This window comes from Lissotriton vulgaris, chromosome 4_1 (assembly GCF_964263255.1).
Source record: "Lissotriton vulgaris chromosome 4_1, aLisVul1.2, whole genome shotgun sequence".
Lineage (NCBI taxonomy): Eukaryota > Metazoa > Chordata > Amphibia > Caudata > Salamandridae > Lissotriton > Lissotriton vulgaris.
Window position 1 is genome coordinate 2,019,205,635 of NC_141691.1, and position 288,358 is coordinate 2,019,493,992.

At 47.0% G+C, this 288,358-nt stretch overlaps 3 protein-coding genes and 1 pseudogene across 4 annotated transcripts in view; 3 read left to right on the forward strand and 1 right to left on the reverse strand.

The window, feature by feature from the left end:
• Positions 1-1,818: 1,818 nt before the first annotated feature.
• On the reverse strand, positions 1,819-74,155 carry LOC147724898 (general transcription factor II-I repeat domain-containing protein 2-like). Of its 2 annotated transcripts, none has more exons than XM_086966423.1 (3): positions 74,088-74,155; positions 23,673-26,129; positions 1,819-2,425 (listed from the first exon to the last, which is right to left on the reverse strand). In XM_086966423.1, exon 2 carries the CDS (start codon positions 26,084-26,086, stop codon positions 24,260-24,262), a length of 1,827 nt encoding a protein of 608 aa, XP_086822549.1. In that variant the 5' UTR covers positions 26,087-26,129; positions 74,088-74,155; the 3' UTR covers positions 1,819-2,425; positions 23,673-24,259. The 2 variants fall into 2 exon arrangements, with proteins under 2 accessions (XP_086822549.1, XP_086822550.1); XM_086966424.1 differs by lacking the exon at positions 74,088-74,155 and adding an exon at positions 55,173-55,239.
• A 475-nt stretch (positions 74,156-74,630) lies between these two features.
• EXOSC4 (exosome component 4) lies at positions 74,631-105,930 on the forward strand. Its single transcript, XM_086966425.1, has 3 exons — positions 74,631-74,958; positions 89,466-89,672; positions 105,457-105,930. Exons 1-3 carry the CDS (start codon positions 74,788-74,790, stop codon positions 105,814-105,816), a joined length of 738 nt encoding a protein of 245 aa, XP_086822551.1. The 5' UTR covers positions 74,631-74,787; the 3' UTR covers positions 105,817-105,930.
• Positions 105,931-184,537: 78,607 nt separating this feature from the next.
• The window catches only part of GPAA1 (glycosylphosphatidylinositol anchor attachment 1), a 106,831-nt gene continuing 3,010 nt past the window's right edge, over positions 184,538-288,358 (forward strand). The window contains exons 1-11 of the mRNA XM_086966426.1: positions 184,538-184,675; positions 193,795-193,903; positions 198,827-199,006; positions 221,394-221,505; positions 222,399-222,546; positions 223,853-223,954; positions 251,891-252,087; positions 253,034-253,230; positions 255,892-256,045; positions 272,470-272,580; positions 280,248-280,444. Of these exons, the coding sequence (XP_086822552.1) occupies positions 193,830-193,903; positions 198,827-199,006; positions 221,394-221,505; positions 222,399-222,546; positions 223,853-223,954; positions 251,891-252,087; positions 253,034-253,230; positions 255,892-256,045; positions 272,470-272,580; positions 280,248-280,444 (1,472 nt within the window). The 5' untranslated portion in view covers positions 184,538-184,675; positions 193,795-193,829. The remainder of the gene's footprint in view (positions 184,676-193,794; positions 193,904-198,826; positions 199,007-221,393; positions 221,506-222,398; positions 222,547-223,852; positions 223,955-251,890; positions 252,088-253,033; positions 253,231-255,891; positions 256,046-272,469; positions 272,581-280,247; positions 280,445-288,358) is intronic.
• Positions 258,421-272,131, forward strand: LOC147724901 (uncharacterized; annotated as a pseudogene).

Here is a 288,358-nt window from a genome sequence, read left to right on the forward strand (position 1 = left end):
ACAAGTTGCCGCTGAAGGTCAGCGGTTTAAGTAGTGATCAGGGGGCGTGTCCTCAGAAAGGGGCGGAGTCTGCGCGCACGCCGGTGGCTATGGCGGCTGCAGGTAAAGAGCAATGAAGGGCGCGATGCAGCCAATGGGATCAGCTGTGCGCGAGCGCTACGTTGTGCTTTTGATTTAAAAGCAATTAAACAGTGACACCACACGAAAACAATTTTTAAAAACAGCAGAGTACCTCCAGCTCCCGGCTTCCGCCTCAGGACTGGGACAAGGTTTTACTGTAGTTTGCACTGTAGTTTAGGGTCATCCACAAACAGCAAACATGGATTTGTCTGGCTTCGGGGGATTAATTTACACCCAGTACATAAGCCACTATCGATGCTGCTTACTGGGTTAAGTAACAGAATGAAAAGAAGTAGAGGCTAAACTTCTCTGAAATATTTCTATTGTTTCTCACTAGTATGGTTGGACAGATGTTGAATCAGCTGTGACTGTGATGAAAGTCTTCTCCCATTCAGTACATTTATAAGATTGCTAAACAATATGGATTATCTGGTGCTGCTTTAGTCCTGGTTTTGTAATGAAAGCTGTGCCACATTCAGTACACATGTAAGATTTTCCACCTGTGAGGATTTTCTGGTGCTGCCTTAATACCTCCTTTACACTGAAAACATTTGTCACAGTTATTACATTTATATAATTTCTCAACTATGTGGAATATCTGGTGTTGCTTTAACCTTGAGTTTATACTGAAAGCTTTCGCACACTTGGTGCAGCGATACAATTTCTAGCCAGTATGGCTTAGGTGGTGCGTGTTAAGGTTCCCCTCTCTAATAAAAGCCTTATTACATTCAGTACTTTGATAAGGTTTCTCACTAGAATTGATTCTTTGGTGTTGTTTTATTGGTGCACACTTTGTACTGAGAGCTTTCTCATGTTCCTCACAAGAATGGGCTCTGTGATGTACGTTTAGCCCTCTATGCGTTAACAGCCTTGTTGCATTCAGTATATCTGTAGCACTCCTCACCAATATGGATTCTCTGGTGTTGCTCTTCTCATACCATTCAATTAAACCTTTGTCTCATTCAGTACATATAAACGATTTCTCACCAGTATGGATTTTGTGGTGTCTAATTAAATGTGGTGTTGTAATAAATGCCTTGCCACATTCAAGACATTTTTACCTAGTCCAATGTGTCCCAATATGTGTTTCCTCAGAGATTAACAAAAACTAAAAGACTGTACACATTCACTACATTTATATTGTTTCTCAACAGTACAAATTACTTGGTGTTGCTCCAATTCACTCTTGAAAAGGAAAGCTTTGCAACAATCAGTACATTTAAATAGTGTCTAGAGCCACTATGGATTTTCTGGTGTTCCTTTAATTCAGACTGTGCATAAAATGGTTGGTCAGTACATTCATAGGATTCCTCACCAGTATGGATCTTTTGGTGTCTGTTCAGTTTCGGCTCTGCCCTAAAAGCTTAGGTACATTTGCTACATTTATACGGTTTCCTGCAGGTATGGGTGGTCTGGAGAAGATTTAGTCCAACTTTCGTACTGAAGGCTTTCACACATTTACTATATCTATATGGCTTATTTCCAGTATGTGTTCCCTGGTGGACATTAAACAGCACATTTCTAATGAGGGTCTGGTAACATTGAATACATTTATGGGTTCTGTTCACCAGCATTGATTTTCTGGAATAGATTCAGGAAGTGCTTGGAACTAATCATTTTGGTACATTTATAGGGTTTAACAACAGTAATGCATATTCTGCGGCTTTGACAATGTACGTACAGCTTTATCACGTCTGGTATGTTTTTATAGTTTGACAGTAAGAATTGTCTAGCATGTTCTTACAATACATTTAAAAAGCTACTCAATTACATGAATTTTCTGGTGTCTAATTAAACATGCCTTTGCCATGAAAGCCTTATCACGTTGAGTACATTCCTATGATTTACGAGCAAAATGGTTTCTCTGGTATCTCATTAGGTTTTAGTTTGTAAACCTCTCTTCAGTGTGACTTTTTTGTACAGCCACCAATGATCCTTCTACAAAGAATGTATGAAACATTTAGTACATCTGTATGGATTTTCGAGTCTCTTACTAAGAAACATTTGTCTTGTCAACCTCAGATTTGTTTAATGGAGTTCCTTTAGAGGTAAAGAGCAACTAAAAAGAGCAGAAACTTAGACAGTCTGTTGTGATGTGTGGACTATAAAAAGGTAGTGATTATTTGGGAAGCTGTTCTCATGTCTAAAACACGAACACTGTTTTTGGTGGGATGGCACCAGCTTCCTTTAAATACTTTTCCTTGAGGTTCCTCTCTCCATGATGGCTTACGACTATCTGATTGTGCAGCTCTTAAACATTGGATCTGATGGTAAGAAGGTGTGTGTATTTCATAATTTCTGTAACCTGTTGAAATAAGAGAATAAATGACACATTAATATTTTATGAACACAAGATACTTTAACACCACAGACTAGATACAGATTAATAGCCACAAACATAGCTAGGACTAATTGACCAAGCCTGTAACACTGACCTGAAAGGGAAACCAAAATACTTGTAATTCAAAGAATGCATGGTCCTGCAGCATAGTGCCACACATAGGCCAAAATGAATGAATGAATGTATGTATGAAAGGATTTTATAAAGCACGTTACTACCCTGAGGCCTCGTAGCGCTAGGGTCGGACAGGGCAGGGGCAAGGCATGACCGGTTAGTGGGGGTTCGTGAAGAGATGAGTTTTGAGAAGTCGGCGTAAGATCTGTAGATTGGATTCCCTGGGAAGAGTGGAGGGCAGTGAGTTCCACATAATGGCAGCGTTCCAAGAGAAGGAGCGGCCACCCCATCTGGATCTACGGACCTTCCTCGTAGTTGCGAGGAAGGCAGTGCTGGAACGAAGACTCCTAGATGGTTGGTAAGAAGTAACCAGAGAATGGGTGATAGCAGGTCCAGTTTTCCAGATAGATCCGTGGGCCAGGCACATGGCCTTGAAACGCACTCTGGACTGGATTGGCAGCCAGTGAAGCTTCCTCAGAGCAGGTCTCGCTGATTGTCTCCCTGGAATCTCGAGGAGTAGGCGTGCCGCATAGTTCTGGATTATCTGCAATTTCTGGGTGGTGGTCTGCGGGGAGCCCAGATACAATGCGTTCCTGTAATCCAGACGGGACAAGATGAAAGTTTGCACCATAATCCTTCGGGCCAAGAAGGGAAGTAGGGGGAGGATTTTCCTTAACATCCTCATCAGGCTAAAGCAGGTAGCAGAGAGCTTGGTGGCTTGATAGTTAAAGTAAAGGGAACTGTCAAGCCATATACCAAGGCTCTTAATTTGGTGCTTTGGAGCAGGCATTGTGCCGAGGCAGGGCGGCCAAGAGAGGGCTGATGAAGGTGAAGGAGACTTGCCCAGAAACATCAATTCTGTCTTGTCTCCATTCAGCTTAAGGTGGGATAGCGCCATCCACTCGGCAACCGCCTCTAAGCAGATGCCTAGGTCGCATGATGACCCTTCGGGGTGGTTTAACGCAACCACCAACTGGGTGTCATCCGCGTAGGTAATAATTTCTATGCCGAATGGAAGCACTATCCCCGCCAGCGGCATCATATAGACAGGGGTGGGGAATTCCTATCTCCCGAGGCCCGAGACATCTAGATTTCTTACAAGGGCAAGAGGTATTAATTTCTAACTTGTCCAAAGGACAAACAGACAGTCTTTTGCTTTCTCCCCAGGTTCTTGTGTGGCTTCCAGGCCCTCTCTGGTTCTTTAATATTCTTCGAGCACATGACGCAGCTCCAGAACACAGACATCACTGGAATGTAAGAGGCTGCTTTAAGGGCCTCATGGCTCCTGCTCTGACTTTAACCTTGTGACCCCCCCTGCCTTTTATTCTGTGCTTCACCCTTGAGCCCCAAATCGACCACAAGATCCCTCCTCACCCTCGCCTCCGGGGGCCAACAATAAATATGCTTTCCCTTCTCTTGCAGCCCCTGCACTACCATCCTTTACACTTTGCTTTGCCTGTACACCTTATGTTTCACTCAGTGACTGTACTTTCTAACCGACCCAACCCCCCTCTGCTACCCCCTCTGACTACCCTGACCCGCTCCCCTTGGCCCTCATATTTTAACACATCCAGAGCTTACATTAAAGTTAATCGGTTTGCCCATGGGGAATTGATGCAATCCTCAGGCGCACCATCATTTCTCTCCTTGCACTGGGCCTCTCATCTCACTTTGTGCGTGCACCAGGGGCATCTTAACACGCCGCTGTAGCATCTACAGTAGCTGTGGAGTTTTTAAGGGCCTCTTTCTGCAGGTCCAGACAAAGGTTCATAATTAACATGAAATGGTGGATGGACATATACATGGATGAATGAAAGGATGTATGTAAGAATGGATGAGTGAAAGAATGGATGGATGGATGAGTGCAAGGGTGAATGAATTGATGGATGGGGTGAAAGTGGATGGATGAGTGAAAGGATGGATGCAAAGATGGATGAGTGAAAGAATTGATGGATGAGTGAAATGGTGAGTGAATAGATGGGTGAAAGTGGATGGATGAGTGACAAGATGGATGGTTGAATAAAAGGGTGGATTGATGGATGAGAGAAAGAGTGGATGAATGTCTGATGGAGTGGGTGGATGGCTGATGGAGTGGGTGGATGGCTGATGGAGTGGGTGGACGGATGGCTGGGTGGACAGATGGATAGATGGGTGGAAGGATGGATAGATTGATGGGTGGATAGTTGAGTGAAACGGTGGATGGAGGGATGAGTGAAAGGGAGGATGGATATGATTGAAAGGGAGGATGGATATGATTGAAAAGGAGGATGTATGGGGTGAAAGACGGAAGAGCAAAAGGATGGATGGAGGGATGAGTCAAAGGGTTGATGGATAGGAGTGGAAAGGAGGATGGAGGGGTCAAAGATGGAAGAGCCAAAGGATGGCTGGATGGAGGGATGAGTGAAAGAGTGGATGGATAGAAGTGAAAGAGTGGATGGATAGGAGTGAAAGGGTGGATGGATGTATGAATGGAAGGAGGGATGGAGGAATTTGAAGGATAGATTTGGGGCTGGAAGGATAAATTGGGCCCAAAGGGCATCGTGAACCACTCGCTTTAGCAGCTACAGTGGGGGTGGAGCTCTTGATGAGCCTCTTCTGTCTGCAGCTCGGCAGACAAAGGACCATAATTAACGTGTAAGGGTGAGTGAGTGAAAGGATGGATGTGTGGGTGAAAGGGTAGATAGATGAGTGAGTATTAGTGTAAGGGTGGCTTCCTAGATGGATGAATGAGTGAAAGGATGGATGATATGGATGGTGGATGGACGATGGATGTGTTGATGAAGGAAAGGGTGAAAAGATAGATAGGTTGCAGGATGGATGGATCAGTAAGTAAAAGGATGGATGAGTGAAAGGGTAAATTGATGGATGAGCGGAAGGATGGAAGAGTGAAAGGGTAAATTGATGGATGAGCAGAAGAATGGGTGTGGGAAAGGATGGACAGATGGCTGAGATGGATGGATATGTTTGGGGATGGATGGGTAGATTTGGATATGGATGGGCGGATGGATGAATTGACAAACAGAATGGTGAAAGGATGATGAAAGAATGCATGGAAGCCAATGTAAAGGTGAAATGCTAGATATCAGTGGGTGAATGAAAGGATGAATGGGTAGATCTGCAGAAAAGAGGCAAAATAAGGAAATCACTAGTATTCAAATCCTTCTATACTATGAGCCTGACATAACCAGAGAGGCTATTATCCGAGCTCTTATATAATGAGTGCTGCCAATTTCTGATGGTGCACTGCATGATGGCACCAAAGGGACAAGTGGATTTTGTACAGGACAAGTCGATTTATGGAGCTACCTTTCCTATGGACAAGTAGATATTTTATAAAATTCCACACCACTGTATAGATATTAAAGAGCGTGGGGCTCAGGGAGGAGCAAAATACTTGTGGCACCAGTGAGCCAAACACCCTTCTTTCATGTAAACAGTTTTTCTGTAACTATAGATGAACATACTCTAAAATCATTTATGCAATCAACAAATTAACTAGTTTCATTTCTTAGAGTGGCACACTGAGTGGTTAATCACTTGAGTGGAGAAAGAACATACTTATTTAGAGACACAAGTAAACTAACTTTGAAAAGTAACATGAAATCTACTAACTGTACAGAAAAAGTGATTTGAAAGTTTGTTATGGTAGTTTTAAGAAAATGGTGTAACTTTGTAACAAACTGTGAGAACTATAATTTCCCACCCCTTCCAATAGAGGCGGGTGCAAGCTCATCTTGGTAAAGGGTCTCAGTGTGGATGACTTCTCGCAAGAATAGAGGACAGGACCGTAAGGGACATAAGTGCTGGACAGATCAGTACTAGGCTAATCTACTGGCAGAAGGTTTCCACAGGGTCACACTGGTCTCACTTAATTAGCAACAGAGATGATGAGAAAGTACTTGAAACTGTGATCCACCACATTCTATAATTCAGTAAGTGTGTGAGAAGGGTCCCCTGGATCCCATCCCTTATCCAGGTGGTTGGGCGTAACATTCAATATCACATGTAGCAACATTTCATGCTATTATATATCAGCCGTAACGTTAGTCTTGGCTGATCATTTCATATGCCCCCTTGAATAAAGAATTATTAATTCCATCTCAAACTATCCCGTTGCTTGCCTCGTTGTTTACGGTTCTCATTTTGGGATGAATATGCCAGGATCCTACTAGAGAAGTCTTTTTGGGAGGCTGGAGGTGCTGTAGTAACAAGAAGCACATCAGGAATTAATAGGGGGTGTATGAATTCTATACGATGTATGAGTGATGCCTACAAGTGCCAGATGTACCCACGAAAATAAATACATTGCACAATCTATTTGACCTGTATATGTAACAAGGCTATCGGGATGGCCGCAATCATTCCCTAAACAGGTTTGAGTGGATTTTCTCCCTGTAGCTAGTGGGGTGGTTCATGCAGACCTATCCCCGGGCTAAAAACCTCCTCTCTGTTGTACGCATTACAAATGTAACTATTCATTTAGATATTAGCTAATAAAAGCCAGACTATAGCACCAAGGTCGACGTGTGTGCAAGACTTTATTCCCTAGGAAATGGGTAGACCCTGCAACGCATAACAGACATTCATAATACTCCTGCATCGTGACTCTGCCCTGCGTGGTGTTGGATTGTTTTGCTGAGCTGTTCCTTTTGCTGTTCCTTCTCGCACAAGCCCACAACTCGCGGGTCCCGCAGCGAGGAAAAAGTCTCTGGGGAAGTTGCTGCAGACTAGTGGTGGACGCTGTAACTGGGGAAATCTAGGGGCAGTGCAGCAGGGCTGAGAGCGAGTGCGGGGACTCCATCTCCCAGGAGTCCCTGCTTGGCCAATTGGCAACACCTGGCCCGCTCTCCCTGCTAGCCCCGCCCCCTGGGCGGACCATAATCTATAAGAACAGAAGCTACTGCCGCTGCGCGGGAGCGTCCCAGGAGAAGCCCGGGCAAAGGGCGGGCCCTCTGAGGCCCTCAGAGACCGAGTGAGGAAGGGCAGGGCTTACTCTCTTTCATCGCTTTTACGGATAATACCTCCTGGTGCACACCCCCCCCCCCCCCCCCCGCAATGGCGCAAAGTTCTGACAAATCATTTTTAGAAAAGACTGGGGCTAACATTATTGGAACACTCAATAATTATTTTACACGGGCTCCCACTGACCCAGACAGGGAAAAGTTACTGGCAGAGCGCCGAGCAGAACGTCGTCGCTCTGTTGAAAGCTTGAAGAACAGGACTTCTACAGATCCCCCCGCTCCTTGCTCTTCCCCCCATTGCAGGCCTAACCGGTACCGGTAGTAATGAAGATCCCCTATCTCTGGAGAGTTTCCCTTTTTTGTTACGTGAAAGTACTCCAACACCCTTAGTTCCCACAGTTCAGCCTATTACTGATACTTCTCTCTCCAGTCCGATTTTAATAGATGCAGACTCGACACCTCGGACTTTGGTCCGAGTTAAACCTGCTCTAAATAAATCGAAAAAATCAGTGCCCGTTAAGGTACATGGCCCACCACCTGCCAAAAGAAGACGGAAGGGGGGCGTCCCACAAAAGCCTAAGATCAGTCATACTGACCTCGGCAAACCTTTAAGGGCTACTACCAGATCTTCCTCGGCCCCAATGGCCGCATTAGTCAATTTGCCAAACCCGACACCCCCTTCACCACTGGTACCAGTTTTACAGGCAGTGAATAATACGGTCCAATCCGATACTCCTGTTTATCCCGCTCCAAAGGATACACCTCTTGCCGTCTCTCTGGATAATATGGAACACCTAATAAGGTGTTTCATCTTACCTATCATAGAGAGGCTGAAGAGGGTAGAGAATAGGCTTGAGGACATCGAATCTGCACTCACCAAGCACGTAGGATTTTCCAAGGTACTGGTGAGCGGGGTTGTCCCACCCCCAGCCTTGGTTACACCAGGCATTCCCATTCTCCCCAACGCTTCGGTTCAATCCATTGATTTAACACACCCTAAGCAACAGAGGGCTCCATCCGACAAGCAGGGTAATAACTTAAACCCCTAATCCAGTTAGTGCAGCCAAGAGGGGACCTGGAAAAGTATCCGCAGGAAACACACGGGAGAACACACGGGTGATCACACGGGGTACCACTAGAAATACCAGGTCACCTTCTCGCAAATTACCTCAGGAAAAATAACCCCTGAAGCTCTCCCCTATTTGGTTGTACTGACAGGGGTCCCTAGACTACCAGATAGTAAGAGGGAAGGGTTTTACCAGTTGAAAAATAAAATTATGCACTGGCTCAGCCAATTTAGACCACTTACACAAAACATTAATGGAGAAATTGTACACGTCAGGCGCCTCCCCTGGCTGGGCAGTAGGGCCAAGGACAACGAGGGAGACCTGGTTGTTGTAAACTTTAGAGACCCATGAGCGGTCAATTATATATTAAACTGGCCCCTAGGTAGCGGCACCAATTCCATCGTCCCTCGCCCTTTGACTTATTTTTATCCCAGATCCCTAGTGTTTCCTCCCACCTATTCTGGTGGCCAGGCACCCAATCAGACTATCCCCTTATTACCTTATAATATCAGATATCCGTTACAAGCTCCTCACCCCCTACCCGTTGCTGACCCCTTCGGTGGAATATGTTACCCCCTAGGCCTAAAAGAAATATGAACAGTAGAATGGATCACCTGAGACCCTTTACACCCCTGGAGTCAGTAAATAGGTTTGACGTGTTCTCAGGTATGGATGACTGCGACTGAAGTTTACAGTCTCAACAGGGTAGGGGTGTCCAATTAAATGCCACTGGCGAGGGAGTGATCGGTGCGGAATTCCAATCTACCAAACCCCCAGCCGAGCTGGCGGACACTACTGTGGCTACTGTATTTGATTCCCCTGCTACTTCCCCCGGAGAGCACACATCTCGTCTGTCCATCCTTTCATGGAACTTGGCGGGGCTTCAGGGCAAGTTAGACTTCCCTGAGTGGGGATCATTCATTGATGAACAGGACATATGCCTGTTTCAGGAGACATGGGCACGGAAGGACACATGGCGTTCAGGGTATGCAACCTTCACAATCCCAGCTAAATGGGAGGGGAAAGGACGGCCCTCGGGGGGTCTTTGTATATGGGTGGCTTCTCACCTGGTATGTAAGGCTAGGGCCCTCCAAACTAATTCACTGGATGTTCAGTGCGTGCTGTTGGAATGGCCGAACCATACCCAACTCGCGTTGATAAACGTATTCTCCAGACCGACGGGCATAACAAAGCCCTTACCCACTTGGGACGAGCTTTCTTTATTTCTCCCCAGAATACCCCTGGGTGCTCGTGTTGGGGGGAGATTTTAACTGTCAGTATGGGCCGCTAACCCTGTCTATGGAGGAAGCACTTATGGAGGAGGATGACCAGTGGGGAATTCCGCAATTGGTTGGCCCCCCACCTAAGCCATGGTCTCCTTTAGCAACACAAATTATGGCACTTACTCTCAGCAATTCACGGAGGGCTTGTAATGGCCAACTTAAGAGTGACATCCCTTCAAAACCTACTTTTAACAAATCAGGGCAAGAGTCTCATTTGGACTATATCCTGGTTCAGACACCAGGGTGGAACAAGGTCTCCGACTTTGTGGTAGTCCAAAGAACTGACAGCGACCACAACGCGCTGATTCTCTCGCTGGTCGCGCCCAGTGGTCACTTGGGCGACCCGCGGGTAGAGGCATCTTTAAACTATTAACTAATTTTAACAAATGATTGACGCAGAGTAAGGTGGGCTAAGCTTTTGGATAATCCTGCCCATATCTCCGAGCTGTATGCTCGGATTCTCCCCCTATTTGAACGGGTCGGGCCCTTATTAGTCAATTCTCGCCAGAATTTTTTTTCCCTAAGCTGGGCACCCTCCATATGAATTGGTGGACACCCTTGTGGAACTTTTAAATCCAATCGCGCGGAAAGGGTCCCGCAGGGGGCAAAGACCCTCTTGGTTCAATCCAGCTTGCAGGAAGGCAAAGGCCAACCTTCTCGCTGTATTGAAGTATCCAAGGGATACAGAAATAATTAAGATTAGGAGGGCGGAACTAAAGCAAGCAATCCACCATGCAAAGGTGGAATGGGACTATTCTAATTGGGATAATATGCTGGCCTCTCTTCAGACTAGAGATGCTCGCAAATTCTGCAGATAGTAAGAACAGGGTCTGCCGAGCCGACTCAGGCTGTGGAGGCCAATATAGCGGCTTCGGTTTGGGAGGACCACTTCCGCAGCCTCTATGAAGAGGTTAGCCTTGGCCCGCCCAAGCTCCAAGACGAGCTGACGTTTGAATACCTTCCACCTTCTGGCGGGTCAACCGCGCAATTTGAAATTGTGGAGGGCGCCGAGACACTGCAATTTTCCCTGGGGGAGGTCTTTAATATAATATCTAAACTGCCCTCGGGTAAGGCCCCCGGGTTAGATAAAATCCCGGGAGACTTATTTAAGCACCAACCCAGGGTCTGGGCCCCGTATCTGTTGTAAGTTTTTAACGCAATTCTTGGGGGAATGGCGGTCCCTAATACTTGGCTGGGAGCAGAGATTGTACCTATCTTCAAGAAGGGCTCTCCTCTGCTCCCAGCCAACTATAGGCCAATCAGCCTCATTGATGTTTCACAAAAAACTTTCGCGAGGCTGATACTTGACCGCCTGCAGGAATGGATGATGGACCATACAGTTTTAAGCACGTTCCAGGAAGGGTTTAGGAGCAAGGTGTCAACGATGGACCAAATTTTTCGTTTGGTCCTTCTGTTTTGGAAGACGGTGCGGGTGGAGGGGGGTACGTTGTACACCGTCTTCGTTGATCTCCGCGCAGCCTTTGATTTGGTTCCGCGGAGTAAATTATGGTCAGTACTCGCCAACCTTGGTATCGCCCCTGCTCTTTTAGACATCATTGTTCGCTTGCATACACATAATTACGCACAGGTTAGGTGCGGGAGGTTGGGTACTCTCTCACAAAGATTTCCCGTTGGCAGAGGGGTAAGGCAGGGATGTGTTCTTGCACCGACCCTGTTTTGCCTCTTTGTCAACGGGGTAATCGATCACCTAAACAATGTCCCCAACACAGATGCACCAAGACTCGGCGGCAGGAGGGTGCCCGCAATCATGTTTGCGGACGACACCCTCCTGCTGTCGAAATCCCCAATGGGGATTCAGCGTATTCTCGAGGGCTTTGAGGCATTCTGCCAAAAGCACGGTCTCGAAATAAATGCCCTGAAGACCAAGTACATGATTTTTAATCCCCCCTAAAAAACAAGCCCCAATCCCACCATAGCCTGAATAGGTTAGAAAGAGTCCTTACGTTTGATTATCTGGGTGTGACCTTGAATGACAAATTGGAATGGGGCGATCATCAAGTTAAGTCCCAGCTCAGATTGGCCCAAATAGCAGGGGGAATAATTAGGCTAGTCAATTCTAATAAATCATCTCTTAGACCGTTAGCCCCCCCGTTGGAGATTTATAGACTCCAGGCCAGAGGCGCGATTCTCTATGGCAGTGAACTTTGGGGACACGCTTGCAAAAAAGAGCTGGTCATAGTTGAAAACAAGTTTCTTAGACAACTCCTAAAGTTACCGGCTAGCACCCCCTTCTGCCTCTTAGGTTGGATCTGGGTCTAAAACCTTTAGACGAAGTTGTGGGTGTAAAGCCTCTAACCTTTTGGAGAAGATTATGGTCTACCCCGGAGTTAGCCAACTATAGGCAGGAATTGCAAGAAATTCTTGCTCTTCCTACTATAGAGAACATCCTGTGGTTTAAATATCTAAAAACTGAGTTTGCCCGGCTGGGTCTTCCTACCCTGTGGAGTGACCCTGAAGAGGCTTGTCAGGGTTTGTCCCGTAAACACCTGGTGGCAACCTTTCACGCATGTAATCTTGCATCCCACACACAGGGTACACGCCCAGATTCCTTGGTTAACACCTTTCTTGGGGTGAAAGATTCTTACAAGTTTGAGCCAGTCTTTGATGATATTTTTCAGAACTTGGCCAGGAAATTATATTTCCAATGGCGGTATGGTACTCTTCCGCTTAGAGCATTCACAAGTAAATGGAAGCTCCACTCCCTGGAAAATTGTCCAGGCTGCAATTGTGGGCTTGAAGACGAATTGCATTTAGTCTTCTTTTGTCCTGCCCACAGTGCGGCTAGAAGGTTCTGGATAATCCCACTATGTAAAAATCTAGGGTTTTTTAAATGCTCTGAGGCCTTTAGAATTCTCAAGACTGACCTCTCAAAAGCAACTGTTTTTGCAATGGCCAAAGTTCTTGAAGCAGCATGGCATAAGAGACGGCTTTTAATTTCTAGGATACCCCATCCCTGATCAGATCATGTACTACTGAGTGTGCAATCCTTTTGTATTGGTCATTTGAACTAGAATTTAATTATTATGTAAAATTGCTCTCGTTTTTTACCTAATAGATTGTCCAAATAACTAACTAGCACTGATTTACTGGATTGTTTTTATACTATAGGCTGCTATGTATTGGGGCATTTTCTCGTTTTATCCGTATGTTATCCTGCTATTGATGTAACATTGATGTCTGACCTTTGTTTGTTGTAATTTTATGTTCATCTTTTATGGAAATTGCCGAAATAAAGATTAATGAAATGAATAATACTCCTAGAATGTATGGGTGGTTTGGAAATGGTTGTTGGTACCCTCTGTCATACACTCTTAAATCCTGCAAATTTAGGCACCAGTTACTGTCCAGTGTACAAGTGAACGACACTCAACTGACCATTCTGGTGCCAGGAATGGACAGGTGAGGGGGATTGTGCGTTCAGTGATAAGGAACCAAGTGATACACTATTTTCATTTTATCCTGATAAAATGAGTTGTGCACTATGAAAAAAGATGAACAAATATTTAAATTTGAAGGCACTTAAATGATAGGTGGATATTAAGCGTGCAAGTTAAAGAATGCAATCTTTCTGGGTGCGATATTTTTTGATAATCAAATTTGATTGTTTTCAAACACGTAAAACAAATCAGCAGATGCACGGAATTCATTTGTTTGAATCCATTCTGAAAAGCAATGTGTCCCACAATCACGAACCCCATAAAACATACACAGACGGGATATGGGACCAGGTTAATCAGAACCCTCCACATTCCCCAACCACTTCCCCCACACTCTACGGTATTTTTTAACGCACCCCATGGCCATGTAAAGGGCTTTCTCCTGGGTCGCGCACCAGTCCACCCCTCTACACCACCTCACTAGGTCAGGTGGATCAGGGCTGCCGCTATGTCCTGCTTGGCCCCAATCATAGCTGTATTAAAGAATAACTTTTCGTTTCTGGACCCATCCAGCCCGTCCATGATCCCCAACAATGAGTGACATGGATTATGAGGAACCTCCCAGCCCAGTACCTCTGTTAGCTCCACCTCTATAGATCCCCAGAATTGCTCCAAGCGGGGGCTCAACCAAACCATGTGGAGGAAGTCAGCCGGGGCATGAGTACATCTCACACATGACGCATAAGGGCGCAAGAACGCATGTTAAAGGCGCAGGGGAGTGAGAAACGCTGCATGCATGTAGTAGAGCCGAATCAGCTTAAGTTTGGCGGATACGGTGACTGTTCTGGGGGCCATGAGGGCATCGCGCCAGTCCACATCGTCGAGGGGGCCCACCCATTCCACCCATTGATCCCTCAACTTATCCAACGAGGTGGGGGTGTTGTTAACTAAGGTGCGATAAATGCGGGAGATCCCTCCCTTACCCAAGTCTCCCATCATCGTCTGGGCCTCAGTAGGGCTATATTCGTGGAGCCTTGTGTCGTCCGCATTGTGCATATGGAGGGCAAGTCTCATCTGCAAATATTTTTAAATTTTGGGACGAATGTAAGGAGTAGTGGGTTTGGAGCTCCTGGAAGGACAGCATATGGCCCCTAGCCCATACATCCCCTAGCTGTGAGATGCCAATGAGGTCCCAAGTTTTAAATCCCTCTAGTCTGCTAACCTCCCGGAGCCAGGCCCCATGCCAGAGGGGAGTACATTGGGTCAGCTTGCATGTCCATCCGGTGTGAGGCAGCGAGGCCCGCCAGGCCAATGACACAGAGAGTGTCACATCAGGCAATCGGGATGAAATTGGCCTCCGTACATCATGGCCTGGATTTTAGTTAGACCTAGTTCGCTAGCTCAAGCCTGTAGGCCGGGTCAGACCAGCCCCCCTTGAACCAGTCGTGGACTACCAAGAGACGTACCGCCAAGAAATACAGATAAAAGTGTGTCATTCCATACCCCCATCAAAGCAGGGAATCCGGCAGGCAGACAGAGCCATGCGGGCCCTTCCTCTGCTCCAGAGAAACTTGGCAGTTAGACTGTCCAGTTCCCTCAACCAAGTCCTGGGAAAACAGAAAGGGGTATTTTGTAGGACATAAAGAAATCTGGGGAGGATCATCATTTTAAACAGGGCCACCCTCCCCAGGGGGTTCGAAGTTAGCGCTTTCCATTTATGGAGGTCTTCCTTGGCCTTCTTGACCAACGGGGCTATGTTGAGGGACCAGCCCAGCTCAAGAAGGAGGGTAATCTATATCCCCAAGTATTTAAAGGATTGTCGCCGAAGTGGTATGGTGGACTGCCATTTAAAGCACTCCCTAGAAAGATACAGGGGGACCAGAACCGATTTCCTGGGGTTTAGCCGCAGTCCTGAGGCCTGCTCGAATGAAAGCAAGATCTGGAGGCAATATGGTCCGTAGGAGGCTGGGTCAGTCAGGAAGACCAGGACGTCATCCGCGTATAATGTATGTATGTATAGGCATTTATATAGCGCACTACTTACCCGGAGGGTCCCAAGGCGCTTCGACCGCTGCAAAACCCTTTCTGGCTTCCCTGAGAGATGGTCCCTTAATGGGTATCTCCAGGGTGAGGCCAGGCATCCCCGGCGGTCTGGTGGGGCCGTTAGTGAAGATGAGGCAAGCTAATGCCCAGAGTTGCCGAGTGTGATCGCTGATCGGAGTGGGCACCGAGGCGAGAGAATTTTCGAGTCCGCTGACCCTGGTCCGGAAACCTGCCGCGCCGGGAATCGAACCCTGGTCCCGGGCCGTCCTCTGCTGCGATCTTACCTATTTCAGTATTGGGCCACTCCCATCCACGGAGGCGATCCTCAGCCCGCACTAGGGAAGCCAAGGGCTCCATCGCCAGAGCGAATAGCAAAGGAGAAAGGGGGCAACACTGCCTAGTACCCCTGGCAATGGGGAAGGCCTCTGACAGTACCCAGTTGACCAGAACTCGTGCCCTCGGGTGAGCGTAAAGGACACGAACCAGAGAACGGCAGTGGGGCCCGAACACCATCTCGGCCAGCACACTCTGTAGGTCCAGTCTACTGAATCAAATGCTTTTTCGAAATCTATGAACAAGAGTGCTAAGTATGGGGTAAGCAAGTGCCGGTGGGCTAGAGCCAGCTGCAGCCTCCGGAGGCAGTGGCGGGTCCCACGTTGAGGCATGAACTTACATTGGTCTGGGTGTACCAGCAAGGGTAAGTAGGGTTTCAATAGTTGAGCCAGAATGGTGGCGTAGAGCTTAATTTCAGTGTTGAGGAGATGGGACGGTAGTCTGCACATCTACGGGAGGGAGGCTGGGATTTCGGGAGAACCACAATGGTGGCGATATCCATTTCTGGCGGAAAGGAACCTTTCTCCAAGGCTTGATGAAATAAGCTGGCCAGGTGGGGCGTTAGGGTGTCTCGGTATGCCGCATAGTACTCCTGAGGAAGGCCATCAGGGCCCGGGGTCTTACCCGGTGAGGCCAGGGTGATCGCCTCTTCAATTTCTTTCAGTGAGATGGGGCGCTCTAGGTCTTTCCGAGTGGCCATTTCCAGCCTAGGGAGAGCACCCTACCCCTGTCAAGGAGAGCTGAGATTGACAGCTCGGGGGTGTGCGCTGTGTACAGCCTCCGGTAGTAGGCAGCGAAGGTGTTGGCCATCGCCACGGGGGCACGCTGCACCGCTTCAGCCTTGTCAACCACCTCTGGGATAATACGATTCACCCTGGATATGTGGCCAGCCTGTGCAGGATCGTGCCATTCTTGTCCCCCCAATCATAGACTTGCCACCAAAGACCTCCAGAGGAGCTTAGCAGCGTCCAGGGATAGTTGTCTAATGTCGTCCCGAATGAGGGCAAGCTGTCGGACCTGGGCGGCATCCTCTGATGTGGATAAAAGCTATTCCAAGCAAAGCACCTGCGATTCCTTGGAAGAGACCTTGCGCAACTGCGATTGCCTCTGGATCTTAAGCTGCCCTTTAGCGACGCCCCGAATGGTTGCCTTCCCCGCCTCTCATAGGGTGCCCAGGGAGGCTACAGAACCCCCGTTAGTGGTAAAGTATTGTTTAAGTTCTTTCCTCACCACTTTTTTAAAGTCTTTATCTTGGAGAAACCAATTGTTCATCCTCCATGTTTGGCGGGCCGAAGGAGGAGGAGCCCCTGTGCTAAGGAGTATTGGAGAGTGGTCAGAAATGCCTCTGGGCAAAATACGGACATCTAGAATCTCAGTACAGTTGGGTGCAGGGACAAAGATCGCATCTATGCGCGCTTGAGTGCGGTGAGATGCGGAGGTATGTGTGAAATGAGTGCTGCAAGGGTGCCATGTGTGCCATGCATCGCAGAGTCCCAAGGATTCAGCCAGTTCTTCAGCTGTTTCGCATGCGCCGTTCGGCAGCAGAGGAGGATCCGTTGTGTCAAGGGCCGGGACTAAAACTGCATTAAAGTCCTTCGCCGATCTGTCTGTTCTGCCCATGATCAGCCCCGGGGAGGCGTGGGCTCCCAAAGACCCCCCAACGGGACCCCACAGTGGGAAGCAGACAAAGCAACGGAGGTGAACTAGGGGGCAGTCAGGTGCAAGCAGCCAGTGCCAGTGCTACGAGGAAGGCAACCTTCCAGGAAGGGAACTGTAAAGGGCAAGAGTTTTGTGGCTCGAAAGGAAGGCCCAGTTGAGGTGCCAGACTGGGGTAGGAGGCATCCTGGGGGGGATGATATGTTAAAGTCTTCTGTGAAGGCTTAAATGACATGGATTTTGAACAGCCCCGGGGAGGCGTGGGCTCCCAAAGACCCCCCAACCGGACCCTACAGTGGGAAGCAGACAAAGCAACGGAGGTGAACTAGGGGGCAGTCAGGTGCAAGCAGCCAGTGCTTAGACTTGGGACGGACCAATCTGCTTCTCAAAAGGTGCGGCCAGTGGAGAGGGATAAAGGAGAAGGGTCGTGGTCAAGGGCCATATGCTGGTCCCCCTCCGCCAGAGCCACAGAGCGGTCCGCCGGGGCAACAACCCACAGCAGACAAAGAGGTCCAAGAAGGGCAGCGGGTCCCGGGCTGGAGGGTCGATGTGGGCAGATGTCCCCAGGGGTATGGTGGCGGCCCAAAGAGAAGAGTAGAGGGCCTCGCAAGTCCTGCTTCATGTGGCGACAGCCATAACCCCCAGGGAGCCACCAGATCTCCGTTTATATCCCTCAGAGGGACGCCGCCACCCAAAATGGTGGCCGGTGTGCTCACGCCCACGCCCCGGGCCAGCGAGGAGAAGCCTAGCGGGTTACGCCATCACCACCACTGCGCAGGAGGGGTTGGCTCTCCCTACCAGCAAGTCCCAGGTGACACGCCAGGAGCGGGGGAAGAGGTGGGGGGGGGAGAGAGGAGCCGCGCCAACAAGGGGGCCCCCCTCCCCCCGCATGCTGCTCTATTGGCAGCCGAACCCACACTCCAGGACCAGACGCCACTGCACCGCCCACTCCTTAGCTGCAGGTCGGTTCACAGGAGAGTACCATCCATCAGATGACGACTGGCAGTGCCTGCAGCAGCGGCCCAGGTTGCAGGGCACAGCAGGGGCGTAGTGAGGCCTTTCTTTCGTGGATTCAGATGGAGGCCTGTGGTGTTAGCGATGTCTGTCTGGGCCTCAAGGGTGACCATATAACGCCGCACCTAGAAGGCCGCCCCACCGGCAGCAGTCCACGGCGCCGGCGATGTCCATTTGGGCCTCGTGGCAACAAAATGCCTCTTCCTCAGCGAGTCGCCCAGCAGATGCAGGCCCACCACGCCAATGACCCCCGTCTGTGTCTCATGGAGCTACAGGAGGGCGCCTCCGCCAGCGGTCCACCCAGCAGGCGCTGGCCAGGCCCTGGGAACAACAGGGGATCGCCCACCCAGCAGGCCGTGCCCTCAATGGGGCTCGCGGCAATGGCGAAGTCAGACTGGGTCCGAGGGCAACAAGGGACCACCACGGCCTCCGCACACACCGCCGATGAGGGCCCGCGGCACAGACAACGCCAGTCCGGGCCTCAGGTCCAACAGGGGGTCACCGGTACCAGTACGCTGCACCGTGGAGGAAGACTCACAGCACCGGACACATCAGGCCATGCCTCGGGGGAAACAAAGAGGATCAAGCAGGAACGTTACAAGTGGCCCGCGGGCACAGAAGCACCTTGCGGAGCCGCGGCGCAGCAAACACTTTGGTCCCACCTCAGGAGAGCCAGCAAGCCCAGGGCGACTCTGGGCCGGTGGGTCACACAGGGGGAGCGGCGATCCAATCGGGACCGGAGAGGGGGGGGTGGGGACGGCACGACAGTCAAGCAGGGCCGATCATGGACAGCAGACCGGCAATGGACCAGAACTCAGCGCGGCTGCGGCCACCATCTTGAGAATTCCACACGGCGGGTCCGAGAGGCCGGGGCGGCCCGCCCAGCTCCAAAAGCAGCACTCAAAGACCCAAAGGAAGTTTCAGAGGCCCCCAGGCATGTGATGCAAGATGCCAGGCGGTCCCGATGGCAGTGGATGGCCGAGCGGATGACGGAGGGGTCCGGAGTACACCTAACGTGCAACCGCCATCTTGACGCTCGTACCGTTACTCTCTGGGTGCGATATTTAAGATAATACGGGTATATACATACATATTTAAAGTAAGGTCTTCTTTTATTGCAGATTACAAAGATCAATTGAATACATCACTCAAATTTGCAGAGATACATTACCAAACAGACATGAAATGTATTTCTACGTGTCAAGAGTAAATATTAAATTGATAATCTGAAACATTTTTTAACAATTTACAAAAACGTACTTTCTGGCTGGGAAAAATAAAAAATATAAAATGTAATAACTACATTATCCTACACTGAATAGTTACAGGCAACAGCTTAGGCATTTGTTAAACAATAAAAGCAAATATGCCTTTTCTACGGTGCAAACTGGAAAACCTCACATTTTCCAACACAACAAAATATATTTCATGCAAAAAATTAACTAATTAGACTCTTGATGCAATGCTCTAAGCATATTCAATGATGGCTCTCATTTCCATTTGTTTTCAGCCTTTGATAGTCATGTCAGGGCGGCCATTCTCTTTTGATGCTCCTGTTATTTTAACTCGGGTGGGTGGTAGGCTAGGGGATTCAAGGTGCATAGTTTTGATAATTTAGATGTTTATGCAAGTCTTTTTGTTGCATGTAATGCTGTAGATTCACGTGCTCTGCGTAATCCTGCCATATAGTGTTGGGATTGGACTGTTGCAACTTAGTTTTATTTTAAGAGGTATTTTGTGTCACAAAATCTCTTGTAGCAAATGTGCATTGTTTTTCAAACAGAAGGTGGGAGAAAGTATGGAGTAGTGAGCAGGTTAATATAGTGTCCATGCGTGCTATGTAAATGAATATTGGTGAAAATATCTTTAGCACACACTGGCTTCAGTGCAGACGGGTGGGTAAATGTGATTCTACAGCACTACTCGCAAGGAATATACTCTTACAGGGTAAGTAACATGTGTTTGTATCAGTTTGCATCAGTTTGTATCATGTGTGGCTGTAGACACACATGTTCTTTATCAACTGTATAGAAGTACTCTGCTAAGAGGTGACTAGCTACTGGTTGGTGCAGATCTAAAATAGAGCCATCAGCAAAGTTGACCATATCTAGCCTGCTGCCTTGCAAGCATTTCCACATAAGACTGGCCACTGTGGCGCCCTGTTTATGGGTGGAGTGAGGTCTGCAGTTGGTGCGGTCAGGTAGGGTTCTTTTGGTTTTAAGGTAGCAGGTTTAGATGCATTTGACGATCCACCTAGCTATACCTGCCTTGGATATGGAGTGACCTTTATTAAGCTGTGTAAAGACAACGCAAAAACTGCTCGTTTTATGGAAGGTTGTTGTTTTATCTATATAACATTATGTAATACATATGAACACACTTGAAGTCAAGTGTGTGCGAGTGTGTTTGCGCGTAGTGTTCTCTCTGCTACCGAGTCAGCCTGAGCAAAGAATACCGGGAGAGCAATTGTTTGGCATGACGAAAAAGGGACACAACATTAGGTGGAAATTTGGGGTTGGTTCTAAGGACAACTCTGTCATTGAAGACCTGGAAATAAAGGCTCCTGCAGTGTAAGAGCAGGTAGCTCACCACCAAAGTTTAAGGGATGTAATGGCACCGAGGAAGGCAACCTTCCAGGAAGGGAACTGTAAAGGGCGAGAGTTTTGTGGCTCGAAAGGAAGGCCCAGTTGAGGTGCCAGACTGGGGTAGGAGGCATCCTGGGGGGTATAATATGTTAAAATCTTCCGTGAAGGCTTAAATGACAGGGATTTTGAACAACAAGGAGTGTTCCCGGTCCCGCATTATGCAACTAGGTATAGCCAAGTCCATACTTTTGCAAATGCAAGAGGTAACAAATGAGGTCCTGTACTATTGGTGTCAGAGGGTTTAGGTTGGTTGACATACAATAGTGAACAACCCTATTCCAACTAGCAGCATACCAAGTGAGCGAGGTGGGCTTACAGGCTTCCTCTATTATGGTCATACACTCTCGAGGCAAGTTAAGGCAATCACACTCTAGGACATCAGAAGTCAGATCACTATATTGAGCTGCCTGGGGTCTAGGTATGATTCTGCCTTGGTTCTGTGTGTGACTGTCCAGCCTGTTGGGGAGCTTCTTGTGTGGACTAATGGATATTTCTAGAAGGGTTGAGAACAATGGTTGTCTGGCCCACATGGGAGCCACCAGGTTAAGTGAGGGACATTTGCGCAGTTTAGTGGGAGAGGAGGAAAAGCACATGCAAATGTCCCTGACCAGTTCATCCACAGAGTATTGGCCATGGACTGGGATTTGGAAACTGAAGGTGAAGTTTAGGCATTCTGCATTTTCGCAGGTCTATGTCTGGGATTTTCCACCAATGGACTTGTGGGTGGAGTTCCCCTTCAATGACGTGTTGCTGCATCCTGCTGAGCAGGTCTGCAAAGTAACTGTCCACATGGGTGAGGGTCTCTGATTCTGGAGATAAAACACTGTGGTCGTGTGGTCTGTTCATACAGGACTACCAGCCCTGAATATCTTAGAAAACAGGTTTGAGAGCTAGGTGTATGGCTAAACGTTCCAGACGGTTGATGTGGAGCCCCTGTTGTTGGGGTGGCCACCGATCCTGGACTGTAATATCGCCTAGCTACACCACCACAGCCAGCAAGTAATGCATCTGTGATTATGGTCACCCGCGGAAATGGGTCTGCGAAGGGCCTGCCCCTCAACAGTTTGTTGCTGCTCCACCGTTGCAGAAAGCAATAGGTGCTCACCTTAAGAATGTTAGATCTTCCCAGTGACCCTCTGCTTGGGACCACTGTGCCGTACGTCACTCTTACAGTAAACGCAGATGAAGCCTTGCACGAGGGACTATGGCTATACAGGAGTCAATCATACCTAGGAGGAGCATAACTTCTCGCCCTGTGAGAGGTTGGACTGGCTGAAAAAGAGGCAGTAGCTTCTGAGATGTCACTACCCTTTGATCACTTGGGTAGATCTTGGCCGTGACTGCTTTTAGGACTCACCTCAGAAAGGGCTGAATCTAAAGGGGCTGGAGGTGGGACTTGGCATCATTGATTGTACACTGCAATCAATTTTGTGGAGCATGGAGATGGCAGCTTGAGTGTAGGCTAGGTACTCCTATTTGTTTTCACTCTTGATCAGCCAGTCATCTAGGTAGGGAAAGACGTCAGTTTTCCCCTCCCCTTCTCTAACCCCACCTCGGAGGTGGATGGCTGTCAACCCAAGGCATTTAGTTGAAACTCTTAAGGCTGTGGTGACTCCGGAGGGCAACATTTTGAACTGCTAGTGCTAGCCACTTAAAGCGAAGGTAGTGCACATGAGCCAGATGGACACGGATGGTAAAGTAGGCATCCTTCAGGTCTAGTGTAGCCATGAAGTTGATGGAGTTGTCGATGAGGATATGCAGAAGGTAGAAAGCTTTGCCTCAGTGATTGGGGTGTCGGCCACTGGCTCTATGGCCCCTTTGAGGAGAAACACCTCCGCCAGTGGTAGGGTGAGGTGTTATGATCTGAGGACGTGTGAACAGAGTAGTATGTTTAGTGGGGTTTAGGCAAGCTGAGGGCAGTAGCCATGCTCTTAAGTAGATTGAACAAACCGTCTGGGGTAATTTTCTCCTAGTGGGTAAGAAATTGATGGAGCCTCCCCCCGAAGGATGCAAAGAGATCAGGGTAATGCAGGGCAACTCAATGTTTGGAGGTAGTGACTCCTATGGATGGAGTGCTTCTGCCTCAACCCTTCGAATTATTACCTTGGAGGGTGGCCCTGGTGTACTCTCTATTGATGAAACCGGTTTATTAGTTGAGGGGGCAAAACCCCACATCAAGTAATAATCACAATCCTCGTCAGGGTGAACCATAAAAGTCACTAAATAAACCTCAGCTCCACACCCCGGTAGCTGTGGCACATAGCAGACACGCCTAACTTAGAGGCAATGTGTAAAATATTTACACTGTACTAAAACGGTACTAAAGTTAAAGTTTTAAGTAGAGATGGCGCCAAGAAGCACAAAGGGCCAATGATAGTGAACTGTCACCGTAGATCCAGGTGTCTCAAATATTTTTTGTAGTGAGAGTTACTTTTGATCAGTGAAAATCAATGTCAGCTACCAAAAGGCCAAGCAACTCGCACATTGGTCCCAGAGACCCCCAAGTTTGACTTTAAGCCTAATTTCCATGGAGACAGACACTATATTTAATCCAAAGACTTTCTCTAGTCGGAAACAAAGATGAGAATGATGCCAGAATTATTGCCACCGTGCTTCAAGACATTAAAATTACCAGCTGTCACCAAAATTATTATAAATGCAGCTCAAATAAAATTCAAAAAGGAAGATCAATCTTACCTTCAATATGGTTCTGCATGATGTCCTTTAACGCTGTGTAATCTGGTGGTTTCAGAGGGCAATTCTGATGAAGCCATTAGTAGTCAGTTTGACAGTTAGAATGGTGCAAACCTTTGCAGAATTTCAAGTGTGTTTCAAACGGGTGTTACTCTTCTATTGCAGCTCTGACAAGACCTCCATGGTTGTCAATGTCCAAATGAGCTCAACTTCAGCTTTGTTTTATGCAGCTATTTAGTGCACAAAGGAAAGAGAACCATCTGCCCTCTACTCGGCATTCCTTGAGACGGTTATGTTACAATTTCACTTTAAAGTTTTTATGGCATCAGTTATGTTGTTGATTATATTCTCACTGCTCCCTTTACTTTTGGTGTCAGCAAGAATTGTTTTGTTCTTGTTCAACTTATACAGAAATTGAAAGATGGATTTATTCTTGTTCTTCAAATAAAACAAAACTTTTAAAGATGCTGAAGATTCTTCTCTCCAAGTAAATTTTTCGAAGTGTCAGTAAAACACCAGATTTGTTTGTGTCAGTTCAACCAAAAAAAAAAAACCTTGAAAGATGCTTAAAACAAAACATCTCTACTATATCAGTGAGAAACTTGACACTGCCTGGCATCGGCCAATCCCCTGTACTCTGGGGTATAGCCTGAGAGGGCAACTCTGATGCAGTCATTCAAATGATCGCCAGTCAGACGTGTTCGCAACTTGGATTTTATAAAGTTCATATCAGAGAAGGTTGATTCACAAAGATAAGTGGAGCCAAACAGAGAAAAAAGTTTCATTGCAGCTGTGCGGATGTTCTTGTACTTTTCAGCATCCACAAGACTCCAAAAATTCAAGTCCAATTGTCTTGCTTTCAATTCAATGTCATTCTGAAGAGTGAGAATCTCCATCTCCATGGTGGCAGAGTCCAGGTTGAGCAGCACACTAATTTGTTCAGAAATGTCACTAACATCCACTTCCATGAAGGGGTTTGAAGTAAACATCACACAGGGCTCTAGTAGCTCAAAATCACTAAATCGTTCCACAAACTCTTGATAGAGCCTCATCAGGAGGCTAATATATTTCTCAATGTCCAGGAGCTCAGGTGCAGCATTATTTTCTGAAAAGATTTGGAGCACAGAGGGAAAGTGCTGCATCTTCCTTTTCTGCACATGCTGCATGAAAAGGTTAAGTTTTGATTTGAATGTTTTTACAGAACTAATCATGTTGGCGATTGTCTTCTTTTTGCCTTGTAATTCACAGTTCAAGCCATTTAATTTTTGTGTCACATCTGTCAAAAATGCCAAATCAAGCAACCACTCAGTGCTTGATAACTGGGGGGCATCTTCATTTCTAGACTCCAGGAAAGCTTTCACTTCTGGCAATAATGAAAGGAATCTATGCAGTATATTTCCCCTACTAAGCCATCGGATCCGAGTGTGCAGCAACAGGTCACCATATTCAGCTGATATTTCTTCTACTAATACCTTAAAGCTTTGGTGCTGCCTGGCCTTTGTCCAAATTAAATTAATAATTTTAACAACAGGAGTCATCACATGATCAAACCCCATTACCTTGCCACATATCGCCTGCTGATGTATAATGCAATGGTAGCTCAGTAATGGAGGGAAATCAGGATCGGCTTTACAATTGGCAATGAAACCAGAGTGATGTTCTATCATTGTGGGTGCCCCGTCAGTGGTTATTGACACTAACTTTTCCAATGGTATATTTTGTTTAGCAAAATAATTCTTCACTTCATTATGGATGTCAGCTCCCCTAGTTGTGGTTTTCAGAGGCAGTAAAGTTAAAAATTCCTCTTTGTCTGTGAAATCTTCAAAAACCATTCTAACAAACATTGCCAACTGGTCAATATCAACGGATTCATCACACTGAATAGAAAAATATTTACTTGTCTTTAAATCCCGATCTAGCTGCTCTATCATGTTGCCTGATAATGCGGATACCCTTCTTGCAATAGTGTTGGCTCCTAACTGCACACCTGAAATGGCGGACATAATGTCACGGCTATTGTCGAAATCTTTGAATAAGGACTCTGCTATTACAATCATTGCTTCCTTCACAATAGCTCCATCTGAAAATGTTGCTTTGTTCTTGATTAAGTGATGAGTAACTACGAAAGAGGCTTCAGTTGCTGCATTAGCTTTCTTAGTTGGCTTTGTATTAAAAGAATGCTTTGTCTGCAATGCAGCTTTTAGGTCACTCACTTTTTGTGACCTCACATTGCTTCCTTTAGGAAACATCCTCTCAAAATGCATGTGCATTGTTAAAAAATGCCTCTCAACATTGCCTTTTTTCGACACTGCAACTTTTGCGCCACAAATTAAACACGTACATTTGTCTTCAATTTGGGTAAAAAAAAAATTGTTTTCCCACTCGGGATGGAAGTAGTAGGTCTTACTCTTTCGCATTTTGGATGGGCCTGCTCTTCATCCACAATTACAAATCTCAGCGCTGTAAGGAAGAGTAGAAATGTATGAGGTCACCAGCCATGCTTCTCATGTAAGAATGACATGAACACAACTTCAGAAACATAGTGTTTAAGGCAATCTGTGAATAGCAACCAGCCTGGCAAGCAAACAGCACAGTTGGAAAGTTAATTAATAATTCACACCTACCATCTTTAATTAAAATATATAAACACTCCTGGGTGGCTGATTTTCACAAAATCAGGGCTTTGAACTATGATGTGAGCAAGGAAAATTAGCTTCTCTTCCTCATGGTTAAAAGCAATGTGCATAATTGTGCATTCAGCAACTTCCTCCAACCCCTGGGCTCTGGTGTCTCTGTACCTGCTGCACTATTGATAAATATGTACTCGGGCAGTTAAGATCTTATACCTAACATTTAATGGACCATCCTAATTCCCCTACACCCTCCCTGATATAATGTGTCCACAGAGCACACTGCTAAAGTAAAAATGATTTTTAAAGTGGTTTCTGACAAGAAAGCCTTGGTCCGAAGCCTTATGGTGCAATATCTGTGATCCGATTTCTTCTTATTTATCAACCACCAAAGGTCGCTTGAGATAGTCAGGGACACGGGAAATACAGCAATGAGCGGCAAATAGGGGATCAATTAACATTTGGAAAGGTGCCTTCCGCTGTGTGGCAACACGTACTGCTGCCTTTTTAGTAAAGTTTGATTCAATTGAGCTAGAAAATCTAAGATTATCCAGCACATGGATTATGTGGCAAATACATATTTATGAGGGATAACGTCACACCCCTAAAAATCACAGAATTCCAGTGGCTCTATTTATATGACAAATTCGCATTTCACCTGCAGTGGTGTTTAAACCCACTGATCTATCCTAAACTGTATTATGGGGGTCACTATGACAATGCTGTACACATATGTGTGTATGAATAGGAAATATGTTTTTGTGTCTATCATCTTGTGGCTCAGGACATACACCAAAACTCTCACCACATGTGACAACATTACATGTATAACAGAAAAACAGCCATTTCTTTAAATGGGAGAAATTTGGAGTGAAAAAACGTGTTCTCCCATTTAAAAAAATTGCTGTATTTTTCCGTTATGAACATGGCCCGATGCCTACCGGCCGCTGGCCATGTCTGAACTGGGGTGGATTGGTGAGCAAAATACCAATGGATTAAACCCAGATCTGTGACTGGGGTGAATGTTAAGCCATTGTGCAACATTCCGTCCATCATCTTGTTTGTTTTGCTGTTCATCCTATGTGGGAAGGGTATGCCCAGACGTGGGTCCTTTGCTCACTACGCCACTGGACTCAAGCTATCCTGGCTGAAGACGGCTGATAGCCAGAAACCGGTCCTAGGATGCTTGATTCCTGTCCAGGGAAGACATGGCTTGGCAGTTCGGGCTGGACTGCTCCCATGAGGCACAGGGTCAGGACTGATTTGCATATGGCCATATCTGAACTGGGGTGGCTTGGTGAGCAAAATAACGATGGATTAAACCCACATCTGTGACTGGGGGTAAATGTTTTGCCATTGTGCAACATTCCTTCCATAATCTTGTTTGTTCTACCAGCCATTAAAAGCAAGAAGTCTGCTGTTTGTAAATGCAGCACTTTTAAATGAGAGAAGATTAAAAGGAAGAGTTAATTTTGTTGGATTCCAGCAAAATCGACTAGGTCGGTGAGTGAGGGTTCTTTTACAAACACAGTTTTTTTGTCTTCTGCTGTTTAGTCTAACCATTTCTTTTGGTTGCACTAATAGTCACTCTTTTGTTGTTACATACTGATTTACAGGGGTCTAAGAGTGCCTCTCTCTTGTTGTTATACATACATTCCAGCAAACTCTTCATTATAATTTTTTACCAGTTCAAAGGATCGCATTTACAAACACCAGGCATCTTCCTCCCAGTGTCCGGTAGGCCCTGTGCCATATTTAGAACCAAAAAATACAGGACATTTTTATTAAATGGGAGAAATTAAAAGTGAAAAAAAAAGTTTAAGACATAATGAATGTGTAGAAAACTTCATGTTTTATTAAACATTTTTCTTCATTTCATTTTCAATTTCTTCCTTTTAAAAGAACATCTGTATTTTTCTCTTAAAACGGCCCTGTATCTACCAGCCACTGGGAGCAAGATGCTTGCGATTGTACATGTGCCACTTTTAAATAAAGAGTTAACAGTTAACTTTTCATTTTAACGTGTAGCACCTTGCTCTCACACTACCATAATAAACAATATCGCTGCTTTTTGTTGAAGTCATTACGCTTCATGTGGATGTCTTCTATTTACTAAGCCCTTTATTTGCATTTAGCACCAAAGAACGATTTGCAAGCGAGTTTCCTACCAAGAAGCATTATTCCTCTTCAGCATACAGAGGAGTGATGCCCACCTTTTAGCAGTTTACTGAGATGTTTCATATTCCATCTGCACCTACGACCCCAGCCTTCCCATCTGATGTGACACATTACATTCTGTAATGCGAATAAAGGGCCTAACAGAGGTTACATTCTGGAATAGACAGTCTATAATTCTTTTTCCCACCTTAAAGCACTTTTAATATAGTATTAAATCCTGAAAATGTCTTCGTATGTCAGGCTCATTCATCTTGAAGTCACTCCCACATTTAACCTTATTCAAAGTATTTCCATATAGGAAAAAAAATGAATGCCCTCCAGGCCTGACCATTACACCAATTCACACTGCAAATTGTTTTTATTCAAACGATGCAGTAATATAATGTTAGTAACTGCACCTGCATCTGACCTTTATGCCTAAAATAGAAATGTGCAATGTCGTTCCGAGTTATTACAGTAAAAACACTTACTAAGTAAAGAAAATACGGGTTATTTTTATTGGGTGCAATTCAGATGCACAGAAGAACATTACTCTTTTCTATTTTAGGATTTCAGCTACTATTATGTCAAACACGCCAAAATAAATCATGCACGGAACAACATTACACTTTTCTATTTTCAAGAAGAGCTCATCCTGTTTGTAATTAAAGCATGAAAATTCAGGCCTCGAAAAATCATGAAATTGTTACTAGACCAGCTGGTCTACTAAACTGAATAATCTAAAATCAACCTAATTGTAATGTACTTGACCCACAAACCGCTCTCATAATTTCATGCTAGGCAAATATTTTATTTTGCAGCGCCATCTTTTTCTTCATTATCACATATGTGAGCACAGCATTCCTGATGTACAAAAAAATCTATTTGGTTTGATTTATTAGACTAAACATTTGCTACATGCATAATAAGAATCTAGCCCACATATAGGTTACACAGGACCCCTGATTTTCCTCTTAGTTCATTAATAGCATTGCCATCAGGTCAGGGGCGGAATGTATCTTAATTCATCTTTAAAACCCCACTTTTAATAAATAGATTACCTTACATGAGGTCATTTACAGACAGCACATTTTCCATTGAAATGGTAGAAATCGTTCACATTCACATGGAGTTACTTATAAAACCATATAGTGTATAAAGAATAATCTGTAGAAATTGGGTTTCAGCAAACATATTTATCATGTGCACATTACAGAGAAAAGTGATCATAACACAGAATTACAAATAAAGGGCTTTCGTAACTACTGAAATGTATTTCGAAATCTTTGTACAGTTCACTTTTTGCTATTTAAATGTGTTAGAATAAAACGTGACATCCTGCAGCCTTTCATTTCACACTTATTGTAAGCATGTTTGTCAGACAGTTCACTTTACAAAATCCTTGAACTTTGAAGTCGAGAAAGAAAAGTAATTGTAGCTGTAAACTGACACTTGACCTCTGTCTCTAAACACAGAATAAATGTGACGAAATTAAGTTTCAAAGGCATCTTTAACCCATTGACCTCGGCGCAAATTCCGACACGGTGCTGGTTAAATAATGGGTGGGCGTGGTTCGGACGGCCCCTGGCAGTCCTCTGCACACACCCACTGTGACGTCGGAAACCCGGGGGATGTCCGACGCACCGAAAGGGTTAATGATCCTTTATTTTGTGAGTAAACCGAACCGGTTCTTTGTCAACTTGCCAGAAGGGGGGAGTAGATCTTTGTCGCAGGGATTCTGCTCCTACACAGAACTGTGCATAGAGACTTGGAACCTCAGTGAATTAGGGTGTGCCAAAACTCAACTTAGTAGCCAACATCCCCTACCAGACTAGCAATCAGTGTCTCATTGGTTCTTCCATACCCCCAATGATTAGACAACCCAGAACATGAACTTAGAACACCTCAGGTAACGTGGAACACACGAACACTCTTTCGTTATACTAAAATACCAGTCCAAAACTAGGAGTAAATGAAGACACGTGCAAGTTTAAAATATTTATTTCTAATGCTGTGTTCTCAGGCGCATTATCTTGCCTGTGATGTGACTGCAGCGCATTGGAATTCCACTCATTGTAATACAGCTCCGCCTCCGTATAGCGCTGGACATATACCCATTCCATACACCCCTGCGGTCTTAAAAGCACGGGAATGGCCCGTGATGCCGTTAAGGACTCCTGACATATACTCAGCACTGAGCCCAGAACGGCCGATCCAGACTGACCGCGAGTGTCGTTCAAGTATCACCGAAGCCCCGCCCATCCCTCGGAGGGGTTCTGCAGTGCACTCCGTAATAAGAGCTCTATTGAGTGCCAGGAGGGGGGTGGGAAAAAGACACGTTTCTCCCTTTTTTTAATCTAAAGCCCCATATGCTGTCAACCTACACCAATCAAAAAACATACCTACTTTCCATTTTCACGTTTTTAGAAATCAAGAACGAATATAACAGCCTAAGGCCACGGAAGAGAGCTCACACAGACAGTGTTATATAGTCTCCTGAAGTGAGCCTGGGCCAACCTCTGCCTGTGATGTGACTGCAGCGCACTGGAATTCCACTCATTGTAATACAGCTCCGCCTCCGTATAGGGCTGGACATATACCCATTCCATACACCCCTGCGGTCTTAAAAGCACTGGAATGGCCTGTGACGCCGGTAAGGACTCCTGACATATACTCAGCACTGAGCCCAGAACGGCCGATCCCGACTGACCGCGAGTGTCATTCAAGTATTACCGAGGCCCCGCCCATCCCTCGGGGAGGTTCTGCAGTGCACTCCGTAACAAGAGCTCTATTGAGTGCCGGGAGGGGGGCAGGAAAAAGACACGGCGGGGAGGACAGCGAGACGATCTCATCAGCGGGAGGGGAACAAAACCACGGACAGCGGGAAGGGGCGGGAAAAAAGACGGCGGGACGAAGAAAGCAAGAGCAGCCTACCTCAACCTTACCAGCAGCAAAATGGCAGCCTCAAACTTCTGAACTTTTTCGGATTCGGGGGCGTGTTTTGCTGTCCTGAGTGACGGACGACGTCACGAGCTAAAGAACAGCAAAACTTACGCCCCCGAATCCGAAAGCGACGGGGCTTGTTTGGAGTGACTCCCTTCTCTTCCAATGGCTGGCCTCCGTTTAGGAAGCCAGCCAATGGAAGCGAACGGAGCAGAGAGGCGGGTTTAAACTGCTCTACTCCAAAACATAAGATCTCCGGACCGGAAGCTGCGCCCTAAAAAGGTCCAACGCTGTGCTCTCGCGGGGCACAAAGTTTATAGACATGGGCCCCAATCGCTGCTGATTCAGAGTAGGATCCTACTCGGATCTCTACACACATGTGTTTAACAACAACCCCCAGAGATTGACAAGGAGCAAGGGAGGCATGAATGGGGTGATACTAATACAAATTAGAACAACAAAGCATGTCAGTGTAGCAACGAATTAACATTCTGTTGGCAGGGGAATGTCCCTGTAGGGTAAAAGGATATGTAGCCCTGCCATGAGTGATCAACTGCATGTGAAACTGGTACTCTGACTTTTATTTTGGCTCAGGCATTAAGTAGAGCCTAGGCCTGTTCCCGATAACGTGAGGCGTACAACCTGTTATGTGGTCTGGAGGGGCGCTCATTGTATACCCTCATAGTAGGTATTGGATTACTGCCCGTGTCCTGAGTGCAACACATAAAAGAGATGGTAGCAACATACTGTGTTGTGTGACTCTGTCCTATAACTAGAACTTTATGTCAATGAGAGAGAGGGTAGTCTACGGACCACTTGTGTCAGGTTCCACTGCTATGTAAAACCCAGGATCTTCTGCTGACATCTTGTGTGCATATGGAGTGCATGTATATGCAGTGAAATATTAGCACGCCTAGGGTATATGTGCAGAGCCTTATATTCTTACTAAAACATCCAGAGTTTTAGCCTCTCATTAAAAGCTGATATTGGAATGCTGCAAGAGATACACTTGAAAACGTTTGACTCTGAGACTTAAGCATTGGAAATGCCAATCGCTTACTTTTACATACAGGTGAGGCCAATTGGCATTGCCAAAGCTTGTTTATAGTAGTGTTCAATGTCTGTCAAGATCAACGTTGCATCTTTCACATTTCTGCTACTTTTTTTCTGAGTACATTCAAGGGGCACTGAAATGCAGCAAATTGGTGTTGTTTAAACTTGGTTCTGTTTTCTTAGACGCAATGCTGCATTTGGAGCAGATGAATAACAAATCTACCAACAGCAAATTAAAACAAGCATTGGAAATGCAATAGGTCTTGGATTTATTTGAGTTAGAGCAAATGGCATTGTAAATGGCAATGTCTTTTCGCCATGTGTTATGGAGTGTATGCATGTGGTGTGTAGTGGAATTATGTGGGTTGGACTGGAATTGTAGCAATGGTGGCATGCTGGGCTTTGGATGACTATGTTTAAATGTAAAGTGCGCATTACTGTGATTGCTACAATACTTAATTGTGGATGCGTTAACAATTGATGTGTGTACTGATGGCTGGTGGTGTGTGTGCCTGTAGAAACTGTGCACTGATGGCTGGTGGTGTGTGTGCCTGGTGGAAGTGTGCACTGCCAGCTGGTGGTGTGTGTCTGCCTGGTGGTGTGTGCCTGGTGAAAGCATGCACTGACGGCTGGTGGTGTGTATATGACTGGTGAAAGCGTGCATTGATGGTTGCTGGTGTGTGTGTGTGCCTAGTGAAAGCGTGCAGTGACGGCTGGTGTGTGTGTGCCTGGTGAAAGCATTCTCGCCCTGCACACACACACTTCTGGATCTGGACACCCACATACTGATCACCCTGGACACCCACATACTGATCACCCTGCATACTCCCATACTGATTACCTTGCATACTCATACTGCTCACCCTGCATACTCAAACACGGCTTACCCTGCATACTCAAACACTGCTCACCCTCCATACTCACACTCTGCTCGCCCTGCACACTCACACACTGCTTGCCCAGGACACCCACATACTGATCACCCTGCATGCTCACATACTGATCACCCTGCATACTCAAAAACTGCTCACCCTGCATACTCGCACTCTGCTCGCCCTGCATACTCGCACTCTGCTCGCCCTGCATACTTGCACTCTGCTCGCCCTGCATACTCGCACTCTGCTCGCCCTGCATACTCGCACTCTGCTCGCCCTGCATACTCGCACTCTGCTCGCCCTGCATACTCGCACTCTGCTCGCCCTGCATACTCGCACACTGCTGGCCCTGGACACCCACATACTGATCACCCTGCATACTCACATACTCACACTCTGCTCACCCTGCATACTCCCACTCTGCTCGCCCTGGATACCCACATACTGATCACCCTGCACACTCACATACTGATCACCCTGCACACTCACATACTCACACTCTGCTCGCCCTGCATACTCGCACACTGCTGGCCCTGGACACCCACATACTGATCACCCTGCATACTCACATACTCACACTCTGCTCACCCTGCATACACCCACTCTGCTCGCCCTGGACACCCACATACTGATCACCCTGCACACTCACATACTGATCACCCTGCATACTCCCACTCTGCTCGCCCTGGACACCCACATACTGATCACCCTGCACACTCACATTCTGATCACCCTGCACACTCACACTCTGATCACCCTGCACACTCACACTCTGATCACCCTGCACACTCACACACTGCTGGCCCTGGACACCCACATACTGATCACCCTGCATACTCAAACATACTGCTCGCCCTGCACACTCACACACTGCTGGCCCTGGACACCAACATACTGATCACCCAACATACTCACATCCTGATCGCCCTGCATACTCACACTCTGCTCGCCCTGCATACTCACACTCTGCTCGCCCTGCATACTCACACTCTGCTCGCCCTGCATACTCACACTCTGCTCGCCCTGCATACTCACACTCTGCTCGCCCTGCATACTCACACTCTGCTCGCCCTGCATACTCACACTCTGCTCACCCTGCATACTCACACTCTGCTCACCCTGCATACTCACACTCTGCTCACCCTGCATACTCACACTCTGCTCACCCCGCATACTCACACTCTGCTCACCCCGCATACTCACACTCTGCTCACCCCGCATACTCACACTCTGCTCACCCTGCATACTCACACTCTGCTCACCCTGCATACTCACACTCTGCTCACCCTGCATACTCACACTCTGCTCACCCTGCATACTCACACTCTGCTCACCCTGCATACTCACACTCTGCTCACCCTGCATACTCACACTCTGCTCACCCTGCATACTCACACTCTGGTCTTGAAACTCATCCATGCAGGAAGCTTTCTTTCTGTGCGAGGAGGCCACTGAGCAATTTTTCCTTTCTAGAACTGCATGCTTGAAATCAGTACTATTTTAGAGTGAATTACATTTTTGTGATAAACAGGTTAAGCTCGCCATAGACTGTTACAGATTTTTACCTGCCTAGCAATACTGAAAGAATTACAGGATGCTTCCAACTCTTCTGGTTCACAGTATAATTGGAATTGTGACTGCTACGATATTTGAAGGCAGTCTGAATGTTTTCTGGCTTCGTTTTGCTCTCTCGTTATTAACTGTAGCCTGCCTTTCTCATCATTAAGTGATCGTCAAAATCATTACTAAGAAACCCGATATGTGAACGTTTTTTTAAAGAAACAATAAATACCAATTTGCCTTTACCTTAATTCTCTCCTTAGAAAGAATAAGAGAAATGCATGCATTGCAAACTTCCCTTCTAACAAGGAAATCTTTATACGGAGAAGAGGCGCTGACAGGGAGAGCTTCCCCGTGGAATGGATCCCAAAAAATAAAAGAAGCTCGAGAGTGGTGCGCCCGTGCGCCACTGCGAGCATATGGCTTAAATTATCGCAGCCATGACGGCCGTGATAATTGAAGACATATGGCCTCTGGTGCGCGTAACAGACACCAATAGGCCATGGGCGGAGCTAGGCGACCGCCCATGACCTATTGTGTGTTCTGTTTTCAAAGTACACGCACGCAAAGGCCAATGAAAATGGACCTAGGAAACAACACGCACGAGCTGCGTGGAATTCCTAGGTCCAATTTCAAAACCCTGGGAAAAGGACTCTCGCTACGCGACACTGCTACATAGTGTATGCTAGGCCCGAGACCTAAAAACTCATATGGATGGACCAAACACAGAAAGGAAGGAAATCCACAAATCAGAGCATGGTAATCAGGAGTGAAACGAAAGCCAACCAATCTTGTATAGAATACTGTTTGTAGCTGTCTGTATATAGACAGCAAAAATAGCCAATGCAAGTAAGGACCACAGCACCTACTAATATGCAAGGTAGTGATTGTATTTAGACAGGTGTTAGACCTGGCTTTTCCAGCTGGTTTCTCTCCATACCTTTTGCTTTTTGGCCTCCTGTTTCTGACCAGTTTTTGTTGGTTTTAGGACTCTGGGCACTTTAACACTGCCGATCAGTGCTAAAGTGCACATGGTCTCTCTGTAAATTGTGTTTCTGGATTGGTGTTTCCATGACTGTCTTATTTGATTTACTACTAAGTCCTTAGTAAAGTGCATGTTGTGCGCCCAGGGCCTGCAAGTCAAATGCTCCTAGTGTGCCTGAGGCACTGATCGTGCAACCCACACAAGCAGCCAAAAGGGTCCCAGACCTGCCACTGCAGTGTCTGCGCATAGTTCTACTGCCATGTCGACTTGGCAAGCGCACCCACTTGCCAGGCCATAACCTTCCCTATTATTACATGCAAGTCACTCCTAAGGTAGGCCCAAGGTACCCCTGTGGGCAGGGTGCAGTGAAGGTGAAAGATGGGACATGTACTGGTATGCGGGACATGGCCGTTTGGTGAAAAACAGTGTATTTAGTTTTTTTCACTATTGAAAGGCTATCTGTCTCATAGGATAGAATGGGAGTTAACCCAAAATAATTTTTCATTGGTACAAGATAGAAAGTTGGAGTTTAGTATGCCTGCACACAGAATATAAAAATGCATCTTTTAGTAAAGGTGATTTTTATATTGTGTGTTTGAAAATACCACTTTTAGAAAGTGGGTATTTTCTTGCTTAGTTGTCCTGTGGGCCTCTGCTGGTTTGTGGATTGACGGTCTGCCTTGGAGTGACAGGGGCTGGGGATAAGCATTCACTGTAAACAGCCACTTTGGAGGGGGGGGTTGAGGTGTGTCCTGCCTTTCCTGGATGAATCAGGGCTCAGCTGAATAGACCTGGGCTGCATTTATATTAGGGGGGGGGGGGGAGATTTCCTTGCACCTGAATGGGCAAGGTCTGCCCAACACAATGCTGTCGCCACCTCCTGCCAGGAAACTTTAGAATACTGATGGACTCAGGAGGAATCTCTGCCAAGGGGAAGAGCTGCAAAAGCTGAAGGAGAATTACTTACTGACCCTCTGCTGTGTGTTGTCTGGGGTTGGCCTGCAGTGGTTGTTTCTGCCAAGGAAAGGACAAAGACTTTACTGCGTGCTTTGTATCCTGCTTGAAGATCTCCAAGGGTTTGAAGCAGACCTTGCCTCCTGTTCTGAAGTCTCAGGGACACAAAGACTTCACCACCAGCTCCCCTGAACATCTTTGCTGGGGGTTCTGACCTGCCAAGAGGGACCTGTTTCTGTGTTGGGCCTGTAGAGGCAGTTCCTGCTGTTGGGAGCTGGGAAAAGAAAAGCAACTACAGAAGTGTGACGCATCTGCACCAGTTTCTGACACAACATCGCCATGTGGGAAGAATTCCTAGGCATCGTCAACGTGCCGCTGAAGAAACTGACACAGCACCTTCCCGCGGCTGGAGAAACGCTACACACCGAGTCTCTTGCACAGATCTCTGGAGTCAGAAATCACCGCACTGATTCCGACGCAGGCACTGCTGTGCAACAAAGAACCAACGTATCGGAAGACCATGGCTGGAGAGATCAAAGCAGCACCGTCGCCACCCCCGCATCGAGAGCAGCCGCATCCCCACGCATCACACCATGGTGCCAAGACTACGGCAACGCTGAGGCTGCAGTAAGAATCTGACTAATCACCTCCCCGCACAGTAAGAAACCAACGTATCACCTACCCTGCGTGGTAGTAAGGAACCTAAGCATCACCTCCCCTGCGTGGCAGTAAGGAACAGACGCATCACATCCTGTGCGTGACGCATTACCTCCCCTGGAGTAAGGAAGCTACGCATCACCTTCCATGTGTGCGACGCATCACCTTCCCTGCAGCTGTTTTTTGCTTACGAGTTTGACGAATCCAAGGTACTTTGTGTTAACACCATGGCTGCTAATGGTTTTCCCCTCCTGTGCTGGGAGCTTTAAAAGCCCATTGTTCATGAAGAGCTGAGCTCGTCATGAGCGTCGAAGGAGTTAAAGGTGTCGCATCTTTAGTTTGCTATGGACAGAACAATATTTACCTTTTAAAAGTCTTATTTGGATAACTGTATGTTAGATTTGTGTTGTTTTGGTCTTGTTTGGTTTAGATAAAGATTACTTATTTTTTAGGTCTCGCCTAGACGAAAGCAAAAGCGAAGCTTTTGCTGTCTATGCGAGACAACTTATGTTGCCACTTTTCTGGGAATATTGTGGACATCAGACTGTTACGAGCTTTTTCTGCTGTAGTCAGGCTGTCACGAGCTTCTCCTAGATTTGACCTCGTGAGCGCGCCTTGACTGCATCTAATGGGCCGTGTGCTTCCTTTAGTCAGTTTCACTTTGACACCTGCACTTTCAAAGTGAAATGAAACAATGTGTCTGGTAGTTGTTCATGTGGAGTGCCTTCTGACCTCGTGAGCGCGCCTTGACTGCATCTAATGTGTGTGGCTTTTTTTTTCAACGTGGCCCGGGCGCTTGCTTCAGTCAGTTTCACTTTTAAGGTGCAGGCGTCAATGGGTCTGGTACTTGTTTTATTTCCATTTAATGCTCTTTGGAACAACAATTTTATATTACTTGTGTGTATTACCACTGGCCAGAATTTCAAAGACTTATATTCACGCAGGTGAAATAATACTATTGTGATTAGGGCCGATTTTTGGAGTCTGACCGTTCAGAGTGCAGAGTGGAGCTTCAGAGTGGAGCTTCAGAGTGGAGCTTCAGAGTGCAGAGTGTAGCTTCAGAGTGGAGCTTCAGAGTGCAGAGTGGAGCTTCAGAGTGGAGCTTCAGAGTGGAGCTTCAGAATGGAGCTTCAGAATGGAGCTTCAGAATGGAGCTTCAGAATGGAGCTTCAGAATGGAGCTTCAGAATGGAGCTTCAGAGTGGAGCTTCAGAGTGGAGCTTCAGAGTGCAGAGTGGAGCTTCAGAGTGGAGCTTCAGAGTGCAGAGTGGAGCTTCAGAGTGCAGAGTGGAGCTTCAGAGTGGAGCTTCAGAGTGCAGAGTGGAGCTTCAGAGTGGAGCTTCAGAGTGGAGCTTCAGAGTGGAGCTTCAGAGTGGAGCTTCAGAGTGGAGCTTCAGAGTGGAGCTTCAGAGTGCAGAGTGGAGCTTCAGAGTGGAGCTTCAGAGTGCAGAGTGGAGCTTCAGAGTGGAGCTTCAGAGTGGAGCTTCAGAGTGGAGCTTCAGAGTGGAGCTTCAGAGTGGAGCTTCAGAGTGGAGCTTCCGAGTGCAGAGTGGAGCTTCCGAGTGGAGCTTCCGAGTGGAGCTTCCGAGTGGAGCTTCCGAGTGGAGCTTCCGAGTGGAGCTTCAGAGTGCAGAGTGGAGCTTCCGAGTGGAGCTTCCGAGTGGAGCTTCAGAGTGCAGAGTGGAGCTTCCGAGTGGAGCTTCCGAGTGGAGCTTCCGAGTGGAGCTTCAGAGTGGAGCTTCAGAGTGGAGCTTCAGAGTGGAGCTTCAGAGTGCAGAGTGGAGCTTCAGAGTGCAGAGTGGAGCTTCAGAGTGGAGCTTCAGAGTGGAGCTTCAGAGTGGAGCTTCAGAGTGCAGAGTGGAGCTTCAGAGTGGAGCTTCAGAGTGCAGAGTGGAGCTTCAGAGGAGACCTCAGAGTGGAGCTTCAGAGTGCAGAGTGGAGCTTCAGAGTAGAGCTTCAGAGTGGAGCTTCAGAGTGCAGAGTGGAGCTTCAGAGTTGAGCTTCAGAGTGCAGAGTGGAGCTTCAGAGTAGAGCTTCAGAGTGGAGCTTCAGAGTGCAGAGTGGAGCTTCAGAGTGGAGCTTCAGAGTGGAGCTTCAGAGTGGAGCTTCAGAGTGGAGCTTCAGAGTGGAGCTTCAGAGTGCAGCTTCAGAGTGCAGCTTCAGAGTGCAGCTTCAGAGTGCAGCTTCAGAGTGGAGCTTCAGAGTGGAGCTTCAGAGTGGAGCTTCAGAGTGGAGCTTCAGAGTGGAGCTTCAGAGTGGAGCTTCAGAGTGGAGCTTCAGAGTGGAGCTTCAGAGTGGAGCTTCAGAGTGCAGAGTAGAGCTTCAGAGTGGAGCTTCAGAGTGCAGAGTGGAGCTTCAGAGTGGAGCTTCAGAGTGCAGAGTGGAGCTTCAGAGTAGAGCTTCAGAGTGGAGCTTCAGAGTGCAGCTTCAGAGTGCAGCTTCAGAGTGCAGCTTCAGAGTGGAGCTTCAGAGTGGAGCTTCAGAGTGGAGCTTCAGAGTGGAGCTTCAGAGTGGAGCTTCAGAGTGGAGCTTCAGAGTGGAGCTTCAGAGTGGAGCTTCAGAGTGGAGCTTCAGAGTGGAGCTTCAGAGTGGAGCTTCAGAGTGCAGAGTGGAGCTTCAGAGTGGAGCTTCAGAGTGCAGAGTGGAGCTTCAGAGTGGAGCTTCAGAGTGCAGAGTGGAGCTTCAGAGTGCAGAGTGGAGCTTCAGAGTGGAGCTTCAGAGTGCAGAGTGGAGCTTCCGAGTGGAGCTTCCGAGTGGAGCTTCAGAGTGCAGAGTGGAGCTTCCGAGTGGAGCTTCCGAGTGCAGAGTGGAGCTTCAGAGTGGAGCTTCCGAGTGGAGCTTCAGAGTGCAGAGTGGAGCTTCAGAGTGGAGCTTCAGAGTGCAGAGTGGAGCTTCAGAGTAGAGCTTCAGAGTGGAGCTTCAGAGTGCAGAGTGGAGCTTCAGAGTGGAGCTTCAGAGTGCAGAGTGGAGCTTCAGAGTGGAGCTTCAGAGTGCAGAGTGGAGCTTCAGAGTAGAGCTTCAGAGTGCAGAGTGGAGCTTCAGAGTAGAGCTTCAGAGTGCAGAGTGGAGCTTCAGAGTGGAGCTTCAGAGTGGAGCTTCCGAGTGGAGCTTCCGAGTGGAGCTTCAGAGTGCAGAGTGGAGCTTCAGAGTGGAGCTTCCGAGTGCAGAGTGGAGCTTCAGAGTGGAGCTTCAGAGTGCAGAGTGGAGCTTCAGAGTGGAGCTTCAGAGTGCAGAGTGGAGCTTCAGAGTAGAGCTTCAGAGTGGAGCTTCAGAGTGCAGAGTGGAGCTTCAGAGTAGAGCTTCAGAGTGGAGCTTCAGAGTGCAGAGTGGAGCTTCAGAGTGCAGAGTGGAGCTTCAGAGTAGAGCTTCAGAGTGCAGAGTGGAGCTTCAGAGTGCAGAGTGGAGCTTCAGAGTGGAGCTTCAGAGTGGAGCTTCAGAGTGGAGCTTCAGAGTGGAGCTTCAGAGTGCAGAGTGGAGCTTCAGAGTGGAGCTTCAGAGTGGAGCTTCAGAGTGCAGAGTGGAGCTTCAGAGTGGAGCTTCAGAGTGCAGAGTGGAGCTTCCGAGTGGAGCTTCCGAGTGGAGCTTCCGAGTGGAGCTTCCGAGTGGAGCTTCCGAGTGGAGCTTCAGAGTGGAGCTTCAGAGTGGAGCTTCAGAGTGGAGCTTCAGAGTGGAGCTTCAGAGTGGAGCTTCAGAGTGGAGAGTGGAGCTTCAGAGTAGAGCTTCAGAGTGGAGCTTCAGAGTGGAGCTTCAGAGTGCAGCTTCAGAGTGCAGCTTCAGAGTGGAGCTTCAGAGTGGAGCTTCAGAGTGGAGCTTCAGAGTGGAGCTTCAGAGTGGAGCTTCAGAGTGGAGCTTCAGAGTGCAGAGTGGAGCTTCAGAGTGGAGCTTCAGAGTGGAGCTTCAGAGTGGAGCTTCAGAGTGGAGCTTCAGAGTGGAGCTTCAGAGTGGAACTTCAGAGTGGAGCTTCAGAGTGGAGCTTCAGAGTGGAGCTTCAGAGTGCAGAGTGGAGCTTCAGAGTGGAGCTTCAGAGTGCAGAGTGGAGCTTCAGAGTGGAGCTTCAGAGTGGAGCTTCAGAGTGGAGCTTCAGAGTGGAGCTTCAGAGTGCAGAGTAGAGCTTCAGAGTAGAGCTTCAGAGTGCAGAGTGGAGCTTCAGAGTGGAGCTTCAGAGTGGAGCTTCAGAGTGCAGAGTGGAGCTTCAGAGTGCAGAGTGGAGCTTCAGAGTGCAGAGTGGAGCTTCAGAGTGCAGAGTGGAGCTTCAGAGTGCAGAGTGGAGATTCAGAGTGCAGAGTGCAGATTCAGAGTGGAGCTTCAGAGTTCAGATTCAGAGTGGAGCTTCAGAGTGCAGAGTGGATCTTCAGAGTGCAGCTTCAGAGTGGAGCTTCAGAGTGCAGAGTGGATCTTCAGAGTGCAGCTTCAGAGTGGATCTTCAGAGTGCAGCTTCAGAGTGCAGAGTGGAGCTTCAGAGTGCAGAGTGGAGCTTCAGAGTGGAGCTTCAGAGTGGAGCTTCAGAGTGGAGCTTCAGAGTGGAGCTTCAGAGTGGAGCTTCAGAGTGGAGCTTCAGAGTGGAGCTTCAGAGTGGAGCTTCAGAGTGGAGCTTCAGAGTGGAGATTCAGAGTGGAGCTTCAGAGTGGAGCTTCAGAGTGGAGCTTCAGAGTGCAGCTTCAGAGTGCAGCTTCAGAGTGCAGCTTCAGAGTGCAGCTTCAGAGTGCAGATTCAGAGTGGAGCTTCAGAGTGGAGCTTCAGAGTGGAGCTTCAGAGTGGAGCTTCAGAGTGGAGCTTCAGAGTGGAGCTTCAGAGTGGAGCTTCAGAGTGGAGCTTCAGAGTGGAGCTTCAGAGTGCAGAGTGGAGCTTCAGAGTGCAGAGTGGAGCTTCAGAATGCAGAGTGGAGCTTCAGAGTGTCAAGAGCAATGCCAACAGCTCTAACTTTAACAAAGGCAAAACCATTGCATTGTAAATGCTTGTTATTTTACCGAATCACATGCTCATGCTGCTGCCTGGTTTGTCTACATGCACACAGGCAGAATCACTCGGTACAAAATGGCTCCTGTTCACTCGTCAGTACGGTCTTGCGCCGCCCCACCTTCCCCCTGCCAAATACATTCATTCCAAATACTGCTTATTTTCATATCAGACTGACTTCTCACATCTGGGATAGCAGGGGCACCTTCCACAGTGATTAGTGCTTCACAAAAAATAATTCTCGGCTAGCGCTCAGAAGCCTTGAAGCTTTGATTGAATGACACTGCAGTTTGATGCCCCGCTCGTTTTTTGATGCTATGCGTTCCAGACACTGATTTTATTAAGACTCACTTGGAGCTCTAAACTGTCACTTGATCTTTCTTTGGGTCATTTCGTTTGCCCGGAAGGACTAACATATCTGTGAAACCCTCTTCTTTTATAGTTTGAGCATCGTCTTCGTTTAGCAGGATAACATTATACATTTGAAAATACAAATATCCGGGAAGAGCAGAGAGCAAATCTCCGCGATGTTGGGCATTCTCCTATCATAAAGGAAGCGTGTTGGTGGGACCTGTGGCATCTAACGCATCATTTAACCCTATATGCGTGGGCACCTACCACAATAATGTATAGGATGAGTTTGTTCCGTTCCCGTTTTTAATTTGATGTAAAACTCAAATCACTGCACACTCTCTACTACACACTCTCTACTACAGTCACTACTCTCTACTACACACTCCCTACTACAGTCACTACTCTCTACTACACATTCTGCTACACACTCTCTACTACAGTCACTACTCTCTGCTATGCACTCTACTCTCTAATACACTCTACTACACACTCTCTACTACACACTCTACTACACACTCTACTACACACTCTCTACTACAGTCACTACTCTCTGCTACGCACTCTACTCTCTACTACACTCTCTACTACACACTCTCTACTACACACTCTCTACTACACACTCTCTACTACAGTCGCTACTCTCTACTACACACTGTACTACACACTCTACTACAGTCACTACTCTCTACTACACACTACTACACACTCTCTACTACAGTCACTACTCTCTACTACACACTCACTACACACTCACTACTACAGCCACTACTCTCTTCGACACACTCTATACTAGACACTCTCTACTACACACTATCTACTACAGTCACTACTCTCTACTACACACTGTACTACACACTCTACTACAGTCACTACTCTCTACTACACACTACTACACACTCTCTACTACAGTCACTACTCTCTACTACACACTCTACTACACACTCACTACACACTCACTACTACAGCCACTACTCTCTTCGACACACTCTATACTAGACACTCTCTACTACACACTATCTACTACAGTCACTACTTACTACACACTCCACTACACACTCCACTACACACTCCACTACACACTCCACTCTCCACTACACACTCCACTACACACTCCACTACACACTCCACTACACACTCCACTCTACATTACACACTCTACATTACACACTCTACATTACACACTCTACATTACACGCTCTACATTACACGCTCTACATTACACGCTCTACATTACACGCTCTACATTACACGCTCTACACTACACGCTCTACACTACACGCTCTACACTACACGCTCTACACTACACGCTCTACACTACACGCTCTACACTACACACTCTACTACACTCTACTACACACTCTGCTACACACACGCTCTACTACACACTCTACTACACACCCTCTACTACTCTACTACACATTCTCTACTACTCTACTACACACTCACTACTTTCTACTACACTCTACTACAGACTCTCGACTCTCTACTCCACACTCTCTACTTCAATCTCTCTAATTCAATCTCTCTACCTCAATCTCTCTACTTCAATCTCTCTACTTCAATCTCTCTACTTCACATTCTGTATTACACACTCTCTACTACACACTCACTACTCTCTAGTACACACTCTCTACTACACACTCTACTACACTCCCTACTACACATTCTCCTACACACTCTACTACACACTCTACTACACACTCACCACTCTACTACACACTCACTAGTCTCTACTGCTCACTCTCTACTACACACTCTCTACTACACACTCTCTACTACACACTCTCTACTACACACTCACTACTCTCTACTACACACTCACTACTCTCTACTACACACTCACTACTCTCTACTACACACTCACTACTCTCTACTACACACTCTACTACTCACTTACTACTCTCTACTCACTCTCTACTACTCACTACTACTCTCTCTACTACTCACTACTACTCTCTCTACTACTCACTCTCTACTACTCACTCTCTACTACTCACTCTCTACTACTCACTCTCTACTGCTCATGACAATGCCATTTATTTATCTGTTTCCAAAACCAACACATAAATAAAACATTTGTCATTTACAATGCCAAAAGCGCTAACTTTTGCAAAGGCGAGACCGTTGCATTGTAAATGCTTGTTCTACACTGGTGTGGTGTCCATTTGTAGTGTTTTCACTGCATTACTGTCTGTGTGCGCAAATGCTTTACACAGTGCCTCTGAAATAAGCCTGCCTGCTCGTGCAAAGCTACCAAGGGCGTGAGCAGGGGTTGACTAAGGGCATAACTCCCTTAACCTGACTAAAAGCAAGGGTCCCTACTTGGACAAAGGTGCAAACCATTGCAGAGAGCTCCCCATTTCTAACAACAGGGTACTGAAATAACTTCACCAAACAATGCCTAATGGGAAAGTTACAGTGAACAAGATCCAAATCAGAAATATAATCAATGAATATTTAGAAATAAATGACCCCACGGATACATCCAAAGCTATTCTTTGTGATGTCTTTAAGAAAGTGGGGAGAAGAAAGGCACCTGCTCTGATTGCACTGGTCAAGGAAACGAAGTGGTACAGTCGCACTTAGAAACTGACCTAAGGGGGCCCAAGAAGAACACAAATGTGCAGGCTCTAGAAAGACATTGCACCAAATGATCACAGCTAGGTGTCAGTTTCACACCATGCTAAAAGAAGATTGGAAAGAATCTAAACTGAAAAAGTTTGACACAGGGAATAAAACAAATACTAGGTTAGCCATGACTGTTGTCATGAGAGCCAAAGAAAACACATTTTCTATAGGTGGGCTAAGAGACCACCTTGGTGCAATACAATATTTGGAAGGAGATAATGCTGCCACATTCAGAGCAGATTATTAAGTGATATACATTAGAGCTCCAGACTCCACTTTAGAACAAATGGAATTACTGTAAGACCTCTGCTTTCAGAGGATTAAAGAAGCACAGAGAGAAATGTTATCAATGCCATTCTCTGAAGCAGAAACATTAACTGCTATTAATTAAATTGAATTGTTAAAGCACTTGGAATGGATGGCTTTATAGCGGAATTTTATAAGGCTAGGGCCAATGCCAATGGAAGCATTCCAATCTATAGCAGACTCTTGAAGCTTCACATCAAAAATGATGGGGCAAATATTCTAGTGGTACCCATACCCGAGAAGGTCCACTTTATTTGTGAAGGCTTTAGGCCAACTGTTATATTACATATGGGGAATAACTTTGACATGAAAGTACTTGTCCACATGTTGAAGGAGTGAATACCAAAGTTGATATCTAAAGGTCAATTGGAATTCATCAAAGAAAGGCAAACTTTTAACATTAGGATAGCAGCTCACCTTGTTAGGAAAAAGAAAAAAAGATAAGACATTAAATATGGCCTTAATTGTCCTAGATGCAGAAAAGGATTTCGACAAGGTAAGACAGTCCCTTTGGAGAGATAATGGGACGGTTTGGACTGGAGGGGGTAAATTTATTAGTTATTGTGGATTCATACCAAACACCTAAACAAGGATATTGGTCAACTAGGTATATTCAGGAGAGTTTGAGTTGGGCAGGGTTATGCAGCAGGGGTGCACATTGCCCTCCTTAATATTTACCTTAGTTTTACAACCATTACCAAAAAAGAAAGGGGCCTCATCGCAAATCATGTGTGTCCTTCACATGTTGGTAGAACACCAAACTTCACTATTCACAGATAATGTTATACTGTCACAGAGTTCTGGACTTGGAGACAAACTCTTGAAGACGTACTTCAGAACTTCAAGAAAGCATTTGGTTATAAAACACACAAGGAATTTTTTCTGATATTACCAGTAAACAAAGAAGGGGGTGCGTGAAGAAAGAGGAGCAACTCAAATCATAACCTTTCAAACAGGCCAAAGACTCAGAACATTAAGGGGTACAAAACACATCCAAATTAAGTGGGTTATATGCCGACAGCATACTGAAATTGTTAGGTGAAACAAAGGAGGTTCTCAAGAGATGGAGAAATAGACACTCAACAGAAGAGTGGCCTTAACAATGAATGCCATTCCCCACTTCCTTTACATACTCCTGGCTTTTGGTGATATCTATGGACAGTCCATGTTTGAGACCCTCCAGCGGCAAAGGCTGGTATTCATCTAACAAGGTGGTAGCTGTGTCTGTTGATGAAAATGCAGACAGCGACTGTGAAAAGAGAGGGTTAGGTTTTTGAGATAAACAGTAACAATACATAGCAGCCCAACTGTGAATCTTTGAAGAGGGGTTGCAGACACTCAAACAAACTCAGAGGGACAAGGCAGTAGCAGGAAAATTCCTCAGGACATGATCTGGGGAGAGACCAACAAAATGTATACTACAGCCAAATAACTACTACTTTGCTAGACATTTTGGGTGCAACAGTCATCCAAGTGAGTCAGACATGGCCCTTGTCTTTAAATTCTCAGATTGACATAGTTCACCACGAACCGGAGTCACGGCATTAAAATTTCTTAGACACGGAAAGTGTTTTGGAGGATTTCACACTATCAGCATGAATGGAGAGAGGCAGTATTTAACATCTTACACTCAGAAAGCTGACGCATTTTTGGGGACAAAAGGAGTAATAACCAGCTGGGTACCATTGAGACACCTGATGTGGCATTTTTCGAATGAGATTACTGGATAACATCATCACTGTCAATTTTGCATGAGATTTCATTGTTTAAATAGCACGGAGTAGAAGTCCTGGTATAGAAGGATGATGTAAGGTTCACCCTACACATTGTTTTAATATTTTACAGACTGGCCCCTGACGAAGGGACACATCCCGAAATGCATTGTGCACGGAAGAAAGTATACTTTGATGTTAAAAACTGAAATATACAGCAGCGGCAATCCTTTACAGCGGCCAAAGCTCGCCTGAGAGACCTCAAAATCCAATATGCCTTGCTTTATCCGGCCTGCCTGCGAGTTGTCTACCAGTCACGTACACTGTCCTTTAACTCTCCTGAAGACGTGTTCACCTGGACCGATGAGACGGTGCGGGTTGGGCGCATACTCCGCCGGCCCGCGACTCTGATTCGTCCTCCTCGGCGATGCCGCCGCAGAGGACCTACTGCGTGAGCGTCTGGGGCCTCCTCGGCGATGCCGCCGCGGAGGCCCCAGACGCTCACGCAGTAGGAGTAATTGGAGATCCCGCTCGTCGAAACGATCTCCCTCCAAGGGGGGGGAGGGGGGGGGGGGGGAGGGGGCGGGGTACAGGGGAGACCGGAACCCCAGACACCCAGAAGGTGGATCCGTGAGGGATGATGTAACATGGGTTACCTTGTTGAGACATACCACGGCGCGGGAAACGCGAGCAGTCGCAAGAGGCCTTGCTGGAGATAACGAACGACCTTGAAAAGCGCCTCAATGTTGTGTAGAAGACTATGGATTTGCTGACAAGGGGTGCGGGTATGGGTGGGGGGTAGCGGACTGAAGGGCGGGACACATGCCCCAGATTAAAGAAGTTCGAACCTTTGGGAGATAGGTTGGGGATTGGGGGGGGGGGGTTGTTGGTGGGGCTCCGTTGGGATAGGCGGTCTCCGGTCTCCCGTTGGGGGCTAGAGATGTCCTATGCCGCAACAGATACTTCACCGTTGCTGAGGTATGGGAGGGGGAGCTTGGGGGGTTGAAGAGGTGTTGGGGAAGTGGCTGCCTAGTTAGGTGTTTGGGGGGGGGAACGGGGGTTGGGGAGGGGAAGGGAGGCTGAGGGATGGAGGGGGGGGAGATGAGTTGTACTGCACATGGCTGTCTCGAGTGCTGCGCTTGGTGTGTTCATGCCCACCTATGCCCATTACTGTACCTGATGCTATGCTTACGCCTAGATGGCGGTTGAGGATTCCGAGCGGAGGCCATCTAGAGCCTCAATGAAAGTGATGAGTTGGAATGTGCGGGCATGCTTGATAAGATTAAGAGAGGCGCTGTACTAAGGATGGGGAAAAGGGAGAAAGCAGACATTTTATTAATGCAGGAGACACATCTGTTGGGCAATAAAGCACAAGGCCTGCAGAGATACGGTTACGACCAGGTCTATCATGCAGGGTTTGTGAGGGGGTCTCGTGGAGTGGCGATTTTGGTGCATCGCAGATTGTCCTACGCCCACATGAAGCAATGGATTGATCCACAGGGTAGATATGTTTTCATACAGGGGATGATAGGCACAGAACCAATAGTAATTGGGAGTGTGCATGCCCCGCCTCCACTACCGTGGGCATTGATTGAGAAACTGTTTACAATATGGGCGGAAATTCCTGAGGGACTGGCAGTGATCAGAGGGGATTGGAACGATGTTATGCAATGCCGGCTGGACCGCTTCAGACCCGGGGGTGACCAAATTGCAGATAATCCCACCAAACTGGGCAACATGGTGCAGGGCATGGGATGGGATGGGTGGACACTTGGCGCTATCTCCACACTCATGAACGAGAATACACATACGTCTCAGCTGTGCATAAATCTTTTTCGAGACTGGACTATATCTTTGTCCCTAATGTCGTTGTAGAGAGGGTTACCTCGGCGTCCATCCTACCGCGTGGTCTGTCAGACCACTCTCCAGTCACGATAGATGTCACCTTAGACAAAGAGAGGCAGCCATTTCGATGGCGCCTCTCAGCTTGGAATTTACAACAGGAAGCCTACCAGTATCATATAGGGGAGGCCATAGCTCACTACTGGGAGGAGAATTCAGGCACAGTATCAGACGAGAGGACGTTTGGGAGGCCCTAAAGCCCACGCTTCGTGGGGTGGATATCGCCTGGTGTGCAGCAGCGCGCCGGAAACGAAAAGAGGATCTGGCGAAGGCTGCAGCGGAAGTAGAATTGCTGGAGACTCAGTGCAGAGTGGCAAGCCGCCGGGAGGAAGTGGACAGCTACTGCTGGCGCAGCAATCGTATGCGTCCCTACTACTAGACGAGGCTCGACAAGTATGGCTGGCAACAAGGAGCAGAATCTATCAGTGGGGGGACAAGTCAAGTACAATGCTTCATAGACTCTGCCAAAATACGTTTCGGGCGCAGGTATTGCCAGGTCTCAGGGATGAAACTGGGGCCTCGATTTCGGTCCCAAAGAAACTGGCGGATAGCTTCGCTCACTACTTCACAGCCCAATATGCTAAGCAGGAATATCTCCCTGCGCCGGACACTGACAAATTCATAGCTGACCTTCCGCCCCGCGCGCTCCCGGAGGATGTACAAGAATGCCTTGAAACTCCGCTATCCGTTGAGGAATTGGGCACAGCCCTGGGGGAGCTTAATACCGGTAAAGCCACAGGGCCTAATGGGTTTCCGAGCGAGATTTTCAAAAGATACCACCTTCAATTAGGATCACACTACAAGGCTGCCCTAGAGAGGATGGACTTCTGCCGGCAGATTGGAGACACGCAGAAATCGTGGTGTTCTGCAAACCTGGACGGCCCCCGGACCGGCACGAGTCTTATCGACCGATTTCCCTATCAAACATTGAGGCCAAAATATTGGCCAAGGCACTTGGAAATCGACTCCTTCCTTATATCACGGAGCTGATCCACCCGGATCAGGCCGGTTTTATGCCTCATAGGGCGATGAGGCATAACATCAGACGCGTACATGTGGCGGTGGAGGCGATTAGAAAGACCGGAGATCAGGCGGCGCTGCTACTTGCCGACATTGATAAGGCCTTTGACTCCCTGAGCTGGACCTACCTATTCGCGCTCCTTCCACGTCTCAATCTTGGGCCACATTTTATGTCATATATAAAACTGCTATACACTGATTTGACGGCCTCGGTGAGGGTGGCGGGAGTGACCTCAGCGGCCTTCCCAATAGGGCGAGGCACCCGACAGGGATGCCCCCTCTCGCCGTACCTATTTGCTCTGACCATGGAGCCATTGGCTGCATGGGTTCGACTGGATGCGCAGCTGCGGGGCTTCGAGTGGGAGGCAGGACCTTCGGACAGAATAGCCTTATATGCGGACGACGTTCTGTTTTTCCTTACGAATGTGAGTCGGTCCGGGCCTAGGGTTCTGGAGATAATGAGAATATTTGGAGAGGTTTCAGGATTATACATTAACCCACGGAAATCCACGCTTTGGATGCTGGGTGACCGCATGGAGATTGGGACGTGGGCGTCGCCATTACAAATCGCAGCTGGAGGCCTCAAATATCTGGGGGTGTTCTTGACGGTTTCGCCGAAAATTGCCTGTGAACGTAATATTGTCCCGGTGTGGGATAAGGTGCAACAAGAGATGAAGTCTTGCTCCCGCATGCCCCTCAACATCTACGGCAGGTCAGCCATTTTTAAGATGGTCGCCCTCCCACGCCTGCTGTACCAACTACAAAACCATCCATACATAATTCCGGCGCAATGGTTCCGACAGGTCAACTCAGCTCTAGGTCAATTTCTATGGGCAGGGGGAGCGGCGCGAGTGGCCCTACGTACCTGCTTTTTGTCCACGTATTGTGGAGGACTGGCAACGTCAGATATCTTATCCTTTTACCAAGCGTCCCATCTCGTGGTCCTGAATGAATGGTGGTACGGTGACAGGGGAGACCCAGCATACACCCTTGAGAGGTACCTGATGGACCCGGATACATTGCACACAATTTTATACTCAGCAAAGCTGAGAAAGGGGCTGCCTCGGGCAACCCAGGTGGTCTTCCAGATCTGGCGACAGTCACTGTATGGGATGGTGGGGGAGGCTGACGGAGGAGACCTCACTCTGGCACAATGGACAGCTCCCGGCACTGGCATAGCTGCAGGGCTTCCGGGGTTGGGACTCGATAGGAATTTCCACGCTAGGGCATGTCCTGAAGGGCACAACGCTTAAATCCTTTCAAGAACTTAGTGAGGAATTTTGTATGCCCCAAACGCAGTTCTTTAGATATCTACAGTTTCGTCATGCCCTTGCACCTGTACTGGAGGGACTAGACTCATTGCCCGAATTCAGCCCGATAGAAGCGAAGGTGTTCATGGGGGACTTGGGGGGGAAAAGAAAATATCCCGTATATATCAGACACTAGTCACGCACTGCTCTTCCAATGTGCAGACACTACGGGATCACTGGGTGAGGGATGTGGGGGAGCTGGAGGAAGAGGATTGGCGAGAAGCCCTTGAGTCCCCCAGAGGAGCGGCTATTGCCATACGCCTGCGCTTAATACAGTTTAAGTACTTACATAGGGCCTACTATACAAGGGAGAGATTGTGGAGGGCAGGCCTGATTGAGTCTCCAACGTGTCTGAGATGCGACCACGAAGTGGGTGATTTCCTACATACTGTGTGGGGCTGTGATGGCCTGGCAAGATTTTGGACCGGGGTGTGGAACTGTCTATCGGAGGTGCTGGGATGGGACCTCCCTCGTACCCCAAAATTAGGACTACTTCATGTTCTCGAGGGGGTGGGTGGCAGCATCTATAAGAGACACCTACTCCTACTGGGCCTCACAGTGGCAAAGAGGGATGTGGCTCAGGCATGGAAGGACCCCAGAGCTCCCAAAGTGGTTATATGGAAAAAAGGCCTTGATTTCTGCATGGGGTTGGAGCGGCCAATATTTCAAGCCAGAGGCTGCCCCAGGAAACACTATAAAATATGGAAAAGGTGGGCGGACTACAGGGGTCTATGGCTGGAACCTCCGGCACCGCTACGAGAAACAGAGGGGCAGATGTGATGGGAACATGGGGGCGATGTTATACACACGGTTTTCTATATAAACAATTATCTACAGAAACAGAGAGACGCTGTGCAGGGGAGGGTGGGGAGGGGGTGGGTCAAGGAGGGGGGGAAGGGGGCAGGGGGTTGGAGGGCAAGTATTATTGTTGTATCTTGGTATTACTTTAATCTAGAATCCAGTGAACATGACAGTCATTATAGAACAATAAAGTAATACCAAGATACAACAATTATAATGTTAAATGAATCGCTGACTATGCTGTACTGTACTTGCTGCAGCTCCTCCGGGGTACGGAGTGCTGTGTCTTCTATGCGATTTGTCAATAAAAAGAGTTGTTAAAAAAAAAATGAAATATAGAATCTGTGATGTGAACAGATCAAACAGATGTATTAACATATGTAGAAAACATTATGTTATGGAATGTGTATAGGTTTCATGAAAATATGAAGTAATAACCACTGATTCAAACATAAATTATTTGGAAAAGAAAGTAAAAGATTGTAAGCATTTGTTTTTGCAAATTGTGCACATTGGAACGAGTACAAGTTCTTGAATGTATGGTTCAGACACAGCCCTTACCATACACGACTCCACAGCAACTTACAAGGGAAAGTAAGTATTACACAAAATGGAGGGACGGGAAATGCAGAATGCTAGGAGAACTATTTGAGAATGGGAAAATCAGCTGTTTTGAAAATGGTTTAAAAACACAACCTTCTTGAAGAAAAAGACTAATCAGTTGAAATATAGGGCTATGCACCCAAGCAATACAGAGGCACCTATTAGACCAAAGACAAAGTGATGTGATGATTTACAAGCATGAAAGGGTTAATAATGGTTCAACACTAAATACTTGCAACTAACAGGAACCCATACAAAAAATATATATTTCAAGGTGGAATAATATAGTTAAAGAGATCTCATGAAGCATTAAGTGGACTATAAAGAGATGTGGTCATTTGTGATAAGTAGATAAAAACAAAGAAAGCAGAGATCAAAATAAAGATAGGAATGCATTTAACTCCAAGTAAAATAAATTGTATGTTACCAAAAGCATCAGATAGATGTCGGAGGTGCTGTGGACACAGAGAAACCGGGTAAAATTCCAGAATTATGGCACCATAATTCCAAGTTATTGGAAAGATGTGCTAGCAGCCATAAGGAGAGTGGTATGGTATGCTATACTACACATAGGAGAAGTAGTGGTGCTGGGTCTACTCTGGGATAAATGGGATGCAGTGTATCTCAGTAACTGGAGACTAAACTTTCAGTTATCTGGGTAGCAAAAATTGTGCTAGCGATAAAGATGATGTGGAAAACATCACCAGTGCTTAAAACGTGGTATGGGAATGCGCCGGAAAACATGATACTGGAAAACATATCACAGCACCTGGTGAAAGATAGAAATGGCTTAAAGAGTGTATGGTCACCAACTCTTCTCTCTTTGAGTGAAGAAAATAGAAACTTAAAATACCGTCAATGAACTCAGACTTTATACTTCTTGGACTAAAAAGAGATCAGGGTCAATTGCCCTGCACAAGAAGGGGGAAATAAAAGGTAGGCATTCTGAACGGAATCGAGGAACATGAAAGAGTGGAGGCATCTTTAACCAGCACAAGGCGGTGAGTTATAGGGAGGGACATTGTTTGAGGTTGGTTGTATTGTTTACTGGTAAACAGGGAATCAATTGGTTACGTACACTTACTGCAGAAGATGAACAGCACAGAAACACACAGTTAAGGGATAAGATTATGTTTGATTTATATGCAAAGACCAATAAAAAAATTGTTGCTTAGTTTTACAAAGAAATGTGTAGCCTTTATAACTGCACTCATTATTTGCAAGCACTCCATTTATTTATTTTAACATTATGAACTGAACATATACTATTCCTACTTACTATTTTAAAAAAAAACATCAGCAAACTGAATATTAGGCAGAGATATTAAAGTCAAATGCTGTAAAGCAGAGACCTCAAGTTCTCTCATGCCATGTGGGACTTTTTTTTTATTTCATTTGAATTCTGGTGCTTGTAATCCTGCATCTACAATGAGGAAAGCAAAAATACAAGTCCAAAAACATAATACATAAATGAACTGAATATAAAACTCAAACAGAAGATTCCAACTTTAACCCTTTCCATGCGCATGACGAGCTCAGCTCATCATGATGCACGGTTGAGCTGTGCTGATGACGAGCTGAGCTCGTCATGATTAGTAGGAATGACGAAAAGTCAGCATAGGAGGGGAAAACACCTATATCTAGCGCATACTCTGTCCATTGAGTACATACCAGCAGAGCTTAATATGCAAAAAAATGAGTGCGGGTGTTCGAAGTTCTGCTCAGAAGGCCGAGGCAGGAGCTATTGCACGGGAGCACACCGCATAACAAGGCTGGAATCCAACTCAAGCCTCTGCAACTGACTATTAGACCCTTTTACAGGTTCCTTCTTTTTCCCCATCTGTGAAGTTGTTCCATCTTTCTCCGGGTTCCGCACATTTTAACTCTCATGCTCTCAGGAACCGTCTGATGAGGATAAATCAGCGTTGGTCCCCAGAAATGAAGGCCAGAGGGCTCCACTGACAACCACCCCCTCAAATTAAGCACTGCATACAGGCCAACTATCCTCTTGTAGGCAGGATGCTCCCAAATGTTGAGACAAAAAAATGTGTTAGTTTACTTTTCCCCTTCTTAAAATAACCCACTCTAGCCCCCTTACCTGACCGAATCATCATTATACATCACTACGTTTTAGGTCTCACTGAGTCAGGGCGCATGCGCTGCTCTGGCGAGACTCTAGTAGGGCTTCCGAAAATGCTTCCATTGTGGCGATGAGCTTGCTGTTGCGCGCGCTGACAAGCATTTGCTTTCACTTTTGGCGCCGCGTGCGCGACGCTACATTTGCTTTTTACTTTTGGCACCGCGTGCGCGACGCTGCATATGCTTTCACTTTAAAAAATTTTTTTATTTATTTCAATGCATGGCCCGACCGCGCTGCCAATGCTTGTTTGAAGTGCGCTGACCGTATGATGTCCGAAGGAAGACTGGACGCAATGCCATAGAAACCCCCCTTTGTGCGTCGCCAGCGTGCGCAGCCGTCGGCCTCTGCCAAGCTTCAGCTGATGCCTTGACAGCGTCGCTCACCGTCTGTTGTGATCTCAATTTGTTCCAGCTACGAGTAGCTTATTTTTTTCTGGCAAACAAACACTGTGCTTTTATTTCCTTTTTGAAAAAGCGCGCCGGCGCGCACACAACTCCCGCTTATCCCCCCCCCACTCCCCCACCACCGGAATGGGAGAGTTGCCTGTGCTTCAACCAACAGTGGCATGTTCTTGGGGTGAGCACCGGCGTGTTCTTGCGGTGAGCACCGCTTTTTACTTGCTCGTCACTCCCGTGGGCCATGCTGTGACTACTCTGCAGCTTTAACTTGTCGTAGAGGTACTTGCGTTGCTGTGTTTCTATCAGTTTTGCTTTGGTCTGCTTCTACAAGCTTTTGGTTGTCCTCTCGTTTCACCAGCGCTCACATTCTTTACATTATTCTTGTTTGTTTTGTGGCTGCGTTGTCTTGCTTTATTGCATGTTTAAGTTGTTACCCCAACCTGCTCCCTCATTGAGCTCTGTGCTCTCTCTGACCGAGCAGCACTAAACTGTCCCATTTACAGTCTGTCTTCTATCTCTGATTTGATCGTGTCTGCCTGTCCAAGCTCCTGTTCCTCCTAGTGGGCTTTCTCCATGCGTTGACACTATCTATCACTTTAGTTCGATCTTCCCGATTACATTGCAGCAATATTTAGACCTAATAGGATTCCATCCATAATACTACCTTATGTGTTGATGTTCGTGTTTCAGCATGAGTGATTCGAGTGCTTATTGCATGGGCTCATTGAGTGTTTTCATTATTTGGATCACGATGTATAATTAGAATATTTGATGGAGTTTATTACATTGCATGTTTTTGATCATCTACAAAGGACTAAAGTGCAAAATGCATTAGGCACTGTCCCACAATAATTAATTATTCTGGAAGCAATAAAATATATTGAAGTGAATTATGCATTGGAAAAGACTATCATCGTGACCTCGAAGTTGGCCTATCGTTTTGTAAATAAGGTTGACTCTGAACAGCACTCCAGGTCAGTAAGAGAATATTCTATTTAATAAACTCCATATAATGTCTGTCTGTAGTCATTGGGCTTCATAAATGGCACAAAAATAAAGAGCACATTATTAAAAATAGGCAAGGGTCCCAAAATCTCTGCCCCACTGCTACCACTCCCTTATTAAAAAAAAAAAAAAAAAAAAAAAAAAAATCACGTGCAAACTAAAGATACCATAAAAAATAATCTGCCTAGAAAAAACCTGTTAACTGTATAGGCAATAGGTCTCGCTTTTGGGACCTTATAAGTATTTAGTTTTGCAGCACAATATCGGTGCAACAACATCAGCTGTTGCATGGCTAAACCTTGTTCTCCTTCCCTTTCGCCCCGTCTTTCGCTCTCGTTCTACCTGCTTGCATATCGCCAATGCCGGTCCATTATATGTCCTTCACATGACCCTCATTTCCCCCGTCCCTCTCCATCACTCCATTCTCTCGTCCCTTTCTTCCAGAGATTGCGCCTTCCTCCCCTTCGAGTTTACACCACCATTCCAACTTCCGCCCTCTCACCCTCCCCTACCTCCCTGCTGGCCTCTGATTACATCAGGATTTGCCCAACTTGCAAAACAGGGACCCTGCCTTTTAAAAAATGTAAGCAGCATTTGTCTTTCCCTTTGTTCTGTGTGAAAACTCCAGCGGAATGTTAACCATCCGAAGGGGGGGGCCTGGGCCCTGACACAGGCCCACCACCGCCTGCCCACCAGTTAGACTCTTCAGCTTAAAAAACAGTACTAGGTTATTAGTAATTAGCAAAATTACATTCTACTCAAGCTAGGCGTACCAAATGAAAAGAAGTAAAATAGACAGCAATTGGTGCCTGAATGTCTTTTCAGACGCCTCCCCATAGGAGCGCACTCCAGTATGTGTGATGGAGTCTGAAACGTGAGTGTGTGTGTGATGTAAAGCAAGCTAATTGCCCTCGTGGGTGGGTTTCATGTCTTCTTAACTAGCATTTGTATAATAGCTTGCACCTGCCACTAGCTTCACATAATAGAATTTAAGCTGTTCTGATGGGTTACAGGTGCCCCTCTATGATTGGTTGTAAGAGCTGTGTGGTTGTAGTATGCCTCATGTGCGAAGAGTTGGGGGCAGTGCTTAAGTTGTTGCAAAAAAAGAAATGAAATAAAAAAGTGGGGATGCCCCATATTTTTTTTCGTCATCAATCTTCTGCCAGCGCTGTGTTTCTCTATTGCCAATTAGTCGCCTCAAAGGCACAAATTTAGATTAAATTGTAATTTTTTTTTAAACAGATTTTATTAGTCTGCACAGATAGAAATGCAAAGCCCCGAGCTCCGGAGTCTATTGCACACATCATTAGAGCAAGTATAGCATCGTCAGACAATTTCATAAAATGCAACCCCCCCCCCCCCTAGGTTGTGCTGCTGCCGTACTCTACACCACCAAAAAGCCGTAATATACACATCGAATACACGCTAGTTCCATTGGAGCACTACCGACGTACTCCAACCACCCCCTACAGTTAAAGTGTCAGAAGGGAATCACTCTCCGGTGGGGGGGTCCAAGTCCAGCCCCCTATAATCAGCCCACTTTTTCCAAATCCGAAAGTGCTTACGGGGGCACCCCCTGGCCAGGAAAATGGGCTGCTCCAGTCCCATGAAAAAGTCCATGCCGTTCTTCCAAGCGGCCAGAGGCGGAGCCAAGGGTGCCTTCCAGGCTCAAGCGATATCGCGCTTAGCAAGGGTGAGACCAAGCAGCAACAAGTGACGTTTGTAGCGATTCCCACCAATCCCCTTCATAACATGTAATAATGCCAATTTCGGATCCCTAGGCAGCTCCCATGCCAACACCTCTGATAGGCAGCGGAAGACCCCAGACCAGAACCTATGCAACCCTGAACATCCCCATGTGGTGTGTAAAAGTGTGCCAACCTCTGACCCGCAGCGCAGGCAGTCAGGAGAACCTATCATACCAGCCCTCCATAGACGCTCCCTAGTGAAGTATGTACGGTGAAGGTATTTGAATAGTATGATCCTCGGGCGTGTGGAGATCGCCGCCCACCCTAGGACTCGCCAGTGCCTCCAACCAGTCCTCCTCCCCCAGCTCCCCCACATCCCCCGCCCACGCCGCCCGCAGCTTCTGTAGGTCAGAGGAACAATGTCGCACCAGGGACTGGTACATAAGGGACAGTTTTTTTTGCCTGGAAACTCCCCCATAAACAGTTGGGCCTCGAGTGGGCTAAAGTCTGGGAGAGTATCAATTCCCGTCAGATACGGTGTCAGAGCATGTCGAAATTGGAGGAACCGAAAGAATTGAGAACAGGGAATCCCAAATTCGTTCTGCAGATCTAAGAAAGACTTCAAGGTATCACCCAACATGACATCCCCCAAAGAGGAGATACCTATTGCGTCCCACCCACCGAAACCCCTTAGGGTCTCCAAGTGGGGGAAGCGGCCGTTGCTCCAAAGAGGGGCCTCCCGAGTAAGGACATTCCACCATTTCATCCTGCGCAGCGCCTGCAGCCAGATAGAGAAAACCCCTTGCGTGGAGGATGGAAGAACCCGCTTAAGCAGCGCCGAATAGAGTAAGGTGTGAATGGACGACGAGCCCATCAGGTGGCACTCCACCGCATAAGCTGGATCACCCCTGTCGCCGTACCACCCGTCGTTGAGGACCAAGAGATGCGCTGCCTGATAGTATTGGAGGATATCTGATGTGGCAAGGCCCCCCGCGTATGTGGATAGGAAGCATGTCCGGAGGGCCACCCTTACGGTCCCCCTCCCACAGAAATCCGCCCAGCGCCAAGTTGACCTGCTGAACTCAGCGGGGTGGGATAGGGTAGGGATGTTTCTGCAGTTGGTACACAAGCCGTAGGAGCGCCACCATTTTGAATATTGCCGATCTACCATAAAGAGACAATGGCATACGAGACCACACCTTCAGATCTGCCCGTGTGAGATCCCAAACCGGAGCAAGGTTACGAGCTCGGGAGACGCCCGCACTCTCGGACAAATAGACTCCCAGGTACTTCATCCCCCGCAGCAGCCAACTGTATGTTCACCGCCCATTCACAGACCATCCGTCCGTCGTCCAGGACCCACAAGGTGGATTTACCCGGGTTCACATACAGACCGGAGGATTCCCCGAAAATCTGCAGGATGTGCAGCAGACACGGCCCCGACCGATCAAGGTCCGTGAGAAAGAAAAGCACATCATCTGCGTACAACGCTATTTTATCAGTAAGGCCGGGGGACCATCGGAAGCCCTTGAGCTGGGCGTCAATCCGCACCCACGCAGCTAAAGGCTCCATAGCCAGCGCGAACAGGTACAGGGAGAGGGGACACCCCTGTCGTGTACCCCTCCGAACTGGAAAAGGCAGAGAAACCGCTCCCCCAACACGCACGGAAGCAGTGAGACCAGTATACAACAGCTGTACGTAGGCCAGAAAGCGAGGACCCAAGTTGAGGCGTCGTAACAGGGCAAATGAATACGTCCAGCGCAAAGGAATACGTCCAGCACAAAGAATCAAAGGCACGATCCATATCCGCTAAGAACAATGCAGCCGGCTCACCTAAACTCCTCCAGGCAGAGATCGCCATCTGGGTCCGCCTGATATTCTGCCGGGTCGCCCTCCGCGGCATGAAGCCCGCCTGGTCCGGGTGGACCAGGTCGACGATATAAGGCTTGAGCCTGTCAGCTAGGGTCTTGGCCAAAACCTTGGCCTCCGTGTGAAGTAGCAGTATTGGGCGGTAGGACACGTGGCTCTCCGGGGTTCGGCCCGGCTTCAAAAAGACCACCACCTCGGCGTGCCTCCAGTCCGGCGGGAGCACTCCACTCTCCCGCGCCTCCTCAATTAACGGACGCAGACGGGGGCCCAGCTGCACATGAAATCTCTTAAAAAATTCACAGGGGAACCCGTTGGGGCCGGGCGCCTTACTGGGGTTGAGTTCGCCCAAGGCCGTGCCCAGCTCCTCATCAGTGAACAGCTTGTCTAGTATGTCTCGCGCCTCGTCAGGGACCGACCACGGGGGGAGGTCATCTATGAACCGCTGAAGGACCTCAGCCGACAGGCACTCCTGAGGTGTGTAGAGCCCCTCATAATATGCGGCAAAGCTCTCCGTAATAGCAGACGGCTCCGAAACCGGCGATCCCGCTGAGTCCAACAACTGGGTCAGCGGCTGGGCGTGGAAAGCGCCCTGACATAGGCGGTGGAGCATCCTACAGGATTTGTCCCCTCACTGATACACCCGACTACGGGTAGCCAACCAGGCCTGTAGTGCCTCATCAAGTAGGACCGCTGCATACTGCTGCTGAGCCAGAACTAATTTCCGTCCTATAGATCTACCACCCTCCTCCCTACTCCTACGTTCCAATACTACCAACTCCGCCTCCCGCCGCACCAGATCCCGCCGCCTCTCCGCCTGGGCCGCCGCGCACCAGGATATATCCACCCCACGCAGGGTAGGTTTCAAGGCTTCCCAAAGGGTCGTCGGGGAGTCAACTGAGTCATGGTTGGTCGTCAAGTAATGGTCAATTTCCCGAGACATATGTTCTCTATAGTCAGTCTGTAGCAGATGCCATCCAGACATGCGCCATCGAAATGGGTGCCTGGCAGGCCCTACACGAAAGGTAAGGGCCACCGGTGAGTGATCGGATAGAGCCCTCGGTAGGATGTCCGAGGACACGATCCTCTGGGCCTGACCCCTGGGGACAAATAAGTAGTCCAGCCTGGAAAACGAGCCATGCACAGAGGAGAAATAGGTGTACTCTCGGCGTGCGCCATGCCCATACCTCCAGAAGTTCACCCAGTCCAGGCTCGTGGCGAGGACACGAAGCCTGTTGGAGGGGTCCCTCTGCATCCACGCCCGCGTCAGTCGCCCCCCTCTGCCACCGACCCATGCGTATGTCCATTACATCATTCCAATCCCCCCCCCCAACTATAGCAAGGGTGTCCGGCATTTCATTCCAGAGGGACATGACCTTCTCTGCCAGGGACCACTGCAGCGGGGGCGGGGCATAAATGCTACCAAGTGTCACCCTGTCGCCCCCAACTCTCCCCTGGACAAAGATGTACCTGCCCTGAGGGTCGGAGCAACTCCGTTCGTGTACAAAGGAAACTCTGCGATGTAAAAGGACAGCAATCCCCCGGGAGCCCCTCGTGAACCCTGCATGGTATGCATGTGTGTATCCGAAGCGTTGTAAGCAAAGCGCCCTTGTACCGAGTAGGTGGGTCTCCTGAAGCAGCAAAGCATCTACCCCGGCCCTCTTGGCATATCGGAGAATCGCCCCCGATTCACTTTATCCAACACCCTCGCATATTCCAACTCAAAATACGTAGTGTGCCTGGAGCTACTCGCCCCATCCTGAACAGTCGACATTGGAAAAGGGCATTGCATGGGCAGCGGAGGCCCCGACGGTCCAGCATGTAAACATCACAGTGTACAGACAGCAGCAAAATAAGCGCAACCAAAGCCACTCCCCACCAGAACACTACCCCCAACACCCCCCTCCGCCCCCCAACATGGAAGTACTTGTTGCGGTCGGATCGTGGCATGGCCCCCAACAGGGCACCGAAAGCCACCCCCTCCAATGGATCCCCCGAACATATCCCATTACTAGGGAGTCACCACCCCTACCCACCCACTCTTACAGGGCAGGTGTCCAGCCCAATACAGGGCACCTGAGCATTCCAAGAGCAACCATAGAGTTCAATGTGAAAGTCGCAGTCTTCATTTCACTCCACCCTGCAGCCCCTGTTCCGGACCAGGCTGCAGGGACGCGGATCCCGCACGAGATGCGGGGCCAGACCCGGATCTTCTACGACGCCTCCGTTGACTTCTCAGTCCCTCACGGACCACTCCACTCGAGGAAGAGTCGGAGTCGCCTCCGAAGGGCGCACTGACCTTGATCTTAACTGTCTCGTCTGTCCATTGAAACACTTCCTCCGGGGAATGAAAAAATAGCGTGCAGGACTTCTAGATGACACGCAGTCTTGCGGGATAGAGCAAGGCATATTGAAGTTTGAGGCCACGGAGACGGGCCTTGGCTGCTAGAAACGATTGCCTCTGCTGCTGAACCATCTTCGTGTAATCCGGGAAGATGAGCATAGTAGCGTTGTCAAGCATGAGTGGAGCCTTCACTCTCGCCTGTCTCAGGATAGCGTCCCGGTCAGAGTAATTTAAGAACTTAGCGATAATCGGCCTCGGGCGCGCACCCACAGAAAGCTTCTGCATGAGGGCCCGATGGGCCCGCTCCACAACGAAGCAGCGGGTAAGAGTATCCGGGGGAGCCAACCCTCCAGCCATTGGGCCAAGAAGCGTTCCACGTTGTCCCCCTCGCAACCCTCTGGAAATCCAACAAAGCGCAGGTTGTTCCGCCACGCCCACCCTTCTGCGTCTTCCACCCGCATGGCCAGGCCCTTCTGTAGCTTCTCCATCGCTGCCATCTTCTTCTTTAGCACAGAGACGTTGTCTTCCACTTCGGAAATGCGGGTCTCCACACTGGTAATTTGCTCGACCGCGTTCCGTAAATCTTGGCGGAAAAGTGTGACATCCACCCCAACTGCTCCAGTCTTAGCATCCAACATGTCTCTGGATGGCGTGATCGCAGTCAACAACGCCGCGTTATCCGGGGCCGGAGCCTGCGACTCGGCAGCGCCGGACGCCAAGCAGGCTTCAGTGAATTTGTCCAGTGTCCCTTGCTTAGAGTGACCGCCACCCGCCTGGCCCCGCGTCATGGCGGCCGCAGCGGCGAGCCCAGGAACCTCTGCACGAACGACGGTCACTGTCCGGGACCCGCAGGTCAGTAGAGGTCCAGGCAGGCCCACCAGTCCACAACAGCTGCCCACTGGCCCACTCGACACTGCTCTTCAGAGAGCAGAGGTGGGAGAAGAGTTGCTAGGCGAGGTGCCATGTCCCCGCCGCGCCAGTCCAGGAGGGTGAATCCCCGGGCACCCCTCGAGCCCATGCACAGGACACCACCGACCACCTCCGGGGCCCGACCTGACCCCCGTGTCTCAAAGCCAAATAGTGCAGGTATAGTGTAGGTGGTCAAGCACAGTCAGGTCCTCCAGCGAGCAGCGCCCACACGGTCAAGCCTCAGGGCCCCCAATCCAAGCCACAGGCATAAAGTGCCGCTGCTAGCCTCGGTGTATCTCTAAGGGGGGCCCCCAGCACGGACACCACACCACAGGCCTCACGGATCAGCACACGACTCCCACTGGGGCCGATCTGGCCCCCGAGCTCCCAACCTTCTAGGGGGCCTCTGCCCATCAGGGCCACGCCGACCACAGGCAGGCTGCACTCACAGCAATGCACACGGTGCAGTTAGGCACTCCGGATCGCTCCTGCCAAGCCGGCCCACACACGGCAGGGCCCCCGGCACTCTCCTCAATCACAGGGCAGTCCAGCAGAGCCCCCAATGTGTCTCCATCCGCAGGCCTCTCCAGGGAGCTCGTGGGGACCCAAAATGCCGGCCGCCGCCAGAGCCGGCTTCCCCGCTGCCCGGCCGGGCCCCGCGGCGCTTCTCTTCGCCCCCCCTGGGGTTGATGGCAGGCCCCCAGGCACAGGATGTTGGCGCGCTCAGCTCCGCTGGACCGCGAGCAAGCCAGGCTCCGGTCGCCGCCGCCTCTCCAGCTCCCAGCCGCCCCAGCAAAGCACGTCCGGCCTGGGGAGCGCCAAAATCGAGGCCCCGGTCGCAGGCCCAGCCGGACCTGGCAGGCCCCTCCGCTTCACCGGGCCTCCGCACGTCCCACGGAGCCGCCACAAAGCTACCGCCTTAGCTATCTATCTGTCGCCCTCCCTCTATCTGTCGCCCTCCCTCTATCGCCCTCACTCTATCCATCTATCGACCTTACTCTATCTATTGCCCTCCCTCTATCTATCGCCTTCCCTCTTTCTATCTATCGCCTTCCCTTTATCTATCTATCGCCCTCCCTCTATCTATCTATCGCCCTCCCTCTATCTATCTATCGCCCTCCCTCTATCTATCTATCGCCCTCCCTCTATCTATCTATCGCCCTCCCTCTATCTATCTATCGCCCTCCCTCTATCTATCTATCGCCCTCCCTCTATCTATCTATCGCCCTCCCTCTATCTATCTATCGCCCTCCTCTATCTATCTATCGCCCTCCCTCATCTATCGCCCTCCCTCATCTATCGCCCTCCCTCATCTATCGCCCTCCCTCTATCTATCGCCCTCCTCTATCTATCTATCGCCCTCCCTCTATCTATCTATCGCCCTCCCTCTATCTATCTATCGCCCTCCCTCATCTATCTATCGCCCTCCCTCATCTATCGCCCTCCCTCATCTATCGCCCTCCCTCATCTATCGCCCTCCCTCATCTATCGCCCTCCCTCATCTATCGCCCTCCCTCATCTATCGCCCTCCCTCATCTATCGCCCTCCCTCATCTATCGCCCTCCCTCTATCTATTGCATCACCACAGTATTACTCAGCACCCCAACAGCATCACTCAAGGGCACCACAGCATCACTCAGGGGCATCACAACATCACTATGTGCTACCACACCATCACTGAACGCCACAGCATCACTTGTCGCCACCACAACATCACTCAGCGCCACCACAACCTCACTCAGCGCCACCACAGCACCAAACTGTGCAACCTTTCAACAACAACTGGTTCAAATATGTTCTACCAATGTTTCAAGCTTTATTACAAATGTCACAAAAAAATGTTAATATTTCACTTCTGTTCTATTTCCATTATAAATTAAAATAACTTTTATTTAAGTATTAATTTAATAAATTAAATTTTAAAAAATTAAAATCCATTGTTATTTGTAATATCAATACATCTAAGTCACGTAAATACAACACATATTGAATTACAAATGCTATAGGTGTCACATTTGGGAAAGTTAAAACTATTGGCATTTTAAATGACAAAAGCTATTATTCTAAGTGATAAGAGGGCTCCATTTTTCCCCATTCCTGGCCAGCACTTTTATAATATCATTGTTATCAGGTGTGTGGCTCCATAAGGTTCAATTAAAACGAACCAAGACTACAATAGACCTGGCACGTAAAAGAAAATTCACTGTGAGTGCTCCGCCTGGGAGGAGATGGTGCCACGTGCTGAGAAGTATCTAAGAGGCACTTTTGCCCATCGACAAAAGCTTGCAGAGGCTGGAGCTGATATCCTGCAGTGTTTCACACTCCTTAGTGGACACCGGCTGATCACAGCTTCCAAATTAGAAGTGGAAATCCACTCTTTGTAGTAGTTTCCAGCACGTTTTCCCTGCCACAGTGTGATACGTGCTCCTCACAGAGTGACAATGTAAAGTGAATTGATATTGTGAGACGGTGGTACCATGAGAGTTTACAGGTCTGCTACAACTCCCAGAATGCACTGACGAGTTAAATAAGAAAACAGATGTGAAAGTCGTGCCCAGTGACATGGAGTCATTCGGTAAGCCTACTCTAGTGCTTAATTTGTAAAAAATAAAAAAAATTAAGTAAGCACTAAGGCCCTTGTGAAGAGCCCCCTGCAGCTTCCACCACCCATTGCCACTGCCAGCCCTGCCAATTACAGCACCAGCACAACTACTAAACATCACGCTCCTACAAGTGTGACAATTCTGACTATTACAGGCCCCCAAAGGGGAGAAGATGTGGCCTTACGGCAAGAGATGTCAACCTCAAAGCTGAGGAACAGAGTTAGAGTTTCAGCAGGGACACTCAACATCTTGTGATTCTGGGCCAATCACTTAATCTCTCTGTGCCTAACAAAACAAGCATTGGAAAAGCCAATAGGTCTCACCTTTGGGGCGTTATAAGTGTTTAGACAGAGCTATTGGCTATGTTAATGTTTTTAATATGTGTTGTAGAGCATTGCGAATGTTGTGCAGCATGTTGTAAATGTAAAGTTATAGTAAAAAAAGTGTTATAACTATTTCTGTCACCTTATAACTAACCGAAAAAACATTATATACAACTGAGGTATTGTACTAAAAACCAAAATGAATACAAAAAATGTGTTCTAGTTTATTTGTTTACGCAATGCTGTCAATTTTTCTTTGCTTGTTGCAATTAATTTTTGTTATCGTTTTTATTGTTAGGTGTGGGATATAAACAAAGGGAGGTGGATGTTGTGAAATAGTATTTTAAATTAGATAGGAGTAGTGGAGAGTTATTGTGGAGAATTAATAAATTCCAAACTGAAGTGATGTGGAGTAATGCTGAGGTGGTTGTGAGTAGTGGCGGAGGTGATGCTCAGGTGATCCGGAATAATATTGAGGTAATGCTGAAGTGGTGGTGCGCTGGTTCCGAGGTGATGCTGAATGATACATAGGTGGTACTGAGTGATGCTGAGGTGGTGCTGAGCGATGTTACGGTGATGAGTTATGCTGATCTTGTGTTGCTGAACTGGTGCTTATGTGGTGCCAAGTGATGTTTTTGTTCTGGGTCTCAACAAATGCCGACGTCACCCTCAGCACCGCCGAACACCTCCACTTCCAGATCCACACCGACCACAACACCACCCTCAGAGGAACCCTTGTCTGCAGACCCGCCGGACCCCGACCACAGTTCAGCGACTCCATCGCCGACTTTGTCAGCACACACGCCCTCGCCTCCATGGACTACATCCTCCTTGGGGACCTGAACTTCCACCTCGAGAACAACAATGACACCAACTCCACCACCCTGATCAACAACCTCGCCAACCTCGGACTCAGGCAACTCGTCACAACACCTACCCACTCCGCCAGCCACACGCTTGACCCCTTCTTCTTTGCAAGCTCCCACATCTCCTTCAACCACACCACTGAGCTTCACTGGACCACCGTTGCATCCACTTCACCTTCCGGAAACCCACCACACACCCAACAGATGCAGTGCCGCTGCTGGAGCAAAGTCACCGAAGACCAGCTATCCACCACCCTCGACCGCAGGCCACACGCTGACCCAACCGACCCAGACACCGGCACACGCAACCTTAGACACTTGAACAACGACTGCGCCAACAACCTCGCCCCGCTCAAGAAGCCCTCCAAAAGCCTCACCAGCAAGAAAGCCAGCTGGTTCACGGAAGACCTCCAGGCCTCCAAGCAAACCTGCCAAAAGCTGGAGAAGAACTGGATCTGGGAACGAACACCAGAAAGCTACACAGCCCACAAGAATACCACCCTCAGACACCACCACCTCATCAGATCCACCAAACGGGCCTCCTTCAAAGACCGCCTAGACAACAATGAGCTCTTCAACATTGTGAAGGAACTCTCCAACCTCAGCTCCAACACCAACGACATTCCCATCCTCGCAAGACCTATGCGACTCGCTGGCCACCTTCTTCCATCACAAGACCGCAGACATCCACGACAGCTTCAACACCACGACCGCCCCAACATCCACTGAGACCGCCACCCCCATGACCACCATCCGCACCAACCGCCTGTTCTCCTGGACCAACATCAACAACACCATCAAGTTCATTAACACCGTCCACTCTGGATCCCCATCAGACCCTTGCCCACACCATATCTTCAACAATGCCAGCACCACCATCGCACCCCATCTACGGAGAGCCATCAGCATCTCCTTCGAGACAGCGACCTTCCCGGAGAGCTGGAAACACGCAGAGATCAACGCCTTACTCAAGAAACCCAAACACATTTTCATGCTTCCGTTCCCGGCGAAGGTCATCGAGAAGGCCGTCAACAAACAACTCACCAGCTTCCTCGAGGAGAACAGCATCCTAGACCCTTCCCAGTTTGGGTTTCGCAGCAACCACAGCACCGAAACTGCCCTCATCGCCACCACCGATGACATCAGGACCCTGCTAGACAACGGAGAAACCACGGCCCTCATTTTCCTGGAACGGTCAGCCGCCTTCGACACGGTCTGCCACCGCACACTACGAACACGTCTCCACGGAGCCGGAATCCAAGAGAAGGCCCTGAATTGGACCACCTCCTTTCTCTCCATCAGAAAACCGAGCATCCGCTTCCCCCCTTCCGCTCCGAAGCCACCGAGATCATCTGCGGCATACCCCAGGGCTCATCCCTCAGCCCGACGCTGTTCAACATCTAAATGGCACCACTCGCCCACGTAGCCCGACTGCACGACCTCAACATCATCTCCTACGCCGATTAAACCCAGCTGATCCTCTCCCTCGCCAAGGACCCCCACACCGCCAAAACCAACGTCCGCGAAGGAATGAAGGCTGTCACTGATTGGATGAACAGCTGACTAAAGCTGAACTCGGACAAGACGGAGGTCCTCGTCCTCGGATCCACCCCCTCGGCCTGAGAGGACTCCTGGTGGCAGACTGCACTAGGGACAGCTCCAACACCCACAGACCACGCACACAACCTAGCGGTCATCCTCGACTACACCCTCTCCATGACGAAGAAGGTCAACGCTGTCTTTTCCTCCTGCTTCAACACCCTCCGCAAGATCTACAAGTGGATCCCCACTGAAACAAGAAAGACTGTGACCCAGGCCCTCATGAGCAGCAGACTGGACTACAGAAACACCCTCTACTCAGGAGCCTCGGCCAAACTCCTGACACGGCTGCAATGCATCCAGAACGCCTCCGCATGCCTGATCCTCGACATCCCTCGCCGCATCACACCCCACCTGAGGGACCTGCACTGGCTCTCCGTCAACAAGAGAATAACCTTCAAACTCATCACCCACGCACACAAGGCACTCCACAACACCGGACCAGCGTACCTCAACACCCGACTCTGCTTCTACACCCCCACCGCCAGCTCCGCTCCGCTCCGCAGACCGCGCCCTCGCCGCTGCCCTCTGCATCCGAAGAGTGACCACCGGCGGCAGATCATTCTCCAGACCCAAGACCTACTGACCTTCAGAAGACTCCTCAAGACCTGGCTCTTCGAACAGTAGCACCCCCACCTACCCCCTTCCCCCTCCTTAGCGGCTTGAGACCCTCACGGGTAGGTAGCGCGCATTACAAATACTATGATTGATTGATTGAGGTGTTGCTGTATTGATGCTGAAGTGGTGCTGCGTTGGTTCTGAATTGCTGCTGGTGTGGGGCTGTGGAGGTGCGGAGCTGGTTTTGCACTGATGTGGAGGTGATGCTGTGCTAATGCTGTGATGGTGCAGTTTTGATAATGAGGTGTTGCTGCAGTGCATCTGAGGTAGTGCTGTGCTGATGGTGACTTGTTGCTGCACTGGTGGTGGTGCACTGATGAGGTGTTACTGTGTTGGTGCTAACATTGTTATGTGGTGATAAGGTGCTTAGGAGATGCTGTGCTGGTGCTTAGGTGGTGCCAAGTGATGCAGAGGTGCTGCTTAGTGATGCAGTTGTGGTGCTAAGTGATGTTGTGGTGTTGGTGAATGATACTTAGGTGGTGCTGAGTGAGGTGGTTGTTTGCTGGTGGAAGGTGGTGCTGAGTGATACTGATGTGGTACCAAGTGATATTGAGGGGGTGTTGTGTGATGCTACGGTGGTGCTGACTGGTGCTAGGGTGGTGCTGACTGATGCTGAGGTGGTGCAGAGTGATGCTGGGGTGGTGCTGACTGATGCGGAGGTGGTGCAGAGTGATGCTGAGGTGGTGCAGAGTGAAGATTTGTCAAAGGTAGCACGCATCACAGCTGCCAGAGGTGTGAAAGGAAGCGTGCATCACGGTGCTGAAAAAACGTAAATGTTAAAAGGTGCGGTCAATTTTTAAGCTGTGCACTGTGCAGTGGGGTGAAAGGAAGAACGCACCACAGCTGTGCAATAAGGTGAAAGGAAGCACGCACCATGGCTGTGCACTGGGGTGGAAGGAGGCACACACATATATCTGCACTGTGCAGTGTTGTGAAAGGAAGCACGCACAACTAATGTGCAGTGGGATGAAAGGAAGCCCTCGCCACAGCTGTGTGCTGTGCAATGGGGGGGGGGAGGAAGCATGCGCCACAGCTGTGCATCGTGCAGAGATGTCAATGGTAGCATGCACCACAGCTGCGCAGAGATGTCAAAAGAAACACGCACCACAGTGATGAAAAAAGTGAATGTTAAAAGGTGCGCTCCATTTTGAAGCTGTGTACTGTGCAATGGGGGGGAAAGGAAGCACGCACCACAGCTGTGTACTGTGCAGAGATGTCAAAGGTTGCATGCACCACAGCTGCGCATGGGTATGAAAGGAAGCATGCACCACAGCGCTGAAAAAACACGAATGCTAAAAGGTGCTGTCAATTTTTAAGCTGTGTACTGTGCAATGGGGGGGAAGGAAGCACACACCACAGCTGTGCACTGTGCAGAGATGTGAAAGGTAGCACACACCACAGCTGCTCAGAGGCATTATTTAACAGCCGGTGCCAGCAAGCGCGCACAAAAAGCAAGTGCTAATAATTAAGTGCCCATATGCGCACCGGCATACATCAGCTCAAATTAAGCCCCCAGCAAGGGCCTGCGTTACGCCCCTGGATCAAGAGAGTCCGAAAAGCAATGTGAGAAAAGAAAACACACACCACGGCTGCGCAGAGGTGTGAAAGGAAGCGCGCACCACAGTGATGAAAAAACGCTAATGTTAACATTTTTAAGATGGTACCGGAAAAAGAGGTGACAATAGAGGCCAAATACAGAGAGTACAGTAAATGTCTTTACAATAACATACAAATATAACGGTGCAGGAAGAGAGTGCTGACATACGAGTGCTGGAAAAAGAAGTGAGCAATATTGTAGCTGTGAGGTCAGTCCCTTGGCTGGGGTGAAGGGGACGCGCCTTGCTAGTATCTTATTGTCATGAATGTGAGTGCTGGAAAAGAAGCGCGCACTCTTGTGGCGGTGGGGTCTGTCCCTTGGGGAGGGTGGATGGGACGCGCCTTGGAAGGAAATCTGCAACGTCTTGAAATGAAACACGATCCACAACAGATGGCGCTGCTGCGCGCTCCTGACAGCTAAACGCTGTGGGAGTAAAAACATTTTTAGAAAAGTTGGGACATGCACCGGTCTTTGACCCATTGCGTGCTTTCATTTTTGAAAGCCACACGCAAAGGCCAATAGCATGTGTGAAAAATCGAACACCACACGCACGAGTTTGCAGAAAGTCTGAAGTGATTCCAAGAGGCCTTCTTCGTGAGCAGCGCAGCGCTAGGCTCCACCTAAAAACCAATGTGTCTGCCTCTAACGCAACTGGTGCTCGTGTAAAGCGCTCTGATACCGTCAGGTCCAGTTTGCGAAATATAACCCCCCCCTACACCACCTCTCCCCAAAGCCAAAAAAGCGAGAAGAATGGCTGGGGCCCCAGGTTTTAACAATTGTTTATGTGTATTTAATTAAGAACCAACTGTTGTTCTCATCTCTAAATTACGGTACAAAAGAGGGTGGTGATGGACGGAGCATCTGAATCAAACACTCACACCCAGTCAAAAGATCTGGGTTTAATCCATCCCCGTTCTTTAGCCCACTCTGCCACCCCAGTTCAGACATGGCTATATGCAAATCAGTCTGACCCTGTGCCTCATGGGAACAGTCCAGCCCGAACTGACAAGCCCTGTCTTCCTTGGACCGGAAACAAGCTTCCGAGGACCGGTTTCTGGCATTCCAGCCGTCTTCAGCCCGGCTTGCTTGAATCCAGTGGCAAAGTGAGCAAGGGACTCAAGTCCGAGCATACCCTGCCACACTTATGGCGGCCAAAAGCGGTACAAAAGGGGGTGGTGATGGACGGAGCATCTGAATCAATCAAACACTCACACCCAGTCAAAAGATCTGGGTTTAATCCATCACCGTTCTTTAGCCCACTCTGCCACCCCATTTCAGACATGGCTATATGCAAATCAGTCTGACCCTGTGCCTCATGGGAACAGTCCAGCCCGAATTGCCAAGCCATGTCTTCCCTGGACCGGAAACAAGCTTCCGAGGACCGGTTTCTGGCATTCCAGCCGTCTTCAGCCCGGCTTGCTTGAATCCAGTGGCAAAGGTGATGGATTAAACCCAGATCTTTTGACTGGGTGTGAGTGTTTGATTGATTCAGATGCTCCGTCCATCACCCCCCCCCCCCCCCTTTTGTACTGCATCTCTAAATTAGGCAAACAGCACCACCATGTGCCAGACTGTCTAAAGTGCCGGTGTTGACAATTAAGTACAGGTGTTAAGAACCGGAAACCATCAGCTCAAATTTAGCACTGCCCTACTCACAAATGACTGATCAGTCAGCAACACCAAAATAATGCATTCCTGATGCCTGTAAAAATATGACTGTTCGGTTGAGGAAGGTACTTACATCACAGAGGGCTCTTGATATTCCACACCAGATGATTGGGGGACAACTATTGCAGTTAGGGCAGTTCCTTGGCTAGACTGAAAAGATTCAAGTCCAGGGATGGGGTTCTTGCCACCAGTTGATGAAATTACTGCACTTGTGAGAAAGTGTACCTCAAATGGTCACACCCAAAACATGGAAAAGCCACACACTAGCATACATGAAATGTGAAAATTTCAGACTAAAGATCACTAGAAAATTGGGAGTGCTAAAAGTATTCCCTTCATCGATTTCGAACTGAGACACCTGCCAGACTTTCATATTGGATACTTTAGATGCATGCCTATCTTAGGTGCTAGAAGAATGGGGCAGGGGTGCTGCAGAACGCACAAAATAACCATGCTGAAATTCAAAAGGTAAATGAGCAATAAAGATGCCTCTAAATGTTGTTATTTATATTATCACATGTACTGTGCATTCAAAAGAGGAGGTTAAATGTCATGATATGTCTTCTGAATTATTCTTTTAAAAGGGAGGTTGGTGTATATTTTTTTTTTCTCCAACAGCAAACTTACAGGATTTTGTTAACTGAACTATAACAATCTTGCTGTATACAGTGGGTGTGAAAGGAAAGGCTGTTTTGATCACACAACAAAAGGCATCAGTAAAAAACAAAACACCTGAAATTGAACTGTTCAAATATTTCCGACTATATCAGCAAGTTCGAAAACATAAATGAAGCACTTCTTTGGAATTTGAAAAGTGATGGAAACAAGAATTTAATAAAATCAAAACAAATTAATACACTTGGTGGTGCACAAATTAACTTTTCGCTGAAATCTGATTTCCACACATTGTTCTTGCGATGTAGTTTCATTGGTGAAACTGTTGCGTCACTATGCTTTAGAAATATACAACAAATTGCTTCAAAATGACCGCCAGCTACATACATCCAATAGATCCGATTCAGACGCGAGACTCGCGATTTATTAAACCAAAAAAATGGCCTTAGTTTGGCTTTCCTCAGCCTGAAATTGCATGTTTCAACAGAAGTCAAAGGGAGATATACATTTTCCCGATATCTTTTTTTTTTTTCAATCTCACACTTCTTTCTTCTAAAATGTTGCCAGGTACGATACTATAGCCTTACTTATCTCCTGGTGAGTGCATTAACTACGTTTTTTGCTTGAGTGGCGTTTGGATTTTCCACAATATATATCACTTCAGTGATGTGGACGGCGGCATTCCACTGGCACCTTGTCTATACAACCACCTACTAGTCTGAAGTTTGTTTCAGGTTTGATCCTCCACACCCAAGGTTAAACGAGGCTACTTACCTCCCCGCCTTATCTTCAACGTAGAACCTAGATTTCGACCCCAGCGAATAGGCACTGTGATGTGGTCAGAGGAAACAAACATCGAAATTGGAGCGCAAATAAGCACATGTGTGACACCGTCGTACTGAGTGCACGTAAACAACGCGGCCATTTTACAGTGGAACAGTTGTTATACTCAATGCACCAAATGTCCTCCAGCAGCAAGCAAAGCTTTGTTTATAAGTATAGTATATACTTTTTTCCTTTTTTGATATGTATTATTCATCTTATTGTTATTATTATTATATGAATACCATAGTTAATAATATATTACTTAATATATCAGAAATGAACAGGGCCTATATCAGGCGTTTTACTACAAGAGTGTTTACGCTTTTGTACAATGATATTACCGAATTATTTATATCTAATGTGGAATTCCCTTTGTATTTGGCTTCGGGTCACTCCTTTTAAAGATGGCCTTCTTCGTTGAGAATTTTCGCAGCATTCTACCCTTAATTTGATGTTCTGAGCATATTAGAGACAAGTGTTGAGCCTTCCAGTAGTACGAAGGAAGAAAGATCACTGCCCGCAGAGCCTGTCTCAGGCGGAAATGGCGTCATGGTGATCAGCATGCCGGGAGAGGTAGTATTTTGGTCTCTCTTTGCCCAAGCTAGTGCACGGTTTGTAGTCTGTCCGTGCTTCCTCGCGGGCCGCTGACATGGCGGGAATGGAGCTGCTGTCTGACCAGGGCTACCGGGTCGACGGGCGGAAGCCGGGTGAGTTGCGCAAGATTCAGGCCCGCATGGGGGTCTTCGCGCAGGCCGACGGATCCGCGTACATCGAGCAGGGCAACACCAAGGCGCTGGCTGTGGTGTACGGGCCGCATGAGGTGAGCCTCGACTGGTGATGTTTTATTTAGCGCAAACTGGACCTGCAGGTACTGGAGCACTTTACATGGGCACCGGTTACATTACACAAGGACTCCTTCATTTTTGGTAGGCGGGGGAAGATTAAGTTAGTTTCTGTTGTCTGTAACTTAAGGACAATCATCCTTACCTGTTGCTTGGCCAACATGTTATTGTATGTTAACGGAGCTTGTTTAGCGCATGGCTACCCCAGCAACGGGGCGTCCCAGCGCCAGTGGACAGGCAGCAGTGGTGGCAAGTGAAAGGCTAAGTGTAAGGACAGCCAGACAATGCCTATAGAGTAGGGCGCCATGGGGCAGACACTCACCACGCAGGCGTCCCCGGCTATATGGTGGAAAATAGCCAGGTTTTAATCTGTTTCCTGAAAGCCCAGTGATTTTGAGTGCGGTGAGCCGTGATTGGAATAGAGTTGCAGAGGGCAGGATCCTAAAAGAGCGCCCCCCCCAGCTCTGCTCCTGCGCACCCTGGGAGTACAAGCCAGGTGCAGGTCTGCAGAACGTAGTGCTCGAGTCGGCACATAGAGTGAGCAGAGCCCCTGCAAAATCTAGGGGCCCTGATCATACAGAATCTTATGGATGGTGCAGAGAGTCTTAAAATGAATACTCCTTTCGATTGGAAGCCAGTGTAGGCGGTGCAGGAGGTGGGAGGTGTGGCAGTGCTTAGGGAGGGCGAAAAGTGCGGGCAGCAGCATTCTGAGCCCGTTGCAGTTTCTTCGTGACCGTTTTGTTAGCACCCAGTAGAAGTCCGTTACAGTAATCAAGGCGAGACAAGACCACTGATTGAATAATCACTTGACGGATGGGCTCGGCAAAAAACTCTAAGATGGGTTTTAACCTGTGTAAGTGGCCGAAACAAGTACCTGCCACTTTTTTGGCATGCAGTTCAACAGAGAGGGAGTTGTCCATCAGGACCCCTACGTTCTTAACTGTGTTTTTCGGCTGGGGAGGGGTCCAGTACAGCGGGCCACCACTGATTAGTCCCATTTATGAGAGTCTCTTCCAACCAAGAGCACCTCCGTTTTTGAGGAATTGAGTTGGAGGTAGTTTTCCGTCAACCAATCTGAGATTGCCAAGACATCCTCCTGGAACCTCGGTCAAGGGCGGGGTTGTTAGAGAAGGTAAATAGCAGCTGCGCGTCATCCACATAAGATATCATACTGATCTCCCAGGCTTTGGCCAAAAGGCAGACGTACACGTTAAAGAGTGTAAGGCTCAACACAGAGCCCTGGGGGACGCCACAGCAGAGGGGGTACGTACTGGACTGTTATGGAGGGGCGTGGATCTGGAAGGAGCGATCAGATAAAAGAGATGCAAACCAGGCCCAAGCCGTGCCGCTGACCCCGATCTCCCTCAGTTGTTGGAGCAGAATCTCATAGGAGACCGTAACATCTCCCCGAATCGCAGAGCTGGAATGGTACAGAAAATAGGCACAGGAACCCCCCCCCCCCCCCAAAAAAGCATCACCCCAAATTAGTTTCCGGGACACATTGGAACACAGGGCTGCTGCAGATAGAAAGTTCTTGTTTTTGTGCCTCTGTGTAATAAAGAGGAACAGTTTCTGCAAAGTTATTACCCGGGACAGTTTCCAACTTGCCAGGACTCCCCCCTGTAAAAACAGGACAGTTGGCAACTATGCCCACCTCAGTAAATTTGATTGCTAAACATGTGGCCCTCGTTTGCGAACTGGGGCTAGCTTGCGATTGTAAAGACACACTGTATAGGTGTTTTTATTTTAAAAGTTTTATATAGCGCTAGCTCGACACGTAGGTATCAGAACGCTTTACATACACACAGTAAAACAGCAGAACGACAATAAATTACATAGTAGGTCTTAATTAAGGAAGCAAACCACAGGCAAAAATACAGCATGGAAATAAATATGCAGTGCAGCGGAGGGGAAGAAGGCAAAAAGAAAGGGCGAGAAAGACATAGTCCGATCACACACTATCCTGAAAAGTCCAGGGAGAGGGGAGACAACTTGGATAAAGAAGACTAGGGTAGTTGATGTTGGTCATGAAAGTATTTGTTTAGGAGATGGAGTTTCAGGTCCCTTTTTGAAACAGGAGAAGGCGTGGTTGCATCTTAGGACTCCAGGGAGAGCTTTCCATATCCTGGGAGAGTTGCCAGAGAACGATCGATATTGTTTTTTTTTTCTTTTTCACTTTTGGAGGAATAAGCAGGAGTGAGTTGGAGCTTCTTAGTGTTCTGGATTGGCCTGCTCCTAATCGGTTTGTTGTTTAAGTAGATGGGGGCAGGAGAGTGAAGGGTTTTCTGTGTGATGCAGGCCAATTTATAGATACATCTCCCTTCCATGGGAAGCCAATTGAGGCAGTTGAGGGCTGTAGTGATGTGTTCAAATCTTTCAACTCCACATACGAGTCAAGCGTACATGTTAGGACTGCTCTTAGAGGGGCTAGGTGAGATTTCGGAGTTCATGTAAGGATGGCGTTCCCGTAGTCGATCAGGGATTGGACTACTGTCTTGAGGTCATCATGGGGTAGAAAAGGTTTCAGTTTCTTGAGGTGTTTTAGAGAGAAAAGAACACTTTTTGCTGAGTTTTTGATGTGGGCCCTCATTGATAAGTTCTTGTCAAGGGTGATGTCTAGAGCCTTAACTGAGTCGGATAGGGTAAGGGGGCAGTTTAGGGCAACCAGCTTCTTGAGCCACTCAAATAAAATTTATTTATTTGGTTATTAAAACTCAATAACCATAAAAGTTCAGATAAAATCAGTCAATTAACAAATTCATCATGAGCATCATTATTACGTTGTCACAAAAATATTAAAATTGCTACACGAGTCAAATAACAGTTCATGAATGATATCATATACAATACATCATATTTAGGTTACCATGGATTTCCGTAATTTCAAAGCATTATTTAAAAACGAGGAAATAAATACGATAGTTAAAATGTTGTCCAATTTCTGTACAGCTAAAAATGCTGGGCGCAGCGGTTAACTTCCATAATCTTTAGAAGGGGAATAATCCATCTTCGTCTGGGTATACTATAGAATTTGCAGAAGAATAGGAAGTGCATATCTGATTGATCTGAAATGTCATCACAAGGACATTTAATCAGTTGTTTAGACCAATCCTTCATACCCGGGAAACTGAATAACCGAAATAATAAGGTAAACCTAAAACGAACTAATAAAAACCTCTCGTATTCGCACATCTGGAGTTTAAGGTACGGCTGCACTGTATTAGAGATAACCGTCTGGGCATGTGCTACTACTGTTAGCTTTTTCATTTCAGTTTGTGTTCTAAGTTCATGTAAAAATGCCATACACTTTTCTTTTAGAGCTTTCCTTGAAATATTACGTAACGAGGTTGGATCATAACAATAATTTACAGTTCCCAAATCAGAAAAGAATTTCTTTAGATATGCCAACCAACCCATCTTGCCATTCCTTTCTAAACCTAACACATTGTTTAAAATCAGGCGATTCAAACCGCATTCATCCGTAGTCCAGACTCTGTGCCATAACAAAATCAGGGCAGTTCTTATAATATCCACAAGATATGGTTCCCCCATTTCTACGTGACAAGCAAACGTGGAGACGCTAGTTGGAACCGCCAGGAGATACTTCATAAAACGGTTTTCTACCACCTGTAGACATGTCACATTCGCGTGTCCCCATAAGCCTGCTCCCTATGTCACTACTGACAAACAAGTAGCTTTATAAACGGTTAACATTTCCCCTATGGGTTTCCTGCCCATTTTGTGACTAAAGTTTTTTAATGCCGCTATAGCTTTACAATACAACAGTTTACGTGTTTTAATTGCAGTAATCCAATTACCATTGCGTTCAAACCAAACTCCTAGATAGGAAAACGTTGGAGTAATGTCAACAGGAGTCTTACCAATAAAAACTGTTTTCCTCTTTTTATTTATACCACCACCGCAAGTCATGGTAAAAGTTTTAGAACAGTTTATCTTTAAATTTAGGCCAGCCATAAAATTTGAGAATGAGGTAACCAAAGCTTGCATGGCCAATGGGGTATGTGCCATCAGGACAGCATCATCTGCATACAGTAATGCGGGCAAAGATCTTTCTCCTACCATAGGCAGGTCTCTGCATTCCTTCAGGAGGGTTTTTTCCACATCATTGATGTAGAGAGTGAAGAGGAATGGGGCCAGCACGCAACCCTGTCGTACGCCCCTCGCTATACTAAAAGGTTCCGTGCATTCCCCATTTTTCCCAAACCTGATTCTTGCGGATGATCCCTGATATAATTCCCTTAAGAAGTGGATAATAGATGTATCTACCCCCATTTTGTTCAAAACCAACCAGAGCTTGGAATGTGATACGCAATCAAATGCAGAGGTTAGATCTATAAAAGTTAAAAATAGTCGACCCTCTTTTACCTTTGTATATTTCTTAACTAGCATGTATAGATTTAAACACTGATCAACTGTACTGAGCCCTTTTCTGAACCCGTATTGTACATCACTAATTATGTGGTTTTCGTCTGCCCATGATTGGAGCCTGTTTAAAATAACCCAACCAAACACTTTAATGGTACTATCCAAAAGTGAGATAGGGCGGTAGCACTGGCAACTGAGTCTGTCCCCCTTTTTAAATATGGGGACAATCAATGATTCACACCATGATGGAAGAGGACCATTCTTAAGTGGAGGGGTGTGGCTCACTGGTTAGAGGCGGCAGACCTGTAAGCAGAGAACAGCCCGGGACCCGGGTTCAATTCCCGACGCGGCAGGGTCGTGGACCAGGGGTCAACGGACTCGATAATTCTCGCCTCAGTGCCTACTCTAACCAGGGGAAAAAGAGACCACGATGGAGAGGGCGGAGGGCCACGGGGAATGACCAGGCACCCGGCCAAGACACCTGCTGCGAAGAGAGCCACCCATCAGTAAAGTGCGGCAAAGCGGGTTAGGTGCAAGGTGAATAGGGGCGAGGGGGGCAGAGGGCATTATATTACATTTATGAGAACATTACTTGTGCAGCTGTGGCACCGGGGCCCAGGGGGGTTGAGAGGGCCACTTTACTCCAGCTGGGGGAGGCGGGCCCATTTCACATCCTTGCACCCTTGCTGGATGGGTAGGGGGCGGCTAATGGGTGAGCCCGGGTCAGAAATACATCTATACTGCGAGGGAGACGGGCCGATTGGGAGAGGCAAGGAAAGCAGAAACTTGTTGGGTGAAAGGGACGGGTCGTTCAAAGAGAGGGCAAGGCCGAAAGAGGGGAGACTGTGCTGGTGACTGGAAAAAGGGGTAGCCGGGCTAGCGAGACAGGAGTATAGAAAGGCGAGCAGAGACTAGTGAGAGGGGGCGCTGATATTGTGGAATGAGGGCAGGGATGCTAGGGACAGGGAGCAGGCGGCTGAAAAGATAAGCAGATCATAGTGAGTGGGATGGAGGCGAATGAATGAGCGAGAAGGGACGAGTGAACGGAGGGAGGACAGGCTGCCGAAAGCAAAACGCCAGTGTCTTTAAGCTATGTTGTAAATCATTGTGGCTGCTGTGTGGCATGTTAGAAAATTATAGCGTAAAAGTGTTATAAGCGTTTTATTTACTTTACACATAACCAAGAAGACCACAGGAGAGTGGAGGATGGGAAATAGTACCTGAATTACAACACAAGCACTGGACGGACACTAGAGGAGAATCAACAGATGCCAGATTCCGAGGGCAGTTTGAGGTGGTGCTGAGTGATGCCGAGGTGGTGGTGTACTGGTGTGGGGGTGATATTTAATTGATGCTGAGGTGGTGCTGAGTGATGCTGATTTGGTGCTTTCCTGAGGTGATGCTGATGCTAAAGATGTGCTGCATTGGTGCTGAGGTGGTGTTGCTCTGAGGCTGAGCAGGTGCCCAGACCTGTTGCTGCCTCACTCTATGCCATGGGTACTCACAAACTTTCTTTCGGGGGCCAAATTTACAGTGTGGTTTGTGTCCGAGGGCCGCACCGGTGGGGGCGGGGTCAGTGGGGGTGATGCGGGGCTAGAGCAACAAAAAAAAAAACTGTGACCCTGAGGTTGAACACAGGTCCCTGCAGCAGACGCCTTCCTCCACTGAGCTACAAGACCCGGCATACACACCTCTCTCTCTCTCTCCCTCTCCATCCCTCTATCTCTATCTCTCTCTCTCTCTCTCTCTCTGCCTCCCTCCCTCCATCCCTCTATTTCCCTCTCTCCCTCCCCGGTCTCCCTCTGTCTCACTCACTCTGACTGTATCACTCCCTCGCCCTATCTCCCACCCTCTCCCTCCCACCCTCTCCCTTCTTCTCCCTTCCCTCCCTCACCCTCACTCCCCTTCCCCCTATTACCTCTCCCTCCCTCACTCCCCTTTCCTCACCCTCACTCCCTCCCCTTACTCCCCTTCCCTCCCTCACTCCCCTTCCCTCCCTCCCTTCTTCCCCTTCCCTCCCTCCCCTTTCCTCCCTCACTACCCTTCCCTCACTCCCTTCCCTTCCCTCAAACCCCTTCCCTCATTACCTCCCCTCACTCCCTTCCCTTCCCTCCCTCCCTCCCTTCCCTTCCCTGCCTCCCCTTCCCTCCCTCACTCCCCTTCCTCACCCCCTCGCCTCACTCCCCTGCCTCACTCCCCTTCCGTCCCTTCTCTGCCCTTCCCTAACTCCCCTCACTCCCTCCCCTCACTCCCCTTCCCTCACCCATTTCCCTCCTTTGCCTCCCCTTCCCTCACTCCCCCTCCCTCACTCCCCTTCCCTCACTCCCTTCCCTCCCTCCCTCCCCTCACACCCTCTCCTTCCCTCACTCCCTCCCCTCACACCCTCTCCTTCCCTCACTCCCTCCCCGCACACCCTCCCCTTCCCGCACACCCTCTCCTTCCCTCACTCCCTCCCCGCACACCCTCCCCTTCCTGCACACCCTCCCCTTCCCTCACACCCTCCCCTTCCCTCACACCCTCCCCTTCCCTCACACCCTCCCCTTCCCTCACACCCTCCCCTTCCCTCACACCCTCCCCTTCCCTCACACCCTCCCCTTCCCTCACACCCTCCCCTTCCCTCACACCCTCCCCTTCCCTCACACCCTCCCCTTCCCTCACACCCTCCCCTTCCCTCACACTCTCCCCTTCCCTCACACTCTCCCCTTCCCTCACACCCTCCCCTTCCCTCACACCCTCCCCTTCCCTCACACCCTCCCCTTCCCTCACACCCTCCCCTTCCCTCACACCCTCCCCTTCCCTCACACCCTCCCCTTCCCTCACACCCTTCCCTCACACCCTCCCCTTCCCTCACACCCTCCCCTTCCCTCACACCCTCCCCTTCCCTCACACCCTCCCCTTCCCTCACACCCTCCCCTTCCCTCACACCCTCCCCTTCCCTCACACCCTCCCCTTCCCTCACACCCTCCCCTTCCCTCACACCCTCCCCTTCCCTCACACCCTCCCCTTCCCTCACACCCTCCCCTTCCCTCACACCCTCCCCTTCCCTCACACCCTCCCCTTCCCTCACACCCTCCCCTTCCCTCACACCCTCCCCTTCCCTCACACCCTCCCCTTCCCTCACACCCTCCCCTTCCCTCACACCCTCCCCTTCCCTCACACCCTCCCCTTCCCTCACACCCTCCCCTTCCCTCACACCCTCCCCTTCCCTCACACCCTTCCCTCACTCTCTCCCCTCACTCTCTCCCCTCACTCCCTCCCCTCACTCCCTCCCCTCACTCCCTCCCCTTACTCCCCTTCCCTCACCCATTTCCCTCCTTTGCCTCCCCTTCCCTCACTCCCCCTCCCTCACTCCCCTCACTCCCCTTCCCTCACTCCCTTCCCTCCCTCCCTCCCCTCACACCCTCTCCTTCCCTCACTCCCTCCCCTCACACCCTCTCCTTCCCTCACTCCCTCCCCGCACACCCTCCCCTTCCCGCACACCCTCCCCTTCCCTCACACCCTCCCCTTCCCTCACACCCTCCCCTTCCCTCACACCCTCCCCTTCCCTCACACCCTCCCCTTCCCTCACACCCTCCCCTTCCCTCACACCCTCCCCTTCCCTCACACCCTCCCCTTCCCTCACACCCTCCCCTTCCCTCACACCCTCCCCTTCCCTCACACCCTTCCCTCACTCCCTCCCCTCACTCCCTCCCCTCACTCCCTCCCTCACTCCCCTTCCTCACCCCCTCGCCTCACTCCCCTTCCGTCCCTTCTCTCCCCTTCCCTAACTCCCCTCACTCCCTCCCCTCACTCATTTCCCTCCTTTGCCTCCCCTTCCCTCACTCCCCCTCCCTCACTCCCCTCACTCCCCTTCCCTCACTCCCTTCCCTCCCTCCCTCCCCTCACACCCTCTCCTTCCCTCACTCCCTCCCCTCACACCCTCTCCTTCCCTCACTCCCTCCCCTCACACCCTCTCCTTCCCTCACTCCCTCCCCGCACACCCTCCCCTTCCCGCACACCCTCCCCTTCCCTCACACCCTCCCCTTCCCGCACACCCTCCCCTTCCCTCACACCCTCCCCTTCCCTCACACCCTCCCCTTCCCGCACACCCTCCCCTTCCCTCACACCCTCCCCTTCCCTCACACCCTCCCCTTCCCTCACACCCTCCCCTTCCCTCACACCCTCCCCTTCCCTCACACCCTCCCCTTCCCTCACACCCTCCCCTTCCCTCACACCCTCCCCTTCCCTCACACCCTCCCCTTCCCTCACACCCTCCCCTTCCCTCACACCCTCCCCTTCCCTCACACCCTCCCCTTCCCTCACACCCTTCCCTCACTCCCTCCCCTCACTCCCTCCCCTCACTCCCTCCCCTCACTCCCTCCCCTCACTCCCTCCCCTCACTCCCTCCCCTTACTCCCCTTCCCTCACCCATTTCCCTCCTTTGCCTCCCCTTCCCTCACTCCCCCTCCCTCACTCCCCTCACTCCCCTTCCCTCACTCCCCTCACTCCCCTTCCCTCACTCCCTTCCCTCCCTCCCTCCCCTCACACCCTCTCCTTCCCTCACTCCCTCCCCTCACACCCTCTCCTTCCCTCACTCCCTCCCCGCACACCCTCTCCCTCCCCGCACACCCTCCCCGCACACCCTCCCCTTCCCTCACACCCTCCCCTTCCCGCACACCCTCCCCTTCCCTCACACCCTCCCCTTCCCTCACACCCTCCCCTTCCCTCACACCCTCCCCTTCCCTCACACCCTCCCCTTCCCTCACACCCTCCCCTTCCCTCACACCCTCCCCTTCCCTCACTCCCTCCCCTTCCCTCACTCCCTCCCCTTCCCTCACACCCTCCCCTTCCCTCACACCCTCCCCTTCCCTCACACCCTCCCCTTCCCTCACACCCTCCCCTTCCCTCACACCCTCCCCTTCCCTCACACCCTCCCCTTCCCTCACACCCTCCCCTTCCCTCACACCCTCCCCTTCCCTCACACCCTCCCCTTCCCTCACACCCTCCCCTTCCCTCACACCCTCCCCTTCCCTCACACCCTCCCCTTCCCTCACACCCTCCCCTTCCCTCACACCCTCCCCTTCCCTCACACCCTTCCCTCACACCCTCCCCTTCCCTCCCTCCCTCCCCTTCCCTCCCCTCACTCCCTCCCCTCACTCCCTCCCCTCACTCCCTCCCCTCACTCCCTCCCCTCACTCCCTCCCCTCACTCCCTCCCCTCACTCCCTCCCCTCACTCCCTCCCCTCACTCCCTTCCCTCATTCCCTCCCCTTCCCTCATTCCCTCCCCTTCCCTCATTCCCTCCCCTTCCCTCATTCCCTCCCCTTCCCTCATTCCCTCCCCTTCCCTCATTCCCTCCCCTTCCCTCATTCCCTCCCCTTCCCTCATTCCCTCCCCTTCCCTCATTCCCTCCCCTTCCCTCATTCCCTCCCCATCCCTCATTCCCTCCCCTTCCCTCATTCCCTCCCCTTCCCTCATTCCCTCCCCTTCCCTCATTCCCTCCCCTTCCCTCATTCCCTCCCCTTCCCTCATTCCCTCCCCTTCCCTCATTCCCTCCCCTTCCCTCATTCCCTCCCCTTCCCTCATTCCCTCTCCTTCCCTCATTCCCTCACTCCTTCACTCCTTCCCTCACTCCTTCCCTCACTCCTTCCCTCACTCCTTCCCTCACTCCTTCCCTCACTCTCTCCCCTCCCTCAATTCCCTCCCTCACTTCCCTCCCTCACTTCCCTCCCTCAGTCACTCCTTCCCTCACTCCATACCCTTCCCTCACTCCTTCCCTCCCTCTTCCCTCACTCCTTCCCTCCCTCCCCTTCCCTCGCACCCTCTCCTTCCCTCACTCCCTCTCCTTCCCTCACACCCTCTCCTTCCCTCACACCCTCTCCTTCCCTCACACCCTCTCCTTCCCTCACTCCCTCCCCTTCCCGTACACCCTCTCCTTCCCTCACTCCATACCCTTCCCTCACACCCTCCCCCTCCCTCACTTCCCTCCCTCACTTTCCTTCCCTCACTCCCTTCCCTCACTCCCTTCCCTCACTCCCTTCCCTCCCTCCCCTTCCTCACATGTTTTGAGATCTACTACTTATATGTAATCGGAAGCGGGTACAAAATCGCCTCTGAACATTTGAGCTATAGTTCCCAGTGGCTGCTGGCATCTACCGGGCAGGGGAGGTGGGCAAATAAAATAATTTATGCATGCAGCATGTTAGCAGCGCCCTGATTGGAGGGAGTGACTCACTCGGCGCTCCACAGCTGCCTAGAGGCGTGTACTTACTCTCAGCCCAGCTACCTTAATGCAGCTGGGTTGAGAGGTTTAAAGTGTGCATGTCTGGCTGGCTGTAGCATGATGGCCAGTCTAAAAGACATGTGCACTTTGAACAGTGCATAGGCAGCTTTCTGCCCACCACTCCTCCCTGCTGTCACTCAGCAGGTCCTGTGCTGTCCTAACGCTTTGTTCAGCACGGGACAATGAAAAATAAAATGGTAATGAATTTCCATTTTATTTTTTATCAGGGGGATCTTGGCGGGCATTTAAGTGGGGTGACGCTCCTACACTCCAATGGAGGAGCACCCCCTGAAAGTTCCCCGTTCTGAAAATCCAATACTATACCATCAGCTACTCACCGGTCATAAATGATGTCTTTAGTGGTTCAGAGCTAGAGCAGAATGAAGAACCAGCAATCAGGGACATATTTTCCAATCTTTATGAACCTCTCTCTGGTGTTACCAGGAGATGCGGTGGGAACACCTGAAGCCATCGTGGTATCATGGCACGCTGCCCAGTACTTTTGGGAGATATCGTGCAGCATTTTGCGGTCAGGATGCGCCTCTCGAGGAGAGTGCCCTGATTGTTTTTCTCGGCTCCAAAACTCATCTGCCGAGTGGACCAGATTACCTGTGAAATCATGCCTCAAAAATTTGTATTTTCTCATATTCAGCAAGAAATCTGTGTGCTTGGACTCTTAATGATCAAGAGAATAGAAAGGCTCTTTAAATCCCCTTCCAGGCCTGGAGCCGGTGGCAGGCAGCGCTGCAGCTATTCACTGAAAGCGCTATTCTGAACTGAGCTCTGCGATAAATATTTGGAATTGGGTTGGAATGTAATGGGGTGCCACTCCTGCGCCATTCACCCTGCCTGTGTGCCCTCCTCCCCCCCCCTCTCCCCCTCCCAGGCTGTGACAGCTTCCAGGCGCGCGCAAACAGCCACACACAAGCATTTCACAGGACTTTAAAAGACCATTAGCATGTTAATGAGGCTACTTTCACCTCTCAGCGCCCCCTGCAGCCCCACTCTGACTACAGCGGAAATTGCCCGGCCCCCACAGGCAGCAGAGTCTCGGAGTCGAGCTCTGGTTGCAGGCAGCCTTTATAAATAAAAATAAAACTCGGGTACGATGTCTGAAAGGTCCGCGGGCCGCCAGGGAAGGCTTGCCAGGCCGCCACTGGCCCGCGGGCCGTACTATGAGTACCCCTGCTCTATGCCAACAGAAAGGGAGAGGTGGGAGGCAGGAAATGCTGTGTTTCTGCTCGGAGAGTAGGGGGAGGGTTCCTAACTTGAAGCAGGACGGGGTGAAAATATGTTAGTCTCTTCAAAATTAATAAAAAATTAGGGGTGGGCGAGATGAGCCGTGCAGAACAAAAGAAAGGCGATGCCGCTATACTTACAGATAAGGTGTAGTATGAGGCACAAGGAAGGAGAGTGAGGAGAAGAGCAGCATGAGGCACAAGTACAAAGAGTGATGATTAGAGCAGCAGCGTGTGGCATAAGGGAGGCGAGTGAGGAGAAGCAGCTTAAGGGCCAAGGTAGGAGAGAAAGAAGAGCACTGTGAGGTACACAGAAGGAGAGTGAAGAGAAGAGCAGCATGAGGCACAAGGAAGGAGAGTGGAGAAGAGCAGCAGGAGGCACAAGGAAGGAGAGTGGAGAAGAGCAGCATGAGGCGCAAGAAAGAGTGAGGAGAAGAGCAGCGTGAGGCACAAAGTGAGGAGAAGAGCAGCGTGAGGCACGAGAGTGAGAAGAGCCGCGTGAGGCACCATAAAGGAGAGTGGGGCGGAGAAGAGCAGCATGAGGCACCATGAAGGAGAGTGAGGACGAGAAGAGCAGAGTGAGGCGCCATGAATGAGTGTGGAGGAGAAGAGCAGCAGGAGGCACAAGGAAGGAGAGGGGAGTAGAGCAGCAGGAGACACAAGGAAGGAGAGTGGAGAAGAACAGCAGGAGGCCCAAGGAAGGAGAGTGGAGAGGAGCAGCAGGAGGCACAAGGAAGGAGAGCAGAGTAGAGCAGCAGGAGGCGCAAGGAAGGAGAGTTAAAAGAACAGCAAGAGGCACAAGGAAGGAGAGTTAGAAGAGTAGCAGGAGGCACGAGGAAGGAGATTGTAGAGAAGAACATCCGGAGACACAAGGAAGGAGAGTGGAGAAGAGCAGCAGGAGTGACAAGGGAGGAGAGTGGAGAAGAGCAGCAGGAGGCACAAGGAAGGAGAGCGGAGAAGAACAGCAGGAGGCACAAGGAAGGAGAGTGGAGAACAGCAGCAGGAGGCCCAAGGAAGGAGAGCGGAGAAGAGCAGCAGGAGGCACAAGGAAGGAGAGCGGAGTAGAGCAGCAAGAGGCACAAGGAAGGAGAGTTAGAAGAGTAGCAGGAGGCACGAGGAAGGAGATTGTAGAGAAGAACAGCCGGAGGCACAAGGAAGGAGAGCGGAGAAGAGCAGCAGGAGTGACAAGGAAGGAGAGCGGAGAAGATCAGCAGGAGGGACAAGGGAGGAGATTGGAGAAGAGCAGCCGGAGGCACAAGGAAGGAGAGTGGAGAAGAGCAGCAGGAGGCACAAGGAAGGAGAGTGGAGAAGAGCAGCAGGAGGCACAAGGAAGGAGAGTTAGGAGAAGAGCAGCAGGCAGCACAAGGAAGGAGAGCGATGCGAAGAGCCCCGTGCGGCACACAAAGATGGCGAGTGAGGAGAACAGCCCTGTGCGGCACAAGGATGGAGAGAGGAGAAGAGCATCCTTGTGCAGCACGCTGCTATTCTCCTCTCTCCATCCTTGTGCAGCATGCTGGCGAGAGAAGAGCAGCGTGAGGCACATGGAAGGAGAGTGAGGAAAAGAGCAGCATGAGGCACAAGGAAGGAGAGTGAGGAGAAGAGCAGTGTTTGTCATAAGGGAGTCGAGTGAGGAGGAGAAGAGCAGCGTGAGGCACAAGGAAGGAGAGGAGTTTGTGAGACAGCAGGAGTGAGGTGTAAGATGGCACAAAAGAGTAAAAATTCATAAAACAATAGGAACTGAACACATTCTACAGATACATTTTGAAAATGTTATAATAATTTGTGCCCTGGAGTATTTGACACCAAAACCAAGTCAGTAGGCTCACAGCAACTTTTCACCGCCAGTAATAAGCTCTAAAAAAAAAAGTGTTGCGAATGGGAAGCTTTGTATGGGCTCTTTTACTGGGAAATTGTTTCATATCTCACGGTCACTGACCAGCCTCTGCCTGGTACAAATCAACCCATGTCTCGTGCGACACAATGCAAGATGCCAAACTAGCAGCTGTAGGCTCAACCTAAAACGAGGCATTTTCCTACAAACTTATTACTGCTTTAGTGCTGCGTAAATACGTTATACATTGCCTCCAAGTTAAGCCTGGCTGCTCTGTGCCACAGCTACCATGGACGTGAGTGCAGTTTTATTTAGTGACTTTATTGCTTTACCCTTTCAAGGACTCCAATTGGTACTTGACCTGGGTATTTACCCCATTAACTAATAATCCAAATTGTTAAAATCTCCATGTTGCAATGTAAACTTCTTTACTATGTTTTGGGGCTAAATTTCACTCCGGATGGATCAAATGTATAATGTGATGTATCTCAAGCCAGTGTTGTACAGGATGATGCATTCTTTCCAGATTTTCTCCATATCATTCATTGCGTTCTCTGCGTCCGATGTGTTGCTCAGTAGGTTAGTTGTAGGGTAGGATTGTCCAGTGTTGGTCCCTGAGGTCATGGGCAGGCAATATTATAAGATAGCAACTGACTGTAAATTACTCCCACACCATTTCTCTGTATGTGAATGTATCCTGTATGTTGGATTAACATGATTCATGTGTCCTTCTCCTCCCCCCCCCCCACCCCCAAAATATGTTTACCAGATCCGAGGATCCCGAAGCAAAACACTCCATGACAAAGCGGTGGTGAATTGTCAATTCAGCATGGCCACTTTCAGTACCGCTGAGCGCAAGCGCCGGCCGCATGGAGACCGCAGGTCCAGCGAGATGACTCTGCACTTGAAGCAGACATTTGAGGCTGCCATCTTGACACAGCTGTATCCCCGCTCACAGATTGATATATACGTCCAGGTGGGTTGAAAGTTAGAGGATCATTTATGTCGAAGTAACACAGGCTTAGGAAGAATCTGGGAAGTTGGAATGTCGAGAAATTGAAACTGTGCGAAGTACCGAACATACTTTTATAAATGGTCCTCTCCTTTGCTAAGCTTATGAAACATTGCTCCTCTTGTGTGTGCTGGTGCACAGCAAGAAATACAGTTACACAACTAGTACCACTTTTGTAAAGCTTTTGGCATGCCTGACTGTTCCATGTATGCGTTGTAGGCCCGCCTCTGAGCCAGAACTTCAGCCCTACTTGCTTTTTGTTGGTTTGCCCTTCTTTGTTTTGTAGTCTTATAACACCCATAGCTCAAAAAGTACTAATTTGACCCAGATCTCTTTTGTCCAAACGCCGCAATGAAAGGAATAGCATTATGAGGCTTTCTTTCCAAAAAGATTCAATTGGGGAAAAATGTTTTAAATCTTTAGGAAACATTGCTGATCATTTTTGTAGTGGTGTGGCTGTGGTTTGCGAGAGAAAGACTTCTGGCGTAGTTAGAGGAAGTTTGCCATATGCACCTTGTGGATTTAGAACTGCTTAAACTTGTTTTCTTGGCCGAGTTATCTGGGGCAATCGCAATAAAACCTAGGTCAGGCATTAGCCGAGCAAAACCCCGATCGGCAGTCTGGTTTCCAGCTAGAAATACTGAGCACGTTCATTAAGGCCAAAGCTAGCTGAGAGAAGTTTCTAACTCCTTTCCTGTAGATTCACATTAATAACACTTTCTGGATCCCCTTGATTCTGAAATCATTTGTATGACTGGTAGATATAAAAAAAAATTGCAACACTGGTGAAACTGCTTGCCTCAGTGGTGTGTTGGAAGAAATATTTCTATGAAGTGAAGATAAGATAAAAACTGCATTGCTGGACTACCTAGGAAATATGTCCTTAAAGTCTGCGATCAGAAATAATTATTTTTGCAGTATCTGCTGCTAGCAGAAGATAGGGTGCAGAGGGGATGGCACAGGGGGCCACTGATACGGATGCAGTTCTTGGTTCTTCTGCCATTTGGTACCATATAGTTCAACGGTCTTCTCAGCTTTCTTATGGATTTGTGATGGATGAAAATTCCTGTAATACTTCAAACCTACTATTCTCTACTAGAGGGATAATTTCCCATTTTGGCTGTTGTTTAAGAGTTGAATTGCACCCTGCCACCTCTTATGAACTCTCACCCAGTCGATCGCCACCAAGTACTTCTTGATCGATCAGTCAAGCAATGACCTTCCTCATTTGTTGAAATATAAAAATGGCATGTGCTGTACCTGCTGCCTAAGAAACAGGACATAAGCTTTTGAAGGCATCAATTATGTTTACATTCCTCACTTCTCTTCTGTACTAAACCCTTCCTCCTTTAGAAATAACTATAGTGCTAAGGCCTTTGACCTTGACTGGTCTGATTGCCAGAATCTGTGTTTTTGTCGCAGAACCTTGTTCTTCTGCGTCAATGCACCTACTAACAATATTAAAACTACTGACCGTTTTGAAGGCACTAGTTGAAGTGGAAGACCCCAGACCAGGACTGGGCAAAATTTAAATTACTCTGGTGTAATATTGGGAATTTTAGTTAAGCTTGATATGCGAAAATCACAAACTTATGCCTTTACACCACTTTCGCATAAATATGTACCATTTGCAATAAGCTTTTTTTACAGCGAACTTAGGAAAAATAAGAATACAAATCGCTGTTTGCTACGATTCTATTTTGTTTGGACTTTTTTTTAGCACGCAGTGTGTCATCGACAAAACTAGATGCGTAGGTGTATTTTGCACTAAAACTGTGTCAAATTACAGATTTGCATTTTGCATAATTTTGCCAACGTTTTGCTTTATTATGGAATAGCAAATTATGCATTTTATGCAGCAGAGAGAACTTTAAATAGTACCTCTTATGTCCCCATTGGTCACAGTCATCCAAACACCACTGAAGCAGTAATTTTACATGCTTTGTTTGTTCCTATCCCCATAGTCCTGGTAAAAACTTCACTACCAGCTTGGGTCTCAGGGAAACATCTAGGGAGGTTCCTATGTGATTATTGTGATGAAAAGGAATATCATCCTTCAATAGGCTCCGGGCTTTACAGAGTTTTTTTGTGCTCTGCAGTGTGTCAGCCAAGTAGGACCACGTGTCAAAATGCTTGCATTGTACCAGCTAAAGATAAGCTTGTTTGGTTGAGCTGCTGGAGTTCTGCGATTGCTTGGTAGGGAACAACAGTCTAGTGGCACACATGTTCACTATTTTATGTGCTTGGAGAGCACTTTTAAATTCTTTCTCAGAGCCAGTGTATAGTTAGAAAAGACGTATTGAGGGTGAAGATCTTCAGGCCTAAGACGAGTCTGACAAGATGGTTTAGCACTCTGCACTGAGCCTATGGTCTTGAAGGAAATCTTGCTTAGATCTTAGTTCAAGATTGTCATGCTCAAGCTTGTTGAAAAGAAACGGAGAATCCCGAACAGGAGGCATGTGCGATACTGCAATGTTTGGGATATTTTGAATTCTGTCGATGGGGAAAATAAGGCGGCATTGATTAGAACTCCAAAGTTGCCAATATTCTGCTTGGATATTGGCGGTGCCATAGGCATAAGGCAGCAGTCATAGTTCAAATTATGCAATAGGGAATACTAATCTATGCATAAAGGAAAAGCAACTTATGCAGCACCTCTTTTTATTAGAAATAGTTCTGCAGAACATTATAGTACATTTCATATGATGGCTGTTTTGAAATGAATGCTGCTGTGAGGGCAGTTTCTATGATGTTAACCCCCATCTCTGTTAATACTTATAAAAATGTATGGCCAATAAGGAATCATTCTTTCTTACCAGCCTCAATGCAATTCGAGGAAATAAGATGTTGTCTTCTGTGCTCAGCATACGGCCCTTGAAATGAGGACTTTTTCACTGTTTGGACAGCATAACCTAATTACAGCAAACAGTCGACTAGTGACTAGCTAACTAACCTTTTTCAAAGTGGATTATGTGGCAAACGCTGCAAGTGTATAAGTACATTAAAACCGCCCAATTCCTGTTTTTTTTTTTCTTCCAGATGTTCTGGGTATTCCCTTGTTTAATGGAAAGTCAGAGGCTCAGGAGTATTTTATTGAGCAGTTCTCCAAAAACAAATAGGCAGGGAGAAAGAACAGACCAATAGCACAAGGGTCCTTTTTAGGTCTCGCCTAGACGAAAGCAAAAGCGAAGCTTTTGCTGTCTATGCGAGACAACTTATGTTGCCACTTTTCTGGGAATATTGTGGACATCAGACTGTTACGAGCTTTTTCTGCTGTAGTCAGGCTGTCACGAGCTTCTCCTTTGGAGATTTGACCTCGTGAGCGCGCCTTGACTGCATCTAATGGGCCGTGTGCTTCCTTTAGTCAGTTTCACTTTGAAGCACTTTCAAAGTGAAATGTAACAATGTGTCTGGTAGTTGTTCATGTGGAGTGCCTTCTGACCTCGTGAGCGCACCTTGACTGCATCTAATGTGTGTGGCTTTTTTAGGTCTCGCCTAGACGAAAGCAAAAGCGAAGCTTTTGCTGTCTATGCGAGACAACTTATGTTGCCACTTTTCTGGGAATATTGTGGACATCAGACTGTTACGAGCTTTTTCTGCTGTAGTCAGGCTGTCACGAGCTTCTCCTTTGGAGATTTGACCTCGTGAGCGCGCCTTGACTGCATCTAATGGGCCCTGCGCTTCCTTTAGTCAGTTTCACTTTGAGGCCTGCACTTTCAAAGTGAAATGAAACAATGTGTCTGGTAGTTGTTCATGTGGAGTGCCTTCTGACCTCGTGAGCGCGCCTTGACTGCATCTAATGTGTGTGGCTTTTTTTTTCAACGTGGCCCGGGCGCTTGCTTCAGTCAGTTTCACTTTTAAGGTGCAGGCGTCAATGGGTCTGGTACTTGTTTTATTTCCATTTAATGCTCTTTGGAACAACAATTTTATATTACTTGTGTGTATTACCACTGGCCAGAATTTCAAAGACTTATATTCACGCAGGTGAAATAATACTATTGTGATTAGGGCCGATTTTTGGAGTCTGAGTGCAGAGTGGAGCTTCAGAGTGGAGCTTCAGAGTGGAGCTTCAGAGTGGAGCTTCAGAGTGGAGCTTCAGAGTGGAGCTTCAGAGTGGAGCTTCAGAGTGGAGCTTCAGAGTGGAGCTTCAGAGTGGAGCTTCAGAGTGGAGCTTCAGAGTGGAGCTTCAGAGTGGAGCTTCAGAGTGGAGCTTCAGAGTGGAGCTTCCGAGTGGAGCTTCCGAGTGGAGCTTCCGAGTGGAGCTTCCGAGTGGAGCTTCCGAGTGGAGCTTCCGAGTGGAGCTTCCGAGTGGAGCTTCCGAGTGGAGCTTCCGAGTGGAGCTTCAGAGTGCAGAGTGGAGCTTCAGAGTGGAGAGTGGAGCTTCAGAGTGGAGAGTGGAGCTTCAGAGTAGAGCTTCAGAGTGGAGAGTGGAGCTTCAGAGTGGAGAGTGGAGCTTCAGAGTGGAGAGTGGAGCTTCAGAGTGGAGAGTGGAGCTTCAGAGTGGAGAGTGGAGCTTCAGAGTGGAGCTTCAGAGTGGAGAGTGGAGCTTCAGAGTGGAGAGTGGAGCTTCAGAGTGGAGAGTGGAGCTTCAGAGTAGAGAGTGGAGCTTCAGAGTGGAGAGTGGAGCTTCAGAGTGGAGAGTGGAGCTTCAGAGTAGAGAGTGGAGCTTCAGAGTAGAGAGTGGAGCTTCAGAGTGCAGAGTGGAGCTTCAGAGTGGAGAGTGGAGCTTCCGAGTGGAGCTTCCGAGTGGAGCTTCCGAGTGGAGCTTCCGAGTGGAGCTTCAGAGTGGAGCTTCAGAGTGGAGCTTCAGAGTGGAGCTTCAGAGTGGAGCTTCAGAGTGGAGCTTCAGAGTGGAGCTTCAGAGTGGAGCTTCAGAGTGGAGCTTCAGAGTGGAGCTTCAGAGTGGAGCTTCAGAGTGGAGCTTCAGAGTGGAGCTTCAGAGTGGAGCTTCAGAGTGGAGCTTCAGAGTGGAGCTTCAGAGTGGAGCTTCAGAGTGGAGCTTCAGAGTAGAGCTTCAGAGTGGAGCTTCAGAGTGGAGCTTCAGAGTGGAGCTTCAGAGTGGAGAGTGGAGAGTGGAGCTTCAGAGTGGAGAGTAGAGAGTGGAGCTTCAGAGTGGAGAGTGGAGCTTCAGAGTGGAGAGTGGAGCTTCAGAGTGGAGAGTGGAGCTTCAGAGTAGAGCTTCAGAGTGGAGAGTGGAGCTTCAGAGTGGAGAGTGGAGCTTCAGAGTGGAGCTTCAGAGTGGAGCTTCAGAGTGGAGCTTCAGAGTGGAGCTTCAGAGTGGAGCTTCAGAGTGGAGCTTCAGAGTGGAGCTTCAGAGTGGAGCTTCAGAGTGGAGCTTCAGAGTGGAGCTTCAGAGTGGAGCTTCAGAGTGGAGCTTCAGAGTGCAGAGTGGAGATTCAGAGTGCAGAGTGGAGCTGCAGAGTGCAGATTCAGAGTGGAGCTTCAGAGTTCAGATTCAGAGTGGAGCTTCAGAGTGCAGAGTGCAGCTTCAGAGTGGAGCTTCAGAGGGCAGCTTCAGAGTGCAGAGTGGAGCTTCAGAGTGGAGAGTGGAGCTTCAGAGTGGAGCTTCAGAGTGGAGAGTGGAGCTTCAGAGTAGAGCTTCAGAGTGGAGCTTCAGAGTGCAGAGTGGAGATTCAGAGTGCAGAGTGGAGATTCAGAGTGCAGAGTGGAGCTTCAGAGTGCAGAGTGGAGCTTCAGAGTGCAGAGTGGAGCTTCAGAGTGGAGCTTCAGAGTGGAGCTTCAGAGTGGAGCTTCAGAGTGGAGCTTCAGAGCTTCAGAGTGGAGCTTCAGAGTGGAGCTTCAGAGTGGAGCTTCAGAGTGGAGCTTCAGAGTGGAGCTTCAGAGTGCAGCTTCAGAGTGCAGCTTCAGAGTGCAGCTTCAGAGTGCAGCTTCAGAGTGCAGCTTCAGAGTGCAGCTTCAGAGTGCAGCTTCAGAGTGCAGCTTCAGAGTGCAGCTTCAGAGTGCAGCTTCAGAGTGCAGCTTCAGAGTGCAGCTTCAGAGTGCAGCTTCAGAGTGCAGCTTCAGAGTGCAGCTTCAGAGTGCAGCTTCAGAGTGGAGCTTCAGAGTGGAGCTTCAGAGTGGAGCTTCAGAGTGGAGCTTCAGAGTGGAGCTTCAGAGTGGAGCTTCAGAGTGGAGCTTCAGAGTGGAGCTTCAGAGTGGAGCTTCAGAGTGGAGCTTCAGAGTGGAGCTTCAGAGTGGAGCTTCAGAGTGGAGCTTCAGAGTGGAGCTTCAGAGTGGAGCTTCAGAGTGGAGCTTCAGAGTGGAGCTTCAGAGTGGAGCTTCAGAGTGCAGAGTGGAGCTTCAGAGTGCAGAGTGGAGCTGCAGAGTGCAGATTCAGAGTGGAGCTTCAGAGTTCAGATTCAGAGTGGAGCTTCAAAGTGGAGCTTCAGAGTGGAGCTTCAGAGTGGAGCTGCAGAGTGCAGAGTGGAGCTTCAGAGTGCAGAGTGGAGCTTCAGAGTGCAGAGTGGAGCTTCAGAGTGCAGAGTGGAGCTGCAGAGTGCAGATTCAGAGTGGAGCTTCAGAGTTCAGATTCAGAGTGGAGCTTCAGAGTGCAGAGTGCAGCTTCAGAGTGGAGCTTCAGAGGGCAGCTTCAGAGGGCAGAGTGGAGCTTCAGAGTGGAGCTTCAGAGGGCAGCTTCAGAGGGCAGAGTGGAGCTTCAGAGTGGAGCTTCAGAGGGCAGCTTCAGAGGGCAGAGTGGAGCTTCAGAGTGGAGCTTCAGAGGGCAGCTTCAGAGGGCAGAGTGGAGCTTCAGAGTGGAGCTTCAGAGGGCAGCTTCAGAGGGCAGAGTGGAGCTTCAGAGTGGAGCTTCAGAGGGCAGCTTCAGAGGGCAGAGTGGAGCTTCAGAGTGGAGCTTCAGAGGGCAGCTTCAGAGGGCAGAGTGGAGCTTCAGAGTGGAGCTTCAGAGGGCAGAGTGGAGCTTCAGAGTGCAGCTTCAGAGGGCAGAGTGGAGCTTCAGAGTGCAGCTTCAGAGTGCAGCTTCAGAGGGCAGAGTGCAGCTTCAGAGTGCAGCTTCAGAGGGCAGAGTGCAGCTTCAGAGTGCAGCTTCAGAGGGCAGAGTGCAGCTTCAGAGTGCAGCTTCAGAGGGCAGAGTGCAGCTTCAGAGTGCAGCTTCAGAGTGGAGCTTCAGAGGGCAGAGTGCAGCTTCAGAGTGCAGCTTCAGAGTGGAGCTTCAGAGGGCAGAGTGCAGCTTCAGAGTGGAGCTTCAGAGTGCAGAGTGGAGCTTCAGAGTGCAGAGTGGAGCTTCAGAGTGCAGAGTGGAGCTTCAGAGTGCAGAGTGGAGCTTCAGAGTGCAGAGTGGAGCTTCAGAATGCAGAGTGGAGCTTCAGAGTGTCAAGAGCAATGCCAACAGCTCTAACTTTAACAAAGGCAAAACCATTGCATTGTAAATGCTTATTATTTTACCGAATCACATGCTCATGCTGCTGCCTGGTTTGTCTACATGCACACAGGCAGAATCACTCGGTACAAAATGGCTCCTGTTCACTCGTCAGTACGGTCTTGCGCCGCCCCACCTTCCCCCTGCCAAATACATTTATTCCAAATACTGCTTATTTTCATATCAGACTGACTTCTCACATCTGGGATAGCAGGGGCACCTTCCACAGTGATTAGTGCTTCACAAAAAATAATTCTCGGCTAGCGCTCAGAAGCCTTGAAGCTTTGATTGAATGACACTGCAGTTTGATGCCCCGCTCGTTTTTTGATGCTATGCGTTCCAGACACTGATTTTATTAAGACTCACTTGGAGCTCTAAACTGTCACTTGATCTTTCTTTGGGTCATTTCGTTTGCCCGGAAGGACTAACATATCTGTGAAACCCTCTTCTTTTATAGTTTGAGCATCGTCTTCGTTTAGCAGGATAACATTATACATTTGAAAATACAAATATCCGGGAAGAGCAGAGAGCAAATCTCCGCGATGTTGGGCATTCTCCTATCATAAAGGAAGCGTGTTGGTGGGACCTGTGGCATCTAACACATCATTTAACCCTATACGCGTGGGCACCTACCACAATAATGTATAGGATGAGTTTGTTCCGTTCCCGTTTTTAATTTGATGTAAAACTCAAATCACTGCACACTCTCTACTACACACTCTCTACTACAGTCACTACTCTCTACTACACACTCCCTACTACAGTCACTACTCTCTACTACACATTCTGCTACACACTCTCTACTACAGTCACTACTCTCTGCTACGCACTCTACTCTCTAATACACTCTACTACACACTCTCTACTACACACTCTACTACACACTCTCTACTACAGTCACTACTCTCTGCTACGCACTCTACTCGCTACTACACACTCTACTACACACTCTCTACTACACACTCTACTACACACTCTACTACAGTCGCTACTCTCTACTACACACTGTACTACACACTCTACTACAGTCACTACTCTCTACTACACACTACTACACACTCTCTACTACAGTCACTACTCTCTACTACACACTCACTACACACTCACTACTACAGCCACTACTCTCTTCGACACACTCTATACTAGACACTCTCTACTACACACTATCTACTACAGTCACTACTCTCTACTACACACTGTACTACACTCTACTACAGTCACTACTCTCTACTACACACTACTACACACTCTCTACTACAGTCACTACTCTCTACTACACACTCTACTACACACTCACTACACACTCACTACTACAGCCACTACTCTCTTCGACACACTCTATACTAGACACTCTCTACTACACACTCTACTACACACTCTACTACACACTCTACTACACACTCTACTACACACTCTACTACACACTCTACTACACACTCTACTACACACTCTACATTACACACTCTCTACTACACACTCTCTACTACACACTCTACACTACACGCTCTACACTACACGCTCTACTACACTCTGCTACACACTCTGCTACACACACGCTCTACTACACACTCTACTACACACCCTCTACTACTCTCTACTACTCTACTACACATTCTCTACTACTCTACTACACACTCACTACTTTCTACTACACTCTACTACAGACTCTCCACTCTCTACTCCACACTCTCTACTTCAATCTCTCTAATTCAATCTCTCTACCTCAATCTCTCTACTTCAATCTCTCTACTTCAATCTCTCTACTTCACATTCTGTATTACACACTCTCTACTACACACTCACTACTCTCTAGTACACACTCTCTACTACACACTCTACTACACTCCCTACTACACATTCTCCTACACTCTACTACACACTCTACTACACACTCACCACTCTACTACACACTCACCACTCTACTACACACTCACCACTCTACTACACACTCACTAGTCTCTACTACACACTCACTAGTCTCTACTACACACTCACTAGTCTCTACTACACACTCACTACTCTCTACTACACACTCACTACTCTCTACTACACACTCACTACTCTCTACTACACACTCACTACTCTCTTACTACTCTCTACTCACTCTCTACTACTCACTACTACTCTCTCTACTACTCACTACTACTCTCTCTACTACTCTCTCTACTACTCACTCTCTACTACTCACTCTCTACTGCTCATGACAATGCCATTTATTTATCTGTTTCCAAAACCAACACATAAATAAAACATTTGTCATTTACAATGCCAAAAGCGCTAACTTTTGCAAAGGCGAGACCGTTGCATTGTAAATGCTTGTTTTTCAACGTGGCCCTGGCGCTTGCTTCAGTCAGTTTCACTTTTAAGGTGCAGGCGTCAATGGGTCTGGTACTTGTTTTATTTCCATTTAATGCTCTTTGGAACAACAATTTTATATTACTTGTGTGTATTACCACTGGCCAGAATTTCAAAGACTTATATTCACGCAGGTGAAATAATACTATTGTGATTAGGGCCGATTTTTGGAGTCTGACCGTTCAGAGTGCAGAGTGGAGCTTCAGAGTGGAGCTTCAGAGTGGAGCTTCAGAGTGGAGCTTCAGAGTGGAGCTTCAGAGTGGAGCTTCAGAGTGGAGCTTCAGAGTGGAGCTTCAGAGTGGAGCTTCAGAGTGGAGCTTCAGAGTGGAGCTTCAGAGTGGAGCTTCAGAGTGGAGCTTCAGAGTGGAGCTTCAGAGTGGAGCTTCAGAGTGCAGCTTCAGAGTGCAGCTTCAGAGTGCAGCTTCAGAGTGCAGCTTCAGAGTGCAGCTTCAGAGTGGAGCTTCAGAGTGGAGCTTCAGAGTGGAGCTTCAGAGTGGAGCTTCAGAGTGGAGCTTCAGAGTGGAGCTTCAGAGTGGAGCTTCAGAGTGGAGCTTCAGAGTGGAGCTTCAGAGTGGAGCTTCAGAGTGGAGCTTCAGAGTGGAGCTTCAGAGTGGAGCTTCAGAGTGGAGCTTCAGAGTGGAGCTTCAGAGTGGAGCTTCAGAGTGGAGCTTCAGAGTGCAGAGTGGAGCTTCAGAGTGGAGCTTCAGAGTGCAGAGTGGAGCTTCAGAGTGGAGCTTCAGAGTGCAGAGTGGAGCTTCCGAGTGGAGCTTCAGAGTGCAGAGTGGAGCTTCCGAGTGGAGCTTCAGAGTGCAGAGTGGAGCTTCCGAGTGGAGCTTCAGAGTGGAGCTTCAGAGTGGAGCTTCAGAGTGCAGAGTGGAGCTTCAGAGTGGAGCTTCAGAGTGCAGAGTGGAGCTTCAGAGTGGAGCTTCAGAGTGCAGAGTGGAGCTTCAGAGTGGAGCTTCAGAGTGCAGAGTGGAGCTTCAGAGTGGAGCTTCAGAGTGCAGAGTGGAGCTTCAGAGTGGAGCTTCAGAGTGCAGAGTGGAGCTTCAGAGTAGAGCTTCAGAGTGCAGAGTGGAGATTCAGAGTGGAGATTCAGAGTGGAGCTTCAGAGTGGAGCTTCAGAGTGGAGCTTCAGAGTGGAGCTTCAGAGTGGAGCTTCAGAGTGGAGCTTCAGAGTGGAGCTTCAGAGTGGAGCTTCAGAGTGGAGCTTCAGAGTGGAGCTTCAGAGTGGAGCTTCAGAGTGGAGCTTCAGAGTGGAGCTTCAGAGTGGAGCTTCAGAGTGGAGCTTCAGAGTAGAGCTTCAGAGTAGAGCTTCAGAGTAGAGCTTCAGAGTGCAGAGTGGAGCTTCAGAGTGGAGCTTCAGAGTGGAGCTTCAGAGTGGAGCTTCAGAGTGGAGCTTCAGAGTGGAGCTTCAGAGTGGAGCTTCAGAGTGGAGCTTCAGAGTGGAGCTTCAGAGTGGAGCTTCAGAGTGGAGCTTCAGAGTGGAGCTTCAGAGTGCAGAGTGGAGCTTCAGAGTGGAGCTTCAGAGTGGAGCTTCAGAGTGCAGAGTGGAGCTTCAGAGTGGAGCTTCAGAGTGCAGAGTGGAGCTTCAGAGTGGAGCTTCAGAGTGCAGAGTGGAGCTTCAGAGTGCAGAGTGGAGCTTCAGAGTGCAGAGTGGAGCTTCAGAGTGCAGAGTGGAGCTTCCGAGTGGAGCTTCAGAGTGCAGAGTGGAGCTTCAGAGTGCAGAGTGGAGCTTCAGAGTAGAGCTTCAGAGTGCAGAGTGGAGCTTCAGAGTAGAGCTTCAGAGTGCAGAGTGGAGCTTCAGAGTGGAGCTTCAGAGTGGAGCTTCAGAGTGGAGCTTCAGAGTGGAGCTTCAGAGTGGAGCTTCAGAGTGGAGAGTGGAGCTTCAGAGTGGAGCTTCAGAGTGGAGAGTGGAGCTTCAGAGTGGAGCTTCAGAGTGGAGAGTGGAGCTTCAGAGTGGAGCTTCAGAGTGGAGAGTGGAGCTTCAGAGTGGAGCTTCAGAGTGCAGAGTGGAGCTTCAGAGTGCAGAGTGGAGCTTCAGAGTGGAGCTTCAGAGTGCAGAGTGGAGCTTCAGAGTGCAGAGTGGAGCTTCAGAGTGGAGCTTCAGAGTGCAGAGTGGAGCTTCAGAGTGGAGCTTCAGAGTGCAGAGTGGAGCTTCAGAGTGCAGAGTGGAGCTTCAGAGTAGAGCTTCAGAGTGCAGAGTGGAGCCTCAGAGTAGAGCTTCAGAGTGCAGAGTGGAGCTTCAGAGTGGAGCTTCAGAGTGGAGCTTCAGAGTGGAGCTTCAGAGTGGAGCTTCAGAGTGGAGCTTCAGAGTGGAGCTTCAGAGTGGAGCTTCAGAGTGCAGAGTGGAGCTTCAGAGTGGAGCTTCAGAGTGGAGAGTGGAGCTTCAGAGTGGAGAGTGGAGCTTCAGAGTGGAGAGTGGAGCTTCAGAATGCAGAGTGGAGCTTCAGAGTGTCAAGAGCAATGCCAATAGCTTTAACTTTAACAAAGGCAAAACCATTGCATTGTAAATGCTTGTTATTTTACCGAATCACATGCTCATGCTGCTGCCTGGTTTGTCTACATGCACACAGGCAGAATCACTCGGTACAAAATGGCTCCTGTTCACTCGTCAGTACAGTCTTGCGCCGCCCCACCTTCCCCCTGCCAAATACATTCATTCCAAATACTGCTTATTTTCATATCAGACTGACTTCTCACATCTGGGATAGCAGGGGCACCTTCCACAGTGATTAGTGCTTCACAAAAAATAATTCTCGGCTAGCGCTCAGAAGCCTTGAAGCTTTGATTGAATGACACTGCAGTTTGATGCCCCGCTCGTTTTTTGATGCTATGCGTTCCAGACACTGATTTTATTAAGACTCACTTGGAGCTCTAAACTGTCACTTGATCTTTCTTTGGGTCATTTCGTTTGCCCGGAAGGACTAACATATCTGTGAAACCCTCTTCTTTTATAGTTTGAGCATCGTCTTCGTTTAGCAGGATAACATTATACATTTGAAAATACAAATATCCGGGAAGAGCAGAGAGCAAATCTCCGCGATGTTGGGCATTCTCCTATCATAAAGGAAGCGTGTTGGTGGGACCTGTGGCATCTAACGCATCATTTAACCCTATATGCGTGGGCACCTACCACAATAATGTATAGGATGAGTTTGTTCCGTTCCCGTTTTTAATTTGATGTAAAACTCAAATCACTGCACACTCTCTACTACACACTCTCTACTACAGTCACTACTCTCTACTACACACTCCCTACTACAGTCACTACTCTCTACTACACATTCTGCTACACACTCTCTACTACAGTCACTACTCTCTGCTACGCACTCTACTCTCTACTACACTCTACTACACACTCTCTACTACACACTCTACTACACACTCTCTACTACAGTCACTACTCTCTGCTACGCACTCTACTCTCTACTACACACTCTACTACACACTCTACTACACACTCTCTACTACAGTCGCTACTCTCTACTACACACTGTACTACACACTCTACTACAGTCACTACTCTCTACTACTTACTACTACACTCTCTACTACAGTCACTACTCTCTACTACACACTCACTACACACTCTCTACTACAGTCACTACTCTCTACTACACACTCACTACACACTCACTACTACAGCCACTACTCTCTTCGACACACTCTCTACTAGACACTCTCTACTAGACACTCTCTACTAGACACTCTCTACTAGACACTATCTACTACAGTCACTACTTACTACACACTATCTACTACAGTCACTACTTACTACACACTATCTACTACAGTCACTACTTACTACACACTCTACTACACACTCTACTACACACTCTACTACACACTCTACTACACACTCTACTACACACTCTACTACACACTCTACTACACTCTCTCTACTACACACTCTCTACTACACACTCTCTACTACACACTCTCTACTACACACTCTCTACTACACACTCTCTACTACACACTCTCTACTACACACTCTCTACTACACACTCTCTACTACACACTCTCTACTACACACTCTCTACTACACACTCTCTACTACACACTCTCTACTACACACTCTCTACTACACACTCTACTACACACTCTACTACACACTCTACTACACACTCTACTACACACTCTACTACACACTCTACTACACACTCTGCTACACACACGCTCTACTACACACTCTACTACACACCCTCTACTACTCTCTACTACTCTACTACACATTCTCTACTACTCTACTACACACTCACTACTTTCTACTACACTCTACTACAGACTCTCCACTCTCTACTCCACACTCTCTACTTCAATCTCTCTACCTCAATTTCTCTAATTCAATCTCTCTACCTCAATCTCTCTACTTCAATCTCTCTACTTCAATCTCTCTACTTCAATCTCTCTACTTCAATCTCTCTACTTCAATCTCTCTACTTCACATTCTGTATTACACACTCTCTACTACACACTCACTACTCTCTAGTACACACTCTCTACTACACACTCTACTACACACTCTACTACACACTCACCACTCTACTACACACTCACCACTCTACTACACACTCACCACTCTACTACACACTCACCAGTCTCTACTGCTCACTCTCTACTACACACTCTCTACTACACACTCACTACTCTCTACTACACACTCACTACTCTCTACTACACACTCACTACTCTCTACTACACACTCACTACTCTCTACTACACACTCTACTACTCTCTACTACACACTCTACTACTCACTACTACACACTCTACTACTCACTACTCTCTACTCACTCTCTACTACTCACTACTACTCTCTCTACTACTCTCTCTACTACTCACTACTACTCTCTCTACTACTCACTACTACTCTCTCTACTACTCTCTCTACTACTCACTCTCTACTGCTCATGACAATGCCATTTATTTATCTGTTTCCAAAACCAACACATAAATAAAACATTTGTCATTTACAATGCCAAAAGCGCTAACTTTTGCAAAGGCGAGACCGTTGCATTGTAAATGCTTGTTAAAAAGTACAGTCTTGATGCATAGATTCCTAGAGGGTTGCCTTGTGGCTTAAAGGTCTGGTTTAGAGCACAAAATCCAGGTGACAAATGAGAACAGAACATCATCTGATATCTAGATAAACCCATAATACATAAGGTGTGACGTATAATGAAATGATAGGCGTTAAATAAAGGGAAAATGAAGGGACGCTAGTAGGTACAGAATCAAAACACGTGTATCGGTGGGTAAAATCAAGGGGTGGTTATGGAGCATTTAGATGCAGGTGTGATTCGGAATGTATGTTCATTTCCATCTAAAGATTCCGCTCAGGGCTTCGGGAGGAGGTGTTATCAATTCTAATTACTATTCGAGTTGTAGACAGACAGGAGAGGGAAGGTGTATAGGAGTGTAGGGTGTAGAACTCCTAGTAGGGTTTCATGGTGGTTTAGAGGTGGCAAAATAGTTATCAAGGGAGTTCCATAGAGATGTATTGCGAAAAATCCAAGGGGAGTTTTGCAAGGAGGTGTTATCTGCTCCTCTCAGAAAGGAGGCCCAGTATTACCAGGGGCGGGAGGAAGTGACAGCTGTGTTCTTCCAGTTAGCTAGGATAGTGTTATAGGCAGCAGTAAGAAGGATATCAATTAACCCGTTCCCAGCGTCGAACGTTCAGCGCCCAGTGCTGAACGTTCGGAGAACGAATGCTGGCCCGTCGGCCAATGGTCGTGCGCAGCACTGGGGAGGTAGCGCTCGTGACGACCGTTGGCCGACGGCAGCAATTAAAGGGTTAATAGCCTGCTGCAGGATCTGATGTTTGTGGTCAAGAATCCTTTGAATAGTGTTGAGAAAGTCCTTTCAAGATGGACTCCTCAGATAGAATGAGGCCCAGTAGAACATGTTACTCCAGTATTAGTACAAGATGAAATACATAACACTATATCTTAATCATTTATTGTGGTACCCGATTATCAATCTGATATGATTATTTTTTTTTCTTCATATTTCTAGATTCTCCAAGCTGATGGTGGCAACTACTGCGCATGCGTAAATGCTGCAACACTCGCCATCATGGACGCTGGCATCCCAATGCGTGACTACGTGTGTGCCTCTTCAGTGGGTTTCATTGAGGACACGCCACTCGCAGACTTGAGCTATGTTGAGGAGGCTGCAGGTGGTCCACAGGCAGCCCTGGCTCTGCTGCCAAAGACTGACCAGATTGCTTTACTGGAAATGAACTCCCGCCTACATGAGGACCACTTAGAGCGTGTGATTGATGCCGCGAGCAAGGCCTGCAAAGACGTGTATGCGGTGCTGGATAGTGTGGTGCGGGAACACTTGCAGGAAGTTTCCATACTGTCTGCAGATTGATACTTCATTTTTTATTTCCTATTTTTTTGAGATTCTGAACGCACTTTTGATTGAATACATGTGAAATAAGAAATTCATGTCACAACAGTAAATTAAAGCTGAGCGGATATTTCATTTCTTTTTTATCCATAATCATATGTCATCCTTTATGTTAATACCCTCACAGCCAAAATCCATGTCCTCATAATACACTGTACCCAGAGTCTCTTAATTGTGTGAGCTTTTGTAAAGTGACAGATATTTCATTACTGTTGCCGCCCAGTAAAACAAGGTAAGGGGTATGTGGAGTTAGGTCTACAAGTGCAACTGTGCAAACTTAAGCATAGCATAGCTATTGTCCCTGAAAATCATTTGATGCCAAATACTACCTCGACCTCCCTGAATTGCCCCATTTATTTATAAAGCGCCAGAATCGACCCCCGAAGATGTATCTCTGTGCTCTAGACGTGCCACGTGAGGGAACCTGGCAGCTAGGGATCGGAGGTAAACAGAAATGTCTTAAGCTGTTTCCTGAAGAGTAGATGTTCCGTGCATTGTCTTAGTTACACAGGGAGCTTGTTCCAGTGGCAGAGACCCAGATAAGATAGGGCCTTCCCACCTTGTTTGGCTCGTTTTGATTCTAGGCAATGTGAGCAGGTATTTGGATTGTGAGCGGAGAAACCGCCAAGGGATGTAGGGGATACATTTATCTGCCAAATAACTAGGGCCGAAGTTGGACAAGGCTTTGTGAATGGTGCAGTAAACCTTGAATTGTACGCGCTTCCGTATCGGGAGCCAATGGCGCTGGCAAAGCAGGGGCCAAGAGGCCGTCCTTGGTGGTGCGTTCAGAATCAGACGTGCCGCCGTGTTCTGGGCAACCTGTAGTCTGTCAAGGGCGGCCTCATTGGCAGACAGCAGAAGGCTATTGCAATAATCCAGGCGGCTTCATATAAGCGCCTGGGTTAACATCTTCCTAGATGAATCTGGGAACAGAGGAAGGATACAACTCAGGAGACCCAACACATGGAAACATGAGCCAGCTGTCAGAGCAGCATGCTCTTTCATAGGGTCTGTTCAAAGCGAACACCTACGTTTTTCGAGGCAGGGGGAGTACCTAGATCTGAGGGCCACCAGTTGGGGGTCCACAGTAATTGAGCTTCCCCAAAAAGCATTATTTCCGTCTTCCCCCACATTGCACTGAAGAAAGTTACACCTCATTCACTGAGAGATGATTCTCATTCCCAGGGAGAAGGCGGCTTGCACTGATGGAGTAAACTTTGCAATAGGAAAAAGCAGTTTGGTATCGTCCGCATAAGAAACAGGGATGAGCCCACTGTTCATCAACAGATTGGCCAGGGGAGCCACGTAGATGTTAAACAAAGTCTGGCTCAAACAAGAACACTGTGGGACTCCCTTGGACAGTTCTTTTGCGGCTGAACGATATAAACCAAGGTTAACCGCCTGGGAGCGAGAGGAAAGAAAACTCGTCGACCACTAAAGGGCCAAATCTCGAAGTCCGACCACCTCCAATCTCCTGAGTAAGATCTTATCGGAAACCGTGTTGAAAGCGGCAGACAGATCCAACAGCACCAGAATCGTAGAGTGGCCTCTCTCTAGGGTCACCCTGATGTTGTCGGTTACCTCTAGTAAGGCTGATTCTGTGCTGTATTTAGGGTGAAAGCCTGATTGGGATGAATTTAGGCTGCCCATCCGTTCGACATGGTTGGAGAGGTGAGTATTTATGTTTCTCCAAAAGCTTGCCCAGGAAAGGGAGGAGAGAGATAGGACGAAGATTGGAAAACTCAGTTAGCGGGCCTTGGTGTTCTTTCGGATTCCCTTTGGAATGATTTCCATTCCAAAGGGACCAAACCTTCTCACAGGGAGAGATTGAAGAGATGTGCAATGGAGGGGTACAGGTGGCTGGTAAGAGAAGTGGTAATTTTTGCCGGCATGAGATCCTGAGGTGATCCAGATTTTACTGAATGGCTCAATAACACAGTCTCCACTTGTGTCACAGGGGAAAAACTTCCCAGCAGTAGAGTGGCTACCTGCCCAGATTTTGCAGGAATCATGGTGGTGTCAGAGTGCTCCCCCGATTGAACAATTTTGTCATAAATGGTCTCGTGTTTTTTTTGCGGGAAAAAGTTGCCAATATCATTGCACAGTTTTTGTGTAGGGACCATCTGGTTCTCGCACGCCTTAGGGTCCATAAAGGACTTTAGGATGCGATAAAGCACCTTGGGGTTATTTTTGGCCTGGGCTAATTGTAGGGCTATGTGATCTTTACATGCTGCCCTGATTTTCCGATGTTAATCTGCCAGGGTAGCATAAAACCGGACTTCATCCTCCTCCTCATGAGTGAGGCTCCAACTTTTTTCATACTTCCTTCAGATTTGTTTCTGCTTTCGAAGTAGGGGAGAATACCAGGCATTCTGGGGGAGCCTGGGCATACTAGGGAGGGGTTTCAGGGTGGCTAATTGTTCCAAGGCACTAGAAATTGCCAGGTTATACTTGGCTAGCGCCTCAGCAATGTGTCCGATCCGAATATCCGTGGTTCTACAAAAGTGGCTTTGAAACCCTCAGAGGTAACTCTCTTTCACTGTCTGAAAAGGCCAGGGGTGTCGTCGGTAGTATGAGTCATCTTCCTAGGTGCCTCGATACAAAATTCGATTGACGCATGGTCAGACCAAGGTAGGAACTGGGAGGATTTACAGGAGACATTAGGGGAGTTGGAGAAAACAATATCCAGGGTATGACCCGCTGTATGTCTTGGGCCCTCTTCACCTTGGTTAACCCAAGAGCAGCTAGCTCCGTTACAAGTGTCCCTGCTTCCACATTAGAACTGCATTCACTGTGTATATTAAAGTCGCCTAGCAGCAAAAAATTGCTGCTCACGATTACATGCAGAGTGATTAACTCAATGAGATTAAGAGGGAAACTGTTTAGGAGTTCGATATACCAGGGCCCCCTTTCAATTTATACGGGACGAAAGGTCGGTGCGGAAGACCATCACTTCCATAGTTGTCACTGTGCTGTTCCAGTACAGTAATCTTGATGTTATCCCTATGCACAATAGCAACTCCTGTTTTATTCTGTCTGTCCATGCAAGTTAATCTGTATCCCTCGGGCACAGCAGGTGCTATAGAGGGGACCAAATGGGGTTCAGCCAAGTTTTGGTTAAAAACCCAAGATCGGGCTGCACTGAGACCTCGGCAGAGTGCTTGGGGAGGGATCTCACATTACACAGTAAGCCTCTCCACCCCTGCTGCGAGTTGGTGGGGAGATAACTTAAATTAGCCGTGGGGGTATGAGATGATATGTTAATCATGCCAAAGGTAGTGGGTATCTCATTATCAATAGTGGCCTGAAAGCCACAAGCCTGACATGAGAAAGGACCCTCACACAGGGGCCGAAAGCCCAACCCATCAGCGGGGCAGTAGGTGGACCTCATCTCTACCATTTCTTCAGTCTAGTATGTCCATCTCAAGAGTACCTTGGTCTGAAGAAAAAATACCAGAGCTCCTGGCGACTCCTGGGCGCAGACGGGCTTGCCTTTGGCGTGCCCGCTGCGTGTCGTGGCTGGCATCCGGTTTTATAGAGGGGATAGCCACTAGAGCGCTAACCTCCTTCTCTGACCAGAAATGATCCCTGCCTCCCTCCACTCAAACGAGCTAGTCTCGCGGTGGACCGGGGAGTGGAATCGTGAAGGCAGAATGCGGGTTAGTGCACAGAGAATAAAACAAATGGCAGGCAATTTAAGTTAAAAACAGGCTTCCCAATATCGCAGTATTAACACAAGCTTAGCCTTTCACCGCGTATCTTCTCTGTAGGCTCCCACTTTTAGGAGGTAGAGAGGTTGAACTGTCCTGGCTTAATCCTGAAGGTTCATTCTGAGGCAGGACAGTATCGTCAGCTGGTACATTTATAATTGAATAGATCGCATGAAGATAACAAAATGTTTGTGGCGACCACATGAGATATCTGTTTGCTAATCAGCAAATAAATGAAGCAGTGGAGTATCAACAACTACATAGAAGTCTAATTGACAACCACGTTTTCAGAAGTTACCTGAACCGCAACGGATACATTTCACATATAATGCACACCAGTAAAAGGTTTGAGGCCTAGGCAGTGTGTATAGAAAACCATGTTCTGCCTGGCCTGGTTTCTTTAAGCCAGTGTACTTTCACTATGTTAACATTAGATGATCTGATGATGCACATTACAAAACTCGACTCTAAGAAGTAAGAGCTTGAATTATGAACACCTTCATGACAAAGGAGCATTTTGAACCAGACCCATTTAACCGCAGTCCCCCAACAAAGATTTTCCAGCGTGAAGGATACTGATTAGCTGTGCTTCAAACCCATGACTAGTTTTGCAGTGGCCTTTGTTATTAAGTATAGTTTCCTAATCAGGAAAGAAATACTTACAAAGAGTTACCATAATCTAACAGGGTAGTAATAGTAGTCTGCATTTTGGTTTTAGCACCTATGTGACGCATTCGTATTTTTTGTTTCTTGGCACTCTCAAAATTGTAATGCAGGATGAAGACAGTGTACTGATTTGGGATTTAAAGTCCATTTATTATTGAAAACGAAGCCTGGGTTCTTGGCTTCAGAGAATAGAACTGCAATCGCCCATAAAGACAGTCTACCATGCCTCAGTCCAAATCTGGCTCGAGCTGCCAAACTTGACCTCCGTTTGATCAGTTCTTAATTTTAGTTAATCATCCTTAACCCAGCTGGCATTTGCTGTCTGGCAAAATTGAGACCTTTGTGGTGTCCTATTTATATCTTCCTTGGCCCCAGGCGTGTTCTCAAAACGTCCACAGTTTTTAAAAAGTCCTTTTCATTCTTAGAAACATTAATTGAGTTTTCCCCAAAATAATTCGAGACTCCACAAACTCCTAGACTTATGAAAATACCCCCTGGCTGAAGGGAAACTCTTGTGTACAGGGAAAGCCCCTTTGTCCGCAGAAACTACCTCACGTTTTCCACAATCACGGAGAACTCAAAACCTTCTTCAGTACTTTCCGGCTCCACTGCCAATCCTCAAACGTCCCTCTAGTGCTTTGAAACATCATTGAAAATTTCTAAAGCCCACATCTTCTATCTCATCTTTTAGTAAGGTGCCTGTGTAGGGCTGAAGATGGCTGCATCCCTAGTTGTATGCCCTAGTTTAATGAACATACATAACGTATTGCTGGTGCCTATATGACAGCAAGTGGCTCCAGTACCCAGAGTTAAATTACCAATGGAAGTGAGTGGACACAATTAGCTAACTTTTTCTGGGCAATTAGCAGCTATATGAAAGACTAACTCTGAGATAATGACTGGTACAGTAGAAAGACACGTACTACAGTTGTTCAAACTCTAGGCAAAGTGATGTGGTTTCTGAGTTACAATATTATAATACATTTGTTATTTAGGCTTAATATTTCACATTCTGAGGTTTACACATAATTGTGCATTCTGTACAAATACTTTATGTTCAGAAGGCTGTGCCAAAACACATCTCACCCACTTGTGATTAATACCAGGGCTTTCCCAAGGGAAAAGTTTTAGAGCAGTTATTACATTTTAAAGCAAACCTCTACTCTTATGGTGATATGTTCACCTGACCTGTGTAACGCACTGCACATCAATCCATTGGTTTCAGTCCTGGTCAGGGATTCAAAAGAAAAACGTTTATACAAACGAGAAAATATAAAGATGCACATGAATGAATCCCACTCTACATTGCCCAGGGCTAGTGAAAGTGGCAGTTGATTAAGATGTCTTGTGCGCATTAGAACACTGAATACAGAAATGGGCTTGTACCTGTGTCTGAGTCACAATGCATGTATTGCCCAAAATACAGGTGTAAACCGATCCACTGGTCATTCTATAAAAAGTACACTTTATGCTGTCTCTCCTCAACTCAAAAAAATAATTCTTCAGAACTGAACTGGAGAACGCCAAAAATCGACCTCGCAAGCTGTTCGACTTGGTCAAACACCAATCCAACAAACTAGCGAAAACCTCCAAAGAAACACCTAAACCGCTAATAACAGTGAGGAATTCTCTTCCATCTTCTGCGACAAAATCTGTGCCCTAGGTAACAAACTCAAATCCGCAACTCGCCATCAAAATCTGCCTGCTCTACCTCTTCTCTCCGCGATGCCCTCCCAAACCTCACCCAAAAACCTAGCGCACTGGTCCAATTTTAAAATCCATAATGAACACACTATCTCGAAAATTCTTGCCTCCTTTAAACCGAACAATCAATTCAATGATCCTCTCCTATCTAACTGCCTAGCTGCAGCCTTTCAGGCTATCATCCATTCCTGGACCTCAATTATCCGCGCCTCCCTCCTCCAGGGCTCAATTCCGGATTCGCTCAAGGCTGGCCAAGTTGTCCCTATCCTTAAAAAAAAAAAACACATTAGACCCTGCTTCTGCTGAGAACTATAGACCCATATCTAACATCCCACTCCTAGCCAAAGTTCGAGAAAAATGTGTGCAACAGCAACTGAGCCTACACTTCAACTAATTTCACCTGTTAAATGACTTCCATTCTGGGTTCAGATCGGGGCACAGCACGGAAACCACCCTCCTCCACATTGTAGATGACGTTCTCCAAGCCCTCGACCAAGGCAAAACCTGTCTCCTAATCCTTCTAGACCTTTCCTCTGCCTTCGACCCGGGTAACCATCAATTTCTCCTTGAAGGCCTCAAACTCAGTATTGGGTTGGATGTCACCGTCCTTGAATGGTTTAGATCCTTCCTCCAAAACTGCTCACAGAGAGTCCTCATCAACGATAATCTACCCGCCCCCTCTCCGGTTGGAGTCCCCCAAGGCTCAACCCTCTCCCCTACCCTCTTCAACCTTTACCTTGAACCTCTCACTGAGGTGCTACGTGCCGCCAATATCTCTACCTTATATATGCCGACGACACCCAATTCTACATAAAAATCTCTTCCCCATAGGATATTTTCTCCCTTTATGAGGCCTTGAAGCTGACAGTCCACTGGCTTACGGCCAACTGGCTTAAACTCAACGCAAATAAAACTGAATTTCTTCTGGTCTCTCCACCCAAACCCAATCTAGACATCCAGGAATGGATCAAGACCATCTCGGCACTAAACTGCCCTCCTACCATTGTTGACTCGGCAAAATCCCTTGGAATAACCCTGAACGACATGCGTGGACATATAAACTCGATGGCCAAAACGGCTAGATTCCACCTGACTTGCATAAGAAACCTAAAACCATTCCTCGATGTGTCCGACCTTAAAACGGCAGTACAGGCACTAGTCATTTCCAGATTAGAATATGGATGCTCTACTCTTGCAGGGCTACCCAAGAAATCTCTGGCCCCATTGAAAGCCTGCCTCAACACCGCCTCCAGACTACTAACCGGCTCAAAGAAATTCAACCACATCTCTCCCCACCTCAAAGCGCTGAACTGGCTTCCAAAGACCTACTGCTGCAACTTGCACGCTTCCAGAAGAAACAAGCATTTACAATGCAATGGTCTCGGCATCATTAAAAGTAGAGCTATTGGCATTGCTCATGACATTTCTTTTTTTTCCTTAAATCATAAATAACAGCACTCTGCACTCAACAGCACACATCACTCTGCACCTGCACTCACTGCTCTGCACACTCACTCTGCACTAACTACTCTGCATTCTGCACTCACTACTCTGCATTCTGCACTCACTACTCTGCACTCACTACTCTGCACTCTCACTACTCTGCACTCTCACTACTCTGCACACTCACTACTCTGCACACTCACTACTCTGCACACTCACTACTCTGCACACTCACTACTTTGCAGTCTGCACACTCACTACTCTGCACTCACTACTCTGCACTCACTACTCTGCACTCACTACTCTGCACACTCACTACTCTGCACACTCACTACTCTGCACCCTCACTACTCTGCACCCTCACTACTCTGCACCCTCACTACTCTGCACCCTCACTACTCTGCACCCTCACTACTCTGCACCCTCACTACTCTGCACACTCACTACTCTGCACACTCACTACTCTGCACTCACTACTCTGCACTCACTACTCTGCACAATCACTACTCTGCACTCACTACTTTGCAGTCTGCACACTCACTACTCTGCACTCACTACTCTGCACTCACTACTCTGCACTCACTACTCTGCACTCACTACTCTGCACTCACTACTTTGCACTCTGCACTCGCTACTCTGCACTCACTACTCTGCACTCACTACTTTGCACTCTGCACTCACTACTCTGCACTCTACTCTGCACTCACTACTCTGCACTCTCTACTTTGCACTCTCTACTTTGCAGTCTGCACACTCACTACTCTGCACTCACTACTCTGCACTCACTACTCTGCACTCACTACTCTGCACTCACTACTCTGCACGCACTACTCTGCACTCACTACTCTGCACTCTGCACTCACTACTCTGCACTCTGCACTCACTACTCTGCACTCTGCACTCACTACTCTGCACTCACTACTTTGCACTCTGCACTCACTACTCTGCACTCACTACTCTGCACTCACTACTCTGCACTCACTACTTTGCACTCACTACTTTGCAGTCTGCACACTCACTACTCTGCACTCACTACTCTGCACTCACTACTCTGCACTCACTACTCTGCACTCACTACTCTGCACTCACTACTCTGCACTCACTACTTTGCAGTCTGCACACTCACTACTCTGCACTCACTACTCTGCACTCACTACTCTGCACTCACTACTCTGCACTCACTACTCTGCACTCACTACTTTGCAGTCTGCACACTCACTACTCTGCACTCACTAGTCTGCACTCACTAGTCTGCACTCACGAGTCTGCACTCACGAGTCTGCACTCACTAGTCTGCACTCACTACTCTGCACACTCACTACTCTGCACACTCACTACTCTGCACTCACTACTCTGCACTCACTACTCAAGTCAAGTCAAGGAATTTATATAGCGCACTACATACCCAGAGGGTCTCAAGGCGCTTAGGGAGGGGAGGAGGATTACTTGTCAAATATCCACGTTTTAAGTTGCTTTCTGAATGCTAGGTGGTTCTGGGTAAGGCGAAGGTAAGTGGGGAGTGAGTTCCATGTTTTAGCAGCCAGGTATGAGAAGGATCTGCCTCCCATGGTGGTCTTGTTGAAGCGAGGTACAGTGGCGAGTGCTTGGCTGGAAGAACGTAGTTGGCGGGAGGGGGTGTAGAAGGACAGTCGTGAGTTGAGGCATTCTGGTCCGATGTCGTAGAGTGATTTGTGTGCGTGGGTTAGCAGTCGGAAAGTGATCCTCTTATTGACGGGTAGCCAGTGGAGGTTTTTCAGGTGACCAGAGATGTGTTCGTTGCGCGGGATGTCTAATATGATCCTGGCTGAGGCGTTTTGGATTTGTTGGAGTTTCTTCTGGAGTTTAGCGGTGGTGCCTGCGTAGAGGGTGTTTCCGTAGTCCAGTCGGCTCGTGACCAGAGCATGGGTGACTGTTTTTCTGGTTTCGGTGGGGATCCAGCGAAATGTTTTTTTGAGCATGCGAAGAATGTTGAAGCAGGATGAGGATACAGCGCTGACTTGTCTGTTCATTGAGAGTGAAGAATCCAGGATAACGCCTAGGTTCCGTGCGTGGTCTGTCGGGATGGGTGCTTTTCCAAGGGCTTCCGGCCACCAAGAGTCGTCCCATGCAGAGGGGGATGTACCTAAGATGAGGACTTCTGTTTTATCTGAGTTCAGTTTCAGACGGCTGTGTTTCATCCATTCGGCAACTTCTTTCATTCCTTCGTGTAGGTTAGTTTTGGCGGTGCTGGGGTCATTGGTGAGAGAAAGGATCAGTTGAGTGTCATCCGCGTAAGAGATGATGTTGAGGGTGTATTGGCGGGCGATGGCCGCGAGGGGGCTCATGTATACGTTGAAGAGGGTGGGACTGAGTGAAGATCCTTGTGGTACGCCACAGATGACTTCAGTGGCCTCGGACTTGAATGGTGGAAGGCGGACTCTCTGGGTTCTTCCGGTGAGGAACGAGGTGATCCATTCAAGTGCTTTTCCTTGTATTCCGATGTTTCTGAGACGTTGTAAAAGGGTGCTGTGGCAGACCGTGTCGAAGGCTGCAGAGAGGTCGAGGAGGATGAGTGCGACTGTGTCTCCATTGTCCAGTAGAGTTCGAATGTCGTCTGTTGCTGTGATGAGGGCGGTCTCAGTGCTGTGTTTTGCTCGGAAGCCAGATTGTGAGGAGTCGAGGGATTTTTTGGCTTCGAGGAAAGCGGCGAGCTGGTTGTTGACAGCTTTCTCGATTACTTTGGCCGGGAATGGAAGGAGCGAAATGGGGCGGTAATTTTTGAGTTCGGTGGGGTCCGCTGTGGGTTTTTTCAGAAGGGCGGTGAGTTCAGCGTGTTTCCAGCTTTCCGGGAAGGTGGCGGAGTTGAAGGAGCAGTTGATGACGTCTCGGAGGTGCGGTGCTATGACGGAGTCTGCTTTGTTGAAGATGTGGTGAGGACATGGGTCAGTGGGGGATCCTGAGTGGATGGAGTTCATCAGGCGGATGGTGTCCTCAGTGGAGATTGGGTTCCAGTCGTTAAGGGTGTTCAAGGGGGGAGAATGTTCAGCATATGGTTGGGTGGGTTGGTCTCCGGGTTGGTTGTTGAAGCTGTTGTGGATGTCTGCAATTTTGTTGTGGAAGAATGAGGCTAGGGAGTCGCAGAGGGCTTGAGAGGGGGTGATGTCGTTGGAGTTGGGCGAGGGATTGGTAAATTCCTTGACGATGTTGAAAAGTTCCTTGCTGTTGTGGGCGTTGTTGTCAAGTCGATCCTTGAATGCTGTTTTCTTGGCCTTTCGGATTAGTTGGTGGTGTGTGCGGGTGGCGTTTTTGAAGGCGTCCTTGGTGCTAGTGGTTGGGTCTTTTTTCCAGGCCTTTTCAAGGGAGCGGCAAAGTTTCTTGGACTTCTTAAGATCATCGTTGAACCATGAGGCCTTCTTGCTGCCAGGTTTGCTTTGACGTTTTTTCAGTGGTGCTAGGGTGTCGGCGGTGTTGGATAACCATAGGGTGAAGTTGGCGGCGGCTTGGTCTGGGTTGGAAGAGTGGGCTGGGGTGTTTAGAAGGAGCGATGAGGAGATCTGGTCGATGGTGATTTTGTTCCAGTTTCTTTGCAGAGTTGGTTGGAGGTGGTTGATGGGTTTTGGCTTGTTGTAGGTGAAGTGAACGCAGCTGTGATCAGTCCAGAGGAGATCCGTAGTGTGGCTGAAGGAGACATGATTGCTGGAGGTGAAGATTGGGTCGAGTGTGTGACCTGCGATGTGGGTGGGGGAAGTGACTAGTTGTTTAAGTCCAAGGTTGGCGAGGTTGTCCAAGAGGGTGGTGGTGTTGCGGTCGTTGATCTTTTCAAGGTGAAAGTTGAGGTCTCCCAGAAGGATGTAGTCTTTGGAGGGGAGCGCGTGTGGAGTGATGAAGTCCGTGATGTCTTCACTGAATTTTGCGCGGGGTCCTGCACTCACTACTTTGCAGTCTGCACACTCACTAATCTGCACTCACTACGCTGCACTCACTACGCTGCACTCACTACGCTGCACTCACTACGCTGCACTCACTACTCTGCACTCACTACTCTGCACTCACTACTCTGCACTCACTACTCTGCACTCACTACTCTGCACTCACTACTCTGCACTCACTACTCTGCACTCTGCACTCACTACTTTGCACTCCACTCACTACTCTGCACTCACTACTCTGCACTCACTACTCTGCACTCACTACTCTGCACTCACTACTTTACAATGCAATGGTCTCGGCTTTGATAAAGTTACAGCTATTGGCATTGCAAATGGCATTTTTTTTGTGTCCACATTTATTTAGCCAATAAATGTACCTTTATTTGTCAATGCCTAACAGTTTTTAGCACTATATGAAGTCGTATACAATACAACACGCTCATCAAAGAAACATGAGCATTATAGAACAGCTTAAGTAGAGTCACACCTGAACCTATTTAAACTTCATTAGGAAACTTTCTCCTTTAACTTTCCGATCGGTCAGCCTGTATAGTGAGTCACCGGCTAGCCATGATTTACCACATTTAGAAGCATTCAAAATAAGAACCATTTTCGGTATTTAAAAATAAATGCAGAGAGTGAAAGAGATGCTGTACTGTCTCTATCTGTACAACAAATAAGTAAAAATGATAGCGCTGAAAAACTGGGGCTGTCTCTATGCATTGTTACATTGAATACAAAGCTGCAGTGCTGCTCCCGGTGCACTGCAGAGAAGTACACTGACTGGCACGCAGTCATCTAACCTGTGCTTAATTTCAGCCTGAGTGCTTATTTTCCCCATTTGATACGAACATACGCAGGGGCGGATCTGAAAGGTGGACAAACTGCCACAACGTGAGAATGCTGCAACCTGCAATAGTTTGATGAAGGGTACGCGAGTGGTAGGTAATCGATTCAAGACAGATTAAGTGGGCTAAAACAGAGGCATAACAAAGGCAGATTATCGGCGGGTAATGGTTCAGAGGTGTTGGCATTCGGCGCGCTGACGTTTAATTGAGTTGGCTACGAACAGCTGAGAAGAGCCTTGGGCACCTCACAAATTAAGCACAACTTCAAACCGCCTTGAGTCGGGTGTGAAGCACAGCTGGCGTGACCTTTCATAGGTGTCACGACTTCAGTCAGTGCTGGCATTTTACCCAACAGCAGCTTGCATTCTGGGACTTGGAGTTTCTATGTTATTGTTGCAAGTAGAGGCCCAGAAATATCAGCATGCAAAGTGCTGTTGTGTTAAAGACCATGAGTGCCTGAAGTTAAAAGCTCGGGGTGAGGTAAAGAGAAGCTCTCCAAGGACGACGAGAGATCATGGGGGTCAAGTACACAAATGTTTGGTGGACTCGAGGGAAGACGCAGACGAGGTGGACAGAGCCACCGGCTGCCGGGACAGTGCAGGTATTAAAGGGCCGATTCCAACATAAAAGGTCCACAGAGAGATGACGTGAAGCCGCGCGCTAGAAGGGACAAGCAGGCGAGGCAGGAGATCCCGAACTCAGTGAGCGCAGGTAGGACGGGAAGTCAGGCAAAGTCGCCTGTGACGGGGGCGGGGCTGCGTACGTAACCCGAAGAGAAGGCGGAGTGAAAGAGTCTTGCGACGCCAGAAGGAGAGCGGAGTCCCTCAGAATTGATCTGGTAAGTTACAAAGGGTTGGGGGGAGCTCGGTTCCCTCGTTGTGTGTGTATGCATGTGTGCGACAGCGGGGGAGAGGGGGGGTGCACTCGTGTGTGTGCGCGTGTGTATGTCTGCGGAGGGGGGGTGGGTGTCTCTGTATGTATGTGCGTGGGCGCTTGTGTGTGTGTGTATGCGCATGCGTGTGTGCTTCCCAGGAGACAGCGCCAGGCCACAGCGCTCGTTCGCGTGCGCGTGACAGTTTGAAATCGCCTCCTTGAAAGTGTCTCCTGGGAAGCACACTCACTAACAATAGTTCTCGGCGAGAACGCGCTTCGCGCGTTTCAGCCGAGACCTAAAAAGCATACAATTGGGCCTTCACTGGAGCTGCACCAAGGATTTGGAAAACTCTCCCACCCGCCATCAGAAGCCTTCCTTCCTTGGCACACTTTTAAGAAGGAGACCAAAACCTTCTTATTGGGTAAATACCTTGCCTTATGAACACATTACATTATCTTTCTATGAAGGATACCTATTCCTACACTCCTGGGCATTCCCCCAAGAGTTGAGACTGTGCCTTCTTGTACAATGTATCTATCTGTTTTAATTTATTTCGCACATGTAGCTGGGACTTTAGACTGCGTGTTTTTTTCTTGCATTATGTATCCCCTATTTTACCCAAGTGATCCCTCCCTGCCCAATGCTTTGTACTCCACCCTTAATACTGTAAAGCGCTCTGATACCCTCATGGGTCTGGTTCGCGCTCTATAAAACTATAAAATAAATAAAAGAGTTTAACAGTGTAGCGTTAGTCAATGGACTAACATAGATGTTCAATACAATAAGACTGATCGAGGAACCCTAGGGTACCTTGCATGTTAACTTTGTGGCTGCCGATTTAAGTGGACTTCATGGTACCGATGTAGTTCCATTCTGAAGAAAAGATTGAAGTTGTACCAAGACACTTAGTTAGGGCATTGTAGGAAACTGTCAGAGGCTGTGGCGAGATCTAACAGTATCAGATTTTCCTTCATCTAACCCGTTGCAGCAATAAGCTCAATTCTCTGATGCCTCTGGGTCTAGTTTGCGCCATATAAAACTCAAGGGAAAAATAAATGTATGTTGACAACGGAGTATTCACTGTGCATTCTGGGAACTTAAAACCAACTAAGAAAAGAGAGATTAGCCTGCAATTACCCATAGTAGATAGGTAGGTGCCCAATTTTTTTGAGGGGAGAATGTCAATTAGCATCTTTCCATAATTTAGATACCCTGCCTTCTGGTAGTAAGAGATAACATAATTTTGCCAGCCTTGCACTGATCTCTCCATTAGTCAAAATAAAATTGTTGATTGAGTGGTTGGTCGGAGATCCTGATTTAATAGAAAGTTTTTCCCACCAACTTAATTGAGTCTGGTTCAAAGCTAGGAAAATAGTAGACCCTGCACTTACATTGGGTATTGGCTTCTAGGTGTGATAATTCAAAGTGGCTCTGAGTTTCTTAAAATTGGCCTGAAAACAAATCAGATAATGGACAAAAACTCTGTGAAGTAGGATCTGTTGACAGTATGTGGCAGGGTGGAAATCTGTTTAACAATGCTAACATTGGCCATGCTAGGAATAGAGGCATTCTTTTATTTATAGTGCCTCTTCTTTTCTAAATCAAAATCACTACATGGCATATCAGCCATGTAGTGGCCCTCTAACCAACTTACATAGACCAATCGCTGCACATCGATCTATTCACTCTATAGCATCTGTGGGTGCTGTGATCTCAATCCATAGACTAAAATCCCTTGAGAAGAAGATTTGTTTTCTTCTAAAGGTGGAACTAGAAGCACACACGTATGCAGGTGTAAAGCCAACTCCTGCACTTCAAGAACAGCATGCTGACCCACACATACTGACTGAGTGTTGTTAACATTAACCTTAAGAAGGTCAGCACATGGAATCTAACCCTTCCGTATAGTTGAGACTGCAGAGTGTTCCTTTTATAGAATTGCGACCCCTTCCTTTTTTGTTGATCTAAGTGTGTAATATAGCTTCTGGGATACTCACTGTTAGGCTGGACCGGAGTATTCCTTATGCCATGTTTTGGTAATAAAAGCTGCATCTACATTCAGACCTAACATAAGATTCCATATTTCTGATTTGTGTTTTACTAATGCCTGGTATTTAAAACAAATAAAAAAAACATTGCGGGAGCAGGCGACAACTAGTTCCGGGCAGCCATCACAAGAAGTGCTATTTACCTCTTACAATACCTCAAAGTAGAATAAAAATACTGAAACCTTGCTCATCCTGTTCGGAGTTCGGACTGGTGTAGATAAGCTTGACATTGGCGATCTGGGCCAGTGTTCTCCTAGGAAGAGTATTAGCGTCCAAAAAATTGAACTATGCCCTCAATACAGCCGACTAAAAAAAAGAGCATGAAGAATCCCACGTAAGCTGGCAAACTGAGCGGAGTAAACTTGACTTAAACACAGTGAGAACTTTCTGACACTGCTTGGGGAATAGCCAGAGAAGACCACTTTATGTATTTTTAAAGATATGCTAAAAGTTTTATCACCCTTACAAGCCCCCAACCTGTAGTTAAAAAAGTAATGTTATTCATTCACTAAAAAAGTCCTAGCAGAGTTATGTCTTTTAAAAAGACTTTGTTAATTATAACTAATGTTTCGCCCTAGTTATTACCTGCTGACAATGCTCAATGTCTTTGTGGGGGCCTGTTGCAACCTGTGTGCATCAGGTATATTTACATGCATGGGTGGTTGCCTAAGTGAGGGAAACTAAGGAAATGCAGCACTTGTTTTCTGGTAGAAGACCAAAGTGATGTTTCATCTTACTTTGCCTGTTATCCACAGTATGATCGCTCTGCGAATCCGAGCAGGGTTACTCACCAGTTCTGGGAATCTTCAACAATAGAGTGTTGGACCCTGTTCGTGGAGGAGGCATGGGGCCGGCAGGAGCTGCTGGGTTGCCACTTGCTTCCTTGGGCTTGTCTTACTATGGCTTTGCAAACTGGACCAAGCACAATCCTCCTCCTCACTTGACTCTTAAGGTAGTGAAGATGAGCAGTCACAGGCTTCTCAGGGAGGTAGTGGGTTGGGCTTGCGCTCAGCACTAAACAGATAACCATCAGACACATTAACACCTTGGCTGCGGAGCATATTCCCCTCCTGTGCTGAAAGTGATTGAATTCCATTGTTCATGACCAGGTCAGCTCGCCATGAGCACACGAGCACCGTGCCTCATGACGAGCTGAGCTCGTCATGAGCATGGAAAGGGTTAAACTTGATGTCCAGCCTAGTGATTCTCTATACAAAAAAGAAATCGCATAGTTGCACTAAATAGTTCACACTTTAAGAAATATATATACAAGCCAATGATCCAGGCACTATCTTGAGTAGGCACTACTCCTGCCTACTCCCTCTCTGTCTCCTTTACCAGTGTTTTTCCCTGATGCTGAGCTTCCCCTATCGAGTAATCGGGAGTGGTGTGAAAAAGTCAGATATTTGGTACCAACAGTTAAAATGTACTCATTTTTAGGGCTCGCAAGTGAAAAGCCCTTTTACTAGGGTTTCAAAAATGGACCTTGAAATTCCATACAGCTTGTGCATGTGCATTTCAAGGTCCATTTTGATTGGGCTTTGCATGCATGCTGTTTTTTAACAGAACACGCAATAGGCGGTCGCGTAGCTCCGCCTATGGCCTATTGGTGTCTGTTACGAGCACCAAAGCCCATATATCTCCAATTATCGCGGCCGTGATAATTGAAGACATATGCTCGCAGTGGCGCGCACACCACTCACAAGCTTTTTTTTGGGGATCCATTTCACGGCGAAGCACTGACGTCTTCTTTAATTCTGACAGCAGCTGTCAGAATTAATACTTCCAGAATGTGGGTGATTTTTTGAAACGCGTGTTTCAGCCATCTCTTTTGTTCTGCGGGGCAGGTCCGTTCAGGTTGGCAGTGCCAAGGCATTTTGGGACACGTGCGTACGCGGGCACAGCCCGTCTAGCTCACCTGTGCCATGTTTTATAGGTATATGTTGAAATGATGTGTGCGCCGCTGCCCGCTGGCTAGTCACCCTTCCCCTTCGCGGCCTCCGCTGCAGCTCGGGAGCATGACGGGGTCAACCTAACTTTATAATCACTTTATTTCGAAAAAATATATTTTGGAAGAGTTAAGTCAAGATTTAGGGGGTTCCCGCGTTCTGTTTTATGTGTCTTTACCCTCGGACCGTAATCCGTGATACTGCCATGCCCCTTGGCACCGCGCCTGCACTTGTATTCTTGGCTTTTTATTTGAGAATACTGTTATTTATGAGCGGTGTTTTTTTATTTTGCGGCCATCGTTTCCCGCACTCCTCTCCTATGTGTTGTGAAGTGTATAACGCTCTGGGCACTGCTATTCTCCATTGTTTATGTATCTTTAGTGCCCTGGGCAATGCTCGCCTCCGTCTGCCATTCATCATGCCTCGGGGTGTTTTGTGGAGGCGACGGTTTGGATTTTTGAGGCGTCGCTCTTTGGTCACACACTGTGCCCTTGGCAGTGAATTTTGCCAGTTAGTTGTCACAGCTGCCACCTGCCCTTTCATAGGAGTGTAGGTGCTGTCTTTTTAGGGTACACAGCGGGCTATTTGCTGAAACTGTGCCCACTCCCTGATGGCGGCTGGTGTTTCTTTCACGCGCACTCTCTCCACAGTAACCCTCTGCCCATGGGCACCGAATCACGCTGAGAGGCTGGCACAGCACAGCACGGCACTTGCTTCTTCGGGCCGAGATTATATTTTTGGAAAAGGGATGGGGTTGAGAAAGTAGATGTATGAAGTGGGATGCCCCCACGAGCCTCTGATACGCACTCACCTCACTATATGACGCCGCCCCGTCTCTGCCTGGCACTGCTTTTATTATTTCTCGGGGTCTAATTTTGTTAGGAGGAAGCGATGCTATGCTAAGTGTTTAGAGAAGTTGTGTTCAGTATGCCATGTGCTAGTTACCACCCACCCTGCTCAAAATACTCCCACACATACTCACACTGACGATGTCATGAGTGATGTAATATGTGACGTCATCAGCAGTGCATTGCAGGCGCGTTTGTTATAGTGAGTCCAACTAACTATAACGGTGGAATTTCTATGGTTTTATGTCAGTAAAATTTCCAGCTAACTATAACTTGTGTGAAACCTATGGTGGAGGAGTGTGGCTCATTGATTAGAGCGGCAGACCCTGAAGCAGAGGTCTGGCCCGGGACCAGGGTTCAATTCCCGACGCGGCAGGGTCCTGAGCCCAAAAATGTCCACGGACTCGATAATTCTCGCCTCGGTGCCTACTCTAATCATGGGGTCCCACGCTGCAACTCTGGGCAATAGCTTGCTTAATCTCCACTACGGCGGCCCACCCGCTGCGGGATGCCTGGCTTTCACCTTGGGGATGCCCAGTAGGGGTTATCTCACAGGGAAAAAGCCAGGGCGGGTTCCCAAGGCAAGCGCCTTGATGCCTTCGGGTGATACGTGCGCTATATAAGTCGCAATACAATTCCTAACTATAACTGGTGTGAAACCTATGGTTTTTTCAGTCAGTGAATTTCATGGGTTTTTTAAATGCTAATTCCTAACTATATATAGGGCCTCAAACCTATGAAATGTAATATTTTTTTATAATGAATCCTATATTGTACATTTATATAATACTTTTTTTATTAAATTTTATTTAATTTTTTTATTTTTTTAGCCCTGGTGCGCTCCCGGTGCGCGCCCCGGTGTGCGCACCGGAAAGCGCAGTTTTCCGGCGCGACCCGGGGCGCGCACCGGGGAGCGCCCCGTTAGCGCTATTGCAGCGAACGAAAACATCGTGACGTATTGCGTAGCCGCGTCCGCGTGATACGCACGGCGGAAGCACACCCGGAAGCAGTAGAGCAAATACGATCGCGCAACGTAAGCATCCGACGCGCTTACGTGTCACGTAAGCGCGTCGGGTCATGTGACCTGAAAATAACACTTTTAATTGGTGCAGAACAGTTTTGGTTTCCAAATGATGAAAGCCCGGGTCATGTGACCTGAAAATAACACTTTTCATTGGTTCAGGACAGTTTTTTTTCCCAAATGACGAAAGCTCCCACCTTTTTTCTTTATTCTGACTTTGTCCTTTGACTGAGGAAGACCTGTTTGGAGATCTTTGTGTTATATTTTGTACTTTAAAATGGCTACAGTAGCAGACAATACCCCATACAGGCCAAGGCAGCACATTGTATGGGAGTTTTTTTCCATCCCAGAGGGCAAGAAGAAAGTGAATGCGCCAAAGGTGACTTGCCAAATCTGTGGCATTGAACTTTCAAGGGGGAACCCTAATAAAAAATATTCATTTGGTAATAACACCATGATCCGGCACATGCAGCGCAAGCATCCCAACAACTATGCTGCGGCAGAGGTGAGAGAACTGGCCAGCAACCCTCCCCAATCTTCACCCAGCACCTCCAAACGAAAGCAACCCACTCCATCGGGACCAGAAACAAGGGAGATGGTCCCAAACATTCAACAAAAGTTTGGGCAATACAAGATCTCTTGTATTTTTTGTGGCAAGATCATCACCTACGGTGAGCAAAGCATAACACTCATCAACCGTGCTGGTGACAACCACAAATGCCCCAAAAATCCTTAATTTTTTTCATGATTTTTTTTTTGCTCCTGTTGAGCCGTTTTCAATTCCCTGTTTTTTGTTTCTCCCCATAAAAACAACAAAAAAATATAAAATAGTTCATAAAAGCCAAAAAAAGTACAAAATGTTCAAAAAAACATTAGAAAAATATTAAACGACAAAAAGAAGAAAAAAAACAGTTCTTTTTAGAACTACCTCCAATTTATAAAAAAAGGCTACATTTTAAAAAAATTCTATCATTCTTTTTTTCCCATGGTACGCTCTCCGGTACGCTCCGCGGTGCGCGTACCGGGCACTCCTCCCGCGCAAATCAAAAAAAAATATTTTTTTTTTTGACCCGCGGGGTCCTTTTATAGCCCCCACATCAAACCTAGGGGGTCAAGGGGGGTCTACTCTGCCCCCTTATGGTCATTTCCCCCTTTGTTTTTGCCACCTCTTGTGTCTCGATCCTACCGATACACAAGATGGTGGCCGCTCCGGACTGTTTGGAATGTTGACAGACACCCGAGAGCCAATCAGCTTTCCGCGCGCGAACTCGCGTAGCGCGCTGGTTAGCGCCCCGGGGTGCTTATAGATATATATATTTTTTTTAACCTAAATTACTCAAAATCCACTGGAGCACTTATCTTGAGACATAGCAAAGGCACATCGGGCTACCAGTCCCTAAAATTTTGCCAAGTTTGGTGGAAATTCATTCAGCCGTTCGGGCTAAAAGTGAGGTCGACCGCCCTATGGAAATTAACATGGGACCCCCCTTTTTTCTCGGCCCCCGCTTGACAAAGCCCCACCAAACTTTCAGGGAAGGACCGGGGTGCCGCAAGGCAAATTTGAGGAAATTTTCAGGCAGATTCCTCAACCGGCGCCAAAGTTATTCACAATAGAATGTTGAGATTTTCTATTGAAAATAATCCTAACTATAACTACCTACTGGCGACCGCCAGTAGGTTATATATAAATATTATATTTATATATTTTGTCTCTCTCTCTCATATTCATATATATATATATATATATATATATATATTCACAGAAAAAACCATAGGTTATAGTGGATATATAGTTAGGAATTTGCATTTACAAAACCTTGAAAATTCAATGAAAAAACCATAGGTTATAGGCCATATATAGTTAGGAATTAGCATTTACAAAACCTTATTTTACTCGCATAAAACCATTGAAATTCCATATATAGTTAGCTAACTATAAGCGCTAACTATATATCGCGCACCCGCAATCCACTGCTGATGATGTCACATATTACATCATTCATGACATGGTCAGTGACATCACTGATGACATCACTGATCACAACATCCAGTGATTGTATGTGTCTGTAAAGTTTAAATATTGAAGAATGAGTGGATGTATAAGTGTCTGGATGAAGAATTTAGTAGGTGCATGACTGACTGTATCAGTGAGTGATTAAATGTGTCTCATTGAGTACATGGGTTAGTGACTAAACTGTCTTAATTCGTGCATCAGTATGTTTGTTGTTGTGTAAGCTGCTGCATGTGTTGATCAGTAGCTATAAGAGTGGCCATATGGGTTATTGATTGGTTGCCCAAGTATTTGAATGGGAGGCTGAGTGTGTGTGTGGGTGGCTGGGAGGTGCGTGACTCTGTGCATAGATGTGTAAGCAGTTGATTCACTAGGAGTATGAGTTCAAGAGTGCATGTGGAAACAGCTATATGGGCGGTTGACTGTGCATGGGTGTGTTGGTGAGTGAATGGATTTCTCATTGCTACATGTGCAAGTAAGTACGTATGTAAAACACAATACATGTGAGAGTTGAGATATATAAATAACTGAACATAAGAGCCAGTGAATGTGTGAGTGGCTGTATCGATCACTGTGAGCTTGTATCAGGGATTATATAAGAGAGTAAATATGTGTTATTATATGTTTGAATAAGTAAGATGTGTATAACTGTATAGTTGAGGAAATGGAGGTGTGATTGATTCTTTGCATGACTGACTAGGTGTGTGAGTAAGTCCATGGATGAGTGACAGTCTGTGAGTGTCTGTTTATACTGAGTGTATGTAAGGTTATATTAGAGTCTGAAGAGGTTCATTGTATTATCACATGAGTGATGTGATCAGTGATGACAAATGAGATGTCATCAGTGATGTCATTTGAGTTGTCATCAGTGATGTCATTTGAGATGTCATCATTGATATCATTTGAGTTGTCATCAGTGATGTCATTTGAGATGTCATCAGTGATGTCATCAGTGATGTCACTGACCATGTCATGAATGATGTAATATGTGACATCATCAGCAGTGGATTGCGGGTGCGCGATATATAGTTAGCGCTTATAGTTAGCTAACTATATATGGAATTTCAATGGTTTTATGCGAGTAAAATAAGGTTTTGTAAATGCTAATTCCTAACTATATATGGCCTATAACCTATGGTTTTTTCATTGAATTTTCAAGGTTTTGTAAATGCAAATTCCTAACTATATATCCACTATAACCTATGGTTTTTTCTGTGAATTTCATTGGTTTTTTAATAGCAAATATGAAAAGCTTTAAAATGTCAAGTACGTGATAGATAAAAACATTTTCGTATTTATGCACGCTGATGTGCTTTGAACGCTGCCCCCCCCCCCCTCCCCTCTTTTGCCTTTGTTAGTACTCTCTCTTTGCAGATACAGAAGGGTAGTTAACGCAGGCCTTTACCCCCGTTGTAATCCGTCGTACCTCCTTGTCTCTCCATTTGATTGATTGTTGTCCAAGCATTTACTGTTTTAGAATTGGTTCTCTTTGGATCATTCTCTATTTACAAACAAGCACAAAGTCGCAATACTCTGTTTAGTCTTTGCAGATATTGAAAAATCGTGTAAAAAAATAAAAGTAATCGAGCAAAATCAGTAGGCCACTAATTGGATCTCTTTTTGACCTCGCTAAAATAGAAATATTAGGAACAACCCTTCTTGAGAAATACGAAAATAGTGAGATGAACTGAGCTCCACACCATGAGGGCTGCAAGACAGCTCGGCTCCATCACCCATCCCGCACAAAATAATGACAAACCCTATGCAAATATTAAAAATATAGACAACACACCAGCAAAGAAATAGGGTAAAACATTTTATTAAAAAACTATTTACATAACGTTGGTTTATAAGATGATGTCAGTAGTGGACCGATGTGTGAATAGATCGAAAACAGCACAAGGCTCCAAGATCCGGATAGCAAGCTCCTGGATGTTGGGTGCCATAGTTTAGAGTTCTGAATTTCAGCCTTTTTCAATGCCTGTGCTTTGTTGAATCAAAATGGCGGCTTGACACAAAGCTGACTCAAGCGTTGTTACTGATGCTATGCAGACCAAAACTGGTTTTCAGTTTGTACATTTTTCTAGATTTTTCAATCCAAGTTTGATTGACTTTGTAGAACGATGGCTTCAGATTTTCAACATACGGTGTGGTGGCGCTGACTGGGAGGGGGCGCTTCGCTCCTGCCCCCTCCCCAAGTAAGATTTTCATACGTGAAAGTACGTTAATGGTTTTGGTCCCCGAGATGCTTCGATGTCACTACCATTCTCAAATAGCATAAGTTCTGGATGTTGGGTGCCATAGTTAAGAGTTCTGAGCAGCGCTTGTAACACTGTCTGAAGCTTATTTCCTCCTACTGCAGCTTCACTATTCTCAAAGTAAGTGAGTGTCGTTTGTGGACCTGACTGCATTAGAAAACAATATGATATGTTACCTTCCTAAACAGCTTGACGGAGGCCCCTGAGGGGCGCTGTGATGGCCATGGACTCGGAGAAGACGCTTGGCTCCGACACCCTCCCCAAGTCTTATAGCACTGGTGTAGCCTGAGATCGCCCCCGACATAGGCGGCCGGCTCCCGGGGTCCGGCGGTACTTTTTGCCTTTTGATGACTCTTCAATTCTGGACCTTGTCCCACAATCCGTTTGACCTGAAGACAAGCTGTAGTGAGGCGCCCCTTTATCGTTTTAGTTGCCATTCCGCCCGCTTTTGCTACACTGTGCCTCTTCCGCCATTCAGCTGTTTTCCGCCCGCTCTTGCGACTACAGCGTCTCGCTCACCATGTAGTTGAGATGCGCCCGCTCTAGCGGTGCAGCGATAGGCGGCTGCCACAGGACTCTCAAAATGGCGGCCGGCTCTTCGGTTTTGGGCCTGGTCCACTAAAATGGCCCTGGGACACCTTGGAACTCGGACGCTTGTCTGCTAGGGCTTGGATCCCATTCTCGAAAAGCGTCCCCTCAGCCGTGAAGATTCTACAAAAGTCATGGGGGCCTCCGACTCCCGCAGGCTTCTGGTGGGGAGCGGCTGCCATGATTGCTCGTGGAATGGCCACGACGGAGCTACGAGATGGTAGTGGTCTCATGCTGACGCCAGCTTTAGTCTGAAACATCCAGAAACACTGTAGACTACCAATTCGATCAGTTCCGGTAGCGCCCCAACATGACCCGGAAGAGAAGAACTTGCCCTCCCCTCTTTGACTGATGGTTCTTGTTGCCTGTCCCCTCTGTTGTCATTTAACAGAACTTTTTGGACTGCTGAAAGGGGTTGTGTTCTGAACGCTGGTTGGTGGAGACATTTAGACTATATTCTTGACCTACGTTGTCGCGTAATGCGTTTTATGACACGCCGCGTTAGCGCACCCGGAAGTGATCCGAGGCGCGGCGCGCAGCGCGTAACGTAAGCATAACAGGTCATGTGACTTGTTAATAAAACTTTTCATTGGTTCATTTTACTTTTGTTAATTTAATGATGAAAAGCTTGGTCATATGACCTAAAAATTACGCTTTTTATTATTTTCGAACAATATTTTTTTTTCAAACATATGTTATAATATTCCAGGCTAATGTACTTTCCCGGAAAATTTACAACTGTCTGGCAAGTAAAATATATTCCTTTTTCGAGAAAAAGGGCGTTTCTTCCTTCCATGACGGAGCCGTTGAGTAAAAGAGATTCGGCCTGCTGTCTTAGTCGCCGATGCGCCTGATTATCAGATTCTTATCGATCACTTTATGTTGCAGACATGAAAAACACAACTGCCCTTGACCATTTATCTTTACTGCGTTCCTACATATTATACCTTTTATCCGTCATGTAATTGGACTGCTTTATTTCACTTGCCTTTTACTGATTCGAAAACAGTCACTAAAAGTAAAAACTTTACAAATGAAAATACTACTACCGTGTTTTGTTTTAAAAACCTTTATTGTGAAAATGTCAGTATACAAATACGGGCCTATAACCACGTGGGCCGGCCACGGAGCAAACTCAAATCGTATATGATGAGGAGACATTTACACTGTAGAAGAACGTAACGAGCGGGCCATTAGGTGACAAGAACAAAGGTGTCTAACAGTTGCGGAATCGGTGGACGTACATTTTGTAATTAAAATACGACAGGGCCACTTACAATAACATTTTCTAGATATACATTTGCGGGCAAAGAGTTACGAGTCCCATTTATACCGGCGCCATTTTGGGCGAGGCCGGGCAGGTCCAAGATATAGTCAAAATGTCTCCACCAACCATCGGCCAGATCAGAACCCCTTTCGGCCCTTTATGCTACAAGATGGTGTCTTCCATTCAGAAAATATTGGTGGCAGCATTTTGAAAGGAAACAGAAACAGCCGTTCTCCTAGTGAGTTTCACATTGTTACATTTAGGAAGAATGTTGAAGAGTAGTATGTGGAAAATCTGAAGCCATTTTTCTACAAACTCTCAATCAGACTTGGATGGAAAAAAAAACCTGAAGAATGTACAAACTGAAAACCAATTTTTGTCTGTATAGCACCAACAGTAACGCTTGAGTCAGCTTTGTGTCAAGCCGCCATTTTCATTCAATCAATAGCGTCCCCCTGCACACATTCAGGGACCTGGTCGTGTCTTTAGATGAAACGCATTGTAGGAAAAGAAGCAGAAAGGAAAAGGAAAAAAGTTCCGCCGGACCTAGTGAAGCTGCAGCAGGTGCAAATAAGCTTCAGACAGTCTTACAAGCACTGCTCAGAACTCTCAACTGAGGCACTCAACATCCAGGACTTGCCATTCGGATCTTAGCGCCTTGTATTTTTGTTTTGTTCTTGATGGAGGGGAAACAACAAAAAACAGGCATTGAAAACGGCTCAACTGGAGAAAAAAAAAAATTACTTCTTGGGTGCATTAGGGCATTTATGATTTTCGAATGCCGTATTCATCAGGTTGATGCTCATGTTGCCATAGGACAGCATAGCACCACAGTGTATACAACTTAACTTCATATGTTCAGATGAGGCAGGTGGCATATTTAGCATTCACCTTCTTTGATCCAGGAGGGATGGAGAAAAACTGCCAGATGAAACTTGAAACTTGGCCATCCAGATCTCGGCACATCGGTCCGCTACTGACAGTGACCGCAACTCAGCTGGACACGCCGTCTTTCGGCGCAGCATTGTAGGATGGCCACACCAGTGCGGCAATTTGCTGGACACCACATCGGTGCCATCCGCATCTCGACGCGTTGTGCTGCCTTCGGCCTATTCGCACATCGGTCCGCTACTGACAGTGACCGCAACTCAGCTGGACACGCCGTCTTTCGGCGCAGCATTGTAGGATGGCCACACCAGTGCGGCAATTTGCTGGACACCACATCGGTGCCATCCGCATCTCGACGCGTTGTGCTGCCTTCGGCCTATTCGCACATCGGTCCCCTACTGACAGTGACCGCAACTCAGCTGGACACGCCGTCTTTCGGCGCAGCATTGTAGGATGGCCACACCAGTGCGGCAATTTGCTGGACACCACCTCGGTGCCATCCGGATCTCGACGCGTTGTGCTGCCTTCGGCCTTGTGATGCCTATTCGCACATCGGTCCGCTACTGACGCCGCCTCACGTGCCAACGGATTTTCTACGCTTTTTGTAGCCCTATGCCGCAGAACAGGTCATGTGACTTGTTTATAAAACTTTTCATTGGTTCATTTTACTTTTGGTTTCCTAAAGATGGAAGGCTTGGTCATATGACCTAAAAATAACACTTTTCATTGGTTTAGAACATTTTTTTTCCCAAACGATGAAAGCCCCACCTTGTTTCTGGATCATTCAGACTGAAGCTGGCGTCAGCATGAGAGCACCACCATCTCGTGGCTCCGTCGTGGTCATTCCGCGAGCAATCATGGCAGCCGCTCCCCACCGGAAGCCTGCGGGAGTCGGGGGCCCCCAAGACTTTTATACAATCTTCACGGCTGAGGGGACGCTTTTCGAGAATGGAGCCCAAGCCCTAGCAGGCAAGCGTCCGACTTCCAAGGTGTCCCAGGGCCATTTCAGTGGACCAGGCCCAAAACCGAAGAGCCGTCCGCCATTTTGACAGCCATGTGGCAGCCGCCTATCGCTGCACTGCAAGAGTGGGAGCAACTCCACAACATGGTGAGCGAGACGCAACTCAGCTAGATGGCCGCCACCTGGGGAGGCCCGTTCACGCCGCCCCCGGGCCGCCGCACGCCAATTTTCGGAGCAGCATTGTAGGATACCAAAACCAGTGCGGCAGTTTACTGGACATCACCTGGGTGCCTGTCGTACATGTTGTGTCAGCCATGTGACACTGGACACAGACCGCTACTGACGAGGCCTCCCCCCGCACCACCCGGGACGCCCCACGCTGTTTTTCTGTGCTGCATTGTAGGATCCCTAAACCAGTGCGGCACCCAGGCGACATCACCTGGGTACCGTCCAGAACTCTGCACGTTGTGCTGCCTTGGGACTATTCGCACAACAGACCGCTACTGACGAGGCCTCCCCCCGCCCCACCCGGGACACCCCACGCCAATTTTCGGAGCAGCATTGTAGGATCCCTAAACCAGTGCGGCACCCAGGCGACATCACCTGGGTGCCGTCCAGAACTCTGCACGTTGTGCTGCCTTGGGACTATTCGCACAAAAGACAGCTTCTAACCATTGTTGCTTTTTGTGTTAATAAATGTTTAAATGTTTTTAGTTTTTGTTCTGTTCATTATCGTTAAAAGTTAATAAAGTTTTATAACCTTACTTTGTTGGACTGTTATCTATTTTTTTAAAAACGGGTGAATGGGGCCTTGAATCGGGTTATTGTCATGTGTGGGCTTTGGAAGTGTGCTGCTGCAGGATCGGACATTTCAAACTCAAATGCACGTTCTTTTTCTTACCTTTCCGAAGCATGGAGCGCAATAGCAAGCAGAGAAAGGGTGATGCACGTGTTGAACACTACCTGACCTGGCAAGTTGCTGGCAGTGCCCCCCCGCCCGCTCCTGAAAGAGGGCACACACACACCGCCGCCCCGAGTACTTCAGAAATCTTTAAAAGACCATGCGCTTGTTCATGAGGCTTAAATGGTTTATCACCTCTTCTAGAACCCCTACATCGACCCTCTGACGTTTCATGGAAAAATTACCATGTAACACAATACCAAGCCCTATCAGCTGAAACCCCCAAGGAATCGTGGGGCATATTAGCAAGGGGGTTTATCTCCGCTTTTTTGGCTTTAAAAACCATGAAAGCGGAGATAAAATTATTTCCCTATTATCAAGCTGTCGCTAACACCAGTTAGTGACACCTAAAAGGAGATAGCGACCATCTTGGGCCCGGCTTTGCATGTCAGTGATACTTATCACTAATGACATGCAAAGTGGCGTGCCAAGATGTTAGCGACTGGAAACAGTCCCTAACATCGCTACCTTCTATTACCAACTTTTGGAGATATTCGCACTAAGCGCGAATATCTCCAAAAGCTAACACCTGCCCTGAGCAGGTCTTAGCCATGTTATCCAATGGGAGGTGGATAACATGGCTAAGAGCATTAGGTCGATAATACATGAATATCGCTGACTTTTCTGCGATAATAGCAAGGTTTATCTGCGATAAAAATCGCCGATGTGCGGCGATAATTTTTGTCTCTAAACAAGTTATAGACAAAAATTATCGCTAGTTGTTAGTAATATGCCCCCGGGTTTTTGCTTGCAGAAATCGGGAGGCGGGAGACTAGCACTGAAATCAGTACTCACACGCCTGAATCAGGAGAATTGGCATGTCTGAATTCTCTACAGCTGGGGCCATAAACTACATCCGCAGGGGTAGGTGATAGCCTGGGACCAGCCTGGCATCTAAAATGGCTGCCGTGCACGACAAAATTGTGGCATTCGAAAAAAGGCAAGATGGCGCAGCCGCTGGAAGAGATATATCAACATATATCAGCCTCCTCAGCCACCCTCAGGAAACATAGGGGATTAGGATATGTCTCCCGCACCCCCTTATACCTAGTACTTTAATTAACGAAGCACAAAATGGCGAATTCCCGTTTCGCTACCAGTTTGCGGCCCAGTTCGCGGCCCGTGAAGCGCTTCTACCGTGAAAAATCATTTTTTTTTTATTTTCCCCACGGGACCCTTTAATAACCCCAACAACATTCCTAGGGGGTCAAGAGGGGGATACCTTGCCCCCTTTCATTAAATTCCCCCTTAGTTTTTCACCTTTTCTTCTCTCTCGATCCTACCGAGAGACAAGATGGCGGCCGCTCCGGACTGTCACGCAGCAAAAAAAAAAAAAAAGCTCACGCACAGCCGCTGGAAGAGATGTATCAACATATATCAGCCTCCTCACCCACCCTCAGGAAACATAGGGGATTAGGATACGTCTCCCGTACCCACTTATAACTAGTAATTTAATTTACGAAGCACAAAATGGCGAATTCCCGTTTCGCTACCAGTTCGCGGCCGCGCTTCTACCGTGAAAAATCATTTTTTTTTATTTTCCCCACGGGACCCTTTAATAACCCCAACAACATTCCTAGGAGGTCAAGAGGGGGATACCTTGCCCCCTTTCATTAAATTCCCCCTTCGTTTTCCACCTCTTCTTCTCTCTCGATCCTACCGAGAGACAAGATGGCGTCCGCTCCGGACTGTTTAGAATGTTGACAGACACCGGAGAGCCAATCAGCTTTCTGCGCGCAAAGTTCCGATAAGCGAAAAGTAAGCGGACCGGATCGCTGCCCAGAGCGCTGTTACAGATATATATCTTGGTTTGAACGTTAATTTCTCAAAAACTACTGGAGCACATATATTGAGACCTAGCAAAGGCACATCGGGCTAACAGTCCCTACAATTTTGCCAAGTTTCGTGCAAATCCATTCAGCCGTTCGAGCTAAAAGTGAGTCCAACCGCCCTATGGAAAACTCAATGCAAAAAACGCGTTTTGGGACCCCCCTTTTTTCTCAGCCCCCCCTTGACGAAACCCCACCAAATTTTCAGGAGCTGCTCAGAAACAAAATGTGCCATTTTCCTGAAAATTTCAGCCGATTCCATCCACAAACGCCAAAGTTATTAGACATAGAATTTTCAAAAGTCCCATAGGGAATTTATCCTAACTATATATACCTACTGGCGAACGCCAGTAGGTAATATATATATATATATATATTTTTTTTTTAAATCCCAGCAGAAATAGGAGTGACTCGTTCCTCGCTTCGGCAGCTGTGGCCTAACAAGTGCTTATCCCTCCCCGCCCATGCACCACCCTGAGCCATAAAGCAGCCTCTTAAGTTACGAGAGGTGTTCCTTTAATTGTGAAGGGTGTTCTTCATTCGCCCGAGAAATATTTTCAGGAGTGATCATAACTGCTCGCGTAGCAGCTTCTCTTGTACTATTTCCTCCTCATACTAATGAGCCAAGACAGTCGCTCCTTCCAAGCAAGGAGTTTAAAAGGTTCTTTCGGTGTGAAGGGCCAGCATTGCTCCCGCCCTGAGGAACGAATGTCCTGTCTCTCTTGTTTGTATTTGTTCACCCCCTCTGTGTTTTCTCATTGTTCTCTTGTAATTTAAAAAAAAATGTAATGTATGTTTCCTTCCCTGTACATGCCTGCCCACCTCCCACGCCTCCCTGTCATGGCATCCCCTAACAGTGACATCCCCTCTTGTGTGCATATCTCTGTCTGCGTGTGTTTTTGCTGTGTGCGTGTTTCTGTGTCTGTGTCTGTGTGTGCATCTCTATGTGCACGTTTCTGTCTCTCGGTGCACATCTTTGTCTCAGTGTGCGTGTCTCTATATGCGTGAATTTTTCTGTCTGTGCGTCTCTATCTCTGTATGTGCCTCTCTATATGTGCATTTGTCTCTGTAAGTACGTCTCTTCTATGGGTGTGCATCTTTGTTTCTATGTGTGTCTCTATACGTGTGTCAGTCTCTATGTGTGCGTGACTGTCTGTGCGTCTCTGTTTCTATGTGCGTGTCTGTCTCTGTCTGCCTTTGTGTGTGTTTGTCTCTATGTGTGTATCAGTGCATGTGTCTCTCTGTATGTTTGTCTCTGTGTATATGTCTACTGTTAGCCTCACCGGCAATGCAAACATGGCATGGGAACGCTATAATACACATATTTACTCCACAGATACATACAAACCTGCCATTCCCTAACACACACAGTACACAAACCAGCAAACATATCTAGCTAAATATAAACAATGCCAAATTCTCTAACTCTAATTAATGCGAGACCTGTTGCATTGCAAATGCTTGTTATGATCTCCTACCCTTCCTTGGGTAGGGCAGTAGAGTAGATGAAGTTCTTATGACACTTCAGTGTATCTGGTTGGGCCTCCCGCGTACTTGATAAGCAGCAAGTGTTGGGTAGAGCCAGGTATCCGCCGTGCTAGGCAGCGCACTTGCCCAGCTCCTGTTGCAGCTACTGGGCGGATTCCAAAGTAGATGGACGTGTGGGCCCAGCTGTGTAAGTCTTAGACAGTGCTGCTCTGCAGGCACTGATACCCTCATGAGTCAGATGCTCACAGTGGTCCTGGGTGGATTGCAGATAAATTAAACCCTGGCTGGGCAGACTGTGATTATGGAGTTGCAGCCCTAAGCTGGGCGTACGGTAATCGAACAGTTGCTGCACCCATCTGGTCATTCAGCATTCACAGCGTTGCATCCCTTGTCTGGGCCTCGTATAGCTATGCTCCCCTCTGTACTGACTAGAGCACAGTATCACTTTTAAGGACTAACCAAGGAAAGGGCCCACTTTTGATCAGTCTGCTATGTCCTGGATGTCCCATGACCTCAGGGGACCTGCTGCACCTCACCCCTCCTTGACAGTCTCTCCTACTACGGACACAGGCAGACTCCTCCTGCCTCAGCAGGGTAAGTCCGCAGCTTCTCAATAGAAAAGTCAGACTTTTCATGATGTCCCCCCACCTCTGAGAGACAGGCTTTGAGTACTCTGCGGTGCACCCCTTTCCTTGTTTACAAAGGACTTGGTATGGGAACAAACTGGGGTGGTTTGGTTCCCAGTTTTAGACATTTAGAATGGATGTGGAACCTCTAAACCCCTGGAGCTGGTTTAGTGTGGTTCTCTTTTTCAGGTGTCTTCTCCAGAGTGTTGTGTAGAATGTTGCTCCTCTCAGCAGGGAACACTTGTGCTGTCTCTATTCTGGAGCATCCACAACAGACCTACAAAGAGGTGCATCTGGCTGCTGTCAGCCCAACTGGGAAAAACCAAAGTGCAGGCTTTACGTAGAAGCTTCCTCACCATACACAATAGAGTCTCCAGTCTCGCCTATCATCCAATACCATCCATCAAACAAAAGGCTCATAGAAAATCTAAAGGCAGTCGTCCTTTCTCCACTTCCTCACTTCAAGGTCTGCGTCTTATTCCTGCAGCCACAGGAAAGCAAGCTTCCAAATTCTGAAAGCACAGTCCTATCCCTTCATCTTCTGTTGGGCCAGGGGCCTCCAAAATGGATTTCACAGGCCTCCATTACTCTAGCTCACTCATACACCATGCATGTTGTACACTTATTTCACACCCTGCACGCACACACATGGAATATCACTTAAACGGTCAGGGTACGCACATCAGAAAGGAACATTACACAGCTGGACCACTAGCCTCAACCAGAGTGACCCAGTTAAAATGTCTGGTCACACTAGATTTCTCTTCACAGTGGTGAAGACCGCTCTGTGCTATACTCTTCCAGGAACAGTAGTCCACTGACCGTAATAAGGGCATGTTTGCTGTGTTACCTTCAGGTCACAGTACAGCGCCTGACTACTTATAGTCTGGGACAGGTATAGGCCTCTGGACACAAACTTGGATTAGAGTGAAGCGAGTGCCAAAATAACGTACATACGGTTGGGCGCTCCATGAGGGGGGCACATCTGTATACGTTGCAGGTGAAAATCAGATTCTAACAAGGAGCTAGTAAATCCAAGGCATTAGTTGTTTATTTATAGTTGGTATCTAACAGGCCCTTCGGGTATAACCTAACTGAATACTTTGTCAGTTGTTTATTATAATTTGTTGAATTCCTCTTACATACGTTGTTAAAATGCCAATTTGGGACAGGCTTCAAAACTTGTTTGGAGCTTAACAAGTCTGGTATATAAAGCTGAACAGGAGGACATTGTTTAGTTAGTGGTCAACCCATACTTTGGGCTGCACAGTTAGTATTTTGAGGGGCCAAAAATCTGTTGGCCAAGTGATCAGCATAGTTGAAGTGCTAAAATCTGTGGGCCAAGAATGACAAGCCTGTTAGGAGCCTAAGCCCACCAACCACAATTTCCTGTTGAGTGTTGGGGACAATCCCCTGGCCTACAAATCCCCCATTGTCCAAAGATCCCCTTCACTGGTGACCTTGCTTTGTCTCACAACCTCTTTTGATCCAGCGCAGAGGCAAACCCTAGCCTGGATGAACATCACCAATGCACACTTCTTTAGCAGCTTGTACTTGAAGTCCACATTTCTCCCAACCATACACAGTATTGCTGTAAGGTCAATGAACCAGGTTGGGCTCAAGGTTTAAAGACTCTGGCTGCAATCAGCTTTTCTAAGAATCTCATTTATTAGTGCATGCAATTCGGATGTTTAAATGTATCTATAGTGAAGTGGTAAATGAAGACCTGTACTTGGGTGAATGTATGACATTGTTCTTCATTCTGTCCATCAACTGTTGTTTTTGCATTTGTCACCCGGAGTGGGACGGGTATGCTCAGATGTGAGTCCTGTGCTCTCCATGCCACTGGAGTCAAGCTATCCTAGCTGATGAGGGCTGAACGCCCGAAACCAGTCCTAAGATGCTTGTTTCCAGTCCAGGGAGGACCTGGCTTGGCAGTTCGGGCAGGACTGTTCCCATGGGGCACAGGGTCCAGACTGATTTGCATATGGCTGGGTTCAAACTGGAATGGCATGGTGAGCAAAGAAACTATGGATTTAGGCCCAGATCTCTGTACTGGGGTGAATATATGACATTGTTCTGCATTCTGTCCATCAACTGTTGTTTTTGAAATGAAGTCCTTGAGGCATAAAACCAAAATTGCAAACGTTTGAAGCTACACTAGGACTAACAGTATACAAAGAATAAAAAACTGGCACCTTTTGGGATCGGAATATTGCAATTCAGTCTTTTCAATAAAACACAGGCACCACAATAAAAACAATACCCAAACTCAATCACAAAAAAGTCCAATTATTATTGGCACATTCAGATTTTGTTGTTGCTTAACTAAATTGTAACATCCCGAAACATTAATCGAATGGATTCAAAACATATTTTTCAACATTCAGAAAGCAAACTCATTCTGCAAAAAATCCCCTCACAATTAAATCTGGGCAAAAACATAACAGTTTGATATTGCTTTTCTCTTATTTGTACAACTGCTGACATGAGAAGAATTTCTCCAAGATGGTTGACCTGCCCCATAAATAGTCCAGGCTCCAAAAAATAATGATTCTGCTCTCTCTGCCTGGCTGAAGGAGAAGCACTAGAACACAAGAACAGTAACACATTTATTCATGATTTCAAGAGGAGATATATTTTACTTAAAGTTTCAAAGATTCAAAATAATAGAAGTTTTAGGTACATAATACAAAATTACCACAAGAGCAGGCTGCCTGGTAATTCAGTTAATGAAGCGGCACATGTGGAAACGTTTCAGGGTGACATGGTGAATAAAGTGACCAAATAAGTGTATTATACAGGTTGGTGACAGCATCAATAATGTACAGATATTTACAAGTGAGAAAGCTTGAACACAGGTCCAGACACGATTCTGCCCTCCTACCTCTGAGCTGAGCTGAGCTGAGCTTGAGCAGGGGAAGGTAGAACAATAGGTTTCAGATTGAACTTAGTGTGTTGGGCTCGGTGGGGGGGCTTGCCAGCACCACCAGACTGCTTTGAACGGCACATTTGTTGCCCTCTGTGCATACTCCAGTTCAGGAACCCTTGGATCCCGCTCTGGCGCAAAACTGGACAAAGGACATGGGAGTATCCTCCCCTTTGTCCAACCCCTCCTCTGGGAGAGCCCCCTGAATCATCCCAACCCTTTCCTGAGGGTACTTAAGGACTTGCCTGTGAGTGGGTCCTCCTATTCGTCGTGGGAAAAGACTGAACTCTGAAACTACGTTGCTCTTCAATCGTCTGGACACTTGAACTTCGACTGGAACCAGGACTCCACCAAGGAAGACTCTTGGTCTCGCTGTTCTTCAAGTCTTCTTCGTCATCTGTGTCTATGCTTCATCCAGGTTCTGAAACCAACCTGTGGACATCAAGGAAACCTGAAAAAATCTTCCTTGGAGTGAAGGAGTCACTCCCCTGCATCAGCAGGCACCTCTACAAAGTTGACCAGTCTGCTGCTCTTGCCATCCTACAGACATCCCGAGGCCCAACAACACAGACCTGACCTGTCTTCTCAGTAATTTTGAGAACCGGATCCCTCGTCGGGCTGCTGGGATCAAATCCCAGTGCACTGCATTGACTTGCTGTTGCCAAGGCTTATAGGATCTGCACTCCAGAGATCTTCTGGCTATAAAAAACTCCAAGCTCCAGCACCTCATCTTTCAAAGACCAGGGTCCTCACTGCATCCTCTGCACTGACTGACTCCATTTTTGGTGATCAGCCTAAGGTCCTCTGCGACTCCTATGCCTTTGGCCTGTGGGTCCTCCTGAGGGTTTTCTCTTGCTTCAGTGGGCTCCCTTGATTGCTCGGGCCTGCTCTGACTTTAGCTCTTTGTGAATCCCTTGGACCTTGCTGGTCCCAACGTTTACTCCTTTTCTTTATCCACACCAGCTGTGGCTACCAATGCTTGTTGGAGCTCCTGTCAGACACTGACCACCTAATTACTGACATCTGATGTAGGACAGCTCATGCACGGCTCCTGGTCTTCCTTGGTGTCACCTGGTCACCACAGCTGCAGTGACAAGGTCACCGTCCTCTTGCATGAACCCCCTCAACCTCGGTGGGCATTGTGTTTCCGTGCCTCCTAGTTAGCTCCGAGTGGCATAGACTCCGTCCCCTCTGCTTTCAGGTTCCTCACTTCCCGAATCCACTCTTGGATTTCACCGGACTCCTTCGCCATCTTCTTTGAAGTCTCCCAGGCGGTCTACAGCAGGCTCCAGCATCCCTTCACCTCTATGCATCCAGTTTTCCTGGGGTATCCACGGATGGGGTGGCTCTCCAACCTTCTGTCTTCCAAAGTGTTTCTTCAAGGTCCTCCGGGAAGGGTCCTTCTTCTTTAAAACTGAAACCGCAACTTCCCCCATTGATTTCCATTAGGCATGTAGCTTTGTTACCAACCTGCACACAGCCTTAGTGGGGTTTCTTAGTACTTAGCTTGGGTGGTTCCTTATATCCCCAGCTCCTCTGGGTTTTCTGGTCCAAGTCCTGTTATCCTTTGCAGTTCACATTCCCCTTTCTTAATATATGGTTAGTTCTCTCCCTGGTGACCACTCGATTCTGTGCTACTTACCTGATTGTTTTCAAAGTATTATTGTGTACTTTATTGATATCTCCAGGTAGGAGATATACCAATGTGTTACTGATAGTGTGTGTAAAATAGAAGACCTATTTTTTATAAACGCTGTGTGGTTTCTTTTCATCTAACCTACACTACTGATTAAAGTTGGTAAAACAAGCTGCTTTACACTCCAAGAGACAAAACAGGTGATGGACCGAATGTGGATCAATGTCACACATTCACCCCAGTCAAAAGATCTGGGCCCAAATCCATCGTTTTTTTGCACTCCACACCACCCTGGGTTAGACAATGGCGATATGCAAATCAGCTCTGACCCTGTGCCCCATGGGAACAGTCCAGTCCGAACTACAAAAGCCATGTCCTTCCCAGAACGGAATCAAGCATCCGAGGACCGGACCGGTTTCGAGGTAACACCTCTCATCAGCCCGGCTAGCTTGACTCCAGTGGTGTGGAGTGCCTGGGCCCCACGTCTGAGCATCCCCAGCGCACTTATGGCGGTATTGCAAACAAAACAGGTGATGGAACGAATGTGGATCAATGTCGCACATTCACCCCAGTCAAAAGATCTGGGCCCAAATCCATCGTTTTTTTGCACTCCACACCACCCTGGGTTAGACAATGGCGATATGCAAATCAGCTCTGACCCTGTGCCCCATGGGAACAGTCCAGTCCGAACTACAAAAGCCATGGTCTTCCCAGAATGGAATCAAGCATCCGAGGACCGGACCGGTTTCGAGGTAACACCTCTCATCAGCCCGGCTAGCTTGACTCCAGTGGTGTGGAGTGCCTGGGACCCACGTCTGAGCATCCCCAGCGCACTTATGGCGGTATTGCAAACAAAACAGGTGATGGACCGAATGTGGATCAATGTCACACATTCACCCCAGTCAAAAGATCTGGGCCCAAATCCATCGTTTTTTTGCACTCCACACCACCCTGGGTTAGACAATGGCAATCAGCTCTGACCCTGTGCCCCATGGGAACAGTCCAGTCCGAACTGAGCTGATTTGCAAATCGCCATTGTCTAACCCAGGGTGGTTTGGAGTGCAAAAAAACGATGGATTTGGGCCCAGATCTTTGGACTGGGGTGAGTGTGTGACATTGATCCACATTCGGTCCATCACCTGTTGTATTTGCATATTCCGCCCTAAGTGCGCTGGGGATGCCCAGACGTGGGTCCCAGGCACTCCACACCACTGGAGTCAAGCTAGCCGGGCTGATGAGAGGTGTTACCTCGAAACCGGTCCGGTCCTCGGATGCTTGATTCCGTTCTGGGAAGGACATGGCTTTTGTAGTTCGGACTGGACTGTTCCCATGGGGCACAGGGTCAGAGCTGATTTGCATATCGCCATTGTCTAACCCAGGGTGGTGTGGAGTGCAAAAAAATGATGGATTTGGGCCCAGATCTTTGGACTGGGGTGAGTGTGTGACATTGATCCACATTCGGTCCATCACCTGTTGTGTTTGCATATTCCGCCCTAAGTGCGCTGGGGATGCCCAGACGTGGGTCCCAGGCACTCCACACCACTGGAGTCAAGCTAGCCGGGCTGATGAGAGGTGTTAACTCGAAACCGGTCCGGTCCTCGGATGCTTGATTCCGTTCTGGGAAGGACATGGCTTTTGTAGTTCGGACTGGACTGTTCCCATGGGGCACAGGGTCAGAGCTGATTTGCATATCGCCATTGTCTAACCCAGGGTGGTGTGGAGTGCAAAAAAATGATGGATTTGGGCCAAGATCTTTGGACTGGGGTGAGTGTGGGACATTGATCCACATTCGGTCCATCACCTGTTTGTTTGCATATTACACTCCAAGAGAAGCCCGAAGACTGCTCTCCACAGCTAATACTTTGAGAGGTCTCATATTTTGTCAAAGACCACTAGAATCACCATAATGGTTGTCTGGATTAGGGCAAGGTGCATCACTTGAATCAGTGTACACTATCTACTAAGCGAGCCTCTACAGGGATTCAACTGTGATCAATAGAGAAGCTTGCTCCTTTGTGTGAGTTATACCATATCCGGAGAGCATTAACATCCTCTACTGAATTGAAAGAGACATCTGGCTACGGTCAGCAACTCAGAGAAAGTAGTCTATAATACATGACTGAGCAGTCCAGTTGTTACCATGGTGAAATCAACAATATGTACACTAATTGCACTCTAGGAAGGGTAAATCAGAAATGTTTGTAGCTGTTGTACCACCAAAAATGCTATTATAGAGGCTCTAAATGATGGGCCTGAGCTAGTCAGTGGGTTATGGGCATTGATCCAGTCCTGAGATCTAATTGATGAGGTATTACCTATGGATTTCTATAAAGCTGTGAAATGTTGTTGTGTTGCGCTGTTTACCAATTTTTTCTTATTAATGTAGATAAAGTCTTTTAATTTTTTTGCCTCCCTATCTATGTTTCGTTAACCCCCCATCTACTGCTAGCCAAACCTGTCCACGTATGTTCAGTTTAGAGTTCCTCTGTCTACTTTATAATTAGGGCTCCCGGTTTTCCGTTTAAACAGATTTTTACATATAAATACAGACGGAAAACTAGTTTACCTTTGTCTGTATTTATATGTAAGAACATGGAAATACTAGCACATTTTGCAGCGCTGACCTGCTCCAGCAGAGAGTTGCAAAACAGGAATGGGGATTGCTCACAGAGTAAGTATCGCCTCTGGTGTTATCAATATTTATGGCGTGAGAAAAGGCCATTCAAGAAACAACAAAGCCCCGTTAAGAAGTATATGGTCTTTTAAAGACCAGTGAAGTACTCGGGTGTTTTTAACAAAGAAAATTATTAATTAGTATGTCACAGCCAGGTCCTGTGTGGGAAGTGTTAGTGCGGAGCGGAGCAGAGTCAGAGCTCAGAGCCGCCTAAGCCCCCAAGGCCGAAATTCTTCGGAAAATTTCCGAGTGCATCGGGGCATATGCATGTTACCATAACAACTTTCATGCAGTCCAAATGAATAAAGCATCAACAGATGCCCACTAACTGTATTTTTGTCAATGCCTTCAATAAAATGTATGTAAGGGGAGAGTCGTGAAATACTATAGATTTCAATGTTAGAAAAGGCTCAGTCCTAAACTATGATGCTCAATAGCGTTATTTATTTTAAATCGCAGCAGGATTCTATTTTAATGATAACGGGCCTTTCCAATCGCTGTATATTTAAGAATGTATGAACGTGAACAATGAATTGGGGTCTTGCTCCAGTCGGGCCGGGTGCTAGATCCACCTTCCCGTCGCCCTTCTGGTGTGATAAAGCATCAATCACGCTTTTAACACTTCAACTTGACATGTCTGTCTAGACTTAAATCGAGGAGACAGTAAAATCAGCCCTGTTCGCACCTCTCATTGACTGATTGCCTTTCGTGACCGGCTAGCTTCCCTCTGTCCTAGAGGGGAGGTTTTTTAGGTCTCGCCTGCCAATGCGCTTGCCCATTGCTGGTGAGATTATAGTAAGGGCAAAAGAACAGTCTACCAAAACGGCGGATTAGACACAGTTCATGTGAGACAGGTGCATGCATGAGGTAAGCCCGTCACACACCACCATTTGTCCGTGCCTCGCATCAGACTTCAAAGGCTGCCGCTCCCCCATCACACTTCAAGGGCTGCCGTTCCCCCGCACACCGCACACCACCACTCTCCTACTTCCGCTCCCACTTCTCACAGCCGCTCTTCCCATGCACGCACTCTGCAGGTCACCATTTGCCAGCATGCGGCAGCTAGCGCTTTCATCCCTATCACTCCCCCCTCTCCTACTTCCCCTCCCACCTCCCAAACAACATCAAGCCGCGAAGACTTGTTTAACGTTTATTTGTATCTTCTTACCCTCGCCACCCTCACACTGTTTGTTCACTTCTGCCTCTCTCCCGACCTTTAGTCTACCACCCTATACTCTCATACATAATCTTTGCCTCTCCTCATTTTTTTAACTTTTTAAGTTGGGAGTCAGCCCTATTATTTTCTTTGTTAGTTTTTTTTTTTAGCCCTATTATTCGTTTCGATACTTTATCTTTTCCTTTTCCACATAGTGTATTTGATTGTTGGCAGCATCTAGCAGTGCTTTGCGGCCTACAAATGATGCACTTACACAATAACCCTAAACTGACTCCATTTCCATATTTAGTGTCCATCTTGCACCTTTGACTGGTTTTGGCCCTCCTGTGCTCACGTTGGACATCCCTGACTTGGCATAACTCCAACTCCACCCTCCAACCCCACCCTCCAACTCCACCCTCCAACTCCACCCTCCACCCTCCACCCTCCAACTCCACCCTCCAACTCCACCCTCCAACTCCACCCTCCAACTCCAACTCCACCCTCCAACTCCACCCTCCAACTCCACCCTCTGACACCACCCTCAAACTCCAACTCCACCCTCCAACTCCCAACTCCACCCTCCAACTCCACCCTCCAACTCCCAACTCCACCCTCTAGCTCCACCCTCCATCTGCACTCTCCAACTCCACCCTCCAACTCCAACTTCCAACTCCAACTTCCAACTCCACCCTCCACCCTCCAGCTCCACCATCCAACTCCACCCTCAAACTCCACCCTCCATCACTCAGTGGCACCACCAGATCACTCGGGGACACCACCACATCACTCGGGGACACCACCACATCACTCGGAGACACAACCACATCACTCGGGGACACCACCACATCACTCGGGGACACAACCACATCACTCGGGGACACCAACACATCACTCGGGGACACCACCACTTCACTCGGGGACACCACCACATCACTCGTTGTTGCTTATGTTTTCGGTGCACCCCCCAAACCAGAGTCGTCACCGCATGAACTCTGCCTGCTCCCCTCCTGCTCCAATTTCTGCACTGGTGGCTTTGCAATGATATTAGCTTTTCCTAATTAAAAAATGATAACATGCAGTTTAGAAAGCAGTGCTAGGCACAGGCAGAAATGCTTTTTCAGGCAGCATATTACTCTTGTCTAGTGCATAATTTGAATTGAGTTGCTTCCAGGTGCTTATCGTGGGGCACAATTGGGTTGTAGCTGAAGGCAGTGTGAGTTTCTCTCAGTGGGGCAGTATGGTTTTCAGTGTGGGAGAGGATGTGGCACTCTGTGCCGATGACAGAAACTGCAAGGCTCAGAGACAAATGGCTTTTGATAGCACTTTTAGGAGTATTCGGGACATTCTGCGAATGGCAAATTTTTTGATGAATGTGGACTATGTAATGAAATGATTTATTTTCTTTTGAACAATCCTTTAGTATGTAAGTCAATGGTACAACTCTGGTATTACTGGGTTTCCCTCCCTTCCTTTCCTATTGTTCCTTCATAGGATAGGGAGATGTGGTGTAATCTCCTTTGTAAATATGTCTTAGGTTTTTTCCTGTTATTAGGTGTTAATTATTTAAATTGGTATGTTTCCAGCTAACCCCTACCATATTATAATTGTTTGCTGATCCATGGAACTCCTGAAAAAATTGGGAGAGCGAGTTAAAATGTTCAGTGAGTCAGTCAGCTGGGACATTTGTATGACCTAGGAAGCTCTGCTGTTCGGGAACATCTTTTGCAAAATAAATATAGCCTACATTTGTTGGATTCTGGATTTCTTATTTTATTATACCTCTCATCCTAACTGCCAAGTAACCAAATGCTAGCATTCACAGCCATTTCTACAGTTTATACTCAATATGTATGTAAAATGGTTGTATGACATTACCAGGTCTTCCTTCACCAGTCACATCCTTACATAGCACATTTCACAACGCATACCACTACCACGCATTCATTCATATTAGAAACACTTTCACCACGCAGTCCTCTACCATTCATACTTTTACCATGCTTGCGGTCTCTGAAAAATTCTATTACAGTGTAACACTATCACCTACTGTTCAAAATGTATACATTAAATCGAAATACATTTTTTTAATTCCATTTGTCGTTTACACACTTGGTAGTAGGGCACAAGTCCTATAAAAAGCAGTGGGCGGACTGACAATATGCAAATGACCTCATGACGTCACGTGCTGAACGTGTCCCGGTGTCTGAAAATTACATCGGGACACGTTCAGCATATTTCTGTGGGGCCCAGCTTGTTGGCAGTGGGGGACAGACAGCGTCGGATTGGTAACACGGGCATTTGGGCAATGCCCGAGGGGCCGGTGTCCGAGTTCTGCTGTGGCTGCTTTTTTTGAGCAGTCTGGGGGGCCATTTGGGCGCTGTGTCTATTGTTCGAATATAGGCTCAGCCAGCGGGTGTCTGAGTGGCCTTTCTAGAGGCAGATGGGCGATCATTACCTCCGTTTAGCAACAGGCAGAGGTGTCACTTTCTTTCGCTGGCCGACCCATTAATGTGTGCACATACTGAGCGGGGGAAGGTGGCCAGAGTAGAAGTGGCCTCACTTGTTTCACCAGTGTAATCTAACGCATGCATTTTTTTACCCCCCTCCTAAAGTTTTTTTTTAATAAGATTACGCCAAAGCAGTGATTTGAGGATTGATTATGCAAATGTGGGCCGATTTTCAATCCCAATCCAACCCTGGGGACGGAGTCCACCCTGTGAAAAGCGTGGGGGGATGCCGTGTACCTGCTTGTACCCCAACTTGAGCCCTGCTAAGCCCTCTTATTTAATTATCCTCAAATGTGTGTGTGGTGTAGCGGTCTAGTAGCGCAACACCCGGAGTGGACTAAATGGGATATCTGGCGGCGGCCATTTTAGGACTATTGGCGCACGGTTTCCGAAGGTGCAGACAGTCCGATCCGGCGCTCCCGATCTAATGTAGTTATAAGAACGTGGGTTGGCAATAAATCTTAATTCAACCTTACCTGGTGTCCTAGTGTCATTGGTAGGCAACTGTGCAGACCCAGAACGTTACAATGGCGACGAAGGTGGGATACACCCAAAACAACAGAAACCACCAGTGAAGCACAGGCCACAGCATACCACCAGGTGCCCAAGGCAATAGCGGGAGCGTGGCAGAGACGGACGGTGTCAGAGAAACATCGATGATACCCTACCCAGCACCAGGAAACAAAGCGGTGCGCAGCAGCACGTGCACACAACCACCGGAAGGCCGCATAGCCACCCGACAGAAAACATAACGGCGGCGCTGGAGCCCCAGAGCAGTGGCGAAGTGCGGAGAGAAGAACGGGCACAGCCTGGAGACGCCGAGCAAGAGGAGGCAGTACATGACACCCCCACCCCAGAAGTGAGTGACGAGGAAGCGGCTAACACAACCAGAGGCCCGACCATGTGCGCCCAAACATCGGTGTTGACAGCCCCAGTGCCTTTCTTACCCAAAATGGGTGAACCAGACATGCCCTGAGAGGACTGGAAACAATACTTCCTAAACTATCTCTCAGCACTGGAGGAAGAAGATGAAAGCAAGTTTACAGAAGCGCATCGCAAAAAGATATTATTGCACAACATAGGCCCAGCAGGCCAGAGGGTGTATCAAAATTTAGTCAAACCGGACAGACCAGCTGCAGACACAAACGTGTTTCAACATGCACTGGAGGATCTGGATGCCCATTACAGACCAGTTGTCTGCACAGCCATCGACAGGTATAATTTCTTCCAAAGAAAACAGGCAAAAAGGGGAGACGGTAGACAAATACGTAGCAGTGTTGCAGAAGTTAGCCGCCACATGCAAGTTCGGGGCCTTACATGAGGATTTGATCTGCAACTAAATAATTATGCACACCGTCATCACGTCGATCCAAGAAAAACTATGGGTAAACGGGGACGCACCCCCGAAGGAAGTGGTGGCACTAGTAAAGAAAGCAGAGATGTCAAAAAGATGTGCAGAAGCGGCAAAACAAGACAGCTACACAGGTGCAACCGTCTGCAAAGTAACAGACAGGAGAAGCACAGAAGCCAAGCAACAAACCACATCGCAAGGATCACGCACATTCAAAAGACAAAACCAGAAAATGTACAAGACCCAAGGACAAAAGAACTGGAGCAAAAATGCGTGCTATAGATGTGGAAGTATGACGCACGCGTCTAACGACAAGAGTGCCCAGCGTTTGGCGCTAAATGCGTGTTCTGCGGCCTTGTTGGACATTACGAGAAAGTGTGCAGAAGGTAGATGGCGAGGAATGAAGTCAAGTATGTGGCTCAAGAATCCGTCCAGGGAAACGCAGAAGCAGATGGAAATGAGGATGACGAAGTGCTGATGATAGGAGATCAGATATTAGGGATTGAAGGTGCCACGGAAAGGAAGCCAAAATGCGAAATGGAGATAGGAGGAGTGCAAACGACCATGATAGCGGACTCAGGATCACCTTATACAATCATCCAGAGGAGCATATGGGAGAGAGAGTTCGCACCGAGAGTCGGACGTCAACTCTTACCGTCAGACATCCATCCAGTAACGTACACTGGAGAACCCATCCCATGGTGGGATATTGCCCACTAACCTTCACGTTCAAGGGGTGGTCTACAGGAGGAAAGTTGTACGTTGCGGAGAAGGGTCCGTCCGTGTTGGGATGGAAAGATCAAGGGGCCCTCGGGATAAAGCTGAACCCAGGAGGACGCACGCAAGTACTGGCGATGGAAGAGGCCGGCACATATGAGGCGAAGTCGTGGAAGGAAGAATTCCCAGAAGTATTCAGTAGCACCATAGGCCGCCTAACGAAGTACACGCACAAGATATATCTGATGGAGGGAGCAAAACCCAAAAGCCACAAAGTACGCAGCATCCCGTTCCGAATTAGGGCGGCAGTGCAAGAAGAACTGCAGAGGTTGGAAGAAAACAGGGTAATAGAGGCGATTGACAGCTCAGAATGGTTGGCGCCCTTGGTGGTGGCTCAGAAGCCAAACGGGAAAGTGAGATTATGTGTGGACCTCCGCGAACTAAATAAATGCATAGTGGTGGACAAGTTCCCACTTCCAAAAATAAACGAAATGCTAGCGAATACTAAGGGCGTGGAGTGGTTTTCCACGATCGATCTCACTTCAGCCTATCACCAGATCGAACTGCATCGATCCTGAAACCACTTGACATCGTTTATCACACCATTTGGCTGTTACAAATTTTTGAGAATGCCGTTTGGATTGGCCTCTGCAGAGGCAGTTTTCCAGAAGTTGATATACCGCCTTTTCCACAAAATGGAGGGCATCCAATATTTCCAAGACGACATCTTGGTCATGGGGACATCGCGAGAAGATCATAATAGAAACTAAAGAACGTCCTGACCACCCTGAAGGACAATGGGCTCACGACCCAATGGGACAAATGCAAATTCGGAGTGAATAAAGTCACATATTTGGGACATGAGATAAGCAACCGAGGCATTGAACCCAAAACGGCGAATGTGAATGCCATTAAAAGCGCACCCACACCAGAGAGCAAAGAGGATATAAGAACCTTCCTGGGGATGGCAGAGTTCTACGAGAAGTTTGTACCACACTTTGCGTCAAAGAGCCATTACATGCGGCAGATACTGAAAGATAAGTCCGCCTTCCGATGGGGCGAGGAGGAACAGCGAGAATTCGAAGAGATGAAACAGTGCATCTGTGAGACAGTTCCCGTACACTGATTCAACCAGGAAGCGCTCACCATTCTAACCACAGATGCCAGTGACCGAGGGTTAGGTGCGGTGCTCACGCATCAATCCACTGGAGGCAATATCACCACAGTTAGCTTCGCATCAAGAGCATTGGCCCCTAACGAGCAAAAATTCAGTGTCATAGAGAAAGAATTGCTAGCAGCAGTGTGGGCAATGGAGAGGTTCAGGCAGTTTCTGTGGGGAGGAAAATTCACATTGCGCATGGACCACAAACCCTTAATCAAAGTGCTCACATCTAGCGGCCATGAACGCGCGACTCCAAGAATAGCAAGAATGACCTTGAGGCTGCTCGACTATGTGTATGACGTGGAATACCTGCCGGGACACAAGAACAAAGTGGCAGATTTCCTGAGTCGAGCGGCAGCCAAGGAAAGTGCGGAAGAGCAAAGCAGAAATGAGTGGGAGGACTACGTAATAGCGACGACAGCAGACCCGGAGAAGGCCATAAGCATTCAAGAGTGGGAGGCCGCGTACAGCAAGGACGGAAAGCTGGAGGCGGTGAAAGCCTACGTAGCCAAAGGATGGCTGGAGAAGAAATTGCTGGATGAAGAACTTAAGCAATATTGGGAAGTCAGAGAAGAGTTATCCGTCGGAGACAACCCATGTTTCCTACTTAGAAACGAGAAAGTGATACCACCTGACTCCCTGATCGAACAACTCTTGGTCATCGGACATGAAGGGCACCAAGGCATCGTCAAGACGAAATGGAGGCTGAAGGAAGACTACTGGTGGCCGGGAATGGACAAACGAATTGAAAGACATGTTCGAGCGTGTGAACACTGTGGCAATGCGGACAAAACACAGAGGCTATTACGCCCTCACTTGGGAGAGCATGAACAGCCAGAAAATCCGTGGGAGGAATTAGCGATTGACATCCTCGGGCCTGTCCTAGACTCCCAAGGCACGCAGAAGTACATCACAGTACTCATTGATAGGTACTCTAAGTGATCTAGAAAGTTGTGAATAGGGAGCTACCCTTTCTAACAGGAAAAGGATTGGGTCAACAATCATATAAAACACAGAACTCCTTCTCCTGGATTTTATGAGTCATAGGTGATGTTCATCCCTTAGGGGATGTTCACATTAATGGAAGGGATTTGCAGTATTGTACGGGTTACCAAATTTACAACTCAAAATCTATATATACATTTTACAAAAACTTTTGTTCATGTGTATGAAGTTTTCAGGGTACTTTTGGGTCCTATCGATTTTGAGTTGTAAATTTGGTAACCCGTACAATACTGCAAATCCCTTCCATTAATGTGAACATCCCCTAAGGGATGAACATCACCTATGACTCATAAAATCCAGGAGAAGGTACTCTAAGTGGCCTGAGATTAAGGTGACGGAAGACACGGAAGCAGAAACAGTGCTTGCGTTCCTCACAGGCATTTTTATAAGGGAAGGTATACGAAAAAGAATATTAAGTGACAACGGGCCTCAATTCGCCTCGACCAAATGGGGCCTATTCATGGAACGTAATGGCATCATGGTCAGACACACTCCGGTATATCACCCGGCCTGTAATGGCCTGGCGGAGAGATTTAACCAGGTAATCATGGGCTCCATCCAAGCAGCAATCAGCCAAGGAAAGGACTGGGAGAAGGAGTTGAAACGGCTTATATGGGTATACCGCATAACACCTACAGCCACAGGATATAGCCCTTTCCGAATCCTGAGAGGACGCGAACCATTTACAAAGGACAATGTCGCATGGAAGCGCCTTACCGTCCAAAGTCAGTGGTCACCGGCAGTAGTCCGTAAGAACTTAGAGAAAGCCCTGGCAATATACACAGAACATTATAATAAAAGGCGACACACCCAAGAAACCAAGCTGGAAAGGGGAGAATGGGTCAGGGTCAAACAACCCACCCAAAGGAAGAAAGGGGACAGCAAATTCACCCCTCCCCTCAAAGTAGTAGAGGCATACTCCAGATCTGCATTACTCAGCGATGGCAAAGTATGGTCCCAAGACCGCATGGCTAAATGTAATCGTGTGGAGAATTGGGACATGGGAAAAGAAAAAGAGAGAGACACGCCAAGGACAGAAGGAGCAAACAGGAGCCCAAGGGGTAACAGAGAGAGTAATCCTAAGGGGTAACAGAGAGCCAAAAGTAATCCTGGCGGGAGAAAGACTGGGAAGAAGTGCAGAGAAACCGAACACCGGAGAGACAGGAAACAGGAGAAGAACTGGAAGGCAGTAGTGAAGAAGATGGAGGAATGCCCGATACAGGAACTTTGGGACTGACTCCAGTCAACACCCAGCAAGAAGTGCAGACTCGGAGAGGCAGAAGAATCATGCTGCCCAGAAGGTTTGAGGAGTTCCACATGGAGAGCAAGTAAGACTATTTTGTGTTGTAAAGTATAACAAGCATTAAAAATGCAATAGGTCTCGCAGTGACATTATTTAGAGCTATTTTTTTATTTTTTTTAATTTGTTTTTTATTGTTGCATCAAAGTATATGGGTACAGTGTAAATAATCTGCCGACGTGGCCTCAACATTCAGCCACGAACAGCTAGGCGCGCAACGTTTTCTTGTTTTATACAACTGGTACAAGTATACATTTCCTCAATTAGTCAGTACAGAACGTGCAAATATGTCTGCAGGCTGGGAGACAGTGAACCTGCATCGCCAAGAGGACGATGAATAATGACAGGTATGTAAGTTCCTGCCTCAAGAGCGTAGGATCGGGGTCTGTACAGTCCACATAACGGTGCTACCAGAGAACGGGGGGGACAACACTGTGGGAGGGAAGCATGTGGGCGCTAGCAGGGTCTAAGCGAGGGGATACTGATGACGGGCGTCGGGGGGGGGGGCTACTGAGCTATCCAGTTTGCACTCCAAGGGGGGGGGGGGGGGAGAGGGACGGATAGGGGGTGGATACATCCCGTGTATGTGAGTAACGGGATGGGTGGTATGACATATGATAATTCGACCAGGATGTGGGGGGTACCGGGAGTCGGCCCTGGGATGGTTGACACCAGGTAGAGACTACTGGTCCTCTCGGGCGGGGGGGAGGAGTAGGTGGGTCTCCTGTACGTGTGGACTGCCGACATTATTTAGAGCTATTGTGTGAAATAACTTTATTCGGTAAAAAATTTCACCATAAAAGTATACAATTTATAGCATACATATTTAAGTTAAAAATACATTAATAGATACCTCATCAATAAAATTCCATCAAGAGTGTGCATATTGTACAATAGTGGAGGTAACGGGGTGCACAGCGTCAAGTTGGACAATATATTCAAAAAGGTATGATGGGTTTTTGGGTGCTCACGTAGGGTGGTGTTATCCGTCGAAAAAACACCGTCAAATATCAAGATTGTCGTGTATGCGGAGCCCCGCAAGAACATCCCCTGGTGGAGCACACCAATTGAGATCACACAAAGGTGCTTCTGTTTTAAGCAGTGAGGCTTTATTGCTTCATTTATATGGTGATTTTTAGGTTTGCACGGCTTCGATATTTAACAGCATATCGAGAATGTAATGATCCATTTACATGTGAACATTATGCTCCAATGCATTTCGGGCGTAGGCGCCCTTGGTCACGGAGAGCTAAAGGAGGAAGCAGACAAACAAGGTAGTGAGGGGAAGGCGAACATAAGGGAAGACTAAAACGGGTCTACTAGCGTGCTCTTAGGTGTTGAATTGCTAGGTTTAAGAGTGCGCAAAAGGAGTGCAGGGTGGGGGTGTGATAAAAAACTAATTGCCGGTAGTGTGCGTAGACCGTAGGTCTCTGGACGTTGAAGAGAGGCGTGCTCTGTGGTGTGGGGCTATTTGGCTAAGTGCGCATCGGTAAGGTGCAGGGTAGGGGGGTGATGGAGGTTTTACCGCCAGTGAGATGAGGCTCTGGGCATGCACTAATGTGCTTCTTACTTCACAGTAAAAACGCGATGTCCTCGGGTGTAGTCCTGTGGTCATCTGTATGCCGTCAAAGCCGCGTTTGAAACAATCGGCTAATATGGCTAAAGTTAACAGAGGTGACGGACTCACGTCCGTGTGTGTGGGGGCCATCTTGGAGTGGTGCGATGCACTATAGGGATTAAAAGGTGAATACATGCGAGTGTGAACGGGTCGGGTTGAGGGAAAAATGGGTAAGAGATACGTGTGGTAAGACGGATAAACCAGGTAAACAACGTGAAACAAATGTATAAACACGAATAAAAGTATTAACACGAATAAAAATGGGAAAATAAACGTGGTAAGAGAAAAAAATGAGGTTAGAGTAGGGTGATGTAAACACTGTGATAGAGAAACTGGAGGGACTGGAATATGAGAGAGATGAATAATAGGAGTACATAGGGGTAAGGATAAGGTAAGGAAGGTAGACAACATTAAACTAGTGTGTTAACGTGAATGGAATGAGCATGGTGAAATAAAAGAAAGTAAACAAAAATAGACGTAGGGTGGGTACAGCGATAAAGAGAATGGAGAAGCAGCAACATTACAGTAATGTATTATAGGTAACAGCTAAACTCTGTACGATCATTGAGCCCGTGGGGCTTAAGAGTCTGTAGAAGATAAATCCACTCGAGTTCTCTCTTCAGTAATAGTTTAGTATTGTCTATGCCTTCTTTTCTGGATACGATCTCTAGGACCATAAATTTAAGTTGAGCGATGGTATGGTGTGCTTCCATGAATTTGCCACATGGGCATTTGAGGGCCACATGTGACTCCACCAATCTGATCTACGCCCTCAAATGCCCATGTGGCAAATTATACATAGGGAAGACCGAACGCAAAATCAAAACCCGCTTGAATGAGCACAAGTCTAACATCAGACTTAAGACTGAAAAATCCAACATTGCTCTTCACTTCATGGAAGCACACCATACCATCGCTCAACTTAAATTTATGGTCCTAGAGATCGTATCCAGAAAAGAAGGCATAGACAATACTAAACTATTACTGAAGAGAGAACTCGAGTGGATTTATCTTCTACAGACTCTTAAGCCCCACGGGCTCAATGATCGTACAGAGTTTAGCTGTTACCTATAATACATTACTGTAATGTTGCTGCTTCTCCATTCTCTTTATCGCTGTACCCACCCTACGTCTATTTTTGTTTACTTTCTTTTATTTCACCATGCTCATTCCATTCACGTTAACACACTAGTTTAATGTTGTCTACCTTCCTTACCTTATCCTTACCCCTATGTACTCCTATTATTCATCTCTCTCATATTCCAGTCCCTCCAGTTTCTCTATCACAGTGTTTACATCACCCTACTCTAACCTCATTTTTTTCTCTTACCACGTTTATTTTCCCATTTTTATTCGTGTTAATACTTTTATTCGTGTTTATACATTTGTTTCACGTTGTTTACCTGGTTTATCCGTCTTACCACACGTATCTCTTACCCATTTTTCCCTCAACCCGACCCGTTCACACTCGCATGTATTCACCTTTTAATCCCTATAGTGCATCGCACCACTCCAAGATGGCCCCCACACACACGGACGTGAGTCCGTCACCTCTGTTAACTTTAGCCATATTAGCCGATTGTTTCAAACGCGGCTTTGACGGCATACAGATGACCACAGGACTACACCCGAGGACATCGCGTTTTTACTGTGAAGTAAGAAGCACATTAGTGCATGCCCAGAGCCTCATCTCACTGGCGGTAAAACCTCCATCACCCCCCTACCCTGCACCTTACCGATGCGCACTTAGCCAAATAGCCCCACACCACAGAGCACGCCTCTCTTCAACGTCCAGAGACCTACGGTCTACGCACACTACCGGCAATTAGTTTTTTATCACACCCCCACCCTGCACTCCTTTTGCGCACTCTTAAACCTAGCAATTCAACACCTAAGAGCACGCTAGTAGACCCGTTTTAGTCTTCCCTTATGTTCGCCTTCCCCTCACTACCTTGTTTGTCTGCTTCCTCCTTTAGCTCTCCGTGACCAAGGGCGCCTACGCCCGAAATGCATTGGAGCATAATGTTCACATGTAAATGGATCATTACATTCTCGATATGCTGTTAAATATCGAAGCCGTGCAAACCTAAAAATCACCATATAAATGAAGCAATAAAGCCTCACTGCTTAAAACAGAAGCACCTTTGTGTGATCTCAATTGGTGTGCTCCACCAGGGGATGTTCTTGCGGGGCTCCGCATACACGACAATCTTCATATTGTACAATACACATGGTAAGGCTCAACAATAAAATATGCCTGTGATCTCACATAACTGTCCCCTTGCATACTGGTGGGGTCCATTTTAACCACTACAAAAGTACCATTCAAGTATCCTAAAAAGGGCCGTCTAGGTGTTAAGCGGGGTGGGACGCGGCTTCATCCTCCTCATACGTGTCAGCCAAGCACTACCCAGATATTTAGCTACCCCGCAGACCATAAGGGTGGAGGACGTATCAGTGCAGAGTACTCGTAGGGCCATTTTGTGGCATCTAAGACCCAGCCCCCTGCACAGTGGTTTTAGCCAAACCTTCCTGGCAGTTTTATATGCGGGGCAAGCAGAGGAAGTGTGCCACAGACTCATTCGGGGCAGCAGAACAGGGGCAGGGGTTCGACAAACCGCCAACGTTGGTCCACCCCGAAGTGAAGTCATGCACCGGGAGGGTCCCATACCTAAGTTTTAAATAAAGTGCTCTATCCAGTGGCTTTGATATAAGGTCTAGGAAAGATTCCAATTTTCTTGACCATTTAAACTCTAAGAACCGCTCCGTGAGCAAGCCCCCAGCGCCACTACGCATTGCCTCTGCCTGAACCCAGTCCCAGTAAAGTTTCTTCATCACCAGTTTAGGGGGTGGCATTTGGCTAGTCCATACGTCGCTCAAGCCCAGATGCACAACCAGCTGTCTCAGGTTGCTCAACCATCTGATCTTATCACTAGTATTGAGCAAAATAAGTTCATCTAAGACAGCAGCATAGTTTGTAAGCTCCTCGGTCCTTCTCAGCCGTACCCAAAATAATAGTGGGCGCAGTCAATTAGATCTTTAAAGGAGCGCCTGCCTAAATCTAGCCGTTAAGGAATTAGCGGGGTGGAGACAGGGAGGGCCACCAAGTCCCTCAAAAAATTGTTTTCAGCTGAGACCAACTCCGAGACATTCTCAAACCCCCACAGCTCGGAGCCGTATTGGGCGGCCGGTAGAATCTGTCCCTCATAGATCGCCAGAGCCGGTGCCACAGGTTTGCTCATCGACTCCCGATGTTCTCTCAAGGTCACCCCTGACACTCTTTTATGGCTGAGTAACATTTTGGCCAGGTGGTCCTTCCAATTCATCCGACTATTAACCCGAACCCCCAAATAGTCGAAGGAATCTACCAGCTCCAAAGGTGTCCGTTGAGTGTGAAATTGTTCCTAAATCTTTTGAGGGAGAGAGGGCCATAAGCTTAGTTTTAGAGGTATTGATGATGAGACCTCTATCCGTGCAAAAGGTGCTAAAGCGGTGCAAAAGCATTTGGTTCCCACGGGGGATTTGGAGATCAGTATGGTATCATCCGCGAAGAGCAGAGTAGGTGTTTTTTCCCCCGCCAGGGTTGGCGCGTCTGCCTCTTCCTCTCTCAGATGGTCCACCACACCGTTCACAAAGAGAGAGAAGAGGGTCGGCGCCATGACACAACCCTGGCGGACTCCACTCCTCACGGGCACCCTATCTGTCAATTGTCCCTGGGTGCCCCATCTAATCCTCGCGTAGTTCCCCTCGTGAAGCCTTACAATCAAGCCCAAAAGAGGCCCGGGAAAGCCCATCTTCTTTAGCGTGTCCCACAGCCTTGCCCGAGGGACCAGGTCAAATGCAGTCTTAAGATCTATGAAAGCGAGGTAGAGACTACCCTTGTTGATGGTCACACACTTCCAATAGATAGCAAAAAAACGAAAGACCTGGTCCATCGTGCCTACCTTTTGGCGGAATCCTGCCTGAAAATGGGACAGGACATGTTCCTCTTCCATCTAGGTTCCCACCCTAGAGATAATGACCCTGCCAACCACCTTCTGAATCACATCTATCAGACTAATGGGTCTGTAGTTGGCAGGGTCATCTCTGGCCCCCTTTTTAAACACGGTGACGACCTCTGCCCCCTTCCAAGAGTCTGGCACAGGTTGTCCCTTGGCGATCAGGTTCATTATAAGGGCAATAAGTTTAGCCCAAGCAGTAGGATCTTCTAACAGGAGGTCCCCTGTGATCCCATCCGGGCCTGCCGCCTTCCCCGGGGTCAAATGCCTGATTGCCACTACTAGCTCCGCTGGTAAGAATGGGTCCTCAAACACTAGTGGGAGTTGGTCCCTTCTAGCCGAGGCTAGAGGGGGACAAGAGGGCTCTTCAACTCCACCGTACAGTGCAGAAAAATGGGAGAACCATTGTTGGCTTGTTATATGGGTCGCTAGTGGTTGAGAGCTCTTCTGCCTAGCTTTATTAATAAGCTCCCAAAACAACATGGAATTCCTCATACTAACTGCAGAATTAAGATCCTTCCAATGTTGTTCTACCCATTCTCGTTTGGCCAGTGCCATTACCCTTGCATAATCCTTCCTAGCCGCTCTAACTAGTGAGGGATCTTTTTTTTGCAGGGCAGCTGTTAGCTCTTTCCTTTTTTCCCTGCACTGAACCGTGTACCAAGGGTTGCTGGATATAGAAGATGTAATATTTACTCTTCCTCTTTTCCCCTTTGATAAAAAGTGTTGGCCTACTACTTCTATTGTATTTTTATATGCTGTGGCAAAATCAAGAGGCAAATCCTGGACATTTTCCATTCCCAGTTCCAGAGCCATCAATTCCGCAGTCAGATCTGCCACTTGTGACTTAATACTCACAAGTTGATCTTCCTGTAGTTGGGCCTTGTCCCATTTCAGCCTACGGTTACCATTGTAAGGGATGACCTCATTGGTTATTGTGAGAAGTTGGCCTGATATGCAGTGCTCACTATTCTAGTGATCACTATGTATCAGTCCAAACAACCCTTATTGATGATTGGTTGTAAGTCAACCTTATAGACCAGCTATCCTAGTAGCATGGATACGAGCAGTCTTCGGGCTAAACTCTAGAGGACGTGTTAAGCCAGCTGTTATACCATCACATATACCCCTTGAATACCAAGTGAAAGGACACCACACAAGTGTTATGAAAATAAACAGTGTATTTATTTAGATCACAACAGCCCTGTACTCTTTATGAGGACAGGGTACTAAGCACACAACAAAACTCTTACGAAAATACTTTAAGTTGCACAAGTTACACAAATGCCCGAGGGGCACGAAAAACCATATACTACAAAAGTGGAATGCGAAATTACTAGGAAGTAAGTACTGGACTAATAGGCTTTGGAATCGCTAGGACGTGACTACTGAACCTTCCGATTACTAGCAGGAGGCCTAGGGGACTCGGGTGCAGAGTGTGCACTCTCACGCGGGATGCGGGACAAAGTCTATGGAGGCTAGGAATTACAAAGTTAAGGATATCGGACGAATCCGACTAGTTAGGCTGAAAACGAAAAAGGATCTGGACCCTTGGATAGTGAGGCTATGCTGGGGCACCGAAATGCCGAAGTTACCTAGCCCAGGGGCTGCGGCTGCATAGGTCTGAAAAGACGTCGGGAATCCTCGTTGCAGTCTATGGAGCCTGAAAGAAGGAGTTGCTGGCAGGCGACCAGTGAAGATTGTTCGGTGGATCCAAGCCTGGATCGAAGATGGAAGACACCAGTAAGCAGAGGGGACCAAGTTCTGAATCACTAGCCAGTGATTAGATGGGCACCAGGATGGCACCGGATGGAGTCACCTCGACCAGGTGAGTGGGCGACGCTGGGCTCTGCAGTCTCACGGACCAGGAGGCGTTGTCGGCAACCAGGATGGAGGTGCGAGCTGTCCCACGAGGGTTGCTGCTGTCGACGTCGCTGGACCCAGGATTGGGGCAACAAGTCTTGGCAAATTCAAGCCCACGCGGTGGACCTAAAATGGCGTCTGGAGTGGACCAGGAGGGTCCGGGGTGCTCCTCTTTTGGAAGGGAGCAAGGGCCAGTCTGGAGCAACCAGACCAGCAGTGTTGTTGTCGTCGGTCGTCGTCGGGAAGGCCACAAGCCAGCGGGCTAGTAGCCAGACAACGCGGTGAGCAGAAAAAAGCAGAAGGGCCCCACTCAGATCTCGTGGATGCTGGGGGGCTGGACTTCGGTGCTGAAGCTGCTCAGGGTCGGGGCTTCTCGGACCCCAAAGCACTCACCAGAGGATCCCTCGGCGGTCGTGCTGGATAGAAGTCGTGCAGTTCTGATGATGGCCGGTCCCTCGAGGTCTCGTCGCACCTACGGTTCTCAGCTTAGCTGTAGAGGTAGGTAGAGGTCAGAGGTGCCAGGGAAGCCGGGTCTCGTCGTGCTGGTCGGTCGGATTCCGGAGGAAGGACGTGCAGCAAACCGCAGTGTTCTTAGATGGTGCCTGTGGATGCAGGGTGACTACTCCTTAGTCACAAGGGAGAAATCTTGAGAAGAAGTCGAGATTTCCTTTTGTAGAAAGTAGTTTCTTGATTCAAAGATGATCTAATTTGGAAGGGTCCCCGCTCCTGCCTTTATCCTAAAGAAAGGGGTGGGTACGCGACTAGGTCCTGCCCTAGGGGTGGGACCAGGAAGGGGGGTGGTTACACCCCTCTCCCATGCCGGAGTTTCCCCAGCACAGGGTCTGGTGTGCCCCTGGAACTGGTTCTAGCCGGCAGATGCATAGTGAGCACCGGGGTGCCACTTGCAGTCACCTTCCTCTAAAGCCCTGCCTACCCAGGATACACAAAACCCTGTCTGGGATGGTGCTAGCACCGCCCCTGACAGGAAACCCTTTGTCCAAGCTCCCCTCGCTGGAAGGACTCCCAGCTGCAGGGGTCAGACTTGTGTCTGTGGTGGCAGCATCCATTTTGTGATGCTGAGGCTCGAGTTAACTTTAACCGGGGTTCACAGTTACATACATGTTGTGTCCCTCTAGAAGGGTGGAATGCTAACCCCGTCGCCAGAATTGGCGAGGGGTTAGTATTCCAATTCGTATGACACCTTACTCGACATATTTTGATAAAGCGATACCAAAGATAGCATTTAACCGCGAGGATTATAATGCACTTAAGAGTATATGGTATGCGTTATCATGGAACAGCTATTAGGACTTGGTTCCGCAAGCTGCAAACGGGCTCAGCTCATGCCAGAGCACCATCTCACATGATTCCAAGCACTCTGCCTTCAGGATTGTCAAGGCCTGCCATAGGAGTGACTGATAGGAATCTGTGTGTCCATTTTAGGGTTAGTATAGGTATACTATATCTAAATCAAAGGGTGATTACACCACCTTGCCCCAGCTGTCGTGCAGCCAGTTGTGTCAGATTTAGATGGCCAGCCAGGGGTGGCATAATACATGCTTCAGCCCCTGGTAGGCCCTGGGTACACCTATGCCCTGAGTTACAGGGTCTGATAAGGTGGCCCAGTACCAATTGGAAATGTACCTAAGGTACATGGAATCCATTTTACAGAGAGAGCAGTAGGCCTGGGGTCCTGAGTAGCAGGGCCCCAGGTCAACTAAGTCGGAAAACCAGCAAAACACCAGGCAAAAAAATTGGGGGCAACCATAGTCAGGTATCCACCTTCCTACACAACCCCCCCCCCCCCCCCCCCCCCAAGCGAAAGGAGATAAGGCTATCCTTGACCAGGTAAGCCTATATTGCCTGAGTGGCCATATGAGGTGGTACATGCACTGGCATGGTTACCCCCTGTATCATGGCCCACTAAGCAATCCCTCACCCTAAGGGTATCTGAGGGTCTCCACCATAGGGAATCACTACCTGTGGGGTGTTTTGGCAAAGTAAAAGGCTGGTGTGGGAATGGAGTACTGAAGTGAGACTCCACTACTGTTGGGCTCAACTTCCTCCAATCACTATCCACCATATGTGCCTTTCTTTCCAGTACTGAGTTGCTATGAGCTCTCAGGGTCAACCTCTGGCTACCTAAAGCTGGAGGCTGAGTCCCTCTGTTTGGTTTACTGGAGGGACAGGTTAGGTTTGGGGTTTTTAGGCCCCAGATTTGGCTGTGCCCAACAGTGTCCAGCTGTAGGAGGTCCCTAACTACTTTTAAGGGGGATCCCTCAGGAGTCTATTTTATTTTCACTTGGCTAGGTCTACTAGCTTCAGTGATCCTAATCTGTTGATTGGGGAGTTCCTTTGGACAGGGGGCCCTTTGGGGTCCACCACTGGCCTCCCTGACCTTTACGGCCCTGGGCTGATTGAGGCAGGGTAGAGAGGTGCAGGCTACCTGCTCCAGACTGGGTCCCACCTGGGAAGGGTCCACTGCCATCAGGGGCTCTGCCAGGCTAGGCCTGACTACCTCTGGGGCAGTTCCTTCACCAGGGGTAGAGTCAGTTCCCTGAGGAGGCTGGCTCTCACCTAGTGTCTGGGAGGGGGAAGACTTTTCTTCCTCCTCAATGCTCTCAGTTTGGGTGGGGTGATCCATTGTTTCAGGTTTCACAACCCCACTATCTGTCTGAGTAGAGGCGGAGACCATTTCAACCTTGCCAACCTTTTCAGGAGGGCACTCAGTCTGTGTGTGGGCTGTGACTGTCACAGCCCTCCTATCCTGTTCTGGAAAGTCTGTCTGAGCCTGGGCAGTGGCTACCACTGCTCTTCCAACCTTTTCAGGGAGGAATGGTGCTTGGACTGGGGCTGTAGCTATTACTGCCCCACTAACCTTTCTGGGTAGGCCAATCATCCTGGAGTGGGTTTCTTGCTCCACCTCAGCCCATGCTGAGAGTTCCAGGTCATTCCCCAGTAAGCAATCTACAGGTAGGGTGTCTGTCACTGCCACTCTCATGGGCCCTGTGACATTACCCCAACTGAGCCATGGGATGCCATGGGATGCCTTCTTTTCACTCCATGAACGTCTGTCACCTGATAAATGAAACCAGGGGTCAGTTGAGCAGAGGGGACCAGATGGTCAATCACCATGGTGATGCTGGCCCCTGTGTCTCTGTATGCCTCAACTTTCTGACCATTGATAAAAGGCTCTTGTCTATACTTTCCAAAAATGTGGAAACCAGTAGTGAAGTTGGTAAACCCCATGCCAGTCACACAGACAAGAGTGTTGTTAGGGGACCTGGCTAGGCCATAGTCCACCTGGTTTCCCAAAGTAATGCCCACCACATTCTTGGGGGCACTCCCACCACCTGGGGGATTACCACTAGTGGTAACAGGAGGTCTGGGAGTATTACTTGGGGGTATGTTCTCCTTATTGTTGTTGGCCTTGGGACAACTGCTGTTACTTTTGTAATGGCCTACCTGTTTGCAGGTATGACAATAAGGTTTCTTTTGGGTTTTGGGAGAAGTTTGGGACCCACCCTTTTCAGAGGAATTTTGGGGCCCTGTGGTTTGATCAGAAGATTTATTCCCACCCTTCTCTTGAGGCTTGGTTGATTCCTTCTTTTGGTCACCACCCTGGTTCTTAGGCCTGACCCTAGTTCTGACCCATTTGTCTGCCCTCTTACCCAATTCGTGTGGAGAGGTCAGATCAGAGTCTACCAGGTGCTGGTGTAATAACTGGTTCTGACAATTACTTAAGATGTGCTCTCTCATAATTAGATTGTACAATCCTTTAAAATCAGTAACCTTACTTCCCAGTAGCCAGCCTTCAAAAGCCTTAGTGGCACAATCAACAAAGTCAGCCCAATCCTGAGACTGAGTTTTCTGGGTGTCTCTGAACATCAACCTGTACTGTTCAGTGGTTAAACCAAACCCATCAACCAGTGTATTCTTCAGGACTTGGTAATTGTTAGCATCCTCAACTCTAGTAGTGAGGAGCTTATCTCTACCTTTGCCTTCAAAGGAGAGCCACAAGATAGCTGCCCACTGACTCTGGAGGACACTCTGTACAGTGCAGGCCCTCTCCAAAGCAGTCATCCATTTGTGGATATCATCCCCTTGTTTAAAGGGGGGGCACTATCTTACTCAGGTGTCTAGTGCCTAAACTCCTGTCTTTTTCTCTTGGGAGAATGCTGCCACCAGTGGGGTCTGCCCCACACAATTTCTGCTCTCTAGCAAAGGCAAGCCTCTCTTTGGCCAGGGCAAGTTCTTCCCTTTCAATCCTCAGATTGGCTTCCCTCATCTTAGCTTCATGGTCCCTTCTCTTAGGGGATGACATCCCTCTATGAGAAGAGGTCTGAGAGCCATTGGTTCGAATGGATCTGTTAGAGCCTCTGGATAGAGACCTAACTCGTCCACTCCCAATGTTAAGTCTGCCTGAGGGTGGCCCTGGGGGTCCCCCAAATCCATTCTCATGCCTACTTAAGTTGGACCTGGTGAGTCTCCTGACTTCTACCTGTCCCTTGTCTGCCTCGTCCTCTGATAACTCCTCTTCCTCCTCCTCCTCAGCATCATCTGCTTCCTGGAGGGGGTGGTCAGGGTTACTAAAGGGCCCTCTAAGGGGGTCAGATTCCCATCTGGATGAGAAGGATCTGTGTTGGCAGACCTCCTGGCATCATAAGTCTCTAAGAGGCCAATCAGAAAAGGAATGGTAGGGTTTGAACCCTGTTTTAGCTTCCTGGATGTACAGATTTGTCTCATCTCCTGGAAGCTAAGAGCAGCATATCTGGAAGGGACCTGTGGAGGGTCCACAACCACAAGAGGGGTCTCTGAAGACTCTCCGTGGTTAGACATGCTTCTAGTGTGGTGTAAGTGATGCACCTACCTACACTATTTGTTTGCCTACTGATCCCTTGCTAAGAGTTGTAGTCAAGGTGTGCTAAGCCTTGTTGAACTACAACAGCTGGTTCAGTAGAACTCAGAGTATTCTAAGCTAAGTTATATGTACCTTAAGTACTTATGTGATCTTTCACAAAGATATTCTTAGGATACGTGTGGTAAAACAACAGCAAGCTCAAATCCCAACCGCTGCTCACCAATGTGAGAAGTTGGCCTGATATGCAGTGCTCACTATTCTAGTGATCACTATGTATCAGTCCAAACAACCCTTATTGATGATTGGTTGTAAGTCAACCTTATAGACCAGCTATCCTAGTAGCATGGATACGAGCAGTCTTCGGGCTAAACTCTAGAGGGCGTGTTAAGCCAGCTGTTATACCATCACATATACCCCTTGAACACCAAGTGAAAGGACACCACACAAGTGTTATGAAAATAAACAGTGTATTTATTTAGATCACAACAGCCCTGTACTCTTTATGAGGACAGGGTACTAAGCACACAACAAAACTCGTACGAAAATACTTTAAGTTGCACAAGTTACACAAATGCCCGAGGGGCACGAAAAACCATATACTACAAAAGTGGAATGCGAAATTACTAGCAGGTAAGTACTGGACTAATAGGCTTTGGAATACTAGGACTTGACTACTGAACCTTCAGATTACTAGCAGGAGGCCTAGGGGACTCGGGTGCAGAGTGTGCACTCTCACACGGGATGCGGGACAAAGTCTATGGAGGCTAGGAATTACAAAGTTAAGGATATCGGACGAATCCGACTAGTTAGGCTGAAAACGAAAAAGGATCTGGACCCTTGGATAGTGAGGCTATGCTGGGGCACTGAAATGCCGAAGTTACCTAGCCCAGGGGCTGCGGTTGCATAGGTCTGAAAAGACGTCGGGAATCCTCGTTGCAGTCTATGGAGCCTGAAAGAAGGAGTTGCTGGCAGGCGACCAGTGAAGATTGTTCGGTGGATCCAAGCCTGGATCGAAGATGGAAGACACCTGTAAGCAGAGGGGACAAAGTTCTGAATCACTAGCCTGTGATTAGATGGGCACCAGGATGGCACCGGATGGAGTCACCTCGACCAGGTGAGTGGGCGACGCTGGGCTCTGCAGTCTCACGGACCAGGAGGCGTTGTCGGCGACCAGGATGGAGGTGCGAGCTGTCCCACGATGGTTGCTGCTGTCGACGTCGCTGGACCCAGGATTGGGGCAACAAGTCTTGGCAAATTCAAGCCCACGCGGTGGACCTAAAATGGCGTCTGGAGTGGACCAGGAGGGTCCAGGGTGCTCCTCTTTTGGAAGGGAGCAAGGGCCAGTCTGGAGCAACCAGACCAGCAGTGTTGTTGTCGTCGGTCGTCGTCGGGAAGGCCACAAGCCAGCGGGCTAGTAGCCAGACAACGCGGTGAGCAGCAAAAAGCAGAAGGGCCCCACGCAGATCTCGTGGATGCTGGGGGGCTGGACTTCGGTGCGGGAGCTGCTCAGGGTCAGGGCTTCTCGGACCCCAAAGCACTCACCAGAGGATCCCTCGGCGGTCGTGCTGGATAGAAGTCGTGCAGTTCTGATGATGGCCGGTCCCTCGAGGTCTCGTCGCACCTACGGTTCACAGCTTAGCTGTAGAGGTAGGTAGAGGTCAGAGGTGCCAGGGAAGCCGGGTCTCGTCGTGCTGGTCGGTCGGATTCCGTAGGAAGGACGTGCAGCAAACCGCAGTGTTCTTAGATGGTGCCTGTGGATGCAGGGTGACTACTCCTTAGTCACAAGGGAGAAATCTTGAGAAGAAGTCGAGAGTTCCTTTCGTAGAAAGTAGTTACACCCCTCTCCCATGCCGGACTTTCCCCAGCTCAGGAGCTGGTGTGCCCCTGGAACTGGTTCTAGCCGGCAGATGCATAGTGAGCACCGGGGTGCCACTTGCAGTCACCTTCCTCTAAAGCCCTGCCTACCCAGGATACACAAAACCCTGTCTGGGATGGTGCTAGCACCGCCCCTGACAGGAAACCCTTTGTCCAAGCTCCCCTCGCTGGAAGGACGCCCAGCTGCAGGGGGTCAGACTTGTGTCTGTGGTGGCAGCATCCATTTTGTGATGCTGAGGCTCGAGTTAACTTTAACCGGGGTTCACAGTTACATACATGTCGTGTCCCTCTAGAAGGGTGGAATGCTAACCCCGTCGCCAGAATTGGCGAGGGGTTAGTATTCCAATTCGTATGACACCTTACTCTACATGTTTTGATAAAGCGATACCAAAGATAGCATTTAACCGCGAGGATTATAATACACTTAAGAGTATATGGTATGCGTTATCATGGAACAGCTATTAGGACTTGGTTCCGCATGCTGCAAACGGGCTCAGCTCATGCCAGAGCACCATCTCACACGATTCCAAGCACTCTGCCTTCAGGATTGTCAAGGCCTGCCATAGGAATGACTGATAGGAATCTGTGTGTCCATTTTAGGGTTAGATATAGGTATACTATATCTAAAGCAAAGGGTGATTACACCACCTTGCCCCAGCTGTCGTGCAGCCAGTTGTGTCAGATTTAGATGGCCAGCCAGGGGTGGCATAATACATGCTTCAGCCCCTGGTAGGCCCTGGGTACACCTATGCCCTGAGTTACAGGGTCTGATAAGGTGGCCCAGTACCAATTGGAAATGTACCTAAGGTACATGGAATCCATTTTACAGAGAGAGCAGTAGGCCTGGGGTCCTGAATAGCAGGGCCCCAGGTCAACTAAGTCGGAAAACCAGCAAAACACCAGGCAAAAAAATTGGGGGCAACCATAGTCAGGTATCCACCTTCCTACAGTTATCCTCAAGGGAACACGTTTCACACATCCATTTGGGGTGCCCCACCTTAACTTGGTACAAAGGGGATTGTGGTCACTGTCCAGTGTACATACCACCTCCATATCTACCAGGTCCCTCCACAATTTTACGTCCAGTAAGATGTAGTTGATTCTTGACGGACCAGTGAGCCTATTAAAAGTCATCGCGCCAGTACAGTCAGACATAGTCCTACCGTTCAGTGCTCTTAGATTATGTTCCCTGGTAAGTGCATTAATTTGTATTGCCCTTGCTGACCATTTTCTGATTGGGCCTAAAGACAAAGTTGGAATGGACCATCGAGAATCTTCCTCCTCAATGCCCAATGGATCATCCCCACATAGGGGCTCAAATGTACAGTTAAAATCCCCACCCACTATAATTTTAGGTGATGGGGGACAATTGGCTAGTGCCAAATCTAGACTCATTAGAGTAGGCGAGGCTGTATCCCCCAGTGTCCCTCTGGAATAAACATTAAATAAGTCTACTCCCCTCATTTTGTCCCCTAAATGAGAGATGTAGGATATCCCTGCATGCTGAATTGTTGTTAATAACATCCCAGTTCAGATCAATTTTAATCCAGGCCAATAAGCCTCCCGCTGGCCTGCCCTTCCCACAGCTTGTGGCGGGGGAGAAGAAGGTTGAGTACCCTGATTGATGTAATGGGAGCAAACACCAAGTCTCTTGGAACAGACACACATCGAACTTCCCAATGAAAGTGTGCCATTCCGGTAAAGCCATCTTCCTTTTTAACCCCGCCACATTCCAAGATAACAAGTGAACAACCCTATGACCTATATCAGTCGCATCAGGGGCCCCCTTGTTCCCACTCCTCCCCCGAACAATGGGCTTTGGGCTGGCCTCCACATCTTTAGTTAGATTTAGGGCTACATTATTACCAACATTGAAACCCGGGCACACTATCTCTGTTGAGGCTGTGGTTACACTACTACCCATGAGATTGGCTAGAATAGGGTCCCCCGTATCATGACAACTGGATTCGCTTGAAGCCGCTTGGGCTGTACCCCCTAGGCTGGCTAGAGCTATTGATATTGCAAATTACGAATCTGTTAGCATTATAGTTTTTTTTTAAATAATATAATTACATTGCAACTATAAATAGCACCAAGCATTTGCAATGCATAAGGTATCGCATTAGGAAAGTTTGAGCTATTGGTATTGTAAATGACACATTTTTTATTTATATGTTGGTTTTGAAAATAGCAAAAATAATAGCTTTGTCATTTACAGTGCCAATAGTTATAACTTGTGACACCTATAGCATTTGTAATGCAATATGTGTTGTATTCATGTGACTTAGATGTATTGATATTACAAATAACAATGGCTTTTAATTTTTTTAATAATTAATACTTAAATAAAAGTTATTGTAATTTATAATGGCAATAGCTTAAACTTTTGTAAATAACTTTTGTGAAGAATATGTTCAGTGTATTTTATTGTGACGAAAATCCAAGAACAGAAGTGAAATACTGACCTCTTTTTGTGACATTTGTAATAAAGCTTGAAACATTGAGAGAACATATTTGACCCAGTTGTTGTTGAATGGTTGCACAGATTGATGCTGTGGTGGCGCTGAGTGATGTTGTGGTGGCGACTAGTGATGCTGTGGCATTCAATGATCCTGTGGTAGCGCATAGTGATGTTGTTGTGCCCCTTAGTGATGCTGTGGTGATGCTGAGTAATGCTGTGGTGATGCGATAGATAGAGTGAGTGGGATAGATAGATAGAGTGAGGGGGATATATAGATAGATAGAGTGAGGGCGATAGATAGATAGAGTGAGGGCGATAGATAGATAGAGGGAGGGCGATAGATAGAGTGAGGGCGATAGATAGCTAGACAGATAGATAGAGTGATGGTGATCAGTATCTATATAGATAGATATATAGAATGATAGATAGATAGAGTGAGGGCGATAGATAGTGAGGGCAATAGACAGATAGATAGATAGAGTGAGGGTGATAGATAGTGAGGGCAATAGATAGATAGATAGAGTGAGGGCGATAGCAAGATAGAGCGAGGGCGATAGATAGATAGAGTGAGGGCGATAGATAGATAGAGTGAGGGCGATAGATAGAGTGAGGGCAAAAGATAGATAGATTGATAGATAGATAGATTGATAGATATATAGATACAGTGAGGGCGATAGCTAGATAGAGTGAGGGCGATAGATAGAGTGAGGGCGATAGATAGATAGATAGATAGATAGATAGATAGATAGATAGATAGATAGAGTGAGGGCGATAGATAGATAGTGGGGGCAATAGATAGATAGAGTGAGGGCAATAGCAAGATAGAGTGAGGGCGATAGATAGATAGAGTGAGGGCGATAGATAGAGTGAGGCCGATAGATAGACAGATAGATAGAGTGAGGGTGATTAGATAGATAGAGTGAGGGCGATAGATAGACAGATAGAGTGAGGGTGATAGATCGATAGACAGATAGAGTGAGGGAGATAGATAGATAGATAGGAGTGAGGGCGATAGATAGATAGATAGATAGATAGATAGATAGATAGATAGATAGATAGATAAATAGATAGTTGTGTGTGCGGTTGTGTGTGTGGTTGTGGTTGTGTGTGTGTGGTTGTGTGTGTTATGCTTTGTTTTGCTATGCTATATTTTGTTATGCTATGTTTTGTTGTGTTTTGTATGCTATGCTATGTTTTGCTAGGCTATGATATGTTTTGTTTTGCGATGTTTTGTTGTGTTTTGTTAAGCTATGCTATGTTTTGTTGTGTTTTGCTATGTTTTGTTATGCTATGTGTTGTTGTGTTTTGTTATGCTATGCTATGTTTTGTTATGTTATGCTATGTTTTGTTATGCTATGCAATGTTTTGTTATGCTATGCAATGTTTTGTTTTGCTATTCTATGCTTTGTTTTGCTATTCTATGCTTTGTTTTGTTATGCTATGCTATGTTTTTTTGCTATCCTATGCTTTGTTTTGTTATGCTATGCATGCTTTGTTGTGTTTTGCTATGATTTGTTATGCTATGCTATGTTTTGTTGTGTTTTGCTATGTTTTGTTATGCTATGTGTTGTTGTGTTTTGTTTTGCTATGCTATGTTTTGTTATGCTATGCAATGTTTTGTTATGCTTTATTATGCTATGCTATGTTTTGCTATCCTATGCTTTGTTTTGTTATGCTATGCTATGTTTTGTTGTGTTTTGCTATATGTTGTGTTTTATTATGCTATGCTTTGTTTTGCTATGCTATGTTTTGTTATGCTATGCTATGCTATGTTTTGTTGTGTTTGATATGCTATGTTTTGCTATGCTATTATATGTTTTGTTTTGCTGTGCTATGTTTTGTTGTGTTTTGTTAAGCTATGCTATGTTTTGCTGTTTTGTTATGCTATGTGTTGTGTTTTGTTATGCTATGTTTTGTCATGTTATGCAATGTTTTGTTATGCTATGCTATGTTTGTTTTGCTATCCTATGCTTTGTTTTGTTATGCTATGCTCCGTTTAGTTTTGCTATCCTATGCTTTGTTTTGTTATGCTATGCTATGGTGTGTTGTGTTTTGTTATGCTATGCTATGCTTTGTTGTGTTTTGATATGCTATGCTATTTTGTGTTATGCTATGCTTTGTTTTGCTATGCTATGTTTTGTTATGCTATGCTTTGTTAAGCTATGCTTTTTTATGCCATGCTTTGTTATGCTATGCCAAGCGTTGTTTTGTTAGGCTATGCTATGTTGTGTTTTGTTATGCTATGCTATGTTGTGTTTTGTTATGCTATGCTATGTTGTATTTTGTTATGCTATGCTATGTTTTGTTGTATTTTGTTATGCTAGGTTTTGCTATGCTTTGCAATGCTATGTTTTGTTATGTATGCTATGTTTTGTTGTGTGTTATGCTATGCTATGTTTTGTTGTTTTGTTATGCTATGCTTTGTTTTGTTATGCTATGCTTTGTTATGTTATGCTATGTTTTGTTCTGCTATGTGTTGTGTTTTGTTATGCTATGTTTTGTAGTATTTAGTTATGCTATGCTATATTTTGTTGTGTTTTGCTATGTTTTGTTATGCTATGCTTTGTTTTATGTTATGTTATGCTATGTTTTGTTATGTTATGCTGTTTTGTTGTTATGTTATGCTATGCTATGTTTTGTTTTACTATGCTATGTTTTGTTGAGGGTGAGTGAGGGTGTGTGAGGGGTGTGAGGGTGAGGGGGTGTGAGGGTGAGGCGGTGTGAGGGTGAGGCGGTGAGAGGGGGTGTGAGGGTGAGAGGGGGTGTGAGGGTGAGAGGGTGTGTGAGGGTGAGGAGGTGTGTGAGGGGTCAGGGGGTGTGAGGGGGTGAGGGCGAGTGAGGGGGGTGAGTGTCTCCAATGAATGTCGCTGCTTCGCCTTCTTTGAAAATGTTCAGTGCTGCAAATTGAGCATGCCGCCCTAATTATCACAGCATGAGGCCCCAAAGTGATAATTATCACAGCATGCAGAGAGGCGCCCCACACTGCTAGAGCACTCAACTGCACATTAATTATAGTTGAGTGCTCCAGCAGCCTGGGGCACCTGTTGACATGCTGTGATAAGTGGGGTCTCATGCTGTGATAATTGTTACTTGCAGCGCAGATTCCCGCCCCTCCAGGACTCCCTGACCTGCCTCATGGTTGCCAAGGCAATATTTCTGAAAATATTGTCGTGCTACCGTAAGGCAGGTCATGGAGTCCTGGAGAGGCGGAATCCAGAGCAGACAAATCTGCTGAACAGGAGCTTTTTCCAATGGCAGGCCTCCATTTCGCGAGGCCTGCCAATGGAAAAAGGGGGCGTGGTTTCACGCAGTACTGAAATCCCCCTGTTCGCAATAGGTCTTTGCCTGCAGCAGGGCCATGCCCTGCAATGTAGGCTTCGACCTAAAAAGCGGGAGATGTGGTGTAGCGGTCTAGTAGCACACTGAACCACACAAACATAACACAAAAGCAATCTGAGACCTTAGCAGTTATGGCAAGTGTGGCTGTGTCAACAGAAAGGTGTAGTTAGTGACGCTATACACATCCCGCTTCCTTGTCGCGCTGGAATTCAAGGATGGTCGTGTGCAGAGGAGCTTAGGGCGTGCAAGGAGCCAGCTGCTGCTTACGTGGTTCACTATGATCGTGTAAAATAAATCAACTACAAGTTCATCGATTATTTATTAAAGAACTCGCACAAGGTGATAAGAGCAGGCAGCGGGACGTGCCATGTCAGTCATGCCACGGAAGTTTGACAGATTGTCTGGCATGCCAAGGTAGCAGCAAAGAGTGAATCGAATCAGTTGACACGGAATACCCAGAATCAATCACTGCTAGACATTTAAAATGTGCCTGTGTTGTGGGTCTAGTTGTTAACCGTTGCGGTCAGTTCCTATTGGTTGCCAGGCGCGCGGACAGCTGTTAGGTCTAGCAGGTATAAAACCTTATTTCGAGGCAAGTGTCTACTTTCTTTTAAGTTTCAAGAAGCATTCTTATGGTAATTCGCATATTTTCTATTTTCGAGCCACGAATTCAGTCGGTGGAGTTTTCGACGTCCTTCAGTAAGGTGCTGTGTGAGGAAGATTATTCGGATTGGTGTAGCTGCACATTCGCACTCGCTAGGCTGTGTAAAGAATACTTTCAGGCAAGTTCAGAAAGCTGTTTATTTTCAACAGAAGCGTCAGCGTGGTGATCGTGTGTTTTCTGTCATCTTGTATATTCACAGCGTTGAGGTAACTGAAGTGCTGTGACGCGCGCCAAAGCGTCAGTTACAGTTAACGAGTATTTCACGGCAACCGTCACCTGTCAAACCGCCTCAGCTGAGTAGAAATCAGTGACGCAGCTGGCACGCCATCGCGTCTGTGACGTAGGCGACGCGACGCCATTTTGAAGCCGATTTCGCTTTGAAAGGCACAGTGTCACCGTCGCGTTAACAAAAGGTACTGACAAAGAATCAAATTTATATTCTTTTGGCTGAGTCAACATTCAGTTTCACGGATGCCACGCTAAGTAATAATTCAGCGGTCAAGGGTTAAAAGGTTTATTGAACAGAGAAGTCAACAGTCAGTTTCACGTGGGACACGCAAATTAGTAATTCATTGGCCAAGGGGGAAAGGGTTATTTATCCAAGTATAAACTGATCAGTTATTTGCATTCCATATAAAATTGTGAATTGTTTTCAATCAAAGGAATATTCGTCAGTGTGTTCGTTTCTTTGCTTTTGTTGTCACAGGGATCTGAAGGAGAATTAGAAAGACTAAAGATGTATGACTGCTGAGTAGACTAATGCTTATAGTGTTTTGTAAAATTTTCACTTCGTGAACTGATGTGCACGCAGGGTAGGTAAATTAAATGGTACACGTATTTTTCATTTTTTTTATTCATCATAACATCATAGGTGTGTACAAAGGTTTTGTTTGAGTAAAGCACTTATTGATTTAGCATACAGGTCTGCCAGCAGCGGATGCATTTAACAAAGGTCGTATTTCAAGTGCTTTGCAGAACAGAAGGTAAAATATTATGTGTTTAGTTAAGAAACGGAATTAGAACGTTTCTCCTTATTAAAAGTGAACTACATTTCAACTTTAACGTTCGTACCGTATTATAAGTAGAGTGTTTCTATTCTGATTAAGTACATAATCTAGTGTCACAATTGGTATCAGAATTAAAATAGAGCCAGAAGAGGATAATATAGTCATGTCAAGTGAAAGTAATTTCAGTGCCCCGGCACATTTTCTAGAAGTTCCCGGTAAACCGGTAACAAAATGGAAGATATGGTACAAGGCTTTCGAAAATTATTTGGTAGCGATAAATGGCAAGAAATTTGATGCTGAACGAAAGAAAGCTATTCTTTATGGACTCTTAGGAGTTGCGGGCCAGGAAATGTTTGAAAGCCTACCAGAATACGAACCTGATCCAGGACAATTTATTCCTCTCGACGAGTTCCAAGAAGCAGTGAAGAGACTGGAAAGACAGTTTGATGAGGAGGAAAACATAATGGTGGGAAGACATCGATTTGCTATGAGAAAGTAATCGGAGTCTGAGAATGTAGAGGAATATATTGGCAGTTTGAGAGTATTGGCTGCCAAATGTGGATTTGGTGACAGAGTTGATGAATATTTACGTGATCAATTTGTTTTTCATTGCCATGAGATCAAAATTCAGGAGCGTTTGTTAGCATGCAAAAATCCTTCTTTGTCTGAAGTCATAGACATCGCAAAGGGTATTGAACGTTCATTAGAAGGCAGAAAAGAGTTAGCCAGGGGAAAAGAGGAATCGTGTTCTAGTGTGTATTATGTTAATGACAGAAGAAGAAGAGAATATGACTACGTAAAACCCAACAGTTCTAACTATAATTCTAATTCCTCCCCTGTGGTATGTTTTAGATGTAGTTCCCTAAACCACAAAGCTGATTCCACTAATTGTCCGGCAAGTAAGAAAAGGTGTACTAGCTGCCTAAAGGTAGGACATTTCGCAAGCGTTTGTGGTAAATTTGACCAAAAGTACAACGGAAGAACAAACATTAATGTGCTGGAAGATTTTGATGAGAACATGTGTTCCAACATTGTTATATAACCAATCCCATATGTTTATTAGTGTCCCACCTTTTCCCCCCTCCAACCATTACCAGTTTCGTTTTACCAACCATACAAGTGATCTAAGTGTAATCATAATCTGGCTTGTAGAATGTAAATGTAAAGAACTTATTTCATGCAGAGTAGAAAGTTAAAACAAGCATTTACAATGCAACGGTTTCGCCTTGGCAAAAGTTAGAGGTATTGGCATTGTAAATGACAACATTTTTATTTATGTGTTGGTTTTGAAAACAGATAAATAAATGACATTGTCATTTACATTGCCAATAGCTTGATCTCTCGCAAATGTGAGACCTATTGTACCCTACTGGATGAGCTCAGCAGACAGCAATTACTACCACACACACACACCCAGAGCCACAGACACCCAGAGCCACAGACACCCAGAGCCAAACACACACACACACACACCCAGAGCCACACACACACACACACCCAGAGCCACACACACACACACACAGAGCCACACACACATCCAGAGCCACACACACACACACACACACACACATCCAGAGCCACACACACACCCAGAGCCACACACACACACACCAGAGCCACACGCACACACCCAGAGCCACACACACACACACACCCAGAGCCACACACACACACACACACAGAGCCACACACACACCCAGAGCCACACACACACACACCCAGAGCCACACACACTCACACCCACCCAGAGCCACACACACTCACACCCACCCAGAGCCACACACACTCACACCCACCCAGAGCCACACACACCCACCCAGAGCCACACACACCCACCCAGAGCCACACACACCCACCCAGAGCCACACACACCCACCCAGGAGAGCAAGCACAGCGAGGGGGCAGGGAAGCAAGCACAGCGAGGGGGCAGGGAAGCAAGCACAGCGAGGGGGCAGGGAAGCAAGCACAGTGAGGGAAGCAAGCACAGCCAGGGGCAGGGAAACAAGCACAGCCAGGGGGCAGGGAAGCAAGCACAGCCAGGGGGCAGGGAAGCAAGCACAGCCAGGGGGCAGGGAAGCAAGCACAGCCAGGGGGCAGGGAAGCAAGCACAGCCAGGGGGCAGGGAAGCAAGCACAGCCAGGGGGCAGGGAAGCAAACACAGCCAGGGGGCAGGGAAGCAAACACAGCCAGGGGGCAGGGAAGCAAACACAGCCAGGGGGCAGGGAAGCAAGCACAGCCAGGTTGCAGGGGAGCAAGCACAGCCAGGTTGCAGGGGAGCAAGCACAACCAGGTTGCAGGGGAGCAAGCACAGCCAGGGGCAGGGGAACCAGGGGGCGGGGGAGCAGCACAGCCAGGGGGCAGGGAAGCAAGCACAGGCAGGTTGCAGGGGAGCAAGCACAGCCAGGGGCAGGGGAACCAGGGGGCGGGGAGCAAGCACAGCCAGGGGGCGGGGAAGCAAGCACAGCCAGGGGGGCGGGGAAGCAAGCACAGCCAGGGAAGCAAGCACAGCCAGGGGGCAGGGAAGCAAGCAGGTTTCAAAAGAGATCCTGGGCTGCACAATTTTGAGATCAAGTATTTGTGCAACAGCTGGCCGGAGATCCCTACTGGAATACTGGGAGAGGGCATGAACCCTCTGCCTACTCAGAAACACAGATAAGGAGCAAGATTACACTTTCAAGCAGGATGAAACAGAAAGCATGATGAACGCATAACCAGTGCTGCTGCCACAGCCAGAGTTAAAAAAACGTAAAGAATGTCGCTACGACGCTTGGACAGAAAACTGACACCTACTGCAAGTTTAGATCAACTGGCCTGCAGTGATGCAGTATCCAGGCAACCTGGTGCCCCACTGGCCATTTACACGGCTTGCTGCAGAGCACCCTGTGTGTAGGACATGAAGCAGGGATTTTCCCTTCCCTGGTAATTTGTCGCCGATAATCTAAAATAACTAAAAATGGCCCTTCACCCCTGCTAGCTAATTTCTTCTTCATGCAACTGCAGGTTACAGCTGCTCGCAAAAGTGAAAGGCTCAGAGTATCACCGAGATAATCTGGCAACATGGTTACCATCATGTAAACCATATATTCTACACAGGAACTGGATCTTAAGAGGACCACTAATGTTAAATCACCAAGGTTCCTTAGCAAGAAAGCTAGATCGTTAACTTGATTTATACCAGAACCAAGTGATAGACTGAACCCTAAATGAAACCATACGGCCTGAGATTCAGAGTGGAAGGTTTTGGCTAGGAAAGGATTTTCGAGTGCCTAAGGTGAGGTGTGCCTCACAACTGCATTAGTGAGGAATGGGACGAGGAATGTGTTTGAAGATGGTAAATGAGCATTTAATAACACATTCACCACTGCTTTTGTCCACTGCAGACATGCTATGGTGCAGTTAAGGATTTCTTTGAGTGGCTTTCCTTCACAATAAACCTTTCTTCCCCCGACCCCTCCACATACAGCAATATTAATGCCGAAGTGTATGCCAGTTATGTTTTATCAGAGTGGTGGGAAATTGTGCTGTTTCACACCTAAATCACAGACTTTTAGAATCGCAAAGTGTTTGTGAGTCCATGCCATTGTCATCAACCTCCGAAGCCACTAATGAGGCCCTTTCTGCCTATGTCCTGCTTTCTTTTGACATACAGACCCTACAAAGTCTTCATCATTTCCTCTTAGCTGATATTAATGCAGTCTCTCCATGTCTATTTCAGACATTGTAGAACAAACGCACTGTTTGTGTTTCCACCACGTCTGCCTAGAGGCTGTTGCTTCTATGTATACTGTCTGTACAAAATGTTTACTAATGTGACTTCTGAGTCATCCCCCTGCAGCCTCACAAAATATCTTGCAGTTCTACTATGTTTATACCCTTTAAAGTGTGTGTATTAGTATTGCACACCCATGCCACGTGTCACCTTATTCCCTTTAAACTGGGTATATTACTGCTACACACCCAAGCTCAGTTTCCACGTGCGTGGATTTTTAAGACCGTCCTCACACTAGTAGTTTTACTCATATACTTTTGTGTGTGTCCGTCTTTGGCTTCTTGCTAAACAACCATCAATCCAATCTATCCCATTCTAGTATCCTAGCCAAATCAATAGAAGCAGGGCATGTGTCCTTCACCACAACATGGCTTGCTTTTTGTTTGAACATTTCTAAACCTGAAATGTCATTCTCTTACGAAAACAAGCACTAGATAAAAGGCAAACACAGGGTAGACTCCTGCCATTCCACTCTTCCTCACCAACGTGCCTGGACTCGGAACCACCCGGAAACTTCTACTCAGCCAAACGTTTACCAGCATACATAACACGCACAGACAAAATCAGAGCAGGAGGTCGAGCCTTCTCTTACATTGCAGGAGGTCGAAGTGGGGGGAAACCTGGAATGGATGTTTTTAGTTCTATATTTAGTATATATCAGCCTGCTTCGTCAGTGTGTGCATGAACTCGCATTTAATTCAGGCACCGGTGTGTGATGGGCTCGCAATGGAGTTTTTGGGGGACTGACCGGTCTGTTATTGTACCGTATCTCTATGAGACTTTCAGTGATTCTGGCCTGGCTGGACTCAGAACTGGCCCTACTTCCACATAGAGGCCCCGCCGTCACTGTATATAATCTGTTCTCTGCTCCTTACCGGTATCGGTGTTTACAGGGTGAAAACTCGTCTCACTCAAGATAGAGAGAGCTGGGGCCAGAAAAGCAGCTGGCCTCTTAAAAGAGCCATGCCAGAGCGACCCAATAAAGGGACACCCTCTGGTACCCAATCGGGGAGTGCCCCCGAGCGCTGCTGTTCTTTCTCAAGACTATAAAAAGTTTTTTTATTTATTCAAATTTTCGCCGACCTCTTGACTCCCTCTTGTTTTTAAATGTCATTTTATTGTGTACATTTTGATTACCCGTAATCGTGCAATTTTTTGTTCACTCCTATGTGAGGGGTTGTTGCTGCTCCTTTTCATTAAATGAACAGCGCCCAGTTAACCTAGAATTAGCTATTTGCGCTATATACATTTTTCAAATAAAGTAAATAACAAGAAAGAAGGAAATGTCCCTTGTCTCCTACTGCACAGCTGCTTTCTCCGATCAATCTCGTAATGCACAGTGCCTGCTTTGCCCACTCCCTTAAGCAGAGCAGCCTGCTCCATCATGCCGTAGTGCACACCTGCCTGGTACATTATACTCGATGCACAGCTGTCTGCTCCACTAATTTTTTGGCAGTTGACGGCCCCCTTACCTCCTACTGCACTTTTGTCTGATTCGCAGTGCACACCAGCCTTATTCACAATCCCCTAATACACACCTGCCTGCTCCACCACCTTCTAAAAGAATACATAGTTGCCTACTGCGTTTACTCTACTAATGTATAGCTGCCTGCTCCCCAATCTCTTGAAAGTTGACTGCTCCCGTCTCTTGTCTCCTATAGCACAACTGCTTGCTCCGACCACTCTCCTAATGCACAGCTGCCTGCTCCCGTCATTCTCCTAATGCATGGCTGCCTCTTCCACCATGCAGCAGCGCACACCTGTCTGCTCACAATCCTCTAATGCACTCGCCTGCTCCGCCCATTTCCCTGTGCACCGCTGCCGCCTCTGCCCACTCTCCTCATGCACAGTTGGTTGCTCCACCATGCAGCAGTGCACACCAGCCTTCTCCACAACCCCCTAACACACAGCTGCACCCCACCCCCATCTTCTAATGAACACCGGCCTATCATGACACAGCTGTCTGTTGTCTCCATCACGCTCCGGACCCCTGAATTTCCGCTCTCCGCCTGATGTACCGCCCGTCTTGTCCTGTCTCGATCTCCACTACCTGCTCAGCGGCTCCTAATGCCTGGTACCAGACCTTCCCAGTAGTCCGACCTCCTTGCCACCTCCTCTGGCCACGACACCTTGCTGCATGCATCCCCTGGCTGCGGCCAGAGCTGCCTGCTTCCCCTGGCTTGGGTGAGATCTGCCTGCTCCCCCTGGCTGCGGCCAGAGCTGCCTGCTTCCCCTTGCTTCGGTGCGGTGACATCTGCCTGCTCCCCCTGGCTGCGGCCAGAGCTGCCTGCTTCCCCTGGGACTGTTAGTTACGAACAAAATATTTAGCTTAAACAAAGGTAGCGTTTGTTTTCACCTTCCTAGACCTTTTCATTCGTAAAAAGGTGTGGCCAGTACTAGTCCGTCGATAACGGATGTTCCATAGATTACCCTGCTTTGCAACAATGGTGTTTGTTAAGAATTAAAACAAACATGCAAGACAATTTCAGATAACTACGCTCCTTTGCAAAACGTCAATGTGTTTTACGTTCCAAGTCCACTCACCATGACCACTTGGGCAAATACCGAGAAATGACTGTCACCAACGATGTCCACGCCGGTCCTCCACGACGATAAAAAAAGACTGCCCCCCCCCCCCCCCCCCCCCACGCCGCTATGAACGTAACAAGCACAGGATTACCACAGTCATCTGACGCTTGTTTGGTTGCGGGGTTACAGAGATTTTGAAACTATGACCTTAATTAACGCTTTATTGGCGGGCCTAGTTTGACAAAGAACCTCCCCCTCTGATTACACACTGGACAGGTGTACAGCTGACACCTGCTGACCAACCAAAGCCTTCGTATAAAACACCTTCGGGCCAAGTGATTTATCGTAGGATAGGTTTTTGGTTTAAAACTCCAAACGCCGGGACAGGAAACGCAGCACTCACAGGGTGCAGCGGGAAGAATATGTGCAGTTCAAGAAGACATACTGCTCACGTTTCTGAACAAGCATATACGCCACTCTTTTGCCACAATTTTTTCGGAATTGTGGACTTGACTCTCGTTGAGAACGGTACACAAGGGCTGTATCATCAAGGGTAACCTGAACTCGCAGTGATCTTGTCATATCAGTAACTCATACATGACAACATACCCGAGTCAAGTGGGAGACCCCCGATTTCTGCCTGAAAATGCCTATCCTTCAAAAGAATGAACAATAATTGGAACAATTGTTGTTCATAATATATTGCACCCAGGTCCGTTTGACTTTTTCTGCGTTACCCCGTTTGTTTGTAATGTGTTATTCTTCAATAGAAGTCCACGGGAGACATACATTCTCCAAATTATTTATTTTAATCTCCCGCGGCCCGGGGAATGACGTCACGAGGGTGTCCCGGGCCGGCAGCCAATCACAGCGCGGCCCGGGACACACAGCATCAAGGAGCGGGGCTTAAAAAAAGACCCAGTAACGCCCCCGAATCGCGTCAAGGCGGGCCCTGAACTTAGTGACGCTCCTCTCCTCCAATGGCTGGCCAGCATTTACGAGGCCAGCCAATGGAGAAGAGGGGCATGTTCAGGCCCCCCTACTACTAACAAAAGATTTCGGCTCCGCCCACCCACTGCTTACGCAGTGGGACGGTAGCCGAAACCTAAAAAAGTGTAGTAGTATCCAAGAACTCATATTTTGTTCATTAGACTAATGTATTCATTTCAAACATAGAAATTCAACATGGGGCTAAGAAGGTATTTGGTGAAGATGGAAAATATTACTTCCGAAGCAATTCATCTTGCAAGAATCCCTAGAGGTTGACGTTCAAACGGATGAGAACAACGATAACCTTATCGTCCTACACACAGTTGCTGTGCCTATGATAGAGACTACTCCACTCCCCCTCAAAATACTAAGAACTTTTTAGAAGAACGCCAGCTCTTCTGGGACGTTATTTGCACCTTTTCCACCAGTAAAGAAACAATGTATTTTAATATGTAAAGAAAGGGGATGTGTCCTAATTTCAGGTGTATGTATATATATTTATATATATTGAATCAGATTCCCTCCTACACAGCGGGGAACTTAATTCTAACCAGGCGGGGGTAGTATGACTTAGTTGTAGGTTCACACCGTGATTTTCCCCATTCTGAACCTTACTTTAGGGTTCCAAAGTAATTGTTATTTATTATGTACTTAGAAGGGACCAGGAGTTTACTTTTTCCAGCATTATCCATCCTCTACTGTTACATTTAAAGTGCATGAATTATCTACTTATTTTTCCCATAAAAAGGGAGATGTTGTGGGTCTAGTTGTTAACCGTTGCGGACAGTTCCTATTGGTTGCCAGGCGCGCGGACAGCTGTTAGGTCTAGCAGGTATAAAACTGACGTCATTGGAGTGAGCTGTCACACACTCCGTGACTCCTTGTTGTTACGGCTCATGCCACAAGCTCTTTTACCTTATAAATAAAACTTTTAAAATTCATTCCTTTTCTTCTGGAATTTCTACATATCGATTTCACTACAGCCTGGAACAGGTCTGAGCCACAGACGCACTGCTGTATGGGCCTGGTACGAGCGTTTAAACATTGCTCACTCCGGGCACCGGGGGTCGCCCTGCTCCACGCCCCATCCCCTCTTCTCCGCCAGGACGGCAGCAACCGAGCCCGGCCTGCACGGACAGAGAAAGGCTTTCACCGGTCACTCCTGCCGCCTACCCTCAGGCACGCTACCAGCCAAGCCCTAGCTGCGTCCAGCAGCTCCGCTGTGGCCACGCCCATCAACTGTCAGAAGCGGGGCAGACCAGGAACAAGTGAACTCCACAGCCAATCAGCACTTCAGAGTTCAATGAGACGGCTAGGATTGGCTGAGGTGCCGCCAATGCTCCAATCTTAGATCGCCTTCCGCCTTATCCGCCCATCCGAGGCCACGACCAGAATGTGCTCAGCTGTGAGACTGGTTCTTTGGCGACCCGGAAGTGATTTTGAAATTACAGACAAATGACACCCACTGAAGCAACAGCGGAGAAAACCTTAGAGTCCACGGAAGGACCGTGTAAGTAACGGCTAAGAGGTCACCTTAACTCAGGGGGTAGACCCCAGGCTTTGTGTAAACGAGGAAGTGCCGGTCTTACACGGCCAGACTTCCATCCACTTACCCTTCCCACCAAAACCTACCTATTAGCAGCCAAATAGGGTTGGGATCAGGAACTCTGTTACTCTAGTTACACCGCCGTTGTTAGCGTGGGTGCTGAAAAGGACTCCACGGCAATTATTTCGCATATGTCTCTAAGGTAGACCGATACCTCCTAGAAGGTATTCTTTTCAGCTGGTACCTGCCTTACTCGTCATCCCCTCAGTCTCTCCTCAATAAGGTCCCTCATCATGTACCCCTTCATTACTTATTGAGGGCCTTTGGTTCATAGGCGTTGTGCCCTGCATCTCTTTTGTTGAATTTTCTGGCTTACTGCCTTTACTCCGAATATTTGACCGCTACCACTTGAAAAGGAGCCTCATCTCTTGCACGTAATTGTGATGCATGGGTATTGTACTGATATTATATGAGAGTATTTGATCTAAATGACAACCTGGTATTTATAAGCCAAACTCATGGACACAACATTAAAAGCTGGCATTTTTGCAGGGAAATTATTTTCAAGAATACTATGCTTCTATTTTTGGCACTCTTGAGTTTATTTACCTAAAAGGATAAGACAGCATTTGAGAAGATTGCGAAATCAACTTTTACTTCCAGCTGGCATGGCTTTCAACAGGAAAGCAGGGATCGTTCTCTAGTTGTCTGCATTATGTGGCTGGACTTGACTGGTGTGGATCCTGTGGGGTAAGAAGGAGGATTTGGAACCCCTCCCAAAGCCCTGAGGTCTCACTGAAAGAGGACCACTTCTGATGTGAGGCACAGTTTCTGCACCAAAGCCCTGAGGTCTCACTGAAATAGGACCACTTCTGATGTGAGGCACAGTTTCTGCACCTCTTATCCTGAAAATCTATTTCATAATGTGACACAGGAGCATAGGCATTCGCTCTCTTGCACGCTACAGTTCAAATGTTCTGTAATGCATATTGGTAGAGTACACTATCGCCCAGTTAAGTATCCTGCCGATGAGCAGGTGTGAGTCTAGCCAAACGTAAGGCCTAGTAGGACTACTCAAAAAGCCAGTCCTTCAGCTTCTTGCGGAATTTAAGTGTGGGTGTTTCTCCTAGCTCTGTTGACCGTCAGGGGCTGTATTACAGAAAGTTCCCCTGGGACGCCTTGGACATGCGCACCCCTATGGCATTTTGGTATTACAGAAGGGGCTGCAGAGGCTTGTGTGGCCCCTTCTGTAATACAGATAGCGCTGACGCATCTGTAGTGCCAGGGCTATTGTGAGAGGGCGTTCCCTCATTTGCATGGGGGGTGGCCTCTTGCAAATGATGGTTACTTTGCCTCTACACTCATGGAGGATTACCGAAGTGGCCACAGAGACAAATGTGGCCTTGTGAGGTGCACTGAAAGTGTGCCACAAACTAGTGGCACACTGTCAGTGCACCCCCTGAGGGCAGGTCCCTCAAGTGGTGATACTGGGTCCCATGGAACCCCCCCCTCCCCTGCCCCCCCAGACATCCCTCTGTACGTAGTTTCAGTCACTCTGTGCATCCTCCTGCATGGAGCTGTCTAATCCCTTTTGAAAGTGCAGGCAGGTTGCCGACTGCCCAGTTAAACAGGGATCAGCTTTTAAACTGCTGTATTTCACTTCATTGTGCTGCCCCAGGGCAGCGCAAGTTTGTGGCTGTCCCGAGGGCGACACTTTCTTCATAATACGGTGCACTTTTCCTGGTTGCACGTGGCACACTTGTTTGAAGTTTCACTGTAGCACAAACAGGGGCAGTGTTCCCTTTTAGTAATACAGGCCAAGGTTCATTCCCCCGGTGAAGTGCTCTTCCCAAAAATCACAATTTTGGTCTCGTTGGTGTCCATCTTCAGAGAGTTGTAATCATTGAACTTGTTCCAGATACTGGATCCAGTCTGTGAGGGAGAGAATGAGTTGCATGTTGTTGGCAAAGGAGAGAATGTTTATGTTGTGCGAGCTGATGATGCTTGCTAAAGGGATCATGTATGTGATGAAGAGGGTGGGGCTCGAGGATCCTTGCAGAACTCTGCATATGAAGACCCGAGTGTGTGAGGTGTACAGTGGCAAGCAGCCTAATGGGGGTCCTTCAGTCTGGAAGGAGCAGATCCATTGGAGTATGTGTCCTTGTATTCCGATGTTATGTTGGTGTTGAATGAGGATGGGGTCGGAGTCTGTGAAATATTATGGAAAGGTTAAGGAGGATGAGGGCCACTTTGTCTCTTCTGTCCAGTGTCATGCGGATGTCCTCTTTGGCAGCAATGAGGGCTGTTTCTGTGCTGTTAGCTCTGAAACCACACTCAGTGGTGTTGAGGAGTTGGTGGTCATTGAGGTCTTTGGTGAGGCATATGTTGATGATTTTCTCTAAGCCCTTGTTTGGAATTGGTAGCGGGGAGATCAGTCTGTTGTTGGCAAGTGCTGAAGGGTCCGGGAAGGGTTTCAGTGATAGGAGGAAAGTTGTGTGTTTCCAAGTGTCAGGGACGTTCGTTTAAGAGGTAGAGGAAATCAAAATGGGTGTGAGTATGGCACTTATGGTTTGCAATCGCCTGTAGTAGGTGTGGTGGGGGCAGGTTTCCGATGGGACAGAGTGGATGGACTTCATGGTGGAGACTTTTTTCTTCTGAGGTGAAGATGGACCATGTGCTTAGCATTTGTTCTTTGGATAAGATTGATTGAATTTTGTCAAGTCTGTCAGTATGATTGTTGGTTGAAGTTGCTGTAAATAGCAGTGATCTTGTTGCAGAGAGGATGATTGAGTTGGGGACAGCGTAAGGTGAAATCTTTCACAAAGGTAAATATTTTTTTACTTCTGTTGGTTCTAGCATCAATGCCGTTCCCGAGAGCTTCACATTTGATGGTCCAGATCATTTGGTGAATAACGTCTTAGGTTGGATTTGAAGGTTCTCCTTTCTGCATCATTATGGTTCATTCTCCTTTTGTGTTCCAATTGTTTTGGGTGGTGTTTCAACAGTCTGAGTTCCTCCATTAATCAACTGTCCTCAGGTCTCGATCTTGTTGCATTGCTGTGCTTGACGGGAGTCAGGAATTCAATTAAAAGGGTGATCCAGTTGTTGAAATTCTTAATAGCTTTGGAAGGCTGTTACTGTGTTTGTTTTGGCGGGTGTTGAAAGCAGTGTTGCAGTCCTGGTCAGTTGTTCTTCCAGTTTGGCGGTGGTAGTGTGCATTGGCCCAAGACGGGGATGTTGAAGTTGACATGAGGGGTCTGGACTCATATGTTTTCAAAGATGACAAAATAGAGTCCAGTAGGTCCCTTTACTTGTTTGGTGAGGCCCAGGTTTACAAGGTCATCCATGAGGTGCTTTTTAGGTCTCGGCCTAGAGACGCGCGAAGCGCGTTCTCGGCAGATAACTATTGTAATCGTTTCAGTCTCCAAAGCCGACAAAAGGAGACAAGAGCTGGGCACGCGCCCAGCAATCCTAATGGGAGAGGGAGCGACAAGTGCTGGCCACGCGCGGATCCAGTCGCGCGCACGCTCACAGCGCCAGCGTCCCCGCCGCGCGCCGATCACTGCTCGCTTCCTGTCCGGCATCGAGAAGTTTTGCAACGCAGTGAGGGCACTGAGAGGTAGGTGCTTGTTCAGAATGTTATGTCCTCTAATTGCATGGACTTGCGGGAGTGTTTGCAGTGTAAAGGACCGGAATGCCGGGAGCAAAGAATGATGTCAGATATGCTTTGAAGGATTCTGCAAATGTACACAGAACATTCAGAGTGGTGAGTGCAGAGTGGTGAGTGCAGAGTGGTGAGTGCAGAGTGGTGAGTGCAGAGTGGTGAGTGCAGAGTGGTGAGTGCAGAGTGGTGAGTGCAGAGTGGTGAGTGCAGAGGTGCAGAGTGGTGAGTGCAGAGGTGCAGAGTGGTGAGTGCAGAGGTGCAGAGGTGCAGAGTGCAGAGGTGGTGAGTGCAGAGGTGGTGAGTGCAGAGGTGGTGAGTGCAGAGGTGCAGAGTGGTGAGTGCAGAGGTGCAGAGTGGTGAGTGCAGAGTGGTGAGTGCAGAGGTGCAGAGTGGTGAGTGCAGAGTGGTGAGTGCAGAGTGGTGAGTGCAGAGTGAACAGTGTGTGAGCGTGCAGGGTGAACAGTGTGTGAGCGTGCAGGGTGAACAGTGTGTGAGCGTGCAGGGTGAACAATTCCAATCCAAACCACATAATTCCATTACACACCACATGCATACACTCCATAACCCATGGCTAAAAGACATTGCCATTTACAATGCCATTAGCTCTAACTCAAATAAATCCGAGACCTATTGCTTTTCCAATTCTTGTTAGTTGAGGTTAGCGTGGTGTGTCAGATGGAAGTCAAGGTCTCTGAGTAGGACGTAATTACTCGCGTCAAAGGCGAGTGGTGCAAAGAAGTCCATGATGGTGTTGGTGAAGTTGGTGTGCGGTCCGGTGTTCTGTAGATGGGAGTGCTGCTAGTGGTGTGTGGGTTGTTGTAGTGTGTGAGAGTGGAGTGTTGGTTGCTGTTAGTGCGGTATTTGTTGGGTGTAAGTAACTGCATGAAAACTTGTAGGAAGCGCAGGAGTATGGTCCCTCAGTGCTGTGTGGTGCAGCGAGGCAGCTGTCTGGGGAGTAGCGGCTGGAGTTGGGGGCACAAAGGGTCGGGTAGGGAAGGGGGGATGATCAAGGATGCTGAGCGCAGTTCAAGCACTGAAGGACATTGAGACACTTTCCTTGGTCTCTTGAGGTCTCACTGGCAAAGGATTGCAATTTCTGGATCGGTATTAGAGAAGGGGCCTTACTTGTGTTTTTAGCCTTTTCTGCAATACAGAAGTTTTCCATTGATGCAAAAAATTCAAATGCACATTGCACCCCACTCCCCTTTCCCGCTCATTCCCCCTTTATATAGTAAGGCTTCTGGAAATTTAGAATACTCGCACCCCTATTATGGGGACTTGTCATGATGCCAGTAGCCAGCTGTCCTGAATCTTTAACTACTTCAACCATCCTTCTAGCCCTTATGGTTCACAGATTTTTATTTTAAGCTGTAGTTGGTTCCCAAGTCCAAAATCCAATGCAAAGTCGGAACTGGCGAACCCTATATTAGATAATGCCACTAGTCAATGGGAACCCTCCCCTCTGGAAAACTCAAATTGCAACCAATAGTTTTTGGGAAACAGGTACATGAAAATAGGTACCATGGGGAGATAATCTTTCTTCATGTCTTCTCTCTACTGCATATGCTGCACTTCAAACAGCGTGCGACCAGTTTAGACTTTAACTGGTCTCTCAAAATATGAACACATGAGCTGTCACTCCCTGACACTACCTTTCCTACCCCAGGGCACCTTCGACTTAGACACAAAGAGTCTGACACTAGCCGTTGTTTGCCAGGTGTTTTTTTGAAAGCAAGCGTCTTACTATTTTTGTGATTGGAAACAGCATCTGGATCATCAGCTTGCTGAGTTGATCAGTGTTGGAGCTGGAGACCGTTTAAACAAAGGATCTAACTTATCACCGCATGGTTGCTTCACTGTATGACATCTCTATCACGCACCTATTGAGACTTAGTTAGGATGGCTTCAGTTCATCCAGAGAATAAACATTTGCCAACGAAAATCTAATACCTACCGAGTAAACATTATACATGTTCTGGTTTCTGATGTGTATCCTATATGTCCCTGCTGTTTTTACATCCCTGTAAATAAAAGCTACGATCTTTCTTAAAAGAAAAGCACTGTCTGGACCTGGGTTTGAGTGTTATTTATAGTTATTCTGTCTAATTTTGAAGCCCCTACCTCCTCAAGATCAGGTCTTGTCTGCTCGACTTCACTAGTTTCTAGAGAGTCGAGTACCTAATTGCAGTAGTTCGGTTATGCAACTGAAGTTTAGTGTCCTTGGTGGCTTGAAATATTTGTACACACAGGATAATTCCCAGTATTCTCTTAATGTCCCAGGACACAAAGTAAAGGTCTCTCACCATGTACATGTATTGGTAAAACTCACTGTTATGCTCTCCAACAGACATAAAGGCACACTCCAGTCCCAAGAATGTTAATTGGAGAAGCTAGTTTGTATTACAAGAGCTGAGACAGCTGTCCCAAGGCGCATTTCTTTTTGACCCTTCTTAAACAGTTCTGGTCTACATACAGGTAGAGCAGATCGGGGATGTTTCCACCTGAAATACCCCTAAACTACCAGGGATTATTTTTTGTCAAAAGAACAAATTATAATGGATTGGGGAACCAGGGCTCATGGCACAAAACACGTCCCTCTGTTACCTCCACCCCCATGTGCATTTCATCTCCCTAAGGGAAAAGAGTAATTAACTTGCCTCTCATGTTGCCACCAACCAGACATTCACCCACTGAACACTACCATGAAAAAAATGTATTAACATAAAATCATTGTCAAATTTCTGTTGTAAATTATCCTTCACAAATGTATGTGATTTGGTTGCAATTTTATCAATTTCTTTCCTATACAATCTGCTCTTGTGTTCATTGGGGACAACATTAATGGTATTATGAGGTGTGTCGGAATCAAACTAAACAGTTGTAATTGGCACATAAGTGTTTCGAAATTTTAAAATTAATATTTTAAGCGTCAAACAACTTTTGCTAAAAACTCCCTTGCAATCTCATTACATGCTTATCTAGGTTTCCTAAGAGGAATCGATGTGAATTATTTCTGATCTCTGATTGGGGTGTACAGTTCACTGTCATTGCTACCCAACTTCTATGAATTTTTTTCCCTGTGAAGTTAGGCATGGTCTGTACACAGTGATCATTCATTGTGATCCTTGTCATGGTTTATTTCTCCAGGTATATAAAACTGAGTAGTCTGGGGAACATAACATATTGCTTTCCTAGATCTGCCTTTGATCAATATAGAGAAAGTTAATAATGAAAACCATAGTGGCCGTTTTTTATTCCGTTTTTATTATCAATTTTTTATGAAATCACTGTGTTTCTTTGAACAATCCACACAGAAGACTCTTTGCCAAATTCAGAAATTTTGTCTAGTTTTTAGAAGTGTGCAGTTTCCTTGCTTCTCACCCATATTCCTCACCAGCTGCATGCATGTTCAAAGAAATATTGGTTCTTTAAAGCTACAAAGGAGGTTTATTTGAATACAGAAAACATTACTATTTATAAAGTGCACACCCTTCCCTCTTTTACCTTTCTATCAAACAAATTCAGTTTTATTATGTCTTGCATCATGTCACAAATCCTGGGTGTCCTTACATTCACCAAGATGTGGGAACGGGGATGCAAATTTGGTGACCTGTCTGCAAGCTTTCTGGTTTTGTCAATGGTTTTATTTTTTCATAGTTTTTCTAAACGTTATAGTTGAAGATACTGATGATGATATGCACTCTGCAGATTCACATTCTCCCCATCTGAGGATATTGCCTTACTTAAAAACGTTCTATTCTCTTCTCTCTTCCCAGTTTATCATATTTCCCTCCACTAAACCCAGCCCTCTCCTTTCTTTTGCATCTGCTTTATTCCTCTAACCTCATGTAGTTTTCAGTACCGGCAAATCACTTCCAAATGACCAGAGAGTTTTGTATTTCTGTGATTTCACTAAGCTTCCCCCCCCCCCCCCCCACCAGTTACAAAGGAGGCCACAGTGGGTTCCTTAGTTTTAATCATTCTATACTGCTGAGAAACCAAAATTAACATCCAGAATATCTATCAGAATTCTTGTCCAAGGCAGTAAGTATCAAGACTCCAAGCCCTAGTTTAATCCTGCATCTCAAGAGAGCATGCATTCTTTCTTCAGTCTTCAAAAAAGATTACCCTTAACATGTCCTATACTTGCATCATATGTAGTTTGCTTAGAAATCTTTTCACAGAGATGGCCAACCAGACTGGTCAACAACATTCAGGAGGTGAACCATGTGCATACTAGATAGTCTGAAGCTGACGTACACAAATTCATACCCACTCATAACAACCAGCCATATACCCCCTGGGATTTCTTAATGAGCCGACATGGAGACATTTGTTGCATCCTAACGAAGGGACTCAAGAGACGGTGTGAATGAGTTTTTTTATGAATAAGAGGTGTCCGAGTTGAGTGGGGCTTGGAGTGACGTAATAATGTTTTTTATTGTATAAGGAATGATTAATCAATTATGATCTTTGTTGTCTGTAGTTAATTGTGGTAATGATGATTTTTACATTGAACAGTTTGAAAATGTGATGAAAGTAATAAGGAATACAATATATGTATTAATATTTTCAAGTCGAGCCTACCAGACAGCGGCATCCTGTGTTTGTACCTCGGGAGCATAGCCTCTTTACCAAGTCTATAACTGTCTGGACTTTATCCATTCACTACTCACTTTTTCAAAACTTCTTTTTTTTCATTTTACGCAAGTACTCCTTGAGACTGCATGTGTTTTCCAACTCTGTCCTTCGCGTTCTTCTCCTCCCGCGCTAACTATCCCTTCTCGTACTCCACTGATTTCTTGCTTCTGTTTCTCCCCCGGCTCTCGTGTCACTCTCCCTCATGTACTGCTTTTCCCCTTCCAATATCCATCCCTGTTGTTCTCGTTCTCGTTCTCATTCTCTCTATCTCTCTTTCTCTCTCTCCTTTTTTCTATCTCTCTTTCTATCTCTCTATCGCTCTCTTTCTCTAAAAAAAATATATTTTATTCTTTTTCATTCTTTTTATTTACCGCCCCGTCTCAGTTCGGCTAAAATAAATTAAATAAAAAAAGCTTGCATACGGCCTCCCACGTGTGCACCTACAAATTGACGTAGCCACCAGGACTGTTTTTTTCCTCATTTGCTTTTTTTTCTGCCCATGCTGCCCACCATCTTGATGGTGCTTTACAGCACGCCAAAAGGTATTGCAAAGCTAATGAGTCGGAAGGTGAGACGTGTTGACTGACAATGCTAAATGTTGAATTATTTTGTTGCTTTAGCTCGACAGTAGCACCTCCCTGACTCTTCCTGTCAGTGTGACCGTGCTCAACAGCTTCACCGTTAGTACTGCACATGTATGTGCTTTACTGTTTGTAAAACATGATATGCTCTATCCATTTGTCGTTGCTGATGCTGTTTGACATCTCCCCTCCCCCAGAGACTCCTCTTTCACTCGTGACCAGTGATAAAGCCATGGGGCTTCTGTCGGATCCGAACCGCAGGCGAGCCCTGTCCCGGCTCATCACCAGACTTAATACTCCTCTCTGGTAAGTGACAGGAAGTATTCCGTTTTCTCGCCACGGTCACTCCACAGAAACACTTTACAAATATGGTTTCTTGGCCTAAATTTAGTTGTATTTGTTTTAACATGTCCAACTGTATTTATTCCTTTTTATTTTTTGCTCACCTTATCCATATAATAATGTGTTGTGTGAAAAACTTTTTTGCAATTAGTGTATTATTGACAAATGCACAGCAGCACGAACGCATCTATAGGGGTTCAGTTCTTCAAGCAGTGACTTTTATTACAATACACCATCCTGAATACATTAGCACTGCAGTACCCATTCTGGGAACCCCATCCCTTTTTTGAACTCACCTTGCTGTTAGTCTGCATTGATGTTGGTGCAGTAGTTATGAGCAACTGATTGTAAAGTCATGCAGAAAGAAGATCCTACCTCCTGTATTTTTTTTGTTCTTAAATTATAAATACAATAGCGAAAACATTGTTTTCCATCTGTATCCAGGTATAAAATCAGAAAACTCCTAACAGCAGAAGTATAACACCGGGTTCAAACTGCATTCCTCTCTTGCACCGTTTGTACTACAGGACACGTAGATGAGGCTGGCTATCGCATCACTACTGTCACACGGGTATCCATAGTGCAAGCGTAACTTTTACAGCACAAATACAAGACAGATATCCGCACTGGAAGATTGATCATCCGACTTATGGGAAGCACAATAATCAGCAGTGCAAGTCTAACTCTCACAAAAAAAGCACAGAAGGGTGTACGTGTAGGCATTACTCGCACACCACAAAAGCAGCACGTGTATCAGCAGAGTACGCTGCACTCCTACTCCAGATACCGCACAGGTATCAGAAATGAACGCGTAACTCACATCCCTGTGCATCAGCAGTTCAAGCTTTACAGTCGCATGAAATGTGTAGAGCAGGAGTTAGCAGTGGAAGCTTAACTCTTACACCACATGTACAGTGGTGCTATTGGTAGTGAAAGTTTACCTCCGGTTGTCCACAGTGCAAGCTGTCCTTTCACGCCTCAAATGTATCTGTTCTGTTTGATTTTACTTCTGAATGAAGGGTGGTGATTACATTCTAATAATGGATCGTGAGGTCTGGTTCAATTCAGGCCAAAAGTAGTACCCATTTCTCAGATAACTAGTGAAATTCTTCAGTCTTCATAGATTTAAAGGCGCAAGTGTAAACAGTACACAAACACATATGTGAAATCTGATTTAAAATGGCCTCGCCATCAGAGCCTGCCAGGACTGGTCAGTGGAAGAAGAGGGAAATGCAGACCTAGGGGAGAATCCAGTATCACATTTGTTAATTGTCAAGGCCATAGAAAATCTAAAATACTATAAAGCAAACTTGCACTTTTAGTCATAGCATGGGATGAGCTCAGATTTATACTATCTTTTCTCGCAAAATTGTGTCTGGAAATAGCAGCGCGATGTGAACAATGTCTGAACTTGTAATTAGAGGCCATCCTTGTCCAATGCTGACGTGTATATGTGTACTTCATAGAGTACCTGCGTAGAGATGCATTTCCTTCTCTCCCACTTGGAAGTAGTGTCATAAGGTTGTGAATATGTGGCCCCTTCTCCTAATGCTGACACATTCTTGCATGTAACAGTAAACGTACATTGATAACACCGAGGCTAGAAGCATTGTGAAACCATTGTTTGCTCATGGGGTAGAGAGGTACCATCAGAAGCAGAGGGGTGATTTAAAAAGCAGTTGGGGCAAAGGGACTGGGTGCATATCACAGCAGGGTGCATATTGCATGACTGCTAAGTAAGACAATAAATATTTTTCTTTTCCATTCAACCCAACACTTGTGTGGGGGTATTGTCACATTAGTACACAAAATTGCTATATTACCATGACTCTTTTGTCCTGGCCTGTCGGATGCTACTACTCTTTTTTGTTTTGTTTTTTACTGTACACCGGTAAGGTTTGCAGTGTTAAGACAAGTTTTCAGTTTTGCAGGCAGGTGCATGTGGGAACTGACTTGGGTGTTCCAGGATACGCAGGGGTTACTCCAGTGTGGACAGTTGTTGCTTTTTACATCTCATGTCCTACAGCCTTTCCTATTATTGGACCCTAAAGCTCAACACCAAGTACACTCCTTATGCACTGGACGTGAAGCAGAGCAATCCAAGGAAACGCAGACTAAAGTTATGTATTAACATGATTTATTCAGGGTGATCAGAAATCAGTGGGTACTGTTTTAGAGTAATCCTGAGAGGTGATGGAACCCAAGCAGCCTCTGTGTAAAAGGCCCAACTCCCACAGCCTAGTTCTTCTTCTATTGGTGCTCCCCAGAGTAGTGTGGGTCTTGTAGTCCGGGCATTAATTCAGTCAGCTGTCAGGACCACTTTCTGTGTTATCCCACCCAGCGAGATTTAGCACCCCTCGTGTCCTCTCTTCTTCTTAGTATTGGTCAAGGTATTTGCAGTTTTAAATTTGATCTCACCCTTTGCATTGATGGTAATCCTCCAGATGGCACAACTGCTCTGCTCAGCCGGATCTGCCACTTGCAAATTATCATAAGTCATGCTCACCAATACACAGTGACCATTGCTAGGTAGCCTTGGACATTGGCAGTTCTGGTGCACAATGCACAGGCATGCAGTACTTTGAGCGGCAGCTGTTGTAGATATTTTCCTACAGCCTCCTGGGTGGGCACTTGGACCCAACCACACTTTCCCATTCAAAATGGAATGGAATGGAAGATACATTTGTATAGCGCAGCTATCACTCCAAGGAGCATCTTGGCGCTTGGTGCCAACCTAGGTGGAACATGTTGGCTGACTGATGTCGTTCCAAGGGTCCTGTACATTTTATACTAGGGCTTTACAAATGGGACCGAAGAGCCTGACCCAAGATGCGTATAAATATTTGGATACTGGGAGGATAGCTACAGGAGTCCAGTTGATGCTTGGTGCCCGCACACCAAGAATTCCCCATGCCCATTGAGATTTGATGAAGGAGATTGAGTAGACAACAAATCGGTCTAGTAGTTCGTGGCTGCAATTCTGCAGTTTCAAAAAGGCCCTGCAGCCACAAACATGGGCCTGCCTACCTGGTCTCATCTGAAGAGGGTTTCTCCTCTTCATTAGCAAACTCTTACGGTAGACCTCTGGCTTACTGAAAGACACACCAGGGCAGTGAACTAACATTCGCACAAGAGACTTCAACTTCTTACCATACAGCAATGGTTCCTTCTCAAGATTGCAGTCAATGATTCACGCTCTTTTCTACTGCTCTTCCGGCACCGCTCCTTATTTCTCTAGGTACGAAAGTATACACAAATAGTATACAAAAAAGGGGATGTATGGAATGGTTGAAATCTCAACCACTAGGAATTATTCAGGTCCACGTCCCAGTTTATCGTTATTTACACACCATGCACCAGTTTGGGGCCAGTCATTTGCGGATCAGTCTTGACCCAGCTCCAGTGGGAGCAGTCCAGCCCAAACGGCTAGGCCAGGTCCTCCTTGAACTGGAAAAAAACGCAACCTAGGGTCGGTTTTGTCCTACTTTAGGACTTGTCAACCATGTATAGCTAGGTTCCAGTGACAGTGTGCATAGGATCCATATCTGGGAATACCACTCCCACTGAGGGCGACATACCAAAGTATAAAAAAATGATGCATGGAATGCTTGAATTAATCTCTAAAATATTCTGGGCAGCTCTTCACTGTATGTATACTTCCAATTTCTCTTTCACCTCATTGGTGCCTCTTTCTTTTAAATCTCCTCCCAGTTGAAAATTCTTGCAGGGTTTCAGAAGGAGTTAAAATCTGTTCCTAACCTAACATGAGGACTGGTTACCAAAGACACCAATTTTGGAACTCAAAAGTCTTCCCCAGCACAGCCTGGTCATCAGTCACTGAAAAAATCCTGGTAGACTGATTTAATCAACCCCGTATCCATCCCTGACCTACAGAGTTAACATTTGTATTTCCCTGTGCCTGATCTGTTTTGATAGAGGTCTGGTTTATTTTGATACAGGTCTGGTTTTAGGGAAGTGGATTTGTGTTCACACTAGCTACTCAGTAATATCTGTTTGCTCTACATATTTGTGAGAAAGGTGGGTGGAGTTGAGCATTTCCTGCAAGGGGCTTGTGAGACAGTAACATAAGAGGAGCGCTTTCCCTTTATGACTAGTGCACAACACTGTATACACAGAGCTCTGGGGATGAATTAAAAAAGGGGGGGGGGGGCAGGGTCTGTCCCTACACCTCAAAAGAGGCATCTGTCTCCCTACTTTCCATCATAAGACCCTCGATCTTTTCAAAGTTCCTCAGAAGTATTCTAGACTTTCCAACAATTTACACCCTTGTTTGGCAGGCTCTCGCCATCTTCCATCTTGTGAACCATACACTCAAAAGGTGTTCATAATGCAGTTCTCCCTCTTCATTCAACTAAAGGACACGTTTCAATAATAACGGACACATTCCTACACAGCTTACATGCTTTATATGTGCTCCATCCATGTCTCACAAGGATGGAGTGAAAGACCCTATTGAAAGCCGCTGCAGACTGGAAAAGCCAGCATGCATCTCACTGAAGTTAACTGGTAAAAAAACCTGCTCCTTCAAATATAATCGTATGCTGCCACCACTACTAGGTCTTCTCAGCCAAATGTGATTCCGTGATGAGAAATGTATTCTCAGTCAAAGAAAGGGTCCACCAGTCCTTGCAAGGATATGCCCATCTATACAGTCCCTGCACAGTATTTTACAATAGCAACATTTTACAATTATGGAGCAAAGTGCCTTTAAAAGGTAACTTTAGTGTGGTCCGTAATGGGGCCCCTTTTTAATGTACTTTGTGTTCTTCTCCGCCTGCATTTGTATTAGACTATCAGTATTTTTTTCTAGCTGTATGTCCTGAATCTTAAGTGGACTAACTTGACACTGTCTATTTTCCCCCACAGCATAATAAGCTACATCGCCGGCATCATGTGGTTCCTCGGCCTGGCGTTTTATCCCTTCACCCTGCGCTCCTACATTTCCGAGAATGCCATGGGTTCCACCATGGTGGAGGAACAATTTGTCCATGGCGAGAAAGCTCTTTCATATGCCAGAGAGTTCGCAGGTGCTAGGAAGAAAGCCGGGTGAGTGCTTAGGTGCAATGAATGCCAAGATGTATTTAAAGAATAACGGTTCGTTTATTGTGCATCCTCTAGATTTTCGTTCATTCTTTCTTTTGTATTATTGCTGATTAAGGCTTTATGTGGGCATAAGATGGTATGAGTAAGCAAATTCTTTTATTGCTCGTGAACTTGGTTTATATATGTTGATAGAATTATTAAGGATTACATTTTTTTGATGATCAAATTTTATTGTTTTTAAACACATGAAGCAATTCAGGAAATGCACGGAAATCAATACAATTACGATCATGCAGGCAATGCATCTCACGATCACAAACCCCATAAAAAGTACAAAGGTAAGATGTGAAGACAACTGCATCGGAACCCTCCACCGTACCCAACCATTTCCCCCACACCCTCCTGTATTTTTTCCCACGTTCCTTTGCCATGTACAGGACTTTCTCCTGGGTCGCACACTAGTCTAGTCCCTTACGCCACCTCCCAAGGTCAGGCGTGATCAAGACATTTCTAAGCCACCGCTATGTCCCGCTTGGCTACAACCATAGCTGTATTAAAGAATAACATCTCAGCTCTGGACTCGTCCAGCTCATCTGTGATCCCCAGTAATGAATGACAGGGATCATGGGGAACCTCCCAACCCAGCACATCTGTAAGTTCCGCCACGATAGCCCCCGAGAATTACCCAGGCGGGGGCACGACCAAACCACATGAAAGAAGTCTGCCGGGGTATGATTACATCTCGCACATGACTCATCTGGCCGCAGGCCTGCTTGATTAAGGCGTAGGGGAATGAGGTACGCAGCGTGCAAGAAGTACAGCTGAATCAACTCAAGTTTGGCAGAAGCAGTAACTGTCCTGTGGGGGCCATAAGAGCATCGCGCCAGTCCACCTCGTCGAGGGGGCTCACACATTCCACCCACTGTTCCCTCAACTTCTCCAAGGAGGTGGGGGTGTTATTGACTAAGGACCGGTATATGCAGGAGATGCCCCCCCCTTGCCTAAGTCTCCCATCGTTGTCTGGGCTTCAGTCGGGCTATATTCGGGGAGCTTTGTGTCGTCCCTGATGTGCGTTTGGAGGGCATGTCACAGCTGCAGGTACTTGTAGAATTGGGACGGATGTAAGGAGTAACGAGTTTGGAGCTCCTGAAAGGAAAGCATATGGCCTTTAGCCCAAACAGCCCCTAGCTGTGAGATGCCGATGAGGTCCCATGTTTTAAATCCCTGTAGCTCACTAACCTCTCGGTGCCAGGCCGCATGCCAGTGGGGAGTACATTGGGTCAGCTTACGCGCCTAACCGGTGTGGCACAGCGAGGCCCGCCAGGCCAGTAGCACGGAGTGCGTCACATCGGGCATTCGGGATGGAATAGATTCATAGATTGGATTTGGGGTAGCCCTAACTCACTCCTCTCATGCCTGAAGGCCGGGTCCGCACAGCCCCCAATAAACCAGTCGTGGACCTCCAGGAGACGTACAACCAAAAAGTAGAGCGATAAATGCATCATCCCCATGCCACCGTCAAAGGAGGGAATCCGGCATGCGGACAAAGCCAGGCGCGCCTTCCCTCAGCTCCAAAGGAACTTGGTGGCTAAACTGTCCAGATTCCGGAACCAGGTCCTATGAAAGCAGAAGGGGACATTTTGAGGAACATAAAGAAACCTGGGAAGGTTCATCATTTTAATGCCACCCTCCCCAGGGGGTTCAGAGGTAAAGCTTTCCACTTATGGAGGTCTTCCTTGGCCTTCTTAACCAATGGAGCCACGTTGAGGGACCAGCCCTGCTCGGGAAGGAGGGTGATCCGTATCCCCAAGTATTTAAAGGACTGACGCCGAAGCGGTATTGTGGAATGCCAATCAAAGCAATTCCTAGATCGATGCAGAGGGACCAGAACTGACTTCCCATGGTTCAGCCGCAGACCTGAGGCCTGCTCAAAAGATTGCTAGATCTGGAGGCAATGTGGTCCCGAGGAGGCTGGTTCAGCCAGGAAGACCAGGACTTCGTCCGCAAATAATGCAATCTTGTCCGTTTCCGTATTAGGCCACTCCCATCCATGGATACGGTCCTCAGCCCGCATTAGGGAAGCCAGAGGCTCCATCCCTAGGGCGAAGAGCGAAGGAGAAAGAGGGCAACCCTGCCTAGTGCCCCTGGCAGTGGGAAAGGCCTCTGACAGCACTCAGTTAACCAGCACCCGCACTCTCAGATGGGCGTAGAGACCCTGATCCAGTGCTCTGAATTTTGGCCCAAACCCCATCTCGGCCAGCACCCCTTGGAAGTATGTCCAGTCTACCGAATCAAACGCTTTTTCAAAATCTATGGACAGGAGTGCTAAATACGGGGTAAGCAAGTGCCGGTGGGCTAGAGCCAGCTGCAGCCTCTGGAGGCAATGTCTGGTCCAACGCTGGGGCATGAACACACACGGTGGACCAACAAGGTAAAGTAGGGCTTTAAGCACTGAGGAGCCAGAATGGTGGCTTTACAGCTTAATTTCGGTATTGAGGAGGGAGATGGGACGATAGTCTGCGCATCTACTGAAAGGAGACTGGGATTTCAGGAGAACCACAATGGTGGCGATGTCCGTTTCTGGCGGAAAGGAACCTCTCTCCACGGCTTCATAAAATAAGGCAGCTAGATGGCGCATTAGGGTTTCTCGGTATCGTGTAATACTCTTGGGGAAGGCCGTCTGGGCCCGGGGTCTTGCCCGAGGAGGTGAGGGTGATCGCTTCTTCGATCTCTTTTCGAGAGATGGGGCGGTCCAGATCTCTCTGAGCGGGTGTTCTAGCTTAGGAAGACGCACCCTACCTCGGTCAAGGAAAACTGGGAGCGGTAGCTCCGGGATGTGCGCTGTGTATAGGTGTTGGTATAGGCGGCGAAGGTGTTAGCAATTTCCAACGGGGGCCCGATGCACTGTTCCCGCTTTGTCTACCACCTCTGGGATAATACGATTCGCCCTAGGATATGTACCCAGCCTGTGCAGGATAGTACCATTTTTGTCCCCCCAACTATAGACTCTCGCCCTAGATGATCTCCAGAGGAGCTTAGCAGCATCTAGGGATAATTGTCTAATTTCGTCCCAAAAGTGGGCAAGCTGTTGGGCCTGAGCGGCATCGTCTGACAGTGACAGTAGCGGCTCCAAGCGGAACGCCTGCTTCTCCTTCGAGGAAATCTCACACAACTGTGTCTGCCTCTGGAACTTAAGCTGCCCTTTAGCTACGCTCTGTATGGTCGCTTTCCCTACCTCCCTTAAGATATCAGAAGAAGCTACGGAGCCATCGTTGGTAGTGAAATAGTCCCCACCACAATTTTTAATTCTTTATCTTGGAGAAACCATGCGTTCATCCTCCATGTTTGACGGGCTGAGGGAGGGTGAGCCCCAGAGATAAGGAGTACTGTTGAGTGGTCGGAAATGCCTCGAGCAGAACGCAGACATCTAGAATCGCAGAGCATTCAAGTGCAGGTACAAAGATGGCATCTATGTGTGCCTGTGTGTGGTGAGCTGCCGATGTATGTGTAAACTGGGTGGTGTGGGGATGCCATGTGCGCCATGTATCTCCGAGTCCTAGGGACTCGGACCAGTTCCTCAGCTGTCTCGCCTGTGCCACTCGGGAAGTGGAGGGAGGTCCCATTGCATCAAGGGCCGGGATGAGACTGCATTAAAATCACCCACAAACACCGTGGTAACTATATGCATATTGTTCATCAGGGAAGCGGTGTGCGCGAGTGTGGACGTAAGCATTGAAGGGGGGCATACACAGACATAAGGTTAAGGGGGAGCCACCCAGCGACCCACAAACTGCTCCATATGAACCCTGAGGATCGTGAAACACTTGAGACCCTACGAAGGGCAGGGTTCAGCGCAGGAGGATGGCCACCCCTCGGGAGCCCCTAGAGAAGCCAGAGTGCCACACTCTATCATACCCATAACGGGCCAAAAAGGGACAGCAGTTACCTAAGAGGTGTGTTTCCGGAAGGATAAGAATATCTATGTTGAGGTGTTGCGCATAATGTAAAACCGCTGTGCTTTTATGCCGGTCCAATAGTCCGTTGACGTTCCATGACAACACGTGGAGAGACGCCCTAGGCATAGTATCAGCGGTCATGATAGGTGGTACCTGGTCTAGGACGTATAGTCAGACAGGGGTGTGCAGATGCGCATGGGAGCCAGCAATGATGTGCCATTAGGGCGCCCCCAACCCTGGTAAAATGAGCATGTGTCATTCCGTGATAACTGAGAAAAAAACCAACAACAAAAATGGCAACAATGGGGAAAAAACCCTTCCCAACTCTCCCCCCAGCCCCACCCTACACTTCAGAAACTGAAGCATCTGTAGACCCCCCCTGCCCCTTTCCCCCATGTAAAGAATACCAAACTAAAACGCTTGTGTTGAGAGCGTGGAGGACCCCTCCAGAAGAACAGATCTGAAACAGAGCGGCATCAGATCAAGATGAATTAACTCATTAGTCCACCAATGTCTTGGACTCCCACAGATGGAGTGACCCATCCCAGTGACTGAAGGGAGAACATACTGAGCCCGGCATGCCCTCAGAGTGTGGGAAAGGTCCAGGTCTGGACCAGGAGATCCCACCAAGGTTAACGATGTGGAATGTCCGGGAGGTCCTTCAGTAGAGCGGTGTCTGCTGCGAGGCGGGGAGTCCGACTGGCTGGAGGAGTCTCTTTGCCCACAAACCGCCGCACTCCGGGACCGAGGTATTACTGCCTGTGCCTGCTGCCGCCTACGGGACTGCGTGCGGCGCCGACAGTACCCTTCGAGTTGGGAACCTACAAATCCCGGAGAAGGGTCATGCCTCTGACGGAGTGGCCGTTCCTCCGTCCGCCTCATCCATGCTGCCTTGAGGGAATCAAAGAATTGCATTTTGTTCTGAAAAATGACTCGTAGGCGTGCAGGGAACTGGAGCTGATATTGTAGCCCGAGGGCCTGCAGTTTCTTTCTTAACATCCGTGTAGGAGCGCCGGAGTTCTTGCACCTCCCTAGTATACTCTGGGAATACCTTAATGGAGGTGGGCCACTTGGTCTTTCAGTTGAGCGATGTCATCTTCCGCCGTGGATATGCGGGACTCTGCTTTTGTCAGCCTCGCAGTGGCGTTACGAAGGTCTGGTCGGAGGAGGGATACATCCACTTTCATTTTACCAATCTTCCCCTCAACGGATGCTTGCGAAGCGATAATGGCCTAGAGGATGGTGTCGAGATCCCCGCCTTGTGGGGGAGGAGGACCCACCGCTGCCTTCTCAGGGGACTCCTGCTTGGAGGTAGTGAACCTGTCCATTTTTGTCTGCGTGGGGGCAGGTGTGGATTTAGGAGCCCTGTCCCTCCCCATAGCTGATGATAGATGTTATCAATGGTTGTGTGGTAACTGTTAACCGCGTGGGGGGAGCCAAAACCCCCTCAGCCAACTAAGGGCAAAGGTCGCTGCTAAAGGACCTCAAGGGTAGTCACCCGGCGGTGGAGGAGCTCAGTCTGATTGGGTAGGCCGCGGATGCGGCAAAGCAACAGGCCCTACACCACCCACCCGGCAGGCCTCGCCTCCCCCCACGCAACGGAGGGTGCAGGAGGCTGTTCCTTCAACACCACAAGGGACAGCAGCCCCAGGACCCCACGCCCTGATGGGAAGGAGGGGTCGAGAGACGCACCACAGTGCTGGTCCCGCGGGGGGCCCGCCCCTGACACTGGCTGCTGTCCGAACTGACAGCCGGTCCCCACCGTGCCCACCAAGAGCGACACAGTCCGTAGGCCAGGCAGGAGGACAACCATTGGTAGTGGGCAGTCAGCTTTAGAAATGGAGTAGGCCCAGAACCTCAAAACCGGACTCCGTACCCCCAAATCCTCGAGCCGGAGCAGTGCAGCGCTCCGGTAGCCAGTCCCACATCAGGAAGGGGGCAAAGAGTACCACTGAGTACTAGATCCGGGAAGAGATGGGGGGGGGGGGGGGCACTCGCATCAGCCTGTGCCACTGCCCGAACCGACAGCCGGTCTCCCTCCACCGAGGAATTCTCAGCCAACTCTTGCAGCCCTGGGCCAGCCCAATGAGGTGACCCACAGGTGCCCCCTCTCACCGCCGGTTCCCAGACGCCAGCCGACATGCTGACTGAGCGCCAGGTGGTGCAGGACGCAGGCCACGAGGCTGCCGCCAACAACTCCACAGGTGTTCTGGGGTGTGGGGTGGATGGGCGTGGGCCCGGACTACGCAGCCGATCGGCACCTACACCCCCCACCGGCCAGGCCGCCTCAGCACACCCGGAATGGCCCGCCCCCAGGCACTGGGGGACTTTCCAGTTCAGATGGGCCGCAGCTCTGCAATTTACAGGAAGGGGGTGCGGGAAGCCTCAGTGCGACCTCCCGCGCAGCTGCCCCGTGCGGCAGCCGATCCCCACACCCATCCCACTCACCAGACAATCCTTCTCCTGCGGGGTCCCAATACAGCCTTATTCGGCAGGCGCGGTACAGCGAACTGCACAGTATACACCGCCCAGCAGCACACCCACATTCACGCCGCAGCCACTGTGCTGCGGACCGGACCAGAGTCCCAAGGCGGATGCCCTTAGCAGTAGTTCACCGGCCACGGGCGCCGAAGGCCACCATCTCACGCATGTGGTGCGCGGAGGAACCAGCGTCTCAACAGGTCGATGGGCGACCAAAGCAGTACTTGATGGCTGGGCGATGGCTCGTGTTGGCACCAAGAGACCAGGAGATGCGGCGCCGACCGGTGCTCCCTGATGGAGCATGCCGTGGTCACGCTCAGGTCGCAGCGACGTCCGCCATGTTGCAGCCCCTGGGCCTCGAAGAAGCCAGATCCCAACAGGGCCTCTGAATCCCCGAGTAGCCGTCCGGACTCTAGAGGAGCCCTACGAGCAGGTAGGAGACTCTGATGACAGCCACATGTGTCGTGATTCAAGGCGGATGACGGAGGGGTCCAGAGCACTCTTAGAGTGCGACCGCCAACTTGACGCCCAGGCCACGCCCCGTATTAAGGATTACATTTAGACAGTTGTTGCCCATGTAAGTAACTTTCTTGCTTAAAAAGTAATCTGCAAACCAAAATCCTACCTTTTCCTCCTGAGCAACTCTTTACAAAAATATTTCTTTCTCCACTTGATAGCCTCTTTTAATTACGTGGCCACCTTCTACAATCTTTTACTTTTCTTCCTTAATTTTTCCTCCTCTCTCCACTTTCAGTACATCTCAGGACCTTACAGTTACTCACAAACACATCACCAACCACTTCTCAACCTCGGAACACAGCCTCCCATCAGATTCGCCTTCTCGTAGCTAACTTCCTTCTCACACAGCCATCGACTTATATCCATTTCAGACAACAACAAAGCTGCCAAACCTTTATGTCCAACACATAAGAAATTTCCTCCAACGCTTTAAATTTAAAGATAGCACCTACCCATATGTCCAATGAAACCAAATCGCTAATCAACATTACCACCCACTCCTTTATGCCAAAGTCTGCTAAGCTGACATGCATTGGTATCATTATAATCTATTTGACGATCTCATTACAGGACAATTGCTACATAACATCTCAAAACACCAAATACTCCCTCAAACCAATTGCCTACATCCTCACCTGTTCTAATACCACCAGGGTAAACAAAAATAAATGCAAGACTAACAAATTTTTAATTCTCTCCAGCTGTACCTAAACTCTCTTCCACCACGGTTAAACACAACACGGCTTCCACATTCCAGAGACAAAAATGAAACAAAGTAACTTACCTTCTTCAATTGAATTCTTCTATTTTTTATGTTTCAGTCCATACCCAGAGGGTCTCAAGGCGCTTGGAGAAGGGTGGGGAGTTACTTGTCGAATAACCAGGTTTTACGTTGCTTTCTGAATGCTAGGTGGTTCTGAGTGAGGCGAAGGTGAGTGGGAAGTGAGTTCCAGGTTTTAGCCGCCAGGTAGGAGAAGGATCTTCCTCCCATGGTGGTTTTGTTAATGCGAGGTACAGCAGCAAGGGCTTGGTGGGAGGAGCGTAGCTGGCGGGAGGGGGTGTAGAAGGAAAGTCGTGAGTTGAGGCATTCGGGTCCAAGTTCGTAAAGTGCTTTGTGTGCGTGGGTTAGAAGGCAGAATGTTATCCTCTTCTTGATGGGGAGCCAGTGGAGGTTTTTCAGGTGGCCAGAAATGTGATCTTTACGCTGAATGTCTAGAATGAGTCTGGCTGATGCGTTCTGGATGCGTTGGAGTTTTTTCTGAAGTTTTGCGGTGGTACCGGCGTATAGGGTGTTTCTGTAGTCCAGGCGGCTTGTAACCAGTGCGTGGGTGACCGTCTTTCTAGTTTCAGTGGGGATCCAGCGAAATGTTTTTTTAAGCATGCGGAGAATGTTGAAGCAGGATGATGAAACTGCGTTGACTTGTCTGGTCATCGAGAGTGAGGAGTCCAGAATGACACCCAGGTTTCGTGCGTGGTCTGTTGGGATGGGTGCTTTTCCAAGGGATTCTGGCCACCACGAGTCGTCCCAGGCGGAGGGGGAGGTACCTAAGATAAGGACTTCTGTTTTGTCGGAATTCAGTTTCAGGCGGCTGTGCTTCATCCACTCGGCTACTTCTCTCATTCCTTTGTGTAGGTTGGTTTTGGCGGTGTTAGGGTCTTCCTACTCAACACCCGCTCCGTCCACAGACACGCCATCAAACTCTGGAACCTCCTAGACACCACTGCCCCATACGTTGCCTTCCTCACAGAGACCTGGATGAACGCCTCTTCAGCTCCCGACATCGCCATCGCTATCCCAGAGGGCTACAAGATCGTCCGGAGGGACCGCAACGCCAACAAGATGGGAGGAGGCATCGCCATCATCCACAGGAACACCATCCGTCTCACGACCAGCACCGACAACACCCTGACCACTGCCGAACACCTGCATTTCCAGATCCACACCGACCCGAACACCACCCTCAGAGGCACCCTGATCTACCGACCTCCGGGACCACGCACCCAATTCAGCGAGGACATCGCCGACTTCGTCAGCCCGCATGCCCTCCCCTCCGCCGACTACATCCTCCTGGGGGACCTCAACTTCCACCTGGAGAACAACAACGACCGCAACACCAGCACCCTGCTCGACAACCTCGCCAATCTTGGACTCAAGCAGCTGGTGTCCACCCCCACCCACCTCGCCGGACACACACTCGACGCAGTCTTCTCTTCCAGCACAGACATCGACTTCAGCCACGCCACAGAGCTTCAGTGGACGGACCACAGCTGCGTCCACTTCACCTTCAAGAGAACGACGACCCACCACCACCAGCAACAGGCCGCCCGCAGAAGCTGGAACAAGATCACAGCAGACCAGCTCGCCACCTCCCTGAACCAGCACCCTCCTGCCAGCTCAGCGAAACCCAGCCAGGCCGCCGACAACCTCACGAAGTGGATCAGCAACTGCGCGGACGAACTCGCCCCGCTGAGGACCCCGCCCAGCAGATCCGGCAGCAAGAAAGCCCCGTGGTTCACCGACGAACTCAAGAGCTCCAAGAGGAACTGCCGAGCCCTCGAGAAAGTCTGGAGAAGGGAACCTACACCGGACAACAGGACCACCTTCAAGCTGGCCACCCGGAAGCACCACCAGCTGATTCGCGCCGCCAAGAAAACTGCTTTCAAGGACCGGCTGGACAACAACGCACACAACTGCAAGGAACTCTTCAACATCGTGAAAGAGCTATCCAACCCCAGCGCAGGAAACCACGACATCACCCCATCGCAAGACCTCTGCAACTCCCTCGCTTCATACTTCCACAACAAGATCGCGGACATACACAACAGCTTCAACAACCAACCAACGCACACCAAGACCGAACAACCACCCCCCACCACCACCCTCCACGCCTGGACCCCGATCAGCACCGAAGACACCATCCGCACGATGAACTCCATCCACTCCGGATCACCGACTGACCCCTGCCCTCACCACGTCTTCAACAAGGCTGACGCTGTCATCGCACCCCACCTGCGAGACATCATCAACACATCCTTCGACATCGCCACCTTCCCTGAGAGCTGGAAGCACGCCGAACTCAGCGCTCTTCTCAAGAAACCCACAGCGGACCCCACCGAACTCAAGAATTACCGCCCCATCTCGCTCCTCCCGTTTCCAGCCAAAGTCATCGAGAAGACCGTCAACAAGCAGATGGCCGCCTTCCTCGAGACGAATGGATCCCTCGACCCCTCACAGTCCGGCTTCCGAGCCAATCACAGCACCGAGACCGCCCTCATCGCCGCCACCGATGACATCCGAGCCCTGATGGACAACGGAGAAACAGCGGCCCTCATCCTCCTAGACCTCTCCGCGGCATTCGACACTGTCTGCCACCGCACCCTAGTACAGCGCCTCAGCAACGTCGGAATCCAGGACAAGGCGCTGGAATGGATCATCTCCTTCCTCGACGGAAGAACACAGAGAGTCCGCCTACCACCGTACAAGTCAGAGGCCACCGAAGTCATCTGCGGCGTCCCTCAAGGATCCTCTCTGAGCCCCACCCTCTTCAACGTCTACATGAGCCCCCTCGCGGCCATCGCACGCCAGCACAACCTCAACATAATCTCCTACGCCGACGACACCCAGCTGATCCTCTCCCTGACCAACGACCCCGCCGCCGCCAGAGCCAACCTGCACGAAGGGATGAAAGAGGTAGCCGAGTGGATGACGACCAGCCGCCTGAAACTGAACTCGGACAAGACGGAGGTCCTCATCCTGGGCTCCTCACCCTCCGCCTGGGACGACTCCTGGTGGCCTCCTGCCCTGGGCACCGCACCCAAACCGACAGACCATGCACGCAACCTGGGCTTCATCCTGGACTCCTCCCTCTCCATGACCAGGCAAGTCAACAACGTCTCCTCTGCGTGCTTCAACATCCTACGCATGCTACGGAAGATCTTCTGGTGGATCCCCACCGAGACCAGGAAGACAGTCACCCAGGCCCTCGTCACCAGCCGACTGGACTACGGCAACGCCCTCTACGCCGGTACCACCGCCAAGCTCCAGAAGAGACTCCAGCGGATCCAGAACGCCTCAGCCAGACTCATCCTCGACATCCCACGAACCAGCCACATCTCCGGACATCTGAGAGACCTTCACTGGCTCCCCGTCAACAAAAGAATCACCTTCTGCCTCCTCACCCACGCACACAAAGCCCTACACGACAAGGCCCGAGCTACCTCAACAGTCGAGTCAACTTCTACGCTCCCAAACGCCACCTCCGATCAGCCAACCACGCCCTCGCCGCCGTCCCCCGCATCCGAAGAGCGACTACAGGAGGAAGGTCCTTCTCCTACCTGGCCGCCAAGACCTGGAACTCCCTCCCGACCGACCTGCGCCTGACCCAAGACCACCTCTCCTTCAGGAAGAAGCTGAAGACCTGGCTGTTCGAGCAGTAGCGGCACCCCCCCCACCCCCAGCGCCTTGAGACCCTACGGGTATGTAGCGCGCTCTATAAATGTCATTGATTGATTGATTGATTGATTGGTGAGTGAGAGGATTAGTTGAGTGTCATCAGCGTAGGAGATGATGTTAAGGTTGTGTTGACGTGCGATGGTCGCGAGGGGGCTCATGTATACGTTGAAGAGGGTGGGGCTGAGTGAAGATCCTTGTGGCACGCCGCAAATGACTTCAGTGGCTTCTGATTTGAATGGTGGGAGGCGGACTCTCTGAGTTCTTCCGTCAAGGAACGAGGTGATCCACTCCAGTGCTTTTCCTTGAATTCCCATGTTTCTGAGGCGTTGTAACAGGGTGCTATGACAGACTGTGTCGAAGGCTGCGGAGAGGTCGAGGAGGATGAGGGCGACGGTGTCACCATTGTCCAGTAGAGTTCGAATGTCATCTGTTGCTGCGATGAGTGCGGTCTCAGTGCTGTGTTTGGCTCGGAAGCCGGACTGTGAGGAGTCGAGGGATTTGTTAGTTTCGAGGAAGGCGGCGAGCTGGTTGTTGACAGCTTTCTCAATGACTTTGGCCGGGAATGGAAGAAGTGATATGGGGCGGTAGTTTTTGAGTTCACAACCATGCACACCCATTACGCAAAATGCTAACTATTACAGAAATTGAAGCCTTTCCTTCATGGTCGATAGGAAATGTTGTATTCTATGTCCAGACTGAGACAATAATAATAATAATCTTTATTCAGCAGTAAATAAAGCCATAAAAGAACCTGTTTTAAAAAGAAAGAAACTCAGCACATCAGATCCATTTAATAACTGCGTACAACCATATATACAGGTTTGCCAAGTAACTATCAGACCGCTAAAAAAGATTAGGCAAATGCTCGGGCCATGAGCACAAGTTGATAAGCAAAAAACACATATATACTCCACAATAACCAGCAGGGATTCATTATGTTTTATAGCAGCTATGCATTGTGCAAATACTCAAAGGAGTAATAACTATTAGTCGCCCCTAGAGCGTCTCAGCCTTAAGGCAGACCGTAGTAACTTTTTAACACAAAGTGTGTGAGCATTAGGTAAAAGCTGTAAAAACAGTAAGGCAACACAAACCTGTCTAAACCCAAGATCTTTTAAAAGCCCTTTAAGATATGCCCTTCTAGGGTATGAGAAATATTTTCGAAAAAAAAGGGTATCCTGTGTAGACCTAGAGTCGCAGCCACAGGCACCTCTATCAACTGTGTGTTGAACGAAACCTGGAAGAGAAGCCAGTAAATGGGCTCCATACCTTGCACTGACTTTACCAAGATATGAGCTCTTATCGATGGTTTTCAGAGTTCATGTGCCTCGCTGTGAGCTGCGGCGTGTTTAAAAAAAAAAAAACTCCGTAATGGTGTTCTTATCCTGAGGTTTTATGATATCATATCTGGTAAACACATCTGGCCTTCCTAGAGCGGTGAAGGTATCCTTTATATACTTTAAACCAGGTTATTTTGAGTGCATGGTCAAGGGAAAGGCAGTCTTTAATTACAAGTCTGTTTAATCCTGCCTCTTCATTTGTCCAAATCTTCACCCAGCATAACAGGGGTTTAACCGCAACCATGTCCGTGATATGCTTCGTCCCTAGTTCCTTGTGAATGGAATACTAGAGGGTGCTCGGTGGATCTTGCAAAATACTTATTAAATATTTATTGTTTGGAGTTTACTTGCCACCATGAACCCCCAAACCTCACTGCCATATAGAGCTTTAAAAATACAATAACAGTTGTATAGTTTTAAAATTATCTCCGGTGACCAAGTTCCCAATCTATGGCAATAGTTTGCAATTGCTCCTCTAGATCTTGCCATTTCTGTAAGCTTCCCCTCCTGAAGGTTTTTAAAATTAAGTTTCTCGTCAAATAATATGCCCAGGTAAGAGAAGGCAGGAACTTTAGCTAAGTTATGTGAACAAAGTTTATAAGAATGATATCTTCCCTTTTTACTTCCATTATATAAGATTTAGACAGGTTCGGTTTCAAATCCATCTCACTCTTGAAAGAAAATAACCCATCCAGAAGGATCTGTAAACCCCTTGGTGTGTGTGAGAGAAGAACTGCATCGTCCGTGGCATAATAGAACGGCGACCGGCCCTCCCCTTTACTAGGAGTATCCGCCTAAAGGGTCGTCGGGGAAGCATCTAGGCCATTAATATATAATGTAAACAAAAAAGGGGCTAATATACAACTTTGCCTTACCCCCCCTTGAACATTTAAAGTGATCAGTGGTATTCTCTTCCTGGGTGTATCTGATTACGGCAGAGGTATTGGAGTGTAAGGACATTAACGCATTAATTATCGCCACATCAACCCCCCAAATACCTTAGTAATTTCCATAGCTTACTATTGTTCACCCTATGAAAAGCAGTGGTGAGGTCCATAAAAAACACAGGAACACCGCACCTGGTTTGGCTAGTATACATTTTGCCATTAGAAGGTAAAGGTTGAGGCAATGCTGTGGTGGATTTCCCGACCCAAAACCCATACTGCATCGCTGAAATTATTCGATTGGGCAGATGCCAATCTCACAGCCTATTAGGGAGGACCCGCTCCAGAACTTTCACTGTGGTGTCTGAGAGATATAGGACGGTAACAATGTGGGCTGTTCCTGTCTCCCTTCTTAAAGATCGGAACGATTATGACGGAGGACCAAGAGGTGGGGACAGATGATGAGGCTGCCGCATTTAGAACCCTGGTTAAGAGTGGAGCCCATGTATCCGGATTATGACAAAAAAGGTCTGGGGGAATCTGGTCAGGCCCTGGGGCCTTATTCCGGGACAATCCTTCAATTCCTGTTCTGACTTCCGCCAAAGTGAAACTAATGTGTTCCACCCTATATAGGGAAATTGGGTTCAGTGAGTCTGAGTTACTAGAGCCATGATTGTAAACTGCTTCAAAGTGTTCCTTCCATGTATTTCCAGAGATATTATGACAAAGCACTGGTTTATCCGGGTCTGAAAAGCAATGGTTATTAATGACCTCCAAAAACCAGTGCTATCCCTTTGTTTATATGCCTGTTAGTTCTTCCCAAGCTAGTTTTTGCAACTGATGTTTGCGCCCCTAAGCCATCTGATTGTAAGTACTGCGGCAGGCCGCCACATGGGCTCTGTCATGCAGAATCTGCTTTAAGATAATCTTCAGGTCTCTAAGCGCACAGGAGCACTCACTGTTAAACAATCTTGAGGCTACCGCACAGGAAGATGCTACCGGAATGTTAGCAGAGCGTTGATTGAAGTAGCAAGAACAGTGAATGCTTCAATGGTTTCTTCCCCAGAGGCATGCGGATCTAAACAAGTCAAGATCTCCTACTGGCTATTGCTAAACAAAGATCTGTTAAAATCAGTAACGTCCACTTGTGACCACCTTAAATGTCTACCTTGGTCTGTGGCAGAAATCGGGCCTCCAGTAATTCTTACCAATGCAGGCTGTCGCCCTGAAACTACCAGCACCAGGGTCAGAGGGTTGTGGTCACTAAATGGGCTGTTCTGGATATTAAAAGAGGATATAACCCTCCTCGGGGAAGATGACACTACAATAAAATCAATGATTGTTGAGCATCCCCTTCCTTTAAATGTCGGGGGAAGGAAGAACCCGGGGGAATAGCATGCAAGTCCATTGTGTATAATAAGCCATTGTTATTAAGGAGGGCATCTAAATCCCACACATCAGTGGTATGTTCCATGTACAGCCCCTTTCTAATAGAGCAGGTCGACCAACCATCGGGGTTCACAGCTAGGTTGGGACACAGATGACAATTAAAATCTCCCCCTGTAGCTGCTTGAGATACCCTCTTAGCTCTGCAATGCTTGCGACCCATGATGTTGCCGTTTTGCTTTACAAAAATTGATTAGAGAAAATCTATACGGTTTACTTGTTAAAGTAGGCCCTTGGATGACTAGAGAATCCCATACCAAGGGCTTCATACAGCCTTGAAGCTTCAGGTCTACAAATATAGTTAGGTCCCTCCTTGCTCGCCCAGAGCTAAAACCCTTTGCCGGCCAGAAAGAAGTTTTATATCCTTCCAGAAAGAAGGTATTTTCAGGCTCCCATGTTTCCTGTAAACAGATTATGTGAAAAGGCCTGATACAACCAAGCAACTGTTCATCTGAGAATTTTGCAGTAAGTTCTGCCACATTCCAAGAGATAATATTTACATTGGTGCCACTGCTCTGTGTCTGCATTCACAGTGCGGCAGAATAGCCTCCACCTCCCCCGCCCCCCACCCCCTTCCCCTCCGGCTATCAGTCCCACTGCTATTTAGAGATCAAGGATTAGGGGTCTATGCTTCCAGACGATTTATCCCTCACCATTATTGAGGGGTATTTCGCAGTCATCATCCCTGCCATCTCGCTGTCAATCTGTCTCATTAAGATCTCTCAGGGGAGCAAAACGGTTAAGTGACAAAGATGCACCACTTGGGGGAGGAATACCTACTTACAGATGTGTATAGTTACGCGTGGGTTTAGAGCTCATAGGGGGGCCTGTAAAAAAAAAAACATAAAAGCATTGCCACAGTTTTTCTTTGTGAGTTGAGAGAGGATGGATGTGAGATGTGGTATAGAATACTACAGGCTAGTTCCGGTCATCTGAGCGGAATTACCACGCAGTCACCATCAAATATTTTCCTAGAGTGCCCAATCCATGAGACCCGCCTAGCCATCTGAACATGCCCATAATCTGCCATATTAAACTTAGTGTGTTTGCTCAACCAATGAGTCGCCGTATTAATTAATTGGGTGGTATACTCATCCCTCAAGGTGTTGAGATCTGGTACCCCTGCCAGGACCACTGTGTAGGGGCAGCAAGCTGGTGGGAGATCTAATACAGGTAAACCATTGGTGTTTTGGGACGATGCACTGTCGGTAGAATCTATACATTACTGTAGGGAAGGGCTTTGGTGATTCCGCACTAGGTGATGTTGAGGGTTAGATAATGGGCAAAATGAAGGGACAAAGCCCTGTGCCAAGGGCCCTGAAGCACTAGCCGACGCTATAGGGGTCTGAACGGCAAGAGGGGCCTCTGAGAGGGGAATTGTTGGTGGTACCTTTATGGTTTAAGGGCTGATGTCTGAAAGGCCTGGGTGAAGAAAACCACTGCTTTGTCAGTGCTACCAAGTGCAAAATTGGATTCGGTCATGGCTTTGGTAACTTCACTACAAAATGTAGACAACAGGCCAGACAATACTTCTGCTATGTTTTGTTTTAAGAGACCCCGAAATTCTTCAGTGCCCACACCCTCACCCGACTTCACAATTTCTACTTTCTTGGTTGTTCTCTGCAGCTTCTTGGGGGAGGGGGCCATTCAAGTTTGCTTTTTGAGGAACGACGTTAAGGCTCCTAATGTGCATATTGCACCCTTGTGTAGCTTTGCTCTGGCCAGTAAGCGCAGTGCCTTCCTGAGGTTGACCCTTTGCTCCAATCAGTAGTTTGTCCATAGGAATTTCTGTTACTGAGCACGACGGCTCCTCCGGGGTGGGAAGAAGAACTCCACCTATGTCTAAGGAGAGATGCCTCTCTACCCTGTCGATTTCTTGTGTTATTGTGCCCACTGCTTTGGCAAGGAAAGAGTCCATTGTACCGTGTTTGGGGCACAAGGGCCTCACAGGACCTGCTTACCTCTTCCCCATATTGCCTTAATCATCTTAATTAACTTGGCGCACCTCTCACTTCCGAAGGCAGATGATAAAAGGAAACAACAACGTCAATATCACAGGTAGCGACCAGGTACTCTCGTGAAGTTGATTGATGTCCTTGCTGCGGGAACCCCGACCAGCTTTAGTGCGCCCCCTGGCGCTGGTGACGTTGGCGGTCGCTGGGCAGGCTGGAGGCTGTAGTCTTGCACCCCCTGCCAAGCAGGAAACAACGGAAACACGCTCCTGTGCTGCAGGAGCTCTGACAAGCTTTAGTGCGCCTCCTGGCATTGGCTACATTGACGACCGCTGCGCATGCTGGAGTCTGTGGTCCTGCACCCCTGCCAAGCAGGAAACAACGGAAACGGCCTCCCGCAATGTGGGACCCTGACCAGATTTAGTGCGCCTCCTGGCGCTGGTGATGTTGTCTGGTGACGCTGGCGGCCGCTGGGCAGGTTGGAAGCTTTGGTCCTGCACCCCCAGCCAAGCAGGAAACAAGGGAGTCCTGCTATCCTAACTAATGAGGGGTGAAATCCCTAAACCGGTCCTAGGATGCTTGTTTCCAGTCCAGGGAGGACCTGGCCTGGCAGTTCGGGCTGGACTGTTCCCACTGGACACAGGGTCAGGACTGATTTGCATATGGATGGGTCCAAACTGGAATGGCATGGTGAGCAAAAAAAACTATGGATTTAGGCCCAGATCTCTACACTGGAGTAAATGTATGACATTGTTCTGCATTCTGTCTATTAATTGTTCTTTTTCTACACATCAGTAATATGGCGCAGGCGCAGAGGCAAAAGGATTTGTTCAATTATTTGCATGGTGTACGCCCCCATGCAAATGAGGGAATGCCCCCTTGAAGAGCGCACTGGCGCTTAATGTGTGCCATCGCCGTTGGTATTGCAGAAGGGGCTGCACAAGCGTCTGCAGCCCCTTCTGTAACACCAAAGTGCCTATTGCGCCCCGGGGCAATTTATGTAATCCGACCCAATATGGGAAATCACCCTAGCATTTGTTTTTGTCCGTCAAGATATGGCAGATGTCGCACTGTATGACGTAAACACCATGCCTGAGATGTATAATTCTGCGACGTCCAAAACCCTTTTACATGATATCAAACAAAGAAGCAAGTCTTACTTACCTGATGATGCCTTCCTTGGAAGGAATACATTTGATTTCCATGAAATCAACAAATTAAGAACCCTGTGACATCCCAAACTAACTAGTACCTGGGTTGCGGGGTAACCAAGAGTCTGAACCCCTCTCAAGTACTTCCATACCAACAGATGTTCCTCACATCTCTCCATCCACCAGCTGATCTAGCAGAACAAAAGATATTTACTGACATGGAAGCCTTTACCATCTCAGAGAGGAAATTCAGTACATGAGCAAGATCGGACCCCACAAAATCCAGATTCGATCATATACAAATATACCATCGCCAGCAAACTCCGCTGTACCTTGATGGTCCCTTGAGACCAAGCTTGCTTGATGAAGTCTGAAGCCTGTTGAGGAAGTCCCAGGATTTCCATGCATTCCCGGGAATACTCCATCCCATTAAATAGAGGGTCCCTTCCTCCACCCGGGGTGGAGACTCCCCTGCAGATCCAGCAGATTGTTCCATTGGAGGGAGAGACGGATTGTTGAATCCCAAGAAAGGTACATCAGAAATGTGAACCACACTTGAAACCTCCAAACTGGTGTTACAGCTGTTGCATCTGCCCCCTGCATCCTTACCCGACCTTCCAGCTTTGCTCTCATAAAGAAGGATGTAAACACATTACCTGTCTCTATTCTCCAGCACTACAGGAATGCGTTGGTGCCTGTCTTCTCTTGATCCAGTCTCTAACTGAAGTAAAGGGGCAGTTGATCATCCAGACGGGCCGCAAACGGGTCCACCCCGAACGGTCCTCACTGATACATCACTGCTTGAAAGATGTCCCATCTCATTTTTCCACCCATGGGAATCGTGAAAATGTATTGATTGCCAACACATTGTGACGGTCCGGGAGATACTCTGCGATTGCTGCCCCTTGGTTATGCAGGCAAAAGTGGCAGAACCCTTTCACAAGTTCTGTGAGAACTTGCAATCTTGTTCCTCGCAGTGAAATTTGCTCCATCTCCAGGAGAACAGATCATCTCGTCTTGTCTCTTATCCCACATATCACTGCAAAGGAATCCCCCTTAAAGTTCCAAGCAGTTGTTGTCCATGGTCTGCTCCTTCTCTGAGCTCAGGCTACAGCCATCTGCCATTCAACCACCAACTAATCTCTTCTTTGGTGTCGTCCAACAAAAAGACCCATTTGGAATAGACTAGATCCTTCCGGGAGAATTCTCACTTACTAGTTCCCATTGTTTTGCTTATCTGAGGTTACTGCATTTACTTTTGAGACAAAGTTTACAAGTTCAAAGCCCTTCCTTTCAGATTTTTGTCCGCACCAAGGTGCTTTACAAAGGTGCTGCTGATCATGGAACATCTTCGCGCTGGGGGTGTAAGGCTGTTAGTCTACCTAGATGACATCCTGATTATGGACCAATGCGAGGTCGGATATGGACAAACCTGCATCTGAAGCACGCAGTCTTCCACAGTGCTGAGCCTAAGACTGAAACTGGAGTTCTCAAGCTGCCTTTGACTTTCAGCCGACTGCACCAGTGCCCTCCAGCAAAGCAGCCATTGCGTTGGAGACCCCGAAGGAGAGGAAAAAAGATGATATACACACCGGAATCAAGCTGCTCTCACAATTAAAATACCCCCAACAACTCTTAACACAAATAAAATGTACAATATTAATAAACAATATGTAAAGCAATGAGTACAAGTGAAGGCACTTAACCACAGCTAGAGCAGTGAATAAAGAGGAGGAACACTAATGATCATTCGACTGTCATGGACTACGGTGCTCTGATTGGATAGTTTTAGGATACAGTTTTTTCCCCTTGGTTGTTGGAAAATGTTTGTGTTATTTAATTGCTGGAAGGCAGAATCCTCACCTCCAGTCCTGACATGGAATCTACTGGTGCATGGGGTGGGAATGAGGATTGGAATTGGGAGACGTGAATAATGGCCTCTTTTCAGCATATGTACTTGATGTAGACCTACACACCTCAGAGAATTTAGAACCATCAGGAAGCTAAGGTTGCCACCTGGTATCTTCCTGTGTATGTGGGTGGTGAGAAATGTGGTATACATTTCTTTATTGGTTAGTGTTGAGATCAGGGTCTGTATGTGAGGTTTTAGGCTAGTTGAGGCTGAGTTCAAACCTAGTCTGATCAGCCTGTTCAAGTCTCTAAAAAGGGTAGAGGGATATGCCCATGTGTGTATGGAAACCATTTTGAGACCTTACGTTCCCATGATCAAGCAGAAGTAGCGACTGCCTGTGCAGCATGCACCTGTGAGTAACACCTTGCAGTGATTTGTATGTGATATGTTTTTAAGTTTGATACTGGGGGAGGGGGGCTGTATGAGAATGAATAGTCCATACTTTCAGTAATGAGCACCTTTGTGTTTCACATTGCACTTCAGACCCATGCAGCAGGGCAGGAGGGAAAGGGCTGGAGCTGAATTGGAGACAATAATAACAGGTGGGGACGAGTGTAAGGGGTACAGATCAGTGAAGTAGATGTTGAAAATAGATGGAAATGCTTAAACACAATATTTGTGCACAGAACCACAAATGGTAGCAGTTGGTTACTATTGAGCTGTCACTGGATCAGGGTAAGTGTGCCACAACCGGACCTTTCCATGAGTTCCTTCTTAAAAATGAGGATTTTCATATCCTTCTGGAAGAAAACTTGGAAGGAGTCACATTGTATTTTAGCTGGGAGAGAGGCAAATATTCTTGAGGCAATGCCTTATAAGTATTGTCTTATGATTTGAAATCAGTTTTGCAACGGCAAAGCTCGCTTTTGCTGGAAAAGACAAACTCCCCGATAGAGCGAGCACATCTGCCTGGACAGTGGATGTGTTAAGATGGCCAACATTGTAGACCAAAGTAGCCATTTTCAAAACTGGCAGAATTCCATTTGAAGCTTGCGGTCGGACAGATCCTGTAGTAGATCAGCTTGTCTGCTGTGTGTTGCTACTACTTGTTTGCTTTAATCCACACTATACAATGACTTTGAAATTTTAACTGATCCAAAATATTTATAAACAAATACAATATTTCTTCTGAAGTATTTTAGTGAATAGTTGTGACTATGAATACTGTAATATTTAGTCAGATTCTCAAAACTGATTTAAAGCTTGCTACTTCCATTTTGAGCATTTCAATGTTGATTTTGAATTGGAGTTAATTGATCTGGCTCCCCTGTCTCCAATTCAGGGTTTAGATCCACCTCTTCTTTGTCATAAAAGAAATACATGACCTTGTATTAATGTGCATTTAAGTATGAATATTGGAATTAAAATGTAATTACCTGGGTGATAGATATGATTGTCACTGGAACGTCTGTCTGTTACCAATGATTTGCTATCTGAAATGAGTTTTGGGTTTCTCGTATCACCTTCACGGAAGATGAGCGACACTAATTATTTGTACTCCTTAAGTTAAGGATTCTAGTAGCTGGTGTTCAAAAGGTCTTTGGCTTAGAGCTACAGATGGAGACAGCGAAGTATTGAGGAGTTAAAAACAACGATTCTTTCATGAGTCAAACTTAACATCTTTTTACCAAAAAATAAATAAATTGCTGTATAGTTACCCCTCTCTTTTTGTCAAGACCTCTGAATTGTTGTGAAGTTAAGAGCAGGGTCTGGTCTTGACCCAGCAGTGTGCTGTTATTCTGAAGTCAACTCCCTGTCTCACCACAGGTGGTGCAGAGGTTCTTGGAACTGTTGCTTTAATGTGATACCTAATATTATGTCTTCGTTTTTTGTCTGTCTTCCCTGTAAGAGGGCCCCGTTTTGTAATTGGTTATTCTTTGTGATTTAATGCTATATTAAAATGCCTTAAAAACAGGTTTCTGACTTGATCTGGACTTCAGATTTCACCTAGTGCCTGTTGACAGCAAGAACATCAATTTCAGAGAGTTTAGAAAGGAAAATAGTATTAGATACGGGCAGGGCCAGCTTCTTTTCTGACTGTCTTTTATCTCAAAGAAAATAGTACAGTGCTGTGTTCTGTGGGTTGAAATTCATAGTCTACTTTTCACTTCTTTTGGGAATCTCAATGTGGCTAGTTAGCAGACCAGGACAAGCAAGAGCCGGGTACATTCTTTCTTTGGAAACCATTGTGCCAGCATCTCTGTCTTCTCAGATACTGTTCTCAGTTTGTTGAGCCCTCCTAGTCTGTCTCCCCTCTTATGCTGACGCTCCCTTATTTTCCTCATTGTATTTTCAGGGGCGTGCCAGTGGATTGGCTTGAAGAGACCATGGGGAACCTGGGCCTGGAGGTGTACACACAGACCTTCTCCCGCAAGCTGCCGTTTCCAGATGAAGCCACAGAGAGATTTGTAGGTATCGAGCCAGTTTATTTGCATGATTAATTATTTCCCTGAAACATTGTTTCTATAATATCCAAAGTGATTAATGCAAATCTTCAGCTTATGGCAAAAATTCGTTTAGATAGAGGGTTGTAAGGAGCAAATTCCATAGAAGGACCTAGGCTCCAAAGTGATGTTTGCAATTCGTCTGAGATGTGACATGAGGGCTTTAGTGGACTGTCCTGAAAAGCAACGGCAAGGGACTGTGAGGCAGAATCAATAAAACCTAAATTCTTTTCAAACCTGTCAAAAGTGTTCGAAGAGCATTAAATTAAGGTTTGTTGTTTCGGAAAATAAACTTTTTCCAACACACCAAAGCCAGAAGAAAGTAAGTCATGGGCATACCGGTTTGTCTCAGAGTTCATACTATCCTGGATTATCATGACTCTGAACTTTGACATACTTGTTACCTTCCCAGTGTTTTAATAAATGGCTCCTCAGTATTGCTTCTTGCTGCATTCACAAATGGGATAACTAGTTCTTTGAGGTCCAGACAAATATTATTGGTATTAGATGAATCTAAGCACATAAAACTGAATCATGCTACAAGAATATTAAGTAAAGTTGGTCATACCTTATTTACAGATGCCTACAGACATTTTGACTCTGCAAGCCTGATATGCCATGCTGCTTTTTTTGGCTTAAACAGTAGCATTCTGTTGAGGTTACCACAAATCTCGCCACCTTACTTCTTAGAAGACAGATATACCCTCCAGTTTAAATGGATATGACAGCCCCAAAGGCTGTATTATTATGCTGTCATTGGGTTACACAGGTATTTGATTCATTGTAATGCTAGCTTTGCAATATTACAAGATATTCTGGTTACTCTGTAACGTGTGTTTCTTCTCACCTTAATGCAGCTCGTAAAGGGAACTAATGTGTACGGGATCCTGCGTGCTCCAAGAGCGGCAAGCACAGAATCACTGGTGCTAAGTGTGCCAATCAGTGAAGGAGGTCGCAACAACCAGGCACTGGGTCTGATGCTCGCATTAGCATCCTACTTCAGAGGTAACTGAACTCTGTTATCCCACTAGTTGTGCAATAAATAAAGGCTCAGACCTTTTGCCGCAGAACTATCCTTAAGGAACACTGACCATATCCGATCATACCTTGGACTGCTGTGCTGTCCCCAAGTAACACAGCCATGCAGGCTCACACCTTTCACTGCAGAGCTAACCTTCATGTAACACGTCTTAGATGGTCACATTTTAGACAGCCGAGATATCCACTATGTAACATGGGCTGCACAGCCTCAATCTTAGACTGCAGAGCTATACCCTGACAATACTGACTATACAGGCCCACATCTTATAATGCTGAATTCTCTCCTGGTTGCACCACTCTTTCAGGCACATAACCACAGTGATAACCACTGGGTAAGAGCGGTATTAAAGGATTACACTTCAGATACCAGAAATATAAGTCGTACAGGTTGGCATGGTAGACCGCAGAGGTATCTTGCTTGTTATGTTGATCTTACATTCTTTGAAGGTGGAACTACTTCTCTGTCTTCAAACATCTTGCAGGTTATCCCCTTAGACAACACAGCCTACCATTGGCTCACACAGATCTTACAAGTTCACATGGGCATACAGGTAAAAAAGGATGGGACTTGTGGCAACAGTACTCTACGTAACCCTGAATACAGGTCCTTTTATGCTATTGATGGTAATATTTGATATTTTTAAATACCCATTTGTAAGCAGTAAATCTAGCTAACAACCGGTTGCCTGAAGCAATGGCCTTTAACTATTTTATAACTTAGCAACTCAAAATTAATGAATTTTGTAAATTCTTTAAAATTTGCTCCACCCAGAACAGCCTTAAAGAGATTGTTTCCTCAAATGTTTAGGAGCACTGTGTTTCATGTACTCCCCTCTACCAATTTGTCTGTGAACTGGCTATTTAAGCTATGACCTGTCACATTCTGGCTGAGAAAAACCTGGCTTTCATTAAGCAATGATATGACTGGGCATTCAGTTGACTGTCAAAACCTACTGATTCTGCAAAGCAAGCGTCTTTTTTTAATGCACTTCTGATGGCAGCATTGAGTACCCACTGCATGCCCACAGTATATGCCAGGAAAATACCTCTTGCATTTGATATATTGCAATTACAGTACACTGTGTGGGGATGAGATATGTCAGTATTTCCACCTCTGTGTTGAATGCTTCAGGGTGGAACAAATAGACCCACTATGAATGGTAACAGTGAGTACATCCAGGTGGAGTTTATCAGCTGCAGCTTTCTCCTTGTTCTGGCTCCTCTATTTTATCCTTTTACAGACAATAACGTGCTTTATTTTATTTTCTAGGTCAGATTTACTGGGCAAAAGACATCATCTTCTTAGTGAACGAACATGATCTGATTGGCATGGAGGCCTGGCTGGAGGCATACCATGATGTCAATATAACAGGTAACAACATATCTATAACCCTGCTAAGGGAGCATATGAGTACGTGTTCATTCTTTATCAGTGGCCTTGCCCAGCCCACTCTAGTAATATTTCCTACTGCTCTTGTGCATCCTAGCACTTCTAAAACTCAACACTCATTTACTACCCCTGCAACACACTGCACCACCCTGTGATTGAGGTCATTTGCTTTTTAGCGTACTTCTTCCATAATCAATTTCCCAAAAACCTTACAAATTCACCCTTTTCCCACAGACTGTTTATTATTTATTTATAAAGATTTGTCAAGAGCATACCCTGCTCCTGGTGGCATCCAAGAGATGTACGCAGGAACAAGGTCAAAATAGTCAAGGCAGTCTTTTAAATATAGTCAAAACGTCCACCCCAGGATATAGAATGTCCAGTATCATGTCCATGCAGGGACTTAGAGGGTTATTATAGAAGATGTTTACAGAGTACACAAGACTGGTTTACATTAATACCAACAGAGAAGGCCTAAATACATGAAGCAAACAAGAAATGATACACAAGAGGAAAGGCCATGTTGTACGAATGTTTTAGTCATGCACAATTACAGGTGAAATCACAAGATCAAGCAATGTTCATTCTCAGGGGCCAGAAGTGGCAAAAACATAGTAACTGAGCATTTGATGCTGCCTAGGTTGTAAGATCAGGATAAATGTGAGGTAATGTAGGGTCACACTTTAGCAAGGGCATGGTGACTGAACATTAGATGCTGGCTAACTTGTAAGATAAGGTTGGATGTGAGGTAACGTAGGTTCACACTTTTGCAAGGGCATGGGAACTGAGCATTAGATGCTGGCTAGGTTGTAAGATCCAGATGGATATAAGGTAATGTAGGGATATGCTTATTCAGGTGAGAGATATACGAATAATGCTGTAGTAAGGAGTGTGGGCCAAATGCCACAGTTAGTACTTTACAAGGAGGAGTGTTTGAAGCTATGCTAGAAGAAGCACACGAGATGGACAACTTTGAATTATTTTCCTGGTTGTTCTAAGTTCTGGGTACGTTGCCTCAGAAGAAGCTGGTCAGGTTATCATTCTTTCTAAAGCAAGAAACTGCCAGTCTGAAGTTTTCTTTGCTCTTTACAGTGTTGAACAACTAAGATGGCAAGTCTTCTAGCAAAATATGACAGTTTTCTGGTGACTGCCATGCAAATGAATCTTTTTTTACAAGAAAAAGGAGTTAGGTCCTTGAGAAATGGGGAAGGCTGGACCTTCTAAATACTTTGACACAAAAATTGCCGCCCCACTTATTCCATTAGCCCTTGGTTATAGGCAACACATCAACTTCGATTAGATATGTTAGGTATTTTATTTACCTTTGTTTTCAATTCTTTTTATGAAAAAATCATAACATCTCATGACAGAGAAGGAACACTGCACGTGTAACATATAAATACATCAACTGTAATACAACATTTACCAAATGAAAAAATCACGAAGTGAGACATACAAAACAACTGTACCAGTTTCAGACTGTTCAAAAAAGGCAAGTTAACTTTACAAGCCTCAAGGACCATCAATGAACGAAATCTTAAGAACAGTATTAGACAGAATCACATTAGCAGGAGATATCACAGTGCACAAATGACATGAGTCTAAAGCTTTCAATGATCATGAATTGCATCTCCTTTCATGCCGACGCGTTTCGAACTCCAAACAGTAGTTATGGGTTCTCTTCAGGGCCTTGTCATTTTCTGTCTGTACATATATAAAAGAAAGGTAACAGTGTGTAAGTGTGATTTACTATGGCCTCATTGTTTTATACTGCTAGTGGTATACCACATATAAATCCCATAGTACCTTGTTTGTAACTGTGGTTATCCTATGGGAGTTTGTGCATCTTTGGAACTGCCGTCTACAAGGTAATTAAAATCAAATTGTCATTTACAAGTAGCGTTCAACGCTCGCTCAGCGGTAACCTCCTACCAAAACACTGCAGGACGTACCTTTCACTATTTTTTGGTCCGTGTAAGGGCCGTCCCTATGGTGCGGTGAAGTTTTTTTGGACCTAGGGGGAAGGCGGAGATCGGGTTACTATCATTGTGCTTCTATCGTAGTCTGTCTGGTTATGAAAGATTGTAGAAACAATCCTACCTTATTCGCGTTCACCGCGAGCTTAGGGAGCCGCCGGCTCCGTTGTCAACCGTTTGCACTCGAGTTCTGTTTTGTTTGGACGGATCCCGTGTAAAGTCCCGTGTTGTCCTCTCGAGTCGCGCACTGTTAGCAAAATAGGGAATTAGGTTTGTGTCCCTGTGGCGGGAAGCATATGTGTCTAAAACCCTCTGTCCCGCTCACCTTGTTTGCCGTGACTTGTTCTCACTCTGACTCCGTTCGCTATGGAAGGCGGCGGCCTGGTTGCCTAGTGACTAAAAGCAAACCCAGGACAGTGGGTGCTCTGGGATATGTAGTTCCATGGGAGTGCGCCAATTTACAGCAGATTACGAAAGCATTATTCTGACATCCCCGATTTTCTACCCTTCAGTCAAGGGGGTCACAACACCCCCCGTGGAGCCCCACGCAATTATGGCATTATAGCCTAGACACTTCAGAGAGAGAGTTTAATCCATTTTGTGTGCTATTAAATTTTAGAATGAGGTAGGCCTCTTTCCTAAGAAGTGTTTCTTCAATGTCAATTGGACCTTTATTGCCACTTGGCGCTATTGTCCAGAGTACAGTCCATTTAAAGTCCATTTCGCTGTGGTTTAAATCCAGGAAATGTTGGACCATGGGAGCGCTTACAACTTTTCTCTTGATTCTTGATCTGTGTTGGGTGGACCTGGCTGTTGACCTGTTGAGTGGTTTTGCCTATATAGATCTTGTGGCAGTCGCAAATGATCGCGTATACCACATTTCGTGTTTTACAGTTAGAGAAACTGGCATGTTTACATTTGACTCCCCTGTGGTCAAACTCGGACCCTTCAATTGTGGAGTCACATGATAATACTTGAGAGAACGGTTAAGAAAGACATGGACCGACTGGTCTGTGTGACTACGTTCGGACCAGACACACACAAAGTAAGACAAATGGTCTTGAAAAACTGGCATCTACTTGATGGACTTGAATGCCCCTTTCCGCGACCGTTGTTCGCATACAAGAAGAACAAAAGTATTGGCCAGGACGTCATTAGAGCAGACGTGTCTACCCCAAAGCCCAAAAGCGATTTACTATCAATATGGGGCCTTAAGCCAATTGAAGGACACCACAAGTGTGGAAATTGCATATCATGTGACTCCACAATTGAAGGGTCCGAGTTTGACCACAGGGGAGTCAAATGTAAACATGCCAGTTTCTCTAACTGTAAAACACGAAATGTGGTATACACGATCATTTGCGACTGCCACAAGATCTATATAGGCAAAACCACTCAACAGGTCAACAGCCGGGTCACCCAACACAGATCAAGAATCAAGAGAAAAGTTGTAAGCGCTCCCATGGTCCAACATTTCCTGGATTTAAACCACAGCGAAATGGACTTTAAATGGACTGTACTCTGGACAATAGCGCCAAGTGGCAATAAAGGTCCAATTGACATTGAAGAAACACTTCTTAGGAAAGAGGCATACCTCATTCTAAAATTTAATAGCACACAAAATGGATTAAACTCTCTCTCTGAAGTGTCTAGGCTATAATGCCATAATTGCGTGGGGCTCCACGGGGGGTGTTGTGACCCCCTTGACTGAAGGGTAGAAAATCGGGGATGTCAGAATAATGCTTTCGTAATCTGCTGTAAATTGGCGCACTCCCATGGAACTACATATCCCAGAGCACCCACTGTCCTGGGTTTGCTTTTAGTCACTAGGCAACCAGGCCGCCGCCTTCCATAGCGAACGGAGTCAGAGTGAGAGCAAGTCGCTGCAAACAAGGTGAGCGGGACAGAGGGTTTTAGACACATATGCTTCCCGCCACAGGGACACAAACCTAATTCCCTATTTTGCTAACAGTGCGTGACTCGAGAGGACAACACGGGACTTTACACGGGATCCGTCCAAACAAAACAGAACTCGAGTGCAAACGGTTGACAACGGAGCCGGCGGCTCCCTAAGCTCGCGGTGAACGCGAATAAGGTAGGATTGTTTCTACAATCTTTCATAACCAGACAGACTACGATAGAAGCACAATGATAGTAACCCGATCTCCGCCTTCCCCCTAGGTCCAAAAAAACTTCACCGCACCATAGGGACGGCCCTTACACGGACCAAAAAATAGTGAAAGGTACGTCCTGCAGTGTTTTGGTAGGAGGTTACCGCTGAGCGAGCGTTGAACGCTACTTGTAAATGACAATTTGATTTTAATTACCTTGTAGACGGCAGTTCCAAAGATGCACAAACTCCCATAGGATAACCACAGTTACAAACAAGGTACTATGGGATTTATATGTGGTATACCACTAGCAGTATAAAACAATGAGGCCATAGTAAATCACACTTACACACTGTTACCTTTCTTTTATATATGTACAGACAGAAAATGACAAGGCCCTGAAGAGAACCCATAACTACTGTTTGGAGTTCGAAACGCGTCGGCATGAAAGGAGATGCAATTCATGATCATTGAAAGCTTTAGACTCATGTCATTTGTGCACTGTGATATCTCCTGCTAATGTGATTCTGTCTAATACTGTTCTTAAGATTTCGTTCATTGATGGTCCTTGAGGCTTGTAAAGTTAACTTGCCTTTTTTGAACAGTCTGAAACTGGTACAGTTGTTTTGTATGTCTCACTTCGTGATTTTTTCATTTGGTAAATGTTGTATTACAGTTGATGTATTTATATGTTACACGTGCAGTGTTCCTTCTCTGTCATGAGATGTTATGATTTTTTCATAAAAAGAATTGAAAACAAAGGTAAATAAAATACCTAACATATCTAATCGAAGTTGATGTGTTGCCTATAACCAAGGGCTAATGGAATAAGTGGGGCGGCAATTTTTGTGTCAATGCAAATGAATCTGGCAGTTTTTTGATGGGGTGGGTGCCCATTTGGTGCCATTCAAGATAATGCAAGCTGGTCTGTTGAAGGTGGCTGTGAGTGGGCAACTCAGACTTTGGGAATGCCAGTCCAGTGGATCTAGCTGTAATTCATATGAGAAACCGTGACCGTACAGTTGATGTTTGACCAATATGAAGCTAATCCTTATGGATGTAGGGCATGATACAATGAAATGTGAGCTGGGAATGGGTAATCTTGGTCATGCTCTGTGGATAACCTATTTTCCATCAATATTACTGGAACTTTGCATTGATAGCCATTTGTAGGGACATCCTAGAGATGCCAGAGCGGTGAGCAATCTCTTGGTTGAAAGCGAGGAGCAGAGACTTTCCGGGTAGAGTTAGTGTTGGCGATGTGTTATCCATGATTAGAAGAGAAGTCACTTTTGTGTAACGTCTGTCTCCAAGCTGAGATGTTGTTATAGTTGCATGTTTTCTGTATATTAGTGCAGAGAGTTGAGGATGTAGCGCGCCTCCGAACAGCAGACTAATTGATTATCACCTGTTAAACCTAGCTCAAGTACCACTTATCCTTCCTGAACAATAAACATAACCGTATAACATAAGTGCTCAGTCATCTGTTACTGCCTCAGAAAATATACAAATGTAACATTCAAATTGTTTTAGACTTCAACTGCTATACTATGCAGGAGGGCCATGTATTTGGGGATCCGTGTGAACTTGATAACCTTGCACAACTGCAGATGGTCCTCCAAGATTCTGAGTGAATGGTCTTTGTTCCAGATGAAAGGGCAGAGGACTTATAGGCAACATGCTTACATTTGTAGAGTATGCTGTATCAAGAGTCGGATGAGCTGAAAGATCCAACACAAAGAGCAAATGAAGAAATGCTTGCAAATAGTATTACCACTAACAATCACACAGGGTAGCATTCCAACCCATCGTTTTAGTCCACTGGGCCATTCTAGACAGAGTCCTGCCTCATGCAAATCAGTTCTGTTCCTGCTTCTCTTGGGAACAGTCCATCTCGAACTGCCAGATGAAGCTCCTTCCAGGATGGAACTCCAGCAACAGTTCGTGGCCTTATTGGTTGTTGTCAGTTAGCAATAGCGTGGGTCCTGTGGCACAGCAAGCAAGGGGCCCCCTTCTAGGCAAACTCTGGGCCACTAACACATTACATTAAATATTCAAAAGGTTATGGGAGCAATATTAGCCAATAGTCTAACCACTGACATTTGCTGAAAGATCTGCCAGGTGGTTAGAGGCGCACTTATGGATTAAAAGTTCCTGACTTTGCGTTTTAAGCTTAGGACTTTCACATTGACTCTTCGTGCAATTGGAAGTCGATGTAAAGAATTTTGGGCAATTATAATTCCTGGACACTGGAGATAGAACCTGCAGAATCCATTCAGTGTGTAATGAAAATTGCTCCGATACAATCTTTGAATGGTACCATCAAAAGGTAACAAATGGGCAGAAAATATCACCATGATTCTATAGTTAAGCCTCTTAACTCCATGGCTTCTTGTGGACCCTCACTGGGGATTTCAATTAACTGTGGGATGGGCAACAATACTTATCTGGTGGGTTGGAGACTGAGAAGTCACTCAGGAGCAATCTCTATTAAACTCAAGAACACACTGTGTGAGATGAGTCTGAGGGACCAGTGGCAGAAAAACATACAGATGTTATTGAATAAAATATGCTCTTGGTTGTGACTACACCTGCACTTACTCCAGGACCTGGTTTTTAGAGGTGCGATAAGGAAATAGGTAGAAGCGTTTTTTGCTACTAATAAGTGGGTGATGATTATCACCCTGTGGGGTGGAAGGTATAGAGTACAAGGTGCTTGCAAGGCAGTGGAAAAGCTAAGGGGTGAAACAATCGGTCATGCTCTTGAGAAAACCGACTGCTACTAGAAGGCAACCAAAATCATATTTACGAATAGGGGGGACGTGGCTTTGCTTCATCCTAAGCAATGTTCTACATATGAGGAGACCTGATCAGCACTTGCTTGGCAGATCACCACAGACAGCAAATGGCGAAAGTTAAAATATTAATAGTGACTGTTTGGATGGTGCAGGGGAAGACTACAAATTCAGATAATTTCAGAGTGACCATAGCTCTGTTTATTCAGCACATGGCTATGATGTGTACTTCCACTGAGAACAAGACATCATGGAGACACAGTTGCCCAGACCCAATGCACAACAGTGGGAAGACCTAGATTCCTTCATCATAGAAGAGGTGGTGTGAGGCCCACTGATACACCGAAGAGCAGCAAAGAAACCAGGCATGGATGGTTACACAGATCTTTTTTTATTTTATTTATGAGTAGGAGTCCCACTGTAAATAAAATAGCAATAAAAGCAAATATCATATATGTATACCAAAACATGATTACATACATTCTAAAACCATAAATACTCATAAGTACCATAGGTTAGCATTAGCACATAGAGCTACATTGGAAGAAAGGAAAGACGCTTCCATAGCCTATTCATGTCGTTATGATAGTCCAAATTACAGCCAATCAGGCACAAGCACCCTCCAGAACCTTTTCCTCAGAGGCTCAGGCCCTCAGATTTTCTACTGCACGTCGTGTGAAGGGAATCTCCCTGAGCTCTGCTCAGCTTTTTTCTACTTCCTTTGGATTTCTACACCTTTTAGGATGTCTTCAAGTAAGAAATCTCTTTTTCAACCTTGTGCTTCTTGTGGGAAGTTGCAGCTCTTCTCTAAGGACCCTCACAAGAAGTGTATTTACTGCCTCTATCCAGAACATGAGGTAGGCAAGTGTAAAATCTGCAGGACTTTTTCCACTAAGACTCTGTGGTTACAGAAGTTGAAGGATAAGGATTCTCCTCTTTCTGATGCAGATAGCCTTGCGTCTGGTTTGTCTAGAGCCACTTCCAAGCTTAGCAGTGTGCAGGACTTGCCCTCTCCTTTACTTAAAAATAGGAAGCTTCAGCTCCAGGAGGCTCCTGCAGTGTCTCTACCTCTTCCTGCTGCGCCTACGCCCTCGAGATCTGACTCTCAGGCGTCCACGGCTCCTTCAGCACATGTTTCTGCTACAAAACGTGCCAAGTCGTCGACTTACTGTACAACAACGAGATCTGGCGTCTCTGGCTCTTCGACGACAACAGTGATGACGGCTTCTGCCAGCAGGTCGTCGATGGCCGATGTGTCTGTCTTCAGCGTCGACGGTGGTGTGTGTTTGTGAGGCTCAAATCAGTCTCGTCGACGATTCCTATTTCCTCGTCGACATCAAAAAAGGGAGTCCCTTCGATGTCCAAATCTTCGTCGACGTCTTCTGTGAAGAAAGCCTCCTTGTCAGCGGGTACTCCGTCGACGATGGCTTCGGCGGCAGCTCCGCCGGCGGTGGTCTCATCGACGGCAGCACAGTCTACGGCAGTCCCGTCGACGGCGGTGGTCTCGTCGTCGACGGTACCTTCGTTGGTTGTCCCGTCGACTGTGTTATCGTCGAGGGCTACTTTCGCATCACTACCTCTTGTGCCAGTTTCAACGACCGGCTCCGCGACACCTGCTGTTGACCCTCTGCTCCAGCGTCGCCATGTTTCTTTGGATCAGCCTCCGCTTCCACGACACTCTCAGCCTCCATCACCTCTTCTTTTTGTCACGGGTTCGTAGCATGATTCTGGTTCTGATGAGGAGGAAGAGGATACATTCCCGACAGCTCGAAGCCCTTCGGAGCTGGTCATCAAATGTCAGGATTATGAGGACGATCAGGAGGATCATCACTTCCATGACTAGGAACTTTCTACTCCGGTTCCCACAGCACAAATACTGCTTTCCCTCATTTCTAATCTCCAGTACATGTTGGAGGATTACAATAGACTTTTCCACCGTCTCACCTTGGCTCTCCTCAGCCTAGGGTGCCTGCCACTACAGCTGCTCCTTCGTCTCCTGCGCTGCCGGCGCCATCTGCGCCTCTGTTCAGATTCAGGCAGCTGTTGATGAGGACGATGACGTTCACCCGTATCGGGAAGACGGCGAAGTGGATGATGATGATGGGACCATGACGAAATGGGACAATTACCAAATCCAAACACCGTCGCCGCCTCCTGCGGGACCTGGGGATTCACCTCCTGTTGATATTGCCCGTTTTCACCAGCTTATGGAAAAGGCAGCACAACGTTTCAAACTTCCTATGGTTCTAAAAGATGAAGATTGTTTTATTCATGACTTCAAGAGTCAGCCTTTTAAACAAGTCTGTGCGGTGCCCATAATTGACTTTATCTGGAAGGAAGGCGTCAAACGGATGCAGACTCTGAATTCCATTCCGGCACTTCTTCCACGTTTGGAGAAAAAATACAGGGCACCCGAAAATTCTCCAGCTTGCCTGGTAGTGCAACCTAAACCAGGCTCTGTGATTCACAGGCTGCGCAGCGCCGTTCCAGGAATCCATCTTTCCCTTTTTCCGCACCTCCTGACCGGGAGGGACGTCGTCTCAATGCCATTGGGCGAACATTTTCCACTATGGTTTCTACCACAGTGAGAGCTGCAAATTCACTGGCCATTCTGGGTTGTTACGACCGCCAAATGTGGTCGGATATGTCCTCTTTTATCGACCTCACTCCTGAGCCTTCCAGAGCGGATGCTCTCAAGATTCTTCAAGAGGGGTAAAGAGTGTCATCTGAGATTATTGACTGCTCTGTAGACATTGCGTGCACTGGCTTTCATCAGCTTGCGGGGGCAGCTTTTTTACGTCGCAGGACTGGCTTCGTTCCACCTCTTTTTGCCAGGAGGTTCAGGCAAAAATCCTCGACATGCCCTTTGACGGCTAATCGCTCTTTCGCCAGCATGTGGACGACGCACTTCAAACCATTAAGAAGGACACTGAGACGGCTCGTTCCCTAGGCACTTTGCAGTTTCGCAAGCAGCCTTTTCGTGGTGCGCGCGGACGCGGCACCTCCCCTTCTTTTCGTGGTGGATCCAGCCAGTACCGCTCCAATAATCAAGGAAACCAAAGATAGTCCTCTGTCTCAACAATCTTTTTTTTTTTTTTTAATTTTTGGAAGACCTTTATTTAGAAAAAGGTGCACACAGCTATTCGGCCAAACATCCCGGAGGCATGGCAGCAAAATTAGAGCATCAAACTGTTTCGGCACACCCAGGAGAGCTGCTCAGGATAAGAGAGGTCAATTTTTAAAATTAAAACAGGATATACACGGTAAATACGTAATACAGTTCCATATGTTAACAAAAAGAAGAGAGAGAAAAGAAAACAGGAGGGGGCCGGCTACGGGATCTAAAGTAGATACAATCACCGGGTGGGCAGGAAAGCACGTCCAACTGCAGACACCCACATTTTGAAGCGAACAATATAAGCAAACCTAGATTTCTGAAGACTCCCGACTAATGCCCCACCCGATGAATCCAATGACAGGAGAGGCTGAGCAGCCACAGTCCCAGCACCGCCCAAAAAGTCCAAACAGTAACCTGACACACTGACCCCCCACCAAGGGAGAGAGGAAAAAGGAAAGTCCAGTCAAACTAAAAAAGAGAAAAAGGCCATAGAAACAGAGAACGGAAAAACAAAAATACCCCACCCCCTACCCCCCACCCTGCACCCCTGCAGATGGCTACGGCCTACCCCCCCTAGCAGCGTGCCGATCGCCCAGCAACCAAAAACCCGAAATACAGTAGAAAAGACATTTATAAAGGAAGGAAACACAGAAAAAGAAAGAAAAGAAAAGTTAAGGGAGGAGGAGAATCACACAATCCCGGTCACACTGCCCCCCTCCTGCGGTGTACAGTCCTGGTCATTAAACAATAAGCAACAAAGCAAAGTAGATTCGGTAGAACCCAGGAAAGACGTCCTATACCGCCCCGAATACAAGAAAATGGCGGATCCCTCACAAACCCCTAGCATCCGAGTCGAACACCAGTCTCACTCTTGACCTCTACGAGTGTTCACCATGAGTTCCGCACACCGCATCCGCCTATTCACAGGATAAATCGAAAGTCCAGCCAGTCCACGAATCTGTGGGGCGAGTCCAACGGATATCCACAGTCCACCACAATCCTCAGCCGCCATGACACTCGCCACGGTACGACCAGATCCCGACCGTCCCATTCTCCACCACACTGCACAGCTCACACGATCGATAGATGTTCGCTGTTTCCGTCGGGTCACAGTTTCAATAAAGTCATTGGGGGACGAGCTCGTGAACACGACCACAGGCGGACTCTTCATCGTGGGCGGGCGATACACCATGGCGGCGGATTCAGCCGCACACTGTGGTACAGACATTGCTATCCATGCTTCGACACTAGATGGGCCTCGAGTCGTAGATTCCAGGATCAAAGTCGGGGAAACGGCTCGCTTAGGGGAACCAGACAGATCAGAGTCATTATGCGATCGGGCAGTTTCGGTGGCATCCGCGATCGGCTTATGCGAAAGAGCAACCATGTAGGAGCACAGACCCTGAATGGCGGCCATCACGGTTCGCAATGATGGCTCTTCTTCACCCCGCACCGCCGCAAACTGATCGACTCCAGACATCAGTGCGCCCTTCGGGTCACCCGATTCTCCCAGGGACTGAGGTGCGATGAGGGCAGGCGGGGGCAGGAGGCACACAGCCCAGCAGCGATGAGGCCACTCGGACGAGGGCCCCACCCCGGCGGGAAGGGAACGCCGAGAAGGGGACCCCCGGCCACTCAGCCACTCACAGGATCATTACACCTCCTCAATGCGGGTAGAACCGCAGGCTCGCCACCAGTCCAGGGGCAGGTTGCTCTCCACTTCTATCGACCGGACCGTGTCTGGGTCCCCCGGCCACCGTTGTTGCACTGCAACCCGGCGGGGTCAGTACTCGAGGTCCCGGCACTCGGTCAGCGTTAGGCCAAGAACTTCCACTCGATGTAACTCCGGCAATCCGGGTCGTAAGTTTCCCAGGACCACACCGCCAGTATCAGCAACGGGTCACCCACACGGGGGCGAGGCGAAAAAGCAGGATTTGTAGCAGGATATTCAAGCAGCAGGAGTAGGTCGACGGAGCCGAGAGTTTATGCGGCCATCTTCGTTCGTCGCTAGGCTCCTCCCCCTGTCTCAACAATCTTATCGACAACAGTCTACAAAGTCTTACAGAGGAAAGTCTTCCTACAGAGGCTTCACATCTAAAAAGCAATGACTTGCCTTCCCCCCTTGGAGGTCGAATCTCTCTTTTCTTTTACAATTGGTCTCAAGTCACGTCAGACCATTGGGTACTAGACATTGTATCAAAAGGCCATGCCTTGGAATTTGTCAAGTTCCCTCGAACTGGTCCACCTCCAGCTCACTTCAAGGAGCTCTTTCAACAAATTTGTTTCATGATTCAGAAAGGTGCCATCGAAGTGGTTCCCAAAACTCAGCAGGGGCTTGGATTTTATTCCCGTTTTTTCCTGATCCTCAAAAAGTCCGACAAGTGGCGCCCGATCCTCGACTTGGGGGCCTTAAACAAGTACCTGAAATGTCAATCGTTCCACATGCTCACACTCACGGAAATCCTCCTCCTTCTCTCGAAGGACGACTTCCTGACCACCATCAATCTCCAGGAAGCATATTTCCACGTGCCGATACTTCCAAGGCACCGGAAGTACCTGCGTTTCCGGGTAAGGCGGAGAGATTTTCAATTCAAAGTTCTCCCTTTTGGCCTTCGATCCGCCCCTCGCGTGTTTCCAAAGATACTGGTCGCAGTGGTGGCATATCTACGCTTGCGGGGCGTTCAAATCTTTCCCTACCTGGATGACTGTCTAATCAAGTGACAATCTCGTCATTAGGCGTCTCTGGACACTCAATTCTGTCAGATTCTATTTCGCTCCCTAGGTCTGTCCATCAACACGAAAAGTCTCCAGTCGATCCAGCTTCCTGCAGAACCTTTCTGGGCGCCACTCTGAATACCTCGCTGTCAAAGGCATTTGTTTCGCACGAACGTCAACTACAAATTCTACGCCTAGTGGCTCTCATCCGTTCAAAAGGGTTAGTTTCAGTTCGTGTGTTGAAATCTTTTCTCTGGATGGCGTCCTCCTGCATATCCCTGATCCCAAATTGCAGGCTCAAGAGTCGTCAAATCAGGAGGAACTGGACAAACAGTGGCATCAGGTCTCCGGCTCCTGCAAAGATCTGGTCCTGGTAATCGCTCGAATGCAGTCGGCTCTCCGCTGGTGGGCTCACCCTCCCAACCTTGCTGCCGGTACTTCTTTCCTGACCGTCGCTCCAGAGCTCGTCCTTACCACGGATGCCTCCCTGGAAGGTTGGGGGCTCATCTTCAGGGGCTGTCCGTCAAGGGCAAGTGGATCCAGTCGCAACGTTCCTGGCACATCAACAGACTGGCATTGATGGCCATTTTTCTTGTGCTAAAGTCCTTCCACCTTCTGCTTCAGGGAGAATCAGTGCTCATTCAAACCGACAATACCACCAGTATGCACAATCTAAACTGACAGGGCGGCACCAAGTCACCGCTCCTCTCTATGCTGGAACAGAGAATCTGGGATTGGGCACTCCGTCACCACATTACCCTTACAGGGGTTCACCTCCCAGGCATCTCCAACATCCTGGTGGATTCTCTCAGCAGGTCCGTGTCCTCGACCCACAAGTGGGAATTGCATCAGCCGACTCTAGACTTCATATTTCAGCTGTGGAGTCGGCCGAACCTAGATCTTTTCGCAAGCCTTGTGAACCGGAAATGCCCGTCTTATGCAAGCTGGCTTCCCCACCGAGGGTCGTGCGGAAATGCCCTTTTGATGGACTGGTGCAATCAATTTGCCTTCGCTTTTCCGCCGATCCCGCTGGTTCCTTGAGTGCTGTGGAAAATGCGGAGACAAACGTGCCATATTCTCCTGATCGCTCCCAGATAGCCTTGACAAGCGTGGTTCTTGGAACTGCTACTCCTTTCACAGTGCGAGCCCATCCTCCTTCGCCCTCGGGCGGATCTCCTCACAATGGACAAGGGTCAGATTTGCCATCAGGACCCCTCCTCTCTCAAATTATCTGCCTGGAACCTGAGCACCTTGAATTTGCCCACTTGAATATTTTGCCAGCATGTTGAGACGTTCTTGCCAATGCGAGAGCTCCTTCCACAGTAAAGACTTACAAGTTAAAGTGGAAAAGGTTCTGTCACTGGTGTGCATCTGCCAACATCCACCCCGTGCACTCTTATCCTGCTCAGCTTTTGCTGTTCTTTCTGCAGTTGGCACAATCAGGACTTTCCCACTCCACTTTGAAGGTTTTCATAGCGGCAATATCTTGTTTTCGGCAGGATGGATCTTCTTCTCTATACTCTTCCAAAGTCATTCGGCAGCTTTTCAAGGGGCTGTTCAGAATGTTTCCACCCATTCGGCATCCTCCTCCTCCCTTCCAACTCAATATTGTTTTGGTGCAACTGATGAAGGCGCCTTTTGAGCCCATCCAAAAGGCAGATTTGAAATTTTTGACTTGAAAGATGTCCCTCCTTCTCGCCCTGACCTCCTCACTTCGCATGAGTGATATCCACGCCTTTACCATTCAGCCTCGTTTCCTTCAATTCAAATCGGACTGTGTTGTACTTCGCACCAACCCAGCATTCATGCCTTGGGTGCCAACTGATTTTCACCTCAATGAACAGGTGTTTGTAAAAACATTCTTTGCTAATCCCCAAACTCCAGCGGAGCGGAGTCTGCATTCCTTGGATGTGAAAAGATGCCTTAAATTTTACATCCGCAGAACAGCACCCTTTCGTAGATCTGATCAACCATTCGTTGCTTACGGACGCATGCACAAGGGGCGTTCTGTTACCAAGCCAACTATTTCACGTTGGATTTCAACAGCAATCTCGTTTTGTCATCAGGCTTGCAAGCCTCTTCAATCTACAGTTAAGGCTCATTCCACCAGGGCGATTTCATCCTCTACTGCCTTGTTTGCTGGTGTGTCGATTCACCAAATATGTCGAGCAGCTACGTGGTCCAGCAGGCATACCTTTACAAAGTACTATTGCCTAGAGACGATCAACAAAGCTGATACAGCTGTGGGCCAAGCGGTGCTTCGCAATCTTTTTAAGTAAGGTGAGCCTCTTCCTTTCCCTCCGCCTGTATAAGTTGTCATCTGTTTGGCAGTCATATGTTATATCATTACAGTCCTGCCACTGCACTGCAGTTTTCTTGCGGATACCTATTAGTGCTCACTATTCTATTCAAACATGTGAATCTATGAAAGATACCCCAATACTGGAGAAGAACAATTGTTACTTACCTGTAAACGGTGGTTCTCCAGTATAGGTGTTTTTCCTAGATTCACATGTGACCCACCCACCTCCCCTCAGAGGCTCTTTTCTCCTCCTAGACTCTTCTGTCACTCTTGTGCTACGAAAATCTGAGGGCCTGAGCCTCTGAGCAGAAGGTTCTAGAGGGTGCTTGTGCCTGATTGGCTGTAGTTTGGACTATCCTAATGGCATGGATAGGCTATGGAAGTGCCTTTCCTTTCTTCTAATGTAGCTCTATGTGCTAATGCTAACCTATGGTACTTATGAGTATTTATTTTTTGGATCAACTTTATTAGGCATATAAAAAAGCGAGAAATCCATTAAGAGCAGCTCGCAAATCAATAAAGACAATGGTACATGAACATCGACACTTATAGATGGGATCATTCCACTCCAGTCCAGCAATTCCTCTCGTGCGACAGTGGTAGTGCACCATAGGACATTCATTACCTCCGGACCTAAGGCGGAGCCACATTGAACCATTTCCCCCATATTTTAAGTAACATCTCTGGGCAACCTCTGGATTCGAACAAGGCCTCCTCCTGGGTGCCGCACCAGTACACCCCTCTCCTCCACCCGCCCACCGTGGGAGCATCGGGCCGGGACCATTGGCGCGCTATATCCCGCTTAGCCACAGCCACCGCCGTTCCCAGTAGACGTTTATCCATCCATGACCCATCCAGGCCCTCAAAGCTCCCCAACAATATTCGCAATGGGTCATGGCGCACCTCCCAACCCAAGGTCTGTGTGAGTTCCCGCTCCATCCCCCTCCAGAACCTCTCCAATATCGGGCACAGCCATGTCATGTGATAGAAGTCAGAAGCCACATCTTGGGCAGTCTGGGGAGGGACGCAGGCGGGCGCGGAAGAGGCGCTCCGGGGTGAGGTAAGCCGCATGTAGAAAATATGTCTGGATTAGGCGCAGTTTGGAGGACGTGGTCAAAGTGCTTGGAGCCATCAGGGCATCCCTGCCAATCTGCGAAGCTGGTCCAAGGGTGCAGGGCCGTTATTTACAAGGGAACGATATATGCGGGAGACACCACCCCTACCCAGATTCCCCATCATGCGCTTCCAGCGGGCTAAACTCTGGGAGGGTGGACGGTGAGGGGAGGTGCGCGTTGTGGGCATGGCGCAGCTCCAGGTATCGGTAGTGTTGGGCATGGGGGAGGACATGGCGCTGCTGCAGGTCGGTGAAGGCATGGATACGGTCTCCCACCCAGACATCTCCAAGGACCGACACCCCGATGAGGTCACCTCGGCGAAATCCGGCCAAGGACGACACCTCTCGGAGCCAATTGTCATGCCAGAGAGGCGTCTGACGAGTAAGTTTACGATGCCACCCCGTGTGACGCAGGGCGGCGCGCCAGGCCAGGAGGACCGTCCTGGTGATGGGTGCCATTGTTTGGGGCACCGGGCTACCGTACAAAAATGCCTGGATCCGAGAGAAGTCCACATCCTCCAGTTCCAGGCGGTACGCTGGGTCGGACCAGCCACCCGCGTACCAGTCGTGTATAACTATCAACTTGGTGGCGAGGTAGTAGAGGTAGAGATAAGTCACCCCCAAGCCTCTGTCAAAAGAGGGAATGCGACTATGGGCTAGAGAGACCCGTGGCCGTCCATCGCCCCCAAAGGAATAGGGACAGGGCCCGTCGAGTCCACGGAACCAGGAGTGAGAGAGGGGATTGGAGACATTTTGCATGACATACCGGAAGCGGGGGAGGACCATCATTTTAAACACCGCGCTGCGCCACAGGAGGTTAAGGGGGAGGGTTTCCCATCTTTTAAGGTCCGATTCACCAGGGGGGTAATGTTCAGTGCCCATTCCAGATCCGGTAGGAGGGCCACCCATATCCCCAGGTACTTCACCGAGTGATGTCTGAGGGGGATGGTCGACTGCCAGTCAAAACAGTCACGGGAAGGATGCAACGGAAGCAGGGTGGACTTGGCTGCGTTGAGGCGAAGGCCGGAGACCCTCACGAATTCCATGAGGATGTGCAGGCATTTGGGGCCCGAGGTCGCCGGGTCCGCGAGGTACAGGAGCACATCGTCAGCGTAGAGGGCTATTTTATCTACTTGGCTTTCGTTCCAGGCCCAGCCCTGGACTAGGGGTTCCTGTCGGTAGAGTGACGCCAGTGGCTCCATCGCTAACGCGATTAGGAGTGGGGAGAGGGGACACCCCTGGCGCGTACCCCTACCGATCGGGAATGCCTCAGAGAGTGCCCCGTTGACCAGCACTTGGGCCTTAGGGTTGGCATAGAGGACCCCAATGTATCGGCGGAACATCAGTCCGAAGCCCCACGCCTCCAGCACGTCCTGTAAGTTTGCCCACCCCACCGTGTCAAAGGCCTTCTCGAAATCGAGAAAGAGGAGGGCCAAGTATGGGGTTAGGCGGGCCCGGTGGGCTAAGGCGAGGTGAAGGCAGCGGATGCAGTGGCGAGTGCCCCTGGCCGGCATAAAGCCGCATTGGTCCAGGAGGACCAGATCTTGTAGGTGAGATTTGAGCCTCTGGGCCAGAATCGTGGCAAAGAGTTTAATATCATTGTTGATAAGAGAGATGGGACGAAAGTCTGCACAGTTCGTGGAAGGCGGTTGGGTCTTGGGGATGACCACGATCGTGGCCAGTATCCACCACCTGTCGGAACAGGCCCAACAGTTGAGGGGCTAGGATATCTCGGAAGGTGGCGTAGTACTCCTGCGGAAACCCATCCGGGCCAGATGTTTTACCTGAATGAAGGCGGGGGATAGCCTCTCGGACTTCGTCGAAGGTGAAGGGCTTCTCCAGGGCCTCTGCAGCTTCAGGAGCGAGGGAGAGGAGACGGCCATCAGCACCACTCAAGAGGGAAGTTAAGGACGCGTCAGCTGGTTGCTCTGCGTAGAGGCGAGCGTAGAATGCTGCAAAGGTGTCGGCTATGGCCGCGGAGGTTACCTGAAGGGTGCCATCCGAGGCTTGGATTTCAGGAATGACCCGGTGGATCTTGGGGTAGGAGACCAGGTTGTGGAGGAGCTTGCCATTTTTATCACCCCAGCCGTACACCCGCGCCACAACATTTGGACCGAGTCTAGTGAGATTTGGCGGATCTCCTCTTGAATCAACGCCAGTTGCCGAGTGGGGTCCTCACAGCCAGCGAGAGCCAATGCAGCCTCTAGGTGGGCAGCTCGGGACTCCAACTCCACAAGCCGGGCCAGCCAGTCCGCCCGTTTGGCGTGGACAAGTCCCCTAGCCACACCACGAATCACAGCCTTGCCGGCCTCCCAAAGGGTGCCAGGCGAGGATCCCTCATTGGTGGCGAAGTAGTGGCTGAGGCATCCCACAAGGCAGTTTGAAAGATTTGGATGAGAAGGCTCCCAGTTCAACGGAGAAGGTTCTGTCGGCTAGGTAGGACAACAACCGTGAGAGGGCAGAGTCTCGGATCCACGGCTCCAATAATCTACTGGCTAGTATTTCATGGTTCACTGTATCGAATGCCACCGATAGGTCTAACAAGATCAAGGCGGCCTTGCCCCCTGAATCTAATATTGTCCTAACTTCCTCAGCTGCCATGACCAAAGCTGTCTCTTTTCAATGTCCTTCTCGAAACCTGTATTGTAAGTGATCTAATAGGTTCCTGGAAGAAATGTGTGCAGTGAGTTGTGCATCGAGAAGTTTCTCCCAGTACTTTTGCTGGAAATGGAATTCTGGAAATAGGACGATAGCTGCTTGGGTCCTTAGGGTCAAGGGTCGGCTATTTTAAAAGAGGAAGAAGTGAGGCTATCGTCCAAGGATCTCTGATGTTCTCATTAGGTCAGATACAGTGAATGAAACTCTTGAAATATTAGATTTGTCATTCCATTGATCTGAATTTGAAAAATGCTAAACTGAAAACCGCAGAGAGTTAAAAGGCCAGTAGAGCACCTTTCCTCAGAATATTGTTACAGGACATAAGGAAGTGGACAATGGTACAATTGACTGTTGTTCATGCTATTAAGGGAAGGGACAGTGGGATGTAGGAGAGTTGGGGGGGTTTGGGAGAGGTTGTCCATGGATATCTGGGAAACTCTTCTTGTTGGCCATTGAAGCCAAGTCTGATTTTTTTTCACTGTAGATAACGTGAGGACATATTTGATTATATAATTCATGTATTTGAATGTACGTAGAGGGATTAGATGTAGGAGCTAACCTGGAACTGGATCAGTGGGTAGTATTGGGTAATTGTGAAGTGGCTGCCCTGTGGAAGGTACACATCAGTCTGGCGACCAGTCACAGGATTCTGAATGAGGTTTGGATAATGATTCGAGGGGTATATAGTATTATCCCTGGACTAAAGGCACTCTAGTAGGGGAGGAAGTTTTGTTTGGCTTAACGTTGTATTAAAATGTACTGATGCCCTTTGGACTAGTATGATTATGCCTTGCTAGCTCGGCATTGGAATGATGCAAACATGTGAAGTGTTATAAATGTAGAATATTGTGAATCATATCAGAACATTTTAACATTTTAAGTCCATGTAGAGGAATTTGGAAAGAACATGCAGACACACAACATCATCAGGTCGGCAGTCCACTTGAGCGAACAGATTCAAAAAAGAAAATAATAATGTTGATTGCCTTTTGACTGGGCAGCAGTAGGAATAGACCCCAGATAGGTCTCAACAGTAATGGAAAATTATCAACGTCCTACAACAAAGATTGTGTTGAAAGACTATCTGTCCCAAGTGTTCAAATTGCATCGAGGAATGAGGCTGGGATTTTGCCTATCCTCCTCTTGCCTTTAGCATAGAACGCCAGCATGATGAATCTGTCAAACTGCAGACATTCAAAGACTCGTAATTAGTTCAGAAGAATACACAATTGCCTTCTTTGCCACAGCTGCAATGATGTTGGGGCAGTTGGTGCATGTGGGCGAAACGGGCTGTGCCCTGCCAAACAGAAGAAGAGAAGAATGAAACACACAAACATCCCAGTGAAAGGACTGGCTGTTCCATCAGTCTTGAGATGTGTGTGTTGTTGTTGTTTGTTTGTTACAAGGCATGTAACTCTGCCTGTGCTGAGCGAGATTGTCACTCACCCCTGAGCCACAAGTTAGAGTGCTTGCATCATTGGAGAGGTGTGGCCTCTTGTTGGTGCCAGTGGTTTGATCAGCACAAAGGCAACTTTTTCTTTTTTTGTGCCCCTGGGAGTGGGCAACTCAATGCCATTGGTTTCAATGGTCTTGGGGCATGACACAAGACAATTCACACAAGCACAGTCAAGGCAGTAGTGGGTGGTGCAGGCTTGGAGGAAATTCATGGTCTCCACCCTCCTTTTGTTTTCTCCTCTGCGTTGGTTGAAGTTGCTGAAGAGGAGGCCATAAAGGAGATTGACTCACCTACTCCTTCCCTGCCCTTCCTATCATCCAATCAGCAGTAAGTAGACACTCACCAGAAGAAAGAATTAGCAGTACTCGCTTCTTCCAGGAGTGCCTTGCACATGTAGCGCACTTAGTGATTCACTCTCTCATGAAGTAAGTGCTGCCGTCCTAGTTTCAAGGCCTACTGCGCTATACTAGCTCTTCATACACAGCTAGTAACGCCAGCAGCATGCAGCATGAACGAGAGTTGAGTTAAGCAGCTTTACTGAGCCTGCCTTTTGATAGAGGATTCAGCTGGTGACAGGATGCGATACCATCAGGCACTGTAGGTTGTCTCTCAGCAGTTCCTGTGTAATTTCACAGTAATACTTTCAGGCTGGCCTTAGCACAGCACTGCAGCCTCTTCACCCTCCTTCATTCCGGGTAGTGTTTAGAGGCGGGGTGGCTTGTTTATTTGTGTTTGTGGTAGCAACTGTCCCCATCCCCTAAAAGCAGCAGGTTTAGAATATTAACTGCACACATGCAAAATCGATGAGATAATTACTTCTTTCCATTTTTTTTATTTCCCCAGCTGCTACAAAATGCTGTCATTCAGAGGCCCCAAAACATCCCTACCTGCATTAATTGTCAATGATTTTGAGGAAGTGACCGGTTACAAAATTAGTTTGGATACAGTCCTGACCCTAAACCTCCTAAACAGTTCAAAGTCTACATGAAGAGTTCCCTTTGAGATTGCAGTGTTGAATGTAAAATATTTTGGGGTCAAAATTACACCAAACATTACTACTTATAACTATCTACTGGTGGTTGGCATTAAGTAGCTCTAGTTAGACCAGCTGTTTCATGGGAAAAGCCTTTTTGTGTTGCTAATATCTTTAGAAAGATTTGTCAAATGGTGCCAAAAAGGTGCTACTTTCTGACTAGTTTGAGCATGGAAAGTATTGGGATGCTCCGTCTAGCGGGAGCCAGGGAAAAAATGGGGGGGGGGGGGGTCCCAAAATGCAAAATTCCCATGCATTTTTTAATAGACTTCTATAAACAAGCTTACAGAAGAAACTACTGAATAGAATTACACTACATTTGGCAGGAAGCTAGATCTTGGCCCCCAGATTGGACTTACTGTGATTTGCTGTAAATCCGCTTAGTAGTTTTTGATAAATTGTATATTTGGATGGTTGAATCCGCGAGTAGCGCCCATTTAAAAATAGAGCGTTCTGATTGACCCAGAGAGCTTTCTTTTCCTTTGGCCAGTATGTCTGCTAGCAACATGAGAAAGATGTTGTTGGCAGCCAAGGCAGGATTCTGGGATTTAGCCCTCTGTCCTGAAGTAAATAAATGTATATATACATATATATATCACAAGAAGCACCTCCGCTTTGCTGGGGGCCGCCGGTCCTGCAGGGCGGGCTCTGAACCAGGAACGGAGATCCTGGAAAACTGCGAGTTTGACCACGAACAACAAAAGAGCCCCACAGTGACTGATGATGCAGCTGACTTTATTCGTCGTTTTATGTGCAACTTACGCTCGTACACCTTACGCGTTTCGACGTCCCTGACGTCTTGTTCACAGGTGAGCGTTAAATGAAAACCATCTGGTATAAGTCAGCTGCATCATCAGTCACTGTGGAGCTCTTTTGTTGTTCGTGGTCAAACTCGCAGTTTTCCAGGATCTCCGTTCCTGGTTCAGAGCCCGCCCTGCAGTACCGGCGCCCCCCAGCAAAGCGGGGGTGCTTCTTGTGATGTTTAGTGAGGGGGCATGGACCGCTCCTAGCCGCTTGACAGCACAAATTGACGCACCACAGCAATTTGGCAAGGACGAAGGAGAAAGGGTGAAGAGAGAGGGCGATTCCTCTCTTTGGAACAGTGCGGATGCAGCAATTACTTCACCATCATGGGGCAACAACTGGCACTAAGCAGCAGTATTTAAATGCGCCAACTTGGGGCAATATTGCTTAATAATTGTATATCACGCTATCAAGCAGTAACTGAACTAATATGCACGGTCCTATTGACACTGTTGGTGCATTCTGGGACCTGAAGTAATCGGCGCAGGCATATACCACATGGTTTTCATTTAACGCTCACCTGTGAACAAGATGTCAGGGACGTCGAAACGCGTAAGGTGTACGAGCGTAAGTTGCACATGAAACGACGAATATATATATATTTAAAAAATGCTACTATCCCGAAAAAAATAAATAGACCCACAAATTAAAATGGCGGCCAGGCTGCATTCATTAGTTATAGGCCCTTGGGAGCCTATCCCAGGCTGTAATTCTAAAAAAAAGGGAAGGCCCCTGGGACCCCAACCCACAGGACTGATTTTCGTAATAAAGGGGAGGGGAGTTTGTGCTCTTCCACCCCCCATTTGGCATCATTGAAGACATCACTGATGACATCATCCAAGCTTCTTTTGTACACATTGCTTTATAAACTGGTATAGCATTAGACCTCTGAATGCAAATACAAAATAGCTGAGAAGAATGAGGTATCATTATTGCCAGAACAGAAACAACTCCTTAGGTGTAGAAAGCATGGGTTATGTGGCATGTTGACTCTATACCATGCACTTCACGGATAGGGTAGTTCACATTAACAATCAACCATAGATATATGGGAAACCGTCATTGCGTTCGGTGTTTAATCTGTATACAACTGTTCAGAGAAAGCAAAGTTTCTAAAAATACTGAACGTCTGTTCCAAAAGTAATGCGCTACTATGGGCAGATTTTATATGTACAAAGCCCTGACTGTTACTGAACCTACATTGAGAAATGAAGTTGATATAAGTAGAGAAGTGGGTACTGTAAACAGTATTGAGTGTATGGAGAGGGATTAGCCTGTACCAGACTGTTTGCAGACAGTGAAACTCTCATGAGAAATACACTAAAGAGCATTTAAAGAGTAGCTACTAGGAACAGTGTACACTATATGCCAACACTTGGCAAAAAAAACACTATTTGCGCCTGAAGGTTCTGATGATTATAGTACATGCAGGCTTTATACCGTGGTGAAAACTTTACAGATATCCCAACTCCTGAAAAAACAAGCTCTTGTATGTAGCTTAATACCTGGTGGTCATTGTCTTCTATGTTAAGTAGAAACTGCCATGATGAAATGATTCTGTCTAATAATTCAAGGCTGCTTACTATACTTGGTATGTAGCACATAGAAACTTTGCCCTGCTGGAAACTTTTTCAGCAGTACCAAAAAACTTGTGTGGAACATAATGAACACAAGTCAACTGTCACCTGCACCCACAGTTAATCTTCAATGCAAAGATTTATAACTTGTGCAGTACCTCTACACACCTATGATGCTTTAGAAGCACATGCTTTTTGTAAACAGTTGCACCCATTAGCTGGACACAGGCTGTACAAAATTGGGTAGAAAAGTAATATGGTAGCTACCCCTATCTTGTAAACTGTAAACCAAACGAGCACACTTATTTGGTGATGTCATCAGTGATATAAATTATGTCATAGAACGTGTCATGAGTGATGTAATATGTGAAGTCATAAGCAGTGCATGGCAGGGGTGCAAGTTATTGTTAGCTCTGCCTATGACTGGTGATTTATGATTTTTTTGTGTTCAAAATATCAATGTTGTCCCTGACAAATTCACCTAACTATAACATCAACATTACTTAATAATTTGCCTATCAGTGAATGTGTGTAGGTGTGTGTATAATATATGTATATATTTATATGTATGTGTATATGTATGTGTATATGTGTGTGTGTGTATATATATATATATATATATATATATATATATATATATATATATATATATATATATTTCTGGTTAGGATCGTGTTTCCTTGGAAATGCAATTTTTTGTGTTGCTAATAACTTTGACGCCATTTGACGAATCTCCATGACACTTTTAAAAAAAGTTCCTTTGTTTGCCTAGTTTGCACTTGGAAACTTTCGCAGTGATCCGTCAATTGGGGTAGAAGAAAAGACTGGGCGGGGAACAGTTCCAAAATGCATTTTCATCATTCATTTTGCCATAGGAACTATAAAACAGCTACGGCCTAAACTGCTAAAACGGATGTACACTAAATTTCTAGATCTAGGTCCAAAAAGAGTGTTTTTAAAAATATTTATTGGTGCAAATTTGTTCAGTAGTTTTTGAGTAATTAAAAAACCTTTTAGATGGATATGAAACTGAGATCTGATTGGCTGTCACCACCTCAACCAGGAAGTGGTGGCAGCCATCTTAGGACTCTGGACCCGAGTCCTACACAAAAAAAAAACACACACAAGGGGAGGGAAGCAATACCCTGACCCCCTAAGCCTGGTGGTATGGTCCCAGAGGGATCCCCTCTGCGGCCAAAAACCTTTTTTATTTGTGCCACAAATTTGCAGAGGATCCTCGAATCCATTGCAAAATTTTCAAACAAAGGTAAAAAATAGCAAGTCCGATCTCCTGTGCTTGTTTTGTTTTTAAGCTCCAGGTCCTGGGTGGAACAAATCTTTATCCTCAGGTGGATTTTTGGCCCCAGGAACCCCATCCCCAAGGGCCCAGCTGCATAGTAAAAGGGAAGGGGGGAGCACGATGACCCCCCCCCCCCCCCCCCCTTCCAGGGCTGATTTCGGCCCTAGACACCATCCTCCAGTGCCATGCTGTAATTCAAAAGGAGTCCCCAGGGCCATAAAAGGTTTGGGGAGGAGGTTTAAAAAAAAAGAAAAACATCTTTAAAAAAAAAAAAGAGCCATGGGGCAGGTGTGTTACCAACCCCCGCCACACAGTGAAAGGCTGTGTGTGGTTGGCTTGCATTGTGGCCAATTCCTGCAATGCTGTGTGGAGATTGGGGTTGGCTGCAGTACCTCGCCGCAGCCCAGGCCCTCCAGTCAACCCCCACCAGGCATCGCCGGAGGCCGTGCACGGCAGAGGTGTATCAATGGATGGTAATTAAATACCATTACGTCAAAGCTGAAAAAAAATATGAAATTCACTGGAAAAAAACAGAGGTTAAAGTAACGTTATAGTTGGGTGAAACACTGAAATTCACCAGTTATAGTTAGTTATGTCATGTAACTCAAACCTGCGCCCTCACCATGCACTGCATATTCCCCTACATATTACATCACTCACAACATCATCTTTGACATCATTTATAATATCACTGCATGGCAACCATAAGTGGAAGGTAGATTCTTTATAAAACTCGAAGTTTGTGTATCATGATTTGTTTGAAACTGATCCAGAAGTAGAATCTTGTTGACCCTTTTACAACATCGAAGACTAGAGAGGCCCAGCTTTGTCAAATCCTTTTTGTATTACGCAGCAGCTCAACTTGGAATAATCAATGGTCAAAAATAGAACTTGATAAAACACGGGCCCATTTGGAGGACAAAAACTAAATCTACCCATTGTATACCTCCGTATACCAGCAGGGAACAATATACTCACATTGGACAAACTTGCATAAAAACTAGGCCTCGCCTCTTTCGTGTCATTGTACATTCTGATACACTTTAACAACTATTTCAGCCCTACCCTAAGGAGCAGTCTTTTTCACAAGTAAAGACGATGAGAATTTAGAATGATTGTGGATTTGTTTTTCTGGGGAGTGACTTAAGACTGTTAACACAATGTATAGTATCTTTGGAGTCGATGAGATAGAGCAGCTCCAATTTGTCCAACTTAGATTTTAAGTTCTTGACACCCAACTAAAACATATAGCTATAAAGCGGAAAACACCCCCCCTCCATTATTTGAAACAATGATTCTAGAATTGCTTGGGACTTGGTGGGTAATATCCACCATTTACTTTCTTCTTAAGACTTCTTTGCCCACGCCTGCCCAGGCTTACATGAAAAAGTGGGAGAAATACTGCAGTAGGCAGGTCATGGACCAGGAACAGCAGACCCTGTGGGCAGACACATACAATAATTCGATATGCATTAGGAATCAGGAATTCCACTATAAGCTTTTCTTGGTGGCAGGCAATACACACCAGATAGACTCCATCACATCTACCCCCAGCCAGACAAAGAGTGTTGGAGCAGGAGTGGCGGGAGGAGGGACAGTATGCACTTTTGGGTGGAGAGCAACCATCATGGGAGTCCTAGCAAAATTAGGCAAACAGATACTATGATTCCACATGCTTTGAGCCCTGGGTCAATGTGCTGGGGCTGAGGCCGGCTCGGCTCACCTGCATGTCTTAAGTATGGTCAGCATTCAATGTGGCAGTATTTGCGGGCACCAAAATTAGAGATGGTTTTCCAGTGTAAATGTAAATGTATTTGAGCTTATATAGCGCACAGCTACCCACAAAGGGTTTCCCGGCGCTTGCTTAGGGAACCCGTCCTGGTATTCCCCTGTGCGATAACCCCCGGCAGGGTATCCACAAGGTGAAAGCCAGGCATCCCGCCGCGAGGGGCCGTTGTGGAGATTAAGCAAGCTATTGCCCAGAGTCGCAGAGTGTGAACCCGTGAGTCGAGAAGGCACCGGAGCGAGAATTATCGAGTCCGTGGAATTTTTGAGCCCAAGACCCGCCGAGGCGGGGAATTGAACCGTGGTCCAGGGCCGATCTCAGCTTCCGGGTCTGCCGCCTCTAACCCCTGAGCCACACTTCTCCACTTGTAAGAAGCAAGAGCCCCATATTTCACTTGGTGGTATCACACATTTTAAAACGTCCTTGCTTTGTAGCGCTTGACTAGTATTTTTAACAGAAGCACTGATGACGGAGTGTTTAGAATAGTGTAGAAGTGTTTTAAAGGAAAATAGTGAATGCTTCAGATGTGTGCAGGGAATCTGTGCCTGATGTACACTAACACCGAAAAATGCATTTCAGGATCCTTTTTTGAAACCAGCAGGACTGTAGTTCCTCATTTTTCTTGGATGTAAAGAACAGGTTGAATTTAAATCCACTCCAGATATGTAACAAAAAGGAGCACTCATTCTTACTACCAGGGAAATTGTCTGCTCCTGTTCTCATTGTGTTGTCCTGTGCGGAACTTTGATTCAGTTAAATCAAGAGGGAATTATGGGGACACATGGACTAGGTTGTCTAATGCACAATTGACATTGTTGGTTTGCAATTTAGTAATGTTGGTTGTAAGCACACAACCTGTAGGTCTATAAGCTGGATAGTGTTGCCAAAAGGGTACAACCATGAAACCAGATATTTCTCTAATAGTCCCATGTAGAAAAATTGCCTTGTGTTTCTCTTGCATTAAACTTGTACACAGAAGAACCCTGAGCATTTGAGTTAACTAGTAGGTGTCTTATGGAATTCTGGGCTTCCAGGCTGAAGATTCTGTTCCTTGTTGCAAATCTCCTCTAGTCTCCTATTGCAGCCTGCACTCCTGATTGCACCTCTTCTTATATTGGATACCAACTGTGCGTGAAAGGAGTTGAGATTTTGCTTCCTTGAATTTTACCCTAGATTTGACTACGTCGGTGATGATGGGCCGAGCTGGTGCGATTCAAGCAGCTGTCTCGTTGGAGATGAGCAGCGACGTGATCACCAGCTTCGACATCGCTGTGGAAGGACTCAATGGGCAGCTGCCCAACCTGGATCTGGTGAATCTCTTCAATGCATTCTGCCAGAAGAACAGTCTCCTGTGTACTATCCAAGGAAAGGTGAGGATCATTTATATTATATGTTATTGTACTGATGCAGCCCCTCACGCCCTGTTTAGATAATGAGTGCATGAAATGCAGCCATAAGCAGAAAGGCACAGCGCCGCTACCGGAACATGCAAAGTATCTCTATAGTTTTTGTTTGAAAACCGCGCTGGCCACAGAGAAGCCCTCAGTATCTCTGAATAACATTTTATATAAAAATGCTAATCTTTTTACCAAGTGTAGTCATCATACTCCAAAAGAAAGTTGCCTGGTAGATTGTCATGGTTTTGTTTGGCATAGATTACAATGTCGGACTGATTACAAAATTATTACATAAAAAAAAAATGAAATGGGATCTGTTGATGGGTATGAAGCCTCATCATGTGCATCAGAGATTGATCGCTTTATTGGGATGTGTAGCGGGCAACAGACCTAGATGAGGTGTGTTTGAAGGCATGGAGAGCCTTTTCACATTATTAGACTGGTCTTCTGTAAATGAGATCAGTTTCCTTGGCCTCCTGAACCCCCAGACTGCATGGAAAACGTGTTAGTCGTGGTTTCCTTCTGAAGGAGGTTTTAGAAACTGGACCTGGAGACAGCATTCAGAGAATGATTGCAGTTGAGTCGGAAGAAAGAACATCCACACTCCTTTACTATCCAGGGGACGGATGCGGACTAGTACGTAAATCGTGGAATAGGAGCCTCTTTGCCGTTCTCGTCCAAAATTGAGGTACTCTGTCTTCTGTTCAGGTTACGCTGACTTTAAGATTTTAGTGCACGTGTACCGCCATTGTGTGTTAGCTTTGATTTAATAAACAGGCTGCAATACACACACAGTCATGCTCACACTAACCTCTTCTATTTTGTTATTTTTCACCCGTAGAGATCTCTGCATTCCTAGTCATGTATGTTGCTTGCCTCTGAATAAACCTCTCTATATTGTCACTGCCTCCTTTTCCAGTTGCAGCGGAATGACTGGGACAATCTGCCCGCGTACATACATAGCCTGCAGACCTTGATGTTGATGGTGCTTAAGCAAAGTTCGGGGAGGCCCCAGGGAGACCATGGCCTCTTCCTGCGCTATCATATTGAGGCCATCACTGTGCGTGGAATAAACAGCTTTCGACAGTACAAGTACGACATGAGCACCATTGGCAAGTGAGTGAAGAACCAACTTCGGGATAGTTTATTGAATTCTTTTTATTACCCATAGTGCAAATTCTGTGAAGATAGTTGTTGCATGGTGTGTTGTTGGTTTGCCGCAGCATGCACTTGTGTTAAATGGTTGATTTGAACCACTTGACATATTTTGATTTTGTGCATACGAAACTGTATCATGTTCTCTAGACACTTTAGGTTTGGAATCTACACATGCTTGTGTGGTGCTTCACGGTGGAACATCTCAGAATTTGCTAACCTGTTTAGAGACCGAACATTGGGCCATTATGCATGTGAATATCAGGATTATAATGGCCTTTCTGAAGAAGAATTGGCGACGGGGGAAGCTAATGGAGCAATAGTGTGTTTGGGAAATGAAAAGCTGATATTGCTGCTGAGGCATGGAGAGGGTAAGCCTGGTGTAATTGATTGGTGAGATGGGCCTTTTTTGTCGTTTTGGTGTTGGTGGCAAAGCTAAGTATGCTTTGTATAGTTATAATGGGACCAGTTAGGATTGGCTAGTCAGGTGTTTGCAGTAAAGAGGCACTACCTTGCTTGCTGTCTTTGTGAGTAACACATTGAACACATATGAAGTCGCATAGGGGCCCAAAATGAGAGAGACAAGATACGTTATTAAATAGTGATCTTGAGAACATCAGAGAAGAGTTTGATATTGAAACTAAATTAGAGTTTTTGTTGTGTTTTGTCCTTTCCTTTGCTTTGTTCGAGAGGAGCAGTAGACCTTCATGGAGAGGAGTAGTTGATGCCCTCTGTGAAGGTGTTGGACTTAGCAATATTAGCTATCCCTTGGGTCTGAAGAATGAGCACTGAAAGGCTATAGGAGTGTCTAGGAGATCATCAAACAGTCTGAGATTAGGTCTGGGTGACTGGGTTTGGTTTAGGATATGTCTTTTTACCACCAGATAGATTTTAGGGTGGAGGCGAATGTTATGATGCTGTTTATGACTATGGTTTCTGTGCGGATGTTGGGTAGTGATGTGGATGCTTGCAACTATTATAACATCCCCATGATTGGCTTATATTCTATTGATACTGTTTGCATCATGCACTAGTTATGGTAAGTTTAATTTTTAAAATACACTTAAAATATCTAATTGTCCTAGAAATAAATTGTTCCTGGACTTTGTAAACTTAAAAAGACAACTGTTATTGGAGCAAAAACAGATCTATAAAACGATGCAGAAAAAAAGGCACAGTTTAAACAATTGAATGGAGTCTATCCAAGGACAGTAAACTTCAGAGCTGAATAGATCAAGAAGTCACTGATTTTATTAAAAACTTAGTTTCAGCATTTTCCAAAATGTTAACAGGCACATTTCAGCTCTGAGATGGAGTTCCATAAAGAAGGTGTACCAACAGAAAGCATGTATTCACTGAATGTCACTGTATAAGATTTTGGTACAACCAGTCTCGAATGATGAAACAAGTCTAGGGCCCATGAAGGTTTGTACCACTTAAATAAAGTAACTAGGAAATTATGAGAGCCTTCATGTACTGTTCCTTGTTTCTATTATTATATGATTGAATAAGACCTTCTCTTAGACTGGCAGCCAATGCTTCCTGGCGATAGGGTTGATATTAAGATGTCTGGCTGTTCCAGAAATGCGTCTGGCTGTTCCAGAAATGCGTCTGGCTGTAGCATTCTGCACAGTCTACAGCCTAGCCAGTAGTTTGGCAGGGTCTCTTAGATAAATCACATTGCCGTATTCAAGCCTAGACTGAAAGATCTTAGTCTCATTGAAGACTGGTATATAGTGGCACAAAAGGGAAGGACTCTCTTGAACTACTTTATTTATAAATGGCAGCTGCTTGTAACTTGGGCCACCTATGTTTCTAGTGTAAGGTGACTAAATATTGAGCTATGATGTACTATGCGGGGATGTATGCATAACACCACTTAGATGAGTTCCAGCTGGAGACTGTTTTGATGACCGGTATTTCAGTTTTTTTAGGATTTAACTTAAGAAAATTGGTTGTCATTCATAATTGAATCCATGAAACAACTGCCATTGTAGCCTGATTTATTTTGTCTCTTTTCTTCCCTCCTGTCTGTGAAATGCCAAAGATCAGCGATTCCTCATTTTCATACATACAGAAAGTTACCCTTCCTTGTGAAGTAACTTAGCAAAGGGATAAGTGTAAATGTTAAATAATAAAGGCAGAGAGCCCTGAGCCCTGCCAGACACCGCAACTAATCTTTTTGGCCTTGGAGAAAAATGGCGATGACAGACTGACTTCTGTCCAAGATGCAGGACCATAATCACAGGAGAACAGACCCTGCAAAACTGTGACCTGCAGGTTACATAAAATAAGTGCATACTTACAGTAGGATGTCAACACATAACTTTTCTTTACAGTCCTCTACTTATTGTTGGCAGCCACATGACCCAGACTACAAGAGCAACAGCCATATGTGCCTCTTTCGTAACCAAGTAAGGCTTGTTATCATCAACCTACCAGGGAGTCAAGTAAACATTAAAACCTGCCTCCCCCCCCCCACCCCCCCAGTCATAGCGCCTATTGTATACATTGTTTTATGTGATAATACCCTGCGCCATTTGTGTCCTGTAAGACAGTGTTGATTGTGTCAGAAAAGAGGATGACATGCTTGATTTATCATCCTTTCTCTCTTAATTGCAGGACCCTAGAAGGAATTTTCCGCAAGCTCAACAACCTGCTGGAGCGCCTCCACCAGTCCTACTTCTTCTACCTCCTGCCTTCCCTCTCCCGTTTTGTCTCCATTGGGATCTACATGCCAGCATTGGGCTTCCTTGTGCTCATCCTGGTCCTTAAGATATCCTTTTATGGAGCAATATGACCATTCGCCTTGGTGCAGTGTTGGGCAGCGAAGGGGTTGAGGAGGGATCTGGGCGGGTGATCTGTTCGGCAAGCTGTCAAATCTACTTAGAATACAGGATTGGAGATCACTGTAGTGGATTCCCACTTCAAACACATTCCTCTGTCCTTAATCTATGTATTAACAAGCTTCATGCATTGTGTGAAGAGCCTTTTAAGGTCCTGTCTCTTCACATCGAGGTTTTAATATTGGAAAAGCACTGTTTACCAAAACTAGAAACCTACAATGTTCCTCTATTATATGTACATTTGCATAGTAGCCGGGGGATCACCAGAATTGAACACACCCAGAAGCATGCATAAGGAACCAACCACATTCCTCCCGAGTGAGAAACCTCATTATTCCTTCCCAAGAGAATGCAGAGGCTGCTTTCCACCTCCCACAATATGCATGACTTGTCATTCAACTTCTCCTCGTACATGTGGACCTTCAGCTTTCCCCAGAGTATGCATGAGGTCCCTTCCACCTCCCCATAATGAGCATGAGCCACTAGCCATGTTCCAAAGTATGTGTGGGTTTCACCCACCTTCATCACTATATGTTGGCTACTCCCCTCCCAAACTAATCGTGGCGAACATCCACCAACTAAGGTGTGTGTGAGGTACACCGACCAAAATATGCATGCGCTACCACCGGCCCAAAACATGCATGTGTACCTGTGCAGCTCCCAAAGTATGCATGATGTGTCAACCACCTACTTGTATGTCTGAGCTGCCATCCACCTAACTAAAATATGCATGAGCTGCCATTCACTTCTCAAAGTATACTTGAAACTCTTCCATCATCCCGAAACTACCTTCTTGTCAACGTACTCAGAGTATGCATGAAATGCATTGCACCGAACCAGAATATACATGTACTGCTACCCACCTCCTCCTTGCTATGAATGAGTCCCCACTTCTGCATTCTCCTCCTCTGAGTATGCGTGAATTATCCGCAACACTTGTATGTGTTTTTTTTCTCTTTCACTAATGTCTTCTTGCTATCTCTTCTTCCCATCTCGTTGGGAATTGCCGATGCAGCAGATTCCCTTCCATTATACAGTCTGACCAACTGTTACACCCAGAAACTGTTGTCTCGGTGGCCCATTACCAAAGTATTCTAAATTAAGAGACATGACTGCCTTTAGAACTATCACACGGAACCTCAATTTGCAAACACATTGGGAGGCAACACTGGCTACAGGTGGCAAAATAATATTTTTTAAATGCCAGTTCTTTGTATAAAGAGTGGGTCATAGCCAGTTAAGGCCCATTAACAATCGCGCTTCATAAATATAGTTTTGCAGCGTGAATCTTTCTGATTTCACTATGCTGTGCATATTCCCCTATCTGGTGGTTGGGTCCGGAATCGTAGTCTTTTTTTCTCCTTTTTTTTTTTCCTAGCCCAGGTGGGTGTCGACGTCCCATCATTTGGTGTACATTCGGTGACGTCTGCATGCTTCCGGCGGAAGCTCCCACCCTTGGGCGCCATCTTCAGATTCTTTTTTCCGCCGTTGGGTCTGGATCGTCGTGTGAAGCTCCAGAAGTTTTGGAGGAGAAAAGGAGAAAAATACGCGAATTTATTCAGGAAAAAAACTCGAAGACCAGGAGAAGATCATCAGAGCCGGGACGATGAAGAAAGGGAGGAACTTCGAGATCTTCGACACCCGACGGAGAATGCGCACACAGGGGGACCCCTAAGGGCAGTAATGGACAACACACCATTTAAATTCTGCCCGTAATTTCCACTAAAAGTACACGCGAGAGAACAGCACCCGGTCTGCAACCTCTGTCTGCCTATCGCCCACGGGAGCAAGGACTGCTCAGTCTTCACGTCGAAGACGCTTAGGATTCGGGAAAAACAGAGGATAGCTCACCACACGATGCAGGGCAAGGGCAAGGCCCCGTCGCTGTACGACGTGGGCCTCTCCACCGACGACGAGGACAACATCGCCGAAGGTCCAGATGTCTCCACGGTCGCAGAGACCGATAAGAAATCGTCAGACAAGGTAGGAGAGTCTACGACCCCGAAACCCTCGACAGGGCCTCGAAAACCTGAGGCTGACTCTCGAAAATCAGAGTCTAGAACCTCGAAGGGAGCGCCGGCGTCAATCTTCGACGACCGAAGCTGCGGTCCCCGAAAAACAGCCCAGCGGATCCTTCGAGAAGGACTCCCAGACGGCAAAGACCAGCAAAAAGCAAAGGTCGTCGAAGCAAGCTCCAGAAAAGGGATCCTCGACTTCGAAGGAGAAGGAGCCGAGAGCGGCTCCGACGTCGACGGGACTGCCAAAGAGGGCGGCCGTAACGCTCAACGCCGAGCAGGCCACAAAAATGGAGAGAAAGAAAAGAAGGCTCGCGGCCGAGATGGAAAACATCATCCAGAGGAAGAAGGACTTCGAAGACAAAATGAAAAGCTAAAGGATCCCTTCGAAGCCCACGACAATAGAAGAACACGCGGAGTTCGACGCCGAAGAGCCGCCGAAAACTCCGGAACCCTCGGAGCAGGGAGAAGAGGAGGACCTCTATTACACAGAGGGTGATTATGGGGACCCGCGTTCGAGCTACGACTCGGGATCCTCGACGGCTCAGGACCAGGATTGGCAGGACATTGAGGCCGAAAACTAGGAGGAGGCTGTGGAGACATACCCCTTGAGGCCTTCGCCGCCAGACGACATTGGGGCCTACTATGAGGTAGTCAAGAAGGCTGCAGCAGCTTATGGAGTCAAATTGGAGGAGGAGAAGGCTAAGGCAGATTTCCTGCAGGAAACCTTGCTCCCCGCACAGACAAAAAGCCACTTCCTGCCCATGCTGAAGAGTATCATGGCATAGGGCAAAGAGGCATTCAGAGAACCAGCTACCTGCAGGTCAGTCACGCAAAGGACGGAGAAAAAGTACAAGTTCTCGTCCCAGGACGCCCCTTACATCCAGGGGACAGTTTCAGCAGACTCAATTATAGCCGCAAAGGCCAGAAGAAGGGCCAACGTCCCACCACCTGACAAGGAAAGCAGGAGGATGGACCTAACAGGCAGAAAAATTGAGAGAAACGCAGCAATGCACTGGAGGATGGCAAACTCCAACGCCCTTCTCAACAGGCACCAGTACCAGCATTGGGACGAGATGAACCAATTGCTCAAGCACCTCCCAGAGGAACACCAGCAGAGAGCCACTCACCTCGTGGAAGAGGGGAAAAGCATCGCAAACTCGTGCCTGACGACAGCCTTGGACGGGGCAGAAACATCCAGCAAGGCTGATGGCTATAGGAATCACAGAGTGAAGGCAAGCCTGGCTCAGGATCTCGGGCTTCAAGACGGAGGTTCAAAACAACATCCTGAACACCCCTTTCAATGGAGAAACACTGTTCGGAGCCCCAGTTGATGAGAAACTCGCCCAACTGAAGAAAGATAACGAGACGGTAAGGTGCATGTGGGCCCTGCAATTCAGGGGGATGAGAAGAGGCACTCCTACGCGGAGGCCGAACGGAAGGGGTGGAAACCAGCAAGTACAACCACACCAGGCGTTCCACCAGGGTCAACAGAGTGACAACCAAGGTCACCAGGGGCAGCAGAAGCAAAACTGGAACTACCAGAACAGGGGCCAGTCCTTTCGTGGTAGAGGAAACAGACTGGGCCAGAGAAGGAGAGGCGGTGAGCAACCCCCCTCTAAGTGACTTCACACAGGAAAAGGTGCTCACCCACTCAAACCCTCCGAGGGAAGAGCACAGAAAAGCAAAGAGGAGAGGGCTACATGGACAAGACACAAAAGAACATGTAACACCAGTAGGAGGCAGGCTGAGATTTTTCCTCCAAGAGTGGAGGAAAATAACCACAGACAAGTGGATACTCAACATCATACAGTTCGGATACTGCATAGAGTTGGAAAAGAGACCACCAAACAGAAAGCCAAAGAAAAGAGAGCACTCGGGAAGGGAGCTGCAATTGCTCCAAGAGGAAGCTCAAGAACTCCTCCTCAAAGAGGCCATCGAACCGGTCCCATTCAAAGAACGGAACAGGGGATTGTACTCAAACTACTTCCTGGTGCCAAAAGTGGACGAAAGCCTAAGACCCATCCTGGATCTACGGTTCCTAAACAAATATGTAAAGACTGAAAAGTTCAAGATGACGTCCCTACAAGAGGTCATCCCACAGATAAAGGCCGGGGACTTCTAGTCCACCATAGACCTCAAAGATGCGTACCTGCACATCCCCATGAACAGGCAGCACAAGCACATGCTAAGATTCACAGTAAACCAGGATCACAACCAATTCACAACCCTGGCACACGGTCTAAAGTCCGCACCAAGGGTATTCACCAAATGCCTTGCAGCAGCGGCCGCACATCTGCGAAGAGAGGGGATACACGTGTACCCCTACCTCGACGACTGGCTCCTAAAGGCAAGCTCTTACAGGACATGCAAGGATCATGCAGTACAGGTCACAAGAACGCTAGCAAGCCTGGGATTCTCCATACACTGGGGAAAATGCTTGATGGAACCGGAGCAAGTGAAGATCTTCCTGGGAGCTCAAATCAACACCGTCCAATGCAGGGTGTTACCCAGCGAAAAGAGGACACTCGGCCTACTGAGCGAGAAACGTCACTACCAGAAGGGGCGAGCTCCGACAGTAAGGACAGTGAGCAAGATCTTGGGAATGATGGCGTCATGCATACACCTGGTCCCCAATGTACGCCTGCAGATGAGACCACTCCAAGAGTGGCTGCAACCGCAATGGTCACAAGCTACAGGAAGTTGAGAGGATCTAGTGGTTGTAGCGCACAAGGTGCAGGAAGAAATGAAGTGGTGTACCAAAGAGAGGATAACAATAGGGAAGCCTCTAACGCCACCGGACCCAACAGTGACCATCACGACAGACGCATCCCAGAAGGGATGGGGCGCACACATGAACAGGCTCAGAGTGAGGGGTCTGTGGAGCCCAGCGGATGCGGTCAAACACATCAATTACCTAGAGCTGAAAACAGTGTTGCTTGCCCTCAAGGCCTTTCAGAAACAACTGTACAACCAAAAGGTGCTGATACAAACAGACAACACCACAACGATGTTTTACATCAACAAGCAGGGGGGAACTCAATCATTCCCTCTGTCAAGCTTGGCACAGGAAATCTGGAGATGGGCAATACCACTCAAAATAGACCTGCTAGCTATACACCTGCCAGGGAAGGACAATGTAGAAGCGGATTGGCTCAGCTGGCAGACTTCAGCATCCCACGAGTGGGAACTCAACATACAGGAAACAGAAAGGCTATTCAGGAGGTGGGGCACTCCGACAATAGACCTGTTTGCAACATGCCAGACTGCAAAATGCCAGTACTTTGCATCCAGACAACCAGAGGCATTGTCCCAAGGGAATGCCCTATGAATAAGCTGGTCAAAAACATTTGCCTACGCTTTTCCCCCCGATACCACTGATCCCCAGGGTTCTCAACAAATGCATGACGAGCAACATGACGCTCATCCTGGTGGCACCACAATGGGCCAGGCAGACCTGGTACTCACAGATAATGGAGATGGCGCAGGGCCCACCGCACAAGTTCTCAAAAAGAAGAGACCTACTCTCCATGGAAAACGGAGAAGTTCTACACCCAGAGCCGGAGAGCCTCAGCCTCTCATCTTGGCTCCTGAGGACTTGGAGTTCGCACATCTAAAACTACCAGAGAGCACCCTGCGGGTGCTGCGGGAGGAAAGAAGGCCCACCACACGCAAGTGCTATGGGGAAAAATGGAAAAGATTCACTCAATGGTGCTGTAAGAAAAAACTCCATAGAAAGCTGACCAGGGAATCAACGGTGCTAAGATACCTCGCGCATCTAATAAAAGCTAAGCTAAGCTCCTCCTCGCTGAGGGTACACCTGGCAGCGATTGTGGCATACACAAGAGGAGAAACAGGGAGAAGCTTCTTTACATCTCAAGTAGTAAAAAGATTCCTGGAAGGGGCTAAAAGAATAGCGCCACCAAAAAGGATGCCGCCGCCGCCGGCTTGGAACCTGAATGTGGTACTGACAGAGCTCATGAAAGCACCTTTCGAACCCATCCACAAGGCATCACTGCAAATGCTGACAATGAAAGCGGCCTTCCTGGTAGCAATCACCTCGCTACGCAGGGTGAACGAACTACAGGCACTAACACTGCAGGAACCCTACATCCAGATACAAAGTAACAGGGTCGTGATGAGAACAGACATGAATCAGAGTATTCAAATTCCTAGCTTCTTCCAGAACCCCACGACAAGCGCTGAGAGGGCGCTCCACACTCTAGACGCAAGAAGGGCAGTGATGCACTACATTGAAAGGACGAAAGAACACAGGAAGACAATACAGTTCTTCGTATCCTTCGCAAACAGTTACCTGGGTAGACCAGTAACTAAGAACACCAATGTTCGATGGATCGCACAAACAATACAATTCAGCCACTAGCAAGCGGGCCAGGAGCTAACAGGAGGGGCACAGGCCCACTCGACCAGAAAGAAAGGAGCAACAATTGCTTTTCTGGCCAACACACCAATTCAGGACATATGCCTGGTGGCAACATGGGCTTCAGTGCACACGTTCACTAAGCACTATTGCGTGGATGTACAGATGAACAAGGGAGCACAAGTAGGACAAAGAGTGCTTCAACATATATTCAACAACCAACGCTCATCTTCCACCCAGCCGCCACAAAAGTAACGAAACCGCTACAAAATCTATGCACAGCATAGTGAATCCAGAAAGATTCACGCTGCAAAACTATTAGTTTCTTACCTGTCTGTGTAGTTTTGCAGCTTGAAGATCTTTCTGGATTCACTAGCGAACCCACCCGCCTCCGCCAGAAAGATGAGGCTGGAGAAGAAGGTGGAAACACATGGAATAGAAATCAAGTTGAAGCTTACAAGATGCATGAAAAGAATTACATTGGAGAAAGGTTTAATAAACATAGCCATGGATTCACTACAAGGACAAAAAAAAAGAATCTGAAGATGGCGCCCAAGGGAGGGAGCTTCCGCCTGAAGCATGCCGACGTCTCCGGTGGTACGTCGACCCCCACCTGGGCTACGAAAAAGAAAAAAAAGACTACGATTCCGGACCCAACCACCAGATAGCGGAATATGCACAGCATAGTGAATCCAGAAGGATCTTCAAGCTGCAAAACTACACCGACAGGTAAGAAACTATTTGTTCTATTTATCCACTTTGTTCTTCAAATAGCCTTTTTCTGAAGATTTATTCTATTCTGTTCCTGTCAGAGAAGAAGCCAGATACTTTTATCGCTAAGCAGTCCGACACTAGAACACTCACACCTGCATCTCATTGTGCTAGAGTTAAGCATGATCTGCTCCATTCAAATGCAAGACAAGATTGCTCTCCCTTTCTACTGCTTTTCAGCCCCTTTTTCCTAAATCATGAACAGCAGCACTGGCATAATTTCTAAAGGTTGTGATGCATTGCACAAATTGCTCTCATTCATTCCAATCCCCCAAAGATTTTGGCTGGCCATTAGCCAGAACCTCATCCGTTCCGATGTCTTGGTTGCAGTCCATCTGCTATGATGGGACTAGAACTTCAGCACACATCTGGAAAATACAATATGCAGCCCTTTGAGTTTTAGTAAACATCGTAACCGGATAGAGAGCTAGGTTTCTGAGTGAAAGCCATTGTCGCCCCCGGTTCCAGAACCTGCTTTAAGAAATACTTCATGTTTTTCAAGCATTTGAAAAAGGAAGTAAAAATTAGGAGTTTTGAAAGGGAAGGGGACTTGGGGCCTGAATCTTTACCCCTTTAGGACAGATTACTTTAGATCCCTTTTTACTACAGACATTTTCTATTGTGGTTGAAGTCTTTGCTTCTGCCATTTTTATATGCCGGTTCAGAGACAATGCATATCTCCTCAGAAGGAGGGAGCCAAACTGATCCCCACCTTTGCAGTTCTTTCCACACAGTGTGACATCTCTCCATTTGGTGCCTTAAGCTTCATAGTATGTTTCCTGATTTCCCATTTCAAATGTTGGGCCAGTTCACCTGGTTCTTCAAGTTAACTTATTGGCCATGAATTGCTTAGGACAAGGAATGGAACATGGATCAGATCACTTGGTTACTTGGTTACACAATCACAACCCTAACTAGGGTCAGTACCTTGACTTCACCTAGTTTGTTGTCTCTGTATCCGGCTTAGCCACATCAGAAGTAGCAAGCGCCTTACTTTGGGGTCAAGCATAAACGATGGGTAAGTACTAACTTCCAGAGTCAATTTGGCAAACCGTCTTCTTGCTCTCAAAGTGAAAAAATAAATCCCCTTCATCCCTGTTCTGTTGGCATGATTTCCACAATATAATAGTTAAATGCCCCCTCTGCCTTCTCAAAACAAGAGATCCATTGTCTTAGCGCAGCTAGACTCCGCTCTAATAGGTCCGCAAAACATATATGGCACCCAGACCAAGTTCTAGTTGTAGTGCCTCTATTACAACAAAGTTAGGCAGTGACAATGTTTTTTACTACCACCATCAACAAGTGTTTCTTCTGGTCTTTCTTTTTTGTTTTAAATTAACACCTCCTATATTGAGTTAACTTTTACGCAAGTAATCTTTACTGATGGATCAGCCTGGCGCTATCGATTATGAAAAAACGTTCTAAGCCCTGTAAATAAAAGTCTTTGAATGCACAATGTGTTGCTCGCAAATAATTAACTAATATTTGTCATGCGAAAATACTGAACCAAGCACCTGTGGTTATTTCACTTCTTCAGAAAAGTAAATATATGTGCACTTTTTTGTTTTAGACAGAAGGTGAAGCATGGATGAGCCATAGGAAAATAATCCTATCAACATTCCTGCAACAACGTGTGCAGTTTAGTTAAAAATTATCAGCAATCTATACTTGCTGATTGTGGGAAAGCGATTTCAAAACTGGCAGATTTTTGTTACATTTCTTAGTCCTCAAGATGCTACAGAAAGAAACAGCATATTAATGGATCATGTCTTCTTTTAATCAGAATAGCTCAAATATAGCCTGATTTGGAGTTGGCTGTTAATGGAAAACGATCTGAAATCTGGAGGGAATGAGAAATTGGAAGAAGAATTTCCGTTGCCATGCTATATTTATGTTGGGGATACATTCTTCTGGTGTATTCTCAAGGTTTACCATTTTCTCCAACTGCTAATCGGGCTTAAAGTCCTGGATATTCCATTTGACATAAAACCTTGATATCTCCAACAGGGAATAAGATGCTGAAAAATACAGCACATGGCTGGTGTGATAAAGGCGAAGTTCTTGCTTCATTGGTTTGGAAGGTACACTTCAGCCCCTTGAGGATTTTAAAGCCCTGAAAGAGACAGTCTTCTAGCAATAAAGAAGTTTGATATAACAATGACTATCTGTAGGAAACCGGCTCTTTATGTAGTGGATCAAAAAGAGGTACACCATGTGGAGAGTCCAGGCAAACCCCAAAGGACTTACAGAGGTGCAAATGACACCCCAAATGCTCTCTTTTGTGGTAGTGTGGGCTTGCAGTTGGGCATATTAGAGGATAGTGCCCTTGGTCCACTTCTCCTCGGGTTGTGGGTCTCTGGTGCAGTGTGGTCTTTTGGGGTCTGATTCCGGTGCAGGAGTCTCTTGTGTTTGGTGGGGGAGCCTGCAGAAAGAGGCTGCAGGCTGCAACCGGAGGTCCCGCCTGGGCAAACCCAAGTGTAGGCTTAGCTCTTGTTTGTCTTGTGACCCCTTTGGCAACGTCACCTCCCCTAGACTCGAACTCGGGTGCTTAGGTGCTTTGAGGCATCGGGTGGCAGCAGTCACAGACTCACTTCTACGTCTTTGTTTTCCGCGGAAGGGGCAAACAGGACAGCTGGGCACTCACAATGTGAGTCTCACTGCCCCTGAAGTCCCTCGACATGCAGGTCGGTCTTCCTCAGCATTGATGTCTGGACTGACACATGAAGTCTTGTCTGCTACAATTGTTCTGGTAACCAGGTATTGGTCCTGTGCAGCTCTGGTTGGTCCTTGTGTACTCCCACTCAGGGGAGAGATGGATCTGAACTTCAGGAGCACATGGTCCTTTTTCTGGGGAGCTGCAGTGTCTGGCTGGCTGGGGAATGGCAACTCAGGGGACCGCACCTTGCGTCTTTGGGGCCTGAGGCTGCAGGGGTTTAGCTCCTCTACTCCAAGGGAGTTTCTTCATGCAATTTACGAAGCACTGGCAGACCTCTGGGTTTCTTGGAGACTGCACAGCTGCTGGACGAGTCTGCTTCTTCCACGATTGTTGGGGGCAGCAGTCAGGCCGGCAGGCTTGGCCCTAATTCAGATGTTGCACCTCTGTTATCGTGACAGGATTCGTCTTTGTCTACTCCTCTCATGATCCATCAGAGCCTGTAGTCTTGGTACCAGGGGTCCCCTAGAAACTCAAGTTAGGGATGTTAATGGTAGTGAGAGGTAGTAGCCTTTGGGCTACTTACACCTGGAGTCACTACAGGCCCTAGATGAGAACTTCTTGTGGGTAGTGGGCATCACCCTGTCCCAGAATTCCAAATTGCACCATACTCAATATGGTGGAAGTTCCAAATTCTTGTTCACATCAGGCTTGGTCACCCTAGAGGTGTGCCCAGCCTGGCAGTGCAACTTGCCTCCTGTATAGCTAATGGTCCTGCCTGGCCAGGTGCCAAAGTGCTCTGGACAAAGAGGGTTGGCTTCCTCTCCTGTGAGATTAGCCAGATACGCATTTAAAAAGCGGTGAAGCACCCTACCCTGAAATGCACACTAGAGAGCCGGTAGGTTTCAGGGGGTACCTCTAAGGTACCTTGTGGGTGTGTGTATTAATAAATCCATCACTGGAATCAGTGTGGGTTTATTGGTATGAGGTGTTTCAGTGAAGCCATTATGTAACCAAGGAACTTGGCCAGTGCCCTGTACATACCTTAAGATGGCTTCCCTGCTAACTTGCAATATCTAGCTGTAGAACTAGACATCACAGGTGCATATCTACTTATGCAGATATGTCTTCACATAAAATATAATGCACCCTGCCTTAGGGCTCAAGCCTGCTTAGGGGTGACTTACAAATATTAGATGCAGTGGCTTTGGCATGTAACACAGGAGAGTGTCATGTTGTGTTTTCACTCTTGGTTTGCACCATGTCACGCAGCCTGCAATGGCAGTCTGTGTGGAATTTGTATGTTTGGCCCTTAGTGCCGCTGCAGCCCTTAGGGACCCTCTTTAGTACCCATGCCCTAGGTACCTGAAGTACTAATTACTAGGGACTTAAAGGGGTGCTAAAGTCCTTCGCCATTTGCAGCACAATTAGACTTTACCTTGTTTTAGGAAACGAGCACGGAGGTCTGGTTAGCACCTAGTAGCTAAAAAGGGGGCAAAAAGTGTATGCGCGTGGGGGAGGGGGTTGTCACTGCAACACAAGCCCAATTCTCTACACTATCCAGCAGAGATTCAAAAATGTCTGATAAACATGTCCGACAAATAACCCATGTTTTCGGGAGGCTGTGCTCGTTCTCTTAACAGTAATGGACACTTATCACTTGAACCAAATAGCTTCTTTAACTATTAAATGTACATTCTGCTTTGACTTTTCCATCAGATCATCCTTTTTCCTTTAAACTTTCAGTAATATTTCCAGAGCTTTAGGAAGGTAAAAAAAAACTTCTGGAAGCTATTTCCAGAGAATGAGGCGAAATGTTTTACTCTACTTCATAGTAACATGCAATAAAGCTGGGTGAATTCGGCTAAAATTAGGCCACTACATCCCAAACCTGTTTCACCTGGTAGAAAACTTTCCCACAGTCGCACTAACCCGGATTGTAAACCCCAGTCAGTTTGGCAATTGAATAATATCAGTCGATCTCCAGGATGTGTATGTTAGTGTAACAAGAAAGGAAGGTTTCTAGGCACAGATGCTTCCCCTTTGACTTGAACTCTACCCCCAGAATATTCTTACTGCATTGGCAGACCAGTTTAATCTTCAAGGAATTTATCTTTACCCATATTCATACCGTAGAATGTCAAGAATACATTTTCTGTTCATCGAGGGAATTCTCACCTTGCCTCAACGGCCCTCAATGTAAGATTTTCTGTCAATCAGAAGAAATTAAGTTTGATCACGTGGATTTGAGTTTATAGCAGTGATGACCAACTCTGTATGTGTAGCCTTCTACCTCCAGAACAAATTGCTTCCTTAATAGGGAGTGAAGAACGTTTTGCCACAGTAGTTCCAGAGGCTCTTGTTTCTAATGACATACTTAATTCATGTCGTCCCCTAGGCCCAGTTTTACATGCATATTTTGTGTCAGTCTTACAAAAAAGCATGCAGTCAGTCTCTCAGCGTAGATTAAAAAAACATCAATTTTCTGCCGAAGATTGAAGTCTGTTTATTAGTGCTGAACTGGTGCTAACCAGTCCCAACTTGTACTTGTATTGTTAGCTTAAATCATCTCTGTATGTCTGTGGAGATTATTGGTTTTATGGCTTCCATCTGCTCCACAACTGAAGCCGTGAAAATGAAGATGACTACATATTTTATTTTAGAAATATTTTTTCTGGATATATAATATAATACATTCTCACGATCTGTGGGCTAAATCTTGATTTGTACTGATATAAATTAGTGTTCCACCTCGGCTGAGGTGACAGAGATTGATGCTGATAATTGTATGTAATCCGTTGACATGGAGGAACACCAAATAAATAAAAAAAATTGTTAAATAATAATATAATACATTCTAGTCACATATTGACTGAGAGAGAGTACAAGGATCTTTTCTACATATTAGGCAATTTGATACTTTGAGCCCTGACAAAGTTGATAGTTTCATATATACTGTGACAGAATGCGTGATCGTGCCTGTTTGTGCTACATAGAGACAATAAACAAGATTTTAAGTATGCTTGGCGATTATAGAAGAGTACGAGCAATGTTCTGAATAATATTTAAACTTGAATTATTTGTGTGGATAAGCCACCTTCCTTCTTTTGCTTACTTTTTTTTCTCCAATGGTATTAATGTTTGACTGACCTTGGAGGCAAGCGCCAACAGTTTCTCTTGCCACTCTATTATATTTGTGCTCCACAACAATTACCTGTAACGTTTGGTCATTTTTCTGGGCTGAAGTCTTTGTTTCACTACTATAAGGGGATAGTTGTTTGTATTCTCAAGGATTACAACACTGCTATGCTCATTCACGTCTTGGACAGGGTCATCAAATAATATTTTTCTAGTGTGGCAACATTTCTGCTTAAATAGATTAGTGTTTCGGTACACTTCATCAGCTGACTGAAATATGAAGCACATACATGGAAGATCAACAGAGAAACCGTTTCTGTTAAAAAAAAAAAAAAAAAGCTTGGACTTTCTGCGATTAGACCTGTTTGCAACAGATCGCAACACCCAGCAGTGGCCTGAATTTGAGAGCCTTGTTCCTGAAAATCGAACTCTGCACACCTGGTAATCCCTCAAGTAAATATATAATTTGGGCCGTACAAATCCTACTAGGAGGCGATGTAAAACTGACAATTGCCAAGATTGTTTTACTGTGAATTAAGGAGGAATTTCAGGTATCTTCAAGGCATTCAGTTCAAAGTAAAAAATGCAGGCCATACTCCATTGCTGATTTTTACTTCCTGAAAAGTTGCTACTAAGTACAGATTTATGAAAGCATAAGTCTCTATTCTCATCACTTACAAAAAATGCCTCCCTCTCTCCTGGGATATTCTGCACTACTTCTTTTTTAGCATTTGTGAATACCCAGCCCCTTTTCCGTTTGCAGTTATGCAGTGATATTCCCACATGATTGAAAAGGAAGCAGTTTATGTTGACCAAGTAAGGAAATGTTGCCTTCATGAGTGATTCCTGCCCTCCTGCTCCTTGCTTTCTGTCCTTGGCTGTGGGGTTGAGTACACACATTATCATGCCAGTCTACTGATGTGTGCCAGGAAGACCGTCACAAGTGAACAAAACACTACTGTAGAAAAGCAAGGTTCTAAGACAAAAGGCTCCAAATGCCGAGCTTTTGTAATCTCCTCAGCGGATGCCTAAGGTCAGAGGAACAATAGCTACCAAAGTTACACCCTCTCTCAAAACTCTTAGTAACTTACGAGGAACAAGCAACAGCAAAGCCAGTAGATTTGGCTTTTTGTTAAAAGAAGTCTTTAACAAACACTCGTTGCCTTAGGGTCAGCTTTTCTAGAAAGCAAATCCCACTAAGTCTAATATATTTGGTTACAACAGTATGGATATTAGTAGTAGGACCCCTTTGCTGACAGATTGCATTAGCAGTGTTTGAAAAGCCACACATCCACCATGTTAACATGACAGCAGAGTAACACAAGTGATCATGCACGGGCAGTTACTAAATGGCACTGTTTGTTAATTGCTGGCTAAGGCATTCAGGCAGCATGCTCTTCCTAAGCATTAAAAAAGTTATCCTGCTAGGAAAGTAAATACTTCAAAGAGCACTCATAGGCTCTCAATAACAAGCTACTAGTCATTTCGGATTTGTACTCTAGCAAAAAGACTACTTGATGTCTGATCATCTAAGCCTCATGGGAACACTAATCAGACAATATAACCAAGCGAAACCTCACCCGGCCCGGACACGGAAAGGATTGATAGCTCTTTCTCGATTCTCGGTTCTGTGGGTGTTGGTGCATGGCTGTTCTTAGTTGGTGGAGCGATTTGTCTGGTTAATTCCGATAACTAACGAGACTCCTCCATGCTAACTAGTTAAGCGACCCCCAGCAGTCGGCGTCCAACTTCTTAGAGGGACAAGTGGCGTTCAGCCACATGAGATCGAGCAATAACAGGTCTGTGATGCCCTTACTTCAAACTGTGAAGAAATAATTTTTGACGAATAAAGAAATTGAAAAGAAAAAATCTGACATGGATTTTTTTGTGGACTATACGCTCTTTCCATCGCTATTCTTGTTTTTGGCACGTTCTTGGTCTCAACGGTGGGCCATAGGAAGTAGAGCGCCCAAACTAATAAGTATTTAATTGGACTATTATAGAAATATCTCACCAGTGCATACTAAGTATTACCCTCAACGTTGTTTAGTTATTGACAGACAATATAACCATCCACGAAAAAGCATGGCCATGACAGGCAGCCCCTTCAAGCAATGGTAAACTGTTAAAACACATAAAAGCAACGGATGAAGGGAGCTGAGCTAAGCCCACTCTCTCAGTAGTTCTTGTTTGTTTTCAATTATGAACACATAACATGATGTCTTTCAGACAGCTGAAGTTGTCTGTATCCATATCTAAATCAAACAAAATTACAAAATGGAACACTCAGGATGAGCCTTGGAATTATGCCAGGGACTAGACTGTCTCAGTAGCTTTAGGGACTGAGCCAAGGAAACAGTCCAGAAACAAAGTGCACCTAATCTAAATAAACATCAGTAGTAGTTAAACTAGTGTGTGCAGCAACAAGAGTAGAATACATCTGAGGATCTAAATTAAAGACGAGCAAAGCCAAAGCAGCTGTACTGAAGCAGATAATCATCAGCAGGCACAAACGCTGGAACCTGGCAAGAGTCATTCAAGGGTTAAGAGAACAGAACAACACCCAGTAGCAGGAAGGCCAGAATACAATGTTTTACTAATTGGCTTAACAGTTGTTAGGCGGTGATCGGTCTCCGTACACATTTTCATTGAAATAAAACCATGTTTAACTAGCGTAACACTGCTGCATACACAATGTACTCCACTGAATCATCAGTCAGCTGGGGGTGCTGACGTGGCGTAATTGCAGTGGCAGTACATTCAGTCACCCGTTGCTGCTAGGGACTAGATCGGACATCTACTTTCACCACCCACCCCAGTTACAGCCCCAGAACCCCTCATATAGGGAATATTGTATGATTAGGGGCAAGAGTGAGGTGCAGCTAAACCAGATGCTATGATACATATACAGTTGTGTGGAGAGGAGGTAATGCATGTTAATACATCCTTTCACATGTAGACTCCAAACTCTCTAAAGTGACAAGGTTCTTTTTTCTCAGTCCTGCCTGGTGGCACTGGCAGTTCCCAACCAGTAGTGATGGAAGATGAGCAGAACTAAGAAACTGAATTACCATGGAAGTATTCTTCTATTGATTTTCATCCTTTGCCATGTGATTCCTTTATTTCTGTGTCCTATCCCTTGTGTGTCTCATCTTTGTCCCCTTCAACACTCTTCTACCTCTTACTTTTCAATGTGTCCTCCTTCTCACTGGCACACTAACCTTCCTCTATACATCATAACCCTTTTGCTCCCAATTTTTAGCATCGCTTTATATGTGCAGTTGGCATGTCGGTGTATACTTAGAGTGCTGCAAGGTACCTTGTACTGGATTTGGTGATATGACGTTTTGGTGACAGTGATGTTTTACCCATAATTTCTCTTAACTGCTGTCTTACGCCCTCGACCTGTGGATGAAACTGAGTAGGTCTCAAAGTACAGAGGAAGATGGTGTTGCGGAAGATGATGATGAAGATGATGACGACGACGATGATGAGGAGGAAGAGGAGGTACTTAAAGTTTTAATTTAGAGTGGTGTAGTGCTAGCCTTCCTACTGTGGATGTTAAGCTCGGAGCTGTGTGGTGCCTCTAAAAGGAGTTTCATTCCTGAAACAACAATTTTACTGGTATACTTTGGAATATGTTATTTCTCTTTCATAGGATGATCTGAAAAAATCACATTTAGAATTAAAAAATGACCCTTGGTTGTTCAACTAAAGTTCAATAGAACACATTATATATTTTTAATTACTTATGCTGTTTAGTGTAAATTTAGTTATTCATCTGGAAAACCCAGGCAGAAGCTTCATTATTAAGAAGGTTCTGTCTGCTTTCCATGTACTACCCTCCATGCACAGAACACAAAAACCTTGTAAAAATGGAAAGGTGATTTAGTACATTTAGTCTCACTAAAAAAACTTTCCAGCTTTGAGTCCTTCTACCTTTCATCAACAAATAAGTGTTGGGGAAGAGAGAATGGTTGGAAAGAATCATGAGGTATATAAACTCCACTGTCTTGCCCATTTTCTGGGGGATGGACAAGGGATTATTTTACTGGATGTGACAGCCCTGGAGTCTGCATACTGTTGGTGCTTCCAAAACATGTAAGCTACGTTCTTATTCACCATCAAACTACTCCCGTCATTGATCCACCTGCAAATCTCTCCATTCACTTTTACACCTGTCCATCCATTGTTACACACGCATCCATCTGCCTTCTAGCTACTCACACATCTATTGACCTAATCAGTGATTCATGCACATGCTCTTCTAACTGTTTTCTCATCCATCCACCTACTTCTAAACTACCTACACATCCCACTCAAACATTTACTCCTCCACCATCCATCGATCGAAAGACATCCTCCTGACCAGTGCCCTTATACCTGCCAGTCACTTGTTCACACCCACATACATACTCATTCACCTACACATCTATCATCAATTAACCTACTCGGCCATCAACCAACGTACCCATCTTACCACCAATTTTAAATTTATTCACTTAACCAGCAACCTACTCACTGAAGATCCACAAGCTGGCTGCTCACATCTCTACCATCAAACTACTGACCTATTCCCTGCCACTCCACTCATTCTCTCAAAAACTAAATATATATTCATCCACGTACTTATCAACCTATTTATCCATGTTCTGATCAATTGACCTACCAATAGTCTCTTTGCTCATCACCTACTTAATTTACCTACTCACTCGTCTATTCAAATACTAATACGCCCACCTACTCGTCTGCCATCCACCTACTCATGCACCGTCCATCTGCTCACTTAACCCCCTAGTCAATCTTCTATTAACCCATACTTTTAGCCACCAATTCACCCACTGTCTACCTACTCACGCATCCACCCTCTTACTTACTTGCCCTCAACCTACAATTCAATCATTCACCATTGTTGAAGACGAATCTAGGGCTCTAGTGTAATTTTCCCGATTCATGCCCTTACATAGGTATAACTCATCCTATCCTTATATAGGCATCAGAATCATAACCATATTTAGACACAGCCAATGTAGTCCAAATACGGCATGGCTACTTCCACAGATTCCTAGAAATCACAACGAGTTCTTGGAGAGACAAAACCTCCAGCAGTCCAGGACTTCCCCTGCTTCTGTATTTATTTGTCCTAGAACTCCTGGAGTCCTAAAAGAACTGAGAGTTCTTAGTGACATATTATGTCCAACCTTACGTCAAACTCGGCACCTTCCAGGTATAAATATACCAGCATCTGCCCTAGCAAAACACACAATGGTTTGGAGCAGATCGACTGACTACTTGCCCGACGCCCTGCTGTAGCGAGTTCCGAAGGAAGCCGACCCTCCAGCTGACACACTGAGAGAGAGATACAAGACCTCCTACATTCTATAAACAAGGTACAGAGCTGATTAGACCCTTAGAGAATTCTTGGATAGATTCTTGGCAGAAACTATTTAACTCAAGCTACATCTCACTTACTCCTTCCCATGTACTAGGCTTAGGTTAGGTACACCGGGGTAGGCGTATCCTAGAAGCACCAGTTGAGTACGTTTAGTCATCTTTTATCATTGTATGTATTTTATCCATTTTAAGTATCTTATGGCTTAGAAACCAAATAAATGCTTTTACAGTATTATTTCATAATACTCGTTTTACTGTGCGCACTTTACTTTATGACAAGTATTGCAATTGTAGCAGTTCACTTCTCTTGCATGAGAAAGAAGACTGCTCAATCAATAACCTTTTTATTGAAAACGCCCGTCTCTCTATTTCTCTGCACTTCTGGTGAAACTAAGCATGCACGATTGACTGAGTGAAATAGCCATCTATTGTTTCTGCGACTCTGGAGATACATTCCTTATTCTTGGGGAACAAAGTTGTCATGTTATATTGTTGTCAGAAACTAATCCCTTCTTGTGTATTCGAGAAAGTTTCTAGTGACCTCTGAGCTAGCTGGCATTCACAAATTAAGTCTAACATATTCAATAGAGACCTAGTCGACTTCAGTCCTACGTCTAAACTATTGTTTGTTATTCCAATGCGCAGAGCCTATTGGGAATATAGGAACTACACTACACTTATTACCCTCCTCCTACAATTCAATCATTCACCATTAGCCTGTTCATCCTCCTACTTGTGCATCTATTCACCTGTTTGCTCCGAAGCCCTCCCACCAAAAGTCACCCACACACAATTAATCCACCTAACGGCTCATCAATCCAGCTACCCCCATGCGAGTACGATGACTCACTTGTTCATTCCCCTACATTAATACTGCACCACCTAATCATCCTCCATTCCATCTACATATTCCTCCTTCTGTTCACTAACCTAACCATTCATTTATTCACATACTCTACCATTGGTCAATTTGCTTGTCTATCCACAAAGCCAATTATCCTGGACTCACTCCTGCATCGAGCTGTTTCCTTAGCCATCCACTGATTCAACCAAATACCCATTTGATCCCCTCATGTAAATATGGATGAATAAGTAGGGACATACATCAACCTACCCATCTGCGGACCTGCACACCCATCTATTTATCTATTTGCCAATAAATCCTTCATATTTACTCATTCAACCACTTTTTCTTCAATTCAGTCACCTGTCCACCTACTCATCCTCCCACATATCCAATAATCCATCAAACCATGCGTCCACTCCCCCACCAGCCAGCTCCTTCATCCACTCGCTTACCTTTTGTTATCGGCAGCCTTTAGATGCTTAGGGCCTAGTTGGTTTCCAAGAATGCCTTTCAAAACAGTTCTGAGGTTTGTTCATAGATTCAAGCTTCTGGGATTCATTAGTCTGCCATAATTTTGTCTTCTTTGTTTCGATTCCATGTTTCTGTGCTGTAAAATGTTGTTCATTGGTTGCCTTGCTTGTTGATTCTTTTTCTTGTTAAATGACGCTTTGGTTGGTACATTTCCTGGTATAATCTTAAGAAAGAAACTGCAACTTCTGTGTGAGGATTAGCAATTAGTCAAAGGTAAACCTTTTTCCTGCGGACAAGAAAGATAGTAAATTACAGGACCGTTTGCTCCTGCAGAGAGAGAGAGAGAGATATGTAGATATATATAGATATATATAGATATATATAGATATATATATATATCCTACTGGCGGTCGCCAGTAGGTAGTTATAGTTAGGATTTTTTTCAATATTAAATCTCAAAATTCTATTTGGAATAACTTTGGCGCCGGTTGACGAATCTGCCTGAAAATTTCCTCAAAATGGCCTAGTCGAGCTCCGGTCCTTCCCTGAAAGTTTGGGGGGGATGCGTCAAGCGGGGGCCAAGATAAAAGGGGAGTCCCAAAACACGTTTTCCCCATGCTAATTTCCATAGGGCGGTCGACCTCACTTTTAGCCCGAACGGCTGAATGGATTTCCACCAAACTTGGCAAAATTGTAGGGACTGGTAGCCCGATGTGCCTTTGCTATGTCTCAAGATATGTGCTTCAGTGGATTTTGAGTAATTTAGGTTCAAAAAAATATATAAATCTATGGCAGCCCCCCGGTACGCGCTCCGGGCGCGCCACGCGACTTGCGCACGGAAAGCTGATTGGCTCTCGGGTGTCTGTAAACATTCGAAACAGTCCGGAGCGGCCGCCATCTTGTGTCTCGGTAAAATCGAGACATAAGAGGTGGAAAAATCATAGGGGAAATGACCATAAGGGGGCAGGGATAGACCCCCCTGACCCCCTAGGTTTGATGTGGGGCCGTAAAAGGGCCCAGCGGGGCAAAAAAACATTTTATTTTTTGATTTGCGCGGGGGGAGCGCCCGGTACGCGCACCGGGGAGCGTCCCATGGGGAAAAATGAATAATAGAGTTTTTAAAAAATGTAGCCTTTTTTTATAAATTGGAGGTAGTTCTAAAAAGAACTGTTTTTTTTCTTCTTTTTGTTGTTTTATATTTTTTTATTGTTTTTTGAACATTTTGTACTTTTTTTGGGTTTTCTGAACAGTTTCTTATTTTTTTGGGATTTTTCATGGGGAGAAACGAAAAAACAGGGAATTGAAAATGGCTCAACTGGAGCAAAAAAAAAGAAAAGAAATAATTAGGGTTTATTGGGGCATTTATGGTTGTCCCCAGCAAGGACGATGAGCTTTACGCTTTGTTCTCCGTAGGAGATGGTCTTCCCACAATATTTACAGATAATTCTGAAATCTGCAAATCGTGGCTGAATGCACGGCATCGTCTCACTTTCCTCTGGTGCAGACGGAGTGGGTTGCTTCATTTTTGAGGTGGTGCTTGTGGATTGGGGAGGGTTACTGGCCAGTTCCCTCATCTCTGCAGCAGAATAATTTATTGGATGCTTGCGCTGCATGTGGCGTATCATCGTGTTGTTTCCAAATTAATATTTCTTGTTCGGGTTTCCCCTGGAAAGTTCCACGCCACAGATTCTGCAAGTCACCTTTGCTGCATTTACTTTTTTCTTCCCCTGTGGGATAGAAAAAAACTCCCAAATAATGTTTGGTCTTGGCTGGTATGGGGTACTTTGTTCTTGAAGCCATCTTGAACTCCCCTCCTCCTCCTCCTCTTTCTCTTCTTGTTGTCCACCAATGATATCTTGAGGTGGTCCTCTTGGTGGTTGTGGTGGTGGTGCAGATGCACCAGCTGCTGCTACTACTGAAGCCATTATATTGATCAAAAAGGTACAGAGAGGTACAAACAGGTCTTCCTAAGTCAAAGGACAAAGTCAGAATAAGGAAAAAAGGTGGGGTCTTTCATCCTTTTGAGAAAAAAAAATGTATTGAACCAATGGAAAGTGTTATTTTTAGGTCACATGACCAGGGGCTTCATCATTATGAAACCAAAACTGTTATGAACCAATGAAAAGTGTTATTTTCAGGTCACATGACCCGATGCACTTACGCTACGCGCCCCGGGGCGCGTAAGCGCGTCGGACACCTACGTTGCGCGATCGTATTCGCTCGAGTGCTTCCGGGTGCGTTTACGCCGTGCGTATCACGCGGTCACGGCTACGCGATACGTCACGATCATGTTTTCGTTCGCGATATTGGCGCTTACGGGGCGCTCCTCGGTGCGCGCCCCGGGGCACTTCATAAAACTACGCTTTCCGGGGCGCTCACCGGGGCGCGCACCGGGAGAGCTCCAAGGCAAAAAAAATATATATATAAAAAAAACAAATTGGCAAAATTGTAGGGACTGGTAGCCCGATGTGCCTTTGCTATGTCTCAAGATATATGCTCAAGTGGTTTTTACGAAAATTAACTTTGAAAAAATATATATTGGGCTACATTGGGCTACAAATGTAGCCCAATGTAGCCCAAAGATGGCCACCAGAGACAAAAAAAAATGTAGCCCAAATATCAGCCAGATGTAGCCCAAATATAGCCCAATGACAGAATGTCACAGAGTGTTCTAAAGTACAACTAGAGCGCTAACAGTCTTACTTACAAACTGAGACTTATAGTTAGGGATTAACATTTAAAAAACCATTAAAATTCACTAAAAAAAACATAGGTTTCACACCAGTTATAGTTAGGAATTAGCATTTTAAAAACCTATGAAATTCACTGAAAAAACCATAGGTTTCACACCAGTTATAGTTAGCTGGAAATTTTACTGACATAAAACCATTGAAATTCCACGTTATAGTTAGTTGGACTCACTATAACTTGCGCGTGTAATGCACTGCTGATGATGTCACATATTACATCACTCATGACATGGTCAGTGACATCACTCATGACATCACTGATGACACCATCCTTGTGACAGAGTGACAGACCCCCTTTCAGTGTAATGTAACCCTAGAAACACATATTCAAAAATAGAAACTAAAATTTTCAAAAAAATAGAGATACCCATACCAGTTACAACAACCAATTCAGTAATACCACCATCTATATACACATCCACTCATTCACCAACAGTTCTATATAGTCACTAATACATATATTCACTCATCATATGTAGTGATAGACCTATACATCCTGTTACACACCGACAGTCATCCGAAAGTTACTCACACACATACTCACACATGCAAATAAACTATTGAACATCCATTTATTTGCATATACAGCTATACACCCACTACCACTTTACTTCTAAGGAAACTTACACATACTTACTCTGTAAAACAAACACTTATAGAAACACATACTTATTTAAACAGGAACTCTTACAATCTCTCACTCTCACATATACTCACATATATACATCAATACTCACATATACTAGATTAAAACATATGTCGTTACTGATAAAGACACTGGTGAGACAGTCATTCACTCACTAACACACACATATACACACTCATCCACCCATACAGTCCTGCACATATGTGGCTTCAAAACACATGCAAACCGTGAGTCAGTCATTGATGCATCTATGTGCTAAGTAATACCCCCACCAAACCATACAGACACTCATACTGATACTTAGAAAACATCTAATAACCCATATACACACATGTAGCTACTCACCAACCCATGCAGCCAATTATACCCAAAGTGAAACACTGATACATATATTTAAATATTTAAACATTACTCACTAATATATGTATTCACTAAGATACACTTAATAAGCCAGATAACCAATCAATTTTTTTTTTTTAAAACATCCTTTTAGACACTTATTTAAACATTTATTCTTCCATCGACCTTTACATATACATATATAAAACATATTTATTTTTCAGAAAGATACACATTCACTGGATGGTGTCATCAGTGATGTCATGAGTGATGTCACTGACCATGTCATGAGTGATGTAATATGTGACGTCATCAGCAGTGCATTACACACGCAAGTTATAGTGAGTCCAACTAACTATAACGTGGAATTTCAATGGTTTTATGTCAGTAAAATTTCCAGCTAACTATAACTGGTGTGAAACCTATGGTTTTTTCAGTGAATTTAATAGGTTTTTTAAATGCTAATTCCTAACTATAACTGGTGTGAAACCTATGGTTTTTTCAGTGAATATATGAATATATATATATATATATATATATATATATATATATATATATATATATATATATATATATATATATATATACTGTTCTAAACATGAACATCGAAGCATATCTTTGTTTTAGAAAGTTGCATCACATTTGTACTCACAGTTCCTTTATTAGGAACCCTAGTCCCATGACCTACTAATACTTCTTTGACTACTTTTTTCCTCTCTATGTGTAGGTGTCAAAGCCTGGCTTTCTTTCATTGGTGGCTCCGCTTCTCATCAGCCATGCCACAGGCTTGAGTCTATACTACCTCCCAGTGCTGGGTCAGGAGCTCGCCACAGACCACTTTCCAGTGTCTGAGTCAGAAGCTGTTGTCTTGATCTTCATCGCTATCTATGTTGCTGGACTTGCTCTTCCGCACAACACACGCAAGTATGCTTGAGACAGCAATGGAACCAGAACTAGCGGGATCGTAAATTAATAAAGACACGGGGGAGGAGGATATTAATGCGCTGTAGATGGGTCCTCCAAAAATGGTGATAGATTAAAGATAATATTGCGACTCTTGAGCAACCACGTTTTGTTACAGAGGGTTAAGGATAAAAATGACTAAATATTACAGTACTGTTTTTTGCGGTGTACATGGGAAATTATGGTTTGTTTTCATGTTTGTTGACTCCCACAATTAGCTTATTTGCTCCACTGTGGAGGGGACATGCTGGCATCTGAACAGAGGGCTTAGTGGGGCCAGAAAATCATCGAATCAATTATGACCGCCAGTCGAAAGATTACTCAGCCTGAAGCAATCGCGAGAAGTCCAGTCCTGTCAAAAAGAACAAAGGGCATCTTAAACTTCTAAAAGAAGCCCCACCCAGACAGTCAATTTGTTGACAGCCTCAAGAACTCTGCACCGGAGGCAGATCAATATGTGGGCATCTATAGTTTTGTTGGGTTAGGGCATAGAATTGACTGAGCCTGAAAACTTGTCTTGAGTAAGCTTTCACCATCTACATCTTAGCACAATCATGTATCGCCATTACTACCAATAACCAACCTGTACTCGCACATCATTCCCACTTATTTAACCCTCAACAGCCCTTTATGAGTCCATTTCACGATCTGCACAGCAAACACACTTGTACATCATCCTCATCAATGTATGCTATTTAGTGCTCGAATAAGCAGATATCGGTGACACAGTTATATGTAGTCTTTAGAAGTGTACTCACCGCCACCTCTACACACACTCTTAACATTATTTTCCCACGGTAGAATAGAGAGAACATTAACTGAACATTCTAAACTTGAAGAGACCCATAAATTCTAGGCCTGCCCACTTAAGGAATGCCCTGGAACTTGAAGCTTCTCACCAGTCTGTACACACTCAGCCCCACAAGCACCCATTTTCTACCTAATGTACAGACTCCCCACCTTCCCACTGCCAGCAAAACACTGGTAGGAGAAATTTCAGACTTCTTAACCACCAAATTCAAATCCCTGGTATGTTCTCAGGGATTTTATCTTGTGACTACACTCCCAATACCATGAAAATAGCTCTCCTCGACCAACATCTAGCAACACGTCTCCTATCCAGCCCACACTAAAGGCTACACAGTTGACGTCATTCTCACCTCCATGAAGACTTTCATCTGCTGTTGTCTAGAACCACTTGATTGGTTCGAAACCGCTGCATTCAGCAATCTTTCACCATGGCTGACCCTTTACCACCAGATGACAATGCTTATCCTGTACCAATCAAGAACAAAGGGGGAGGTGGAGGGGGGAACCAAGGAGCCGGTCATGATCCAGTGTCCTAACTCTTCAAGCATAATATACAAACAAACAAAGGGACACTGTTCCTAAGGCGGGGTGCAAAGTGTCACCCAAAACGCCCTTAAAGAAAAAGGAAAAGAGAAGAGGAACGGCCTAGGTATAATTGGGATCCCCTAGTGAGGAAGAAGAACAAGTCTTGCCTCCTGTTGCCCTCACACATCCAGAAGGCTGTCATGCTTCATAATCGGGCATTTGTTCCTCGTAGGGCCGGCTCTGCAATGCCCTACGGGTCCCCGAAGGGTCGCTTTATCCGAGATCTTTTAAGAGAAATGCCGGATGGTGCCTGCGGGTGTAGTACGACCTACTACAGGCATATCATGCCTGTTGGGGTAACTATACTCATGGGGTGCTATTTTATTATGGGCACTGCTCCCGTTTTATTTCTTCGCTTAGTAACCCCTGGACAGTTCTAGTCGCACTGTAGGCACTCTCCACCCTCTTTTTTTGGACCCACACACCCGCAAGCACCATCAGGCATTTCTCTTAAAAGATCTCTGATAAAGCGACCCTTCGGGGAACCTCAGGGCATTGCAGAGCCGGTCCTACGAGGAGCAAATGCCCGATGATGAAGCATTGCATCCTTCTGGATGTGTGAGGGCAACAGGAGGCAAGACTTTTTCCTCCTCCTCACTAGGGGATCCCTACTACACCTAGGACTCTCTTCTCTTTTCCTTTGTCTTTCTTTAGACACTGCTAAAGCCTCCCTCCGAACCAAAAGATCGGCCTCCTGCAGAGGACTTATTTCATCCAGACCCTGCACAAAAGACTCTAGCTAAAGACCCAATCACCGGGTAGCTAACTTAAGCTTCAAAAAAGCGACCACTGAATACACCAGCGCCAGCTCCTCATTCAAAGAAAAAGGACATGGCTACCTCGCCTTTAAGACTTCCTTCCCCTCCTCCTCCACATACACCATCACCACCTGTTCCCCTACCACAACATTCCCCTGCATTCTCTATCATACCAGACGATGACAATAGGGATGATAGCTCTGATGATATGGGACTAACATAGATGATCCATCTATTCCTCCAGGCTCACCTGACCCGTGGGATGATTATAACACCCCAGACGTCCCAAGTGTCCCTCAAGATGACATATACCCCTCAAGGCCTTCTCCACCAGAAGACACTATGGTTTTTAATCAGTTGTTACACAGAGCCGCGCAATATCATGGAGTAGATATGCATACAGACCCTGTTGATGAAGACTTTCTAATGGATACCTTTGATAATGCACCAAGCTCCTCATCCATTTTACCAATGCTTAAAGGAGTGATTAAGCATGCTCCTAAAGTCTTCAAGGACCCAGTCAGAACTCGGGTCATTAACCCTTGAATAGAGAAAAAGTATAAAGCTGCCCCTTCAGACCCAGCATATATTAAAGGTCCAGTACCACTAGACTTACTTGTAGTTTCCAACGCACGCAAGAGAGCAAACTCACAAACATCAGGTGAAGCTCGCCCACCAGATAAATAGTCTGAGCTACTTGACGCATCAGGGAAAAGAACTGCGTCGCAAGCAGCAAACATGTGGCGTATTGCCAATACACAAGCATTATTGGCCAGATATGACAGGGCACATTATGACGAATTAGAATCACTAATGCGACACCTCCCTGATAAATAAAAAGATAGAGCAAATGAGCTTATTTAAGAAGGGAAAAATATTACAAACGCCTCTATTCGGTGTGCACTTGATGCAGCGGACACCACCTCCAGGGCAGTTAACACCAGTGTTTTATTACGTAGACATGCCTGGCTACGCATACCAGGGTTCAAACTTGAAGTCCAAAGTGCTATACTTAATCAACCCTTCGATGAGCAACACTTATTCGGACCCAATGTAGATGTATCACTTGAAAAAATGAAAAAGGATACAGATACTTTAATTTCGCCGCTCATCTTACTGAGGCACCACCAGGGGATACTCTTCAGACACACCTCCTACCTCAGACAAAGCCCCTACACAATCCACCTATAGTAAGGGCTACCAAAGGGGAGGTTACAGGGGTAACAATAATAAAGGCGGAGGTAAAAACGACTATTCTTCCAAATCAGGTATGATAGGAGAATTTAATTTTTTAGAGAACAAAATGCGGGGGCCAGTCCCGCTCTGCCTTTTCCCCTGCCCAATGACTCCCCTTCCATTCCCCCGTCCCATTCCACTCCTGTCGGGGGAAGACTACAACAATACCTACCATCCTGGGAAAACATAACATCAGACGGGTTGGTGCTTCAAATAATTCAATCAGGTTACTGTCTAGAACTAACATCCACCCCCTCAAACATACCACCCAAGCAGCATCCAATGTCACAAGAACATTTAACACTGCTCAGACAGGAAGTAATATCCCTCCTGCAGAAAAATGCAATAGAAATAGTCCCAAAGCATCAGCAAAACAAAGGAGTATACTCCCTATATTTTCTAATCCCAAAGAAGGACGGATCTCTAAGACCTATCCTTGACCTCAGACCTCTAAACATTTACATTCAGTCGGATCATTTTCATATGGTCACACTCCAACAAGTCCTTCCACTCCTGTTACAAAACGACTTCCTTGTCACTCTAGAACTCAAGGACGCCTACTTCCACATTCCCATCCACACAGCGCACAGAAAATATCTCGGATTTCTGCTAGACGGGCAGCACTAAGAGTTCAAAGTGCTCCCATTCGGAGTCACAGCAGCGCCAAGGGTGTTTACCAAATGCCTAGCAGTAGTAGCAGCACACTTAAGACAACATATTCACGTATACCCATACCTAGACGACTGGCTCATAAAAGCCAGCTCATACAGCCAGTGTGTACAGCACACTCACGCTACTATTCAACTGCTTCACGACTTGGGATTCACAGTAAATCACTCCAAGTCACATCTGCAACCTTCACACATACAAAAATATCTAGGCGCTACAATAAACACCCAACTAACACTAGCCTATCCCTAACCAAACAGGATAACAAGTGTGCAAACTCTCCTAACAAAATTCAAACTGCAACACTCGCTTCCAGCTCGAGTGTTCATGCAGCTCATAGGAATGATGGCTTCTTGCATATTTATAGTACCTCACGCAAGACTGCAAATGCGTCCACTTCAAGAGTGTCTAGCATGCCAATGGAACCAGGCTTGTGGTCAATTAACAGACCTAGTGTTGGTAGACAGTCGGGCTCATCGCTCTCTGCAATGGTGGAGCACCAAAAACCTTTCAAAGGGCCGACCGTTCCTAGAGCCAGTTCCTCAGATAATCCTGACAGCGGACGCATCGCTCTCCGGCTGGGGAGCTCACCTACTGCATCACACCATGCAGGCAGGTGGACACCGCAACAAAGGTTACTCTACATCAACCACTTGGAGTTACTAGCTCTTTTTCTAACCCTAAAAGCATTCCAAAAATAAGTATCAGGCAAAGCTGTCTTAGTCCGCACAGACAATATAACAGCCATGTACTACATAAACAAACCAGGGGGAACACACTCTCTGCAGCTCTCTGTTAGCACAGCAGATATGGAGATGAGCTATACCACTAAAAATCTTGCTCTTAGCCCAACACGTTCCAGGAGTACAAAACACCATGGCAGATCTGCTAAGTAGACAAACACAGCAGATCCACGAGTGGGAACTTCATCCACAAGTTCTTCACCGTTCTTTCAAATGTGGGGACAACCTCAGATAGACCTCTTCACAACCCACGAAAACGCAAAATGCCCAAACTTTGCCGCCAGATATCCACACCCGCTGTCCAAAGACAATACAATATGGATGAACTGGTCTGAAAAATTTGCGTACGCTTTTCCTCCTCTCCCACTACTTCCGTTAGTGATACGCAAGCTACAGCAACATTCCCGAACACTCATTCTAGTAGCTCCAACTTGGGCCAGACAACTGTAGTACACCACTCTGCTGCAACGATCTGTGGTACCACACCAAAAACTGAGCATATCTCCACGTCTCTTAACACAGAACCATGGACAGATCAGACACCCGGACCCTGCTCAGCTCAACCTAGCGATCTGGCTCCTGAAGTCAGAGTTTGGTTACCTCAACCTTCCTCCAGAATGCATGAACGTTATTAAAGAAGCCAGACTTCCCACTACGAGAGCATGTTATGCTGCTAAGTGGAAACAATTTGAAATATACTGTCAAATCAACCACATAAATCCTTTAGATGTGTCTATTCAACACATCATAGGATACCTATTACACCTTCAAAAGTGTAATTTAGCTTACACGTCTATCAGACTACACCTTTCTGCCATTGCAGCATATTTACAAAATAGACAACATCTATCTCCGTTTTAGAGTACCTGCTATAAAAGCTTTCATGGAAGGACTCCAATGAATAATCCCTCCCAGAAGGCCACCTTCACCAGTGTGGAACTTAAACATTATTCTTACACAGTTAATGGGCCCTCCCTTTGAACCGTTACATAAATGCGAATTGCAATTCCTAACTTGGAAAGTAGCTTTCTTAGTAGCTATTACTTCTCTCTGAAAAGTCCGTGAACTACAAGCATTTACCATTCAAGATCCCTTTTTGCAAATGCATCATAACAAAGTGGTTCTACGCACTACTCCTAAATTCTTTCCAAAAGTCATTTCACCATTTCATCTAAATCAATCTGTTGAACTGCCCGTTTTATTCGCGCAGCCACAAACCGTTGCAGAAAGAGCTCTACACACCTTTGACGTACATTTTTTTTTACTGTACTACATCCAAAGGACTCAAACTTTTCGTAAAACAAAACAACTTTTTGTGTCTCTCACCACCACATAAAGGCAACCCCATAATCAAAATCGGGGATAGATAGGTGGATTGTTAAATACATACAAATATGTTACCAGAAAGCCAAACATAAGTTAACAATTCCTCCAAAAGCCCATTCTACAAGGAAACTAGGAGCTTCAATGGCATTCTTAGGGAACATTCCCCTACATGATATATGCAAAGCAGCTACATGGTCTACACCACACACATTCACAAAACATTATTGTGTAGAGGTGCAAACTAAACAACAAGCCACCGTGGGCCAGGCTGTACTAAAAACTCTGTTTCAAACTACTGCAACAGATACTGGTGGTCGCCGCTAGGTGTGGGTACTGCTATACGGTCTATGCACAGTGTGTAATCTGCAGCTCATATGCCTCAAACGGAAAATGCTACTTACCAGTATGCATCTGTTCTTGGCATGTAGAGCTGCAGAATTACACATGCCCACCCGCCTCCCCGGCTACGTGTATTTGTTCCATTATTATCTTAATTAGATACAAATCACATGGACATCACTACTTCTTGTACAGCTCCATCACTTCCCTAATGGCGAAAAACATTCTGAGGATGGAGCCGATGCCCATGCGCATTATCATCCAAAGGAGGAGTCACCTATCCTGTATCTGTTGATTCCTTTGCCCGCAGGGATGAGGTGAGGCTCGCTACTCTATTCTAATGCTTATGACTATTGATGAGGATCCCCTGGAAGAGAAGGATTAGTTACTTACCTGTAATCCTAGTTCTCTTCCAGGGGTATCCTCATCAAAGTCATAAGCAACCCTCCCGCCTCCCCGGGCAAAGGACTTTGTTTAGTAAGTAGGAGATGTTTTAACCTGTTATTACCATGGTTTGGTTTTCAGTCTCCGAAAAGAACTGACCTAACTGTAACCCCTGAGGCATGATGGGAAGCTAGGGGCAGAGGTGCCTTAAAGGCACGGCGTCAGTTTTAGTACATGCAGCTCCAAGTTAGCTTTTCAGTCTTTTTAGACTGGGTATTTGCAATGCAGCCTGGGAGCTGTATATGCTTACAGTGTGTTATAAGAATTTCTACTACTTTCTAAGCATTAAAACAGTTTCTAAACAAGCATTGGTGTTGTTTATCATGTTTTTAATGCAAATACACATGTATGGTGGAAATTCTTCACAGCATATTCCAGCTCTACTGTTTTATTTGGCTGCAATTGCTTATTTATATATATATATATATATATATATATATATATATATATATATATATATATATGTGTCTATATATATGTGGGGCACATATAATATATTGTTTCCGGGGTCCCGCGCATGGGCGGGAATATTCTAATGCTTATGACTTTGATGAGGGGATACCCCTGGAAGAGAACTAGGATTACAGGTAAGTAACTAATCCATCTTGTCAGGCCATGGGACTCTTACTGCTAAGCAGGCTTAAATGGCTGCAATGTTTTCATTTATTTCAAATTCCTATTTGCTAGGATCATTATAGATTTTATGTTCAAAGTTCCTACCTGCTCCCCGGGTACATACTGCTACAGTTTTCCAAAAGGATTTATTATCCCTGGCACTCTATCACAAACGTGACATATACCCTGTTGGCCTTATTACTAGTGCATCCTGATGCATTTGTGACTAGAGTCTATATCATCTCCTGATTCATAAAGGGCCAGAGATATGGTTCAGGAATCAGTATATTCTCTGCCAGAAAAATAAACTGGGCCCTATTTTGGGAGTTCAACACTAGACCTATCTGGAA

Coding starts and splice junctions, on each gene's coding strand:
- LOC147724898 (XM_086966423.1), bottom strand. CDS start 26,086: ATGCGAAAGAGTAAGACCTACTACTTCCATCCCGAGTGGGAAAACAAT.
- EXOSC4 (XM_086966425.1), top strand. CDS start 74,788: ATGGCGGGAATGGAGCTGCTGTCTGACCAGGGCTACCGGGTCGACGGG. Junction 74,959..89,465: donor TGGTGTACGGGCCGCATGAG/GTGAGCCTCGAC, acceptor TATGTTTACCAG/ATCCGAGGATCCCGAAGCAA. Junction 89,673..105,456: donor AGATTGATATATACGTCCAG/GTGGGTTGAAAG, acceptor TCATATTTCTAG/ATTCTCCAAGCTGATGGTGG.